The sequence below is a fragment of the Diuraphis noxia genome, unplaced genomic scaffold, assembly GCF_037042655.1.
Source record: "Diuraphis noxia isolate RWA-SAM2 unplaced genomic scaffold, SU_Dnox_SAM2 contig0002, whole genome shotgun sequence".
NCBI lineage: Eukaryota > Metazoa > Arthropoda > Insecta > Hemiptera > Aphididae > Diuraphis > Diuraphis noxia.
Window position 1 is genome coordinate 85,592,106 of NW_028301712.1, and position 243,793 is coordinate 85,835,898.

A 243,793-nucleotide genomic window follows, 5' to 3' on the forward strand; every position below is an offset into this window, starting at 1 on the left:
ATTCTTTTATCAAAGAACACTCATTATTTAAAAAAGTATTGACTTTTTTCAAAATATTTTTTTACATAATTTCAAGTTGTTAAAAAACCAACGTTTTTATTAAAAATATATATTTTTTATCCTTATCATTTTTTAAGTTTTTTACCTTTTACTTTTTACTTTTTAACAAAAGTTTAGATTGGCAGAGTGGAGTGGTACGGGGTTACCCCGCAAAATGTTTGTCAACTACTCCACTTGTCTAAACTTAAAATACTTATAACTCATAAACTACTAGCCCTAAATTCGATTTTAGATTCTGAGCGAAGCGAATACATAGCTCCTATCATATTTTTATAATAGCAATTGAAAAATAAAAGAAATGCGTAGTCACAATTTTTATTTACAAGCATTCAAAGTTTGAATTTTGACAACATATGTAAAAATCACGAAAATTCGCAAATTATTTCAAACTAGAAATTCATAAAAAATGTTCTTTTTAAATCTAAGATTTGAAAACTTTTAATAATCTATAATATATCCTAGACAGATAAACCGTCTTCGCTCAGAATCGTTTTTCGTATACAATGATATAATATCATTGGATTCAAATTTAATTCCATCCATTACAGTAACCGCCTTGTAATCTACTGTACAGCAGAGCGACATCCACGACTTACCCGCCTTTTTTATGAATCAAAATACTTAGAAAAATATTCTGCTTTGGAATATGAAATTAAAACTCTATGTTGTCAATCAAAAAAGTAAAATCTTAAAAAATGATAAGGATAAAAAATATTTTAAAATATAATTTTTTAATAAAAACGTTGGTTTTTTAACTACTTGAAATCATGTAAAAAAATATTTTGAAAAAGTCAATACTTTTTTTAAATAATGAGTGTTCTTTGATAAAAGAATCACCTTGTATACAAGGTGATCAATTTAAGTGGGTACACTAATTATCTCGAAAATTATTAACTTTTTTTGTTTTAAACTTTTAAGTTTATGTTTTTCTAAAACCGTTTTTTCATCCTTTATAACAATTAATTAAAGATTACTGTTGTAATTTGAACCCTAACCATTTATTAACTTATCGATTAATTGGACTAATTTCATTTATTTTGTTACCTTGGATTCCGCGATATCGAATTTATCACTATAGCTCTTGGTCTTTACAATTATTGGAAAAATAGTAAAAACTCCTTTGAACCAGCTTTGAAGGTATCTCACAAACCAATCAACGAAAAATGAAAATGTTTACACGTAAATTCATGAAATAAAAACCAGTTTTATTAATTCATGATATTTTAATTACATATTACCATTTGAAAATCAAAATTTTTAGTGGTTTCACCAATATAAGGGTCAAAAAAATAAAAATATTATATGGTTTTAGAAAAATATAAACCCAAAAGTAAAAAAAAAAATTTTTTTTAAAGTTAATAATCTTCAAGATAATTAGTGTACCCACTTAAATAGATCATCCTGTATATAACAGCCATTTATTTAGCGTATAGTTACAATTTATTTATAAATATTGTCGGTATCAAATCGATATCAATGATATTTCTTCGAGTAGGTATAAAGGTATATGGTTATCGGTTATAGCTTTGATGTGTTTACCCGCACTTGACACTGATTTAATATAATAACAAAAATGTATTATTCGCAAATTAAATTACATTTACCATTTAGATAATATACTGCAGTGGCCATTGCTCTATACAAAGTAATAATAATAATATCATTAGTTCATTGTTGGTTGTAACTCGTCTAGTCGTCTCACTGTAGTTGTACACGACGGTCGCTGTTCAACATTTCTTTCTTTTTTTTGTTAACGGTCAAACTTTATTATCTTCGTTTTGTCAGGGACTGTTTTTTTATCATACCCCATTCTCGTTTATATTTATTTTTGCAACTGTAAATTTAAACATTTGTGTTTCTTTGCAAATACATAAATTATACAAGATGTAGAACACGAATCATTTTCTTCTTTATCATTATTTATTTTATTCTACGATCATTATTCACTTCGAAAGTCACAATTGATGAAATACGAAAACATGTTTTCGAACAAATCTCGAGATTTTAAATATATATAATATCATGTATAGTTACATAAAACTGTATAATAATAGTATAAAAATATAGCTGTTAATTATACCGACATTTCGCTCACACAAATATTTGAAACTTCTTTCAAATGTTTAATTTTCCTAACATTATATTATACAGTCACTTCTTTACTTACTTAATGTATGAAAGTCATATATATTGAACTCATTAATGTTATAAAGCGTTATTACAATAATATGTTACCATAAAAATTATTATAATATGAAATAAAATGTTTCATCAAATTCAAATTTAACCGACAGATGTTGAGGATATTGAAATATTTTATTACACTGAATGTATTACAAATTATAAGGCACCAAGACACTGTCATGTTATGTGCGATTTAAAAAAAAAAATAGAGACAATGTTACAAAAAGATAATGTCGAAATAAAAAATAAAATAAAAATCCTAGCGTGGCCTGACGTAAAAATTGTAAAAAAAAAATATACAAAAGAAAAATAATTTTAATTAAATACATAAAATATATATCTACAGTATTCTGTTTGACATATAAATAATAATTAAAATAACTAACAATTATTGAGTATAATAATATTATTAGTTATGAAATTCTCACGAAAATCACATATTATATATTGTTTGCAGGATGTAGCTGTAGGATATGATGATCGTATTTTTATTCCGCTGCCGATAGTTTATAATATATGTACAAATATTTTTTATTGTTCGTCCATGTTATAATAATATTATTTTCCGAACTACTTATTCTTACCCAATAGTGATATGGTCCATCAATTTTACTAAGGAAGAACAATAATTTTTATTATTTTTTATTTAAAAAAATACATATATTCTTTAATTTAAGGTCAGTATAATTATTTCATTAATTTTTATTTCACTTGAATTCGTTAAAATTAAGTTTACGCATCGGCACCAAAATTAAAATCTTTTCAACTGTAACTCAACTACAGTTGATTTGTGTATTATATGTATAATTATGAAATAAATTAATAATATTTATTGATGTTTCCGAGTTCTGTCGTCGATAAACCCGAAAAAATGGGTCGCATAAAAGAAATTCTTTTATAGTATTTGATTCGCTAGACATTTGAAAACAAAACAAAAAAGTTAAATTTCGGGAAACATTTTGCCTAAGGTATTTAGATATTTTATACAAGGGCGCAGACATTTTCTGAATACCACATAGTGAAGAATCGATCACATATAATATGTAAATATAAAATAAATAAATTCTTACAGCACATACAAGAATATTTTGTTCTTCATTTTAAAAATGAAAACGATTGGATTAAAATTTAAAATGTTATCGTTTGAAAACTGTGCACACACTCTATAATACATTATATTATGTAGTGTACATTAACCGCAGTGACAGAAAATTGCACAAAATGCGAAACGTTGTCTGCAGTATATTAATAATGGTCTCGTCTAAAAATCGAGTCAAGCACACGCGGTGCGAATACAATATTCGATTGGTCTCAAGTCACATATCACACAAAGCAGATATAAAAATGTATAATATGATTACCACGGTTACAAGGCAATTTAATTATACATTCGCCTGGCGGTGGTGTATTTACAAGCTAGAAAAATATACTTTTTAAACGCCCTCCCCTCCTCCTCACCGTGACAATAGATCATTTTATTGTATTCTTAGCCCACCATATTATAATTTATATATTTAAAAAAAATCAAAAAACATTTTTATTTGCACAATGTTATCTGTTAAATGTTTGCAGATTAAATTATTGACTTACAATTATTCAGTCCATATATTAGAAATCAAATATAAATGTATCGTTTTCATAAAGTTGTGAATCAAATTTTATGAGTTCGATATTCGTCAAACATATATTATATAAAATATTTTGAATACGTTTGAAATAAAATACAATTAGAAGATTATATTATAGTTATAATGTCGTGAAAACGTTTGATCACCTGCCAAAAATAATTAAAAATCTAAATCAAATATTTTAATTTTTACTTACAACGTTCCCAAAATATTATGAAAATTTTTTATGCGGATAGGTACGTGGAATGCAGTAATGTTTACTGAAGCTGGTTGGGCACTTCTCACAAAACTCATATAATATCTGCAGCACACATTGTATAAAATAATATATTTTTGCAACCCTGTAAGTCCAAACTTGACCTTCGGCGCAGCACTTACTACTATATAGATGTCATCTGCAACCAATAATTCGTAACAATGCACTGCAAGCAGTCATCATACACTCTAGGATTACTACCCTTCAAATATTCCATTTTGGACGACTCGTAATCATATTACTGAGAGCGTATACGTTAATGTTATAATGACACGTATATCACAATTATATTTATTATATAATGACATAATGATATTACTATGTCAACGCGTTTACGACTTGGCGATTTTATTATGCACCTAACGACTGTTTTTACCCGCAAGGATGATTCGGAAAAGTACAAAAACTGCAAATGATGCTGTGTTTGTTTTATACAGGTTTATACCTATACACCGTCTTTTTTAATGTTGGTCAGTAGCGCGTGAATTATTATTATTAATATACACTTGCGCAGTGGTGTGAAAACCGAGAATCGTGAACCGTTGATGGTTGTCGCGAAACAAATATGCTCAAACAAAAAAAATCCACCGACTCGTCACCGTAAAACCAACTCTACACGTCTCACATACATAAAAACAAATATTTATACATACACGGCGGTTTGGTCAGCTAGAAATCTATACAATGTAGTGTAGGTTATTAAACCAATTCATATATATCAATACCATCACAGTCTGTTATAATATTATATCTATACGGATTTCCGTTCACGAATTAATGAAATAAGCCGAAACCCATTATTATTAATTTCACATATAATCTATATCGATATTGATCATTATTTACATTTCGATAATAATACTGACGCTATGTTGCGCCAACATTACTAGACACTCAACTAGTCACTAAAGTTTTTTTAGACATTTTTTGTATGGTGAAATTTAAAATGTAACACAAATCAAAATTTAACAAAAATACCGATATTATTAGTTATTTAAATTATCTAACGTATCGTATGTAATCGAACATTAGGTTAAAATATGTTTAATTTTATTAGTTAATATTATTATATTAATAAATATTTACAAGATCTTAACATTTTTATTCGGTGACAAATGTTCCCTCAGAGGGTGTCAATTGTTTTATTATTGTGTGTCAGATGTCCTATATTCATTAATATTCCAATCATGAGCTAAGATAATATTATTTGTATCTTATCTCATAATGATTTTAATCGACTTTTAAACGACTTATATTTTAATAATGCTGCATATTGTGCAGTTAATTGCAGGCACGGTATGGCCACGTATTCTGTACTGCGATAATATAACACACGTATAATTTCTATTTTCATCCAATAATAACTGAGAATAAAGATTATTTAATACGTCATCATAACGTGGTAACCGTTCTATAAAAGACATTAAAAGAACTACGGTATTGTAATATACATAATATTATTACCATGCCTTAAATGGCCCATAAAGCTCAAACCTTGCACATTTTGGTTATTATATTGATGTCCGGTTGCAGTTCCGGCAAAGCGTCCATCCCCATCAACTGCAGTTTAACTATATTGTTCAAGCGATGATTCTATACATGCTAAACTTTCTCGGTGTCTTGATTTATCTTCATCTCTATTCAACGACTAATTATTATTATTATATTATATTTTTGTGTTTTTACATTGACTCGTATATATAGGTAGTTCGTGGTTTGGAAACACTGCATGTCGGCCACGGTTATGACAGCCTTGAACGGATAAATTTATGATACGGCCTAATTCGATTGTCACCGTGGCATCACCTATATAATATTATACGTAGGTATAATATTATAATAATATAGTCCTGAAACGTCCGATAAACACGAGTGGATCCTGCAGCGTGCGATTAGTATTAGATCAAAGCAGACATGGTAAAAAAAAAAATTAAAAGAATGTATAATCAATGGTATTAAGTATACGAGCTAGCCTAGCCCACCGTCGTCGACGTTGTATTTCTACATATATATATAGGTAGGTAATAGGTACTAATATTATTTATGTAGGTAAAATACTGATCTCTATATTTTCGAATGGTACATCGCGGAGGTCGAGGACGGAGCGTGTATAAATAATATGCGTTAAATAATGATAATAATATAAAAACGTACTTTTGCCGAAGGTTGCGTGCAAAATCGCTAATACGAGAGTCCACGGATGGAGAATATCATCATCATCAACATTATAATCGTTGTTGTATGCGACGAAGACGTTAAAGTCTCGCGGAAAATTTCGTCCTTCGTGGATCGTATCCGACTATACAATAATAATACGTATATAAACGGTTAGCTCCTCCTCTTCCTATTCGCTTGTGGCCACAGGCGATCGCTGCATCGGATAGAGGACTACACGACCGTGGCGACCGGGACCCCCCCCCCCTCCCCCGAGAACGCCAAATACGACATAGGTATAATACATATATATATTATATACTTAAGGCCGATTAATAATATTCGAGTGGCAAACGAATTCACGATCGTCAGCAATGATTTCGCACTGCTGCAGACGTCGGTCGAAATTATTATTTCGTCCGAGACCAATAATAATAATAATAATATTATACAATGACGCGCCATATTACCATCGTATTATTGTATTATTATGACATATATCTACCTGCAGCGGTATTATTATACGTTTCGGAGGCTTATCGTCGTCTTGTTCAAGCATAATATACTCGCCCAAAAGGCCCGAAATGATAAATTATCGCGTCGTACACCGGAATATACGGCCGACGTGTTATATTGTTGCTATATAAATGGACTTTTTGTGTAGATTTCGAGTTTGCACGTCAACGGCGCCACTGCAGCAGACGGTCGCATATTAATAAGACTATAATCGAATTCTGCGTGGCTTGCACTATATATGAATTCGCGTAGTAATATAATTATAATACATTATACACTCGTATTGTATAGTACGTTATTTTCTGTGTGTGCGTGTTTAAGTTATGCACTGTACACATTTGTAATCTAAATATGTAATGTACATATTATATCAAATGTATTATATGTATATATATAGTCATATGCATACAAGCACAAGACTAGATGATGTGCTGTGTGTCTGTGGCTCGCAGTTTTCGCATGTGTATGGTACGTGACCGCAACGTAAATACAATATATGCATTATACATGTATATTGATGAGATTTTGTTTTTAAACTTGATTTGTATTAATGAATCACCGTCGTCACCACCACCATACGCATGTACATACGCGATATTAGGTATGTTTTCAACCATAGATGTTTCAACGACCCTTAATTGTAGGTATGTATATAATAATATGTATACTCAACCAAATAAACATCATTCCTATTTTTACGCATAGCTCCCAGTTTTTTAAAATGAAAAACTAAAAAAAAAAAACGTCAACAAGTTCCTCAAAAAATTATATCCGAACGGGACAGCGCCAATTTCGCGATATCGAAAAACTACTCAGACGGCAATCATGATGAATAAATTAAATAAATAAATAAATCTCCAATCATTGGTGAATAAAACATAAATAATTGAGAGTGTCGATGGATTCATAAATCTCAAAATTTTTCAGTAGTTGATTTTTTCGAAAATTAGTGATGATTATATTATAATCGTACTGATATAATTACCATTTCCTTCGAAACGCGGAAAAAAATGTATCACATTTTAATTTCAGCAGCGTTATACTCGTATAATATATAGGATAGGTACTGAATCTTCTTGAAATATTCAATGAATTTATGAAAAATATTTTTTTTTCTTTTTAACGTATTTGATTATAGATGTTTAGAAATGATTATTTCGGTGAAACCCGAAAGCGCAAATCGACCTTTTTTTCGATAACTCTAGAGCGCGAAATGAATTTGCGCTTTTGTACCCTGGTAGTGGGATAAAAGCGCAAAAATAAATTGTATTACCTCATACAATATTTTACTGACCTAACGCGCGACGCCTTCCATGTACGCGTGGCCTTACAACCACAAAACGACAGATTGCAGCAACGCGTCGTAAAGGTTATTGCATTTGTCTATATGACTTATCGTAACACATTGCGATTACAGTTGATAATCATTTGAGATAACTATAATATAATAATGTATACAGTATAAACATACATTAAATGGGATTTTCAATGACTATATTCTAGCTTTGAAACTACGTAGATACCTATATAGATATGATCTATATTACATATTGAGCCGTCTTATTTTTAATTGAAATTCTAGTGAAATATCTCACACCAGATATTGTCGATATTTTTAATCATCAGTGGTACGCGACTGATTGATAATATACTTAAGTGGTACGCGAAAAAACAAGTTTGAGAACCGCTGGTCTAGAATCATATATCACCGTCAAATATAATCAAATGGTCTAAAAACAACAAATTGCAAATCTAAAGTCATTTCCAATACAAAAACTTGGGCGTTGTATAAAAAAAAAAAATTCTAGATTGAAATACTTGAAGACAATGGACATCAAATTTCAAATTTAATTTTAAGGTGCCTTCTCATAATTATATTAGTTTAATACATTTATTTATTTATTCATGATACTTGTTTAACTAATTTAAAACGATACTCAATATTATATTTACTGAATTATTTATTTTTTGAACTAACTTCAATTCACTGTAAAGACTTAATTTAATATTAAAAATAACTTCGGTTTTAATTAAATACACATTTTTTATAAAATTGATTTGCTATGTTACTAAAAACGTGATTTTTTTGAGCTTATTACGAGTTATTTATTTTTGCGCTTTTGGGATGCATTTGGGTCATATTTTAAGCTTATGGTCCTACAGGTGATTATTTAATTAAACATGGACAATAGTGAGTGACTTGTCAACCAAGATTTATGAATTACTATGTTATTAATGTTTAATGTTTATAAACTTATAAATTAGGTATTTTATTATCAGTTAGTTTATCACTTATAGGTTAGGTCTCAAATTTTTTAAATGTTTTTTGTTTTTTGCTACAAGTTTATTACTATAAACGTTTAGGTGTAACACAATTTTTTTTTTTAATTTGTATTTTTCGGAGGATTATTTAAATATTTCAAGAAAATAAATTTCATGAAATTTTAAAACTAGTTAGAACTATATTATTATAATATATAATTATATGAACGATCACTATTATATTATTAGCGTGGGAAATAAAACATTGAGGATGATGAGATTTTAATAGTATAATATTATCGTGGATATAGCATATTGTCTTAGAAAAAAATGTTAATCGCATCGATATGATAAAGTTTTTAATAACTGTGTGCTAAAATTTCTAACACCGTGTAACAAAAAATGCTAAAGTGATTGGATTGAAATTTAAGACAAATTACACTAGACACTTGTCCTATTGGGTGACGTAGCTATAGATTTAGTATTGATATAGTGTAGTATTCCTATTATATATTATAATATTAATATAATAATATGGATGTGAAGTTTTATTTTTTCAAGACAAAATAAATATTTTCTCGGACGTGTGTGACGTGTTTAAACAGAATTACATTTGGTAGTTATAACACTTATATTACATGTGTTGTGTATACATAATACAGCTCGGAATTCGTGTCGAAACATCCTGTGACGTGACTATTTGACAAAAATTAACACAGCTATATCCAATAAATTCTTAAACGTTTCGAATATGAATGGCGATTTATAACGATTATGCATGTTCTAACACACATTATACTGTTTTAAAAATAATGTCCAACTATTATTGTTAATATATTTTGTATTTACGTCAAACGATTATTAATATAATCTTTAAAGTATTGAAATGTAAACAAGTGATTTTAAATATTAATATTAATAATAAAATATTTTACCTTAATATTAAATGACAGTATAAACAGTTCATATCATTACTATTGCCTTCGATCCAATGTAAAAATATCGTAATAAAAAACGACCCATCATGATTATATAAATTCCTAAATACCCATAATTTGCAAATTCAAAAATAGTTAGAGAATTATCGATTTGTACCTACACAATTATTGTAGTAGGTAAATATTTTTCTTCCGACAACAGTATTAACATTTTAAATAAATATAATTTATGAGATATACCAACGGGTATGAAAATCGCTCCATGTTTTCGGGTCCGTGTATGTTTTAGGAAAACGTCAATAATATTAACTTATTCGTTTTATTCACGTTTTAGTATTTTACTCTAGAGATTTTAACCCCCCAAAGTGTTATACGATTTCTGGGTACGTGAAATTATGTTTCAAACGTTTTACGCGTGCAATGAGTTTGAAATGAACACTGGACGAATATATTGTTATATTGTGATAGATATTTATCCGGAATATAAATTATATATTATAATATGTATAAATCACCTAACAAAAATAAAATATTCGTATATAATAGTTGTTATTGTGACGTCAGAAGGACAGCTGTACGAATAAAAACACAAAATCAGATTTGCAGACATGTAGCTATTATACTCAAAAACCATGTGCATATACGTTTAAGAGGTTACATCACCTCGCTATATGCTTATATAATAATAGCCATTCCACGGAGATTAAAATTACTATCCGTATTTCTATAATAATACAACGGCTGAGACGCAAAATAATATAAAATTAAAACCGCCGCCCGATGACAAGTCGAAATGCGTCCTGTGCGTGTTACGACCACGGAGTTCCATCACCGAGACGGTGGTAGTAGTCAATAGGTATGGGTGGGTGAATCGGCCGATTGGTGGTCGTGGGGAAAAGTTTGAAACGTGAGGGAACCTGTAGCGGGCGCGAGTGTAAAAAAAATTGAACAATTTCATCGCGTCATTCCGGTGTCAAAAATCATTTAATTTTAACAGACGACAGCACAACTAGAAATTTACCAGCCTATTCCTCTAATTATGGGTCTTATGTGTTAATCGTATACAATATTAAATTTTACAATATATAATTATTAATAATTATATAACTTTTACCAGCTATTTTTATAATATGCTAGAGTCCACCATATGTGAGGTACACACAAACCTATACGATCTACCTTTTTCGCGGAGAGAGCGAAAGCTCCCACCCCTCCCCTGCACGTGAGAATTTACGCCACTGCATCTTCCGATCATAAATCATAGTAAATATATCAAAACGCGCTGCATTTTTTAACCGTAACAATACCTAGGTATATTATTATTATATTAAATAATACGTGAACATATATACTTGTTTACAAATCGTATCTCGTTATGCGAATTATACGCATATACATATTATTATTATTATTATTATCTGTAGTGTAGTGTATATATTATACAATACACACGAATACATATATATATATATATATATGCATGCTATCAAACTTTCACCATAAATAATTTAAATAAAACCCGTCAAAGCGTCACTGAACTCGACGTTTTATACACATAATAATATACGCGTGCGATGTGTGTACCTGTAATGGTTTTTGGTTTATATATGTATATACCTATTGTGCTGAAACTCTCTGAGTTTGTTGGTACACTGCACTAAAGTTGTTCCTGTTTGCAAATCATTTTTGCGGGCCGTCGTTTCGCCCTCACACGTTAATCCACACTCACGCGTACATATATATATAATTATATACGTTTGTACTTTATAATTTATATAGGTACCCATTTGTATCATAAGCGTGGAAATTCATAATTTTATATCATTATTTAAAACTCGTTTACAACTGTTATACGTATCGTATATAACATTATAGTTTATAATATCATTATCTAGCTGTCCCACCCGGTGTTGCTCAGGCGTTTTTTGCCTGAATACATTTTTAATAAATAGCATCTAAAAACTGGATCCAAAATATAACATCAGCTATCTTATGTTTTCGTAAAAAACACTTGTCCTATTTAATATTTATTCTCAATATTGTTTTCATTGGTACATATAAACATTTTGGTCATTGTGAAAATGGGATACTATTATACTCGTTCAAATGTTCAAACATCCAAATTTCCAAATTCCGAAGTAATTATCCCATAACTCATTTATTTATAGGTACTCAACACTCGTAGTATATAGTTTTTCCGTAAGCAAAATACCACGAATTTGCTTTTGTATATAATATGTATTACCTATGTTTTTTATTTACACACACTGCACATTACTATATTCGCAATGAGTGCTGTAATCATGTGCTGTGCTGTTCGTATGGCAAAAATTGTTGATATTATATTTAATATGATAAGTGAATAATTTAAGAAATATCAGAAAATTCTCAAAAATCACATTTTTATATAAGTTATTACGTCCCAATTTAATTTAACCATGAAAATATTAAATTATAAAAAAATTATAAAAATAAATTGCTTGACTTAGATAAATTATTTTACCATCAAAATTATTCTTATAAATCAAATTCACAAATAGACTATTTTGAATTAATCCAAAAAAATGTTTATCAATTTTTAAGCTTTTTATTTTCAGTATTAAAAAATATAAAGAAAAAAAATTAAATATTGAATACAACGAAAGTTATTCCAGATGTCAGATCGTCGTGAAACACACTGTATACCTATAGGTAGTAAAAAAACCTGGCAAACTTTTTAAAAACACAAAACGCGTGTGGTAACACCAGCTTCGAGCTATGATTGACGTTGACATAATACTCGTATAATTATATAAGTGTGTGTGTGAGTGCGCGCGCGCAAACCATTAAAATTTGAAACTAACTTATTATAATATATTACGTGCACTTATTGTGCTATTTAAATTTGTTCTCGTTTCATTACGAATTAAGTAAACTATTTTATATACAAATTCACTTTATTGTATATTATACCTACAATTGGTTGAAATCAACTTACATAACCGATTGGCAGGCGTGTAAACGTCTGTCTATTTGAACAAATATTTTTTATACTCGAAAAATTGCACATTATAATCCTTTGCGTCTACTGCAGGTGATTCAAATGAGTTTATATTTTAAGTATACATTTCAAAGTTATATTTCCATGATTATTTGTTTTGCTTACGTTTTCTAAGAATTTCAATACCGAAGAGACAGATGATATTTTCAACCCGGTCCTTCGATCATCCTGAAAATAATCGGTCTATCGGACATCATGCCTGATTTTGATAAAATGACCACTTATTTGTTAATGCGGTGTCGATTTCATTTTATTGTGATTATCATAATAATATCATTTGTTGACATTACTCAATTACTTACACATAATACGCAAGTATCGGGTAAAATGTATTATAATATTCAAAAGTCGACTTATATCCTGCATTATGGTGTCATTATACCATTAGGTGTCATTTATGTGAAAATCGTTCCAAGTATTTGGAATGGCGGCTATTCCTAGTCCCATTTGGTTGAAATTAAGGCCATGTTTATAATAACGTAGTACCACAATAACTGGCATTTATATTACATTTTTAATATCCGTTATTTTTCACGATCTATAAAATATTCAGTAAATACAGGTTAATACGGTATAACACATTTTAGTGTGATGACTAAAGAGTTTAGAGGCCCAAATTTAGGTGTGTAGTATACCTACTATTATAATACAACGTATTAGAGTAGCTAATACGTTACTATTAACACTATAGTAACATAAAGCATAACACTACAATAAATTGTGAAGAAAATGCTTCCATGAAAGTGCAAGCGTGTGTTTGCAAATAATCAGTCAGTTTACCTATAGGTGCGATTGTTATTAACCGATTAAAAAAAATTTTTACCACAATATTATTGACGAATAATATTCAAAGCAACTAAATTCGTTTCATCTCATAATCTATACAACGTAATTCAATCGGTATTTACATCCGGTCGTGATGATACACATATTAAACCGCCTTGAAGTTTGCACGCGCCGGTCGCGCAAGTCGTGGGACGCGTTGGACACATCATATTATAATTAATGATAAATCCCATTACAGTCACCTTGTACGCAGAAAAAGGTGTAACTATTTACTATATACACATCATACTTCCCTTTCTGCGGAAATAACACATATTATACATCAATTATCAGCGTCCTGACTTTGTGTTTTATGGTAACAACTTTAAAAGGTAAATGGTAATAGAACTTTTTTATATTATAAGATATTATGCATTATGGGTACACGAACAACTCAGGACCAGATTTAGAATTTTGAGGGCATGGGGCGGAAAATTTTTTGGTATTTTGGATCAGATACATAAATTGTCTTCATGGTATAAAAAATAATACATTTTGAATATCACATCTTCACATTGATTATTTACAAATAAATAAAATAAGTGGTTTTCTTTCTATTGTGATGCAATAGTTGTAAAAAATTTGATCCTAGGACATTTATCTGTATTGGTCTGGTCTTTTTCAAATCTATCCCTACTATTAATAGTTAAGATCCTAAGCTGCGAATTTTTTTTTTTTTATTCCTACTGCTAATGCTGAATAAATTATGATGTACAGCTACTCAATTATTTAATAACTCTATCATAAATATTGTACAGACGAATCACTGTCTTTAAACGAAATATAATGTCATACTATATAATATTTCTGTAATTCTGCACATTTGTCTGTAATATACAATTGCATATAAAAGCTGATTTCATGTAAAAAGTATTATGTAATACTTTAATAATGTTATAACGATATATTCAAGAGCTACGCAAATACAAATAAAAAACTATAGAGGTCTCAGGTCAACCTTTCAAAGACAGTCAATCATATGTGTTTGATGGTTTTAACGAAATACTTTTTATGACATTTTATACACAGTATATTATACATAATGTCAGTTCAATGTGTGGTTAACATTTCGTGTCAATGTCAACCAAATATATTTTAATCTGCACTCGACATAGAGTTGAAATGACTGTTCCCCTACACTAAAATATATTTTAAACAAATTGTTGGCAAATGTGTACACGTTCCTATGTTATTTACGTTACATATTTTTGCGTACATTTTCTATAGAAATATGACTTATCTGCTAATATAATATTATTCTAATTTTAATCTTTGCATTTAAGGGTTGATCAGTTAGTGTTTTCGCCAAGTCATTTTACATATTTTGAAAAATTATTTATAAATTTTAAACTGTCTATAATTATAAGTTTTTTTTTTTTTAATTTTTTATCTTATGAGTCGCTATTACGGCTGGTGCTACATAGCCCATAGGTTAAAAAATTTCATTCCACTTGTTCGACTTGTGGGAGAGTTAAAATTAAAAATATAATACGTTGCTTCAATTGATTAATAAATGAATAAAAAAAAGTATAAGCCAAAATATAATGTAATAAAATAAAGTTAAAAAAAATATTGTCCGTGCAGCTGTGAACGATAATTTGTCGATTAGTTAGTGGTACACTATAATACTACACGACAACGTTTCACCGAAGGAGGTCAATAATTCGAACAATTCTTATCACGTTCATGATAATACAGATGTGCTTTGTAGCCACGATCATTAAGAAATAGAAGTTCTTTATAATAATATTATGTTTGTAGTCTACATCAGTGGTTTCGAGAAAATTTTATCCTCCCGGGAATTACGAATATAACAGCCTCAACACAATGGGTCAATGGGTTTACGAGCCGACGCTGGTTTATCATTATTATTTATTTTTATTTCTGTTTACTTAATGCGCATTTGTGTAATAAACTAATTAGAATACCATGTCATATTGTATATACAGCTAGCGTAGCAAAAAAAAAAAAGGTAGGTCGATATAGTTTCGGAAATTATTTTTGTCGCGTTTGATAAAACACATAGGTATGCGGTCGTAATAGTTTTTTTTTTTAATATTAATAATAACGGTTTAACCCCTTCCCTTTCCTCCAACATAACCCCTTCGTAAGCAGTTTTATTTGGTCAGCGCAATTTATCTTATGTACATTATACAATATGTCTCCTACCTGCTCACACCGACCTACACCGTCACACGCGTTACGAAGGTCGCGAGTACGATTTGTATAGCTATATAATGTAATAGTTACTCGCGTATGTGTTTCAATTACTATTTCGGTATATTTCCGTTTTTTCTCGACCGGAGAACGTTTCATTTTGCCGGCGAAATAGAATCGAATCGAATTTTCACGATCTCAGCAACGGGTTTTTTTTTTTTTTAGTTTTATATATCATTCAGCGGCAGCATAGCCTTGTACGGAATGATAAAGGAAAGAAAAAAGGTTCTTAATAGAATTTTATCCAACAGACGGGAAAAAAGGTATTTTCCTCGTTACAAACAATAACAGCTCGTGAGGATATTTATTTTTTTCTTTCGTGGGGGGTTGTAAAAAGACCTCGTAAAACGAATGTACAACAAATGGATGGTGGGACGGTGACGCGTACAGGTATAGACCAGGACGTGTAAAACGATGTAGTCTGCAGCGTGTGTGGTATAAAAAAAAAATGAGGGGAAAGCGCAAAAAAAAAAATAACAAATCGAGCCTTTAACCGAAATTCTCAGCAGTGGCGTGCTTCACGATTTTCCGATGTGAAAATTTGTGGTCGATTAAAATATTCTATAGGCGACTGCCACCGATATCCGCAGTGTGGTACATGTCGTAATATGAAAATGTTTGTAATGGATATAATAGGTGTTATTACGGAGAGAAAAAAATTTGTGGAAAAATGGTCACGTGCTGTCATGAGATTTTTATGAACGCCTAATAAATACGTAATTTGAATCGATAAAATGGTCAGAAATAAAAAATATATGAAAATAATATAATCATACCAGTGCATATACTATATATTATATTATATGTCATTTTTCCATAATTTCATTAAAATATTATCCATAACAAAAATGTTGGTTCTAATGTTATAATACTATTCACACATCATGTGGACTCCGATAAAATTTTATGATATTATAAAAAGTGTTTTAACTTAAAACTTTTAAGTATGAAATATTTCATAAAAACGTGGGACATTGAATTTTTTCAATACAAATATTAATAATGATTATTTATCGATCATTAACTATATATAAACAATGGTTTCTAACTTAATAATTTTTATTATTGCAATGAGTGCCGTGATTGACATATAGTATATATATATATATAGTATATATATATACATATACTATATTAAGCCTTGTTTTGACTATTTGTAGCGAATACGATGCATTAATGGTACTATTTATGATAATCATACAGAAAAAGAAACTTATTAAAAAAAAAAGTACAAAGATATTGAAATATTTCACGATTTTTAATTCCACGAAATTTTAAAACACTTTAAAAGAGTATAAATAAATACTCCAGCAAACGCCACAAATACGAGTAATTGTCGTCATGTATGTGAAACGAACAGATGTAAATTAGGAAATTTTTAGGAATATGAATAGGTACAAATTAAGAATATATTAATAGGTATTGATTCGCTGTATAAAACTGTTACACTATAACCTTCCATTTGATTCAACGATGAGTGAAAATGTTGTTCAAAAATCGTTTCGTATAATTATTTATCAATTGATAAATAAACACATTAGGCACTTGGATTTTTTTTTATGCAAATAATAAGGTTACCCACCACGTGATTAAACGTCCGTATAATATTTGCAGGCATGGTCGGCTATTTTGTTACTTTAAAACAGATCCACGAGGATAGAATTAACTATATTATGTAGGAATATATAGGATACGTGTGCTTGGTCGGGTTAGATATATTGAACAAAATAAAGGGTGGGTCGGCGACCACCGTAGTAGTGATTTCTCGTTTAATACGCGAGTATATACATACGTTATCATAACAATAATTATACATTGTACGTGTGAAATTATGTGATTCGTGCTCGGATATGCTTACGGATGAAGAACCATGAGTCCGTGGTACAAGTTTAAATATTTGGATTCAAATGCAAACGAAATAAATCACGGTGCCCTTCTGATTGGACAATGGAGGTCAACATTTTTACCGACCTTAAAAATACGCGTTGTCATATTCTGTAAATTATTATTATTTGTGTTATTATATTGTTATTGCGTACACACACTTTCGGTACACGTACAGGTATAATATCCTTATGAAGTGAAATCAGTAAGCGTAGTATATATGCTTACCTATATTAATAACCAGAAATGATTAAACACACTGCTGTAAATGCATCAGTGCCTATACCACGCGTACACACTACTCAACTAAACTGCGCAATCTGCAGTACTGTTCGTATATTATAATAATATAAAATTATAAATTATCATTACCCGAGATATATTTAGTTTGTTTTCTGAGACAAGTCGTAGCTGTTTTAGAGTAAAATTTAAGGGTAAAAGCAACGAAAATACAAAAACAAAAAGTATCAAATAAATAAAACCGCATATTAATATAGTGATCTAAGACAGGGATCCTCGAACTTTTATGAAAACTATATCCCTTTTTGAATACCACTTTTTAGCTATACTCAACTAAAATATACGTATGTATAAAAAATTTAAAGACTTACATACATTTTTATTTCAATCAGGTTTGTTGGTCAAACTTGTACCACTTAAACAATTTCGAGTACCCCCAAGAGGCACGTGTATCACAGTTTGAGAATCCCTGATCTGGGATATATAATATAATATAATTATTATACATTATATTCATATCATTAATATTTAATATTCTTTATAATCACGTATTGGTTCGATATTTTGGAATAATCGAATTGTGTCCAGACGGAATAGGCAGATTTTTTGGTGCGCAGGTCCTGTGTAAATCCTCATCAAATGTACATAGACAAATCTCGAAAATGATTCACAAATTAATATTGTATCCCTATTTTATTGGTCGAGTAATTATTGAATATGCGCTTTTAGTCTGCTAAACACGAACTGGTAAGTCGTAAACCTATATAAAGGCAGAACGTAATCTATTATTTCAATAATTTATGTATGTTGTAATCTAAATAGATTGTGTGTGTGAGAGAGAGAATCAAACAATACACATATATTAGGCTACAACGATACGATTTCTAAAAAGCAAAAATACACAATAAATGTAATAAATAAATGTATACATCATTCGCGGGATTGAGAGAACTCAAAACATTATTTCTGCATAAAAATATATTATATATGGGTGTACGTGTGTAGTGAGTGATCATTGGTTCAAAATATCTCTTTTTTCATTTATATTATACAATATATGTGTACTTATCTAGCTAATAATATTACTGATATACTGAGTGTCCCACAGAGATCTGACATTCTGACAAATGAAATAACTTTTGTTCTAATCAATATTTTTTTTTAATTTCTTTTAAATATAATCCATAGACACTTGCACTACATTTTTAGAATACATTTTTTATTTTTTAATACTGAAAATAAAAAACTTAAAAATTGATAAAAAAATTTTTCAAAATATTCAATATACCCAATTTGTAAATTTGATTTTCAGAAAAATGTATATGGTAAAAACACTTATTTAAGTCAAAAGGCTGATTTTTTACAATTTTTTTTAAATATCAATATTTCCGTTAGATAAATTATAGTAATTTATAGTTTATACATCACATATTATTAAAATAAATACAATAAAAAAAATAATTAGATTTTAACATGCACTTATTTAAAAATGTTCTTATAAAATATTTTTTAAAAACTTTATTATTATTTGAAATTACAAGGTTTCTAACATAAACTAGTAATTTACTTAACGAAAATATTGATATTTAAAAAAATTGTAAAAAATCAGTCATTTGACTTAAATAAGTGTTTTTACCATATAATTTTTTTTTTAAATCAGATTTTCAAATTGGCTATATTGAATATTCCGAAAAAAATTGTTGTCAATTTTTAAGTATTTTATTTTCAGTATTAGAAAATAAAAAATGTATTCTAAAAATGTAGCGCAAGTGTCTATGAATTATATTTAAAAGAAATTTTTTTAAAATATTCATTATAACAAAAGTTATTTCATTTGTCAGAATGTCAGATCTCTGTGGGACACCCTGTATATACCTATAGTCGTACACGATCGTAACTCGTGATTGCACACATCGCTGGGAACTATAATATTAAACATTTCAAAAGAAAACTTAAACACCGGTTTCGCAGACGCTTTTCACAAACTATATTGTGTTTGACCTGCAGAAATTCGAAACTAAAATCGCACTCAAAATGTGATTATTTCGCGATCATTGATAACATATTATAAGTAATTTATTTAGTCAAACGCGCAAAAAAGCATTATAATAAGTACCTCATCGGGCGTTACTTATGTTTGTTATTTAGATAGCAAACATTAGAATATCGTACAACGTAGTCGACGCGTGTTTGAATTTTAATTAGTAAAAACATAATTGCAGCCATTTTACGTTTTTTATTTTTTATACGTTCGTTTAAAAATAAAATAAAAAAATAAAAACCGTCGTAAATAGTTCACGTGGATCGTAACTACGAATTCGTCCGTCCGATTTATAATATCGCGTAGTACCTAAATATTACTTAGATGTAGGTACTACTGGGCATAACCGTTATTCTGTACCAAAATTGTACTTTTAGGGCAAACCAAAAAGTTTAATAGGTATTTACGTTATGGTATAGGTAGGTTCATAATATAAAAAAAAGTATTAAAAATATAAGTCGTATTAAAATTATTTACTTATTTATTTTTATTATTGTCTTGATACATACTACTTTTGATTATAAATACTATTTAATACTATCAATGAAATTACCTACCTTTAAAGAGTTTAAAATGGCTGATATCACAACCTTAGAAACTCGAAGACCACGATAAAATAAATAATGATATAACAAAAGTTATTATATACGATTATTATATAGATATATTATGTTATTTTCAGGGATGTAGTGGAGGGTATGCGTGAGTATGCGGCGCATACCCACTTTTCAAATTTTTAAAAGAGAACATACTAAAGAAAAAAACTTGAGACCGGAAGTATACGCTGAAAAACATGCGTATACCCACTTCACAAAAATTGTTTTAAACTAGCTGGCAGAAGTATTATTATATTATATATTAGGTAAATAAATATACTTTATAATAATATTAATTACATTGTTAAAGTTATTATAATTTAAAATCAACTTAATAAAATAATAACTAATTATATGTTATTAATTTATATAATTGAAAGGACCGAGGTGGAAGGGTTGATTCAGACCGTAGCCAGACCAAATTTTCTGGTGGGGCAAAGCAAACTTTAGGGGGGGAGTTATATATAAAACAATGTCTGTCTAATATTTTTAAGGGGGCAACGCCCTTTCCCACCGTGGCTACGGGCCTGGGTTGATGACAAAAGCTGCCACATATGTAGAATACTCACAAATAACTTTAGGACTACATGCCTGGTTATTCTCATACTATATAAAATTTTATAGTACAACTCATATGTCAAATACTTCTTAGTTTTTAATATGTTTGTATGACATACATATTAAATATTAAATGATATAAAATGTTTTGGTTCGTCAAAATATATCAGAAAAGGCAAGATAAGATTTTGGTCAAAAAAATCTTTACCGTAGTATTCAAACTTAGCTAAGCTTGGTTAGATGTACTATGATAATGTAGTTCATTAAAAATCGAATTTAGTTTGAGCAACATGTGGGTTTTTATAGTTGTTTTCCAATGTTGCCCTGAGACTCAAATTTGATTCTTGATGAAATTTTTTTACATTACCAGGGCCCAGGAGAAACACATTTGGATCTCACTAATATTATACTTTTATTAAATGATATACCGACAATATTGGTTCTCATTTATCTGGCTTCTTATCATTAAACTCACTATATCAAATATTTTAATATTATAATAGAGAAAACTTCAAATTTGAAATTATTATTATTTTTAAGACATATTTAACTTCAAAATATCAAAAATATATTTCGATTTCATACATCACGATAGTGGAAATATAATATAAATCATTGTGGGCAGTTATAAAAATCTATTCGAAATTCAAAATTAGGTCTCATGGCGCTCAAACTGTTTTATTAACACTTTTTCCTCCATTCATATCTTCGACGAATCTATAACCTGCGTATGTATTTTTACAACTTGAGGAATATATGCCATCGTCAGTTTGTAATATTTATATCTATATTTATTAATTATATATTTTACATCGTAGTATATTATATATTTATTTATTATATTTATATTTATATTTATACAATCCATGATATAAGAAACATATGGTTTTCAGTGAGGAAGTCGATACGATATGCGTAGTCTTTTTATAATCATCACGTTATATAATTATGTACAACAAGGACGTCGTGTACAATAATAATTTTGGTATGTTTTTTTTTTCTAATTAAAAATTCAGTTAATCTACGAGAGGGTTAAAATGATTTACGACGCTGCGGCAGAGCGGTGTTTAGACTTTGGAGTGTAGCAATTATTAAGATGAGTGAGAATTTACGACTTGGTAGGTACCGTTTGTTTGTTTTGAAATTATCATAATACGTATTGTATTAGAGCATATATGTATAGTAATATGATTGATCGCTGTAACTCTTATACAGACACACACACACACACACCAATAGTTGTTTTATACTATTAATGTGTTGTTTTATCGAAACAATATACTATCCTGCCGCACACTCCACTGCAACCGTATATGTATAACTATATAATATGTGCTAGTGTGCTACTGTGATTGCTATTATATTAGAGGTAATAATAATAATATATACGAACGATTTTGCCGCGTTCATAATTACGCGTCGGAATGGCTACATCTTCGAAATCTCGGCGACCGGTGGAGGTGAAGGCAATACACAATATAAAAATATTAATGTATAATAACTTCGTACCCGCCTGAGAGTAATTATGTCCCGCGTGTGACGTGTGAAGATATCACCGCGGACAGCCGAATACGACTCTCTGCAGATTGTACGTATATACTATTATATTATATGGGTACCGTACCTCAACTACTAATACTGAGCTGAAATGTTTAGATGATAATAATAATAATAATGGGTATTTGAATAAAAAATAATAATAATAATAAACATTAAACCGTTTGGCGATTGCGGTGATTATATTTTCTACTCATATCTGTAATATCGACGACGCGTCGTCGCCTCTATACGTATCTTATCATTAGAGATCATCTATGTATAGTATATTACCATTAATCATTATTATGAACATATAAACTATACACACACGTCATAATCTACATTGTGTATATACATATGGTGGAGAGTAGCCTGCAGTTACGGTTCAAGTAGATATATAATGTGCATGCGTATGTACCCACACATGTAGGTACGCGTACAACACTCGTTCGCCGCAATTTAGACACACGGCGGCGACCATATAACATATAGTAACTATAATAACTAAATAACTTAACTAACAATATAATAACGCACCGGAGGACCGAAGATAACATTATAAGTATGTTTGCGAATATACACATTATAATATTATATAGACATTTTACCTACACAGTACACACATCTATTATAACACGACTATACCTACCTATTTATTTTTATTATTATTATATGCGTTTCTATATTGCCATTTATGCAGCTTAATATGTCTTATTACCTTGAAAACAATAAGGTCATTATTATCGTCCGAAGCAATGTGCAGCAACAATTAATATTCGCATACTATTCGCCGCTGTATTTACGTATGAATTGTACGTCATAAATATATATTATAGGCGTGGGTGCCTATCACTATATTATATTATGATATCTCACAAAGTAGACAAAGGCAGATATATCAAACGCACACAATTACTCTGTAATAATACTATACAATCGTACCATTTAATAGTCATTTATCGTAATAATATATTGTGTGAACGGGTATTCGTAGTACGGGAAGTATGGTTGTTTTTGATGATTGTACATAGTTACTTCCCGAAAAATTACTAATCATTATACAACTGTTCGAATTGGTTCCCATATGATCTATTCTACTCTTATATTTTATTAGGTTTTACTAAGTCAGGGAATGTTTGTTAATAAAATATTATATACACAATAGATTGCTGAAAAAGAAAAGTTTTTTGGTGAAAATATTTAAAAAAAACGAATAACTATCAAATTTTGAACTTTGAATTCGTCAAAAATATATTTTGTAAATGCATACTCAACTATTTTTTATATTTTTTTTAATAATCAACCAATTTATTATGATACCGTTTGTACAATTATTTGTATAATTACTCTATTATTATTAGCATTGACAAACGCATAAACAAGGTGATTCACCAAGCATGCTCACCCCTTTATTTCTTTAACAATGAAGTTATTTAAAATCTTATTTTTGGAATCTTTAAATATACTCATATTTTCAAATTCTTGAGAATTGTTTTACCACTTAAGGAGTTTTCTGTGGCGATACAAACTTTTTATTCAAATCAGAACCCCAATTTTTACTGTAAATCATTTAGCGGGCATTTTTTTTGAGAATTTTGATGTATTAATATCAAAATTCTAATGAGTAGTTTTTGAGTTATTTAACTTTGTGTTCTAAGGATAAAAGGTTCATAGTGTATATAATTTATATAATACAACAATCTATATTTATTTTATTGCATATACTATTGAATGTATATAGGACATTGGTACATTTATATATTTTTTTTTTATTATTAATGATACCCTCGGCAACATGGGCCATTGGGTTTAAAGTGAGAAATATTATATATAAAGAGAAAAAAATTACATGAATTGTATCTATATCTAAATTAAACTAAATTTTGATTAGAAGATTATATTATATAATATTATATTTTGTGCCAATTATTAATAATTAAAAATTCAAATTTGAACTATTTAACCTGAACACAAATAGGAATCCATTCAGCTCAACATTTACTAATGTAAATTAATAATGAAGTATTAAATTACCTCAAAAGTTTCGACTGGTGTAAGAATTCTCACCTTACACGAATCTTTGTAACAGCATCGCCAAAACTTTTTTAATTTATTTGCACTAAACGCATCAAAAACATACAAATATTTCACGTCCACAGAAAAATTTTATGTAATCCAAATTCCACTTTTATAAGCTTATATACAGTTGATAAGTATCAAATACGTTCATGCAGGAGCGTGCCCAAGATTTTGTTTCTACCATAATCGCAAACAGCATTAGACGTTGGGCGATGAAAATAATTTGACATATATTTTATTTTTTTATTTGTTAAGCATCAACTACACAGGTTATTAGAATTTGACATATTATATAATATGATTTAACATTATTTTTCGCGCCTACTTTGATTATCTAATATTACACAAAATGGATATCAGCCACCATGTTTATACATTATAAGTGCATATCTACATTAATAATCATATACATATATTTACAATGCTTCTTAGTTAAAATTATTATACCTTCAATTTTGGCTCAAAATAAACGAAATATCTTTGTTTGATATAACTCAATGTAATAAAACAATCAACCACCAAGGCTTAAACCCAATATTGATATTTTTTTAAATCGCGTATCCAAGTGTGTATTATAATATTATATTATGCATATAATATCCTCTTTTTGTGTAGGTACCTGCACGTCCTACACGTTATTACGCTTTAAACGTATACTCGTATTATACATACACATAAGTACATAAATATATTATTAAGTTTTATTACACTTTGTGTTGAGTATTAAAATGTTTAATATTTGTATGTAATATGTGTCTATATATAGTGTATATATTATACTGTATACCTATATACAAAGATCTAAATGTTTATTTTTGCATACGTGTATTGTAATAAATATAATTAATTTTCTAGATAATTGCCATGTTACTATTTTAAATCGTAAAACATTTAAAATAAAACTGCGATAAATAATAAAATATATAGATTAAGTATGTAATGTTGTATAGGTACACCGAAGGGAACACGCCATGTTTAATTAGCAGTCAGGTAGTTAAATAAAGGACCAAACTTTGTAAAACAATTGAAAAATGGCGTGTGTGTGGGGGGGTCATGTGTTTGTGCATATGAGTGTATGTGTAAGTAGATGAATTAAATACATATAACTTTTGTTAGGTAATTAACACTACTGCTGAAAAACACCTTCAACTATGTTAAATGAAGAACGATTCACTGTTTATTATGCATTAGAAATTATTTATGTCGTTTATGCTAACAAATGTTTGAAAAATATAATAGCAATGAATATTGTCAAATCAAATTATATTCGTATATAATTTAGATCAATGAACTAGATAAACTGAATCAACACTTATATAATATTATTTACATTTAAGGCAAGCGGGCCAACACTAACGAGGTAATACGAGTTAGTATATGTGACGGTCGGGGAAACATTCAAGTTGTTTAAATCTCGAGTTAGTGTTATACCTATTAATGTTTTTCGTGCATTATAATATTATCTGTTTTTGTTTGAGTATTCTCTTTACTTAAATGTATTCTATGAGTAGTGAGTACAATCTGAAACCGGTTAATTAATGGTCACAGAGGATTAAAAGTATAAACGTGGAAAATATTATAGCCCTAAAGACTCTTAAGAACTAAACTGTAACCGGTTAATTTATAGTATTTTAGTCGTTAAAGTGCAGATAGAAGTATATATCACTAAAAAATATATATTATCCAACAATAATTACGTTATACAAAGACTGAATTAATAAAACTATTTTAATTTAAAAATGTTATAAGTTTCGTCGGAATTCTCATATAATCAAAATGGTAAAATCAAACTCGATCCGACGTTCAAGGGACAAAAAACTAAATTAAATGTTACCTACTTTGTTTAAGATGAAAAAGAAAAAATGTCAACGTTTTTCCGAAAGCAAGATGTTTTGTTGTACTTATATATTATATACTTTAGAACAGAAAAAGCATTCCTTTAATATCGTCGTTAAATCGAATTGAATTTTGTGATTGTATCGTTTCTTCGTCTTTTTCTCGATGTGTAGGTGACAAAAACAAGTTTTGGGCTAATCTTTGAACCTGCAATGGAAAACTTTTAAATTAACGCGAGACTGCAAAACATACAAAATTGTATGGGGGTAACAGAGCATTTTCTTTTAAAATTTAAAATCGTAATAATTATAATAATCCGTTTAGTGAAATTAAGTTAGACATTTCAGTAACTACATCATCTTAATTAATTCATATGGAGACTTAAAAATTCGAAAGCTGTATTAATTGTTGTTTAGTACTGGTGGTGCAGCAGCGAGAATGCTTCTAAATCTGCGTACCTACTTATACGTCTTAATCTCTTAATATAATATTTTTGTAATATATTATGTGATTGGAGTGTTTTGTTTGACAAAGTTAAACTCAAATACCTAAATAAAGATCGTTTAGTTTATTAGTACAGTGAGGTTTTTTCGTACTGTGAATGCTCTTTTTCAGGTAGTAATGCAACAGGTCAAATTGATACGTGTGTTTCCTCATCCCCCCCCCTCAAATTAACTTTTTTCAAGAACTTTGATTATAATTATTTTAAATTTGTTTGCACTTGCACAGAATTGCTTTATATTTTTCTGATAAAAAGCAAAACAAAATTGAAATCATGACGATAATTAGAAGAAGTTTTCAATTTCATATTTCTTTATACAATATGTGGAGGCTTTGACCAATTTAAAAACACATTATTAAACTCGAAAAAAAAAGATAAAATACGAAGAAAAATCTAAACAAATAATAACTTTTCATAAATATCTAATTCAACAGGAAAAATATCCGTTTTCATTGGAAAATTGTTCTTGCAGTACAGGGACGCACCGAAAATAAAATTTAAGTGGTCAAGAATGTAGTGTTATGTGGCGTTTCGATACTAACGCACATACGCACCAAGTGATAGTTCTTACTCAGACCAAAGGTTCACAATTTAGGCTGGGAATTAAAGAAAGTGTGTTTTGGAAATCATAACGAAAAATCGCCATCTGGTACGTTAGGGACATTTGTTGTAAAACGCCGCACTATATTAAGTCAACTGCACGGGATATATAAAAGATTTCGCGAAAAAAAAATAAAAATACAATTAAATTTTTTTCTCCGAATAGCTGGAGAAGGTGATCCAATAACTTACGAAGAAGGTCTTGATTGCGTAGTAGATAGCTAGTAGATAAGATAGTCTTATTGGAATCCCAGACCAGCTGTTTGATCGTATTCTACAATAATTGGCCAGGATTTTAGAACACTGACGGCGCACCTGCCATCTATGGTGAGTTCAGTGAGAGGGAGGATTTGAATTCACATATAACACATTTCATACATAAGCCCCAAGACTTTTAGAGCTTTACAGGTATAATATATTTATGTGCATCTGAGGGTTCAAATCCCTGTAATCTGTGTAACGTAAGGCCTTTATGGTCGTATGGAAGGAATCACCGGCCGACTCAATTTCAACTCCGTCCGTACACCATAATAATGTAGTGTACGAAAAACATGTTCGGATACGATATCTAAAGAGAAACAGCAATTATTTATGTCTTTCTTTCGGTACTTATATTACCAATTTTTATATTATATCGATATATTCAGAGATGTGTCTCTTAATTGTATTAATGATTAAAATGATATGTCGAATAAAAAGTCTGCTCTATATACATTATACATAGGTGCGCGGTGGAATATATTATTATTATTATTTTTTAATATCCCGGTAGGTATACTATGAAATACAAGGCGGTAAATTGTATACAACTTTTCGGATTTCCGATAAAGTATCTATAACTGCGCGCATACATACAATATTATTATATTATGAGTTTAACGATTTAACGACGTCGTTCCTTTCGACTATTACCACTGTATGTATACATATAATATACAGCAATATATAATATATAGCATATTATAAAGATTCGTCTTAGTGTGTTTTTTGCCATTGCTGTGCATATTATTCAAAACGTTACGCTATTGAGACCGTCAACGTTTTACAATAACTCGTGCTCACAATTATTATAACCACTGCGCTTGATTTGGATTTACATAGAAATAACTAATAATAATAATAATATACGAGTACCTATATAGGTGAATTGTTGTTGTATGAATATGCGTGTTATACATGACTGAACTCTTTCAGTGTAGGTAGGTACTCTTACTGTTCTGGAACTTGAATTGTTCAAACATTGTTAATAGCAAAAGAAGGAGAATAAATTGAAATATCATGAATAATTAGTGAATAATTCCAAAATATCGTTGTAATGTTGAATGTGGAAAATGGAAAACGATGTTTTGTATTTTATTCAATTATAAACAAAGCTAAACAAATACAATAGGAATCAAATTCAAAAAATGATCCTAAGGTCCACCGATTCCGTACATTTTTTTAAATAGGGAATTTCCTTACATCGACCAACTTGGAAGGAAACTTATAGTTTATATACCTATGATTTAATATAAGAAAAATTTGTGCTCGAAATGCTCAATAAAAAATTAAACCTGCACACAAGTTGAGAAATGAAAGGACGTGACAAATAGTTTTAACATTTGTTATTGTTTATATAATACCGAAGGTATCGATATGAGTCGATAAATAAAATGAAATAAATATTTCTATTTTTTATTTAAATCCCCATCGTCGCGTCGTATCGTTTGTATACGCTATTATTATTCGTGTCGTTTCTTACACTTAATGTACAGCCGTAATGGGATATTATTGAATATTTACGTATTCTCACAATATTCCATAGTGACGATGCAATAAGCCAATATAAGTAAGTAATTAGATATTCATTCACTATAAAGGTATACTTCATATTACAAGGTATGTGATTGCTGTTTAGGTATATTAGGTGCTGCTGCACAAGTAAATCCTGGATTCACGGAATTAATCGGTTGAGGGTATGCGTCGGGTATCATCAAACAGTGTACTAGTAATAATAATAATATAACCGAAACTCGGCAAAGTGTGTAGAAGAGCGAGACGATTGCTCAGCTGCGGTTGGCGTAGGTCAATTACGACATCAAAGTAGTAGTAATAATAATATACGAGTATAATATTATAACCGCCGCAGTCAGCCACCGAATTGTCCACGTACAAATTAATTGATTACAAGCCGCCACCGTCTTACACCCGGACACGGACGAAATTCGTATATTCTAATATAACTCGCCCCAGATGACCGATGGACGGTCGGCCAATTCATTATGTCGCACGGCAACAGCGCTCGGTACAAATGTAGGTCACGATGATATTATGTACATATATAAAATAATGTTTGAGCGACGACGAGAAGACACTATTCGCGACGGACAGATAATGTACTCATATATGTATAAAACAATATGTATTTTATAATTAAACGTATCGCGTGACGAACGTTTACACCTTGAAGGGAATATTTTATATTATAATATGTATTATACATGTCTCGTTCGATGGTTGCTGTCTTTATTTCACTGAGTCCGATTGCATGAGTTCTGAAGACATCAGATATCAGTATTATAACACCACTCCTTACTAATCGTGTTAACAACGGTTATAAATAAACTCCCACTTCTCGTCACCACACTAAATATTTGTTATCCGACGACACCATGATAGATCGCATAATATTATGTATATTTATTTTTTCGGAATTTATATTTCTTACCTCATCATAATCTCGTTAATATATTATGTAATCAAAATACAATTATGAATATTACGATAAGATCATGTTATTGTATGCTTTATGTAATTTTCGAGCTGTAATAACTGTATGTATAAAGCTATTAAAAATAAAAAATAAAAACCACCACCCCTATTTCCATTTCAAATTTCTATAGTAATTAGGGGCATAGGCGTGCACACGGGGGGGGGGGGTGCAGGGTATATAACTGCACCCCCCAGCGAGTTTAGCTTAGAAATAGATAGATAGATAAATAATACTTTTTTAGGTTATAATTTTTTTCAAACCCGCGGTCACACGATGAGTGCTACCAGTGCTTACTCGTATATATGTATGAATCTAGGTTTTTCAAAACACGATTAAAATCGACAATCGTTTTCTGTTATCGAAGTGTGATAGTCAATAGATAGTAGCTACATAGACACGTCATCTTAAATTATTATTTAAAATTATTATTAAAACAGGTAACTAACATTTACATTTACATTGACTTTTAATAGAAATACTATTATTCAAATTATTATTAATTTTTTTTTTATCATTAATTCTGGCCTGACTTGTTATGTGGCTAGGTAACATACTAAAATGTTCAATCTGTTTGTACTATGCACCCTCAGCAAAAATTTCCTGCGCACGCCTATGATTATAGGGGCCCAACGTATACTCATAATGTATCTATGCTGAAATTAAGACGTATTATTCTTAATAGAAAAATCTGTTTAATTTTCTTATTATATTATATAGACCACAATATAGGTAAAAGGTATTGATGTATCAAATGTGTGAGTAAAAATTATTTTATTGGCAGGTTTGGAACCGATATGAGAGATTGAGAGTGAGCACCAGCGCGTATCATCCATCATTCGCGCGCCTCTGTTATTTCGTGTGACAACGTGATCTAATAAGTGGACAGAGTAAGGTTCTATGCTTGTTTTTTTTTTTTTCGTTTGCGAAAATAATTAACGATTGCGTCCTTTGTATTTTTGGACTTAACGTTATGATACTTTTTTTTTGCTTTACACCCCTTATTGAAGGCGTTTCGCAGCTTCTACCAAGACTCTCCAACGGTTCCTGTTATATCGGTCTCCCCCATTACTACCGTTTGATCCGTTCTTTTTAGATAATTCTTTATATGGTCCATCCATCCACCGCTGTCGCGGTCTTCCTTGCGGTCTCTTCCCAGATGGATTGTTAGTTAAAACTTTATTTATCAGATCCTGTTTCACCCTCCATTCTCCAACATGCCCAGCCCATTCTAATCTTTTGGATATTAGAAAACTTTGAATGTTTGGTTTGTTTAAAAGCCTTTCTATGTCTGTGTTTTTCCTGCGCTCATATTCCCCATTATCCGGGTTTCGTATAGGACCATACATATATTCTTCTCAGAATCTTTCTCTCAAATCTCAACAGTTTTCCTTCGTCACCCTTTGTTGTTGACCATGTCTCACATCCATTCATGATGACTGGACGTAGATAAGTAGTCGTGTAAAGTTTTACCTTTGATTCTTCTGACAAAAGTCTTGATCTGAACATCTTATTCATGGCGAAGTGACTTGGATTTCTTTGTTATAATACTTTAATACAATAATAATAATATATCGGATCGAATATCGCATGCCAATGAGACGTGATTCCCACGTGGTCTATACTGCTGCAGCAGTTTTATGGTGTTATAAAAATCATTAATAAGTGCTTTAGACGGTATAATATTGTGACGAATACAATATAAATTTGGATTTTTTATTTTATTTTTTCTTTCTTCAGACTGCGAAGGAAAAACAAAAAAATAAATATTCGGCGGCACGGATACGCGATATGCGGCGATCGATGTCTATACGCCGCACTATAATAATAATACGATGTGTAATATGATTAACTATGAGTTCGCCACACACGGTGCACCGGCCCACCATAATAATATATATAATACGACTGCACCGGTTTGCCGGGTACGCGACCGACCGATACGCGATTTTCATGAAATCCGAGACGTATTAAATAGGTACCGGCCGATTCCGTCTCGTCTTATTTGCACCACCGTTATAATATATTGTGACTGTAAACACACACGACACTATACCCTAATTTCATCGTATATATATATATGCACGTATGTATATGTCTAGTGTATGATATATAATACAGACACCATATACACGCCGACTGTTAACCTGCTCGGACATGACGTTTCCAAGTGATTATAATGAACAGCGGCGGCGGCAAACTGTTTCGCATACTAATGAGTAACGACCGGGAATGTCATAATAATTATTTAGGTCGGGAATTCGCCAACCCCAAATCTCTGCTGCGCCGCCGCCACCGCCACCGACACCGCCGTTTTGTTCGTGTGTATACCGAGATGAGTCCCGAAAACGACTGTAACATAATATGTTACTATAATATAATATATACTATAATAATGTAGACAGTGCAGGTGCCGAACTCTAAACATGTATATAATGCGAAATCTAAAATATTTTTTCCGCCCATTCATCCAACCACCACCGCAACTTTTCAGCCATCTAAATTCCATGCGATAACTGTTTTTTTTATTATTATTATTTATTACATTTTAATTGTTTTAACATAATCTTTGTTTTTACAACTTTATATATATATATATATATATATAGGTTAGGTGGGTAGGTATATATATATTATTAAATAAATTACATGTTAGTGCATAATATAATTAAGCAAAAAATAACTGTTTAAATGCATAATATACGATGATTTATTTTGGTTTATGCCAACGCGAAACAAATGGTAAATAAAATTATTTAATAATTTCAGAAATAATAATTTAAAATCGTTTATAAAATATAATAGAATGTTCGTTTTTGAGTTTATAGTCAGACTAGGATGAGATACCAACCTATACCTAGTTGGCGAGCTGTTGCGCTTATATACGAGAACGAAAACGTCTAGATATATCCAGATGTTCATGTATGTAACTAACCTACCCATTCTCACGTAAGTCACTATTTTCTTCTGGGAAATCGTTGTCCGGGCAGTGCACTTGTATCCAGAATTTGAAAACGCGCTGTAATTTGAGTTTGTATCACCACGTACGGTTGAAGACTTGACGTCGTTGGCGATATTTTATTTTCCCTGTGCAGTTTCTGAATGGTGAATTGTTATTTACACAGTGAGTGGGACGAGTGGGTCTACATAATATCATACCTATACACCTATATATATATATATACAGTGGCGTGCGCAGGGGAGGATGATGGGGGATATATTCCACATGGGCTTTTTTTTTTTAGTCTTCAAACATGACTGAATTTTGGATCTCTAGTTCTTCAAAATAATGTGTAGTTAATGAACATACATCGATGATAATTGATAGACATTCCAGTATCTACTGAACAAATAATTAACGAATTTACTGTAAAAGCCAGGAGGATAAATTTCCGCCTTGACTAAATTTTGTTTTTTTTTTGTATTATAATAAAGATTGAAAATAATAAATTTTTATTTATGACATCCTCCCCCCCCCCCTCCCCCATACCAAATTCCTGGGCACACCACTGTATAATATTATATAATATATATTATATTGTACCAGGTAAGGTTAATAGTTACTTAAGTGGCTATATGGGTTAGGTATACGTCAATATTATACAAGAACTGCAGCTCGTTTCCGCGTTCCCATTTCGTCTTAAGATTTGCAATATTAAGTTTTTACCTAAAACGCCCTGCACGTCTATTATATACATTCCTCCTAATAATGCTCAATGCTCATCGTTCGCTAATGGCGAGGCGACGCGACGGTTCTTTACTCTTATTACATACGTTAAATGTAATTGCATCCATTATCCACGGGTGAGTTCTGCATGATGCAAGTAATCTCGTTATGTCCATCTCATTAATGCAGTCTTATTGTTTATACAGCTGCAATAACTATATACCTACCCTGAATGCGTCTCGGTGTACGCAAAGCAAAGTTCGTATTTAATCTGAGAGCTAGAGGCCACTGTCGTTTGTTATATATACGGGCGATCTAAATATCAAGAAAATCACAATAATTGTAGCAAATTAATTTATAATGTTTGTAATTCATAATTTTGGTTACATATCTTATACAGACATTTTGTAAATGAAGTCTGCACGACTTTTTTATCTCGTAGTTTAATAGATATTATTTTCACTCGGTCAAAAAGTTAAAAATTTAATATCCTCGTATAGGTCGTTCTATTGGAAATTTAAAACAAAAAATTGTTGGGCATAATCCTACATTATTTTTTGTGATTGTTTGAGGTTAGAATTTTGACAAAATTCATCAAAATCTTAAAAATGTTTAAATTATTTTGTAGTTAAAAATACATAAAATATAAAATGGGTAAAAGTTCATGATAGTCGGCTACATTTTTTAATCTTTTTAATTAGTTCAAATTTTAAAATCGACCTCTAGAACAATTTAAAAGATATCACAATTCACAATTACAACATGTGTGTCTTAGCTTTATTGACATCGAAATAATATGACGAGACACGTGCGTCAGTCGCTGAGTGCTCCACTTCCTACGCGCAATCTCTCGTAATACCATAATATTATGCCCTTGACTCTTATAATCCTTCGTCGTCCTGCACAGGATTATAATATATATATATATATGTATATTATACTCTATAATATAGGTAGGTAGCACAATGTATAACAATATCAAAATATAATACCCATAACGCACAATATAGATACCTACCTGTATATGTTTACATTACTCTTGTTTTATTATATACAGTTGCAGCTTCAGACGGAAGAGTTTAGACGTTGACTAATGCATTTCAATGCATATTTCAGGAGCGTTCTAAGTGCTGTTTTGGTGTTTTTACCACCAGGAATACAATATATCTCATGACGTGCGATTAACGTGTTCCCGAGAATTCGTAACCGTTGCATATTGTATTGCGTATTATCATCCCTGTGTACGTAGGTACGACTACGTATAATATTATGATAAATTTAACACGATAATGCGCACATCGACACACACTCACGCTAATATTTTAAAAGGTACGGCGGTGGCGGCGTAATACGGTACTTTTGAGGAAGGGGGAACTTATACGTGAACGACGTCGTCGTATCTTTGGCATATTACCATTATTATTATGTGAATGTAATTAATACGCTTTAAATAATAATCATCCGGGCAGTCGAATAACCAGCAAACGAACGCCTCAAGCAGCGCAGCGCAGTTAATGCCGAGAAATTATATACAATTTTTGTCGTGCATACATAATTTTATCAACTCAAAAAATATAATGTATGGGCATAATATTATAATGTGTATACCTATACCTACAAAACAGGATATTTTTTTAATATCAAGTGTAATAACGAATTCAGTCAAAACCTGGTCAGAATTTGACGGAATCCATTGCACCTATATGTTTTGGTCGTATAAAACGTTTGAAATTCCCTGGAGCATACTCTATATAGCGTAACGGAAATGCAGTAATTTATACGAATACTTAAACATAATACAGTGAAAACTCTCTATAACGAATCTGAAGGGACCATGTGATTTCTTTCGTTATTGAGAGTTTCCGTAATAGAGAGTAATATTAATAGGTTTTAAATCAAACCAACCACTATAAGTTAACTTAATGTTATTTACGTAATATAGAGTTTTTCGTTATAACGAGTTTCGTTATAAAGAGTATTCAGTGTAATACTATCGTTGTGTTTTTATTTCGAATAGGTACGATTGTTCAAATGCACCTTGCAAAGCATAGACTGTTGTAAGTGACGAAATGTTTGAACGTATGCACTTTTTGTGCGGGTGCACCGTAATAGGTGTGTAAAGTTGGCCTTACTTTGTCATAATATAATAAAATGGCAATCTGCACTAAACTTGAACCAATATTTTGCAAATTGTTGTGACCTTCTGCAGCATAGAGCAATAAATTTGGAATTCTTGCTAAAATCGCTAGGTGTATCAAAATTAATTCTCACCGCCACACTTTCATATCAACCTCACACTTTTATCATATTACAACAACCTCAGTGAAAATATTTTCAACACTAAATTTACCCTAGATTCTAGTTTTGAAGTTAGAAAAGTAGAAAATGTGTTCTTAAAATATGAAAAAAGTGTTTGTTTGATATTATGATAATCTATACCTACGCTATACCTATTATGACGAATGGTGATTGTGACCCTCTTTGGCTCCTCCCCCTATTTTTATTTAGTGATTTTAATAATATAGTTTATACGAGTATAATAATATCAAATTGTTTTATGCGGATATCAATAAGTTGCAAGACGAAGAACTATATTACTATAATAAATTAATAACGTTGGCGACGACACTTCCATTATATTCCATTTATATATACCCTATATACTATAAAATTATATTTCACGGTACATGTCTGACAATGGAATTTTTAATCAATGTTTTACTATTTTCGCATAAAATATAATAATAGTAGTAATGTATTATATGTATATATAGATATAGGTTTACCGCAGCTATAAAACCATAAGTGGTTTTTTTTTTCATTTCCAAATTTTTCTTCTATAACGATTTGGCCGTCGCATATACCTAACGCAAATCATACGATTTATTGTTGACTGCATTCGAATTTTATTCATTGCTAATATAATATTATTATTGTATTCTTATGTTATATACGTATTGAATTCAAGTCGGACGCAATGAATGCGTATGCAGTTGAGTACGTCCGTTGTGCGCGTAGAATAATATGATTTAATTTAAATCGAATCAGCATTCAGTGGTCTATATACCTATCATATACTTACGAGTACGCTATACAAATATAATTTACTCGTGTGCGTGATCAATGCGAGATGCGTATACATGTGTGTATAGCGTTTAATATTATATTATTTAAATCATTAGAAAGAATGATGCACGTTTAAAAGTAAAACGCATTTATATCAATCGAGACTGGCGAGACTATAGTAAATTAAATACGACATGGCCGGAGTTTGTGCTATACATTATAGATACTTGTAACACATATATGTATATACAGAGTACTCGAGAACTGAGAAGGTTATTAAAAACATGTTATATATTTTAATATTTTTATTTGTATAGGTAGAAAAAAATGTGTTCGATCGATCGACCTTAATAATTTCGATATAATAACAATTATTAATAGGGTGATTGTGTATAAATAATATTGTATATATAGGTATATCGTGCTGTAATAATTATTTTAAAATATTATTATTAATTTTCTGAATACTCAGGGATGGAACATCTTAAGTCTGGTCGCAGACAAGACGTCACAATTACCATAGGTACTTCGTTTATAGTATTATGTATTTATGTGCCTTATTAAATATGTAATATAAATACCGCAACACACAAACACACACCACTCGAGGACGTGTTGCATAAGTCATTTCTCTTCAGAAAAATGCTCACGGAATAATAAACCTTTTGAAGAAAACAAACGAATCACTCGAGAGTTTATTACGCTAGTGCCTCTGTCGTCGTATTTGAATATTATACTTATTATAAGCGTGTTAAAAATGAACAACTAAAACGCGGTCAGTGCCTCAGAGACAAATTGCAACCACGGGGAAGGTCGGATATTCCTTTTAACGGAATGAATTTACTCGACGATATGGTTTATGTATGACGAATGTCGAATATCATTTTCGGTCATAATAAACAACGTGACATCATTTTAGGACCTCTCTCGCTAGTTCACGTCATTACCAAACCTCTCTACCATCACTACACCCACATTATATGGGTCTGCAAACACTGCAAGATCAATCGTTACCACTTCATCACCAGTGCTCCTTGATGTTAAGACAGGACAAATACATTTTTTCGGTGGTTTTCATCCCTAAGAAGACTTATCTAGACAATTTTCAGAAGGGTAGTGTAACTCGAATGGTACAACCATCACCTTTATTCCATCCCATCCATCCCTATGTATATTTTGTGTTCAAATCATAATTTTTAGCACCTGTGACAAACTCATAAACCCTGCAATAGAGACGATGAGGTTTTAAATATATTATGAGATATATGCAGATATTATGTTGTATATTTTGTGGGAATAGTCTGCGGGGAAAAAAATCACAATCAAAAATGAATTTCCACCGATGAACTGTTTACGAGATCTCTGCATATATTTACATATATATATATATATATATATATATATAAATATGAATCCAATCGCGTGTCCAATATATAAATGTAGCGGATCACAGGTTTTCCGGTTTAGATCCTCGACCTGTATGAGATTTGGGGTGAATGCAGTATACGCACAATATTGTACTATTACAATAATACACCTGTTGAATGGTTTAACCAGCGATATTATAATCACTGCGTACCTATAAATACATCTCCTGCATATTTAAAATATTAAAATATTATAATATAAAACCAGTGTGGGGGATCATGACGATGGACTGCTGCTGTTCTTATCCGGTAACAACTAACAACGCATCGAAATAATAATGTTCGCGCAAAACGACTGTACGACACGCACGTTGCACCTGCTCCGACACAATATAATAATAATAATAATAATAATACGACTGTATTTTATTATAATATATATACGTACATAATAATTTAATAGTACCTCCTATACCTTTTGTTAGCGTTTACCCTTTTTGCTCTCGTGGAAACTCGTCAATCCGCGTGTACAAATTTAACATAATATTCTTTAAACGATGTTTGCATTGTTCTATTACACACACATAAGCTGATATAATAATAATAATAATATTAATAATATTATTATTAGTAGTATTCGTACACGTATAACCAGTTCCGTATATTGCACATTCCATGCAGTGCATAACACACTGTTTTAAACCCGGTTCGCGGGTTACTATACGCACCATATCTAATATCTATATAATATATATAATATGAAACTATAATATAATATGCCGGTCGAGCGAATAAAATGCATTCGTGTGCAATGTGCATATTGCACGCCGTACGGGACTGCATTTTCTCACCAGGTATAATATAATATTACGAGGTGCATTTATAATACTATATTATGTATATACCGAGCGTGAGTCGTGGGCGTTCTATATTTATATAAAATGCACTAATAGTTTTTTAAATAATATTATCATTCTTGAGGGGAAAATTGCAGTGATTCGTTTTAAACGTTTCCTGTGGATGTGGTTATTTGTTTTTTTTTTTTTTTATGCAGTTATCGATTTTAATAGTGTATTTGGGTTTTGGGTACATGATGTAAGCATATCGAGAAAGCCGCGTCGTCGTGTAGAAAAATATGCAATGATCGTTATTATCGTGGCCGTGGTATTATTTATAATATTATGATAATAATATGCTGTTGCATCTTTACCGTGCAGGAGGTACCTACTACAGCTATCTGCATAATGTATTATTATTATTATTATTATAATTATTATCCGATTCACCCAAGAGCGCCGACCCGCAGTCGAAAAATATTTTAGATAAAAAAATATTTTTTGGTACGACATTTATCGTCGTGACCAAATCACTCTACACATTATTTATAATGTTTATTCATGAAGATTTAAATTGTGCAAATAATAATAATTGTAAATCGACTTGACCTCCACCCGAGCATGCGCGTTGTTGGAGTCGTGATAATACCGAAGTATTGACATGAAGTGTTCTGCGCCGCCATAAATTGGCAGACGTCAACACCGAATACGAAACGTCATTTTTTGAATGTATATAGTCAAAATGTGCAAAATAGAGGCGATTAAAAAATTAGTGTTTAGTTGTTTTTTCAATCTTTACCGGACATCCGTGAGAAATATTTTAGCAAATTCTTTATTTATAATCGATATAATATACATAAAATATCTGATGACTTACCAAAACAAAGTTCTGTATAATACAATAAGCCCCATGCATATAGGTACCTTATTATTATTTATTATACAAAAAAAATATGGTCAACAATAACTATAGCCCACTAGATCGTCTCATCTATGTATCTGCCAACAGTCCCTCGGTATGATATCTATACCACTATACTGCCTAACCTAGTCTAAAAAACACCCTATTCAACTCTGGTAAAATCAACTGCCCCCAACTCACGTCTCTAGACAAACCATATTTCCATTTTATATAATCGAGTCTTAAATTTACACAATACCCATCATGTATACATTATAATAATCATAGAGCATTATAGCCACCAGTAGCCATATATGTATACTGTCAGTGGCGGATCTTCAATATTTTGATGAGGGAGAGGACACATATAAATTGCATAATTTTAATTTTAATTGGATAACTCATGGTTATAATTGAAGATAGGTATAGTAAATCTTGTTTTATCAGTTTGAATGCAAATAATGATTTATTATATATTATATATCATTTATATGATACTCGTAGTTACACACTCAGTTACTCTAGCGATATTCGCTTTATCTTGATAATATCTCTCAACTATCATGCATGTATGATATAATGCGAAAGCTGCTCTAACGATAGTTCGGTATTTACTATTAACTACGTGATATATTAACACACGGTGATAATATTCGATAGTTCTATCACGGTACCGACTATCGCGAGAGTAACTATTATCGTGTGGACACGGTTTTACATAAAAAAAATTGAAAGAGGGGCACGTGTCCCTACAAGTCTACCCCTATGAATCCACCAATGTATAGGTACTGATATGTATATAATGTATAATATAGGTACATTGTCTTTCACCACTATGTAAATAAACGCTTCACGTTCAATACGTAAAAATTTAATGATTCCTAAAAAGTCTTTAAACTCACTCATCATATTATCTATATATACCTACACAAGACAAAAAAAAACTCATAATACGTTCATCATTATTTTCTCATATTTTCAACAAAATGTAACCTTTCCATTTTCTTATATTACACGTACCTATATAAGTATCACATTGTTTAGTGTTATTATCATCAGCTGTTTAATTTTTTAAATCCCTTTGAGTGTGTTATTGTAGTATTGTATAGTATTTAGTTATTGTTGGACAAACAGTCATAGTGTTGGTTGTAATAATGACATCGTAATCAAAAGTTTAAAAAATACAAATATATCTGTATTGCATGAAACTATAATAATTTAATAGAAATTTATCATAATTGTTGACGAACAAAATATGTCATATATATATTATATAATAATATTAAATAAACGTTGACGTAAGCTTATCGCGACCATATCACTATTGTACATTTATATATGTCATAAACAAATTTTTTATCGAGACATTATTTCCTTACAACACAATATTATATTATCAGTGTTTGCACGTAAATCCAAACACGGTATCGGTCAAATTTCACGAATTTTTGCGCGTGAGTGAAACAATGTTATGTTTCTATGCTAACAGCCATCGGAATTCGATCTGATGGAGAAAAACGCGAATATACAGTATACCGTATAGTCTGTATAATAGTAATAATAATAAGAACAATAATATTCCTAATCATACGCGCATATTCGTCCAAATAAAGTCGGAAACGTGAATAACAAGCTCCCGCGGCTATAGCAACAGCTGGCTCGAGTACGCATATAATAATAATAATAATAATAATAAAATATAATTAAAAAAATATTTGGTATACAATAGTTTTACGCCGACTATTGTGTAGCTTATCCGTTCGTGAAATACGCTATAGTAATAATAATAATAATAATACATATATGAAAATGAGTATATAATATTATTAGACTTATGTATAGAACCCGCTATAGTCGTCTCGCGTGGTTAGATCGGTCTCAGTCGATAACAGACTTAAACGCGCGTAATTCGTTTCGTTTAAAATTTTTAAATCCTCACGTCTCTCAGTACCCCCCACCCCACCACACACACACACGCACGCGATATAATTCATAATAAACGTAAATCCAAATCTGACTGCGGCGACGAAGATAATAATAATGGGTACAAAAATATAATATTATTATATTCCAACTGTAATAAGACCATGTGATATTATGGACACGTACTATATACATATTTTTATTAATCTTAATCTCTACGAGGGCCGACCAGACTCGCTCCTACAACAGAGTATACTGATCTCTATACTGCACATAACGCTATACAATCGTAATGTAAATAATAATAATACGTACGTACAGGCGACAATAATAATAATATATTATATTATTATGTGTGCGATGCAGGTCATTATTATATTGTGTGGAGCGGCACAGCGCAGCGGACGTACTTAATATTTTGATTACAAAAATCAAATTCCAAAATTCATGCGTTCCCGTCGGTATTAAACTAGTTGAAGTAAAAACGTGCTCGGCGACTTAATCCACGACGACATCTCACAAGCAAACGCATTATTATATTTTATTATTACCTACACACAGAGTAAAATATTATATTTCGTTTGGCCCCGCCGAAACGGGACTGCGACAATCTTTTTGAAATCATTATTATTATTACACACTAACCCAACAACTCGTTATTATAAAGTTTCGATAGAGTTAAAATACTGTAGGCGTGCAAACAGATAATACGCGTTTAAAAGAATAATTTGAAAATATTGTTTCATTTTCCATTTCGTCGGGACTGTCCGTGGTATGAATATACGATAACGATGTACGCATTGTTATTATTTAACCAAAAATTGAGAAATCTTGTTTGAAATTTTTTATAAAATTTCTTTACTCAGAGTTTCAGTTTAATACGACACACTTTACATGTACTTATTCCAAAAGCATTATTTCACTTAGAGATGAAACATACTTATCCCAATTAAATTTTTTGTAAACATTTCGCTTATTGAATAAAATTGTCCATCAACATTGTGAGTATTTTTTATTTATATCATTTAATTTAGTGTTATTTTCTATATTTTGAATATTTGTCTTGTACTACATAATATGAGTATATTGAATATATATTATTATCACATGACATTCGAGTGTGATAAATTCATACTTATCTGGGCAATGAGTGTAATATATTATACAGACAGGTAAATGATAAGTATAATAACGACTCCGGGTTTCCAATTTTAGTCGATAACAAAACTGCAATTTGTTGGGAGAACACTGCCGTTGACGAGTTCACTGATAAATTTTACAAATCGATAAATCTAAAAATATTAGTCAATATTGGTGGCAGGCACGGAATAAAATGACCTACCGCCATAATGCACTTTGTATCTCACTATTATACTCGTTTATAGAAACATTACACGCGCGACCAAACACAATAATAATACATAGCTTTTCTAATGCTAATTTAAAGGTACCTAATATCGCCCAACACACATTACGCTCACAAAAAATCAGACCAAGCTCGCTTGAATCTCCAAACACGGCACCAATAATAAACACATACCGATGGCAGCTCGTTTCCGTGGCCGATATTATTAAACACTCCGAAAATGTATTAATCCCAGCTGGAAAATTACGAACGATTTTCATCATGCGACAGAATATTGTTTTTTTTTTTTCATTACAACTATGATACATTATGCCTCATATTTTAGAAAACTGGCGACGAAAAACAGATCCCAACGTCGAGCGATGAAGATTTTTCATTTTTTTTTTTTGATTATTTATTTTTTTACCGGAGACCAATTTAATTCCGACGGAAGACGTCGCTCGTTATAAAGATCAACCAAGAGATTTCGAGTAGGTCGCGCTCGCTGTGCAGCTGTCGGATTCACTTACATAATAATATATACATACTAGGTATAGGTATAGTGAATGCCACATTAACAATCAAAACGTAAATACAGCATGCACGAACAAAAACATAATTTTAAAACACAAATGCCTACTGCGCTGGGCGGCCACATCCGCGATGGCGGTGGTTCGTTATAATATTATAATATTGTTGTCATCGTCACGAATTTTTTTTTTTAGATTTTATCACGCATAATATTAATTATTATTACGATATTACGAGACGATGCAAAGTAGTTGGGTATATACCGGACATATAGGTAATATAAGTGAAAAATGCTGGAAAATAATACAAATGCTGCCATTAATAATTATAATAATATTATAAAACTATCGTGTGGCGGTATAGTGCCCTATGAAAATTACAATTTCCGAGTATAAAATATGAATATATCTACGATGATATGATATTATCGTACACTTCCGTCCAAGGCATAAAAATCCGTTGTTGCTGGCTCGACGTAATATTAAAAAAAATTGTATTTTCGATCTAGCGGTTTAATAGATAATATTTATTATTAATTATTATACAGAACTTATAAAATGTTATTACAATTTATTATATTTATTTATAACGTGGCAGAGAACTTACCTAACCTAACTAAATATACGTATAATATTATTTTATAACACTGTATACCTACCTATATTTATAATATATAAGTCATTAGGTGATTTTTTTTCTTCAATATAATAATATTATATTCTCAAAACGCGCACACACGCAGCAGTTTTTTTTTTTTTATTAATTGGCCACTTGCTACGACGACCTGACAATATCGCGTACATACGGAAAATAACAAAGCGATTCTCCTAAAACGCAATACAAGTCACAATATCTAACATGCCAAAAATATTATACGCATTTAAAATATTTAATGCGAGTGTGTGCAGTAATGTATGATCGTGTCATATAAATTGCTTGGATTTCGTGCCGAAAACACCTATTCAAACACACGGCTGCACTGCACTAGTTGTTATATACAAGAGAGGAAAACAACATTTCAATTTCTGTGTAGCACGTGTACATTATAATAACATTTGTGCGATAATAAAATAAATTATTATGATAATATTATATTACCTACCTGCGTCGTATGCATATTTTTGCGTCGCCATCGCCATCGTGTGAAAATGTCGCAAAATTGCCTTATACGCTAATTGGTTAGGTTAGGTACATTTTGCACATTTTGCGCGAATTTAATACATTTGTCTTGCAGTATTATACGAAAATGGTAGCGAAAAGTTCGATGGTCCGCCGTCACACACTCACATACACACAACAATATAATATATTATCATATTTCATTATCTTATATAATGTTATATATTGTGGTTTGATAATAGTGCTCAGTGCACAATATAATATACGTCGTAAGACCTTTACAATAAATAATACGCACATAATAATAATATGATGTGTAGGTACCGCCGAGAGCGAGTGGTGCTCTCGCGATTGTGTTCGCCGCCACCCTGTTCAGCGAGCATTTACATTTCGCGTCGATCCGTAAACGTTTCACAAAAGACAAACGAAATATAGGTACCATAACAATGAGACATTTCATTATGTTATATTATATATTATTGAGGTCAGAGGAGAACGCATTATCGTTTGACTAGGAAAAACTACCGCCGTCGTCTCAAAGGGTTTCTGTGCATACAATGAGAAGCTGCAACCACCCCCTCCCCCACCGCCGAAATCGACTGTAAGACGGCCAGGTGTCTACGACGGAGCTGCACAGGTACTTGTACGCACACAATATGAACTATATAAATACGCTCTGCGCGTGCGTGTGTAAATATTCAGATAAATACACGCGTGTACGAGCGCGTACAAAAGAAACCCGACCAGAGCGATGGAGTTTAACTGCGCTGCAGACCGGCGTATAATACTTTAGGTATATAACCCACCTTCGGTAAAAGCGAGATAGGCGGATGGGGATCGAAAGATAGTGAGCGAGTGAGAGAGAGTGAGTGAGTGAGCGAGCGAGGGAGACGAAGGACCGAAAAAAAAAAATAAGAGACGCGTATGAGCCGCCGCGTCGAGATTTCGGATATAATCGGTAGGTACCAGGTGTGCGGCTACAGGTAGGTAGGTAGGTATATAACGTATTGTACGCCATGACGAAGAAGGTATACGCGGGTGGAGGGGTGGAGGAATAAAGAATCGTGAACGGCCGAAGAAAGAATGAAAAAATAAAACCGTGGCCCTCCCATCTGCGTGTAATAATATATAACTTTTTCTTTTTTTTTTTGTCATTGTGGTGGCTTCGACATCATCGTATACAACCGGCAGCTATATACAAACCTAATGCCGTTTTCTGTACATATATATATATATATATTATATATGTATGATTGTCTGTGTACCTGTCCGTAACCGTTCGGAAGATTTTGTCGGCGGAGCATGTGATTTTTTCTTCTCCACCATTATTATTATTATTATTATTATTTTATATCATTCGATCCGTCTCCGTCTAATATGGGCACTGTAGTCTCCGCAGATCTTCGTCGTCGTAATTCGTCTGAGAGTTTTCTCTCAAACACAACACAATATCATCATAAAACGTAATAATATATATATCAAACGAGACACACGAAAATATACTTACACGACTCCTATGCAGGGACTACTTCCCTGACCTCATAATATATAATATATAATATACCACCGTGTCTGTGTTTATATAATTATTAATTATTATACTATAATATATATATATAGTTATCATAACATGTTCATAGACGTGCTTGCGGGGGGAGGGGGGGCGGCCTTCTAGTTTTTTCTTTAATAAATGCATAAACATCTGTAGATCTATAGTATGTACAAGATTATTTTTATGTTTACATATTGAATTAAATAAATATAACTAGGTATACCTTATTAAATTTAATATTTAACTTAATAGTCATAATATTATTAGTACAAGAATCTTCGGTAATTCGTTCGGAACTTTTTAATGTGCACCTCCGACAAAGTCTGCAGCGCACGCCTTCGAACATGTTGTTATTATAACGTAGAGTCTGCAGGATTTTGCTTTTGGAAAATCATTCGACTGATATTGTGCCCCGTCTGTGTTGAACTCACCGAGTGTTTTACGTCGTTTTGTATTGTTTTCCTGCAGCAGGGCTGTTGTTGACTCATCGGCGTACAATATTACGTAATTATAAAATAGAGATGAGAGAAGAGAACGGAGGAAAAACCGATCTCCCGCTGCTGTACCGCACGTCGTCGGCGTAACGACCAAATAATAATTACAACCAACGTCTCTCTCTCTCTCTCTCTCTTTTTAGTTGCTCATCCTTCGAAACTTTCACGCGGCGATGCGGTCCATAAAGTCACCGCCACGTGTCAAGGAGAACCGCCGTGGCGAAACTATAAGTTTGCGATAACCGTGCATAGGATACCAATGATACCACACAGATCGATGGATCACGTCAGTATATGATAATATTATGATATAGTATAATACCTGCATTATAGCGAAAACACCGCAGTGCAACGCGCATGCGTGTGCGGCCGTGGTAAAAGAATAATATGATCGACACGCAGCAAATTGCAAATGATTTAACAGGTATATAATAAAAAATAATAATCGTATATTTAAATAAAATTTTAAAAAAACGTCAGATATAATAAATTAATATGTCTTAACGTATAATTCGTATTTTATGTATGATGTATGATAATAATATAATAGTATTGTATAGGTTCGACGACAGAACGATGAAAATCATATAGTCCGTCAAAATTTGAAAAAAAAACATAGGTACAATTGCTTAATATTAAAATATATATTTTTATCTACACAAGCGACAAATAAATAATATTCCTTATTATATATACACGTAACAACGATAATACTAGAAAATGGGAATATTACAATGATAATATAATCATAGGTAATTTTCAATAAATTATGGAAATATATTATAATAATATGTAGTGACAATGGGTAATATTATAATATAGTGAACGACGCCGGACGACCGGAGTGAGTTTTGGCGCACGCCCCGAACACGAAGCATGTAATATTTTATAATTTTAAATATTAAAATTGAATTATTGATAAGAGTGTGTGAAAATAAATAATATTAATTGATTTGGTATTTCAGCGATGCGTCGTGCGTGCGCCTATATAATATTATCGTCACCGTCGTCGCCGTATATAATACAGTATTCGTTATATTACGGAATTAACGAAAAATATTCTTCTTTTTTTTATTATTGTCTTCAACGTTTTTTATCTTACAGAAGTAATTTAAAAATAATAATAATAATAAATAAAATAGGTTTTTCTTTGTCGCCATCGAGCAAAAAACAAACCGCATCATCACAGCCATATTTTGGGGGGAGGGGAGGGGGAATATAATATCTATATGCGTTATATACCTACTTAAACTTACACATAACTCGTTTACGGCGTAAACCTAAAACATCATAATATATATATATATATACATCAGTTATTACAATAATGTACAAGAGGAACAACATTGGGCATGACGCGAGTCTCCGTAACGAATGAGATCTCACGGCCGGTTTTTTCCGTTTCGTTTTGGTTTTCGAAAAAAGTAGGAAAAGCATTTTTTTTCTCAAAAAAAAAAAAAAAAACAAAACGAGCCTATATATAACCGGTCGGAGTTTTTACCGAAAAAAATTTGATTTTTTTTTTACCACGCTGACGATTTGAAAAGATTGCTCTATATCGAACGGTCGGCCTTAGATTTTGGTCGCGACTCCAGGTGTTATCGGGATGGAAAAAATCGTCCGTTTCGGGTCATCGCGGTACAGCGTCACACGCCGAGCACTCAATTAAAAGAAATAACATAACAACCATTACATCAATAACAACAACAACAACAAAAACAACGAAATTCGTAGAAAAGTAACGCGGAAAGGAACGAAACGCGCCGTTATAAATAAAACGAAACACGGTAATACAGTACAAAATATTAATATGGTGTACTTAAGGTGTCGGAAGGATGACTCGAATCGAGTTCTACCCTCAGACGTCGGTGCCGGGGGTGGTTGGCGAAGTCCTGTTGGCAAACCTCTGCAGGGACGGCGTGGTGGGCAACACCGGTACGCCCCTCTGCCACACCCGCAGGGTCTTCACCGACGGTTGCTGGGACGCGTCTTGTTGCTGTTGGACGTATTCCTGTTGCTGTTGCTGCTGTTGATGCTGATGGTGTGGGTGATGGTTGTTGTTGTAGAACTGATGGTGTTGTGGTTGTTGTTGTTGTTGGGGGTGCTGCTGCGGATGATGACCGTACTGAGAGACATTGGTCGAAGACTGATTGAGGTGATGGCCGGTCGGTATGATAGGCAGACCGTAGTCGGCCGGGTAATCGCTGGTGACGCTACCGCCGCCGAGGACTTGTTGTTGTTGATGACCGTAATGACCGCCGCCGCCGCCACCGTAGTGCAACTGCTGTTGGCTGTTGTACGAAAACACTTCGTCGGAGCCGGTTCCCACGCTGTACGCGTCACCCGCACTTCCGGTGCCGATGATCGGCGTCCGATCGTCGTAAGGGCGCACGTTTCCGCCACTGGACACGGTCCGGCCGCCGCTGTAATACGACGGTGGAGGTTTGGCGGTCGAAGACATGGGCGAATCGCACATCTCCAGCCGGGAAGCGTCGTGATCGTGTATCAGGTCCAGTCCGGCCACGTGATACGATCCCGTGGGTGTGCAGACGGATCCCAGTCCGGGTTCCAGGTCGGGATCGTAGTTGCGCTCGATCACGGACGATATGTCCAGCGCCGGGTTGGTCTTTCCGCCTCCGGTCAACATCCCACCGTTTCCGTATCCTCCACCGCCGCGTCCCATTGTTGCTCCGCCACCGTGCATGGCCAACGAACCGGTATTGGGTTTGCCGCTACCACCGATGCCACCGCGATTTCCGGCCACCTCAGTGGGCTTGGTGTCGGCCGGATATCCGGACCGCCGGATCCGCATCACGGTCAACGCGATCAACACCAGTATGAATACGATGAGCGCGGCCATGGCGGCAGCCACGCCGTTCACGTGCGCCGAACCGAACGTCGACATGATGACGGATGGCCGGTCGCTCACGTAAACGGTGAAGTTGGCCTCGGAGTTACCGGCACGGTTCTCGGCCAGACACGAGTACTGGCCCGCGTCTTCTCGCCTCACGTCCGTCAGCGTCATCTCGCTCCGACGACCGCCGTCCTCCTCGTCCACGCCGTCCACGACGAACATGCGCGGGTTGGCGGAAGCGGCACCCGGATACCCGATGGCCGGCGTACCGGCACCCTGCAACCGACGGCCGTTGAGATACCACGCGATGTGCGCCATCGAACCCGGCTCGACGCGGCACCGGACCGTCACGTTATGGCCCTCGGTCACTTCGACGTACCGAGACTCGGCACGCACGTCCGGTCGGCAGTCGAAGTCCTCCACGTCCAGCTCGGTGAGCGGTTTGCCGGACAGCCTGTCAGGGCCGCCAGAGCACAGGGCCGGTTGACTGTACGGCACGTTGTTTCCGGTCAGCCACAGCTTCATGGGCCGCAGGTGACAGTCACACACCCACGGGTTGTCGTGCAGCTCGATGGACCGGAGTTTGTTGAGCGACTCGAGCACGGTGGCCGACAGCTCGGTCAGCCTGTTGTCGTTGATGCGCAGCGTCTCCAGCCTGACGATGCCATCGAACGCGAGACCGGCCACGGACTGAAGCCCGCAGTGGGACGCGTCCACCTTAACGACGGACGGACAGCCGGAGAATGCGTGCGCCTCGATCTTCTGTATGGGGTTGCCGGCCACGGACAAGTCGCGCAGGTACGGCACGTCCCGGAACACGTACGACGGCACGGACGTGAGCATGTTGTTCGACAGGTCCAGCTCGATCAAATTGGTCAGACCCCGAAACGCACTCTCGTCGATCTGCCCGATGCGACAGTTGCGCAGGTACGCCTTTTGCAGGTTGATCAGACCTGCCCTGTAAAACGTCTCGTTGGGCAGGATCTGCAGATTGTTTCCGGACAGGTCCAACACCTGAGTGTCCGGGTCAACGCCCGTCGGCACGGTGATCAGCGCGCGGTCAGCGCACTCGACCGTCCGTCGTCCACCTTTCCACTTGCAAGAGCACACGGCCGGACAGCCCTCGAACGACCGAACCGCGGACGGCACCACCAGCGCCAGCAAAGCCGCCGCGGTCAAGAACCGCGAACCGCGATTGCCGCTAAACCACCACATTTTCGCGATCGCGACTGACCCGCACAAATAGTAAGAAATGTAAATACTAAATATTATAATAACGTTGATATTTTTTACGACGCACAAGTTTGGATTACGCGCGCACAGTATTATATTATTACAACAGCGACGACGACATTTCTATAATATTGTCAAATAAGTCGTATGGGTTGCAATATTACTTCACTCGCGCACTGTAATAACCGTCGGAAACCGTATGGATCACGCACGTCGACGACGCGAACAAGAAGACATCATGACGAATCTCACGCAGACGTAAAACGCAACACGAAAATATCGAGCGCGACACAGACGGCGAAACGAACCGGTATCAAAAACTGACTGAGCGGGCGACGGGTCTGGCCGGCGCTCGCGTCGTCCAACGTTTCCCCCACTCGGGTCGTCCGACCGCAACAGGAACTCACCGGTTGTGCCCTACCTGACGACCGCATTCCCGCCGGTCCGTGACGTCGTCGTATATTTTACACGCACACAAGCGCACGACACGCCATCTCTTCTTGTTATTTTTACGCGCCGTTCTCGCGTGCGTGTGCGTGTGCCCGTGTGCGTTGTCGGCCGAGTGGCGGCGGGGAACAGGTAAACGACGTATACGCCGCGACTGACAACAATGGACGATGACGACGACGATAATGGTGATGGCGATGACGATGATGACGATGACGATGGTGATGGTGATGGTACACTGCCGCCTACTCGACCGGTGCGCGAACACACACACACATACATACGAAAAAGAAAACGTAGCCATCTCGTATTATTATTCGTCGGACTCGGTTCGTTCTGTATTCCCATCGTATAGCACCTATCATTATTATTATTATCGCTTAAAATATCGTATTCGTTTTCGACATAATATTTATTTTTTCCAGGTGTCGGTACCTTTATTCGGGTGACGCCGTCCGATTTTCATTATGCGATTTTGGGATGTTATCCGCCACCGTCGTACGCGCACAACACCGACGCTAAACGCCGAATCATTATTCTCGTATACAATAATACTTCTACATTTGTGATATAATATTTTATATTTTGTTCCATCGACGACAATTGCTTTTGTGTGTGTGTGATGGCCGGTAGATAGCACACATCGCTACTTGCACATGTCGAGACGATGTACGTTTTTAACGGTTTTTTTTCATTCTTTTTAACCGACGCCCGCTGACGACTCTTCCACCCTTCTGCCGACCGACTAATGTGCGCAGACAATGGAAAAAATGCACACTATATTATACTATATATTATTATTACTATTATTATATACCTATTTATATGAGAAATTATTGCGAAAGTCTGAAGACTAAAATCATTTTTTCGACCCGGGTGTAACACCGGTGATGTGCTTCCGGTGAGAGATCAGCCTGCGATGTTTTTAATTCTGTCGAAACAGATATTATACCTATAGTACTATTAATAATTTATTTTTTGTATATACCCACTTTTAGATAAAAAATACAAAATGTGTACAGGATGATTATTTGTCTTAAACTAGACAATATTATTATCTATAAAAATAATATAACAATTTATTATTTTTATTTTGTAGACATGTACGTAGATACCTCTCTCCTATTTAAATTTTTCTTGCTACCATATTATATTTTGCTAATTTCTTTTAAAATAAAAAAAAATCAATAAAATATTATACACGATAAATTGATCACACTGTATGGACTTATGTGTGTTTTACGTGATTTTACCGTAAATATATATTTTATTTAACAATGTTTTTTACTCATTATAATAATACAATTTTTATTCACTAATTTATATTTTTTTAAACATTTATCGAATACATAGTCACACGATGTGTTTTGTGTACAACGGTTACAATAGTCAAAAATAATGTACAAGGCCTGAAATCTTGAGTAAACTCAGTAAACCTGCGTCCATTTAGTTGCAGTATTACTCGGAGTATTACTTGTATTAGGTTTTACATGATATTTAACCTAGATTACATTGAGATTCGTTAAAAAATAATAATTTCACAGTTTTGATAGCCATATACGACATTGTAAAAATACCTGATTTGTGCCTGCAATGTCAATACAATGTCAATAACAACAGTAATAATTAAAAATACCATAACAGCAATATCATAGTTATTTGATGAGTCATATTATCTGTAGGTATTGCGACAGTTCGATTGATAATAATATTATATAGGTCGTAATTCATAATCACTTAGTTGGGTATGACTAATGATTAACTAATATTATATTACCGTCGCATGGTCGACAGTTTCCTTCCGAAATACGTCGTCGTTAATGTGTTTTAAATTACCATTTATGACTAATTTTCGTGGCGCACAAGTGTGATTCGATAACACGTCATAACGAACGAATCGAAATATCCGTTTTGAAATAGCGCTCTGGTGACACGATGAAAATAAAATAATTTAATAATATTGTGGTACAGTCGTTATTACCACGAAATCGGAACCAGGATACCATTACCAAAAATGCATATATTATTATTTATTATAGTTTATGTATAAAACGCTGTAAAACTGCACCGTCTGGCGTCTACCCATAACATTATTATACTGTTAAATTTTAACATTTTTTTTTTCGACTTTTTAAAACTGAAATCCGGTTTCTTATTGTTTTGTAACCGTCAAAAGAAGTCGTTAAAAAACACCACAAAACAATAAACGTTTAATAATATAATATTATGGTAATCGTATATACATGTCGATGGCGTAGACTGTAGACTCGTAGGTATAAATAGTTAATAATAAGTAATATTTTTTTATTATTATTATTTACATAGTTTTTAGTACTAATCTATTACACCTCGACTATAAAATAAAATATTATTTATGTTATAGTCATATAATATTACATAGAAATAATAATATATTTATGCATTATTATTATATTGACGACAGACTGAATACGTTTGGAACTATAATAATATAGGTAGTAGGTAGGTATTATACAAAACGGCAATGTTTTCGCGCCATTTTTCGCATCTTTTCTACACCGCGCCAATTACAAATTTATATGCTCATGTATGTAATTTGTTTCGGCGCGAGATAATCACAAGTTATGTTCGAGAAATGATGATTTTAAAATGCGTTCGGCGCATTCACAAGTTATATTTAGGTGTCTATCTATATGGTTGATACATTAACGGTAAAATATATTTATTTAAAAAGTTTTAACACATTTTATGTAAATATATATTTTGGCGTTGAAATAATATATAATCAAAACACGGAGAGAAAGAGAGGACGTCTTGTTGGCGAGTGATTCGACTGAATTTATCGTCATATATTGTAATATTATATGTTTTTGAAAATTCGAAAGACTTACAACGTCGACGCTATTGTTTACGTGGAATAAACACAAATAATTATTTTCTACGTTCTACTACATCACATATATAAATACGTATATTTGTATTACCATCCAAATAATGACCAAAACTTTTTAAATAAAAATGTATTGGTCATATTGAAATACAACATACTTTGGATAAAAGTGCGTTCAATACAGTGCGTCTTGCTGCAGTTTTTTTCTTTGTTCACACTCAAAGGTTGCTGCATTGTTGATATGAATATACGCTTCTGTCTTCCAGCCACCTTCATAAACTTCAACGCGGGTATATAATATTATAGTAGATTAACTATCTGAATATTATCATTATAGGTAATAAGTAATTCAATTTTAAAAAAAATTTTACACAAATGAATCATACATGTGTATGTATGTATATAAATTAGAACTTGGAGGATCCCAATTTAACACAACGCAAAACAATAGTTTAATTATTTTTTATAGTTCAGGTAAATCAAAAAGAAAAATAAGCTCAACCAAACCACATTATACTCTAAAAATATTATATAGTAATAAAAAAAAACCCCCGTTGAATTGAAATTAATTATTCAAGTAATTATTAATTATTGCTTTCACACAAGTTTTTCTCATCAAGGCTCAAAAAATAAAGTTACGATGGTATTCAATTACGGTATAAATATTATATAAATTATAGTTTTACCTTATTTAATAGGTATACCTGGTATAGACGTATAGTACCTATGGATAACTGCGAAAAAACCATTACTTACAGCATGCAAAAACGTGTGTGAGGGAAGGAATATTGGGTTTAGTCATTTGGTTGGGCATAAAAATCCATTGATATAGATTAAATTAATAAAAAATTCGAAAAACAAGGTGGGGACCGTTAAAGCTAAATTAACGTTAAGCGAAATTGGGCAATTAACTTATAAACGACCACATATAGGACATAATATTATGATGCAAATTCGGCTAAAAAGTATATGCGAACAATATACTAGGGGAGAATTAAGTATTGATGTACATATTCCTATCTAATATAGAACATAATATAAGAATGAAATGTGATTGAATTTGTAATTTGTTTTTTAAAATTTTTTCCATACGTGTATTTTTTAAAATTATTTTTAATTGTAGCATATACCGTCAAAAATTAAAGTGTAATTAAATTTGTAATGTTTAATGAATATAACATGTAAAACGTAATTAGTGAATTTAGTGTTGGTAATTTTTTTCCGGCATTCGCCGAAACATCCTCCACCAGTATTCGTTTTTGACGATGCCATCGCCTATATCGTATCCGTTTGTATACTTTCTATAGTTCAGCGTTCAGCCTATATATGAAAAAAATAATATATTCTTTACATATATTGAGGTTTATCGAATACAAATAAAACGTAGCAATATATTATTATCTCAGTGACACAACGACACGGTAAGAGTTTTAAAAAAAGGCACATAATGAGACGCATAAATCTAAACCCTTATCAATGGATTAATATCTATATAGGCGCGTCGCTCTGTTATATATTATGTATAGGTACAGGTGCATCACGGAATGGGTGTTAGTTATGGGGGTTGGTGTGCGCGCCCACTTCGGTTTGCCCCGCGAACATAAAAGGTGTAAAGGGAAACCGTGTTTTTGGGATATTTCGACCGTATAATTTAATGTTTCCTGTCGGACGGTTCATTAAGTAAAATGTAGCTTCCCATGAAACAGAAAAATGATTAAAAAAATGATACGTTGGGTTTGTGTAAGGATAGGTATATTTTTGTTCACTAACGATAAGTATTAGTCGAATATATATAATATTAGATCACTGCATGTATACTACATAATAATAATTGTGTGTTTAACTCTGCACGCATATATATACAGACACGTGTAATATCTGATTATATTGAAACTTCATTGATTTTTGCGTTACCTCTACAATTTAATATTCGTAGGTGTGCGTTTTGGTACAATATGTAATATAATAATATATATTATTATACTAATTGTATTTGTTTGTAGCAATCGGTATTCGGTTATGAATCATTCGCATTTCGTCAAATGTCACACTATATGTTCAATTGAAAAAGTAGTATACCTTTATATTCATTGAATCACGGGAAAACTACTCCTACTGGTTTTTTCAATATCAAAGACTTCTGAAGACGATCAATCAAAAGTGTATAAATGTATGTATACGTGAATTGTCACTAGGATTATAATCAATGGAAAGGGTTATGTTCTTTATTGAAAAATTATTTTGGAATTCCGTATAAATATGCGTTACGGCTATTCAATGAATATATGACCATATATATAATTGTAATTGTATTCAGCGTTGGGTATATTATTATACAGCTGCAACGAAATTTCTATTGTAAATAGCATGAAATAATTTTTAAAAGTTATTATTATTTGAAAAGTATATCATGCAATTTTAATTATTTGATTGATAACTAAATAGTTATCAATGAAATTAGCGAAACTACTAAATATTCGATCCCAAAGTGTGGAGGAGTGCAATTTTAATAAATAATAATAATAGATAATGGATAATAGGAAACACTACGTCACTACGTCCTGTCGTTGGCTATATAACCTAGCCACGTGATAGAATCAATACTAATATAATACTATCAACATAATAATATTATTACGTGCTTCCTATTATAGTTTAGTCGGAGGACGGTTTTTAATATGAATTAATTTCGTTTCCATATCAATAAAATTAACATAAATTAAAGGAACCAAATTTTTTCCTTTTAAAATAATCATATTAGGTATTACAGTTCAAACTTCAAAGGATGGGTACTCTTGTTAAGTTAATATGAAACCCTTAAAAGTTAAAATGATAAAAATAAAATATAGCATTAAATAACGAATAAATTAGTATAATATTATAGTAATAGCGTGTTTTATACAGTAATAACACTAATAATAAATAACAATTGGCATTATTTATTTGCTGCATATATTTTTACATAATATATTGATGTATTTTCGAATATATATTGTAATATATTATTAACTCAAAACATTTTTACACTAATTACTAATTAGCAATACATTTTTTTACGTAGTGGCTATCATTTTCAATGATGTATTAAATAATATGAATGAGTTGTTATATAAACATTAAAATATAAGTAAATTGGTTCTTTATTTTTTGTTATTTGATGTTTGAAAACGTTAGACTAAGGCTTTCATTAAAAAACTTATTGTTTCGATATAAATTAAAAATTACACTGTGTACACCGTTTCTTTTTCATTTTAGTCAATTAAAAATATTACTTAACCGATTTCGATTTGTTGTAAATAAAAATATAAACCGAGACAGATACCACTGATACCAGGTACTACGTCGCAAATAGAGTTTTTTGACTTACGAATAATTTCGATGACACTATAACTTGTAGGCTGTAGTATAATAAATAATAATAGAAATTTATTCGCGTTATAATGTTCTATATAGTATAATAATTTAATAACGTCGGCGGCATTTTCCTATTGTGTCTCGTGGAAACTGGATGATAATTTATACAAAAGCAAAAAATAAATGTTTTATAAAAACATTACTCGTTTGTTCGCGGGAACACGCTGTACCTACGGGCAGTAGAGTGTCTGCAGAGGAAAGTAATTATAAAAGTTTCAAAAGCCCCTCGAAAAAAAAATGCTAATTTGCTTGACACATTCGAAGTACCTAAACCAATTTGGTAATGTATATAGGTAACCGATAAGTAAACTTATTCGAATGACACGCATAGATAAACTTTTGGTCCGCGAAAAACAATTAAACATTTTAATTTTAATATGATAAATAATGTGAGTTGAGCTATATATACTGTAACGTATGACACTCATTATTTCATAAAACACTAATATTATTGTAAATATTTCTTTTACATCAATAATTTTAGTCGTTCAAAACAACAACTTCGGGAAAATTAAAATTTTTATCGTCAACATTATTCAGATTTATTAAAATCAAGTTTCGGACAGGTATGGCTACCTTGTATATTAGCTATAAGTTTAGATGAGCCGAGTATAGTGAACAAACATTCTGTGGGGTACGGGTAACTATATTTTCACAATTATTCCGCTCATTTAAACTTTAAATTTATAACTTTTATAAACTATACTAAATTGGATTTTTATGTAGGTATCTATAATAGCGAATATTACTCCAGAAAATGTATACTCTACTTTGGAACGAGAAATAAGAAAATACATATTTTCATTAAAAAAATTATTATAACAATAAAAAAAAAATAGAAAGAAAATAGAAAGAAATATCGTAGAAAAATTATGTTTTTCAACCACTTTAATTCAAGTAAAAACAATATTTCCAAAAACGTAAGTATAATTTTTGAAATAATGAGTGTCTTACGTTGAACGGATCACCCGGTATATCGTATAATCCGCCAGACGAATTAATAGCATGCGAAAAGCCATAGAAAATCCCCCCCCCCCCCCCCACTAGAGTGGCAGTCATCGTTTGCGGAAATTTGCCAACGCGTAGTGTGCACCTTTTATGGGTGGACGGCGACGAGAGGTTTAGTCAACCTGAGCCTATTTATTTTTTGTTCGTCGGTTTTATAATTCGTATAGATATTAATGACTTATATAGTTATATGTATGAAATACATTTTATTGCAGGGTTAAATCAAGAAAATTTTACATTTTAAAACCGGAACTACATTTTAATTTTTTACAAAATTATATTCCGTCTATACTATATTTTTAAACGCATAATAATATACAATAATGACAAGCCATACAGTTGTATTCCTTTTTTTATATATATTTTTATAATTTATAATTTTATAGATTTTTGTAAACCTGGACAAATTTAATATTATTATTTATTCATACTTCTTTTAATGCGCGAAATAAGACGCGTGTATCTAAGGAATGACAGACATATATGGCTTCAAAGTAGGTAATCTATAAATTAGTGGTTTCCAACACGGCACTAAGGCGCCGCGGGGTCTTTGCAGGGGTGCCGTGCTGCCGCAGAATTTTATATGGTTCAAAAATAAATTTGAAAGTCCTATGACAGTTGCGACGGAACCGATTATTATTATTTTGTAAATATAAAAATGTAAAAATTATGTATAATTAAATAAATGTTTTCATATTATACATTATACCCATTCCGATAATTGTTTTGGGTTATTATTTTGGTTACCGCGAGCCATAAAACTTAGTGAACGGTTGCTATAAATAATAAATATCTAATATAGATAGAAGAAGTTCCTGTGCAATTGCAGTGCTGCAGTTCACGTTAAAATAATAAAATATCATACTATTGTCTATTGCATTACTCGTCCTGCACTAAGCCCTCGAGTCTTCTCTGTAATCAGCTGCAGTACATGTCATATAGGGACCTACATATTATATTATCAAACGCAATCAAACACAATCACACACATACACCCAACGGTTGTCGTATACAACCACGATGTTATACGTCGTGATGTAAACCTTGCGGTTCGCCTCCGGAATTGTTATTAGTCCGGTTGATTGAATATCGTTTCTATCCTTATGTGTTGTACGTGTAAACAAATCAAATGGGTAGGTAGTCATTCAGTCGACTAATTTTCTCCGTACACGAGACTACGATTCGACGACGAGAAATGAATTTTTTTTGTTACAATATTTATTTACATCTACAATAATTACAAGTGTTGCTGGGAGTTGTTAGGTTGGAGACTTGATGGAAGAATCCATCCAGTGATGGAATTTCTGGACAATTAACAACTTTATATAATCGTTTAGTAGGCTCCGGTATACCATTTACGTTTCAAACACCTACTGGAATCATTAGGGATGTTATTAAGAAATAAAAATAAAAATATATAAACCATAAAATCCGTATTGTACATCCCACCATAGATACACATAATGTATAATAATAATAATACGTCGTACATCTACACGCAAGTGGATATTATTACACCACAAACGAATAATTAATCTGTGCGTTAAAATTCTACCAGTTACAATATTTCCGATCAAATTCGATGCGATTTATAAGATCGGAAATGATGAGAATTCTAGCCAATAATCAAATTATGCTGATCCGCCTACTGCTTATCAACATGTTCTTTTTTAAATAAATATATTTTAATAAAAGCGAACTTTTACCAAATAAACGCAGTGCAATTTATTTAGTTTACAAAAGTGGTAATATTGTGTAGGTACCTATAATAATAGGTTGTTGCGTATAATTGTGAAGTCAATAAAGTTATACACATAATACGTATACGACATATTAATAATATAATATTATATAGAATAAAAAGAAAATAATAATAATAATAACAACTCTAAAATCAATAAACAACTTTATTTATGCAATAGAAAATCTGAGTTGTAAGTATACTATCTACGTAACTGTTATGAAATTAAAATAATTCAAAAAAATTTTATTAATACAATTGTATGCCTATATAATACTCTTTAGAATAATTGATTAAAATATGTACAATAGTTGTATAAATATTTGATCTATACTTGGATTTTATAATATACCTACCGTTTTCACCGCACTTTCAAACATTTTTGTATTAGGTATTTGATATTTTTTTTATTTACATATTATAAATATTAGTTAAATCCCAGGTCACAAAAGAGTCATGATGAAGATTATATCCCTGCGAAAGCATATTGTACTAAAATACTAAATTATATGAAATGTACATCTATTTAAGTTTGAAATTTTCATTTCGCGCTTGACGTCATAATGATATTATATCGGCACCATTCCGTCGGTTTTTAATAAAAGTTTGAAATTTGTTTTTAACTCGCCGGTACGCATACAAAACACAAAAACCGTATATTTGTTTTTAGACTATTCGTTATTATTTTGGATATTATTAATAACGTACGCGTTGAACATTTTCAGAATCATAATGTTCACGAATTTATGTATAATGTATATAATATGCTGTGTATTTAAAATGTATATAACACTTTTATATATAAATGTATATATATATATATATATGATATTATATATTGCGTATTATACATTGGTATATACCATACATATATTTTTTTCTCTTCTAAGCACGTTCCGGGTTATGCTTAATTTTTTACCTCTGTGCAGTATATATACGCAGACGCGTTTTCATCAAATTACAAATTATATAAAAAAGTTGTCAATATACTCTTACCTGCATTAGTATAAGATTTTAAATTTTAAATGTCATTTCCGAGCTTGTTTACTAGAATGCATAGTGCATAATACATTAAATATGAAGCTACATATTGTACTTACATCACACATTCGCCCTGTAGATATATTATTATTATTAATTATATATTTAGGTATTCACACGAATCACACGCATGCTATACATAAGATGTATGTGACTGATCTGTATATAGATACTAACCCACCACCCACTCAACCCAGTATCCTAAATTATTGCATATACTTGCATTGTATAATAAAAATTAGTATAAATTAGGGTACCCAGTGGAGAAGACTGAGGGCGACAGCAAAGCAAAAAATAAGCATACCGTGACAAATATATACATAGGAATTAGTTAAATAGACCTAAAGTATGTATTAAAAATTTAATGATGATCTAATTCTATTGACTTCTAGACATTACTGCAGTAACAATGTGTAAACACTTTTAAGTTCAAACTATATTTAGTAAATCTAATTCAATTTTACAATATTAACCTTGATCAACTTTATTGTATATTATTCAAGTATTTCAAACCCTAAGAATCAAATCAATTTATATACACTTTTGAATACACCTAATTTGCCGAAGTGTAAATGTACGTATATTCGTAGTATTTAAGTGTGTGTTTCTTTTACAATGCACATATTATCAATATCATTGCTCATCGGAGAAAATAATACATTTTTCAGTTTTACAAAAATACAACATAGGTAATTGCTTAACTCACTATTTTTAAAATTATATTATTACATTAATTTATTATTATAGATTATAAGCTCTCGTCTAACGACGAATGTACGCATGTATGCACATAAGAGTATATGACATACAATTGATAATTGATGGTGCTATGACTATCAAATCTTTAACTATAATTTCGTTCCTAGTACGAAATAAGATCTAATTAGTACTTTGGGAGGTCAAAAGTAAAAATTCTACCAACTTCTCTAAATTATTTAAAAAAACTAAAAAAAAAATAACAATGAACATCTGAAAAACTGATAATGTACGCAAAATCAGTTTTTGAAAACAAAAAAACGATTACATTATTTTTTTTAAATTCACAAACGATAATATTGGTTTTATGCTCCGTAAAAAGCTGGTAAATTTAACATACAATTCTTCATAAGTAAATATTAGGTACAGCAGGAATCATATAAAAATTTGAGTTATTTCCTGTAATTATTTTTTAAGAGCGTCTTAAGCTTAAATTGGATATTCAAAGTTCACATTTTAGAGATAACGGTTATTACATTTTGGAGGAAGTGGAAATTCTCCTCTTTCCTATACAACCACTTTTATAGTTATAGACCTAGTACAATAAAAGTGCAAAACTTTATGTTACAAATTAGATTTTAATTGTTATATTAACCAAATTTAAATTTGTAAATCGTTTTGCTGCTGTTTTGTAATATAATATGCTAAAATACATAATTATAATTACTGTCACACGCAGTAGAGAAAATTGAAATTTAAGTATAGGTACCTTATTTTTAGTTCGTGCAATGCAATTAACAAAGCCATTTAAACTACTAACGACCATGAACCAAACAAATATTTTTTAGATAGGTAAGTTATAGAATATATGTTACATGGACACAGGTACCTATGGAAGCCATATTATTGGTATATAGTATTCCCGTTAACGATCAATTAATTATTAATACAAAAATAACATAAATAGTTCCAACTTTATTATATTTTCACTGATCATATTATTTCCTAATATTGTAAACGAGTATCTACTAAAGTTGCAAAATGGGTATCTAATTTATTATAAATATTATATATTTTTAAATTTTGAGGTTATATTTTGTATTTTAGATTTCAAATCAGGTAGTTGGTTTTTGGCAAAATATTAATTGCAATAAGTCAAATATATTATTTTTTAGCGACTTACGTATTTAATTCTTAGTCATCAAACTGTATTCATGTTATAATAATATTTTACTTAATTATATTTAAGGGTGGTTTTCCTCCAAAAGTTATACCTCTTTCCACCAATAGGCAATATGTACTCGTTTCCACCAGACCAATTTCCTTGCGATATTCAAAGGTTATAAAAGCTGATATACAGCACCTAAGTTTATTCAATATATTACCGATAAAATGTTGAAAAACTGTTTATATTATAATTTATATATTAAATTATTAATATCAGGGCGATTTTTTTATCATGAACCACTCATTATTTCAAAAAGTATCAATGTTTTTGAAAATATTTTTTTACAAAGTTTCATGTTGTTAAAAAAACAACGTTTTTATAAAAAAATTATATTTTTTAATATTTTTTATCCTTATAATTTTTGAAGTTTTTTACTTTTTTGAATGGCAACCTAGAGTTTTAATTTCATATTCCAAAGCAGAATATTTTTCTAAGTATTTTGATACGTAAAAATCGAATTTTGGACGAGTAGTTTATGAGTTATAAGTATTTAAAGTTTAGATTGGCGGAGTGGAGTGGTACGGGGTTACCCCGCAAAATGTTTGTCCACTACTCCGCTTGTCTAAACTTTAAATACTTATAACTCATGAACTATTCGTCCAAAATTCGATTTTTACGTATCAAAATACTTAGAAAAATATTCTGCTTTGGAATATGAAATTAAAACTCTAGGTTGCCATTCAAAAAAGTAAAAAACTTAAAAATTATAAGGATAAAAAATATTAAAAAATATAATTTTTTCATAAAAACGTTGTTTTTTTAACAATATGAAACTTTGTAAAAAAATATTTTAAAAAACATTGATACTTTTTGAAATAATGAGTGGTTCATGATAAAAAAATCACCCTGTATATATTAAATAATTAAATTTAAAAAAAAAACCTCCCTTTTATTTTTTATAAGTAGTACACTAAATAACAATTTGAAATCAATTACATATTATATAATTATTTATTTTGTCCTTAAGATGGACACCGGTAGGTGACCACCCAACATGAAGTAAACGGAAATTTGAAAATTCTCCGAAAACACTCACCCGGTGTACAATAATGTATTATAACTTGCTATTACGAGGATATTTTCTTGTTAATGAGGTCTGGCATTAATTTATGTGAAAATTGAAAAATAAAAACAATAAAGAAGAAATAAATTTCCTCCTTTTAGCCAAACAGATATGGATGGACGGATGGTGCTAAAACCCGTCACACGTTTATACGGAAACGAAAAATTACACAGTTTTGTTTTGCATCCGTATTGCGTTGTTTAACTTTAGATTCAGGGTCATTTATACGCTAATAAATGACGAACACTCCTTCGACTAGGTAACAAGTTGGTGATGGTCGAGTTAAATTGCATTCCTTTTTTCGCCACTAACGAATGATATTGTGTACATACAAAATACAATAATTATAATGTACACATTTAAGTAATTATACGACGACAATACATTTTAAAATTATTTTTGGCATTAGTGCAACGCCTTAAATCAGAGCTCACATTAAGCACACGGAATATCATTGCAATTATTTTCCATTTGCTTGCTGCTGAAGTATTTGATCACAATTAATAATTGAAATCACTGACCCATACAGCGTCCCGAACGTGTATAATTAATCGGACTTTTTGCTTTACGCTCAACTGACGATTGAAAATATTGTATGAAGAGATACAAAATCTTATGATAATATACTAAATCATAATGTAGCTGGTTCATGAATGTATATTATAAATTTTATTACTTACCGATGTTCATTTGTCCTACACGCGTTTTATAAAGCGATCGAAATTGCACCACAATATACAATCAAGTACCTATTGAAAATTATAGTAGTGTAGTACACGGAACTCCCCAAAAACAGAAAATGTCTGAAAAAATTGATTTTATTATTTAGTTTTAACTTTATTGTGAGCAGGTACCATGTAGAATAGATAATGACTTAAACTTTCATTCTACGTAGCAATTAGATACTTTATATTTTAAATAATATTCCGATCTAAACGTATAATAGATTTAAAATTATTATATTTCAGATAATCATATGAAAATAATCTATAAAGACTTATTAAACAATATTGTTTTGTAATTCATTTGATTAAAATATTATAATATAAGCTGTAATTTTAAATTATACGAGTATATTCTCAATACTTTTATAATATAAGTATTAACTATTAAAATATTAAGAAGTCAGTTATATACATTTTAATTGTTGTATAATATTAAGCCTTCTACAAATAAAAAATAAAGGAAAATGTTACTCAAAATGTGTTCACACAATTTGTATTGTACCATAATTGATATTCTTTAGAACGATTAAAATCATAATATGATGATGGAGAAAATCATATCATGTTAAATTTCTTGTTAGTTTATTAAATTAAAAGATTACTAAATTTATTAATTTTAATAGACAGTTTCTAAATGGTTCTAAATACCGTACACTTTATCAATACCATCTAGGTACTTCATGTATGGGAAATATTAAAACAAATTTAACTTACTAATTAGTGTTCACGTTCACGTAATAAAAAAAGCGTGTACGATGTACTTGAATTAGTGAAACTATAACAGTTTCAAAAACGATTTTTATGTATTTAATACATAATATTAAATTATATAAGGATAAAATTAGTTTTTACTTTTTATACTTTCATATTCGAGTTGGTACAATTATATGATGCCTAGGTATATGACAACTTTAAGTACCTATAATACGAAAAATATTTTATCTGGTGACTGACTTCTTTTTGATCGAGTATCTGCAAGTAATCTGTATGTCATATAAATTGCCAAATACAACAACTCTCTCACTCACTCACTGATCGTATTACGTCTCAAAAACTAAAAAACGTACATTTTTGTTGCTGTTTTTAAATGGTTTTCATTGGTTGCAGATTATAAAAGTTATAGTAGAATTATAGAAGTATTATTATTTTTTGCATATTTATTGTTTCAAAATCAAATCTTTGCGTCTTGTCCTTATGATTAAAGAAACTATATCTTAAAACCAAATATGTTTGCAACTTATATACTCAAAAACTGTTCAATTGAATTTGTCGAAAATTTCAGTGATTGTTCTTAGAGATGTCAGAAAAGTTAAATATAAACATAGTATATATGACTTATATGTCATGTTAAAAAATATTCTAAATGCTAAATCTGATTCGCGGCTTGCGGATGCTTATCTAGTTCGAATTATTTCACAGAGCTATAGATACACTGAAGCCGAATTTGTCCAAAGTACCCTTAAACTGAGATACACTCAAACCAATAGATACACATAAACCTATACGTACAGCGTACATAGTATATGATTTGCTAAAAAAAAAATTGTGCATGAGATATTCAATTAGTGTTTTTTTTTCGGTTGAGTAGGTTTATTGGTACACGGCTTCTCTCTCCAGACAGCGTGAACTGCCCAATTAGTGTTTTGTTGTTTTGTATAGGCAGTTAAATGTATTGCACCTCTGGGATGTAATAGGAAATTTCCAAACTTTAATAATGAGTACGGTTTGTTCATAAACGGTAACAATTTACACGGAATAGCTTTATTCGACAGTGTAATGCACAATTAATTTTTTTTATTACTAATTTTCGTTTAATATTCTTTTACGAAAATCACCTATTTTAATAATAATTATAATTAGATATTTTGAGGTATTACGGTATCGTTATTGAGGAATAGACAGATTAAATAATCGTCTCGTTTAAGGAACTTTGCCATAATGATATTAAATTGTTAATAGGTAAAGTAGCAATACATATAATATATTATCATAATATAAATACACGATGTGCGTGATAAAAACCGTCAATTAGGTATAAGCGCTCTGCTGTACAATAGGTGGTGTCGAGTATACTTAGTTATTAAGTAGTTAACTCTATTATAGATTTGATAAACTTAAATTCAATAATTAATAATATTGTATAATATAGATACACTATAATACGACGAAAATCGATTCTAATCGGAGACAGTCAACATTTTTGACAATCAAGGTTACCAACAATAATTTTAACAATTTTTCATATTTTTGTTCTCCCTGATTATTTTAAAAAGTATCTACTGAAAAATGAAAATTACTTTTGACCTATGAATGTATTCAAGCTAGATCGATTTTCCTAACAGAAACCTGTCTCGATGTTGATGATCGGAGTATTTCTGCAACTATAGAAAAAATGTATTCAGAGTTGAGACAAAAATATTTTTAAAAAAAAATTACATTAAACCAATACTTTTATCGCTGCACTCAGGAATCTAAAATTAAAAAAATAGTACCTACGCGTATTATCTATTATTACAGACACGCATGTCTAAAAACCAGCTGGTAAATAATTCATTAATTGAATCGTCGTCTTATCAAAATAACTAACTGATGACATTAATTAATCAAAAAAATAATAATAATAATAAAAATACTATATATGGGTACCACGTGTGTGTGTGTGTGAATTGACCACTGAGTCAGTCACACGTCATTTGACCGACTGATAAAACAAATAGATGATGGTATTGAAAATTGTATGTGTATATAATATGTTCGTGTATGGTGTATATCTATATTAAAGGGCACACGAGTCGCAGTGCAGGATGCGTATGACACACGCGATATACCCATTACCCATAATACTGGCACGCATAGTAAAATACGACCATCAGACTGATTTGTACTGTATGTCAATATATGCACATAATATACCAGAAACGTTACCAGAAACCGTATACCTATATGATATTAAATAAGTACAGTAGGTACACCTTTGTCCATTAATAATTAGTCGTGATGTAGTATAATGAATTGTATATTTCCCTAATAGACGTACCACAAAATGGCCAGCAGCTCATGACTCCATGATGCACACTTTTCATGTAATGCATCATTTACTACAAAATACCAAAGGCCGTAATTGAGAGGTGTCCAGGGGTCCGAAACTCCCTCCCCAGACATTATTTTTCAGTTACAGCGTTCACCGTTCGTATCTATATATTATGTTATACGCTGCATCTATGGTCGACGAGGAGGAATTATATCTGTTTATAGGAGTGGATATAGCTTAAAAATATAAACCTAAACAATTAAATAATATTCATTGTAGATAAATATTATAGTATAATTTTGGCTGTTACGTCTTGTTGTTAACAAGTATTACACCATCTCATAAACTTACTAATGTACAAAGTGATTGGTTCTTTGTATTATACGAGTGAGCTCATTTTCGCGAATATTATTAACATTTATTTTACATTATGTTAACTCTTTACAAAACAAAGTTTTTGAAAAATTACGTTTCTACTTTTTTTATTTTATATTTCAATGCAGAATTTTTCTTCGAGGCATTTTAATATTTACAATTAATCTATAATTTCAGAATCAATTGGTATACAAGAAAGGCTTTAAAATACTATGCAAAAGGAGTAGTCCCTGCATCCATTCTCTATAAATATGACTACAAGAGTTTAAATAATGTATTATAAATATACCCGGTGTAATATAATCTTGGTTAAACATTCGTATGTATTTTATGTATGTAAAATGTGTCTTAATCGTTTAACTCGAAATTATCCACTGACGTAGTACGTACGTCCGTACAATATTATATGGCTCTTATCAATCGATGGTAAATTGCACTGTGAATACAACATATATTATACATCCGCATAATAGTTATATGTAATATATTAAAGTCGTTTTAAATTCAACTCAATATAGTATACCATATTAATTAACATTTCGTCAAGGTTCGTTAGTACATCATATTATAAAGTTAAGATATAAGGTAGACTGAATTTACTCGTTTCTGTTCATTTATAGAATAATTTAACGAAGAAACGCTGAACAAAGAGTTTGAACGCTAAGTTTTTGTTGCCTCGACTTAAATATTGTATAACATATCAACCGGGCAGTGCAGTCTCGTCAAGTATTCCAATACTCGTATTTAAATACTTTTTCGGTATTTCAAATACTTCTCAAATTCGTTATAGATGTAGACATATTTTAACACACAAAAAAGTACTAGGTTGTAAAGTACCATTTCAAATATTTTAAAAATTTATTTGTATTTAAATTTTTAATTCAAATACTTTTGAAGACGGTATTTGAATACATTTAAAAAGTAAGAGTGTCGGACGCCAAATGTCAAGAACGGACATGGTATACCTGCCTAATAAATATGTGTTACCCATATGGTCATATACCAATCAATGGAATATTGATGTTTTGAATTATAGAAAATTCTGGAAATGTTTGATCATTTTTGTAATTACATACTACATACTTGCATATTTAATTTTTTTGTTATCATTATGTTATTTTAAAAGCCACTAGTAAACAGCTAAGATTACAATATTATAAAGTATAAAATACTAGAAATTTTAATTTTAAAAATAACAGAATCGTGATTTTTATTATTAGTTGTTTAATAGTTCAGATCGTTTAGATAATAGTTGATATGACTGGTTAATAAACTATAGGTATCTATATAGTACCTGTACATATACTAGCTACATATTTTGTTTTTATGAAATTCGTATAACATGAGTTGTAGCCCAATAACTAAATTTTATAGCATGTTTACATTGTTGTGAAACACATATTATGCTGGTGTCATGTGCGCGTTAGCTTTAAAAATTATTTATTTATTTTTTACTGATCTTAAGCCCGGCGACTAAGGCCATTAGCTGTTGTAGGGGTTATGAACTGTGGTAGGGGTAAGTGTTTGGTACGATAGGTTGTTTTTACGGTTGTTATATGGTAGGTAGCAAACACGTGTATGTTTGGCTAGGTTTTTAACTACTATGAACCCAGGGGTGGTCACCCATCCGGGAGCTTGTAGCTGTGGCCTTTACTTACTCCCAGTCGCATTCCGCGATTGGTAACAACCAACGCGTCCGCCAAGCCACTGATTTATTTTGTTAAACTTAAAAACTGAGCGATGTACAAATTGCAACGAATATAATTAATTAACACGTGTATTATAATATGTAGTCCTAATAATAAACAGTGTACGTGAAAACAATGAGCGTTATTAGAAGTTAAGCGTTTTGTTTTGCAAAATGATAAATTCATAAATAATAACGGTAATAAAAAAAATAAAATAAAAAAATGCCTTTTTATTTCATTCGATAGTAACATGATTTTCTCAAACAGCCGTTCCACAACTTTTATATAGTAGTCGGCAAAGATCCTTCACCTTCAAACGTCAAACCAGACCGAGCGTTTTGTCCTAATAATATTAGAAATAAATAAACCTTCCATTTGACCTTACATATTCATATAAGCACGACCTCCGTGTGTTATAAATAAGTCTTTACAATATACATATAATATTATACTATTCTGTTTGATTTCATAATAAGATGGATGACTGCAGTAATTACATTATATTCATCTCTTGTTTCGTGTCCCGGCGGACTGTTTTTTATTTTGATTTGTGAATACGAATACGACCAGAACGTATATGTATATATAATGAGTAATGACTATTCACACCTAACATTGAAGCCTGGCGTGGAATATTGAAATGAAAATTCAACCCAGGCTGGGATTATATTGTACGTTATTAATAACAATATCAATAGGTATATCTCAGTTCACGAACAATTCGGCATTGGAATAACTCATTTTGTGAACTAATTCGAGTGAGATGAGCAATCCGTCTGGGGAAAATTAGATATATCTATCAATAATTGGTATATTTTTAACGGGGTTCAAACTATAATCTTAAAACTTCCCTAAGAACAGTATTTATCAAGTTGTTTTGAGTCTATAATAGCTACAAATGATACAAACAAATAAATATTTAAAAAACAAACAATTAATTAAATCATTTATTTGAATAAAAATCTATAACAGCACTTTTTTCTGCAACCATTTGGAACCCCATATTTGTGATAGATATATTTCATAACACATATTATTTTTATTTTCAAACATTTTTTTAAACAAAATGAGTAAACTGCAAACTGTTTTACCACACAATTTAACCACAATAATCAGACTTCGCGAATTGTTTCAGATTACGTTGCATCCGTATTTGTTGTATCTGTTTTAAAAATGTACGGCATAGCAAATTTTCGTTCAGTAGTTTTAATTGTGTCCTGTTAATTTTGACTTAAGATTATTGAATTGACACTTGTTGTACAATTAAAAGTAAGATATTGTTGTCTAGGACTCAACGTAGGCTTTTATTGATATTATTATTTTTAAGAAAGTTATGAAATTTTTAAGACTGCACATTTTAAAATAATCATCATACTCGCTAAAAATAATAATAGCAATATAAACCCACGTTGGGCCGTAGGTAACCTTTTAAATAGTATAACATATTAGCATGTCAGTTCGCTTTAATATAAAAACTGACAGCACGCACTATAGCAACTGGTGACGGAAATTTTCCCTATCGTACGTAAGACGGAAACAATAACACATGCGGGTTCGACGCGTTTACTCAACATAATATTCGCATTCAATGGCGCACAGAGGTATTTTAAGAGCACGTGCAGTTAAAAAAAGTTAGCCACCCACCCATCCAATTTTTTATTCATAACAAATATTTTCGCTTATTATTCACTGTAATTCAAAGAAATCAATTAGTATAGACTACAGTTTATGTTATAAATTTTTTAATTTCCCTGTGAAACATGCAGTAGTACACACCCACCCCCCTCGAGAACACATGCAATTGCATTCCTTGCTAACCTGTCTGGGCGCCACTGTTCGCACTGCAAAGTATGACCGCGGAGATCACACGGTTTCCGAAAATGTTTCGTTAAAACATAATCTTTCACCACGCACGGGACTTTCACTGTAAATATTATTGTTATATATAATATTAGTGCCACTTTTCTCTTTCGTATACATAAACACTTATACCTAGGCACAGTCGCACACCTAGGTATCGCTAGACAAGCTGCTAATCTCACCAGGGTTTTTCAGCGGACTTCCTTAGCGTTCGGTAACGATTATATCCGAATACAATAATATAATCATTATTCGCAACCGTACATTATACCTACTGCATAATATTACACAATGATAGACACTTTCACTATAATATTATAATAGTGCGATCACTACGTCAGCGGCCACCTACCTTAACGTAAACATTAGTATGTTATTATGTACACGTAAATGTGTCATAACGCGGACGATTGAGCGTTCATTTAATATAATATAATATAACAGCTGTTGTACCCACATATAGTTATTGTATTTAACGTCCCTTGTTGGGTATATCATCGTTATGCCTTCCGGAAGGATACCGTTTACCTCGTAAACATAATTATAGTCATGACGTAGCTGAGTGTGCATTTATTTGTTTTGTATAGTAATGTAATATAATATGTTGCTAAACATGTTCGACGATCCGCATTATCAGGTATAGGTATACTCAAGTACATGAAGAGCTATACGGTTTTAGACTTATAAGGCGGACGAGTATGTCGTGCTATATAGGTTGACGGCTGCATATGAATACGCATCCAAAATACGAAAATATACATCGCGATATCCGAGTTGCGTCCGTGGTTTTTGCACAACACATCAGAGTTGCGTCCACGATCTTCTCGCGACATGTACGAGTTACGTCCTGATTAATAATTGATTAATTGATTAATAGTATACGTATTATTTTCCTTCCCCTTTTACAGACCGAGGACTGTCATTTGTATAAACGGTGTGGTTAAAAGTTGTAATTATATATTATTTTATAAAATTAGTAAATTATTTTTGTATGCAAATTTTTGAACGAACTCAAGACGAGTTAAATTTTTGTTTTCAAACTCAGTCTTAGTTTTTTTTTTTTTTTAATAAATTCTTCTTTTTCCATAATATCCTCCAAATGATTTCACTACTTTTATTTATTTTAAAATAACACTTACATAAACGCTTTGAACACGACCACATTGAACATTACTATTTAAAAATTTTTGAAAAGCGAATTCGTACAATATATAATAATTTATTTTTTTCACTGGTCATTTTAATTATTTCAAAATTTTCCGTAGCAAAGTTGAATAAATATAAATAAAAATATGTTGATTTGTCGAACATGGAATGTCGAAGTGTGACTAATGCTAACACGAACAAAATTAATTTCCAACAATAAATTGTAAAGGGGCATTTACAGACAAGATATCGATACTTGAGATAACTACTAGTTTATCACCAATCATTATTCTCAGTCGTTGAAAAACCCGTGAACGCAACTCGGATGTGTCGTGACAAAACCACGGACGCAGCTCGGACAAAATATAATTTACGGACGCAATTCGAATGCGCCGAGGTTAACATGACGTCTGTGTGTTAATAATTGTGTGCATAATATAATGTAATATATTACATGTTGGCTGGACCGAAAGTAAGAGATCAATCTGATTCGTGAGGTCGAAGTCATGCAAAGTCGGCCGCTCTTCGTTCGAACTTAATTTTTCAGCCTACATTTTTCATCCGTATCGATCCGACATCGAATGCTTCCGCAGTTCCGCGTGTTATAATATTATGTCACATATGTGGCCTATAACCGGTACCGTTGGTTTGCGTTGTCATTGATCAGTGGCACAGTGGCATACATATCCTATATAGTCGTGCTGACACCTCTAACCCGCGATCGTGTCGGATCATAATATTATACCATGCACACACTACAGCATGTACACGCATCCGTATTGTAAACACGCTCTATACGATTTGCCGAGTCGCGTATATTACGACTTTTTACTATAAAATATGATTTGAAGTAGATAAGTATAATAGGTATATATATAAACGATGATTAGTGAAGATGACAGTAGCATATATTATGTAGGTGGAGATCCGGGCAAATAATGCTAAAGCGATTTCAGCCCGATATTCAATAGCATTAAGTAAATAATAATCATAATATCGGTAGACTAGCCTCTCTGATTTTCTCCTACTATAGTAATTTATGTCTGGTTTTATTAGTATCTATGAATAATACATATACCTAGCCACCTAGGTATAGTTAACGATATATATAGTTTTGGGTTTAAAGTCTTAGGTAAAATATCATTAAATAACAAAAATTGATTTTCAGATTAATTAAAATACAAAAATGCGTCTATATAATGATAAAGAAAACTAACCTAAGGTTAGGTTAAAACCTATACAGGGGCTAAGCTTAAGGCTTCTCTCCCGAACTATACGACGGACATTGGGCAATTGTACTTGTAGTGCACAGACACGTCTAAGAATTTAAAACGTCTTCCGGAAGATTCGTTTACACTTAAGTCTGGCGTACACTACACAGATGTAGAAATGTTTAGGTTAGGTCAAAAATATAACGTTGAAATAATGTATGCACGCCTTTATAGGAAAATCATGAAGACAATATTACATAATACCATGATGTGAATACTTTTTTTTTTTTTACCAAAATCGTATTATTAAGTCATCACTGTCGTCATGTCACTATATTATGTTATCATACGCTATACCTATATAATACAAGCCGTTGTTGGCTAATACACGCGTGTCTTATGCTTAATAACAATAATAATATAATACGTGTGCTATGTGTGTAAACACATATTGCAATTTAAATCACGCTATGGTTCGTCGTTCGGCCGGCTATTGTTCGAGATGATCGTGTTATTATCATTATTATTATATTATTTGTAAGCGTGCAGTCAGCCAGTGTTGTTGCAAAACGGTCACCTCGAAACAGGCGGCGCGTGTATTGCACCGAATGTATTGTGCGTGACATAATGAGAAGGCGTACAAAAATGATATACATAGACAATTTTACTATAATAATGTAATACCGCGCACTATGCGTAGTGTGTACAGTATAATGGTCCAAACCGAATGCAGGAGGAGATTATTTTTTATTTTCGTAAAACCTCTACTTGGTTCGCTTCGTATTTGGCACAAATACATGAAATAATGCAATAAGATAATATGCAAATATTATTCAAATATCAACAGACAACGACCTTTTTGTATACTAACATTATACCTATGTAATAAAAATATTAGTTTCAGTGTGGAATAAGTATACTTGGTACAATATATTTCACGTATAATGATAATATAATATTGTGATTATAATAATATAACATGTAATGTGTATAATGGCATGTCGTATTATTATTATCGAATGGGTATGACATATATAGTATAGGTAAGTATATTGCATAAGTTATGCAGATAAACTATACGACGTATAACGGTATAACACGAGACATAATACATATTACATATAGGGTGTTTATTATAATGCACGGCCCCTATAAAATATTATAATATTGACTCGGTAAATTTGATGTGTTTTTATATAATTTCCAATAGGTTATAGTATAATTTAATGTTCTGAATATCTACTTGATATTATATAAAAAAAAAAATCAATCGACTGGATAGTTACAATATTACTATAAGTATTGTGAGTATTTTTTTCATCAAAAGACAACCAATATTTATTTATTTTTTATATTCTCAAAAATAAATATTATCATTCCAAAATCATTGATATGTAAATACCTAAAACTATCAATTATTCGTTATAATTTTATATGTAATTAAACGCATACTCCTAGGTATATCTCATGTATTATTCTCATGCTCAGACAATTTTTATGTTTCAGAATTTGAAATTTTGACGATATTAAATTAAATAAAACTTTGAAAATTGAAATAATTAAATACGATAAAAAAACACAAATTTGTTTTTATCACAAAAATATAGTAAAACTATGTAAAATATGATATTTATATTTGTAGGTAGGTATTATTGGTGTACAATACCAAATGATATTTGCAGAAAGTGTGAATTTAACTTTTATTTTGCTATTTTTTTTCGGCGTGTCATGTGGTTCGATATACACTCCATTCATGTGTCGATAAAAATGTTCAGGCCAAACTAATATTTCTGCTCAAGGCACATATATAATATACAAGAGAACTAGGAACCTTCACTATTGGAGAGATCTATTATTACACATCATATATACAATGATGAGTGTTTGTGTGTGTGTGTGTGCGCGCGCGCGGTTATCGTTTCGTGATCAGATATTAATTTCTAATTTATTTTTAAAAATTGAACTTTCTGGCGCGCACAGTGTCGATAACACCATCGTATAAACTATTGTAGCCTTGTTTACGACGGCACGCGGCGCTGAGACAAATCTTTATGGTAACACAATTTTCCACCGCAGTTTCTACTGTGCAGTAAGTACAGGTATTTATACAAAATTAGCCAAACGGAAATTGGTTCAATCATAAATATAATATATACGTCATAATATAACGGCCATCTGTGCAGCTCGGCGTATGTATATGATATATATTATCCATCCAATTATATACTTTGATATTACGCGATAGATGATATTTCAGAGTTAATCGATAATAGATTGGTAGAATTTTGTGTTACGTAAAACTCACAAACAATATAATCATATCCTATTTTGTACGCTTTCTCGGCGTCGAAAACCTATGACGATCGATATGTAAAAGAATAATGACGTCTCATTGAACACAAAAGAAATAAATCTGTAAGAGATAAATACAATATATTATAACGATAAAAGAAATATCAATGCGAATTTATTACGACCAACGAAAATATTGGCCGTGTTAGAACAAAAATGTAAGGTGAATTTTTTTTTTAATTCTACACATATTCGTATACATCGCATTCTAGGATTTTTAAATTTATCGATGAAGATGCAGCCCATTTGATAAAACTTTTACTTGATTTTTCATGTTATAAAATAAATATAAGCTCGTGACTATAACTATATGCAATTTGTGTACTATGTATTCGTGACTAGCGTAAACAATACCTCTATCATTGACAATTAATTACTATTCATTTTTCTTCAATGAAACAAACCTTCAAAGTAATTCGACTGCAGACCAGTTCACGCGACAAGGTCAATATCAAGTATCATTCAATATTGTATATTAATCACAGATCTGTATCTATACTATTTAGTTGACCGCGTTTCATAATGCAATTTATGGCAATTGAGGATCGTTTTTTCAGACTATACATAGTCTATACCAACGGTCCCCAAACTTTTAGGATCACGGAACCCTTAAGAAATATTTTGTGTTTTGCGGATCCCTAATGTCTTTAATTCCAACTCGATCTCATTTTTCCTAAAAAAAAAAACCAATAGGTACTAAAAAATGTTCTAATGATATTGTTAATGATTATTGTTTATTACAATTAGTTAAAATTTTTTAATTATTAAAAATATAGAGTGTTATAATTTTATTCTGTTCAATTTCATGATCATACGACAAATATTTTATAACGATATTATACTATAATAACTATTATAAAGTAACTATTATTTAGGTGAACTTTTTTTAAATAATATAAAATAATATTTTTTATATGAATAATACAAATATAATTTAAAATAATTTTCTCAGTATCACATACATCTGACGGAACCCTTAAAATAGTCCAGAGGAACCCTAGGGTTCCGCGGAACACACTTAGGGAACCGCTGGTCTATACAGTATACTCGTGTATTGCATAATAATATTACATACTAATAAATTATGTGTAATATTTCATCCAACGTATTACCTGGCGAGCTTTAAAATGGAATATTGAGTGCAATATTATTTTAATATAATTATATAATATCAACCTGCAGTGTACCATACACACCTGTCATCTGGACAAATCAAAAACGCATCAATCCACGCATTATATTAAACATTTTAATAAAACGAGGTCGAGACAATTTTGTTTGGTCGACACGACCTCGGATATAACAAAAACGAAATGTCCACTACTATATTTTGCAGACTGATTTATTACATTAAATATTATAATCTATTTCACCGACTGCAGTCGGACGTAACAAGACTGACATGATAAATATGATACATCATTGGCATATCTTATTAGCAGAGAACTATACGAGTAGTTTCTAAAATTAAATTAGTAATTCCGTGCGTAATAGTAAAAGCAGTGGCGAACTGTGCAATTTTCGAAGTTTTGGAGGAAAAAATAAAAATCACATTACGTCTTATATACGTACTACGATATAGTATATATATATATGTCCGTAATAATAATAATTTAATCACAAGTTCGGCGTGTCGCATTCGGACGGGTCGGACGATAAACATTTCCGGGGAGCAAACACGCGTGTCGTCTTGAGGCCGATTATATACAGTGAAAAGGGTTAAATAATCGGCAAGGGAATTAAAACGAATGGATCTCCGTGGACTGTTGCTCGACCGTTTCGGCAGAGTAATTTCGAACGAGTCCTACATATACGATATACACTATATAGTGCTCCGAGAAAATTGTCCGTATCGAAGTTTCGAAACGAAAACGTTGCCCGAAACGCGTGTGGTGGTAGATGATGGCGCGCGAGCACATAACAATATTATTCAAGTGTCCGGTTGAACTTTGCTCCGAACTACCGGCAAGTATTGCATACAACTTGTAAAAACTTTCGAAACCCTATAGCTGTTTTCAAATACATCTGTTGGAAAACTAAATTAATTTTGCCCGCACACTCACTCGACACAATGATTTATACATATACGCGCGTTAATTGTAATAGTTATATAATCGTATGATTGTCACGTCGGTGTGGCGTCGTTATTTAACTGAATTCTATGATAGGGGAAACTACATTTTCTATGCAATATACAGAGTGATTCACTAAGAATGCTAAACCCAATTTTTCCATCAACGAAAATCTGACTTCTGAATTTTTAAACACCCCTACTCAAAGTCAATTTGTGATTTGCGCTTAAATTAAAATCGATTATTTTTGCGGTAGTATGTCGATAACTTACAAGTTTCTATATCCTATTATTAATTTACCTTAGTTTTTATTTATAAAATAGCTGGGTTTATACACATATTTGTATTAGTTTATATAAAACCGTATTATTATGAATATAAAAAAAGTTTGCTAATTAAAAAAATTATATATGAAATTTAAAAATAAAAACAATTTGCTGAACATTTTCTCTGTGTACAACGCCAAAGAATAATTATATTTGTAGTTTTTGTTTTATATGAAAAATAAACATTATGTTTATTGCATTCTATGATATCTTCCCCCAGATTACTTTTAATTATCTCAAATTAACTTAAATTGAATTAACTTCCATATTTCAAGAAAAAAAAATTAAAAACGGTACTCAGAAATGTTACATTAATTTACGTATTACGACGAAACGGCAAGACTAAATTTATAACTTAGTATTTGATCTAACTGATATACATTATATAAAAAAGTGGATGTCACTCTGCTGTACAGCAGGTTACAAGTGGGTTACTGTAATGGATGGAATTAAATTTGAATCAAATGATATTATATCATTGTATACGAAAAACGATTCTGAGCGAAGACGGTTTATCTGTCTAGGATATATTATAGAATATTAAAAATTTTCAAATCTTAGATTTAAAATAATTTTTTTTTTATCAATATTTCTAGCTTAAAATAGTTTGCGAATATTCCTGATTTTTACGTATGTTGTCAAAATTTGAACTTTAAATGCTTATAAAAAAAATCGTACCTATGCATTTTTAATATTTTTTAACTGCTATTGTTACAATGTGTTAGAAGCCTTGTATTAAATTTTTAAGCTTTTCTACCCAACAAATACATTTTTATCAATATTTATAGAAAAAATAACTTAAAAAGCTAAATATTTTGAAATTTTTTTCAAATATATAAAATGCCTATATATACATTCAGTCAAAATTTCAAGTATCTGCGGTAATTTTTTTTAGAGTTACACCAAAATAAGGAAATCGCTAAAAGTGAAAATCCAATGTTGTAAAAATTTAAATTTCAAATGCTCATAAAAATTTAATTTGAATTTCCCGTGGAATTTTTATTTGTGATAAAGATTGAAAAACTTGTAAGGAATCTTGTATTAAATTTTTAAATCTTAGATTTAAAAAGAAAATTTTTTATGAATTTCTAGCTTAAAATAATTTGTGAATTTTCGTGATTTTTACGTATTTTGTCAAAGTTCAAACTTTGAATGCTTATAAAAAAGAATTGTGACTATGAATTTATTTCATTTTTCAACTGCTGTTGTAACAATATGTTAAGAGCCTTGTATTAAATGTTCAAGCTTTTCTGCCTAACAAATACATTTTTATCGATATTAATTTTAAAAAAACTAATAATAATCGAAATATTTCAAATGCCTATGAATAGTTCAAATTAAGTCGAAAATTTTTGAAAATTGCATGGTGAATAGAATATACTTACATAAACATTCGGTAAAAATTTCATGTATCTATGATCATTTGTTTTAATGTTACATCAAAAACCAAAATCGATTTTGTCGAAAAATGAGTGTGCGTAAAATTTTCCGTTTTTTCCTTAATTTTTAGTTTGTTTTTCTCGATTATTTAGGAAAGTATTAAGAATTTTTCACTTTTGACCCCCCAAAGTACCAACTAGATTCACTTTCTGATCGAACGAGGTACTGAAGTCAACGAGATTCGAAGCACTTTTACTGCCCCATAACGTGATGATAGACACAAAAAAAACACACACACATAATGGTAAAATCAATACACTCATCGCTCCGCTCAGAATCTAAAATATATATAACGCGATCGATAATTGGATGTAAAGCGTCAAAATATTACGAGATAAGGTGAAAAATTATTATTTTCACTCGTGTCCATCAAGTCTTGGCGTCCACGACTGACGAGGATATTGAAGAATAATCGACTACTTCAAAATCGAATATTCGATAGTCGAACAAATAAATAATCATTTTGGTGCAAGTTACAAATTCTGTTTTCGACTACCTGAGAGTGGTGCAAATTACAAACTCCCAAAGGTAATAGTACTTAAAAATAGTTTTACAAAAATATAAAATAGACTTTACATTGGAATATTTGATCTAGTATTTATTTTAAGTTACTCGATTTTAATATCTGCGATCTGCGATTGATAACTGCAAATCTTAAAAATGAAAAAGTTAGTTACTTTAGAAATATAGCATGTTTATTATCGTTAAAAGAACCAATATGAACACATAAATTGTGTAACGTCGTGTATATAGGTATAGACTGAGTTTCGTTTTGTTACCTTTTGTTTTTAATTTTTTATAACATTATATTATTATTATTATTATTATTATTATACCTACCTATTCTAAAATACTGTCAAAACGATTAAACAGATGTTCGTCATTTCACGATATTTTAATTAATAGAAAATAAAATAAATACAAATAGTATGTTCATATAAACAAAAAACTGTTCATTGTTACACAATACGTGTCATAATAGTATATATATTGTACCTATACTTATCTGCGTGCAGTATAAGACCTATATCTATATATGGGTATTAATATAACACATTTTTTATGGCCCGCGTCACAAATGAAATGATAATGTAGAGAAAGTCGTGACTGTTGTTGATTGACAAATGCGTTTTTTCGGTCAACCTGTATACTACTATTGTCTAACTATGTAGAGTAGGTATACAATGAAGTAATATATATAATTGGTGCACATTCAGTCGTCACACGAATGCGAAATAGGTCGTATTAATGATATTCTGTTTAAATCGGCAGCACACTGGTGTAAGTATAATACGAGTACCTACATTATACATATACCTAGGTTCTGATATAATAAACCTACTTATGTTACTGCGGTTCATAATATAATATTTAAAATCGTATCGTGTATAATAAGAGTTACTATGAATAGAAAAAGCAATGTATTATTATCGTCGTACAATAATCTCAATTTCTTGAAATCTGTGAAATTCTTGCAAGAGTTATAAAATCATATAGTAATGGAAGCTCGTCGCAATTTTGTCGAGAAACTAAAATCGGAAATTTCAAAAATTCACTATGTATTAAAAAAGTCCTATCCGTGGCAAACTCACAATTATCAATATTATTAGCTATATACATAGCTGTATCAAACTTTCGAAAACTCATTAAGTTTACCAACAACTAAATAGCAAGTAATGTGTAGGTATAATAGCAGTGAGTAAATATATTGCATTATATAAAAATAGTAACAACATACGTATAAGTAATATGATATGCAACCTTTAATGTTGGTATTTAACATAATATGTACTATACACGTCTTTACAATAGACCATCATTAGAAAATAATGAACAAATATAAAATACCAATTTAAGTAACTTAATATATATTCAATCTATATCCAATGTAAATAATGTAATGCTGGTGATAATAACCACAAGGTTAATGTCTTAAAAATATATTAAAATATTAATTGCCATCGTATATGCAATATGCAAGAAGCACTTGTAAAGTCTATTAATTTTTTGATAAAATACTGATTTTTTTTTTTAAATAGTAAACCTTTTCGGGTCAACAATAAATTATGTTAACTTAAAAGAGATATGTAAACAATAATATTTTAAATATGATTGCTATACCTACTGCTACACGCTGAGACTGTGACTATCATTATAAATACTTATTATAATATTGTGATTATTTAATTAATTTCAGTATAATTACATAATTTATAATATTATACTCATATATTAAAAAAATGAAAAAAAATTATATTATAATGTCATAATTATATTTTATGTAGCGAGACAGTTAAATTTACCTTTTTGATATACTCTGGAGGGTTTATGCATACCATACCGTCTAGGTAGTACTTAAGTTGACCCAGGAGTGTTTTCAAGTCATTAACATCGGGTGAGCTTACAATGACGCTATATTATGCATGTTCCCGATTTCAAAATTAATATATCAGTTATCTTACTGCTGTTTGTGTTAAATAATCATTTAATACAATTAATTATAAAATAATAGTATATTTATAATCAATGATCATACTTATTATAACTACCTATATCCCGTAGGTGGTATGCTCAGATAAACAATATTATAGAGGATGCTTCATGCTGTTATCACTATAGTAATAAATATCATTTATGTTTCGAGTCATATTAACGAACCTTGTCACTCTCACAACTATTATTTTCAACGATTGGAATGCGTTATTTTCTCCTCGCACATTTTTTTATACCTACCATACATACTAGTTTGTTTGCATTAACACACTTTTGGAGAAAAAAAAACGTACGATATCCGCTCGTTATTTTAATAGAAAAACACAATAGAATTTGTTCCTATAGCCTATATAAGTATATGTAATATATATTATGAATATTATATGTTTATATATAGATGAGCAATTATTGCACCCCTTCAAATTTCGAGTTTAAAACAAAATCATAAAAAAAAACTACCTGCAATCAAAAAAGTATATATATTTAATAATCTTGAATTTATCCTTCATAAAACACGTGAATAACTATAAAACATTAAAAACAACGCGATTTTCTACAAAACTATATTACATTCATGTATATAGTTTTTTTTTTGTCATAAGCTAAACGATATATTAGTCTGGCTATGAGGTCGAAGCACCAAGCTGCTGAACTGTAACTATTTCCTAAGGAATAACCGATTTCGTTTTGCTTCATTGAAAAATTTCTAGCGAACCTAACAGAATAGATTTGATTTTTGTTGCAATAAAACTAGGTACCGTTTTTTCCTTCTAATTTTCAGCTTTCCATTAGGAACAAAAAAATCTTATTGTTTTACTATTTTCGTGTTCAAGTAAACGGATTAGTTTTTTTTTTAGATCATCAACAAAACAAAAAAAATCGTATAATAGCAAAATAGATTTGCTATTTTTGTGTGTGCAAACGAAAATAATACTATCATTAATTGATAGATTAATATATTCTTAATAACCTTTGGTCGTGCGGGACCGCTTACAAAGGTTCTGCAGAAATAGCTTCTAATCAATCAATAATATATTTATAATTTATTATACCTACATCAGTTATTTTAGATTTTATCAACTTGATTCGGTTTGAAGATTTACGTGCCTATAGCTGTGTTTTTTTTTTTGTCAAACAATCGGCAAAATCAAAACATAACAACCATTAATGGGAGGGAAAAACGATATTCACCCATATATTATTAAAACATTCACTACAGAACCAATGATATTTATTTATACATTGGTATTTCATATAATATATTTTCAGCAGTAAGTTATATGCTTCAATATATAAGTGCATAGGTAATTTAGCATTTAAATGAAATCCGGTTTTTATATAATAAAATATTTTGCCGAAAACCAAATCGCCTTAGGATAATATTCGATAGAGACATATTACACATATATCTACGAGACTGAACATTGCAAGGTTGAGATATATTGTCAATATGAAAAGGCCACCCATGGGTGTAATTTAAAGAGTTTTATAAGGTTACCCACCCAGACAGATTTAAAAGAATTCCCGCAAATGGTGTATTATATAATACGACCAATGAACCCATTTACCGATTTCCGGACCCACCCACTCGACGTTGATCATTTGTAATCACTAATGGAAAAAGAGTAATCAAATTGAAAATTGTACAATATATCCGACCTCACTGCACCGTAACCACCTACCTATATAATTGAGAATAATACGATTTTGGCTAATAATAACAATTATTTTGTGGCGTACTTTACAGCTGACTTACCAAGACAATTAACGAAACCAGAGAATACGGTGAAATATTTAGAAGGATTTATGTGTTTCCTTACTCAGTAAATGGTACAAACATTAATATTTGCAGGCGGAGGAGGGTGAGAGAAGAAATATAATAGGACACTGCCATAGAAATTTCATCGCGAAAATATTTTGCACGTTTTGAAACCTAAATAAGCGAGAATGAATTTTCTTGAATACAATTATTATAATACGTAAATTTATGTGTTTAAATGCATACAAAATATTTATAAGGAAAAAATTCGAGTTTATTTGACATTTACGAGTCCATTGTTTTCACTTTTGTACATAACATATACATTATGTTGTCTTTTATTCACCTTAAAAACATATAACATTAACTGACAATCGTTTAAGTCTTGATAACAACCACGCATTAATGGTACCTACATTATGGTACCATGATTATAAATTTCATTTTATACTTGAAAACCACAAAACAGTGTATTCTTTCTATTTGTATTCTACCACATTTTATAAAGGGTGAAAATAGGTTTGGAGTGGTTGAGGATAGTTTTTGTGGAACTTGAACAATCTATTTTGGAGCTATGATCTATAGTGAGCTTCTTTTTTCAATCAAACCAATTTATTACTTACGATTTACAAGTATATTACTTACTCAGATTGTTACGCGATTGAATTGACGAGTAAGTTGTTATCAATGCAACAATAATAGTCGTTTTTAAATGTATAATGGTTCTTTTTAGTCTTATACTTGAGAAGTAATTTAAGTGCTCCCTTTATTGTTGGAATGCATTTTAAAAATGTGAAAAACGATTCCATGAGCTGTCTATGTAATTCAACGCTTTTCAATATAATTTAATGTCAGAAGACAAATAATACCTATAGGTAGCTGGTAATACGATATACAAATAACGCTTAAATGGAAATCGATAATTATTTATACCTGCAGCTTATTGGCATTCTAAAATTTAGAATTTCCATACATAACTGAAAGCTACTTGCTAATATTGTAAACGTCGTGATATTCAATTATTCATTACATATATCTATGAAAGTTAGTGACATTAACAATATGTCAATATGCGTCGGTCGTAATCACTGCGAAGGTCATAATTTATCACACACATTAATATATTACAATTTATAAATAATATTAAAATATTAGCTATAGATAAACGCTCATCTTGGCGATATATCGATTTACAACAAAATGAAACTTTCCCTTTTCGGTCATTCTGTAATAACCGTTGTAAAATTGATAAAATAAAAAAACTTAATTATTGGAATTTTACAATTTAATTATGTTAATTTTTGTTTACATTCTTAAAGTTTTGTATACAAAGCTCCACCTCCCCCTCTCTCACACACACAGGCTCACGCGCCCGCCCGCGGGCATAATACATACAATACAAAATGAGCAGGATATATTATATTTTTATTATTGTAATTATGTATTACATACATTGAAAACTGTCAAAAAACGAACCCTGAATAAAATGGAAAACTATCCAATACGGAATTTTTCTACGGTCCCGGCACATTCCTATAGTTTTAAATAGACGCTCATCTTCAATAAAACGGAACCTTCATAACGCAAAAACGGAACGATTTTGTAAGTCCCGTGCAAGTAAAAACCTTGCATAAACCGGAAAAATGACACTCACGCGTGTACTACAAACCTAAAATATAGATATGCGAATGTACAATGTACATCGTTAAATAGTGATAATAATGTTAATGAGATTTGATTGATACAAATTTGGTAACGGAGAGCCAAGAAATACATTCACAAAATGACTGTGAAATGAAATATTCACTAAAAATTCCAAAATACCTATCTAAATTATAGAAATTAAATTCACAATAATTATGTAAGTGTTTTGAAATTAATATGTATTTTTCTGTTTTTTATGAATTAATTGTTTTTAATAGACTATGTAAATTCGATCAGAGGCCTTATTTAAGTATAACCTTAATATCTGATCCTCGTACACTTCGTTGCCCGCTAAAATACAATATGATATATATCTATATGATTCGAAATGTGTGTTTAATTCGTTGTTTAATACCCGGCGTAACTGTAGTAATTATAATATTTTATCGCATTTATTGCTTTGTAAATGTGAAACAATTTTTAAGATTGGTATCTATTAATGAACTGATAATTACTTATTCATCCATACTGAATTGTAAGACGAATCGTAGCCCTAAACAAAATTATATTTAAATTTATTATTTATACATATGAAAACCAAATACCATCCACTGACTTACTGATCACATTTTTTTAAAATATAATAATCACATTTAATCACAGAGATCAAACCGAAAAAACCGCTGCAATTCGTTTGCACACATTCAAAATTTTTTACCTGAAAATCGACGACTCGCTTGCGCACGACGAAATCAGTCGTTTACCTGAAAATAGATCACTCGTTTGCGCAACACGTTTAACGACGAATAACACAGAAAGTTTCCATAAACATTATAATAGCCAATTTTATACACCACATCCACACATACATCAAGTCATAGATATACTCATGCAAATTCAAAGTGAAACAGATTTAAAAATTAACTCAATAAAAAACAATGTAATGAAATATAAAAGAAAGGAAACTGTACATAAAGAAGAATACTTACAAGATATGTGGAATAAATATAAAAATAAAACTATCGACCGCTTAACTTATATCAAAAATATTGGAAATAAATTCCATCATAGAAATTTAATTTGAAATAATAATAATTACGACGATACTTATTCATATTAATTGTAGTATATTTTTGTATTTATATTTTATATTATTTATTATTATTTATTTATATTTTTATATTGACTAATGATGTTATAACGATTTATATAACACACATCATACACACACACACACACATACATTTTTAATCACGCCTGTTTAAAAGTTTGAAACAGACAGTCCTAAGCCAGTTAAAGTGAGAAGGAAAATGTGTGCGCAATCGAGTTGTGTATTTTTGCGCAAACGAGTTGTAAAAAAGGTAAATGTGCGCAAACGAGTTGTAGCCCGAAAAAACGGCAATAATTATATAAAAAATAATATGTAAAATAACATTTTAACATTTATAAATAATAATTGACATTTCTGTGTTCCGACATGCACCAAACGTTATCAGCCAACTAATAAAAAATGTATTTTTGCCGATTACAACCCGTTAAAATCAAAATTTTGAAAGATCTCATCTTATTACACGGCGGTGAAAGTATTAGAGGAAACACTACTCCAAATTTAAATTTCGTACGTTGAGTAGTTTTTGAGATTACGGTGATCAGTGAGTCAGTGGTATTTGGATGTTATACTAGATACCACGTATAGATTTGTTTATCATGCATATACGTATTATTATTAACTAGATATTAAATTATTGTTTTATACTTAAAATAATTTATTTTACGGTATCTCGTTTTCATTAACTATAAATTTGTTTTGATCGTTCCACCTTCCACCCCATTTCGAAATATCCAATGCGTTTAATTAAGCTTACAATTTTCGTTTGTCATATTAAAATAATATTATCCACGCACGTACTAAACCTACCCACATACCTACAACCTGTACGATGCACTACATTATATAATGCACCAGTTGTCCACGCTATACGTGTTGTGTACAGGGTGATTTTTTTGAGAAAGCTGTCATATTTTTATGGTTAAATCATGCATGACGTATTAAAATTCAGAATTTTGAAATTTTTGAATATACTCGGAGATCATTTTTTGAATCATTGACATTTTTGAACCACTTAAGGATGATCATGTGACAATACAAACTTCAGTTTTCCAAATAGGAACCTTCCTTTTTAATTTTTATTAATAAGCATATTTGCCTATGATGGTAATGGGTTAAGTAGATAAGGGGCTTAGACGATTTGAAAAAGTTAGCAATTACTATTGGTTTATCAATATATTAAATAATTTGTAAAAACGATCCAAGTATAAAAAATACTAAGTATATCTTACATTACTTATAGTTTTTATTTTTATAAAACTATATCCTTTAAGGGTTATTATCTTTTATTCATTTGTATAAATATTTTAGTAACTCAGAAACTATTCATCAAAATTTTAATTTAGATACATAAACATTTTCAAAAAAATTGTGTGTGCACTATATAATTTTCAGTAAAAATGGGGGTGGGGGTGGTCTCATTTGAAAAATAGATGTTGATATCGCCACTAGATACATACTCGTTAAGTATAAGTACAAAAAATATCATAAATTTAAAAACATTCTAAAAATCAGAATTCGAATAAAATATGTACTATTATATGTAAAATTGGGGTGAGCGTGCTTAAAAATTCACCCTGTATACATTAAATTAAATCGTTAATTGTTTGTTGTGTATTATATTCGTCGCGTAGACTCACGGCGGCTATCGTAAAGCCATGGGAAAATACAATAACCGTGTGATCCGGTTGTATATAATAATATAATAATATACGTAACGGCGGTGATCGTTGGCAGTCTTTGCGGCGGCGGACCAAGACGACGACGACTCGCGGTGGAAGACGTTACCGTTTACGCGGGGCATTGACAAATGGCGTCACACGCCGTAGCCGTAGTACAGTTTCGCTTCGGTTCAATAAACCCCCTCGCGCGCCTCTCCGCTGCAGCGATTATATTATTATTATTATTATTATGTACTCTGTCTTCGTGTACACCTCTTGCTCTTCGTCACTGTGTGTTTGTGTGTCTCTCTCTCTCTTTCACTCCATCACAATCCGTCAAAGTCTCCTCCTGTATATTATATATAGTTCTGTCACGCCGTTTGTCTATCTGTCTCTCTGTCTTTGTCTATTTTATCGATATGGCTTGAACCGATTTCGAGACCAGTGGCGTTTCTCTCGGATTGTATACCTCGCGAGTTATGAAAATATTTCCATACGAAAACATTCACATTATGTATATATATATATAGTTAGGGATATAATATAATTGACATTTTTACAAATCAAATCTTATCAAATTTGATTAATATACACAATGGCATTCGTTACGTAGCCACGTAGGATTCACTGATGATGTACGTTTTTTCGAGCACAATATTAAATAGGTACCTACTTATCTTTTTGCATTTTGTCTATCACCCATAACCCATTTGCCCTTTCCTCGCCGTAAATACCCTGGCTATAAGATAGTGGTACTCTCAGGGATCAGTGTGAAAGCCGAAGCCGTATATATAAGTACTTCGCTCACATCGATTATCGAATAATGCGTTTGTGTTGCGAGTTATTGCGATAGTTTATAATATTATGTTTTCGTCATAGGTGCGTTGTTATTCGCGATAGAGGTCAACGTAAAAAAAGATATTAAGATAGCACTGATAAAGTAAAGCGTATAAGAAATATCAAAAACGACAAACAGCGAGAGACCAATCGAATTATTATTTCCTAGTTACTCGGATATAATATCATATTCTGCAGTATAGTACAGAAATAGAGAGCGAAAGTAACATGCATATAATTATATCATTTTTTTTTTTTTTTTTTTTGCCGTATTTTTTATCGTGTTCGGTGCACTTCAATAGTATGTATGCAATCACTCCACTTATGCAATATATAACTAAATTATATTATTATACATATATTACCTATTGCATAAAGTAAAAATTTATCAAAAAATGTTAAAAGACACGTTACAAACATATTATACTTCTCAAAACACGAATTTGTTCAAATATCGTTGATATATAATACGAAAACACACAATCCACCACTCGTCAGCTATTTTTTACAGCTTTAAAATACAAATTATGTGTTATTATGAGTTATATTGTTGATAAACAATGTCCAGCGACAAACAGACGGCTCAGTACTCTAACCATATATTATTATGTGATACATAATAATTATCTTTATTCTTGAAATTCTTAAAATCTGATACAAAAAAATAGCAAGTATATCGAAGTCGAGAATAATTAAAGTAGGTACCTATTTACGACCATCTAAAGAAAACCCCGATTCGAGTGGATGCAATACTTCTGTTTGTAACAGCTCATCATATTATAATATCCAATTTTAAAGTATTAAATTTATAGCTTTAAAAGTTCTAAATTTCTCAAAACTATATTTTTGAGTTGTGGCAGTTTTCAATGGTATTAAGTAAATTATTTTTGCGTTTGCAGCGGTATAGAGCCGTTAAACATACGGCAACAGTTATAACTTATAATATAATACGTACAAATATTGTCATTTCATCAACATAATATAAGAGTAATACATATTATGCTCCATGTCCTCAATCTTTTTTTATTCACGTACCACTTACAAAGTTTAAAATTTAACTTTTATCTATTTATATGAATAATGTAGGTTACTTATAACCTATGTTATTTCACTTTAACGGAGTTTTATTTTATTTTTTAAGAACAAAACTATACAATAATTATTAGGACTATATTACAAGCGTAAATGTATACAATTATTATTTATATTATTATTGATATAAAATAAAAATATTTAATACCATTAAATAATGATCCATTAGAATTTTTTTTAAGGGAGATTTTCTTCACGTACCGCTTTTGAGCTTTTCGCATACCATTAATGATACGAGAACCACAGGTTGAGAAGCCCTGCTTTAGAAATTTTAACTTATACCATAATAATATAGTTACAACATTCTAATAGTACCTACTCTCTGCAGTATAAAAATCATTATATAAGTACATTTTTAAAGAATTTTTACTGGTGAACAATTCATTTTTTTTCAAAATTAATAATCAATAAATTATAGTATATAATAGAATTATTTCATGCTCACCCCCAAAATATTTAAAAAATAAATCTTAATGCTAGAAGTAAATGGTAAAAACTAATAAAAAGCGATATAATTTATCTAAAAGAAAAGGCAATTAAAAGGAAAATACTTATTATGTACAAATATTATAAAATCTAATTATTAACATACATTGTGTATTATTTATATTAATAATACTTCTCTTACCATGTTAATTACATAAATTAAAAATATATTACAAAATTATGTATAAACTAAATATATAGTATTATGTATGCTATTTTTCAAAAAACTTCTTAATGAATTAACTATTTAAATAAGTTTCTTGGTCTGGAAGATAATATTATGACGTATAATTTATATAATTTATACACGTACAACAGTTTACACGCGAGTACGCGACAGTATTATAATATTATAGTAAATTATTAATTATTATATAGATGTTATATTATATTGTTACCACCAAACCACGATATATGTATATGATAGCGATTTAGACGTACTGTGTATGTAATGTATTTATAATATATAGTAATTCGTACAATATAATATTTATAAACAAATACGAAAATAATTGACTTGTAGCATGCGCGCACAACCACGGTCACAGGTAGTCTATTGTGTCCACACACGCGACCTATGAACGTGACGTGTGTTTGACGGATATCGTAATTTGGTGTGTATAATATAACATTTATATACGCACCACGCGTATAATTTCACTACAATATACTTCAATCGAGTATATATTATGATAATATAAATTATTGAAGTGTGTAAAAATTGTTCTGAGGCAGCGTATATAATATTTAAACGTCAGACAAAACGTAACAGATTGTATCTATACGTTTACATATTATATAGGCATATAGCACCAAAATTCCACCGACCGCGGATAGCCTCTTCCTAAAGCCAAAATCTACAAGTCTTTTTGTCACATACCATAGGTACCCTTCCACTTATATTGTACAATATATGTATGTCTAATGATTGTGTAATGATGAAAATCAGAAAGAAAAAAATCCAAAAAAATGAAATACAATATTATGTTTATAACAATTATTATAATATATATTATTATAAATATCGAATAAGGCGGCCACACGCGAAAGTTACTATACCTATTATCATGTCTAACATAAACGCACACGCCATATAAAGGTTACGAGATAATTATTTTATCGGTTTACTTTGGTTCGCACTAACTTCTAGGTTGGGGTAGGTTATCGAGAATAGGTATTTAATAACGACTCAATTACCAGATAAATTTCTCAACTTTTCAAAGACGCGGTCCTTGGTTGATTTTCAATAAGTATTTATATAAATATTGAAATTATAACAGTCAAATAATTGTCGACCTATGTGCTACGTCTAGGAAGAAGATTTCAATTTTTAGTTGATAACCATTAACCATCCGGAATAATACGACGTGAAACATTAATGTTGTTAAATATTTAGTCCTCATGTGTGCAAAATGAATTAACTGAGATTTTGTTTATGTGTATGCCAATATAATATAATCTTAAATGTTTGTCTTTTAATCTTTTTTTGTCATCATTATTTGCCCGCAAATCAATTGTATCAATTTATCGCGATATTCGTAACATTTTCTGTTTTGTTCTCGCCACCTTCGTACGCTTTTCCTGTACAATTGTCCAAAAACATTAAACGTTTTACACAACACAATTTTCTTTTTTACAATTTCTCACACCAGTCATACAATACCATACTCATTATTATTATACGCGTATTGTTTATTTCGTCTTACGCGTACTTACACTCTTTTGGATCGTAAACGCGACAGAAAGTTTTATCCAGATGAGAGTCTTCTATAATTTTTCAATTTCGTTGGGTACTTTTTAATGGGGAAAAAAATATACTAAATTAGTTCCCGCAACAACAAAAATAAATACGGCCTTATTGTTTTGAAATGCAACCATGTTGATCCGCAAACATTAATTTTTTTCAAGAACAATAAGAGGGTTAATTATGTTTTCTATACCCCTTAACAGTCTCTTTCTTCTTTTCCGGGCGCTTCAGAAGTTTACCAATTTAATGTAGAGATAATACAATGAGTCTTTGTAGACTACTTGCGTTTACCTGGTATTATAATTTCATTTTTTCAAAATAGTAATTGCCATTTTTATACAAACATAAAAGTATACTTGAAAACCACGATAAAAATATTTCATTCTTCACTGCTGTGTAAAATATAAGTTTTTAACAAAAATATATACAATACTGGTGTGTGTGAAAAAATCATGAAATACGTAACGCTTTCGTAAATGCGAATGAACATTTTAAACTTTTTCATTTCTTAAACAACTGCAGAAAATCGCTTTCAACTCTCCAATATGGCAATGTATTGTCCGATCTATAATGTAATGACAAGGTATTAATATCGAACGATAAATATATCAAAGTACAACAATGTGAACAATGATAAGTTATTAAAAAAAAGTTACGTTTCGTTTTGTTTTTACGAACAATACATAATAATTAATCCTATACACAAATGGAGTGTATACTATAAAATACGTTATAGTCTGTGCGCATCTTTCTCGAACATTATTAATACTTAATTGAATAGCTCTTTAGTAAAACGTATATATTAAGGTATATTAGTAAATATTATTAAACAACGCTGTTTGCTCATTATTTAACGTTAGTGTATAAAATGCGTACTGCATTAGTAATAATAATAATAAATACAAATACATTGTTTGTATTCACCGCCTCGTTACGACTAAATCAATACTTACTTAATTTTGTTTGCTAATTATTTTTATTTGTTTGCCATAGACAGACTTAATATACATTATAGTTACGTAAAGTAAAAAAAACTTCAACTACCTATAAAGCGATTAATAAATATTAATTATTGTACATTTATACGGGTACTTATTATATTATTATGGTAATAATCATGTTACTGCCCGAAAATAATTAAATGCGCTTCGTATTTTATTCTCAACAATTTTTGTCACATGCGATATTATTTTTATTTTATAAAATATAATATCATGACGTATAGTCGAGTAGTATAATTTGTTTGCACAAAGGCACTCGTGGTCTCCTATTATTATAATTATTATATTATTATTGTGAGCTGTTCACGCCCGAGTCCTATAGCTAGGTGGTAAATCTTTTTCGTGGACGACAATCGCAAAAATTAAATTTAACGCGCCGAGGGAAACAGAAAAAACCACACTTCCGGTGCGCGTCCGGTTGTTTATGTTTTTCGAAATCGTACAACAACAGCTGCTGCGCTTGTAATTAAGAGAAATCCACACACAGCGGCTACTTCTATTATACGACTACAACTATTATACTACACTATATAGCACTATTTCCAAAGTGGTCTCTATTACTGAAACTACTATTATATTATATCCTCATATACATGACATGTATATACATACATACTACCACAGCGGATCTTTCGAATTGAAGTTTTCCAAAACTTGCTGCTCACGAACTTAGACGCATAAAAAAAAAAATACGCGTGTGCTTAAATGCACTTAATTATATATATATATATATTAATACCGCTAAACACAGACCGTGTAGCGTGTGTGTGTGCTTGCGATCTCTGAGAGGAGGGGGTTCGGACGGTGCTTCGCTTGGACCACACACACACACATACATGATATAGTTTATACTATTTAGGTAGTATACCATCACAAACACATTGCATTTACGGTCATTAAAACACATTCGTACCATCATGTGTACGTAAATATATATATTATATATATATAGATAGATTATATATTATATAACATACTATTTGTAGTAAAATAGTACTGCTGTTATATACTGCAGCTAATGACCGTCACTACTACCGCTATTGCAGCTCTTCCTTTTATGTAGGTACTCGCCAATATATTATATTAGAATGTATATAATATAATAATAGTCTAAACACACACACATAATATAGGCATATAATATCATATATATTTACGATCGAGTTTGATCTCTATTCAGAATAATAATATTCACACACGCAAGCGAGGGTTACTGAAACAACACTCTGCTGCACTGCCTATAATATATGGGATAATAATATCTGGGTCACAATCTCGACGATACGCGCGGATCGGCTTCCGGTGATAGCCGATAATTATCATCGCGTATTATTATACGTACACGCTGGTCGTCGTCGCCCGTTAATAGATTTCTCCGCGGTCGTTTCCGCTCGCCACGACCGGACATTATTGCTCCAACGTGCGTATTGCTATTATATTACTATCATTATTGTTATGCGTATCTAAATGTGTACTGTAAGTAGGTATAGGTGCATAGTAAAACACATGCATGTTATAATATCGTAATTCCGATCGGCAGGAATTCCCACCCGCACATGTCGCGCTCTGCTTTATATTATATTATTGTAACAACGCGCTTGCATTACAATTATTACTATAACAATGTTATTATATTATTATTATGTATCTATCGTGTCTTCTACCTACGCGCATGACCTACCTACGTCGTCGAATACGAATTAAAAAGTAAATAAACTGGAGCAGCGCACGAGGCTAACCGCAGGGGTAGATAACGACGAACAATGCGCGTTGAATAAAATGTAATACAGAGCCGCTATGGACATTTTATAATATTATAACATTGTTGTTGTATGACATTATATCGTAATGTATAGTGCAGGTATGCATGGTGTAGGGACCAAAACAATTGTATCTAATCTGGAGTACGCTAGTTTTTCGAATCGAATTCAATTCTTTCTTGGGGTTTTTTTTTTTTTGTTCATTTAGCCCAAAAATGTAGTTACGTTGTACAATGGCCTCCTAATCTTCATCAGTCGGTGAACGGACATTCAAATCGACGGGTGACTTCTCACTGTAATACCACTCTGCGCACATTCTTTTCCATATATACATACTATTATTAATAATAGAGAGTACGTGTCGAAGATATCATAATAATACACATACCTGAAGTAGAAATCGTGATGACTCGAACGAACTACCTGGTCGTCTGTGTTATGTTCATCGCAGCATCGCCACTGCTGACGCCGCCGGTAAGACACGCACTCACAACCCCCAGAAAAACGATTTATTTCACCCTCTTTATTATTATTATAGACGTTTTTTTTTTTTTATTAACATCATTATATTGTTACTTATATCCATTCAGCTGCGCGGGGACTATAATATAATATAATAATGGCAGTACGTTGTGTGCCTTTGAATGAATATTATGTACAACCTTCGGAGAAATTCCACAAAAGACGGTTAGGTACATCAACAGGTATAATCGTCCCATTATTATTATTATTATATTACATAGGTGGTATAAGCATACATTTTATTATCCCCCCCCCTCAAAAAAAGATTTCCAATACACTTGAATATTTTCATAATATACTGTACGACGCATAATATATCAATATATTATTATAAGTTACTACAGACACAATCATATATAACTGAACAAAAACGAATAAGCATCCAACCTAACCAATATTTTCGTTTTCAGACATTCGGACAAATAAGGAATACAATACAAACTCGTTATTTAAAATTTTCTTTTATACATTTATTTGCAGTTAACACAAATACCACGAATTTAAATTTACAGCACAATATTGCTACAGCCTAAAGCACAATAAAAATATGATCAATCATTCGGGCTTCTGAAATGAGAAAGGTTACTAAAGAATATTGTGATTTTTCTTTTTATATTATAATTCAGTGTGATTCCTACTTGAATTTAATGTCCACAACTTTCACGAAATATTATCGGTATATCGTACATTACAATATTACTACTAATATACCTATACAATCCACCAGGAATGAATCTTGACACATCCTAAGAATGGGGGGAGGGGTTTTTTTTACTAGTTAATGCTAGTACCGTCTGTACTCAGTAAATGCTGAAATTCTTAATTTTATTCTTAATTTAATTAATTCTTAAATTTATTTTATTTTATACTAAACACGTTGTGTACATCCTAGGACAGGGATCGGCAACTTTGTACTTCATTATGTTATTTTCTGTAATAGTATTATTATTAATACAGACATTTATTTAATTTAATTTATCAAATTCAGATTATAGTTATATCATAATTCATTGAAAAATATTTTATCGGGCAAGTAATAATCGGTTAAATAATTTACTGTAATAAATATATTTTTTTCGTACTTTTAATATTGTAATTTTTAATATAAATTAATTGTAATAACTGAATAATTATTTTTATTTTTATACTGCTATTTTTAATATATAAAGATTTGAAAAAGATTTTTTTCACTGGACCTCTTTGATTTATTATTTTAATCTTTAGGACTCCAATAGAAATTACTTGCCGACCCCTGTCCTAGGATATACAAATTGACGTAGTAAAAGCTGCAGATTAATACACGACACATAACATTAAAGCGATAAGATGCGTGCAAATTATAATTATATATTATTAAAACAAACTACTGACAGTTATTTAAATTTTTATACAAAATAAAAATGCATTTAAAAACAGAATTATTATTTATTTGTTCATAAAAATTAGTAAAATTGGTGGATAGTAAGAAATAATTACTTACATTTTTATTATTTTAAATTTGTATTTTATTTGCACTTATTGTAGTATTATGTCATTTTAAATGCATTTTTATTTTGTATAAAAATGTATATGACTGTCAGTAGTTTGCTTTAATATTATATAATTATTATCATTTGTACGCAGCTTATCGCTTAAATGTTATGTGTCGTGTATTGATCAGCTTTTACTAAGTCAATTTGTATATCCTAGGATAAGTAGGATGTACACGTTGTGGGTAGTAAAAGTCCGAAAAAAATTAAGAATTTCAGCATTTATACTGAGTACAAACAGTAAAATCTAGAATTAACTACCTAGTAAAACCTAGGGTTCCCTAGTGAGATCGGGCATTAACGGTGATATTTATATGAAAAGTAGTTTGATGTGCAACACACTTCATACTTATTTATTAAGAAATCTATTATTATATGCGACCCATCATTCACCCGCCCCGCTAAACCGCCAATGCACTCTACGACTCAGACATGTACTGTGGTTATTACAGTATAGTTGAACAAAAACAATATAGTCGAATGCATAGTTTTAAAAACATTTTTAAATGAAAATAAATTTGAATATGCGTCAAATAACTTTCCAAAAAATAAAAAATAAATATATTTCGTCAGAGTGAAATTTTAATTTATATATTTTATATACTTTGAATAAAAAAAAAACTATACAGGGTGTCCCGTGAGGATTTACCCATTGCAATATCTTCCGAAATAATGGTGATATCGAAATTCTGGTCTTGTAATAAGACCTACAGGGATAAGAACTACAATTATATCATATTTTAATTGATTTTAATGTTTTGGTAAAAAAGTTAAAAAATTTATTTTTTTGTTTATTTATTTCCAAAAAAACTAAGGATGGCCATTTTTTAGAGTTTATTTTTATGAAGATATCGACGTTTCAAAATTTTATTTTCATTAATTTCCCGATTTTTAATATTTTTTTTAGTTTCGAGAAAAATTGCGAATTATTTAACACCGTAATGAGAAAACATGTGACCCGCCGCGCCGCGCGCATTCCCATACGGCCGGCCGAATACCTTCTATGTTCCTAATAGTTATAGATTATAATCATATTTTATTTCTTCAAAACTAGAAAAAATATTAAAAATCAGGAAATTAATGAAAATAAAATGTTGAAACGTCAATATTTTCAGGAAAATAAACCCTACAAAATGGCTATCTTTAATATTTTTGGAAATAGTTATTAAATAAAAAAATATATTTTTTACATTTTTTACAAAAACATAAAAATAAATTAAAAACTGAAATAATTGTAGTTCTTATCCCTCTGAATCTTATTATAAAACCAGAATTTTAATATCTCCATTATTTCGTGAGATATCATCACAATGGGTAAATCCTCGCGGGACACCCTGTAGAAAAGCAAAAAAATGTTTTGCAAAAAATACGTTTGAAGTTTAAATATGAAATAAATATATTTGTCTTTAATACACATGCCCTTTAATTGGTTTAGTTTAAAAAAAATTAGACTTTTCTATAACTTTTAAAAAAAAAAGGGGGATAATTTATAACTAAATGAAGGTATGCATATTTATATGATATAACATTAAAAAAATCTTCATCATAGAAACATTTACTCGCTGCTGCGCTGCTGCACTGCTACAGTGTAATTTAATATAAATGATCATTAGCCACATATATTTGTGTACGTATTCAAAACAGATTAACTGAGGCTTTGGGCTTGTGGTTGAAACCACAGTGGTTGAGAGTACCTTGTACAAACATTATAATATTATTTTACCTTTTATGCTGCGTTAGGTATACGATCTCCCACTGCACTGTTTCACCAAATTCAAAATATGGAACTGCACTGCAATAAAAAATGGTAATCATTGCCAAAATATGATTGCTATTACCAGAATATTTTCGGTTGCACCCATGACAACAATGTGTTTGGTTAAAGTTACAAGTTCCATTTGGTAAACTGAGTTTTGTCGCAGTTACAGTTTATTTAAGTTGTAGATGGATAATAAAAGTATAGTGATTACCAAACTGATTTTTACCACAGCAATTTGTTTTTGTAGTTACACTTGAATGCTCTAAAAATCAAGCAAAACGATCGGCTTAGATATTCGTTTTCACGCGTTCACCATACAAATTTTATGCCGACCAAAACTTAAAATTTGAAACATTTAATCGTATTTCGTTCGAAAAAAATCTATTAAGGTGTTTGCCTATTATATTATTACATAGGTAATACATATATATGCATGATATACAATTGCTGGTCCCATCTCCGAGAGCGAATAATTATATTTACATGCACAAACGCCGTTAACTAATTTATTACCAACGAGCATTTTAACAAAGCGCTGATATAATTTTTTCACGCGTCAACACTAATCACCGAGTCCGAACATCGAATTTTATCGAACCAAAGATTCATAATATAATAATACCTGATAAGTGATGATATTTCAAAACATTTTAGCAATGACAACCTGTCGTACCTGTATACATATATATATATATAATATATATATTATAATATATATACATATATATTATATTATTATTATACATTTTTTAAAGCTTTATAAGCTTCCAATTAAATTCATATGAACATAATAATAATACAAATATAACACAGTGTCGGGTGATACTTTAGAGACTTAGAGTGTAGATAATTTTGAATTTTACTTTTGCAATGTTATACAAAGACATATTAAATATATATATTAGTACCTACGTGCTTAATCCCAGGTGGAAAATGCCTTTTTCTTCCGGTTATAACTCCCCCGTACACGACGCGCGACGTGGTGACATATAATAAAACAATATATACGTATATGTTGTTATATATTATAACAAGTCTGCAGAAAACAGCAGTCGTGTGTATACGCGGAAACGAAAGAATATATATATATATATATATAATAATACAGTAGTTAGGTATTAACAGTTGACAAGGCTGACTTGTAAAAATGAACTTTGGAAATGTATATACGTGCCACGTCGTACAACATTATGTATTATATAGTTGTATTATTAATGGGCGTTCTTCGTTTTACACGCGCACAAGACTTAAACGGCGCTATGTAATAAAACTGCAATAATAATAATATAATGATATATCATCATAAATTTATGCCATTATAATATATGCGCGTGTTGATTTAGGTATGTGTATAGGAGGTATCTATCGATGTAAATACCGATATTTTGACCGTTAGACCGATGTGTATATAGGCTTAGGTACTCGCGTGCATATAGTATTATATTATATCGCGTGTTCATCAATCAATTTCGACGATTATTAACAAACATTTTTTTTTTTTCGAAAAACGACGTCACGAGGGTACAATTTATTAAATGCTAGAGTGACGAAAAAGGAAAAAGTTACAAAATATGTGCAATTAAGTCGATTGAAAAACCACCGATATAGTTTCCGTTAAATATATTATTATGATACGTCATACGGATACATACCTCCAGGCACCCTATGCATTATATTAATAATAAAATAGGCCCCTACATCCGCACACGGAACGGTTAGGCGTCGAAGTTTTCGTTTAATAATATTTTATATAAATTCACATGCATTACGGAAACGCGTGTGCTAGAAACCCGAGACGAATACAATTCCCTAAGTGCTCTGGAAAACACAATATTCTATTACAGTTGATGGGGTGATACGCATTGAGTTACAGTGTCCCAAATGCATTTGTCAAAACATCTAAGACTGAAACGCGCGTGTGTGCTTTTGAAAACAATAATAACATATATATACCACTATTGATGTACTGCTAAATAATTTATATTAATTTATAAACGACAGTTTTTTATGGTAAAAAAAAAAAATAGTTTTTTTGAGAAGTGATGAATTGACAATTTTTCGATTTCTTATTATCTTATTAATCAACTATCGTTATACCGTGCGCAAATGTATGATCGGAGGGTGAGTTTTACCCAATGCCGGACTACCGTATTATATAGACTATATATAGAGAGCTGCAAGCGGTTCTACGCTAAAAAAAAATTGTGGTGGTCATCATACCTAGCCGAGTCCCTAGAATTCTATAATATCATACACATTTTCAACTAAATATCAAATAATTCAAACGTAAAAAAAAAACATTAGTAATAAAAAAAAGTTGTTGCGACATTTTTGAATCATAATATTATAATATCAACATCAAAAATAAATAATTTCCAAACAATTTATGAAATACTCTAATTAACTGATTTAAGTAATTTACAGTATATAACTATAAAATATGTGGAAAAATGTGGGAAAGTGGAAACCAAAGGGAAAGGAGTTGATCACCCACTCCCCAAGTGCCACTACATCCAATAACAGCGCTCTTTCCATATACTTGTACAAGTAAAATACAGAGTTCTAAAATTATGTTTTTAAGTTTTTTTTTTCTGCTGCTAAAATATAATGAAACCACGTCTACAATTTTTCGGGTATTAATAGTGTACTATATTATAGCATGTAGTTTAGTATTCATCGATATTATTATTATTATTATTTTCATTTAATTAAGCCTCAACAACAAAGGTTATTGGCTATAAACATTAATATCTTTTAACACAAGTATGAAACATTAGCAATAATATATACATAACAATAATAATGGTATAAAAAAAAGAAATTGAAATATATCCATATAGATTATATATTAGTTGATATAGTTTAGTTAGTTTTAAATAATTAATTAATTTTTCTACGTTGATTGGCTGTAGACTTAGAGCTTCTTCCAGGTTGTCTTCTATATTGAGCTTAGATCTCATGTCGGTGAATTTACGGCAGTGGCATATTAGGTGTTCAACCGTGGAAGTTTCACCGCAAGTTTGGCATTGGTCAGGTTCAGATCTATTTATAAGGTGTTCTGAATTATTTTATCAGTGCATTATTATTATAATAATATAATACAGCAACTTAGATAATTAATACGCGAACACAATACTATAATAAATATATTTTAATCTATTATATAGTAATATTATAAGCATAACCGAAGAGTCACTTCAGTAGTTTATCTTATAGCGTTACATCGTATGAAAGATAAGTAATAATATTATATTCTCAGTCCGACAACTGCGTATTTTCATAATATATGTATACTTTATAATTGTAGTCAAGTAACCGAATACTCATAAACGTATTAAAAATGTTAACAACGTGGTGCTAATTTTTTCCATCTATCTCTCACCTTACAAGACATGGTAATTTTTTACAGTAAAAACTAATTGAATTCATGTATTTTCCGACCACTCCCTCCCCAATATGCGCCTGTTAAGGATGCCAACAGCAGCCATCCAAAATCTGTTGTACCTGTACCGCGACCAGTGAATCACTTAAGACGCATTCACATCTACGTCGTGTGTCGTGTCGATGGTCGATCAAATCACATTGTGATTGGACGTTACTTTTGTAGTATCACGATGTTATAAGTTATAACCCGAGTTACAATATCGACTTGAACCGATTATACCAAGAATTTACTCAAGTTTTAAGCCAATAAGGTTACAAGTTGTAGTAACCACAACTTTGCACACATGGCGTAGCTTTGAATTAGACTTTATTACCACTGCAGGACACCAACTCGTGATGGTATGGCATTTCCGTATTTCACATTTCCAAGCGGCGCCACGCATGTATATTGGTTATATTGCAGTATAATTATGGTTTCCGCACGGAAGCGTCGTTTAAATCTAATTTTTCACAATTTCAGAAACTCGTGAGTTCAACGTCTCGCCAGCATAGGTGGCTCAATTCTTAAATTTGCATTACCTCAAGTCAAAAACTTGTTCTAAGAACCTATAACATCCGATAAAAGTTATTTCAATAATAGTTATAGTTGTTCCGTACAGGAATTGTTTGAGTGGACTGTATTGATGCTGGTTCAGTTGTTTAGAGGATTGTTACGGAGTATCTGTACCGTGTGAGTGTTTTATACCGCGCAAGTCTGCCCGTGGTGGGTCTTGCTACGGCGTAGATGTGTCGTGAGTGTTCTATACCGCGCAAGTCTGCCCGTGATGGGTCTTGCTACGGCGTAGATGTGTCGTGTCAGAAGGTCCCGAACCGCGCAAGTCTGCCTGGGTAGGTCTTGCTACGGTGAGGTAGGACTGACTACTGACTGATTTTGTGCTCCGCACTCCCTTTTATAATCTTGGTCTCGCCTGCTGCGGCTCTGTGTACTAACATGAACCGCCCATGATTGTCTGTGGTTGGTTATTGCGTACGGTCACGTGACGGCGCTGGCCAATGCATTGGTTGTTGCCACCTTCGAAACCACGCCCACAGCAGTCCGATTATAATGCCGTTGTGTGTATAACGGTGTTGTTGCTGTAGTTGCCTAAATGGTGGTCGGTGGCTGGTTGTTGCTGTCGTAGCCACGCCTACCGTGATCTTGTGATTCGTTAAAGCGCTTGAAGATATGCAAACGCCGGCCTGGGATTCGCTAAGGCGCGCTGGCGCGTCCGTTCCGTTACAGAACACGGGACCGGCCGTTTTGCATGTTGTGGCACCGTAGCCGGCGTGCAGACCCGGCTCCTGCAGAGCGCGCGGGTCGCCGTACGCCCTTTGTTATGGCACCGTAGCCGGCGTGCAGACCCGGGCTCCTTTAGAGCGCGCGGGTTGCCGAACGCTTCGTCTTTGCTCACCGTGAGCCCTCATACTGTTACCAGTGGAATGAGCATTTATGACATTATACATAAATACTCTTCGCAGAATACACACGGGTCACCAAGAATAGTTCGATTGGGCAAGTTTGTAGCTATCGTGTACCTTATTGCGACCGGTGCTCTGTGGACCAGTCTGACCCGTGCTCTATATAATACATAGATCCGGCCGGTACAGTCGGCGGGAGGTTGGTAGCTCATGTACGCCTCCCGACGTCAAACGTGCCCGCCGTTGCAGCGTTTATTCGCGACGATCGACAGTCAGAGTGCCGACCGACTGTATTCCGAATCTCATGCTATTATGCAATCGTATTTTGGTCCCAACGGCCCCGTACAAATAACATACATATATTTAATAAAAGAAACTATATTTGATAATATTACCTGGGGAACAACACGACCCCGCGTGGCGTGAACAATAGTTATAGTGATGTATGTGGTATCTGCGATGATAATGATATTATATTAACTGTAATAATCACGTATTTACATTTCCTATGAATATGTCACAATTGCGTTTACGTTTGCTGTAGTTTGATGTTGTGCCGCCATGTTGGACATCGCATTTCTTTATATCTACTGAGGCCTCGGGTTTTATCATAAATGTTATTTTTTCCTATTTTTATATACCACACAAATACACAATACAATATTTATGGTTATGCTTATGACGTTTTAGACAAATTGTTTATCTCAAAAATAAATAGTTCCCAACAATTTCTGTGACATTGATATTAAAAAAATATGATGAGTGTGAATACGCGCGTAACGTATTGCACGAGTATAACAGTAGACAACAATATTTTTTTTACCAACTCATCGCAAAATAATATGATAAAAAATAATATTAATAAAACGAGGTATTATTAGACGACGACAACATAATATATGATTTTACTAATAGCCGAGGGCAAAAGAAAATATTTCTCAATTTAAATTTGATATTTGCGCATTTTATTAATGACATGATAATATTGCAACTTGTAGATATCAGAAAAAAGTGTCGGTTTTAACTTTTAATAAAATATGTTGATAAAGTAAATTCAAGTAATAATTGTATTATAATTTATAATCACTACCCATGTGAGCTTCTAATTTGAAGAGCTTCTAAAATGTATTTTCACCCGTACGGCCATGACTAAAAACCGTAATTGTGACATTAAATTTAATATATAATATGCTACAGCACAGCAGAGATATTATGCTATATGAAGATTCGAAAAACGTCGCCATCGTCGAGCTGATTATAATTTCACCGACGTTCAAACGCGTCCCCATCATATATATATATTATTCCAATGTAATCGAAAATTAAGTTACAGAACCTTTCTGTGCCGGTTTCAATGTCCGTAAGACATTTTATTATTGTACTACTGCGGCGTTTGGAAAATTGTTGTACAAAAGATATTACGAATTGGAATTTATTGCATCAATTGTATAGTTTGCATTTATAGCTTAATACGATTGCGCGCCCGAGGCCGGTAATTACATATTACATATTATACAGGGTGAACTATTTAACGTATATCAATGTTAGAGTAACACACTCTCGCTTTATTCTAAAAACTGTTATAACGTTTATGAATGTATATTTATTGGATTGTAACATTCGTTACACCTTATACATATATATATTGTATAAAGATTATACCCACACTATATGATTGACCAATACATAATATACACACTCAACACTTTCCTACCCGTGCACATAATTTACTTATTATTTAAATGACACACATCAGTTAGTTCGACAGTCGTCACCATCAATAGGAGCAAACTCACCAATACACTTATTAACAGCCATCTACATTAGTAAAGTATTATTTTTAATATAATAATTAATATGGTTCTATAAATCAAACGTGTCTTATTATTGATAAAATACCTCATACACGGTGCTCTAACCCTCATCTACGGAAAACTTATCCATAATAGGAATAGAAAACCTTCCCATGGGTAACTAATATCGTAACAATAGGTCCCCCGATCACGTTGCAGGATAATTATAAGTCATTGCAAGACAACATTTTTGGGAAAAAATTTTGAAAAATTACTACAAGAGTTTTTAGTTATTTAGTTCAAAGCAGAATAATTTTGGAGTACTTCGATGTTTAAAAATTGAATTTCGGACGAATCGTTTATGATGTACCTATATAAGTGTTTAAAGTTTACATGAGTGTATAGTGAAGTGGCAGTGGGGTACTCGCAAAATGTTGATCTACTATCATCTCATCAAAACTTTGAATACCAACTGATAAGTGATAATTAACAACCACTTGTTCAACATTTGATTTTTATAGATCGGAAAATTCTTGTTTGAACATTATATTACATTAATAAATGTATAAAATGTCATTCATAAGATTAAAAAACGATAGAAATAGTACAACACAAGATTTTTTTACAAAAATGTTTTGTAACTACTAATCAAAGTTATTTACTAATGATTTATAATAAACGTTGGTGTAGTTTTCTGAAATACAAAGATACTGTATAAAGAGGAGTGTCTTTTGTTAAATCAATCACACCATAAAATAAACATAATAATAATATATTAAATTTTAACGGAGAGCTTGTACGTGCCAATTTGTAGATTAGAAACATTGTTTTTTTACATTTAACATTACAATAAATTTACAACTATAAAATCCTACTCCGTTTACGGCAACAACTATCAATAATTATAAGTACACATATTATTATTCTTTGTGCACGCAAACTGTGGATTGATGCGTCGGAACATTTTAAGTGCGCGATAAAACTTATTTAAATTTCATACAATATGAATTAATGAAAATATGATTATAATATCTCAACAAAAACACTACGTCAACTCCGTGTAAAAAAACGCTAAGTAAAAAAAAAAAAAATATATAAATGCAATAAAATGTGTGATATAAGGTGGAATCTAAGTAAATAGTTTAATGAATAAAATGTATGTATAAATAATTAATTCAAATTTAATAAAAATTGGTTATTTATATTAATTTATAATATGAATTATTTTAACTCAAATTGATCCAATTTTGGTTTACTTAGCCGGAAACAATTTATTTATTGTAATGGTGCTTTCATTATTTATTACATAAACTATTAGTACTTGGCTATACATTTTTTAGACTGAATCTTCCGGCCAAGTAAGCCAAAATTGGATCAATTTGAGTTAAAATAATTCATATTATAAATTAATATAAATAACCAATTTTTATTAAATTTGAATTAATTATTTATACATACATTTTATTCATTAAACTATTTACTTAGATTCCACCTTATATCACACATTTTATTGCATTTATATATTTTTTTTTTTTTTACTTAGCATTTTTTTACACGGAGTTGACGTAGTGTTTTTGTTGAGATATCATTAGTTTTTATTAGGGTCAAGATATTTTTAATTTTTTTTTTCCATTATTATGATGTAATGTCTTATTTATAATTTTTTTAAGATGTTTAAACATATCGTTCTGTACAAAAGTACATTTTGTTTCCTATACTTCAGCACCCATTTTAATACTCTATCTGCAGTACACCTACCTTGAACCAGAGGCATTTTTAATTTACCAATTGATCTATTGGTACATTTTTCAATATTTAATAAAATGGAAATAACTGTTTGGATTTTGGTTTCTTTCTTTTTAGTGGTACTTCATGTACCGTGTTAATACTGCACTGTTTAATAGTAGTACTATTATAACTTTCAACTACGATTTTAGATTGAGTAGACTCCTGATATTTTTTTTCCTCATATCTCGCGCCTTTTGGAGTTAAGTTACCATTTTTAATGTAGACACAATTCGACACAAATATGAAGACAGTCACAATAAAGTATTATAAATTATAATAAAGACTGTTATAATAATTATTATTATTATAACGACTATATATTATTTAACAATAAAATGCTCAATGGAAAATGATAGATAGTCGATACGGTTAGGTTTGGTGATACCACGTGCATTGAATAATAATATTATGGACACGAGACAATAACGCCGACAACAAGCTCGTACGCAGGACGCGAGACGAAATAACGAAATTTCAAATTACGAAAACAGAATGCACCGATACCGATAACTGATAAGCGATTGTGGACCATGTTCGCGTGTTAGTATGTTGTATGTGTCTAGCGGTGGGGGGAAGCAATAGTAGTGGGAGACACACGCCGCCGTCGCAAGAATCCTCTCACTCGTCCCGTCAACATGACGCGTTTAATACGGCAGCCGGCGGCGAAAGTAATATAAAATGATCACTTAAATATCCACAGTTTTTTGATCATAACTAAAATACTATTCAACCGATTCTATTTAAAATTATTAAAGCACGTAGCCTATGATTTTCTCGATCGATTGATATCTCATTCTAACTATTTGGTTCATTTATTATACCTACAGCCTTTAATAAAGAATACCAAAATATTAACACGTATTAAATGGGAATGTTTAGGTTTCTGTAGATATACACGGTCGAGTGCTTCGCCTTCCTTTTTTTTTTACTTAGCTCGCGACACTACCGTGTCGCTGGATGGGTCGAATAATAATAATTATCATCATGTATAGTACGCGTTAACTTAATGAGAAAACGCTGTACAAATTATCGTTTAAATAGTTATAAATTTATAATTTTGAGAGCCTTCACTGGAAAGACTAATAAAATGTGTATAATTATTATTACCGATAAAATATTATGCAAGCAAACACGCCAAACAGTAGTTGACAATTTGACATGGCATGACTGTGTACCGGCAAGTAACTGTTGTTTTGTACATAATATTATTAATATTAACCATCAATTAATAATAAGCTCGTTATAGTACATAATAATTACTGACCATTTGTTCCTAATGATTTGTCTTAAAAAGCGAATGGAGTAAATGTGTAGGTACCTATTTTACCACATTTTACAATATGGTCTCGCTTAATAAATAATAATGATGAACGATAATATTTTTTTTTTCAATAATGAATAGAATATAAACGATAATTATTGTCATTTGTCATATTATAATTATTCTACATATTGTACTATATATAGATCGATTAATCAATAAAATGTCTATAAGTTTTCCGCATAAATTATCTTTAATTAGCTGACGATTTCTAATCGATTTATCGACCAATTTATTACACTTTATTGTTTGTGCTGAAAATATAATTTATTATTATTATTATTATTATAGTTAATACAAGTCAGATTCGCATAAATAATATTATTGACTGTCGCCAACAATGCAAATAATTTATATAAATAAAAGCGTCGATTAATATTTTACTTGTAGATTGCGTAATTTTTTTCAGTGTTTCGTAAAAAGGGCACAAAAAGAAATAATAATGATTTATGCTTTTGGTCTTTCTCATGAACATGAATACTTTACACGACCTTCGATTTTTTTTTTATTTATAAAAAGCTTTTTTACACCATTATAGATTCTCACGTCCAAATGTGAAAAAGGCGACGGTAATGATAATGATGATGCACTGCAGCCATTGTTCTATGTATTTTGTTTTCTAATGAACAAAAACCAACTCGATATTATTAAGAGGATGTCAGAGCTCATATCACTATTATTGTTTTATCTATCTGACCCATAGCATAACAAATTTGCTTTCAGCAGAACTAATCTTGTGTTGTTACTTCATTACTTGTTAGCTTTAATATTGGAAAAATGTACTTATGTAAACTATCATATTTAAAAATGCTCTTTAATTTATCTTTTATTTATGTTTATTTATAAATGAGTTTTCAAGGTCCATGAGGTCTATCTTAAAACTATAAAATCAATTGTGATGTATATAATTTACTATTCAGCCGAATTGAAAACCAAATATTTTTTGAGTAGGTATATTATAATTACCTATATATAGAGTTGCCATTGCATGCTTACAGAAATAAATTAGATTTTTATAATATAATCTATCAAAGTATGTTTGTAGCATATAAACTCAAAAACTCAAAACAGTCAAAACTATTCGACAGATTTTGACGAAAATTTCAAATTATTGTCATTGTTGATATCAGGAAAATGTATAAAGAGTATTTTTTAAACTATATATTCTAAAATATACAAATTGCTATGTTCGAGATCCCACTGACGGACTTCCTATTTCGATAGAATTTAGCTCAGTGCAAACGAGGTACATCTGAGCCAATTTTCGCGTGAATTGAAATATAATAATATTGATATAAGCCCCTCCCTACATATACCGTCGTATGTTATATTTCGATATTTTTTCACGGTTTATTTCAGATTATACAGCTATAGAAATTGAAAATTGTAAACAGCCCAAGGTACAAAAACAAATAATGTTTTTAACTTGAAGTTTAATAATCCGTCTATTCGCATTTATATTAAATACAACAACTCAACGTCGAAACGTTGTTGCTCCCTTTCATCGAATGCAGATTTACTTTGTTTCTTCGTGATGGGTCAAAAAAAAAAAAATAAATGCAGGTTCACTGTCATTGTGACGTCCACTTAGTAGATGGCTGAGCTCTATAACGACTGCTAACTATCCATATAACTTGCTAATACCGAAATGTGTACAGTGTACAGATTTTCTAAAATACCGTTGATCACTACGACTTATAATAATATTTGTTAAATGGAGCAATAAGCTATGTCTTTTTATTGATAAATTATTAGTTTATTGACTACACCAAACACCAGTGAAGGTATAGGCATAAATGTACAACTAATCAAGTTCAAATAATTGTGAAAAATAGAGTGTAACACATTAAAACTTTGCGTGTGATTTTATTATTACATTAATATAACAGAGAATATTAAATTTTAGTATCAATATCAAAAAGTCAAGTAAGATAAATGAAGAAAAAAATAATTTTCATATTGTAAGACACGACTATAATTAATTTGAATAAATTCTTGACGTTTCGTGATAATAAATATGTTTATAAAATTCTCAATTTAGTTTTAAAATTTACTCAAATAGTCTTCAATGATAATAAATCCGTATTTGCATTTTCAAAGAAAATCAAAATGAAACACATTTTTCGAACTATACTTACCTATAACTACTTACTGCACAATAAGCCGTCAATGGAAATTGGAGTTGAAATAAACTGAATTTAATATATAAACAAATACTTTCAAATAATTTAATGTCACGTAATAATATATGTATACCTAGGTTATATATAACCTAACCTATACAATGCGAACAAAAAACCCATAAAACGTCGCAAGATATATTGCAATTCATTAATTAAAAAATCAATGCGCTGCAGATAGTTGGTACCTTGACGGGCTCGAGGAATGCTTCGCTATATTGGAATACGTATCTAATATACGACGTATATTATATTCGTTTATATTATTGTAATAAAATACTATAAACATATATGTATAGTCGGTGAGCCATAAAAAGTAGATTTTGAGCAAACGAGATGTTTAATACGATTATATTTATCAAGTTCTAAATGTTCGTCCTATATATACTCAAAATATGGTGTACTTATATATTTCATTTGCGCTAACGCGAAGTAAATTCAAAGAATCTGTTTTTATAGGTAGTATAACTACGAATCAAGTCCAGCCCACGTATAGCTGTATTTTATAATAAAACACAGCATACAACTTAATATTATGCTATTAAATCAAACGTGTAATACAGTGATTGTCGTGGCGAGATATATTAGGTATTTTATATGAAATTCTAATCCAAATATTTTAATGTCCGTATTTGGTTTGTACTCATCGATTTTTTTTTGGATTCTGAGTGGAGAGATAAAAAGAAACTATTTTCGCTTAATATATTATAAATTTATATGGTACCTGCTATGAATTTTCTGAGACTTTAGAAAGACACGAAAAATATGTGAAAGACTTTTTGTCGATTGGAAATCGTACACAATCAAAATGTTTTTTTTTTCAATTAGGTTTAATAATATAGGTACTCAGAAGTTTTCATTAATCGATAAAATTGTAAGAAACTACCAAAATCAACTAATAAAAATTAATTATTCCAAAAATATATATGTATAATAGGTTTATATAAAATAAAATATGTATTTTTTTTTTACTTTGCAACACAGTTCAAAATGAGTTAACAGTATTCGTTTACAAGTTATTTGAAACAGTCATCATGTTTTATGACTAGACATTGAAATGAAAAAAAATATATAATTCCTGCTTTTAGTTATAATGTAAAAATGTCATAAGAATGAATGAATATGTGACGTATATACTTTATAGAAACATGATTATTATTTTACAATATAAGATAAAAGTTTTTTTTTGCAACTTTTCTGACACGCTCGTGTATTATATTTGTGGTGAGAGATTTTCCCGTCGCTCACAACATTCCCCATCTATAATTTCTGTAGAATGACGAGTTTTTTTTTTATTAGTTTCCCATTAAAGGTCAAATGGTACGAATTTAAAAATTCCATAAATTCTTTTTTCGAGTATGTAACGACACACATCATCGCGATGAGATAACTCGTAGCACCGATAAGAACGTTTTTCAATAGTCCGTTCGCATTTAAATAAAAATATGTTGTACGTAAAAAATTAAACGCAAATACAAATCGTTGTTGATAAATTGTTTGATACGACATCTAATTTGAACAAACTGCAGTTTTATAAATCAAGTCATCACAAAATAATGCTCATTTCATATTATACACTTAGGTATTATAAGTGTAGGTGTAGCCCAAATTCAAATCGTTTTTCACGCTCACAATTAATATAACTGTCTGTATAGAACCAAATAATAAATAAGAATAAAAAAATCTAGTAAGTGGGTAAAACGTTCTTCTGCACATTAAGTATCTAGAGAGTCACTGTAATGGGTGTGTTAAATTTTAATTCAATGATATAAAATTATTGTATACGAAAGACGATTCTGAGCAAAGACACTCTGTCAGCCAATAATATTACTAAGTATTATTTTTAATGATAGTATTGTGATAAACGTAACTTTTTACAATAAAGTATTGGCATTACCTATAGTTTACCAGTACTTGTTAAAGTATTGTAATGAAAATAATAACATTTTAAAATGTCATTATGTGTATAAAATATAATAATATACAACAAAAGTCTAAAAGTTGCATATACCCACAAATAATGTTTTTAGATTAAAACAAAACAGCTTAAGTCTAAAACCGTTATTCTTAGTTTTAATATGTAATTTTGTAAAAATTTGAACTTAAAATTTATTTAAAAAATAACTTTGTTTATATGATTTTTTGTTTTTTGATTACAGTATGATCTATTAATAAGCATACTTGTTTTAAATTTTCAATCCTTAACTATAAAAATTGAACATTTTATGATTGTCTACTACAAAATAATCATTTGAACATTTTCAAGATTTTGATAAATTTAGTCAAATTCGAACTTAAAATACTTTTTAAAAAAAACTTGCCTATAGATCTTAAATATTTTTTAACTACTGTTATAACTACTTATGAAGAATATTGCATTACATTTTATCAATATTTTGACCCAACAAAACTTTTTTTTGACATTTATAGAAAAACAAGTTTTTAACTTTAAACAAATTTAAAATGTCCATAAATTGATCAAAAATAGTAAAAATAATTTGATATAATTTGTTTGATACATAGTAGTATATATTATAGTACCTAATAAGTTATAAAATTTAAATTTGAAGAAAATATCAAGTTCCTACAGTTATATAGAATAAATAAAGTTGTTAATCATAAATAAGAGAATTTGTTAAAATGTTAAATTATTGTAATTACTGTTGCATATCCAATCTCTAACTACGTTTTAAACGTTTGTAAAAAATGTGTTAGACTTTCAGGTTAATATTTTTTTTTTTTGTTAAATATAAGAAAACTTAAGAATAATACTATTCTAAATTTTCAAAGCTTAATTATAAATAAAAACTTTTTAATAATTTTCAAGCTCGAAATAATTTGCCAATTTTCGTAATTTTAATAAATTTGGTCAACATTTTAATTTCAGACTCTCATCATAAAAAAATATTGTGAATTTACTATTAACTTTTTTTAATTTCACTAATAATCATTTATGAGAAACTTTGTATTACATATTCAAGTATTTTGATAAAGAAAAATATGTTTTATCGACAATAGCTTAAAAAAAAAAGAACTAATATGGAAATTTACTTATATCAATAAACAACTCCGACCGTACCGATATTCCGACAATCGTAAATAAATTGCTAATATAAATATCCAGTGAAAATTCTATGTATTAATGGTTATTATTTTTTTAGAGTTACGCCAAAAACCAAAATCTTTTTGAAAACTGGTTTTGCGTAAGAAACTCTATTTATCCTCAATTATTTGTATTTCTAACGCTTTTGAAAACTATTGAGAATTTTTCACTTTTGACCTCCTAAAGTACTGATTAGAATGTTAGATTCACTGTTAGATATAGTTCGAATATACTCGTGGCAAAAAAAAAAAAAATGATTTGAAAAAATATCAAATCTCAAAAAATTCGAGTTATAAAATATACATATCTACCTATTGATTGTATAGTGCAAACAATGCGGTGGAACAATTCCTTGCACGTCTCTATCTGGTAAATTCATATTATTACTATTATTATTATTATTATTATCATATTATTATTCATATCGTATATTTTATGGCTTAAGAGTGATGGGATTTATATAATAATTCAGGTAACGACGAAGTAAATATATACATAACTGCAATCATACCCCGCAGTACTCAGGCATTAATATATACATTACATATATATATATGTATAATATATACACGTATACAGCTGCAGCATTACACTACCATTCGTATAGGTATACAATAATAAGTATGAGCACACATCGCGACGAGCCGAAAGAGATCAACGATATAGCATTTATTTCTCCACAAATCAGCGGTATATTCATATATGATTATGTTTAAGAGGATATTAAAATATTATACATCGTAATATAATGGACCGTTTTTTTTTCCATGGAATCGACTACGCCGCAGCCGGAATTGCTTGAGCATTGCGTCGACAATATGTAGGTATAAACATAATATATGTGCCTGGGTAGAAGTATAATAGAATGGTTTTGCGAGAGAAACTCGGGCGAGCTATAGTACCCTATATTATATAGGCACCTGCTACGACGTCATATACACCAACATGATAAACCAACATATTGTACCTTATTCACATTTGAGTTCGCAGTATATTATATCGCCATGTAATAATATGTATATACATAATAAATAATGTATTATCGTATGTGTGTGTATATTATACCGAGTGTCCCGTGAGGATTTACCCATTGCGATGTCTTTCGAAATAATGGTGATATCAAAATTCTGGTTTGGTAATAAACTCACGGGGATAAGAACTACAATTGCTTCATGTTTTAATGTTTTGGTAAAAAAGTTAAAAAATATATTTAATTATTTAATTATTTCCAAATAAATTAAAGATAACCATTTTGTAGAATTTATTTTTCTGAAAATATTGACGTTTCAAAATGTTATTTTCATTAATTTCCTGATTTTTGATATTTTTTCTTAGTTTCAAGAAAAATCGCGAATTTTTTAACACCATATAATGTTATCAAACATGTGACCGCCGCGCCGCGCGCATTCCCACGCGGTCAGCCCAATACTCTCCGTGTTCTTAATAGTTATAAATTTATAATCATATTTTATTTCATCAAAACTAGAAAAAATATCAAAAATCCGGAAATTAATGAAAATAAAATTTTGAAACGTCAATATTTTCAGAAAAATAAACTCTACAAAATGGCTATCTTTATTTTTTTTGGAAATAATTAAATAAAAAATTATATTTTTTAAATTTTTTACAAAAACATTAAAATAAATTTTAAAATGAAATAATTGTAGTTCTTAACCGTGTGAATTCACCGTGTGAATCTCCATTATTTCGTGAGATATCGCAATGGGTAAATCCTCGCGGGACACCCTCTGTATATATTATGTAGGTATATGAAAATAATACAACACGAGTACACACTATACAACTACCGGATATAGTGCAGGATACTCGGTTCCCCGAACAATATAATAATATTGCGGCATACAATTTTTTTGAGGCAAAAGCGTTAAGACACATCGCATCGTCTCTTGCCCTGCACCCGTCACACTGCAGTCTCTTGTCTCGCACGTCTCTTCGTTTTAGTGAAAACGTGTATAGATATTAAATTAAACGATAATACGCGATTTATAGATTTTCGAAAAGACGTCAGAAATGTCACTCATACTTTCGTTCATGACGTGTACAACGCGCATAATAATACAATTATTATTTTTACTACATATATTGCTGTACCCTCGTTGTACGCATAATATCATTACGATCTTATAGTATTAATATATTATTAAAACGAATAAAACGCAAAATGACTTTCCGGAACTCGTTATGAGCAGGCACCCGGCTCACCGTAAAATCGTGTGGCAAAATGCCGAATTCTGCAGACGTCCCGCGAAGTAAAATACTTAAACACACACCCATTATTACACACAATATACACATCGCGTACATTTGCACGCACGCCGTCATCTCATCTGGAAGTAGTGCGACTCCTCTTTCCCGGCCATACAATGTTTTAATGATAATAGTATTATATCATGTAGATAAGAGGACTGCACGACAATATTATAATAACGTAGTCGTCTAGAGCTTCGGCGAGTCTGCACAGATTCAACCGCCAGACGGTAAAGACTGCGCCGTTTGCGGCACGGCTCACTGACCTGGAAACTCCGTTCATTACGTATTATTATTATTTTTATTATTTTTGTTTATTTTGAATAAATACATTAAGATCTTATAATGTCATTAATCCACAACATCGTAACACAGAAAAACAAAGGCCGAGAAAAACAAAATTAAATATTTTGATAACAGATGTTAACCTAAATTTATGGCATGAAAAAATTTGTGTATATTACTTCAGTGTTTTCTTTGTTGAGAGCTAGTCGGAGAGAAGTTGGGTTGGTAGAGATTTTCCGTGCTCCAACGTATATTTTGGATAGCTGGTAATAAAACGGTTGGTTGGACGAGCAGCGGGCATGTACCAGTTGCCCCCAAAAGTATCTTTTTTTATACCAATTCCCTCCCAATCCACCTAGAGGAAAATGTACCAGTTGCCCCCAACCAAATGTACCAGTAAGTTGCCCTCACATGTTAATGTTAATATATACACGAATACAATATATGTATATAGCTCGTAAATATACAAATCATAAATAAAATATAAAATTATTTATAAAAATAAAGTAAAATAGTACAAAATTATAGAGTCAAATTCATAATAAATAATCTAAATGCTACGACTATATAAGTTATACCTATACTTTGATCAGTTTAATTACTATCGACTTAAATACAATAAATTCGATCATACTAAATATGCAAAAATATGCACTAAGTTCAATATTTACGCAAAAACATTCAAAATAAAAATATTGTATATTTACCTCCTCTGTTTTACGAGCTATATGTAATGTATATTGTAAGCGTGTATATATTAACTGCAGCATGTGAGGGCAATTGGTACATTCGTTTGGGGGCAACTGGTACATTTGGTTGAGGGCAACTGATATATTTTTAAAATCTCGATAACAGCCGTGGAGGGCAACTGGTCAACACCCCGTGCAGCACTTATCGCATACTGGGGCAGACACAGTGCCTTGGCGAAGAGGTCAATAGAAATAAGGCAATCGCCTCTCAATTTTCTAAGGGGTGGGTGGGTGACAGATAAGACCCAGTGATGTTCATGAATAGTTGTTGATGGATCACTCGTGAGTGCGCGTTGATATAGCAGGTAGATGGATGGGTGGGGGCGGATATCTAAAAATTTACTTGCTCTGATAATATTTGAGTTGACCACTGGGGATATAGCAGGTTCTTTGGAAATGAAGAAGGAGTGGGTGAGATGCGTGTGGCCTATTCTGGCTCGAGTTATGATAACTTCATCTCTTCTTTTTCGATTTAAGGGAATATACCTATTATTGCTGTTGCTTTTGTTATGACTTTATGAGCTGTGTGACACGTGTGTAAACTTCATACACAGGTCACAATTTATACAGTAATTTATATTCACATACGATTTATTTCCTGCGCACTGCACGAGTAGTATCTATTATAATTGTATGTAATATAAAAATGCTGCAGAAATAATGATAATTATTAATAACACCAACGCCGTTAGACAAACAACACAATAAACAGAACCTCATTTATAATTTTCATACACGGAGGTAATAAATTGTAATTACAGTTTTATTTTACCGGAGAAAAAATAACTACTGCAACTGCAGCCCTCGTTAACCCATCGTGGTATACAACGGTCGGTAATTTCATTGCCGCATTACGTATAGGTTACATCAGCGGTTCCCAACCCTTGGGCCGCGGACCACTTGTGGGCCCCCAATCAGCATGGCACTGGGCCGCGAGCCATAGGTATAATATTATATAATATAATTAAGTTTTTTTCTAATAACATTTTTTTTTTTAATTTTCTTAATTTTTTTATTCCTAATAACTTTATATACATGTATATACATATGTATATAATATATATTATAGTTTTATGAAAACGTATATAGGTATGCTATATGTGTGGGCCTCAAATATTTTTTTAGAAAATTAGTAGTCCGCGAAACTAAAAAGGTTGAGAACCGCTGGGTTATATGTACCTAATGCGTTACAGTATCATAATAATATTATTATTATTATTATTATTCATCGAAGTCGACTCTTTTGGTTTTTCGTTAATTTCACGTATTTCGAGGTTTTTATTGCCATCAGGTTCGCTGACTTTATGCCTACTCTCGCGGCCACTAAAATTCATATTTTTTAACCTCACAAGTTATGCACATAATATATGTACCTAGGTACGTAATATACCGTTAAAACGTAAACTATATTTCTCCGCGAATATATTCTATTTTTCGTGTATCTATTGCATTTACATAATTGCATTCCATGTATGAGGTATGTATTCTACGGCATCGGACCGCATAACGATTGTGAAAAAACGTCTGCCGGGTTATATTATACCAACGTTCTAGACACGGTATATACCGTTTGTGAAAATTGTATGCATACAGATAAAGCGAGAAAAAAATCCACATATGTATTATACTATATATTATTATAATATTATCTTATCGATGAATTAATATGGTTAAAAGGAAAATTCCAGTCATAACCCTTATGCCTTGCAGGTTTAAAATGAGATTTCATATAATTTTCTTTCTTCGCAACCTGAATGCAAGTTTCTCAACTAAAAATTCGGTTTTAACATTTACATTTATCCTTTATGTTTGAACATGACGGCGTGATCCAATCAAAAAATGTGACAAGTGTTGTAAGGCGTCAGCCACAACTAATTAGTCACCCGCATACTTTAAACTAATAAGTAGTGGATTATAATATAGTTTTATAATTATGCTAAATGTATAGTGACCCTGAAATAAATCACCAACATTTAAAATGCTTCCATAAAAATATGTAACTCTGAACTTGGTCAAAAATAAAAATAATTCTGATAATGTCAATAACAATATCCATCTCAACTGTTTAAGATAATTATTGATTGACGTGGATTATTACAGAATACGAAATCGTTAATTACTACTATTAGATCAAAAACAATTATACTTTGGTAAATACAAGCTTGATTTAAATGCCTTATGTAAATTCAAATTTTTGTGGTTAACGACAATATTATTGGACCAAGAAAAACTATTGCATGTTATGATTTTTTTTAAGTTTAATAAAATAAAAATATTATATAATTTAAATCATAATAAAGTTGAATACTTTACCTCAGCATGTATGTATTTACCTTGTAATCTTCTATTATGCCATTTTCTCTTATGTTTATTTGTACAGGGCTTATTTTTTAGCCGTAAAAATTCAGTGACACGAGCCGAAAACCGTAACTTTCTCTGTATTAAATGTGTTTATATTTATTTTGTATATAACGAGCGTACGCCGTGGCGGTTCCCGTGAGACAATTTAGCCAAAAGGCCTAGTTTCAGTCACACCATTGCACACGCAGGTAATCGTTTGGAAAATAGATTTAAAAGTTCATAATAATTTATATATACATGTATAGGTACCGGTCGAGAAAGACTTTAATGTGCAAAGTGTTTAAACATTGTATATGTGTGTTGTGTGTACAGTGTCCTGGCGAGATTCGCCGTTTGAAAAGGCCGTGGGAATCGGGATGAGAGTTAGCCCTAACGCCAACTCAACGATCCCACTTATCTACATCAGTGAATCCTCGAGAAACACCCTGTGAACCGAATAATTATAAAGTCAACCACCCCAATCTAATTCATTCTCACTCTGTTGTATTGAATTTACTTGGGTAAATACATTTTTAAAAAGAAAACAAATTTTTATAATATCATTCGGAATTTCTATTTGGCATAAAATAATACCTGTGGCATAATAAAGTTTGAGAAAAGCCATTTTTTTACATGTTTCGAAAGCCGAGCAACTCATCATGTTCGCATTCAATGTCCGACTGTGCAGGATGCCTGATATTAGTTATTATGTATTATAACCATCGCGATGTTGTCTTCGTGCGTTCATAATTTTGTTTCTTTTTAGAAAATAAATAATATTACACGTCCGGTTCAATAATTAATCTCGTCGGCGCATTGTGCGTTGGTACCTACTGCTGCTGTGAATAAAGATAATAATATATAGATTAATGTTTCCACTGCGAATTATTATTATAATCATCCGTCATCGGAACACACAGGGGGAAAAGGACGACCGAGAGCTTTGATCGGTTTCGAATGATCACGGTAGTTGGTAGGTATAGGTACACGTAATAATAATAATAATATAATGCTTTTTTAACGAGAAAATGATGAAACTCGCTGGAGAAAAAAGAAGTCCGTAACGAGTTCAACCTCTACGGGCTCTACGTATATAATACATATATTATTTCATCTGTATAATAATATATAGTGTAAAATAAAAATATAATATTTGTCGAACCAAACGGTCAACTCGTAATAATAAGTTTGTGTGTTGTGCCCATCACACATATATATAGCTGTGATAGTGATAGCTACCGATGAAGGAATAAATCCCACACACACACAACCACAAATCCAGCATACCGTCCTATTATCTAGAACAAAAACAATTTTACAATATTATATCCGATTAAAAAATATTCAAATTATATGATTTTAATCGTTGTCCAGGTCGAGTGTTATATCATATATAGGCGTCATTACGGTGAGGTAGCGATCGTTACCCCACACACCAGTTTTAATAGTTTTTTCATCAAACCAAACGTGCAATGGAATTGAAAATATTCAAGATGCTTGCTATCCAATTGATTGCCCGTGGGCCATGTTGGTGCAAGTTATATAGCCTCGGTTGTCGGCTAGTCGACTGACGAGAAAATTCATTATTCGACGTATAATATAGTATATATAAAAAAAAATGGATGATTATTTTTTTTTTTTACTTTTTACAAATAATATCTAGCTTGAAACAAATAGAAGTACCTACCTAAGATTTCCAATTATATTATTATTATACAGCCTACCATGTGTATAAATACAATTAATTTTTTTTCGTAATGTATTTGGCAAGATGTAAAAAAAGGACCACTTCATTTTTTATGCCACATCTGTGATTTAAGTCTAAGCACGCTTATTATGATATATCTATAATATTATATGCGTTCGGACACAGCAATTTACTATAAAAACTATAATAATATACATATATCTGCAAAGTTACTGTAGAGCAATCACAGTGATAATATTATTATAATTCGTAACATTAATGATATGACGATGGTGTTGGTGAAAATAAAATCACATTCAAACAAGCGCGCGAGTGAGAAATAATATTCCAAACGGATTTCGACGTCACAGCCGCAGCCGCCGCGCCGCCGGTCGTTTTGGAATCATTAATAATGATTATATTATTATTATTATTTTTGTTAATCACCGAAAATTGTTTCGCTTCATGCAAACTCGATAAATATTCGGACGACGCGACGGCGTAAAACGTATTATTATATTTTCGCGTACCTATATAGGTACATCCGTCATAATATTAAAATAATATTTTCTACTCGGCTTATGCTGCAGTATAATTAAAGATCCGTGACTTAAAAACTGCGTAATAATAAGAATAAGAATATCTTGCAGAGGTCACCGAATACGTTTTAATAATTTTTCACTAGTTGTTAATTCTTGCGGTTGGAAAAACAGAAGCTTTGACGTTTATAATAAATTAATATCAACCGACAAATATACAAAAATATTACCAAGAAATAGTATACACATATTGTTTATATGCGTCGGCACATAAACAGACTTCACTGCCGCCATATCGTTACTATACGCATAATATGTCACTTTTGCTCAATTTCCTCAATATAGCGCTCATGACACGAAATCAGTCCTGAATGTGCAAATTATTATACCAGTGGTTTTCAAACTGGGTGCCGCAACACACTGGTGTGCCGCGAGTGTCCACTAGGTGTGCCGCAGTTTTTCCATAAATTACCGATTTCATTGAATTGCGATATAAGTAAATAAATGCTTTCAATAACAATTTTTTTAACCTCATATCTTTGTGAACAAAGATTTTTAGCACTTACGAATATATAAAAAAAAAAAACAAGAAAAATTAAAAATATTTGTAAAGCCCATCAGGCACACATTTATCATTATATGTACCTAAGTATAAACTACACTTTTTTTGTAAATAAATTTAATAACTAATTGTTAATACAATGTAATTATAATTAATAAATAAGTATTAGCGCTTCCAGTTAATTTCCCATTAAATGTTTATAAAATTAGAATTAATTTAAAACAATAAAATTTTGTTCATCTAAAAAAAGGTTAGTGTGCCGTGAAAATTGTTTGAAGTGTACGGTGTGCCATGTATGATAAAAGTTTGAAAACCACTGTATTATACACATGGCTAAGCCTCTTTTGGACGCATCATAATATATAGATCTATAGGCAGCAGCCCATATATTATAGGCCAGACAGGCGACAGTCGACAGTGCTAGACCATTTCAATAAAAGTTATCAATTAACGAATATAATAACATTATAATATTCGCGATTGAGACGTTAAAAAATAAATACGCTCGACCTATGCTTGTTCAATACTGTAGGTACAATATTGAATATTAATGGATACAGTTGTTTCATATTATATTAAGAATAATAATATTATTAGTATTATTATTATTGTAGTCTCATTACTTTTTTCCATTGTTACGACCTACTTAAATCGGGCATATACCAGTTGCCCCCAAAAGTATCTTTTTTATACCAATTCCCCCCAAACTACCTAGAGGAAAATGTACCAGTTGCCGTCACATGTTAATGTTAATATATACACGGATACAATACATAGCTCGTAAAATAGGGGAGGTAAATATACAAATCATAAATAAAATATAAAATTATTTATGAAAATAAAGTAAAATAGTTAAAAATAATAGAGTCAAATTCATAATAAATAATCTAAATGCTACGACTACATATTTTTTTTAAATTTTCGGATATAAATGATTCGCGAACGTACATATAGTATATTAATATTGTTCCATAGGATTGTATTTATTATAAAAATAAATTTCATGTTTTACTAAAAAACCAAGTTATACATATTACCTATACTTTGATCAGTTTAATTACTATCGATTTAAATACAATAAATTCGATCATACTAAATATACAAAAATATGCACTAAGTTCAATATTTATGCAAAAACATGCAAAATAAAAATATTGTATATTTACCTCCCCTTTTTACGAGCTATATGTAATGTATATTGTAAGCGTGTATATATTAACTGCAGCATGTGAGGGCAATTGGTACATTCGTTTGGGGGCAACTGGTACATTTGGTTGAGGGCAACTGATATATTTTTAAAATCTCGATAACAGCCGTGGAGGGCAACTGGTCAACACCCCTTAAATCTGGTGTCCGTTAAATTCGTTAATGATAAGAGGCAGACGATCGATTCATCTGATTTTTATTACAATAAAAATGCAGCGCCTTAAATAATTTATAATTTATGACTATACTGTACTCAGTAGAAATTTACACGGTGCAGAATACTTTAAAGGTCCTAGTTTGCCAAACTTAATTCAATATTCATATAAAAATCAATACCGTTTATAAAACAAATTTAGTCTCGTCCCGATGACCTATATTATGTTTTACATAATCCTCGTCCTCCATCACATCAACCCCCCACCCACAACGAATGTTTGCCAAACAGACTCGCGTCAATTATAAGACAACGCATACTAACAGCAATTACATATTATAATTATATAGGTATAGACGGTATAGTATTTTTATTAGTGTATTTACATTGTATTTACAAATTCGGAACTCTTGATTATGATTTCTGTTGTAGGTCTGCAGCTGGGAACGAACTACTTTAAACATTCAAGTATAAAAAATATAAGAAAAGACATTTTAAATGTATTATTTTATTTACCGTGTACCTTTTATTTAGAATTTTTATTAATATTGTTGATCATTATTGTTTGTTAAGCGCAATGCATATTTTGATTTTCTCGTATACCTAATAATAACAGACAATAATTTATTATATGAATGTACGGTAGGAAGATGTCATACCCACGACACACATAATATGCTAGTGGGGATCGGTGCTTAAAACTTTACAAGCCGTCACTGGTGAATGATTAGGTACCTATATTAGAAATGACGTGTTACGCCCGAAAGTGATTAATTAATAAAGAAATCATCTCGTTGAGGCGAACTCATTTACTGGTTGGCGGTTGCCCATCAAATCATAATAATTATTGTTATTTCAAACAATTCAGTAGCATTAAACCTATGTACCTATTATGTTGTAGGTATAAAACATTTACTATAATAGATACGTTAGAAATTATCGGGTATTGACATTTTTAATTTAGTATTTTCTTAGTCTATTATCAAATTTGCTTATTGTTCTTTCGAACAGATTGTAAATATCTTGTAAAAATAAAAAATGAAAAAAGTATTTTCTTAACCATGACTTAAATATTTGAAAATGGTATTATTTATAGCCCAATATAATATTTGTTTTGTTCATATTCGGAAAGCCATAAATCTCACCAAAGCTTGCAACTTGAACAAAAGATTTATTTCAGTACAAGTCCTTTAATTTTTGTATATATCTGTCGTACGTCGTATAAAGTGTTTCCGTGGCAACATATTCGGAGGAAAGAGGTTAAATCCTTTGTACATGACTTTTAATGCGTGTTTGTCTTCTGAAAATAATAGAAGTTTTACGACACACAATGTAAAATATAATAAATCAACTTCAGTTTTTGTCTCTTTCTATATTTTGGTCGTCATATAAAATACTTGGTATCATGTAACATTTACTAAATATATAGTATAAACACTACCCTATAACTATTTTACTGTTGACCAAAAAAAAAAAAAAAACTGCCATTGACCATTGTTGTTATATATTTTAATCTTAAAATGTGATAAGTAATTGCAACAATGACAATTGTCATAGGTATTGTAATATTATGCGTAATACCATTTAAGTGCTCACCACCACCAAAATGTTACAAAAAATAAAAATGCAATTGGAGGATGGCGACGCTCTACTGCGTGTTAAAGCAGTGTAAAACATTAAATTATAGATGCACATATACTTAAATCGTGATTAGGTCACAATTGATTGTATACGCGAAACGAAATTATATCCTCTCCTTGAGCGCCGCCGGACTACGCCCATAGGCTAAACAGCATTCAAATAGAGGCCAGAGGGATAACATTAATTCAAACAATCATCATAATATACTGTCGTATAATATATAATATCGTCCGTTTTAGTATAATTCCCATCTTATAATGATAATTGCATTTCAATGTTAGGTACTATAATTTTCGAGTACACGAATTTCGAATCAATTTAATAAGTAATAACCCACTCGACGTAATATGCACGTAGTGCATAATACGATGTATTTTCTGTCCTATTCGATTTCAGCGATTAAATATATAAATAATACATGATTTCGATGAAACTATTCCTTAGGCAGAGTAATAGTATAATATGCAAACAAATATGTAATTTTTTTAGATTCGGTCAATACAGAGCTATTTGAGTTTATTTAAAGTTTTAAAAAACTTAGATTATATTCCCATAATAAAATCGACCGTGCATAAGATTATGAAACATGTATATTTTAATTAGCGGGACAAATTAAAAAGTACATTTATGTGAACTATAAATTTCTAACTTCATTTTAACTTTTTTTTCGACAAATATCTCACTGGAATTTTTTAATCATTCTTTTTCGTGTTGAAAAAACAATCACTACATAATTATTATAATGGCATAACTTGTACTCTCGTGTTTTGAAATGTTAATTAAAATCTAAGAGATAAAAATTTTAGTAAAAATATAAATTAAATTAACGTAGAATATTTCAGAGTACCCCTTTTCCTTCAGGACATAAAAAATATATTTGAAAAATAAAAAATAAAATTTATACTTCAAATGCCCATGAATTAAATCAATTTTCAATAAATAAAAAAATAATATGATTGTAAAGGTGAATATAATACGACCATTAAATATAAATTAAATTTCTCAAGCTATATAACTTATTACCTTTATCATTATAACTACTTAATTTCATTTGTATTATTTGAATCATTGAAATAGTTCATTTTAATAATATAATAAAATTAAAGTGTTGAAATAATGTCATTAATAATAAATGTTTATAAAAATGTAACCTATAAAGTGTTTAAGTTCTTACGTTACCTATAATATATTTAATATACTATATTAAGTTAAACAATTTGAGTTTAGTTCAATAACTAACAGTATGTACCTACTTCAAAATTGCATTTAGCGATTAACAGGAATTTTAACATAACATTTGACATTTGGTATTTGAGTTGGTATTTTAAATTTTAAATTTCCAATACAATATTTATTTTACATAATATTTATTAAATATCTAAAAAACAATATTTCATTATAATAACAATTGGTTCAACTTATTTTAATGCTATACAAAATTGCTAATAATTGTGCATGGCATTCGCGTCACACTAAAAATTTAACAGCCATAAATACTACTAATCAATAATACTTAACAAACTGTATAATTTATTTTAAATAGGTACCTACCAATATAATGGATACTTGTATGGTAACATCTAACTTTATAATTAATAAAACTTGTTGTAGATGTAATTGCGTGCTATGAATATTGAATATATGATGTATCATAGTTGTTATTTAAATGTGTTTTTTAAACATTTAAACTGTTTTTATTATTTGTTTTCCTTCTTACTAAAAAACTTAAACTCTAAAAATGTCTATTATTCAAGGTGTTTTACTCATAAAAAACAATTTAGACATTTTCAAAATATCTAATCATACAACAATATTTTTATTAAATTTTTGATTAATCTACCGGGTAATTCTTTTATCATTGAATACTCATTATTTCAAAAATTACTAATGTTTTTGAAAATTTTTTTTTTCATATAGTTTCAAGTTGTTCAAAAACCTACGTTTTTATTAAAAAAAATTATTTTAAAATATTTTTTATCCTTATCATTTTTTAAGTTTTTACTTTTTTGAATAACAACATAGAGTTTTAATTTCATATTCCAAAGCAGAATATTTTTCTAAGTATTTTTATTCATAAAAATCAAATTTAGGACGAGTATTTTATGAGTTGTAAGTATTTAAAGTTTAGATTTGCAGAGTAGAGTGGAGTGGAGTGGTACGGGGTTACCCCGCAAAATGTTTGTCCACTACTCCGTTTGTCAAAAACGTTGGTTTTTTAACAACTAGAAACTATGTAAAATAATATTTTCAAAAACATTAATAATTTTTGAAATAATGAGTGTTCAATGTTAAAAAAATCACCCGGTATTACTCGGGAAAATAAATATTTTAAAGTTTTTTTTTTTTTTTCAAGAATCAGAAATCGAGATGGTAATACACTGAAGTCTTAAAGTTCATATCAGTGATGTACTTAGCGAAGAGTTAGTCGATTTATTATGAGATATATTTTATTGGTCAGTAACAACAGAAAACTAAAATATATTAACCCACCTCTCCCTCCAAAAATAGTCCAACTTTCTCGTGTATATGTTACTGGCAAAGTACACTTTCAGACGATGTTATTTACTTTGCCCGGGCATTATGGTGCTACCCGATTATGAAGGGCGATATAGGCAAAATTAAACATTGTCCGGACTGAATAGAATTTTCCAGTAAAGCTTGAGAAACATAAACCAAAAGTTTTTATTTTATAATTATAAACCTTTCTCATCTTATCAATCTTATTAATTACTTTGTTAGTTTAATATTATTATTTATTACCTTAAATATTTATTGTTACGATAAGCATTACATTTTTAATCACAATTACATTAAACAATATATAAATTATCAATAAAAATTATAATCAAATGATAAATAATCATCAATATTGTTAATTACCTTAGATGTTGAACATTATTAATTTAACTATTTATTTTTACGATTAGCATTACATTTTTGATCACAATTACCAAGGCTGGTCATAAACGCGTTGAAAAGTTAATTTAATTTAATCTTTTTAGCTTAACTGATTATATTTGGATTTTCATTGACTTAACTATTAACTTACTCATTTTTTTATTTAATTAACGTGAAATAAACGAATTAATTTTTATTTAAACAAATAAATTTAATTTTCTTAGATTTCACTACTTCAGTATATTTCGTTTTCATTGAAAATATTTACCATGAATTGTTTAAAGTTAAACATTTTCTATTTTTAAAATATTTTGTGATTATTTATTTAACATAATGTGATAGCGTAATACTTTATTACAAACGCGCACACACAAAAAATTATATTTGTTTATAAGGCGTGATTAATATTAATTCATTGTTTTCAGATATTAATTATTATTTATTACTTATTAGTTAAGTAAATACTGTTAATTTTTAAGAAATAAAAACCTCAATGAAATACAACATACTATATATTTATTTCATATAATAATATATACTATAATAAGTATAAGCACTATAATCATAGTCTATAAATAAGTTTTGGGTTTGTAAAAAATAATGTACGCTAGTAAGTTAATAATTCAAGTTACGATGTCAAATTTTCTATGGGCAAAGTGTACTTGGACCGGTCAATATATAACCCAGTTCGGCCAAAATAGTATTTTAATGTATTGCCCAAAAACACTAGGCAAAGCATATGTTGCCCGAAAATCTACTTTGCCCGTAACATATACATACTATACAGGTAGCAGGTTAGTATTACATAAAATAATAGATATATAACTGCGTTAGGTTAGAGTAGTAAACATATTATCGTATAGTCTAAATCATTTAAGGACACATAAGAGGAATCAATGCGGTAAGAGGAGACGGTATGGAAATTGTGCGGTAAACCAAAGCTCGGTTTTTATAATCAATTTGAAGGCCACTCGTCCGTTCGGGGCGAAGACAACATGATGACAGTTTCACAACATTATATAGGTAGTCATCAAAAATCGAAATACGTCAGCTGATCGTGAGATATTCTGTACACATAAGAACATGTAAATGAATGGTGCCGAAATGGTATAGGCGTAGAATGTGTTTTCCTAAGTAGAACTTACTCGGCGTGTTATGTAATGTATACTGTGCATATATCGATGGCCACATCGTATACCGTATACGGTAGGTATATATTATATAGTTAGGTATATGTCATCATATTGTTTTATCGCCCACTCGGCTACCCCAAACACTCGAAAAAGCTAAAAATGTGTCCCGCGACCCAGTCCATACACACACACTAGTTTTTGTTAACGTCATGCCGAGTGGGAAAACAAATATTATATGAAGGGGTTAAAGTGGCCTCTGAAGTGTCTCTTGTGTAACGCCGCCGCCGGTATATAATTGTACGGAAACGACTACGCGATGAATGCAAACTGAAACCCTATAGATGTTATAATAATAACCAGGACCCAGCTCAGAACTGCAGGACTCGTACTTATGACATATTCTGATATTAATTTGCATATATATATTACTTTAATGGTAGGTATTATATTAAGTATACACTCAATAACCTATGTCCTCTTCTATTATACCATTGAGTATGATTCGCAAGTAAACGTTATAATCGCTACTTACCGTTATGTAGTGTGTCATGTATAATGCAGGGTCGTCGTCAGCTAATTTCACACGAGGCTTTTGAGTTTTATTTTTTTTTTTGTAACGGGATGACATACTGTGTATCAATCATTACCGTCGGTGTGATTTCAGATTTTTTTAATTATCTATACTATAAGGATTCAGGCTTTTATAATTGTATTACTCTGTATCTTCAAAGGTAAAAAACGACACGGCAAAAAACGACTAGGTAAAAAACATTAAATATATTTTACCTAAAAGTCACTAATTGCTAATTACAGACTGTTATAACTACCATCGTTTAGTTGTATATTATCCTGGCACGCCAAGGTTTTTTTTTCAGGGGGAGGTCTAAATAAAATTACTTTTAAATATGAAACAGTTTTATACAACTGAATATTTCAAAACACTAAAAACTCGGATAAGTTGTCTGTACTTACTACTTAAGCTCTACTTCATAAAGCAAATACAAATTGGAAACTAATATACTAACTAATATACACTACGAACAGTGTATAACACAATATAATACAGAGCATAACATAATATCATCATGTGGAATCATAGGCGCCGCCAGGAATTTTGTCAGGGGGGTACATCGTGTATAGGATACTTTGATTTCTAAATAATGTTTAAATTATTTTAGTTAAATACATAGAAATATTTTTTAAAATTATATGAATATACGAAGTTATTTTTGTTTTTTTGTCAGATGCAAAGTTTTTAATAGATAATTAATCTTTTCAATACCATCATTTTTTTTTTTAAAGCCAGAGGGGTGCAATTGCACCCGCTTGCACCCCCCTCGCGGCGCCTTTCTGTGTAATGTATTTATGTATGTATCATAATAATTAATACGTAGCCGGCGCAGGACTGTTAAATTTCACACAGTTACGTAATTTATAAAATGAGTGTGTTATATTGTGTTGGTTGTGGTGGTGATGATGGTAGTTGCCAGTTGGTATACGTTATGATTGAAATTAGAAATTCAACTTTCCTGTTCCACAACATTATTTAAGATTGATATTAGTATGTATAGTATAAAAATGTCAATATTTAAGGACGGGTGGTTGGTATTTTTTAAAGTGTGTTTTGTTAAAATATAAACCTCGCAATCGCTTTGCACATTATAATATACGTGTGCATATTATAGTATAATTTATAAAATTTATGTAACATAACATACCAATGTTAAAAGAGAGTAAACTGTACCTAGATTACATACATACATAGCTACATATGATTATGATACATCAACATGATAATAATATTATAGTGATATAGGAATAAAGTGTATCAATAAAAATTATTAAATATATTTTTACTTTGCCATGTAAGAATGATAAATGAAATAATTAAAAATACAATAAAAATAAATACGATTTTAACTTGTATTATATGAACATATTTTATTTGTATACTCTCAATAGGTTTCGCTGTTGTACTCACCTACATGATGTGAACTATAATTGAAATAGCTTATTATTTAAAAACATACATTTGATAGAAAGGCGTGTAAATACGTAATACGTGCACAAAATATAGTGAATAATATTGTAAATTGTAAATTTGTAAACCCATTATGCCTTGAATTCGGATAATACTATACTGTTATAGAAACCTCTGGGTCCAATTCCCGTTTAGTGCAGGGTTTCAATTTAGTTTTTAATTAGAAATGCTCGAATTCAGCTGAGCCGAATATTTCCACAATCAATACACACTTCCACTAAACAGTATAAATACTAATGAAAACTAGTTACAGACAGATGTAATACAGTAATGGAGACTGAGTACGGGAGACCGTAAAACCAATATATAGTTCTGTCACCGACTTTGTAATCTAAAATTATCGAATTGATTCATATAATATTAATTAACCGACTGCGAGCAAATAATAAAATAAGTATATTATTTTTTCATATATATTTTGTATACGCGATATAATCTTTCACAATAATATTTCCCAACGCGAATATGAATTTGTTTTGGTTTGTCGTCGATAATAATATTAAATATAAAAATTAATAATAATGGAGACATTAAAAGGCGCTACGTGGCTACGTCTTCGCGGACGACCTCCCAGCAGGTCATCTCTTATTCTCGAAAACGTTAACCAGCAGACGATGTGTATGCGCGATATACCTACCTGGTCATAAAAAAAAAAAATTTAATTTCTGAGAAAAATTGATTCTCGCGCGTATACGAGATACCCACAATTTAGTGCCTTCAAACAAATAAAAACCCGGGTACTCTTGTGTATAAAATAAAATATCAATGAATGTTGTGGATACGTAATAACAAAAGTACATATTCCCAAACCCCCTGCAATGCCCCCCCCCCCAAACACGAGGGTAAAGTAGGTGATTTTCGAAGTAAAGAAACCAACCTACATATTATTATTATTATATAGGCACATGCAAGCACGTGCGGTCCTTCTACAGTTCTACGTATATGTAACATTCATATTATGTTGTATTCATATAAAACATACCTTTTACACATATATGGTCGGAGACTGAACATTGCACGTGTGCGTGATATTACACTTGTCACAATTAACAATAATAAAACGATCTTCCTGCCCTGGAGCCGATAACATTGCGAAGGTCTAAATAAATCAACATTTAGTGACAAAAATACCTGCTGTCCTGTTGCGAGCACGTTTACCTATATTTTATACTCTTATGTCGCACCCAAACAAATCTTGAAAATTCTAAAAATCTTAGTTTTGCAGCACATAGGTATCCCCTGCAGCAGAATGATAATAATTCACTCGTTCAGAGAGACAGCGCAGTGCAGGCGTGTGTGATAATATACTTGCCGTGGATACGTTAACTATAGGTAATGATATTAATACGATCCTCCGGCCTCGAAGAGTTTCGAAGACGTAAATGAATGAACACGAACAAAAATACCTGCTCACCCCGTCTCCTGATATATTATTGTACACTCTTGTGTCGTATCTAAATCCCAAAAATCCCAAAAATCGTGCCGCCGAATAATAGGGAGATTGAAAATTCCGCCGGAAATGAACAGGCAAAAATAAGATCTATGGTAAATTCCGCCCGGGAAAATATTCAAGCAAAAAAAGGTACATATAAATTCCGCCCGAAAAAATATACGGGTACAAAAATGGATTTGTAAATTCCGTCCAGAAAATAAATATTTTTAAACTAATCATTCCGTGACTGTACGAAGCGTTGACGTCATCAATAATGTATCATAATACATTTCAGAAACCAAAAAAAAAAGCTGGTAAGTATAAGTGAATGTCGTTCTGCTGTAACAGTAGGTTATAAGTGGGTTACTGTAATGGATGGTATTAAATTTGAATTAAATTATATAATATCATCGTATACGAAAAACGATTCTGAGTGAAGACGGTTATATGAAATATATTATGTATAATAATACAATATATCATATATTCTGTGGTTTGTTAGTCTAAGGATATGCTATGCTATATTAATTATACAAAAAAAAAAATGAAGATACCTATAAAATAAATTCCAGATTCATTATGAGTCCGACTAAATCAGTCATTCATAGTAAGTATGTACAATTTATTACAAAGTATTAATATAAGTCATTAACAACATTAACTATTAATATTAGAATGTGAAGTATACTCTAGAAATTTAAGTACCCACGAATAATATTTTTAAATAACAACAATATCATTAAAATTCTTATTCTTGATTATTTAATATGTAATTTCATCCAAATTTGAAATTGAAATGGCCATAAAAAAAAACTTTGTATATAGTTAATAGATTTTTATTTTTTACAGCAAAATTAACTACTTACGTGGAACCTTGTTTTAAAATTTCAACCCTAAGCTATAAAATTTAATAAATTTTTAACAACTAAATAATTTGTAAATTTTCAATTAAATGCATTTTGTCAAAATTTGAATTTTAAATAGTTATATAAAAAAAAATATGACAATATATTTTTAATATTTTCCAACTGCTATTATATAAACTTATGTTGGGAACCTTGTATTAAATGTTCAAGTTTTATGACCAATAAATAAAATTTTATCGAAATTTATAGAATAAAAAAACGTCAAATGTCTATAAATAACTTAAAAATTGTTCAAATATATTTAAAATTCTATCAAATATAGGAATTGATAAAATAAACATATAGTGTAAATTTCAAGTTTCTACAGTTATTTTATTATGAATAACAAAAAGAAATAAGAATATCGGTACAAAATAAATTGATTGAATTTCAAATGTTGAAATTCAAATGCTCATAAAAATTAAATTTGACTTTCCGATAGACATTTTTTATTTGATAAAAGTAGACAAACTCATGAAGAATCTTGTATTGAATTTTCAAATATTTGATTTAAAAAGATAATTTTTATGAATTTCTAACACAAAATAAATTGTGATTTTTACGTATTTTGTCAAAATTCGAAATTTAAATGCTTATTAAAAACAATTGTGACTATATATTTTTAGTATTTTTTTACTGTCGTTGTAACAGTATATTAGGAGCCTTACATTAAATTTTGAAGCTTTTTTACCAAAAGAATCAATTTAATTGTCATTTGTACAAAAAAAAAACCTAAAATTATCGAAAATTTCTAATGTCTAAATAATTTTAAAAAATTTGAAATATTTTGAAATTTTATCAAGTGTAGAAAATCCCAGTATAAACATTCAGTGAAAATTTCATATGTCCGTGATAATTTATTTTAGAGTTGCACCAATATCAAAATTCGATTTTCTCAAAAATTGATTTTGCTTAAAAATTCCATTTTAGATTCTGAGCGGAGCGATGAATGTATTGATTTTACCATTTGATGGTAAAATTCATTGATGTGTGTTTGTTGTGCAGAAAAGCTTGAAAATTTAATACAAGGCTCTTAACATATTGTTACAATAGCAGTTGAAAAATAAAAGAAATTTATAGTCACAATTTTTTTTTTATAAGCATTCAAAGTTTGAATTTTGTCAAAATACGTAAAAATCACGAAAATTCACAAATTATTTTAAGCTAGAAATTCATAAAAAATTTTCTTTTTAAATCTAAGATTTAAAAATTTAATACAAAATTCCTTACAAGTTTTTCAATGTTTATCACAAATAAAAATTCCACCGGAAATTCAAATTAAATTTTTATGAGCATTTGAAATTTAAATTTTTACAACATTGGATTTTCACTTTTAGCGATTTCCTTATTTTGGTGTAACTCTAAAACAAATTACCGCAGATACTTGAAATTTTGACTGAATGTTTATATAGGCGTTTTATATATTTGATAAAATTTTCAAAATATTTAGATTTGTTTTGAGCTGTTTACTGACATTTTAATTTTTCAACTTTTTTAGTTTTTTTTTCTATAGATATCGATAAAAATTTATTTGTTCGGTAGAAAAGCTTGAAAATTTAATACAAGGCTTCTAACACATTGTAACAATAGAAGTTAAAAAATATTAAAAATTCGTATGCACGATTTTTTTTTATAAGCATTTAAAGTTCAAATTTTGACTAAATACTTAAAAATTACGGCAATGTTCAAATTATCTTAGATAGAAATTCATAAAAGTTTTTCTTTTTAATTCTAAGATTTGAAAATTTAATACAAGGCTCCTAACATATTTTTACAATAGAAGTTGAAAAATAAAAGAAATACATAGTCACAATTTTTTTTTATAAGCATTCAAAGTTTAAAGTTTTACAACATATTATGTAAAAATCACGAAAATTCGTAAATTATTTTATGCTAGAAATGTTTACCTGGAAACCGTTATCAATTTTAGAACTTAGGCATATATTGCCGTTGGTGATCGAATTGAAAGTAATTTTAACTTTTTTTGAGCCGACTGGTTTAATATTGGTAATGCCAGTGAAGTTGGTAGAAAATAATTTTGCTATTTTAAACGGATGCAAATTCCCTAAATTTTTGTTTTGATCGGTGCATTTGGCGAGTATAACTATAGGACCATTATAATCCGGCGAAAAATATCTGAGACGAGTGTTAATGTTATTATTATCGATAGCTGGATTTTGGTTTGTTAATGGCATAGTGATATCTGTAGATAACGTGGTGGCTGAGGCAGACTCATTAGAACGGTCGTAGCCGTTAATAGCATCATCGACCATAATTGGCTCGTGCGCGTTATCGGGAATGTTATAATTGAAAGTAGTGTTTGATGTATCAAGAACCGGTGGATTATCCATAATTTGTTGTAAACCTGGAGAGACGGGACTGGTTGGGTTTGGTTTAGTTTTAGACTTACGTTGGTACGAGACGAGTGTAAATTCGGAGCCGAGCCCCGAACTTCCATTTTGAGAAGTCGATTTTAGTCTGTTCGTAGACGAATTCCGGCCGCCGCCCGAAGACGACGACATAAAAACATAAAGACATAAAACGAACTAACTAGCAATAAACGAAATATATTACACAGAGCAGGCCTTATCAGCAATGCACTAAAAACAACACACGATCGTTCACCACGGCGAGAGAACGCAGATGGAACCTAACCTAACCTATACTTGATAACATTTTCAAAATATTTTTACTTGTTTTGAGTTATTTAATGGCATTTTTTTTATGTCCACAACAAGTATTATCAACATCATCAACTATATAGACTACTAGACAGCATGTGTGGATTTAAACACGGATTTCATCGTCTGACTTGTGGATCGGAGCAATATCTACTTTTACGTAAACACTAATGACAATGCGATATTCATAGAACAATAACAAAAAAGTAGTTATTGATATTTTAGATTCTAAGCCGACTAATAATTAATGTATTGATTTTACTATGATATTGTGTGCGTGGTGTTTTAATTTTTTCTTTTTCTTTTTTCTGTAATCACGCTTAATCTTACCACACCGATAAACTTATAATTTTAAGTATGACGTGTCAAAAATATATTATAATATATTTTATTGAGATTTGGTCGAATTGATACATAACAAAAAAACAAATTTTTAGTATTCCTTATGGGTCCCACGCGACACCATGATTTTGCACAGTGAGACCATCGTTCTGTTAAATTAAAAAATCGTACTTTTTAATGCTAAAAATAAAAAACAAAATGTTACTGTATATAAACAAAATATATTTTATTGAAAAATTTAATGAACAATTTAGTGAACATAACAAATGTGTGCTTTAACATTTTGAACAGATTATGTCGAAAAGATGAAGTATAATATATAATACAATGCAAATTGAAAAAAAACAATAACTAATAATTTTAACAAAAACAAAAAATAGGCATCAGAGAAGACGTGGCGATGTGAGTGGTACGTAATGGCGATTGAGTGATAATCGCAGAAGATGCTAGTAAGGCTACTGGTCACCTCTACAACGTTATTCGGTCGGTCCTGAGGGGCGTTCGAGAATCGTTGGCGCGTTTGCCCGGGCCGCGAAGACGACCATGGCAGCGGATGGAGCCCGACCACGACGGTTGCGAGACGAACAACGATTGACGACAAGTGGCTAGTGCGCGATGTTGTGCGCTTGACGATACTGCAGATGTTTAATACGATGATCGTTGTGCCGGTGACGACGGTTACCTAAGCTCCCGGAGCGAGCGACGAAGACTATAAAATATGATGCGTACTGTGGAATGCCCGGTGACCTAACCGAGGCGTCGTGACTAGGCCGACAGTGTCAGACCACTAGGCGAAAAGGGGAGAGAATCAGTAGTGAGACTCTCCGTGATTTTCGCCCTGGCCACATCCGTCGGCGCCGTGCAGTCTGCCGCTGCCAATGGTCCCGCCGTGGAGTCGCGCACCGCCGTAACTCTGAAACGTTTAGTTTCTTCGAGTCCATCAGCGCTATACTGACATCCGTGTTCCTATCTACCCTACATAAATTATAATCATCTACTACCCGAACACTTTGAGCTCTACGGAAATCCGTCGTCACCGTCGCAACGAGTCGTATTCGTGCATTGCAGTCGTTATTGGTATCAACGGGGCGGCGTCGATGCCCGCGTCGATATGGCTAGCCTCACCGTCGTCGTGTCGTCGTCGTCGATCGCAACCGAAGCAGCTAGGTGTCCACCACGCCGTCAGAGGGTCTCGCGTGTCGGCGATCCCGAGCACCCGACGTCTGCGATCCCGTTGCGCCACAGCTGGTGGCCGAATAACACGTATTGGCGACTTACCGCCGATCACCCTGCAGTGCTCTGTCACGTACCTTCCTCGTCCTCACATCGCCACGCCTTTGTCTGCTGCCCTCAACCAGGGGGGGAACTTTCGTACGGTTTCACTTCGGGAAAAAACTCAATAAAAAACAACGAATTCCGCGTACGGCTCTTGTTACGCCTCTCCACACCGCGCTAATGATTCTCATCAAGATGCCCGGGCGTGGAGGTGCGCGTATCGCTGGAGTGTTTCCCGGGTCCAGCCAGACGAACAAGCCCCAAAAAGGGGATGTGACCTCCTTTCCCCTGGTCGGCGTGACGTCCAACGCCTCGTCATTTTGCTTAACATGTTCTTCTACGGCCGCGACCTGCTTGGTTGACGACGTCGCAATCACGTCGTCTGCAATAATGTTTATCTCAGCCGGTCCAATGTTGGAGGATTCGTCCGGTTGAGCGATTATGGCAGTCGACGCGTCGTCGCCTGTGAACTGCTTTGCATAACTCAGTAGACCCGCCAAATCGTCATAAGTTATTTCCTCGTTGTAGTTATCGAATCTGTGTAGCTTGGTTTCCATTTCATCGTATTCGATGTTGCTATTTGTTTTGTCGATAACTTTTCTTATGGTGGTCTTTTCAATGTGGTCGGATTTCTCGATATTATAAGATGCAGCCATTTTGCAGGTGTATTATGCGCGTGTAGGTAGACAGAAAAAAATAAAATGAACCATTTCAGGGTTTCGTCGTAGACCAAAGCCGATAATTTCAAACAAACCGTTGTTTATTAGTGGCCAGCTAGTACGCAATAATATTATTATAATTGGCCAGCATCAGTTGGATTTTGAGACCGTTTATTTTTTCAAACATAATTATTATTATTATCTATTAATATACCAACTACACTTGTGGAAAGATATACTATTGTATATTTGTATTATAACAATTTTATTATACCCATAACCCGTTATAACAGTTTTCGTTTGGAACGCCAAAGTTGTTCAATGTTCTTAATTATCTAATAATTATTACTGGAATTAAGAAAAACAGTTGAGTATTATTTCAAATTATTAATTATGATCAATGATCAAAAAGTACGAGTATATCCATTGTCAAAACAATAAAAATACATTTAAAACTAAATTAAAAACATATGCATCCTATTATTTTTTTAGATTCTGAGCGGAGCGATGAATGTATTGATTTTACCATGTGTATTTTTTTTTTTTTTTTTGTGTCTGTCATCACAGACACAGGGGCAGTAAAAATGCTTCGAGTTTTGACTTCAGTACCTCTTTCGATCAGAAAGTGAATCTAGTTGGTACTTTGGGGGGTCAAAAGTAAAAAATTCTTAATACTTTTCTAAATAATTGAGAAAAACAAACTAAAAATTAAGGGAAAAACGGGAAATTTTACGCACACTCATTTTTCGACAAAATCGATTTTGGTTTTTGATGTAACTTTAAAACAAATGACCATAGATACATGCAATTTTCACCGGATGTTTATATAAGTATATTCTATCCACCATACAATTTTCAAAAATTTCGACTTAAGTTGAACTATTCATAGGCATTTCAAATTTTCGATCATTATTAGTTTTTTTTAAATTAATATCGATAAAAATTTATTTGTTAGGCAGAAAAGCTTGAAAATTTAATACAAGGCTCTTAACATATTGTTACAATAGCAGTTGAAAAATAAAAGAAATTCATAGTCACAATTTTTTTTATAAGCATTCAAAGTTTGAATTTTGACAAAATACGTAAAAATCACGAAAATTCACAAATTATTTTAAGCTAGAAATTCATAAAAAATTTTCTTTTTAAATCTAAGATTTTAAAATTTAATACAAGATTCCTTACTAGTTTTTCAATGTTTATCACAAATAAAAATTCCACCGGAAATTCAAATTAAATTTTTATGAGGATTTGAAATTTAAATTTTTACAACATTGGATTTTCACTTTTAGCGATTTCCTTATTTTGGTGTAACTCTAAAAAAAATTACCGCAAATACTTGAAATTTTGACTGAATGTTTATATAGGCGTTTTATATATTTGATAAAATTTTCAAAATATTTAGATTTGTTTTGAGCTGTTTACTGAAATTTTAATTTTTCAACTTTTTTAGTTTTTTTTTCTATAAATATCGATAAAAATTTATTTGTTCGGTAGACAAGCTTGAAAATTTAATACAAGGCTTCTAACACATTGTAACAATAGAAGTTAAAAAATATTAAAAATTCGTAAGCACGATTTTTTTTTATAAGCATTTAAAGTTCAAATTTTGACTAAATACGTAAAAATTACGGCAATGTTCAAATTATCTTAGATAGAAATTCATAAAAGTTTTCCTTTTTAATTCTAAGATTTGAAAATTTAATACAAGGCTCCTAACATATTTTTACAATAACAGTTGCAAAATAAAAGGAATACATAGTCACAATTTTTTTTTTAAGCATTCAAAGTTTGAGTTTTGACAACATATTATGTAAAAATCACGAAAATACAGAAATTATTTTAAGCTAGAAATTCATAAAAAATTTTCTTTTTATATCTAAGATTTGAAAATTTAATACAAGGCTCATAATATATTTTTACAATACAAATTGAAAAATAAAAGAAATGCGTAGTCACAATTTTTTTTTTACAAGCATTCAAAGTTTGAATTTTGACAACATATGTAAAAATCACGAAAATTCGCAAATTATTTCAAACTAGAAATTCATAAAAAATTTTCTTTTTAAATCTAAGATTTAAAAATTTTTAATAATCTATAATATATCCTAGACAGATAAACCGTCTTCGCTCAGAATCGTTTTTTGTATACAATGATATAATATCATTGGATTCAAATTTAATTCCATCCATTACAGTAACCCACTTGTAACCTACTGTACAGCAGAGCGACATACACGACTTACCCGCTTTTTTTTATTTTTTTTCCAGTGATTTTGAAAACTATTTTAAAAGTAGATTTACTTTCCAACCGGAAAAGTTACTGAAGTAAAAAATTAAAGCACTATATTTCAAAAATAATTACACTATCCCGCCAACCACTATATCGGACGAGCCGCAACTAATCAGCAACCGGCTGAAAACAATTTCATATTCGACTATTTCATATTTCCAGCTGTCGCATAAAAGACGACATTTTAGTTTATAATTGATTGATTTTAAACAATATTAATTGTTTAACTCAACACAATATTTCAATTGATAATTATGAATGAATATTATTTTTTTTAACGTCATAACTTTTGGAATCTATTTTATTGTTCAAGGACAATAATATATTATATTGGTATATATTACATAATATAACTTCCTCACTGAATTACTACCGAGATACGCCTATTTCTACGAGTGCAGCGTTTTCCGTTCAAAATGCAATAATATTTTATCTTTTTATACGACATTGAAGTGGTAACATTTCGTTTGGACAGATATACCGTCGACCGTTGTACTCTGTATTTTGTTTTCACTGTTTAACGTGTGTGTGCCGCCGGGCATGATTTGTTCAAAAAAGTTGACACCACCACACGGTTATTAGACTTCGGTCTTCAAGGTTAGTTCAAGGAGGGGTGTTTCTTCAAATTTTGTTCGGTGAAACTGCAAGCGGAAATTCTGCGAACATTTTCAGTAATCGCCAAGATTATTGTCCCAACCCCGAACACGGCAGTACGCATAATAATTTATTACAGCGCGTTATCTTCTAACGTTTTTCTCTGCTGTTTGACATCTCCGCCCTCCCACAACACAACTCGCCTTTTACAGGCATTTTCACTTAAGGGTTGTGCGGTGGCGCGATGGGATTATTTTTTAACGATTTTTCATGTTGTCAATGCCCCTGCAACCGATAGCAAAAAAAAAAAAATACATACTAACACCAGTGAAAATAACAGATAATTAATAGGTCAAGGTTTTCCGCGCATTGTTTACTCAAACAAGCAACGTACTATATGTATTACAATGTTTATAATATTTTGACGCATCTGAGAGATGCCGAGATCGTTGGAATTATTTAGATATTATCATTATAAATACAACCGTCGGTCGAATCACGCGAATTAAGCAGTTTTTTATAAGAGGACAAGTACACAGTGGCGAGAATCGTTGTTTTTATAGAATATCTCGGTGTCACTGTGTCAGTAATCGTGATGTTTGCGGAACAAGTCGGTTTCACTACACGTTATCCATTTATTATGTTATTATATTATGCTCATTCACACGTCCGTGATAATGACAACAAGTGTTCGTTGGCGATTCATATTAAATTTATTTATAGAAAGTTGTACGGACAGCCCAGTTAACAAAATAAAATATTGTAAAAATTCGAAAACTGTGTAAAAAAATACCACACGAGCCATCTTTACGATAAAACCGGTTTAAACGACGAGAAAAGAGTAAACAAATTAATAAAATTACCGATTTCGACTATTTAAACGCTCGTGCAGCACCTTTCCACGATTTCGCTTTTTTTTTTTTTTTTTTAAATTACATATTATTCCTTATAATATTTTCAAATAATATCAACTATGGTCTGCGATAGGCGAGTTTTTACGATTAAATTATTTTTATCACCTACTTCTGCGATAACTTTTGACAGTTTGAATTTTTTATACTTTATAATTTTTCACTTTTTCAACATATAATAATAGACTAATTACTAATTAATAAACAAATTTTACACCAATTAAAATGATAATAATTAATACGAAGCAATTGTTAAACAAATAGGGTACTATTGACAAAACTGTAAATCTCTTTGATGGATTTTAATTTAAAAATTAATTACATTCATTTTCATGTTGGATACATTTATAGGTTTAATTGAAGTAAATATTAACATTTATATCTGCAGCAGAAGTACCAATAAACGAAATTTTTTAATATTGTTGTAATATTAAACAATTGGTTTTTCAATTGCAAAAAATCACTTCAATTAAACTATACCAAACTTAATACGTAATGAATCAAAACATCCGTTCAACCAAAGTCCTACAGTTTTATCGATCGATATTATCATATTCTGAATTGTTGAAGGACCCTATCAATTCTTCATCAAACAAACTGACAAAAAGTATTAGGTTGAAAAAGCGTGCTTCGACTGATGCAAAGTAAAAACATCTTTATTTTTTTTTTTTAAATCGATCTTATGGAAGTTCTTAAATTTGTATAAAGTTTGTATAACTACTGTGTCATATCCATAAAATTATTTTAATATTTCAATCTAATGACTAAAATACATGTGGATGTGGGTGCGTAATAAATGTATGATCACCCGCAGCGATTGATGGGTTAGATAAACACATTGATAATCATTTACTGCACACAAAAATACCAAGCACAGTGACCGAAAGGACCGAAATAATTGCCTAAACAAAACTCCTTAAAAATGACACTTATGCAGAGGACTTGAGTATAATTTGAAAACCGTGATCATAATATTCATTAACTGTTCCACCTGCACTTACGGAAGAGCATCTATAACACATAAAAACGTAATCGTTAAATATAAATATTATCCATACATTTTCAAGATTACAATCACACGCAGACAACTTACCAAAATAACGTCTATTAATTTGCCTATACCTATTTTTCTCCTCACTGAGACTAACTACAAACTACAAATAAAAAAAAAACCGCCTGAAAAACTGCGTGTAGACAACACAACATTCGGGAAATCGAAAATTCCCATAAGTTAACTGTATGGTGGGTTTTGACTTTTTGAGTGTATTTCCGACTTCGTCCCGTAATGGATGTGTTCAATTTGAGTTAAATGAGATTAAAAAAAAAAATTGCATAGTATGATACCGTTTCCGAGCGAGTTAACTTTCATATTATTTTGTAAGGATATTATTTTATAACATCACAATATTGTTAGCATGTCTTTTTCGATTTCCAGTTCGACACTTGTCGTAGATAAAATGGTAATAAATTAATAGTTTTGGAAAATATCGTTAAAGGACTGATTCTACAGATGAAAACGTAAAGAAAACTAAAAACCACGTGTATTATACGGAAAAACATTAGTATTAAAATTCATAATTATAATAATTATTATTATTGTAGTACGTCGTATGTCATCGATAAAATGACAGTGTTTGTGAATCATTAAAATTCAATCGCGCTAAACTGCTAAAGTATAGTAGGTGTTATATATTATACGATTGTTATTATGAATTAATATTGTTTACAACCTTTGCCGTTTACGAGTTTGAGAGCTTAAACTACTTAAATAATCAAACAATGTTTAAGTGCCCGCGAGCGTTATGGGTAGGCGAGAAATATCTTAAATCGCCGAAATACTTTGTGTACAGGTCTTAGGTGTTTTAGCACACCAGTATCGGTAAAGACGGGAAGACCTAATATCCTTTCTTATACCAACCTATGATGTAACATGTAAAACTAATTTGTTACTCTCGATAACGTAGATAGTTCAGAGTCCTACTTAAGAATTTTGGGACCCGAGGCTAATTTTTTAGTGAGGTCATTCAACTTTAAACATAAATTATGCGTTTTTGCTATAATGGTATTTTTTTAGATTCTGAACGAAGTGATGAATGTATTGATTTTAGAATTATATGTTTTTTTTTTTTTTTTTTGTGTCTGTGTACAGCATAACTAGTCGAAATAATGCTTCGATTTCAAACTTTGGGGGTGGTTTCCGATGTAAAATTGAAAATCCTTGGTGCATTATAGAGGTCAAAAGTAAACATTTTCCAACAGTTTTCAAAAAAATCGATTTTTTTATATGGTTGTCATTCAAAAACTAATCACTGTAAATACTTGAAATTTTCACCAAATGTTAATGTTAGTGATATCTATATACAGTTTAATTTTCAAAAGTTTTCGAATTTTTTTGAGTTATTTATAGACCACTGAAATTTTGATTTTTTTGTGAATTTTTTTTTGAAGTGTCGGTAAAAAAATGTTGAACGACCAAAAAAACTTGAAAATTTAATACAAGGTTCCTTATAAGTTGTTCTTATTGTAGCTAAAAAAAAATTAAAACACAATTTTTTTTATAAGCGTTTACAGTTCAAAATTTTACGAAATCTGTACGAAATTCGTAAATTATTTTATCCTAGAAATTCATAAAAAATTTTCCTTTTATTTCTAAGATTTGAAAATTTAATACAAGGCTCCTAAAATATTTTTACAATATTATTTGAAAAATTAAAGAAATATATGGTCACACATTTTTTTTATAAGCATTTACAGTTCAAATTTTGACTAAATACATAAAAGTTACGGCAATGTTCAAATTATCTTAGATCGAAATTCATAAAAGTTTTTTTTTTAATTCTAAGATTTGAGAATTTAATACAAGGATCATAATACAGTTTTGCAATAGCAGTTGAAAAATAAAAGAAGTATATAGCCACATTTTTTTTTTTACATGCATTCAAATTTTAATTTTGACAACATACGTAAAAATCACGAAAATTCGTAAATTATTTTATTCTAGAAATTCATAAAAAATTTTCCTTTTATACCTACCTAAGATTTGAAAATTTTATACAAGGCTCCTAAAATATTTTTACAATAGCAATTGGAAAATAAAAGAAATGCGTAGTCTTAATTTTTTTTACAAGCATTCAAAGTTTGAATTTTGACAACACATATTATGTAAAAATCACGAAAATTCGCAAATTATTTAAAAGTAGAAATCCATACAAATTTTTCTTTTTAAAATTTTAATAATTTATAATACATCCTAGACAGATAAACCGTCATTTTTCGACAAAATCTATTTTGGTTTTTGATGTAACTTTAAAACGAATGACCATAGATATATGCAATTTTCACCGAATGTTTATATAATTATATTCTATCCACCATGCAATTTTCAAAAAATTTCAACTTAAGTTGAACTATTCATAGGCATTTCAAATTTTCGATCATTATTTGTTTTTTTAAATTAATGTCGATAAAAATTTATTTGTTAGGCAGAAAAGTTTGAAAATTTAATACAAGGCTCTTAACATATTGTTATAATAGCAGTTGAAAAATAAAAGAAATATATATAATTTTTGTTTTGAAAAATAAAAAAAATTCATAGTCACAATTTTTGTTTATAAGCATTCAAAGTTTGAATTTTGACAATATATGTAAAAATCACGAAAATCACAAAAATTCGCAAATTATTTCAAACTAGAAATTCATGAAAAATTTTCTTTTTAAATCTAAGATTTGAAAATTTTTAAAAATCTATAATATATCCTAGACAGATAAACGGTCTCCGCTCAGAATCGTTTTTCGTATACAATTATATAATTATATCATTGGATTCAAATTTAATTCCATCCATTACAGTAACCCACTTGTAACCTACTGTACAGCAGAGCGACATCTACGACTTACCCGCCTTTTTTTGTTTTAGTCTCTTGTAGATCTAGTTTTTTTTTATATGGTTGTCATTCAAAAACTAATCACTGTAAATACTTGAAATTTTCACCAAATGTTAATGTTAGTGATATATATATACAGTTTAATTTTCAAAAATTTTCGACTTTTTTTTAGTTATTTATAGACCACTGAAATTTTCGATATTTTTTGTGAATTTTTTTTTTGAAATGTCGGTAAAAAAATGTTGGACGACCAAAAAAAATTTAATACAAGGTTCCTTATAAGTTGTTCTTATTGTTGCTAAAAAAAATTAAAAATCGTTAGTCACAATTTTTTTTTTATAAGCGTTTATAGTTCAAATTTTTACGAAATATGTCGAAAACGCGAAAATTTGCAAGTAATTTTGAAGTTTAAAAATCATAAAATTTTTTCTGTTTATAACTAAGGATTGAAAATATAACACTAAGTTTTCCATAAGTTTTCCTTCAAATAGCTATAGAGAAAACTCGAATCGTCGTTATGGGAAAAATTTTAAGTACGTTTGAATTTTAAATTTTTTCGAAATAGCGTAACGATAACGATATATCCTCCAACGATTTTAAACATTTGTTATTATTCAAAAAGTATAAGTCGTAGATACTTGAAAATTTTACCAGTTATTTAGATTGGCATTTTATTTACATGATTTAATTTTAAAAATATTTTGACTTTTTTTGAGATATAAATAGACAACTGAAATTTTCAATTTTTCTGAAACATTTTTTTGAAGGGTTGATAAAATTTTTTCGGCCCTATCAAAATACTTGAAAATTGAATACAAAGTTCCTCATAAGTTATTCTTATAGTAATTAAAAAATTATAAAAGTACGTAGGCACAATTTTTTTTATTAGCATTTGAAGTTCAAATATTAATACGTAAAAATTACGAAAATTCGCAAATTATTTTAAGCTAGAAATTTATACAAAATTTTCTTTTTAAATCAAAGATTTGAAAATTTCTAATTATCTATAATATATCCTTGGCTGACAAATCATCTCCGTTCAGAATCGTTTTTCGTATACAAATCATTGTATCAACCTAGGTATCAACCTATCATTGCATTCAAATCTAACCTACCCTAGTCAGAGGTCCACCCCACCACCTAATGTACAGCAGAGCGACATCCACTTACCCGCTTTTTTATATTCAATTTATTTTTATTTTTAAGATAGTAAATAAATTATACCATAAATCAATAAGTATGTTGATTGGTAGAAATAAAAATTATATGACTGTATAAGAGTAATAGGTATATCTGGGGTCCTAATTATGTCAGAGGATAGGGCCATAGCATCTACCCAACATAAGTAGAGCTCAGCCTTAGACATATATAACTGTCAAACTATAATTATTATATTCTCCAGACATCGCAATAACTTCGTGTCTTGTGTTATTTTCGTAAAAATTGTCCGAAACCCCCAAAAGGGGGGTTAGTAGTAGTAGAAACTACGTCGTCATATGTGTTTACACTAATTCGTTGTTGTTCGCTGCCTGATGGCAGGCACACCACTGGAAAATACATTTTTCTAAACAAGCAATTGAATATGTTTTCCGTCCTCTGATTCACCCCGCAGGTGGCTGGCGTCAGCAGCCTGGGTGACGCGCTGGTGCAGGCCAACGCCAAAGGATTTCCAGCCGGCCTCCTGTACAATGTGGCCGGGCTAGAGGGCCGTTCGGCCAACGAAAAGGAGCTGCTGGCCGCGGCCCTGGAATCGCCGAAGGTGCAACAGGACGCGAGGAAAGCAGCACTCGAATATGCGGTCAAGGATGTGCCGACGGGCCGCGAGAACACGGAAGGATACTGCTCGTACTCATGGCTGAGATGGTTGCCATTCATGGACTGCGAGGTGGCGGTCACCGAGGTCCGACAGGCTATTCAACTCATCAACAACAAGCGGAACTGTATACGGTAAACAAGCGTCGAGCTCACAATGCCATGGTCACAATTTAATAAAAATATAAATGTATACAACAAAAAACGTTTTGGCACTAATTTTTATGTTTTTAAATGATAATAAAAAAATATTTATTTCCACAAAAATATGATAATTTATAATTTGTATTTTTTTTATGGTATAATAATATCAGTCGTTGTTAATAGAAATGCACCACACTGAACAGAATATTATGTTGGTTCAATGAACTAAGATAATTAATATGTATGTATGGATAACTTATGGTATTGGACCTTTCGTAAAATATAATTATATTGACATGCTACAATTTTGTATCACGAGTACAATAAAATATTTAGATCAACAAATGAATCCATAACTTATAAGTTACAGGTGCATTTTTAGACATCAACAAAACATTAGAAAAAATTGTTATCTGTTAAGATATTAAGGCATTTTTTTTAGAAAATCACGTTCAGGAAATAAAAACCTAAGTGCAACACCCATCATTTTCTGAAAATCGTTATTGCGTTAGACCCGCGTCCTTTGCCATCAAATGAAAAACTGACGATTTGTTTTGCAGTAAATTGGCAGGTGTATCATATTCAACCATGAAACCATTATCCAAGACAATTATCCTATACAGAGACAACCAATTTAATATATTGATTATTAACTTTAACCAAAATATATTTTAAACATTATTTTGTTTTGTTTAAGTACTTGTCAGAATCCATAATAGTGTTCAAACGATGAGCGATCGTTAGTATTGTGCAGTCCTTGAATTCCGTTCGTATGGTTTTTTGTATGAGATCGTCTGTTTCCAAATCGATTGCCGCCGTCGCTTCATCTAATACTAATATTTTTGTCTTCTTTAACAACGCTCTAGCTAAACATACCAATTGTCTTTGGCCGACACTGAAATACAAAAGTTAATAATTAAAGAGAATATAAATCATAATAATATATATTGTTAATTCTTAACACCATATTTACATTTTTGCCAATTTTTTTACTTGATCATAACTCATAATCGACTATTTAATCTACATGACTGATAATATAGCATACATTTCAACATAAGTGTTCATTAGTTTAAGGTATAAAATGATAACCGTTTGACGAGACTTCGCAACAATTTATTATGATTATTAATTGTAAATAATGCAAACGCAACGATAGATTTTTAAATCAGAATAAATGATTTTATCGACTATTGTTTATAATTAAGTACCTACCTAAGATTTTCTCCTCCTTCAGACACTTCATAATCCAAACCACCAGACAGCCCTATAACGTATGCTTTTAAATGGGCAAGTTCCAAGGCGTTCCACAGCTGTGCGTCTGTATTGCTATTAGTTGGATCTAAATTTATTCTCAATGTACCAGAAAACAATACTGGGTCCTGTCAAAAAAAATTATATTGATCAGGTTCTTATTTACAACTGCAAATAATGTCTGAATAATTACCTGAGGAATGATTGTGAGACGATTACGCAATGTATGCAATCCAATTTTAGATATGTCAACGCCGTCAATGAGAATTGATCCTTCGGCAGCTTCGACGATACGAAATAAACTTAGAGTCAAAGATGACTTACCCGCTCCGGTACGTCCAACAATTCCCACCTATACTAGATTCGATTAGGAACGTGATTTCAGAGGCACATTTTTTATAATTACCTTCTGACCTCCTTCTACTAAAATATCTAAGCCTTTCAATGCCAAGTCTAATCCTTCACGATAACGAACTTTAAGATTTTTAAATTGAACTTCTCCTCTTGTTGGCCATTCTTTGGGTGGCAAATTAGATGGTACGTCCCATGATGCTTCCTGAAAAGTAAAAGTAAATATTTATATATGATCAAATAAATAAATTATATTTGACATTATATTACTTGAGGTGTTTCTCCATATTCTTTAATACGTTCCACAGCTACAATATTAGTTTCAACTTCAGAAGTCATTCTAACCAACCAATTGAGTATTTGTGTGATCTTAGTAGGTACAAAACGATATTGAAGAAAAATTGTTCTCTTTTTTATAAAATGTAAATGTATACCTGTAGAGCGTAACTGATAGACAAACCAACAATCCCTGGACTCAATGTATCTCTTCCCAATACTGAGAACATCGACGAAAATAAAATAATAAAACTACCAATTGTTTCTAACCTTACAGCTAACCATCTATGACAAAACAAATTAAATACATATATCATATATAACATAATATACAGCATGTCTCCATATTATATAAGCACGTATAGTAAATACGTAGTTATCAAGGCTAATATTATACCTATTGGCCACGATATTAGGATAATAGCACATCTGATTGAAATCTACTTTTTGATCAGATTGAAGTGTAAATTTAGATTTTAAACCATAAGCACGAATCGATGTAGCTCCTGCAATTGTTTCACTAAAATGCGAATAAATTGGAGAACGAGAAACAGACTCGAGTCTTTTTAGCTGACGCGATGTGGCAACGTAAAATCTCTTTAAATAAAAGTAAGAATATCAGTTTAATCTTAAAATTATCTTCAAAATTTAAAAACTATAATATATTTATATTAATTAGGTAGGTACCTGTATGATGCAATAAATTATAGCAATAGGAATAATCACCGCTGCAAATATGGGTGTACTATAACTGATAACGATCAAAGTACCAATAACCTGAAACATAAAATTTATAATGCTTATAATATTTCAAGTAAAATTTTAATTATTACAGCTAAATCAATTTTAAATGTATTACAATATTATATATCTCGTATAAGAAGTGTATATTAATAAAGGTCGAATAAGTGAAAATGTTTATGAATTGAATGAATTCATTACTCAATACTCAAACATTGCTGTATTCAATATAATTTCTTATAAGAATTTCTCGTAAATTATACTATATATTATACAACTAAAACGTGTCCCAACTGAACTTAGAACGCATCTGATTAATTGATTTCCTATATATATATGTATGTATATAGGAACTATATTTTACTATACTATACTATATATATAAATTGTGTCAATGAAATTATCCAATATCTGAGAATATGATATGGAGCTTATATATATAATATATACAGGTATATAATATTACATATTATATTAAATTGAGTAAAAAGTATTCATGAACCTAATTTATGTATTAAAAATTGCTATTATCTTAACTATTAATTTAATTGAAAGTAAAATAACTCAAGTTAACTTAGTTTAAAAAAATATAAGTATCTCTCTCAGCCTTGAAGTATTATTTTTATCAATTATTATTATAAATAGTCCTATAACATTTTTTTTTTTTTTTATTATAGGCTATTGGGTTACAATAGTTTTTTTTTTACATTATTTATATCCACAAATTAATTAATTATTTATACAGTTTTATTTATATTTTATTTTGCAGTTTTACTTCTGTGATAAACTTGAAGGTGCCTATAACATTTGATAAGCTTAATGTAGTAAATTACACTTTTATCCATTAAGAATGAATTTTAAAATATTTTTGACTAAAAGCAATATACAAGGCACAGTCAAAGCATATTTTTATTATGTTATATATATTATATATATGTTTATTTGTTTATTTATACGTTATATAGTATATTATATTTTTATTATGTGTATATTATTTTTAATTTAAATTTAAATTTACCGAAACTGTGACAGTTAGAAATGATGATATCATTAATGGCAATACATTATCAATGGTATCAATGTCTTTAGATACTCTGTTTAATATTCGTCCGATAGGAGTTGTATCAAACAGGCTTAGTGGATTTTTAAAAATCCGTGCATTGATCAATTTGTATAACTTCTCAGCAGCAAGTAATGTACCAAACGATAACGCTATTGATGAGGCTAACGATGAAAAAACTAAAAAAAAATTCAATTATCACAAATCCAGAGTTAAAAGATTAGATTGAAAAAAATAGCAACACAATTTTGTTTGTATGATAATTTTAAAATGCAATAATAATTAAATAAATGTACATACTAAAAATACACAAAATAATTTAAATATATTCCACATAATTAAAAAAAACATTGCAATTATAGACAATTTGTATGTACGCCGATTAGGCTGTTTATGACAAAAAAATATGAAAATTGTATGTTCGTCAGTAGCTTGGAATCCAAATACTTTAACCAAACTGATATGCCTACGACACTACGATAGTATTGAATCAAAAATTTACTTTTTCTTTAATTGCAAAAAAAACTAAAAACACTCGGTTCTGAAAACTCATAAAAAATGTTCGGCTTAAGTGTAGGTAACTATAATTTACATATCCATGACTCCGTGTAACAATAATCTTGTTATAAAAATGCACAAAAAGTATTTGTAAACAGGTATCTAATTTAATACCAGAAAATTGTATATTATGTACTATAAATTATTATACTACGTATTTAATGTAATATTAAACATTTTAAATAATATATATATATATATATATTATATATATATATTACCTATAATTTTGAAAATATCAAATTAATAAAATTAAAAAAATATAGAACCATAAAAGCTCGAAAAAATTGAAATATATAGATAAAATTAAATCTAGTCTAAAAAATTAATGTTCAATGAAAAACTAAATCCATTGGTTAAAAATGAAGTTATATTTTTTTTTACTTTAATTTTTTAACTTACCTTGGCCAACGCCAAGTAGTCCGTAAACTGTTATGTGAATTAGCCTTTTACTATAATTTTCTGTTTTACCAGTAATAAGTGAACTATCGTCATTAGACCATACAGATAGCCAGATGTTCGATAAAATAGAAAATCCTTGAGATACAATAGCTAGAAATACTGAAATTATACAAAAAATAGGTCCAATTGACTTAATATACTGAATGTAAATATCCCATTTGACCTAAAATTAATAAAATACATTATTTTTTACATATTAAATTTGTATATTTATTTAAAAGGCCACACATACATTGCCGGTTTCTGCTTTCTCTAATTCAATGAGTTTAGATTTCTGTTCCACAGCAGGTCGAGGAATTGGATTCTTTGAATCAGTAGATATTTGCCTAAATATTTTCATTTATAAGGTCACAAGTTTGTAATTAGGTTCAGTATATTAATTGTAATTTGTATTACCTTTGCATTGAATAAATCGAATTGGATTCACTTCTCTGACGAGAATATTTTTCTTTTATACCTGGAGATGCGTCTTCTAATAAAATATTCATTTCTAAACAAATTTATTTTGATAAGTACGTACATTTCATAAAATATTAGTACTACCAAAGTTATAAATATATTACCTATTTCATCAACTTCATAATCATTTTGTTCTTGTATGTGCGATATTAAGAAATCGGCGAAATCTCCTTTTTTGTCTAGCAATCCTTTATATGTGCCAGACTCAGATACTTGGCCATCTTTCATTACCACAATTAAATCAACTTCTCTGAGATATGTAATAGCATGAGTGACCAAAACTCGTGTCTTTGAAATAAAAAATAATTAAATATGTTAAAATATCGAGAAAATGTTAGTTTAATATGATGTATAGTTAGGTACTTTATTTTGTAACAACCCCTTAGGTCCAATAACATGCTCAAAAATATGTTTACCGACATGTGAATCGACAGCACTTAATGGATCGTCCAAAAAATAAATGTCACTCTCTTTATAAACTGCTCTTGCCAAACTTACTCTTTGTTTTTGACCTCCACTTAAATTAATTCCCTATAAAAATATCAATTTGATAAATATGCCTATACATTTTTTAACATACCTGGTATATGTATAAAAAATTACCTTTTCACCAATTTCTGTGTCGTCACCTGCTGGAAGCATTTGGAAGTCAGCTTTCAATGCACATGCATCAATGACCTTTTTATAAGCGCCATCATTAAATGTTTGACCAAACAATATATTATCCTTAAGTGATGTGTTCAGTACCCATGCTTGCTGTGGTACATATGCTATAGATCCCTTAAAATTAATATGTTATTAATATACTAATAACATTAGTTTAAATAATTAATTATTATATACTTACTTTAGTGTTAACTCTGCCAGAAACCTTATCCATTTCACCGAGAAAAGCTGACACTAAAGAACTCTTTCCAGAACCAACTGTACCCATAACAGCAACCAATTGTCCAGATGAAACTCGTAAATTTATGTCTAATAATGTTGGTGCATCAGTTGGTTCACCCCAAGTGAATGTTCCATTTTCAATTACAAGAGGATCCCCTACAAATTGAAATTAATTTAAAAAATCATAACAAAATATTAAATAAATAAATTCAATAAGTAAAAAATGTTACGTACTTTCACCAGAATCATGAGTAACTGAGTTTGGATCCAACTCTTCTGAGTTCATAAATTTATTTATTCGCTTTACAGATACATTTGACTATAAAATGTTAGTAAATAATAATAATTCATTCATTTATTACAATGCTAAACAGGAAACTTACTTGAACTAAATTTGACACCAACGTTGGTAACATGGTTAATGGAAAACGTAAAATGTTGAATAAAGATAAAGAAACAAAAATTGTCTCTGCATCCAACACATGTTTATCGTCAGAGAATATATACGTTGCAAAAGTTGCTAATGATACCTAGATTTAATGATTAATTGACAGATAAAAAACAAATACATAGTTATGTGAAAATATATCATAATATAATTATTATTATTTTCAAATATACCTATAAATTCAATCAATTGCTTTAGGCATAGAATTGAAGTATAAATATATCAATCGATCTACCGTACACTAATCAATCAACTTATTTTGATATTTCATAATTCATAAAAAGTTAAAACCTTATGCTTAATGAAACGGACATATTGTGATACCATAAAATATATACATACATTACAATAAAATAACACAAATTTCCATAAGTTCATTTGGCATAGAGTTGGATTTTATTTAGAATCATGTTGAATTTGATGAAATAGAAAAAATTCAAAAACGATATCTATGTACAATTAGTTTTAAATAAAATTAATTTCTGTAATTCAAAAAATATTATGAACTTTTATGCAAGATTATTTTTCTATTTTCACAGTGGAACATAATTTTTAAATAATTTGCCTATAACAATACAAACACAACATTATTGTATAGTAAATTTTAAATAATAATTTGTCATAAATAAGTTCAATAAGCTTCGTAATTTTCATTCATTAAATTACTATAGGTATCTTACAAGTTTATAATAAATCAATATAACATAATGCAATTTATGTATAATAAAAAATACAAAAATATCATACCAGAAATGGTGCACAAGACCAAATAAATGTAGAAACTGCATTCAAATAAGCTGCACTACGAAGAACTTTGATTTCTTTTCCTCGTATATCCAACACTTTTTGTTCAAAACTTGGTTCCCAAGCATATAGTTTAAGAACCTATTAAATTAATGTGTAAAAATATATCATCTTTATAATTGTGTTCTAAATCATTACTTTTATTCCGGACAAAATCTCATTCATCAATTTAGCTCTATCGTCTTTGTTTTTCATTTGTATGACTTGAAGATTTTTGGATTTAGTAGCCACAGCACTGTTAATTGGTATTAATACTATCATAAAAAATAGCCCGGCAAGTACACTGGGTCCTAATAGCTGCCACAAAAAGTACACTGCGAAAGCAATTTGGAATGGTGCAGACCAAATCAAATTCAAATAAGTTATAACATCAATAAATCTATGCGCGTCTACTGCCATTAAATTAACTATTTCACCAGTCGTGAATGATTTTCTGGCCGTGTTTGAAATTCTTAAAGCCTTAAAATTGTAAATAATTAAATTTAATACTATTATTGTGAATTATATCAACTGAAAAATATAAATGGTTACTTAAATATTTACCTTTCGATAAATGGCAGAAGTAAGTGCAGTACGAACACGCATACCAACGAGATACATACGATGAAAGTACTGAGATAATATTAATGTTTGCAAAATTGCTGTTAGCGTCATGAGAAAAATATAAAAATATCCTCTCCATAAAGGCTCGTTCGAATGTCTAACGAAACTTATCAAATGCCTAAAAAAATATTTATCTATAACATACAGCGAATTAAATAGTATGAACTAAATACTTACCTTAATACTTGAGGGCTGACAAAAATTAAACAATCTACAATTAACTTTAAAAATGATCCGAACAAAAATGTACTCCCAAATGATTTACACAAAACAGAAAGTATTGATACATTGTATTGGTTTTGATGTGAATAATTTGCAGGTAAAGATTTCATTATACTCGCATCAAGTTTATTTTTAATAGTAGCTACATTTTTACTATTTTTTAATCTGTAAAGTTTTTTAAATTTTATTGATTACAAAAATTGTTTTTGATTATAATAAAAAACTTATAAACATATTGTTTTACGACATTGATTAAACATTTTAGTAGGATATTAAGGACTTTTGGTCCATTGGATTGATGATCTGCATAATAACAAAAGGCTAATATTTATATGTTACGTGTGTGATAATATTTTCATTGATTGAAATCATCATAACTTCTAATGATGAATCATTGGTAGGTACTTACTTTGCTTTAATTAATGAATTTTCCCAGTGTTTATTAAAAACTGAAACTACTACTTTTGAGCAATCATTATGGTTCATACTCCATAAATCGTAGGTTTTTATGGGGCGTTTATAACCAGACCAAGCAAATGATTCATACCATAAATAAAATAGCTTTGATGGGAATGATGCTTTCATTTCAGGGCATGGTACCTATACATTGATTTACACTTTTACAGTGTTTTAATATGAAATATACAATTAATAAATACGATGAGATATATATTGAAAAAATTACTTGGACGAAGCCATAGTTAGATAGCCTGGGGGAAGCATCAGCAAAGAAACATAAAACAAACTCCATTAGGATTAATGGATAGTATACCATGTAACTTATAAATGGGTAACTATGAAATGAAATCTAAATATGGGAAAAAAATGTTTGACTATACAGTTAAATGTGTTTCATATAATAAACAAGTATCGATAGTAAGTTATCTTACATCATTAAATGATAATCGGAGTTCGGTTCGATATTGAAACATCCCACAAAATGCCATGATTAACCAAAACAAAAATATTAATCCAGATGACTTTAATCCTCTAGCTCGATTTGCACTAATTAAAGCTATGACAAATATCTGTAAAGCAATTCACTTAAAAAGTTCAATAAAAAGGTATAATCTTTTATAAATTACTAAGCTATTTTATAATCATACACCAAAATATTAAATATTAAAAAAACTAAAAAAAAAAAAATCGATTTCTCTTATATCCAAAACAAATATATACCTACGCATGTGAGTAAATTACAAATTCGAATTACTTGAATTTATATTGATAATTTTTAATCATGTTTGATTTAATTAAACTCCAACGAAAACATTCATGTCCTCTAAAATACTGTTTTTAAACATCGGATATGATGTAAGTATAAAAAAATATTAAATCAAGTATCAATATACTTACAAATGTTATTAGTTTTACAAGTGGTGTAAAAATATCTACACTAAATACATCCATCCCTGATGAATATCGAATTATTGCATACGCAATATCGCATATTGATAAGATACTTAGTATAGATACACCAGCCTATAAAATAAATAAATGGAGAATATAATAAAATATCAAAAAATATTTAATTTTTGTAAAATAAAAATAGGTTCCATTCTTATAGAATCAATCACTAACCTAACAACAATTCAATTATAATAGAACCGAATATACATCTACATTCTACATATGACTCAGAAGGAAGGTTGCCATTAGTAATATACAATTAACGGAGAAAAATATTTTAAACATAATATCAAGCTTTTTTTACTATCTTTAGATCTTTAACAGGGGCGAACGCAGGAAAAAATTTCGGGGGGGGGGGGGGGGGGGGTTGAAAAAATTTAAAGTAAGTATTCATAAATATAATATTATTCATACTTATATAAAATTTGTCAATTCAATTTAAATTACTTATATAAAACAAGATCTAACCTAACCTAACCTTGCGCAGATATGTTTTCAATCTTTGAAGACAAGAAAAAGACCGTTCCTAACCTATTTCGGGGGGGGGGGGATTAAACTCCCAAAAACCCCTCTGCGTTCGCCCCTGATCTTTAATATCTAATTATACTACCTGTTTAGAATTTTTGAACGATATTTTGAGAAAAAAAATTCTAATCTAAAGTTTCTATAAATACCTAGTTTTAAGTAAATAATCATTTTTTTCAAATAATTTTCATGTATTGAAAATTATTATAAGATGGACATTAGGTAAAATTTGTATCTTCTTTAAAAAAAGTATACATTATAAATTCAATACATTCGTTGCTCCACTCAGTATCTATAATAATTTAATATTATTAAACTATAGTATAATAATATTATTTTTTTCACTAGTCAATAATGTTTTATCGTAAGCAATGAAATGTCGAACATGTGTGATTTTAAAGTGTATACTTATTGGTTATTTCTATTACGATACCAGAAATGTTATATTATTAGTGCTTATGAAAAAAAAACTAATTTCCCTCAACTGGGTATACAATTGTGTATTGTGTTATATTATATCATATTATTTTTTATTTTTTTTTTAGTATTTAAAATTTATGAATTTTATTTTGCCTCAGAATTAAACTTGAATCGTTTTCATTAATGTATTATTTACTAGACGCTGTAAAATTCAAATGTCACCAAACCAGTTAAGGATAAAATATGTAAAATTATTCAAAACTCAAAATGCTTATTTTTGTATAAATAATCAAAATATTTTATTTGGTAGAATATCCTGAAACTATTAAGTATAAAAACTTAGTTGCAACGCTGGTGAACTCCCCCTCGAACTAAGACGCCATAGCCTTATACTCAAATACATATTAAGAATCAAAAGCTTGCCTAATCATATATCCAACAAGATCCTCCATAATCCCCTTGCTACTAGCCCTTCCAACAACAGAAACACAATTTTTGAACATTTCAAAACGATCAGTACAAATATTGGCCTCCATACACAATCGATGAGCAAAATACAACTTTCATCGCCACCATGGATGTGGTCGCCTCATATCAATACTCAACTTACCAATCATTGCAAACACTCCACTGACAGCACTATCATCCGTAATCTCTTCTCAGAAATAATGTCTCAACAATACCCTAGTAGTACACCTGTATACACTGACGCCTCTAAAAATCCCAACGGTGTGGGCTTTGCGGTAGTTCTAAGACACGAACACCACAAATTTTCTCTCCCTCCCAGCACCAGCATCTACACAGCGGAAACCTACGCCATTCTCGAAGCTCTGAAAATCGCCTCCTCCTCCATTCCGGACTCTTTCATTATCATCAGTGACTCTCTAAGTGCTTTAATATCAATTTTAGATCCCTACTCTACAAATGAACTAGTCCAACATATCCAGGAACTGATAACAACATCAAATAAAACATTCACTTTCATGTGGGTCCCGTCCCACGTCGGCATTTCTGGCAACGAAACAGCAGACAAACTTGCAAACGAAGCTTCACTTCACCAGAGTACTCCAAAACTAAACCTAACCACATCCTCAGAGTCACTCAATATCATTAACCTCAAAATATTAGAGACATGGCAGAAAAACTGGTCCAACGTTCCCCTATCAAATAAATTAAGAATCATCAAGCCTCTCATCAAAAAATGGAAATTTTCCGGTAGCCTTAATCGAAGAGACGAAGTCATCGTTACCCGAGCCAGAATAGGCTACACCCACCTCACCCACTCATTCCTCATCACTAAGGAACCTGCTCCAGTATGCACCATATGCAACGTGACTTTATCGATCGAACACATCGTAACAAGATGCCCAAAATACTCCCTAGCTCGGAAAATCTTCAAGATTCCATCATCCCTTCAACTCGCCCTTAGTGAAGAAAACACCGAAGCTATCTACAAATATTTTCATCATATCCATCTTGCACATAAATTGTAAAATTGTAAATATCTGTATATATTATATTATCTTGTACACTAATGTTATAACTTTAGGCTAATAACCTTTTGATGTTGAAGCCTTTACCTCAAAATAAAAAAAAAAAATAAAAAAAACTTAGTTGTGCCAAAAAAATAAAAAATAAAACATACCACCTTCACCATATTGAACCAGTTCCAAGGTATGTCTCTGTATTTACTGTCCACTAAGTAATACATCTCTAGTGGAGAGAAAAGCCACAAAAACATGCAGGGTACCCAGACTAAGTAGGTCTTTTCAAAACATGGGGTGACATCTGGATCGGTGGTGTTCCAGGACAAGTTCCAGTCCTAGAAATACGAAATCGATCATTCAATAATCTTCTATCGTTGTCTACACATCAGTAATATTGCATTTTCATCATAAATAATCATTTAAGATTTATCTATATGATGTGTTTTATTAAAGGACGAATGCTATGCCAGCGCTATGATTTGCGAGGCACTGTGCAGTTTATAAAAGCGAGGCCCCTCCCCCCCCCCACATCTCGGACAAGTGATAACTAAAATATAATTTTTACAATGTTATTCTCGCCAACCCTTCAATTATTATTCTATATTTCTATATTTTCACCACTCGGCGTGCGTCAACGAATTTCATTATAATAATAATTAAAAAATTAATAAAACAAAAATAAAAATCGTGAGACCCTTTTTTGTCGCACTTCGTACACAATCCTCGCGCAAGCACTAGACGAATAGCTGATGACACGACTACAAAAAAATCAGAACAAAGAAGTGGGTAAGTTGTGGATGTCAGTCTGCTGTACAGTAGGATACAAGTGGGCTACTGTAATGGATGGATTTAAATTTGAATCCAATGATGTATATATATCATTGTATACGAAAAACGATTCTGAGCGGAGATGGTTTATCTATCTAAGATATATTATAGATTATTAAAAGTTTTCAAATCTTAGATTTAAAAAGAAAAATTTTTATGAATATCTAGCCTTAAATAATTTGCAAATTTTCGTGATTTTTACGTATTTTGTCAAAATTCTATGAATGCTTATAAAAAAAATTGTGACTATGAATTTATTTTATTTTTCAACTGCTATTGTAACAATATGTTAGGAACCTTGTATTAAATTTCAAGCTTTTCTACCCAAAACATAAATTTTGTCGATATTAATTTAAAAAAAACTAATAATGATCGAAAATTGAATATGCCTATGAATAGTTAAACTTAAATTGAATTTTTGAAAATTGTATGGTGGATAGAATATACTTATATAAACATTCGGTGAAAATTGCATGTATCTATAGTCATTTATTTTAAAGTTACATCAAAAGCCAAAATCGTTTTTGTCGATCGAAAAGTAATTTTGCGTAAAATTTCCAGTTTTCCCCTTAACTTTTAGTTTGTTTATCCCGATTATTTAGAAAAATATTAAGAATTTTTCACTTTTGACCCCCCCCCCCCCCCCCCCAAAGTACCAACTAGATTCACATTCTGATCGAACGAGGTACTGAAGTTAAAAATCGAAGCACTTTTACTGCCCCAAAACGTGATGACAGACACAAAAAACATCATAGTAAAATCAATACATTCTTCGCTCCACTCAGAATCTAAAATCGAAACTTACCCAAAAAGTCGATCCACAAAATCTGTCCATAACAGACGATTTCATTTTAATCGGTATGAGAACAAACGACGATACTGTACTACTGTAGCAATATATTACTGTTTATAAGACACGAAGATACTCTAAGATGATAATGCAAAATTATGACTAGCTGGAAATTCGATGAGTGAACGTAACACACTTTAACGAAACTGACGACCCGCACGACGTTGCAATTAGTCGCAATACGAAGATAACATATAGAATAAACATAAAAATAAAACAATCAGCCTTGTTTATACATACAGACATAGTATAAATAGAGTTCCTAAGTAGCTACTTGAATTACGATTAGAAAAAAAAACACAAAAATCGATTATAATTATAATTTTTTGGGTTTTAAATATCTTTTGTTCACATAGATATTGTGTTTTACAATATGACTTCTTCAACATAATACATATTTTTGGTCGTACAAAACTAAGACTGGTTCATAATTACATCCTCACTTCTGTGTTGGTTTCTACTTGCTTTGAATAGCTCAAATTAATCAATAAACAACACAACACTAAACAAATTTAACCTTCATTACTAACCAAATATTGAAATATAGTTACTTATAAAATGTTAGTGCCTCAATAAAATATACAATTAGTAAAATACAATTAATGTAATACCAATACACAATAAAAATCAAAAATATCTAGTAAGCTCATTGATTTATAGGTAAAAGTTTAATGCTGGTAATAGCGTATTCTATATTTTGGTATCTCTACCAGACAACTTATCTTGAGTACAATTATTTTATTTTCGAGAGTTTATAATCAGGACAATATGTATATTTATACATGCTATTTATTCACGAAACTTTTCTTCAAATGCACGCACAATAATTTAAAACTGAGTAATTTATCGCTCAAAGTTAGGTACTTCATTCATTACATCATCGATATATTTTATTCGCGTTACGCACGCTTGCGACAAAAGCGTAGTTAATTGTATTTATTTACCACAATTTTGGACAGATTGAATAAACTTGTTAAGTATCATTTGATCTCTACAAAATATGTACCTACAATAAATCGAATACCGAAAATCTACCTATTCCAACTTTATTTACAGTTTAAAACATAAATTACATACATACGTGATACGTACAAAATCAAAATTAAACAATCTGTAAACTCAATCAATCTTTTGCATTGCTATGAATCTAGGATGACATAAATAAATGTACATAATATTTTACAATTATATATATATATATATATATTATGCGTTATTATATAAATCATAAACAGGCAACTAAGAGTACACCAAAACTCTTTTTGTACTCTTTTCACTTACAAACGATATTAAAATAAAACCTAGATATACTCCGTATTCTGTACAACTGATTTATATATCACCATGGATTTTAGTATAAGTATAACCATAAATAAAACAATAAAAAGTATGCACTTATCATCAATCTTTTTTTTCACAAGTAATGCCTATACAATCTGTATCATTAATACAATAAGAATATGTGCTAAGAGTACATTCACAGGAAAATAATTTGACAAAAGGAGCCACCCCATTGATGACACTTTCTATGGTTACTTAATTATTTACTTAATAATTATTTTTTAAATATTTTATTATTTATTTTTATTTTTTATCACCAAATCTAAATAATATATCTAATTTACAATATTTATAATCATTGACTTTTTTTTCGTTATTTTTTTCATTCAGGTTACCCAGGTAATCCAGGTATCCAGGTATTCAAATAAAATTAAATGTCTTACTATATTTGTATACGTTTTTTGAATTTCAAACGTTGAATAACATATTGGTTAAAAGTTTATAATAAAGAATGGTTTTTTTTTTAATATCTGTTGCCACTTGCCACATTTCGGAGTAGTTAAAATGCTTCATTGATCAACATCGAGAGTATAGTATCCAGAAGAAACTTGAATTAAGTTAAAACTTTGAGAATTTAAAAAAAAAAAGAAATTCTTACTGTACCCACTTATCAAAATAATAAGGCATCTACCTAAAATAAAAATTAAATTACTTTAAACAATTATTAATATAGTTACACAAAATGTTTCACTATATGATAGAAAAATATCAAGCGTTGCGTATATAAAATCTAAGACACTGAACAAAAATAGAAAAAACTATATTCTAACGTAGGTACCTGACTATTTTTTATTACGAGTACAAAAAATAATTAGCAATAAATAAATTGATGCATAATATAAATAGTATATATTATACATACAATTATAAAATACCTTGAACAACGGTAAGTAATCGCCAATTACGGACAATTAAAACAAACAAAAACTAAATCAGGAAAACAATTCGTTCACAAAAATCCAAACGTGGCACGAATCAATCACCTATATTTATTATAAACATAATAGTCTTGTGACTACCAAGCTGGAAAAAAAATGCAACAAAAATTAAACAAAAATGATCAGACGCTTTATGTGAGATTGGTATAACTGATAATGATGACTTATACCATCAGGCATCAATTTACAATTATTTGACAAAAATTAACAAAACAATAGAAAAAAGTATTATCTGCACTCTGCAGTCAAGGTATCAAGATATTTTTTTAGTAAAAATCGCGTTAAGGAAATAAAAACCTAAGTGCTATGTCTTTGTTTGAATATCGTATTATGTTATGTTACACCCACGTCCTTTGCCATCGAATGGAAAATCAAAGATTTGCAAGTAACAATCAATCTGACTCAAAAATTATAATGTCATATTTTATGTACCTACCTAATATTTTAATTTGTATTGTAGCCTGTAGGTACCTACCTATAATATTGATTGTAATAATTGTATTATAAATTAATGCTATTATTTTTAATTACATAAATGTTTTCTTGTACGACATATGTATAATAAATAAATCGGACTTTTTTTCGTGGGTCTTTTTTTACCGGACTTTTGTTCGTAGATTCTTGTCTTAATCCTCCTTATTTTAGTTCAAAACTTTAGACGTTGCTCCCAAATAACGTACTTGGCACATCAATTTTTCATTACAGCTTTTGATTAATCTCACAAGTTTTGAGGGGATTCCAAAATTTAAAAGTATCGGCTAAAGTTGATCCCAGTAAATGCATTTATAGTCTTGCTTAAAATTAAATCGATAAATATCAATTGTAGATAATTATATTAACCTCAATAAAACAATTAGCTCTGATAAATAAAATCGAAAAGGTCAAAAACATTAATAGCAAAAATATAGACATTGTTCAAATTAAATCTTTAAAATCATAAAATTTCTGTAACTAGAAAAATATTCAGATTTTATATGCAATATTAATTTTTTAGTTCGATTGGACAAATAATTCGGGGGTTTACCCAAATAGCATAATATGCTCGAATCTATAAAAAAAAAAAAAAACTTTCCAACTCTGTAATGGTGTTTAATACTATTTAATACGTCCAAAATGTGCACATAGTATTCTTTGTTCATTGTATCCATTTAATAAACATATAGACCAATTTAAAATAATATTAGTACTTACAAATATAACCCAACAAATAATTTTGTGTAAATAAATACATTTATATAAATATAGATTCACAAGAAGTTGATACGTTATATTACACGTATTTTACCTACAACAGTATGTAGTATGTACATAACAACATATATATATACCTATGTGTATAAGATGATAAAGAAACTAATGACAAAGAAAACATTTGTAAATCATAATTTATTACATAACCTATAGTTATACATTATTACTAGGGATGAGAAGTTATAGGATTTGCATATTTTTTTCTATATCTCCTATTTATAGCTAGGTGAGCTAAAAATCTATTCTATAACCTAATGAATTGAAATTTTGCATATTTTTGCATATATTGGTAGTTTTCTTAAAAGTTACATAATATTCATGTTTTTTTGTGCATAAAAATGCATATTTAGTAAAATTATTTATTATTTAATTGAATTTTATAAGTTTGTAGTCAATAACCAATAACATTTAATAGTATATAAAAGTAAATTTAGAATTAGTATCATTTATTGGATAAATCACATCTATGGACGAATTGCCAGAAGACTAAACCAGAAATGACCTTATTTACTTCATGTATGCCCCCATAACTTCAGTTGATGTGGAAAGAAGTTTTTCGCAATACAAAAATATTCTTTTGGAAAATCGTCAGAGGACAGAGATTGGATGTCGAAAATATTAAAAAAACTTTGGTAGTTCAATGCAACAAATTTACAGGTTATTTAGGGATTAAATCACCTGACTATCAATATATAATCAATACACCAACCAATCATTTATTATCTCATATTTATATACCTAGTATTAATCCTAGTATTAATTTTTTATCACACAGTTAAAAATTATTTATATTTTTATAGAATCAAATTTAACGAAATATTATTTATATTAATTTATTGTAAACATGTTTTTTTATTTATAGAAAAAATTGCATATTATAATATATGTTTTGCATATTTTCAAATTTTGATGCATATATTATAATTTTTCCTTGCATTTACATGCATATTTTGTTTATTTTAGCTCCAATAAGTTCTCATCCCTAGTAATTTATCCCTAATAATTTATTACTAAACAAATCTAATCTTAAGATATATGAACTGCTCAAGAAGCTTTATTTATCTTAAAATATATTTATTTGTTTGTATTGATGGTTATTAATTTGTGTATTACTTCAAAATACGAAAATATTTGGACACCTAGTTAATTTACGGGAGTTCATATTATAAGCACTGCTGTCAAAACATGAATTAAATTTCACTTCTACAGGATCAGTATTATTATCTTTATTTTATAAATATATAAACTATATTTTTTAAATATTTTTTACATTGTCACATTTTGATGTTTACCTTCTAACCACTTTCTAGTCATGTTGTCATTTGTCATTAGAAATAATTCATTATTCATCGATCAACAAAATTTTAAAGCGATTTAGAATAATGATGTCCGCCACCTAGCAATAGGTATCTAATTTGTATACAACATATTAGTGAAAACAGATGACTATGAATTTCATTTAACTATAATAAGTTACCCTTTAATAGTTTTAATATTTAAGCACTATGGGTTAATACTTAATAGCATATCTTTCAATTAAAAATATATTGATTTATTTCTAATTAAATTTTATTTGTAAGTTAAATTATGCAAAAACCTTCATGATTTAACAACTACAAATGTAAGACATTATGCTTGCAGTACTCAAAGGTATATCTAATGACACTGGACTCTTAAACACAAATAAAAAATAAAAAAAAATTGACACTGTACATAAAAATATACATTTACATATATTTAATTTAATATTTTGTTTGTTTATAGAAAAAATCACTGTTATTTTGAATAAAATATACACTGAATAATTTATAACAGTAACATATGTATGCCACTTGTTTACATAAATATAAAAATTAACATTGAAAAACCCTAATCAAATGGCAAGTATTTGATATAACAAGGACGGCTTAATATTAAAAACAAAATTTAAAATAAAAAAATTCATTAATAAAACATCATCTTACTGTTATAAGTATACTATGTAATAGTTTGATTATCAATCTGTGACAAAAAATAATAAAAACAAAATTATGATTATTTAACCGCAAAATGAACAAATTTATTCAGGTTGACACGGCACGTGAGATTGAATTGAACACCTTCATTGAACTAGACCTGCATCCTTTGCCATCAAGTAAAAAACTGATGATTTTTCTTGCAGTAAATTAGCCGGTGAGTCGTATTCAACCATGAAACCGTTATCTAAAACTATTACCCTATGGAGGATAACAAATATTAATAATTAAATTTAAATTTAACTAACAAATCCTGTATAACATTGTATAGCTTACTTGTCAGAATCCATGATTGTGTTTAGGCGATGAGCAATTGTCAATACTGTGCAGTCTTTGAATTCTGATCGTATGGTTGTTTGTATTAGATCATCTGTTTCCAAATCTATTGCTGCTGTTGCTTCATCCAACACTAATAACTTTGTCTTTCTTAACAATGCTCTAGCCAAACATACTAATTGCCTTTGGCCTACACTGAAATACAACAATTAATGTTTAAATAGTTCATCTATTGTTAATACTTAATATTGACTATTCACTACAGCAACTGATAAAAAATGTTATTAAGTTTTACAAGTTATAGATAGACCCACCCTGGGGTAGCTCTAGAAAATTAGATATTTTGATACATTAAATTAAATATAAGAATAGTAATTAATAAGTTATAAGTGCTTAAAATTTAGATGAGAAGAATAGTGGAACAAAATTTATCGAAAAGAACCATGTACCACTCTACTCCACTCTTTTAAACTTTAAATACTAAGAAAGCTATAACTTAAAAACAACTTTACCTAAATTTGAATTATATATATTTATATACTTATTAAAAAAATATTCTGGTTATGAAGATTAAATTAAAACTGTATACCTTCATAAAATTAAGGATAAAAATATTAAAAAATTATATAATTTTATTAATTGCTTTTGAAACCATGTAAAAAATTTTCAAAGACATAATTACTTTTTGAAATAATAAGTGAATTAAATACATTACTATTAAGATGTATTGAAATAAATTTAAAACTACAACCCCTAAAAATCTGAAATAACTTTCTTCAAGCATCATCATATTTATAAATACCTAAGATTGTCTCCTCCTTCAGACACTTCATAATCCAAACCACCTACTAGCCCTTTGACATGTGTTTTTAAATGGGCTAGTTCTAAGGCATTCCAAAGCTGCTCATCTGTATTACTATTAGTTGGATCTAAATTCATCCTTAATGTACCAGAAAATAATACTGGATCCTATCAATAATAAATACACAACTTTAATTTTAATTTTTTTTTTCAATCAATTGAATAAAAGTAAATTGTTACCTGTGGAATAATTGTGAGACGGCTACGTAATGTATGCAAACCAATGTTAGATATATCAACACCATCAACAAGAATTGATCCTTCAGCAGCTTCAACAATACGGAACAAACTGAGAGTCAAAGAAGATTTACCAGCTCCTGTACGTCCAACAATACCCACCTAAATTTTTCATCGAGTTGTAACAAAATTTGATTGGCGCCTACATATTTTATATTTAGATAGATACCTTTTGGCCTCCTTCTACTAAAATATCTAAGCCTTTCAATGCCAAGTCTAATCCTTCACGATAACGAACTTTAAGATTTTTAAATTGAACTTTTCCACTGGTTGGCCATTCTTTGGGTGGTAAATTGGATGGTACGTCCCACGGTGCTTCCTAAAAAATATAAATAATTATTTGTATATGATCAGGTTAATAAATTATATTTGACATAATATTACTTGAGGTGTTTCTCCATATTCTTTAATACGTTCAACGGCTACAATATTAGTTTCAACTTCAGAAGTCATTCTAACCAACCAATTGAGTGTTTGTGTGATCTTAATAAGACAAAATTATAATTATAGTAAAGAAAACTTATTCTCTTTTCAAAATAAATGTATTGCATACCTGTAGAGCATAACTGACGGACAAACCAACAATACCTGGACTCAATGTGTCTCTTCCCAATACTGAGAATACCGACGAGAAGAAAATAATAAAATTACCAATTGTTTCTAACCTTACAGCTAACCATCTAGAATAAAATAAAAATCAATTAATATACATTACACCGCAAATCAATCAAAATCAGTAATACCTATTAGCCACTGTACTCGGATAGTAACAAGTTTGATTAAAATCTACTTTTTGTTCAGATTGAAGAATAAATTTGGATTCCGCACCATAAGCACGAATGGATGACGCTCCTGTAACTGTTTCACTAAAATGTGAATAAATTGGAGAACGAGATACAGATTCAAGTCTTTTTAGCTGACGTGATGTTGCAACGTAAAATCTCTGTAATAAAAATGAAATTTGAATAAAAATTATATTCATAAATTAAATGTAAAATTACCTGTATGAAGTAATAAATAATACCAATAGGAATTATCACAGCTATGAATACGGGTGTACTGTAACTGATGACAACCAAAGTACCAACAACCTATATAGAAGAAAATATAATTAAAATATAATTAATATATTTGTTTAGTTTTAAAATAATACATTTTTTTACCTTTTTTTTTTTTTGTTAGATTTCTAAATACATACACAAGCATTTTAAATTTTAGCATGATGTGAAAAAGCAAAGCAAGGAATGAATAAAGACATTAGATGTTTATAATTTAAAAACAAATTTTCTCAGAAATATTTTTATATATTTTATAAGATCTTACACCACCACTTAGTTCTTAAGAGGACCTAACACTGGTATTTTTTATCTCAATCATACAAGTGCATAACATAGCAAATTTATACTCGGCAGATCACATTAAGCTCCGTTAATTTAAAAATTAGAGTGAATCGACCTATTATGAAACTTGATGTTAGGAACATTATTTGTGTTTGTAAGTGGGTTTTTTAAGATTGTTTAATTTTAAAACAAGTCATGCATATATAAAAAAGCGTAAATTAAAAGTGCTAATAATTCACATAAAAACTAAGTTAACATAAAAAACCTATATATAAACACAGATAATGTTCTTACCATCGTTTCATAATAGGTCAATAATTTACACTAGTTCTTAAACTAACAGAGTTAAACGTGATCTGCTAAGCATAAATTTTCTGTTACACACTAATAAGATGGAGACAACAAATATGTGTGTAGCGTCCTCTTAGTATTATAATTTCATGTTTTATAGGTTTGCTATACATGAATTAATTTTTTTTTTATACAATAAAAATTAACTTTTTTTTTATTAAAGTATTAGTTATTACAATCATAAAACCATTGAAATACTAAGGAAGATAAACTTTATTATTAACAAATAGACTACTGACCAATATATATAAATACATTTTGTTTAAAAAAAAAATATTGAAGTACTTATAATGTAATTTGGACAGCAAACCCATAAACCACAAAATAGTAAACAAATAAGTACTATTAACACTCGTAGTTCACAAAGAAATGCATTATCCATGAGCAATGTATATAACAAGGTAAATTAGTATTAAATCATCGATGCTTTAACAGATACACATTTTTTACAAAGCAATTAATAAACCAATATTCTAGTCGCAAAAATTATACAATAAAATAAAATGACACGTACATCCATGAAACAATAAACTGTATCAGATAGCTGTTGAGAAAGTTTATCAACAACTTCTACGTCTCCTGAGAAACGGGACAAAATTCGACCAGTTGGAGTAGCATCAAAAAATTTCATTGGATTTCGAAAAACATTTGCTGCCATGTAATTATGCAATAAGACAGATGCCATCCATGCACCCAAACACAAACATAGGTCAGCCAAAAATTCAAATAATCCTGTAAATATCGAGAAAAATCTATAATTTCTATTGGGACGCGGTAATACCCTTGAAACCATTTTGATAATACACCATATCAAGAACTAAAAACTATTCAAGGTCTCCCACCTCATAAATATTTAGTAAATACCAATACACAAATTATTTATTTATTTGTATCTTGTTACAATGGTCAAATACATGCTGTATGCATTGAGCAGTATATATGATAGAATTAAGAGAAATCGTAACAGCCATACTAAGCTTTAGCCTTATTTATTATAATATGAAGTATGCTAGTGTAAGTATTTTTTTGTAGATATAAATATATATCATTAAAAATATGTATTTCTAGAAAGTATGCATACTCTAAAAAGAAATGGGATGCCTCAAATCATTGGTTTTATTCATCAGCATTGCATTACTTTAATATAATGAGTCCTTGCAATTTCATGTGACTATGATTTAATAACTCCTTAAATATTTAAAACAATTCTGAACTAAGGCATTACTAAAAAAAAATTTTATTTTATTATACACTAATACATTTTCTTCTATTATATCTTGGGAGTATTATAAATAACATAACTATTTCATTTATTATTGATAATTTACACAAAAAGTATTAACACAGTATGTTCTATACTTTTGCTAGTAACAGTTAATTATTATGGTATATAATTTGATTTAAAACAATTTCTGTGATTTCTGTAAATTAAAATTATAATCGAAACTCATTAAATATAATATTAAAAATTATACATAACATTATTTTAGATATTTAGTTGTTCGCTAAATATCAAGATGAACAAATAAATATATTTTCTTTTAATTGATTGGATATTTTTTTAAATTATTATACTATAATATTATTCTATACATATTTTGGTATTATTTAACATAATACAGTAGTCTCAGTAACTTAATCCTCAAAGGGAATACAAATAAATTTGACTTATGTAGTTTTCAAATTATACACCTCAAACTGACACTTCCAGGGTCAAGAAAAAAATTGGGTTATTGAGATTTAACTGTATAAATTAAAAATTAAAATGTTTTAGTTCAATAATAAATTCTTTGATGATAATTATTAATTATTATTCAACATAAATCATAAATGTTAAGCCATTTCAAAGTATTTACTATTATACTATCATATGAATAAAATATAACTGATATGCATAAAAAATATAATATGTCGAATTTACATTGGCGGTCTTGAATGTACCACTTTTTAACATATCACATAAGACAACCATGAGTCTAAACGAAGAATGTTATTCCTTGCAATAGTTCAACAAATATAAAACTGTATCATATACATGCAATAATTTAAAGTATTTTCACAATTTTTGACTATCTAAATCAAAAATGCAATAATTTTATATTTTAATTGTATTATAATATATCATATTTAAAGACTGTAAAATAACTAACGTTGAAACCTTCCAAGAGTAGATTTAAAAATTTTTGGCATCAATATACCCTTCTAATGTGTCATGTGCTAAAGGTAGAAATTTGTGATGTTGGATTATCATTAATTTTTTTATATCCATGATATTAAACAGGTCCTAATCCAAAATGATGGTTGGTGAATTTTGAATTTTGTAGTTTACTTAATTAAACTATAAATTAACAAGCAAATTAATGTTAATGAACATTTTTAATTTTTTTAAATTGTAAAAGTTACTTATGTTTTTCAGATTTAAAATAGTTGTAGCCATGCCAATTTTGGTTTTAGAAAATATTTAGAAAAAAAAACGCTACTCAAATGCAAGGTTGTCTGACAGATATTAAATTGTACATTTAAGAATTGAATACACTGAAACAAATCATATATTACATAAATATTAAAATCAATTGAATACTAAATTAAAAATGCAGACATAAGTGAAATATACCCATTTTTAATAGATATCAATATTGAAGAATAAGATAGTTTGGCATTCATAATCGACTATCATACAAAATCTGTTAATAACTGAAAAGTTAATATTATTAGACATATAAAGCAAATTTAAACATTAATTAATTAAAAGTAACATTCCACTTTAAAAACAAATAAGATTAGTGATACACATTTCTTAATTTAATAATAGTAGAATTTAAAAATACATTTTCATAACAATTTTAACCATGCATAAGAAATAAAGTTTACCAAATTGTAGATGATACATAAATTGTATACACAATCTACAAAATTGATATTAACAGAAAAATAAATATTTTAAATAAAACTAACATACTTAATTTAACTTTATTTTAATCAAGAATAATGCATTTCTGTTGTACTAAGTTTATTATTACTCAAATCATGTACTAGTGGCAAATGATAGATATTGTCCTAAGCACTTACCATAATTAGACATCTATTCCATGACAGCAATATTGGAGGCAATGTTATGTCAATAATGTCAACATCTTTAGCAACTCTATTTAATATTCGCCCACAAGGGGTAACATTAAAGAAGCTCATTTTGGCGTGCATTATATTCATAAGCATGCTGTCATGCAAAACTCGAGAAGCTATTAGACAACCGACATATAATGTGGTGGTGCCAAGTACTACTGTTAAAACTGCAAAATTGTTGGTAAAATATATTAATAAAAGCAAAAGAAAGAATAAAAATGAAAAAGCCAAGTCAAATCCATTGCAATTGAAATTACTAAATATTCAAGTGTAAAATCTAAATCATAATTGTAAAATACACCTAAAAACCAATTAATTAAGCTTTTAAGTGCAATATAACCTATTAGTAAACATTTTAAATTTTTTATTTAATATTGTAATTTGATTTCAAGCCAAAATACTCAGGTTTAAAAAGGTCAAAAAAAAAATCCATATATTTATATAATCTTTTGTAAAAGAATTCACTTATTGTCAACAAAACAATAAATGCAAATATGTTTATAAAAATTAATTTTAAGTTTTGATGAATGATGGTAATCACTACATGGGATATTTTTAAAATATTTACTGTGGCCTATCCTAAAATTAAATTTTAAACTTGAAAGACAAAAATCTAAGTAACTCTACTGTATAATATGTATCTACTTATAGTAAATTATAAGTGTACCTTATCACAAATAATGAGTTAATAAATAATAATTAATAATGTGTTAAATTTTGATTCATTGATAAATTAATACACATGAAAAACTACTGAGAGTGAAGACCTATAAGTTTAGCTTTTATCACTAAGTATATTTTAATATATATTTAATATTTATATTGATATTATAGTAGTTTAAACTAACATTAGTGATACATACAATACAATACATACTATAGTATAGTGTAATTAGACAAAAGCTAAAAATGAATCTATATATTTTTAAATTTCATCATGAATAATAAAATATAGTAATGTACATAAAAATATTTTAAGTACCCACAAATATTTTTAAATTACAAAAAAAAATTGTTATTATTTATTGTAATATCAAATTGTATTCAAATTTTAATAAATACATCAAAAATTATGACAACATATTTTTTAGATCCTCAAGTTTCAGCACAGATTTATACTTTTAGAATGTTTATGAAGACTAAAATTCCAATTACTGTAAATAGCTTAAAATTACTCAAAATTTTATTGGGTATAGAAATGAATAATTTTAGTTTTAAGTAACAGCGCATAATTTCAAATTTCTAAGATTAATACTTTGAATTAGGTATATTTAAAATTAACTTCAAACGTTAAAAATTAACTCTTTAAATGCTTTTAATGCTTTAAATGCTAATAAAAAATTATTGTGGATTTACGTTTAACTTTTTCTCCAAGTACAGTATCAATCACATTAGAAAAATGTTGTATTAAACTTTAATATTTATCATGTTTACAAGCATACATTTTTTTTTTAATTAACAATATCAAAAACTTTAAATGTTTAATAAATAGCTTAAAAATAAGTAAAATATTTTTAAAATAATACCATACACAGAAAAAGCCATATAAATATTTGATGAAAGTGTCAGTTATTTCTAATTGAATTAGATACAAAAAAAAAATTCGATTTTATCAAAATCCTATCGAGTTTAAAATAAATTTTATATTCCACAACAGATAATTAAAATAAAAAACCCAATTCATTCTTTGCTTTACCTTGAATCTGAAAATATTAAATATTAATAAGCACAAAAATTTATTTTAACTTAACACACTTATTTCTTCAATTTGTTAAATATAGTAATACACGAACAATAAATGACAGTAATGCATAACATTAAAAAGTAAAAGCTGTAAGTATTAAGATCCAATAGCGTCCCAAATTTTTAAGCGTTAAAATTTTAAAAATAATAAAATAAAGCTATAAACATTATGTAATTGATGATTTAAATAGTATTTTTTTATCATTATACTCATGCATAGGCACAAATTGAGTTTCTAGTTTAAGTGGACGCTATACACGCATGTGTATTCTCAGTCTTACACATAAACGACATATACTCTGTTCAAAATAAGACCGGACCTCGGCGGCGACCAGTTTTCGTTCGCGGACGGTCAGGCACCTCCCCCACCATAGATCACGTGTCAGGCCGAGCCGCAGAAATAAGCCACGCCCATGCGCACAACTCGGCCGCCGAGGTCCGGTCTTATTTTGAACAGAGTATAGACTAATGCATTTACGCAGTCTGAGTAGGCTCACTCTATTTTGTGTAAAGTAAAAATAACTATTACAAAATTGAAATGTGATAAAATTTTTGAGGGCAAGACAGTGTGTTTTCCCATGATTCCCAATGCATTATTCATTATTTTGTTTAGAAATAGAAAAATATTTAATATTTTTAAATAACCTTTAAATTTTCAAAATTTAAATGTTTAAAAGAAAAACACTCATCTTGTCCTCGGAAATATTATCACAATTCAATTTCAAAATAGGTATTTTTACTCTAGAACCAAAATTAAACGAGTCCTACCCAGACTACGTAAACGCGTTTAGTCTAAGTAGTATGTGTGCAAGACGGAGAAAACACATGCAAGTGTAGCGTATTCTCAAGTAGCTAATTGCTGATTCTGTTTCCTTTAACCCACCAATTATTTTTAACAATATAAAAATTAAGAAAAATGTTATTCATCGACCTAATGTGATTTATTTTATTTTTTTGAAACAATAGCAATTTATATATAGCAATAGCAATAGCAATATCTGAGGCATAGGGTTGTTCAAGTTTAACCGAAATGTGTTTGCTTATCATGATAAAAAAGTGTTCTCATATATAAATTACTGGTTATTTATTACAAAACCTATGTTCATAAATAACAATATAAAAATATTAATCAGCAACTATTTTTTTTTTAAGTTTATTAGATGATAAAGATAAGAGTATGAAATGGAATAATATTCTTTAAAATTTAAAATTATAAGTAAGCAGGAAACTTAGCTCAAAAATGACTGATTGTAAGAAATAATTTCACATTACATATGCAAATAATATCTAAAATTTAAAATATTAAATTTTTTTTTTTTATTTGACAAAACATTATATTTACAATCTGTATTTACAGTTAAAAAATGAGTAAATTTGATGGTGATTGATTGGCAGGAAGGGGAAGTCGCCCAGTGACGGCACCCCATGGAAAGTGAATTAAGGAGAGAGTAGGTCCCTACACCAGTTCCTTTTCAGAAGCCTGGGTGGATTACCTGGAATTTGATTGGATGAAAGTTGGATGATTATACGATTAGATTGAGTACTGAATGTTTTATGTGTTTTTTTGTAGGTGATTTTGGCAAGGCTGTTTAAGATTGGAATGCAAATGTCTTTATGAAGTGATTCATTGGTAATATACCAAGGGACGCCTAGGTAGAATACTAAATTTAATCTTAAAAAGCTGGTTAAATTCAAAAATTAATTAAAAACAATTGAATATAAAAATGGGTGGTTGCCATTTAAAAAAACATTTACTGTACAAAAAAATGAAATTTAATTTCATAAAAAAAAGCAAATAGCAGATAACATAAAAGTATTCTAAAGTATAATGATAAACAAACAAATTCTGAATAAAACTAACCCATCAATTATTCACTGAGATACTGAATATTTCAGCCATCAAAAAACATAATGTAAGCATTTTATCAGCCAACATTGATTTAAAATATTTAACAGCATGAATAATTCATATTTAAGTTGTACTACCTATTTTTTTTTTAATTAAAAGAGATAAAATGTCAATAGTAATTCCTAACAATAATAACTAATCAGATAAATCAAAAAATGTATATAACTCAAATTATGCCTATGGTTAGGTTATAGTTGATAGATTAAAAGAACTTTGTAATTAAAGCAAAAATATTTATGAAAAACTACAATAAGCTTGTACTAAAACATTATGATGAAAAGCTTATCTCATTTAAATTATAAAATATTAGAGTGAAATTATCAAACTACATTCACACATATACAAAATAATAAAAATAAATTTTCAACCAGAACTAAGTTTTCATAATATATAATATTATTAACAATTAAACAAATAAAACAATTTAAACTATCAATAAGCATGTTTTCCATTAAACATAAATATAAAATGTATTTTACTAGGTATATTTTGTTACATTTAAAACTGTATTTTTAGCTTAAATGCAAGCTTTCTAATTAAATAAAAATTATTCATCCATAATTAATAAAATTTAAAATGTTTAGAAGAAATATGGAGGAATTTTAGGGAATCTAGATAATATAGATATTATTAAAGATATAATAAACTAAGAATAAAATCCTAGTACTGGTTATAAAAAATAAAACAAAAATAAAATGTATTAAAATGAAATGAAATGTATAATGTGCAAGATGTAGAAAAATATTGGACACACCAAGCTAAAGTATATACTATGTACATAAAACTTATATTTTAATTCGAATTTACCGAAAATACAGTTTGGATGGTTGATCTTAATATGAATGGCAATACGTTATCAATAGTATCAATGTCCTTAGATACTCTGTTCAAAATACGACCGATAGGTGTTGTATCAAACAGGCTTAATGGATTCTTGAAAATCCGTGCATTGATCAACTCGTATAATTTTTCAGCAGCTACTACTGTGCCTAACGATAAAGCTATTGCCGCTGTCACTGTCGATACAACTACAGCAAATCAAAAATTTTTAAAATAAACTAAAATATTCACAGATTAGTTTATAATGTAATTGCTTTGAGTTGATAAGTCCTTTATATTACCTTATTAATACCATTAAAGATTAAATCATACATACACATACATCAATATTTAACAGTAAAAACTTACAAATGTACATATTTATTTATTTATAAAAACATTAATTATTCATATGCAATAAATTGTAGATTTAAATGATGATGGAACATTTATTTAATCTTCAAACTAAACTTAACCCAAAAAAAAAATTAAGAAAAAAAATTAAAAACAGAATTTATTATTTATATAGTATGAAACGGTTTACTGCACCATAAATTAAAAAGTTATTATTTTTAAGTTTTTAACTATTGAGTATTAGACATAATTATAATAAAACATTCCTTAACCATAATCAGTTTAGTTGATCAAGAAATCAGTAAATTATTCAATTATTGTAAAATCCCATAAATATGATAAAATATGCAAATTTAGGTAAATTTTCATCCTTTTTTTTTCAGTTTGAACCAATGACGCGGCGGGAACTGCTTTCGCGACGCCGCCGGTCAATTTTCACCTATTGATGTTTAAGACAACTTCAACTCAATACCAATAATTTGTTATAACAACTAAGACAGAGGACTTGTAGCATTACCATACTTATTTTGCCCAGTCAAAAAAATAGCCTAGTACGAAACTAATACATTTCAAGCTCTCATTAAGATAGTTTTGAAATTTTATTTTGCATATTAATGCATATTTTGAGTTTTTTCGTTTTTAGGACATTTTTTTTTTTGATTTTTACTTTTTGAGACATATTTTTAACTTGACTAATAATTTTATTGATTATATCTCACTTAACCTTAGGTAAACAATACAACCTAATTTATAATTAATTTTTATCATATTATGGTTTTTAACTGGTCCTAGCACACACTTTTCCTAGAAACCTTATTATTTTATAAATTATAATAAAATTAAAAACTTAGAAGCTTAAACATATGGAAAAAATCACACTAATTCAAAATAATAAATTTAGTTAAATAAAATAAATAAATAAATAGTAATCTTCTTGTTTTTATTTTTGAGATTCATATTTTAGGTATATTTTTTACTTTGTGTGTTAATGCATTTGGGTATTCAAATGCATATTTGGTGATTTTTTATAACTACAAGTCCTCTGCCTTAAAATGGTTAGGAGGACTAATGAGCATGGTTCTGCTTTATAACATAAGTATTTATTTTTTTTTAAATTCCTGTGATATCAACATAAGCAAACCTTATATTAAATATATATAAACATGAATAAAACATTTTTACATTTTTAAAGTAAATTTAAATAAGTGAATATTCATTTATTTTTTTTAATTAGTGAAGTGAATAAGATAAGGCGAGAAATCCAAACTAGTATCATAGTATATATAGTATGTATAACCTAACCTATCATAGATACCACCATAGCAACTGATGACAAGTGTCACAAATATTAGATACACCCACAGCCAACAAAGAATAATATTTTTATATGATGAAAGAATAGTCAAAATTAATTTATTTCAATTTATTCATGTTCCCATATCCTTAATGCATTAATAAGTTATTATTATTATTAAAATTAAGTATAAGTAATTAGAATACCTTAACATATTCTTTATAATATAGTTATTTTCTTCCAAATTTGATTTTAAATGTATTATCTATTTTAAAATGTAAGTTGAATGTTTAAAATTATAAATCTAGTATAGATGATTTTATATAGAGATTTAAGAAATGTTACTAATGTTACTAACACGAAAAAGGAAATTTTTCACTATTTTTTAAATTCTGCTTGTCAATTAACTCGATTTTAATTAAACAAATATCAAATGATCTTAAATACATTTATACAAACATAATATTATATATCAACATCATTTCACATGGAAATAAGTGTCATCAAACATATTGTCATCAATGAAAAGTTAACAAAAAATATTGAAAATACCCAAGTTAACAAATACCTTTTTTTAAAATATTTATCATAGTACTTAATGCAATAATAAGCCAGTCCCAAATGACTTGTGGACTCTGCAATAGCCATAATCACCCTATCTTGTGTATACTTTTACTAAAAATAATTATGTTATTCCTAAAGGACTCATATATTTACTGATTTTCCTTTGATTTGTGCTGTTTTTACTGATTACCAATGGAAAACTCCAAGTGACTTGGCAAATGAAAATAAAGGCCATGCCTTCCCTCCCATAATAATTGTAAAGAACAACAATTGAAAAATATTTACAAAGAACGTAAGTCACAATATATAAGTTCATAAATCTAGCAAATTTAACATTAAAATTATTTCTACATAAATTAAACTAACTTTATAATATAGTTAAAGCTACGATATTTGTAATCAACTTTTTTAGAAACTAGAATTATTCACTGGGGTCATTATATTCAGCCACTATACTTAGATATTTGTTATCACTTATAAATTATTATCAATATTATTGTTATCAAAATAAATTTATTATAATTACAATAACTCCAATAATATTCAAAGTAAATTTGAAGGGAAATCCATTAATTTGAAAATATTACATTGTTCTCATTTCAATTAAATTGGACTTACAATGTAAAACATACATTTTTCAATAAAATAAATATATTTATACTTGAAAATTTTTTAATCTTACCTTGACCTAATCCAAGAAGACCATAAACAGTTAAATATAAATTCCTTTTGCTTATATTTTCTGTTCCGTGGACATGAGAAGTATCATCATTAGACCATACAGAAAGCCAAATATTAGATGAAATAGAAAATCCTTGGAAAATAATACTTAGAACAACTGTAGATATACACAAAAAAGGTCCAATTGACTTCAAATAATGTACATAAACTTCCCATTTAACCTTAAAATTATAATAAAAATAATTAAATTTAAATAAATATTTAGAACTAAACAAAAATTTAAAATTTAAAATGTTTATAAAAATATTAATGTAAACACTTACACTGCCTGTTTCAGTTTTTTCTACTTCAATCAATTTAGCTTGCTGATCAATGATAGGTAAAGGTATGGTTTTTTCAGAATCAATAGATCTTTGCCTAAAATTAAATATTAAATGATAAATCCGATTAAATCAGTCAATACTAGGTGAATTACACTTAAATAATTTTTGAAAACTATTTTATGCAAAAAAGAAAAACTTAATTTACAGTCACAGTTGAGAAACCAAATGTATACACAATATAGAAGACAATATTTTCTGTGTTATTTATTTGATATTGTTAATATTAAAAGTTAAAGAACACAAAAATAACATATTTTATACACAAAACATGTTTTTGTATATGCATATCGTATTACAAAAATAAAATTGTTACTGTACAACAAATGTTGTCTTCTTCAACATGTATATTTTTGTTTCTGAAGGGGTACAGTGTCGGTTTATTAAATTTTCAGTGATTTTATAACATTTGAAAATTATATTTGCCATCTTATTTATACACTTTTCCACTAATCTAATATAAATACCTATTTAAAGGAGGGAGTTGTATGGTGTATTATATCCACAAAAGTGACTTCACAGAAAAAATTGTAGAATCACTTATAATTTCAGAAGTTAAAACATATTTGTTAACTATTGGTACTATAGATGGGAGCACAAAATATGATCAATGGCGCTGTGACCCGTTAATTGTACCCGCAGTTGTAGCCATTGGTACTCATCATTATACTGTCATACTGCCTTTATGTATCGTATTCATGAACACAAACCAAAATAGAAGAATGGATAGGCGTTACAGTGTGTTATAAGTTACTACAAATATTTTAATAAAGTGCTTGACACCGCCATTGCTACATACTCAACATTCAACAGAGGTGATAGCCACCATCGCCTGAGTTGATGCATGCAAAAAACACCTACGCATAACATAATGTGAATAAGACGAGCTGATGCAGCCACAATCTACCACCTCTAAACATTGGCCAGAGTACATACACTATATATAATTATACTACTCGCTAGATGGAGGAATGCACTTGCAAACTGGGTCTGTGTGCTTTTATCACTGATAAACAGGTAAAAGAGTGTTACTCATCATTAGTGATTTAGGTAATCATATTTGTTCACTGACTAATTATCCATACCAATCAAAGAATATTTTAATATATTATAAATGTGGAACTGTGTGAAAGTAATAGAATATTTAATATTTGGTTGATCTCGTATAAAAATGCATATCAAAACAACAACTATGGTCTTTAAAAGATCATACCATATTACCTTTGCATTGAAGAATTTGAATTAGATTCACTTCTCTGGCGAACATATTTTTCTTTTAAATCTGCAGGTGCGTCTTCTAATAACTTATCAATTTCTGCTAAAACACCAATCATTCTTAATAAAGACTTTACAATAAATTGTTACAATTATAGCTACATATTATTTAATATTACCTATTTCATCAACTTTATCATCATTTTGTTCTTGCATGTGCAATATTAAGAAATCAGCAAAATCTCCTTTTTTATCTAGCAATTCTTTATAAGTGCCGGACTCTGATACTTGACCATTTTTCATTACCACAATTAAATCGACTTCTCTGAGATAAGTAACACTATGAGTTACCAGGATTCGTGTCTTTAAAATTAAAAACAATTTTTAAATATGATACAAAATTCGAGATAAAGCTAGTTTATTATATGGCATAATATAATGTTACTTTTTTTCGTAACAATCCTGTAGGTCCAATAACATGTTCAAAAATATGTTTACCAACATGTGAATCAACAGCACTTAATGGATCATCCAAAAAATATATATCACTCTCTTTATAAACTGCTCTTGCCAAACTTACTCTTTGTTTTTGGCCCCCACTTAAATTTATTCCCTATAAAATTCATAACTTAATATAGGCACCTTTATAAAATATAATTTTTTTAATGTACCTAAGAATAAGTAATTATAATACCTTTTCACCAATTTCTGTATCATCGCCAGCTGGAAGCATTTGAAAGTCAGCTCTCAATGCACACGCATCAATGACTTTATTATAAACTCTATCACTTAATGTCTGACCAAATAATATATTATCCTTAAGAGAAGTATTCTGTATCCAAGCTTGCTGTGGTACATATGCTATAGATCCCTTAAAATTAATATGTTATTAATATACTAATAACATTAGTTTAAATAATTAATTATTTTATACTTACTTTAGTGTTAACTCTGCCAGAAACCTTATCCATTTCACCGAGAAAAGCTGACACTAAAGAACTCTTTCCAGAACCAACTGTACCCACAACAGCAACTAATTGTCCAGATGAAACTCGTAAATTTATGTTTGATAATGTTGGTGCATCTGTTAGTTCACCCCAAGTGAATGTACCATTTTCAATTACAAGAGGGTCTTCTAAAAACCAAAATTATGACAAAATAAAAATCTTTACATAAAATAAATACAAAATGTTACATACTTTCATCAGACTCATGAGTAACTGAATCTGGATCCAATTCTTCTGAGTTCATAAACTTATTTATTCTCTTTACAGATACACTTGACTATAATATTTTAAAAAGGCATTAAAGAAATCAACCGTTATTTAGACACTTATCACATACTAAATAGAAAACTTACTTGAACTACATTTGACACGAACATAGGTAACATAGATAACGGAAAACGTAAAATGTTGAATAAAGATAAAGAAACAAAAGCTGTTTGTGCATCCAATACATGGCTATCGTCAGATAATACATAAACTGCAAAAGTTACTAATGATACCTAAATATAAAAAAATACAATTTAATTTTATAAAGTACAATTAAATAACAAAATATCATAATATAAAATCTAGTACAAAACGCTTTTCTTTTTCTTTTTTAAATTTAAATTTAAAGGGCGTATAAAACATTTTCATACCAGAAATGGTGCACAAGCCCAAATAAATGAGGTAGCTGCATTTAAATAAGCTGCAGTACGAAGTACTTTAATTTCTTTTCCTCGTATATCCAACACTTTTTGTTCAAAACTTGGTTCCCATGCATACAGCTTTAAGACCTGACAAATAAATATGTAAAAATAAATTATGTATATAATTGTGTAAAAATTAAATTACTTTTATTCCTGACAAAATTTCATTCATAAGTTTAACTCTTTGATCTTTATTTTTCATTTGTTTGATCTGAAGATTTCTTGCTTTAGCAGCCACAACACCATTTATTGGTATTAAAACTATCATGACAAATAGACCAGCAAGCACACTGGGCCCAAGTGATTGCCACAAAAAATAAATTGCAAGAGCAATTTGAAATGGAGCAGACCAAATCATGTTCAGATAAGTGGTCAGATCAACAAATCTATGAGCATCAACTGCCATCAAATTGACTATTTCACCAACAGTAAAAGTTTTTCTAGCTGTATTTGAAATTCTCAAAGCCTTGAAATAAATGTAATTAATTAAATATTTATCTTATAAGCTAAATGAACATTTTTACCTTTCGATATATAGCAGAAGTAAGTGCAGTTCGTACACGCATACCAACAAGATACATACGATGGAAATACTGAGACAATATCAATGTTTGTAATGTTGCTGTTAACATCATAAGGAAAACATAAAAATATCCTCTCCATAGCGGTTCATTTGAATTTCCTACAAATGCTATCAAATACCTGTAAAATATAAATAAGTACTTGTAAATTAATACATAAATCGTTTTGGTGATAACTTACTTAAGAACTTGAGGACTGACAAAAACTAAGCAATCTTCAATTACTTTTAGAAATGTTCCAAATATAAATGTGCGACCAAATGATTTACATAAAGCGGGAAGAATGGATGCTTCATTTTGACTTTTAGTACCACGAGTAATTCTTGTATATTCTATAGGTGATACTTCAATACTTCCATCTGATTTATGTTTAATATAAGATGCTTTTGCATTATCTAGTAACCTGTAAAGTACAATTTCTTTTATATATTAAAGAAGCATTATAATAATAATAACACAATAGTATGACTAAAATTATTATTATCACTTAATATACTTTAAATACAATGTTTTTATTAATAACATTTTTATAGAAAGTAAAATTTAGGATTATTATTTTTATCTATCAAATACATAGACCATGTATAATAGTGTATCAAAATAATTACAAATTTAATAATTAATAACTTTGAAAAGTAAAAGTTTGCGATTAATATATCAAGCATGATTAAAATAATATTAAATTACTTTATATATTGTTGAGCATTTAAAAACATTGTTTACTCACTTTGCTTTAATTAATGAACGTTCCCAATGTTTATCAAAAATAGGAACTACTTCTCGTGAACTATCATCATAGTTCATATTCCACAAATCTTTAGTTTCTAGAGGACGATTATAACCAGTCCATGCTAATACGTCAAACCACGTGAATAATATCCGCGAAGGATATGATGCTTTCATCTCAGGACATGGTTTCTAAAAATTGTTCAATAGTATGAAAATAAGAACTTACACGTTTATATAATCATTTTGGAAAATTTACCTCAACAGGGGGATAATCTGATAGTCGTGGATCAGTATCCGCAAAAAAGTTTAAAATAAACTGTATTAAAACAAGAGGGTAATATACCATGTAACTAATCAATTGGTATTTTTGTGATGGTACCTAAATGTAAATAAAAATATGTTTTAATAAATATTATTAAATATTGTATTTCTAATATTAGTAAACAAATTTAATTTAAATTTATAGTAAATTATACTATAAATTATCTTACATCAGAAAATGCTAGTCGGATCTCTGTTCGATATTGAATCATTCCGCAAAATGCCAAGGATAACCAAAACAAAAATATTAACCCAGATGACCTCAATCCTCTTGCACGATTAGCACTGATTAAAACCATTACAAAACCCTGCAAATTAAATGTCAGTTAAATCACTAATATTTCAACATGTACAAATAAAAAATTAAATCGTAAGTAGAGTACAAATTAATTTAATTTATGTATAAGAGACTAAGTTATATTTTAATAATAATTTAATAATAAAAAAGCTATTTATAATAAACCAACAAAATATGTTTGATCAAATGTTTTAAATATATACAAATATTTTGAAAATGAATACTTACAAAAGTGATTAATTTTACAAGTGGTGTGTAAAAATCTACAGAATATATAGGCATCCCTGATGAATATTGAATTATTGCATACACTATATCGATTATTGAAAGAAGACATAATATAGCTGCACCACCCTATAAAATAACATAAAATAAATTATAAATTTCTAAAAAATGATGTACATAGGTATATAAATTCCTAAATAAATTGTACAACTAGAGACTAACAGAGTTTCAGACTTCAGTAATATAATCAGTTAATATAATATAACAAGTTGATCAGTAATAACTTATTGTAAATATAATCTGATAAAAAAAGGTGTGATTAATGTAATAATTAAGATTTACAACCACCAATGTGATCAATTTGTTTATTTATAATTAATTCAATAGTGGCCACAGAAATATAAAATGGGAGGTGGGACAAACTTAAAAATATTATATGATACCCAAGTAGGGACATTTAGTTATTTTTTTTTTTTTAGAAATTATTTAATATTTACTAAAATAACAGAAGTGCATCCATTGACCCCCCTCCCCTGTGATGACTTTATTAATTAAAAGTAGGTAATGTTTTTCAATATATTTACTTTAACTACTTCAAACCAATATTTATTTAATTAAACTAACATTTCTATATCTCATTGTTTTTAATATAATATTATATCATATATATATATATATGATACAAAAAAAAGAAAACTAGAATCTTAGGAACTTATTTGAGTTCAATAGGTGAATCGATCAACATCTCTAAATCTAGTAAGTGGCGACTATTATAGTACACTAGAGCACACATTAATATTTGATTAACATTATTCAAAAATAAAATGATTTTATATTTTATTATCTATTGTTTATTATTATGTGAATAAATTCCAATTAATTATGTTTTCCTTAGTTAAACAGCAGTTTTTTATAAATCTTGTTAAAAAATTCTTCACTATGCATAAAAGCGTGAAGATGGGATTCTCAGGGAAGGTTGTCGAGTGATCTCTATGAAATTCATTTGATTGTATACAATTTATATATTCTTTTTTTTTTCAATGTGGTTATATGATATCACAACTGAGGCAGGAAACACAATAGTTAATAGGATATCGCACCCACGTGTGTTGTTTCAGTTTCACACACAAACGACATAATGTTTTACACACTCATAACTCACTTAAAAATTAAAGTATCGAAAAACAGAGAACACAGATAATGTTCTTAACTAAAAGTTTTATAATAAGTCAATTCACTCTAATATTAATACCGACAGCACTCTATTGAAACTAAAGAATAAAAATTTGGTATATCATTATTTGTGTAAGACGGATACAACACATGCGGGTGCAAACTCCTCTTAATAGATAAACCTTTGAGCATGTGGGTATCCAGAACAAAGATAAAAAACCAAAAATTGACATCTTGGAAATTTATAAATGTTAAGATCATAAAAATGAAGATGAATAGATTTATTATGGAGTGCATCATTTATAATATTTATAACTTATAAGTTATAACCCTACATTGGGATAATTGATTGTAAATCAAAAAATAAACCACCTATTAGTAAACATGATCCATACTAACTTATGAAATAAAATAAATAACTAAAAAGTATTTGTACTTTCAATAGTTTTTAAATTGTTGTACAACTACTACAACTTAAAGTTATCAGCAGACTATCAAACTGTGCAGTTGTGCTTCCATGCATTACTGTGTTTCTATCCGTAATCTTACTAAAATGTATATAAATAACTAGTTCATTCTACATTTTCCTTTTCATTTTGATTATTATTTATTCATTAGGTCAAATAATAACATTTGCTTTTCATGTAATGATCAGTTTGCAGAACTCGACAGTCCATTAAAATATGACAGTTATTCTTCACTGGTTCATCATAAATGTTCAGAGTTATCTGCAACTGATCTCAAGTGCCTTTCATTAAAAAATAAATTACTCAAATTTTTCTGTGTTAGTTGTCACCAAGGATTAAAATAATTATCAGAACTAAAAATTCTAATTAAAAAATTAATTGTAAAAGTCGACAATATTAAAAGTAATTCTATTAGGTAATAATACAAATTTTTCCAACGAATTTATCATTAATGAAATAAACAAACGTAATAGACGTGCAAATAATCTTATATTTTATAATTGGTAGAAAGTGAATCAAACTGGTCTGATGATAAAATAACCTCGAACTCGCATCATATTATTTCGATAGTATTATCAGATATTAGTTGTGATATTTCAACTCTGTTAAAAGTGATTTGCCTAGGACATTATCAGCTTGGTAAAATGTATCTGATTAAAGCAATTTTATCATAATATGCAACTGATGTTTTTGACATCATAAGAGATAAAAAAAAATATATCACAATTAAATCCACCTTCCACAATAAATATTTCCACTGGCCGAACTCCAAATTAAAGAGAATCTATGAAAAAACTATGTGAGCAGCTAGCCTCACACACAAACAATGGCAAAACTAAATTAACAATCAAATTTCAAAGAGGAGTTCCCAAAATTACCAGTGCACCAAATACTCACTCACAAAATTCTCAAAATTATTAAATTTTCATGTATTCTATCAAACGTTAGAGGTCTTAGAACTAAACAACATTTTTTCCAAAACTCTGTCTCTAATTTAAATTGTGATTTATTGTTATAAACCGAGGCTTGGTTAATTAGTTCTATTAATGATACAAATACAAAATTAAGTCTTATTCATTTTAATGTATTAAGAGTAGATCAATGTTCTAATTTACATAATAGAGATGGTGGAATTTTACTGGCTATTAAAAATAATTTAGATTTCAAACTATTAGACACTATCACCATACAGAATATTGATCAGGTATTTGTTACGTTAAATTATAACAATATTAATCTCCTTCTTGCATGTGTTTATATTCCTCAAAATTCTCATCTTGATCTTTATAAATCTTGTTGAAAGTCTCGTTATTAATTTCTCTATTGACAATATATTAATTGTAGATGATACTTATATATTATATTATACTTATAACTTAAATGCATTTTCTTCCTCAGACTATTCTTTATTTACTAGCATCTCATCTCACAGTTTTGTGAACTCATATATAAACTACCTAAATTTAAGCCCAGTAAATAATGTCAAAAATAGTCATGATAGTATTTTGGTTTTAATTTTCTCAAGTAGGTATTAATATTGATTCCATATTTAGTAATTATTCACTTACATCCTTAGAATTTATCTATTCACTTGAAGTATCTAAAATTTTAGATGAGTCCAATAGTCCAGAATTATTTAATTATAACTCCTGTAACTTTATGGAAATTGTTGCATTTTTAGAAAATATTGATATTCTGTCTAATCTAATAAATTTAGATCTTGAAAATGCTATCCTTAATTTCTATGATATCTTAAATCATACTTGTGATTTATTTGTCCTAAAAACAAAATTTAACTACTCTTTGCAATGATCTAATTATAATTTAAAAAATTTAAACTTGCGCATAATAAGTATAAAATCTTAAATCTACACTCAGATTATTTACATTTTTTTAATTTACAAAAAAAATATAAGCAATTATATCAAGAAATTCACTCAAACTATATTTTAAAAATTGAAGATAATATTAATATCAAATCATTTTGGAAATATATTGAATCTTTGAGAAAAAACAAATCCAATATTCCTATCTCAGTCTTCCTAGATGATTTCTCTGCTAATAAATTTATAATTAAATAAATTAAATAAATTTAAATAATTAAACAATATAACAAATTTATTCTCTTAATATTTCTTTTCTATTTATTCTAAAAATAATGGACCTTACAATTTGAATCAAATATCCGATATTATTAGTCATGAATCATGATCTTAATTTAAATTCTATAAACCTAATATATATATATATATATAACCTAACCTACAATTTTGTTAAAAAATTGTTGATTTATCCTTGCTAAATCTCTAAATCACATATTTAATTTATCTTTATCCACCGATATATTACCAAATATTTGGAGAAAAAAATTTTATCACTCCTAATTTATCACTATCCACCGATATATTACCAAATATTTGGAAAAAAAATTTTATGACTACTATTTATAAATCAGTCTATAGAAATAATGTAAGAAATTATCGACCAATTGCAAAATTATCGATTCTTCTTAAGATGATAGAAGCTATTATGTCAAAAAAATTATCAAATTTGCTAACCAATTATATTAGCCCCACACAAAATGAATTCTTAGCTAAGTATTTAATTTTTACTAATTTAATAACTTATCATACTTACTTAATAACCACATTAAATGAAGGTTACCAAGTCGATTCTATTTACACTGATTTTGAAAAAGCATTTGATAAAGGAAATCATTTACTATTTCACCATAAATTAGAATTGTTCGGAATAGGAGGAAATTTCCTTAAATGGTTATTCTCTTTTCTTATTAATAGAAGAACTCAAGCCGTAAAAGTCCCCCTAAGGGTCTCACTTGGGACTATAATTATTTTTGATATTTATAAATGATCTGCCACTAACTCTCAAACCTTCTATCAATATACTTTTATTTGCTGATGATGTGAAAATATTTTGTAAAATCAGATCGGTTGATGATCAACATATTTTACAATCTAATTCAAGTAAGCTTTATCTTTGGAGTGAAAATAATCTATTTCCTCTTAATTTAAATAAATGTCAAGCAATATCCTTCACCAGTAAAATTAATTATTTCGCTTTTCAATATAATATCAATGATTTTTCACTCTAAAATGTTAAACTCCATTAAAGATTTAGGGATATACTTTTAAAAAATCTTAACTTAAAAATAAATCACAAAATAATTATTACAATTATATAATATGCTTGGCTTCATTAATACATTATACTATCTGTACTAATCTGTTATACACTTTTTTCCTACCAATATTTTTAGTTAAAGGACATTCTATCCATTAAATTTATACTTTAAAAACAGACTTTACATAATTTACTTACATGAATACAGGTATATTGTATATAATATATAAATAATTTTTTAAGGTAATTTTTCATGACTTATCAGTCATTCTATGTTCTAATTTCAATTAATCGTACAAATTGCATAGAATACATGTATAAAATGTTTGAATATCCTAGCCCAAAACTTCAAGTCAATAAATAGAATGCTTGGATATTCTACAATTACAGTAATATATTTATGTACAGATTAAGACGGTAAAATAAATTTATGTTGGTAAAAATAGTTAAAAAAATATTTTTTGTAAGTAAACCTTAGTGTAAACTTAGAGACTAGGTTATTTATATGAAGTAACAAATAAAAATAATAGACTTAGGCTGTCTTACAAATATTAGTGTATTAAGTACAGTTAAAGAAAATAACCAAGGACACTAAAAATCATTGACCTATTTACCTAACTGTACTATACACAAGTAGTCATTAAATTGGTATAATAAAATATTTATAAAAATCATGAGACATAAATTGCAATAGATAGGTAATTAGGTGTAAATATTTTTTTAATCGGTATATAAATATGTATTTAATAAAAATTCATCAATTTTGGTAAAATATACAAATCGAAAATATAATTTACTGCTTATTTTTTAGATGCAATAGATCATCTATTAAAATTATTATTCATTAAAATCTATTATAGATGCATAGATAACTAGATATGAATATTAAATAGTTCCTAAGATAATTTATTAAATGAGATAAACTTTACTGTTTACAGTATAACTTATCTTAAAATAATTCTATTTACAATTTAAATTGTATATACCTATTTATAATAACTTGGGTTTATAAAAGAATATTATATTACATTTTTCTTAGTTATCACCTACTGATAACTATTCATTATACTTATATTTGCTTGAATTAAGAGTATTATATGCTTATTTTATAAAATAAATTTTCTTTTTTTTTTTAATATCCACAATAATAACTACAATATAATAGGATAAATACAAATGTACATCAAGTAGGTAATTATCTGTTTTTATACATAATTATTTTAAATTTAAAATTAGATTTTTTTGAAACCATACATTTAGTTGACATTAGAGATAACAGATTTAAACGTCAATTATATTCAAATCAAAATTAAACACATGACCACACATTTGAATATATGGTGTGTTCCAAGAAACAGGTTCACTTTATCACTCATTGCCCTATAAAAATAGTTCAATTCGGTTTGTGGGACATTAAACTAGACTAATCGATCATAAATTCCTGCGACTTAAATTTTTTTAACTCATGTATTTTGAGCATTCACAAAAAAACTTTTTTTTTTAATGGCGACGCCTATTTTAGATATCATTTTCGGATTGATCAATATTTATTCAAGACATTTTAATAAATAAACTTGTGTTTTAAACTCAAAATTGGATAAATTAGAGTTATAGGTATAATTTTAAAAATCTTAAAAATTGTTTTTTTATTATTGTTTGTATTATTTACTTCTAAATACTGTTTATATTGTTAAAAAAAAAATTTTAATAATTTATTACTTGAAATTATTATTCTGATTACATAACAGTATTTAGAATGAAATAAAATAATTCAAAAACATTCAAATTTAATAAGATTTTTTTTTTAATTATTCCTAAAACTCTAATTAAATCAATTTTGAGTTTACAACACAAGTTGATAAATTAAAATATTATGAAAAAATCAATCAATCGTAAAATGATATTTAAATTAGGGGTTGGCATTAAATTAAATAAAGTTTAGTTGCACGTGCGCAAAATACAAGAATTAAAAAAAAATAAGTCATTGGAATTTATGATCTAATCAATCATAAATTCTTCCAGACTAGACTAATCATCTAGTTCAATGTCCCAAAAACAGAATCAAAAGTTGTTTACAGGGTAAAAAGTGATTAAGTGTACCCTGTGTCTTGAGACACAGATTAAATAACCAGATACAAAATAAAATATTTGGAATAAATAATTTATTATAGTTATAATTTAAGAGGGCATAATATTTGCTAGAATCCTAGTAAATAGTAATCATGTAATTGTATCAACAAATATTTATACCTATACCTAATAATTTTATTATTTTAAGTAGCTACCTACTTAAGTAGATACCTAATACATAAATAATTAAGTGATATATATATAAATATATGTTAATAAATTAATATCATATCAAATAGTTGTTAAATAATTGTTACATATAATTGAACTATTTACTCTCACAATACCATACTATATCATCCAATTGACTATTAGACCAATTTAAGAAAGTACAGAACAACAGAACCAATAATATAATAATTTTAATACTGTTATTGACAATATAATCCACACCAGTTACACATGGTATAGAGTATAGACAGCCGTGATCAAAACACAAAAATGAATTGTTCATTTTAATTATATAATTATTTTTAATGAATGAACATAATAATATTATTATAATTTTAATAATTAAAAATAGTAGGTATCGGTTAAAAATGCTAAATGACAGATTTAGTATGAACTATCTTGCTGTCAAGTATCAACAATAACTTAATGATTATAACCAATTAGGCCACCAATGTAAATATTATGTTGTGAATTAAAATTAAGATATCATAAATCATGGTTTAGTTGTAATAGAAAATAGTAATATGAATTAGATACATATTTTTGTTTATCCTCTACCTATCATGTTCATTTAAATTGATCATGTGATGATAATTCATCAAATGAATAAATATATTATATGAAAATGAGATGTTGTATTACAACTTTTACAATGAACCCATATAAAATAATAGTTAAAAAAACGTGATCTCAGTAAATAAATGCATATTATAGAGATGGTGAGTAATAGTTTGCAAATACATTGATATAAATAGTTGTATCATCTATTATATATATATATATATATTTAAATTTAATTAGGTAGGTAGGTATTTAATTAATTACTTTTTTAAAATTCTTAACTAAATATAATAATCTAAATTTAAGTTAGATTTTAACTCTTAATACAAGTAGGTATATTATGACTAAAATACATTTTATAAGTTCTATAATATACTTAAATAAATAAAAATGATTTAAAATCTCACATAAAATAATGACCTACATAGGTGATAGATATGGTATGGATATAACTTAGAAAATATGTAGGTGTATAAATAAAAGTATAGAAAATATAGCTATAACACTAATTAGCATGGGCGGATAGGCCAACCGGGCAACCGGGAATTTCCCTGTGGGCCCCCTTCGTATTTCGGTAATGGGGACCTTTAATATCATATATTATTAAATTCTTTTTCATGTGGGGCCCCTTTTTAAAATTTTCCGGTAGGCCAAAAATGGCCTATCCGCCCATGCTAATTAGTGATCGGCAAGTGTAACATAATATCCAATTATTGGATAACACAACAATAGTTTTGATTCTTCCAGATTTTAACCTTAACTCTGTATTTAATCTTCTGATCAAAATGGTCTATTTGAGACGCATTCCTAAGGAGGCATGATTACAATATATTTATATGAAGTATCATAATTCATAATACTCTTATCTGTTAAATATAATAAAATTCCCCTCTCTTGAAAAAATCATAAATACATTTGGTATGTATGTACATAATGTTATGTAATATTATTATAGAGCCATATTGTGCATTATTCAATATTATGTTATGTCATAACTCATATTATGCACTAGGCCAGTTTCTTAAACTGTGTTCTGAGTAGAACTTGCAAGGGTTCTATTACCCAAAATTTTAATCTACCTTTTTTGATTAGTTATCTATGTGAATTTTCATAGGAGTTATATGTAAAAAAAATATCATCGTAAGTGTGTTTAATGATCTCAAAAATTATAAGTAACACTGCAACAGGCCACTTTAGAGCACCCACTAGGATCACATTACGGCGTACATTGACGCTAAATCACAATATGTACACACATCAATAACAATATTAACAACTAGGTAATAAAAATATATAAAACACTCACCAGTTTGGACAAATTGAGCCAATTCCATGGTATGTCCCTGTACCTGCTGTGCACCAGGTAGTAGACTTCTAGCGGACTGAACAGCCACAGGAACAGGCAAGGTGACCAGACCAGGGCTGTCTTCTCGAAACAAAGCGTCACATCGGGATCAGTAGTATTCCACGACGTATTCCAATCCTGAAAATAAAAACCGAATTGAGACCCCGTGACACGGCGAGGGAACGCAAAAATGAATAAAATATTTAAGTATTACAAGTAACCCGTGCTTAGCTTACCCAAAAAGGCGAACCGCAAAAACCGTCCAAATCGACCAACTCCATAAATGAACGAAGCGGATGACGAGTTATGAGCAATGAGTTTAGCGACTTGAGCAATTCAAACCAACGTTACCGGCGTGGATACCGGCGTCACGGGTACTATAGTACAGCGATACCTACCGCCCGTTAGTGGTATCGCGAGTGTTATCCGGCGTGCCCGGTATCGAACACTGTCGACGGCAGGTGGTATACTGAATGTTTACCTTTTCTGACGATCGAAAAATAAGTAAAACTTACGATGTCGAACGAGAAAAAAAATCGGATAGCGCGACGGCAGTCACTGCGGTTGAAATGTTTTAATATACAACCTATAAATCTGTATAATAAGCCGGCGTATAGTATTATTATTATTAACAATATTACTAATCGGTGTACCTTGGTCCTTGACACAAGTGTTTCGTGTCGTAACTAAATGTATAAATACGTTATCGACTATCGGTGCCGGCCGGAGTCCGGGAATTCCGGGAATTCAACAATTAGAATCGACGCGCGATAACGTGAACGCGACAACGATGATGTACGGCCGCCAACGGTACGAACGGGACGAAACGCGAACACAGACTGCCTCGGTGACTCAAGTACTCAACGCTTAAACGTCGGAGCGTTGGAAATTGGAAAGAGTTTGGACTATTGGAGTTGGAGTAGAGATGAGTCCGGACGTCGGACTATAGGTTGTAGTTTTCAGCCGCGGCGACGTTTGCGCGTGCGCACAATCCGCCCGCTATACTATTATGGATACTGCTATGTTATTATCTGTGCCAACTTCTGTGGCATTGTGGCAAACAGGCAAATGGCAATGGTCATCGGAAATGTACTGTGCGTGTTGTGTGCGTATAATGCGTACACTCGTACACAACATGCCGTGTACCACACTCGTTATTATAGTCGTTGGTACTGTAATTATTACGGCTTAATTCTACATTTCGGCCAGCGATAATTGAGTTTTAATTTTAACGATGGCCGTTACGTGGCGCGGGCTCGCGGCAACGCGCGCCACTATGAGTTCTGTGAAGTACAAGACAAAAAGAAATTCGCGAAACATCACTAGAACCAGGGTCGTTATTAAGGGGGTGCTGTGGTGAGATCTCCTTGGAGCCTTAATAATATATAAATTCCCAGCTACCACTCATCATTTTTTGTGTAAAAAAATGTTAATCTCCAAAGGAAATTCCTAATTATGCCACTAACCAGAACATAAATGTACAACTGTGATATCGAATCCAAAATCCAGATGTCCAAGAAAATTATTACATAATATCATAATCAACAGATATTATAATCATAAATTCTATAATACATTTACACTATTGTATTATTTAATCAGTACAAATATTAAATGTTATAGTATAAGCTAATTATATAGTTGCATTTCATTAAAAAATAAATTAACAAGTAAATTATTGTTTAAAAAAAAATACATTTAAATATTTTAAAATAATTTAATGATAAAAATGTAAATAAGTCACAATAAATGGACTATTAAATTATTGCTTTTAAAAAATAACATAATAACATAATTAAAAGAAACTACAGACGGCGATGAACTTATTCTAAAATGCATGTAATATATTTTAATTGCATTTTCAGTTTTTAACTTAAGACACAATTATACAAAGGTGTAACTGGACTGTTTAACAAATATTATTATATTTTTCAAATAGTACTGTAACACTGTAAATTACCTGGAGATTTAATTAACATTTTTAATTTTGGCGGATACAGCTGTGACGAACATAGCTAATATTATATTGAAGGAAACGACTGAAACGAGTGTCAACCATCAACTTTAATATTATTTATCAACCGACCATTGAGCCTATTTGATTAGCCAACCCAATGGTGGTGCCCCTATTACATGAAAATATTTAAAAGAAATAGATAAATTCATAATTGTCTACTTAGTATTTACTATCGATAAATTTAAATACATACTAAGTATTTTAATGAGAAGGTAAAAAATTAATTATACTAATGATGACGATAAATATTGGATCACAATTTTATAAAAAGACTAATTTTTACAATTCGCTGACGTTTTAATAAATTTATTTAAATAACTATATAGTTACTTTTATGTTATCGTGACCACACAAGACTATACCCAGTATACAGTATACCCAATCCTCTGACCTCTATAGATACCAAAATACCAAATATTAGCTTTATATAATACCATATAATACTATGACTCCGTCTATCACAATTACAATTTGAACACATTATATTATGATTAGTGGTTGAATTGGAAAAATAAATGTGTAAAATAGAGTGGACTCTAAATGACATTTAACAATTAAGCAAATCAATTTAATAGTAACCCTATTCCTTGATTAATATCATAAAGGAAGGGGTACGCTATAATTTGAAGAAAAAATTAAGAGTAGCTCAGTCACCCCCCCCCCCCGCATCCTCCCCCAATTCAACCACTGATTATGATGTTTAATATTCATGATTAACTGACATTGGTCTGTACTTGCAATGTGTATATACGTAATATACTAATAGACATATATTTTTAATGATCTTAGTTCATTAATCATTATATATTGATATTATAAAAGTAGAACCTACCGTCCTAAATTGTAAAAATACAGTTAATTAGTTATGATTAAAACAAATAAGCTATAAACTACAAATAGATACATTATATCTTTAAAAAATATAATTTTATATTTGATTAATATTAAGAATTATGAAAAAAATTGTTTAATATTCCAAGATAAAAATGCTACATTTTTGCACACAATGGCATTTGTCCCTTATCTTTTTAATTCATTAATTTTACTTCTTATCTTTACGTTAGATATATTATACATTTTGGAATATTTCTATTACATCCACTTTAAAAATGGTGGTCGGGGGAATTCATACTCCAAGTCTCCAACTCCACTGAAAATAGCCGTGGAAAATTGTGCCACATAATATATTTGATAAAATAATCCTATAGACTAAAGTATTACTATTTTTACTTATTAATGGCTAATACTGTAATGTTAATAATAATATGATCAATGAATAAATAAGATATGGATTTTTGTAGTATTTGTTTATATTGAGTTACATTATTTATATATTTTATAACTCAATCAAATATTTGTGGATATTAAATCGTAAGTTTAAAAATAAAATTTATATTAATACATCTGTAGTGATATAATCATATAATATAAGGATTTCGAACTCCCCCCCCCTGTTATACGTGCCAGCATTAATATATTATACCACTTTTCACTGAAAATTGTTCAGGCGTGTCTAATATTAAACCTAGTCAAAACCCAATTTTATTTTGATATTCTATTAATTATTATTTATTATATACATATAATTTACACTAGTGACTAAAACATGGTCATTAAAATCAATTTAAATTAACTGTGAACTGAATCGTATAGTTTATTTAAATAGTAATAACGTACTTTTGTTAATGTCTTTAACGACTTTAACCATTAATATTGAGGATCTATCTCAGATATCATGGTCCCCTCATGAATAAGATCACCCATGATAGGTCAATTGACACTAATATTTAGACTAATGAAGCTAAATGTGAACAACTAAACGTAAATATCGTATAATATGTTGTGACTATTGGATACTTGAAAGACGTAGACAGCAATGCGGGTGTGAAACATTCCATAATTGTTGATTAAAAAGTGTTTTTCGCGTGAAAGAACCGCACTTAGACTAGTCTCAGTTAGAAAATTTTTTTTTTCCATTAATATAATATAATTTTGTCTGTGTATTTTACAATCCTTAATAATTTACCATACGAATGTAACGTTGCCCGAAAATCCTTAGCCGTGGGTTGAAAATTTACAACAGTGTATAAGTATGGTTATTGTCATTTGGTTACTAAAAACTTAAATCATTAACACTTTATACCTCTTGTCACCCTTCCTAAAATGTATATAATTATATAGATAGTAGGTATATATTTTATGTTTTACCATAGGCGAAATTAAGGTGGGGGGTTCGGGCTTAGCTCCACTAGTTTTATCAATTGCCGCCCCCAGTTTTTAATCGATTTTTCTTGAAGCTTATTAAAATTATTGAGACAATTTAATTACAATAACAAAATAATGAAATATTTATTGACTAAAATAATTCTTAGATCTGTTAATTATCTGTAGCGAGATTTAAAATTATTAATTACCTTTCATAATATTTTTTCCTTTCAGGATATTGTGAATATTTCAATCGACAGTTTAAGGTCTGAAATAGTAGTTGCAGATAATTGTTTAAAAGTTTCAACAAATGGTTTTGATTTTAATGATTTAAAAAAAGTTGTTGAAAAACATATTTATCCAAATTTGCATAGGCTATTACAAATTGCAGTAACGCAATACCAAGTTCAGCTACATTCAAACGCTCATTTTCCCAATGCGACGTGTGAAAAATTGGTTGAGAAGTATCGGGTAAGAAAGATTTAGTTATTTATCTATTTTATGTATAGAAAGAAACATTGCTACCTAATTTAATCGACACTCAGCTCATTGTTGATACATTTTCAAAAAAGGATAGGCGATTACTTTAATATAAAATAATAATACTGTTAATATATGTTATGTGTTATGACTTTATGAGTTTTTACTTATGTAATTTATTATAGTGATATCCTCATTTTATTATATATTTGTTATGAGTAAGTACATGCATAGCTTATTTTTACTGAATTAATAACCAGGTTACTTAAAACTGTATATGTCAAAACATATCTTGTAATTGCTTTTGCCACATTCCTCTTTAAAAAAAAACACCTATATACCTTAGCCACTGATAGATGATTATGAGGGGTAGAACATTTTTTTATTACACAAGAGACTTTTAAATATTTTTAGCCCCCTCAGATTTTTGACCCTAGTTGCGCCTATATGTTTTACCTAATCACATTTTTGTTTCAACTTAATTTCAAGTACAAATGTAATATATGGATGGTTTATATAACATAGTTTTAGCAACTAATTTGAATAGGTATATGCAATATTCATTTGGTGCTAGTTTACTACTGATGTTTACTTGAGTCTTGATCTTGAATACAATAATAATAATGATTGTATCTATTAGATTTTAATTTTTAATCTAATAAAATAGTTGTACGCATATTATATTATAAAGTAATATTATTGCAGTTGTATTATATTTTATAATTATAAACTTATAAAAAAGGATACACATGTCACATATAATGTAAATACGCTACATTATAGTAGGTAACATGTATTTACTATATAGGTATTATAATGTGGAATGATTATTCTATTAATAATCATACATCATCGATATACTTAATAGGTGATACAAAAGTTTCCCATTTAATTTAACTTGTAGCTGCAGATGCTGTAGTAGATGTAATACGTGTATTACATAACATTTTTTCTTTTTATATAACGTTGATTGGATAAAGTTGACAAAAATCTTTGATAACCTTTGATCTTTTACAATCGTAGATCATAGAAGACCAAAACAGATGAATTAAGTATATACGAACGTAATTCGATACAAATGATTTTTATTGGATCCACAATCCCATTCAATAATGACCCCAGCTGAGCTTAACTAATGATTAAATTGTATATTTATTATAATCATAAATCTCAATTCTATATACATTAATTGTACCTTACTACAACTGAAAAAATCAGCATAATCGTTCTGCAGACTGCAGTACCTTAGTAAAATTAGTAAATGTCAAGGTACTTCTCATCATTGAATCGGTCACCGTAATCCAATTCAATGAAATATCGCAATCATTTTACAGAAATATATATAGACCGATATAAAACAGGTAATATTAAGTATTGGGTAATAATAAGTACCTACTATGATTACTTACTACTATTTTGTATTCCGTCAACTTTATTTCTATATAAAACATTTATACATAATTTAGCTAGCTATAAGTTTTTTTCTATTGTTATTTTACTACCAGTTCATTTTATCTATGTATTAGGACTAGTAGGTAACCTACTCATAAAGAGCTTGATGATGTTTTTCCAAATTTAAATATAGTCCTGAGAATGTTTCTTAGTACAGCCGTAGCAAATTGTACCGGGGAACGGTCATTTTCAGTCTTAAAACGGGTAAAAAATTACTTAAGATCTACTATGTCTGAGGAAAGGTTAAACGCTTTAGCTCTTTTGAATATTGAAAATGAATTATTAAATACAATCGATTTAAATGATGTTATAAATGACTTCAGCTCTAAAAAAGCAAGAAAAAAATTGTGAATTAAAATAATTAAATAAATCTAAACATTTTTACAATTTTGTTGTTTTTTTTTTTTTACAATGGGCTATAAAATAATGTTTGCCTAGGGCTACGGTCGATCTTAATCCGGCACTGAATAGGTTATATTAATACTATATGTATATATTATACCTATACTATAGATATTAATATAATATAATAATATAATCATTTTTTCATTTTAATATCCAATTTCATCGAAATTAAAACTTTAACGTCAATAAAAAAATTACATTTATATTTTTGAGATTTTTATAGATTTTTTTAGAACAGCTATAAACAAGAACAGGAACTTTGTGTTTTACTTCTAAGTCTAAAGTGCCTATTAAAATAAAAATCCATCATAAATCAAGAATATAACAGTTCTAAAAGTTGAGTATATCTTGTCGTTGAGTAAGTATCACTAATAGTGTAATGGATGTGTTAAATTTAAATTTGATGATGAACCATTGTATGCACAGTGAAAAAGATTCTGAGTGCCGAGTGGTGAACTGGTGACTGAGGTGACTTCTAAGGATGTATAATTCTAATAATAAAAATAATATTCAATTTTAGATTATGAGTGGAGAGTGTATTACATGTGTGTATGTTTTTTGTGTGTCTGTGTACACGATTAGCTTATTATTTAGTCGAAATTATAATAATAGGTACTTTGATATTCAACTTTAATATCTTTTCTGCAGCGGGAAAATAAATCGAAATAGCTAATTCCTAGTGGTTTTCAAAATCACCAGGACAAGCAGAATTAAGGAAAACGGACATTTTCACCCAAAAATCTATTTTGGCTTTTGATGTAACTCTTAAGAGGACGTTACACCGGCATGTGTTGTCTCCGTCTACAAGTGCGTAAAATTACAAAAACTGTTTCACGCGGGAAAGAACCGAGAAAGCTACAGTTTTTTTTTTTTTTATTAAAAATATATTACAATCTGTTTACACATAAAACAATAAGTAACAATGATGAGTGATTTAAAGAAGACATGTCACACATGAAGAGGAGACTGTCCAGTGACAGAACCTCAGATAAATCAGAAAGCTACAGTTATAACTAAGAAACGAAATTTTCACCACATAAAAAGGAGAATTTTGTCTGTGTAATATCGTTTTTATTTTTTCGATATCAGAACTACAAAAAAAGTTATTCATACTTAAAAAACACAAAATTAATGTATGTAATTGCACAGACATAATTCTCCTTTTTATGTGGTGAAAATTTTGTTTCTTAGTTATAACTGTAGCTTTCTCGGTTCTTTCCCGCGTGAAACAGTTTTTGGCTTGTTTTTGCGATGTTACGCACTTGTAAGACGGAGACAACACATGCGGGTGTAACGTTCTCTTAAACAAATGACCGGAGACGTGCATTTTTCACTGAATGTTTGTTATAATAGCGTTTTCTATCCACCATAAAATATTCAAAATATATTGACTTATGTTGAGTATATGACATTTTAAATTGTTATATTTTTTTTTTTAATTAACTTGATTATGTATAACATATACGATATACCTACTACAGGCTATTTTAAAAAGTAGATATTGAGAAATTAAAGAATTCCTAAAACTCCCAAAAGTACAAACTAGATTCAATTTGCTTAATCCGATCCACACTCAAAATTAAATGTTTTTAGACATATAAAAATAGGGGAAAGTTGATAACCTCTCTGCAGTACTACAGTACTTATATATATTGAGTATTCCTTGTCATTAAGTAAGTCACTGCAATGTACCTATCTAAATAATTACACACGGAAAACAATTCTTTTAAATTCTTTTGTTAGTCAATTTTCGATAAAATCAAGTTTTTTTTATATTGTAATTTAAACTTTAAAGTGGAGACTTAAAACGTGATTTTTTAAAAGTATATTAAGAATTTTCATTTTTGATCTATTGAAACTTAAATTTAATACCAATTATCAACTAGATACAACTTGCTACTGCGACCTACTATTATAGAACTACCAATCTAACTACTACTATCGAAATTAAAGATTAAATTCTTCACTTCTGTTTAAAACGTATTACGTATGCAAATAGAAAATTTATAAATAAAACAAAGCATCATTGTAAAATCAATACATTCACTGTTTCGATTACAATCTAATTTGGTTACATAACTCTATTTAAAAAATACATCAATATATGACTGATAACTGCAACACTACCTAACCCTATATGGCTCTATTATATAATAATATTGAAAATAATGAAGAATTAGAACAAATAAATATCCAATTTAATAGAAATAATAATAATTTATCAAAAAATCATAGTTCATAGAGTAAGAATAAATGATCATGAAAATAATAACATGGTATTATATTTTGCCATAAATACGGGGTGTTTCTTTATGATAAATGATAATTTAAAACATTTTGTTGGGATGTGTCATGATTTGTACGTTGCATGAGTAAGCAGGATGCATATTATACCATATTATTTAATATCAAGATATAATATTCTTCTACAAACGATAAACCTATAAAAAACATTAATCTAAAATATTTTATGATGGTTTACACAGGAAATGGTAAAACAGAACATAATATTATTACAATCAGTAGTAACTAATCAAAGAGACAATAATGATATTATGATAGTATGCTATGTGTATTATAATATACCTATAATTACTATAAAGTACCTACTAATAGTAAATACAAAGAATTAATTTGAAAACAACATTTAGGATTAATTATATTTTATATTGTTAATCTAATTTGTTGATTTATAAACACTATAAATAAAATATTATAGTACGTCTATAATACATTAATGATTAATATATACATGTATTATACACATCAAAAAATAATAATATTATTAATCTATATTACTACACATCTAATAATAAATGTTTATTTATTATTATTATTATTATTATTATTATTTAAAATATTTCTATTGATTTATTTTTAATTGCATAAAGTTACGTAATGTGGCTTTATTGTTTTAAATTGTAATAAACAATCTAAACTTTAAGGATGAATATTTTCATTTTGGAAGTTTACTTTATAAAATGTTTAATAGGTAATATGAATTGTTATTAAGTACTATAATGATTTTTTAGAAAACTTTTTTTAGTTTTGATAAGAATGTTTAAGGCTAAAGTCATTTCATTTTTTTTTAAATAGTTAAGTACCTAGTTAATTATACTACAGTATATTAAATAAAATAGTTTCGTATTATAACAATTATTATTTATTTATAATATGTGTATAATTTATAAATAAATAATATTATTACAATATGAGTACCTATATTTTTGATTATTTTAATTTTATTTAATAATATTAATAATAAACATTAAACGCGTTTAGATTTTAGGCTATGTACGTTATATAATTGCAATTAACATTACTTACACATAATTTAATCATTTAACAAACATTAATATTTATAAAATTATAAAATGTACTGTGAGCAGTACTTTACTTTCTATCAATTATCATAATGTAATATAATTATATGTACCTATATTCTATATGATAGGTTAGGTTCATCTGATGAAAATAATCTTTGAATATATAAAAATTTATGATTTTATTTCATCCACGGGAAATTTTCTCAATTGATAGTTATTAGTTAATTACTAATTTTAATTTATAACCATATAGTTTGTGAGCTTAAATAAAGAATGTTGCTATGACATACAAGACCTTTAATACATTTTGATGATATTGAAATACGGAGTAAGATATAACACCATTATTCTTTGAACACCATATATATGAATATATATTTGAATCAATAGGGCGGTCAACGGAGGTGACAAAGACTCTAAATTTAGACAATATAGTCTCTAGTTAGTAGTTTGGATTTCATTGAGAAGCAAATTAAGAAGCTGGTTGGAATATTTTCTTTTGTAACATATATAACGTATATTCATTTTTAAAGTGATTAAGTTAAATTTATTTTAAAATGATTCCAATATTCCACCACGCTAACCATATTTGATAGATAGTATTAAATATTAATTGCAGGGCCGTAGCTAGGAATTTTCTATAGGGAGGGTCAATACCTCTTTGATACTGCCTCTTAAAAGAATTTTCTGGTAACCACATATCAAAATGCATTCATGCAATGATTTATGATTGAAATATACTTTATCTCTATTTTGTTTTATTATTTAAACTCTTATCAATTATCACAATGCACTTTAAGCACAACGCACAACTATCAATACACCTTGAGTATACTATTATACTATAAATCTACTATAATGTTATATAAAGTATTTATTCAGTTAAAAAAAAAAAAATTAAAAACAAAAAACATTTTAAATTTTAGAATATACTAGATATCTTTACATTTTCTACTTTGTTAAAGAGGAGGTTGAACACCCTAAACCCTCCCCGTATTTACGGTCCTAATTAATTATATAGTAGCATATTCAGATATTTTCCTGACAATGTACAGTATCTAAATAGCTTTTTAATCAAGTCTACTTATTGAATTCTTTGTATTTTATTTATTTTTTCGAACATGTATAAGATTTGACTGTAAAATACTTAATTTTCCAACCTATTTATCATAAATCAAACAACTATAGTTAATATGTATAGATCAACAGTATAAGTATGGCTTGATAACCCAGTGGTGAGTTTTTCACAAATTAAAATCAGGTGGTCTTTATTGTCAGATTTTAAAATGATAATAATTGGAATTTTTTTAATACTTAATCGTCTATAATAAGAATGTACACCCTATTTAGTACTATTTTTAATATCCCACGAGGTCCTGCGAATAATCGCTATTTAATTCACATATTACTTCTTGAATTTACAGTTATATAATTTTTGTTGTATATATTGTATCTGCTATATATTATAGATTACAAATATTACTATATCACTATATCAGTATACAGTAGGAATGCCGAATGGATAACATTATTATAATGAATATAGAAGATGGTCAGAAGAGCACTGAGCTAGAACATTATTTAAAAATATTTGAAACATCATGACTACTAATCATTACTGTCCGCCATCTACCAAAATAATTTGATTATATTCTATTTTCTTAAAAATAATATTATTGTTAATTCTTGATGTATTTATTTAATTGTACTCGCATGAACTCTCGGCTCTCGCCTAGAAGGTTATAAAAAGGTTATATTATAGTTATAGTAGCACAAGTAAAAATAATAATAATTAAGTATTAATGTATTATCATTAACGATTATAATTTATAATAAATATTATTAATAGGTTTTAAAATTTTGAATGGATTTCAATATTTTTAAAACCAGTCAATCATAAATGATGCCTAATATACTGGTATAGTTTAGTAAAAATGATATTAATGTATTATAAATCGTTGTATAGTAAAATAATACGTTTCAATAATTACAAATACCATATAATAGTTGTAATGTATAGATAAGTATATACATTAGTACATTGTAGTATTGTACATAATATGATACCACGAATGATCTAAATTCTAAATACTATAAAAAAATAAATAGTATACCTACTAATTATTATTTCCAATAACAACACAGATTTATATACAATGTTGTTATACTAGGAATTTATGATAATTAATCAAAATGTTTTATGAGTATAAAATATTTATAAAAACTGCAAGTATAATCTCAGTACCTAAACATCTATATGTACCTATAGCTATCATATACCTATTATTGAATATAATATTTAATTTTTGTGAGTTTATTTTTATTATTGTTATAATAATAATTGACATAAAACAATATTCTGACACCAGCAATAGCGTTATCAATTTAACATATTATCATTGTAATTTTGTAATATGGTTGATGATGTGTGCTGGGTCGATATATGTTTTTGTACGCAGTATGAATTTGAAGCGATTCGATACCGTAATACATTTTCTGCCTTTGTCAAACACACGCGGGGCATATGTATTTAGATGTTTTCTTTGCCAAACGTATGGATTGATAAAGTAGAGCAATAATAACTCTGAAACAGATTTTAATTTGTCGTTAAGTTTACTTAAGATCGACTTTTCCACATTTTTTAACTCGTTTCAAAATTAAAATATAGTATAAACATTCCATAAGGTCGTCTAAGTAATACTCTTATCTTTAAAATTTATAAGAGGTCAATACACTCTAATTATTAAACTAACGGTGCTAAACGTGATCTACTGAGCATTAATAAGCATTCGTAACTCGTAAGACGGAGACATCACATACAATGTGATCCATACACATCAAATAGTAAGCTGTTAAGACTTAATGATATATGATATATATAAGTATCATCATATATTAGACATAGATAGAGTCTGAGATTTGGGGTGTGGTGGACTGAAACATTATTATAATAATATTGAATAATACATTTTTTAATTTTTGGAGAGATGCTATTGCAAATTTTGGAAAGACTTAGTCTACTCCCCTCCCCTATTTGTAACGTGACCACTGACCATACGTCCAGCTTTAAGAAAAGTCAACTTGTGATAGGATTTATTGATCACATATCACAATCATACATTTATCCTGTACCTATACAGTATACTAGTATATACCTATACATATTTTATATATACTGTAAAACACTAAAACCCATAGTCCATAGATTGTTGGGGCTTTTGGAGTCTCTGCAATATTAAAAGCTATTAACAAAGAGTAACATCAAAAAATCATGTCAAGAGTTCCATAGATCATTCATTCATATATATAAAACAAACAGACCACTTTAAAGCAGATTTGTGGATCTGACAAATATATAAAACCAGCTGAATAATGTACTCTATTATTACATTATTATTACCTATTGGCTATTATTATGAATTATGATTAATATATAAGCTGCGTTTTTCTGTTGTCATTTTTAGATTCTGAACGAAGTGATGAATGTATTGATTTTACAATGATGTGTCAAAAAAAAAATGAAGAAAAACGGGAATTTTTACGCAAAACCAGTTTTCGACCAAATCTATTTTTTTATATGGTTGTAATTCAAAAACTAATCACTGTAAATATTTGAAATTTTCACCAAATGTTTATGTTAGTGTTATTTATACAGTTTAATTTTCAAAAATGTTTGACTTTTTTTGAGTTATTTATAGACCACTGAAATTTTCAATTTTTTTGAGAATTTTGAAAATTTAATACAAGGTTCCTTATGAGTTGTTCTTATTGTATATGTATATCTATGATAATATAAGGTATTATGAATTATGATAACTACATGATAACTACACTAATTGATTAACCATGCCTTATGCAAAATGCGTCTTAATTGAAAAATCAAATATTTGTTTCAAAATAGAATATATGACAATATTTAAATAATGTAATATATCCTAGACTGACAAATCATCTCCGTTCAGAATCGTTTTTCGTATACAATGATACCTATCATTGCATTCAAATTTAATAAAGATACCTACTGTACAGCAGAGCGACATCCACGACTTACCTGCTTTTTTATATATAAAATTAATGTTTCTTCAATAAAAAAATTGTTATTTTATGCAAAATTATATGGTTTTTTTTATTAAAATGTACAGCTGTCCCGCTTTGAAGAAAATAAATTATGGTCACGTTATTAGGTATCATGCATATTAAATATTTTTATACAACAAATGTTTCAACTCTTATAGAGTACCCTGAGTACATATCAAATAATACTAAGTAACGTAGCCCATATACGTAGAACCTTTATTTTTTTTCCCCAATTTAGAACCGACGGTATGAGGAGGGTCTGTTTGCACAATTCTGCAATTCTGTTTTTCAAACAACTCGAATGTGTTCAATAATTTAGCATCTAGGATCATATTTTTATTTAATTTTGACTAAATAATAACTATTCATTTAAATCAAAATGTTTTTAAAAATATATAACATAAAAAAAGTACGTTTTGTTGTTTTGTATAATAATTTACAGCAATAGTTCGTTTTGGTTTAGTTAATGATTGGTGTGCCTATTCTATTAACATCGTTTTGGATTAATCAGTCATTTTTAAAAGCGAATTTGACTGGAAAACAAGCTTACGTAATAAGTTTTGATCAATTCCGACGACACTAATCTATTTCTCCGTCTTTTCCATAATAATCGATATCTAACCATAGATAATAAAGTTTATTTTTATTATCTGTATGACTATACCTATAACTCGAATTTTTCAATTTAGGCAATAGTACGTTTTAGATTTCCAGTTTTCCACCTCTCATTTGTCGTACACTCGTTACTCGTACCCATAAATAATTATATAGATAGTACTATAGTAGGTATATTTATATATTATCTATGGTCGTATCGTGCTAAATAGACGAGCGTCTAGACAGCACAAGAGCAAATACCTTTTCAATTATAATATCGTATTTCTTATTAAGGGGATTCGATACCGTGATTTTCTGTCTTTGTCTAACACATGCGCGTTATTGGATTTTAGTCGTATTTTTTGCCAAACATACCGATGGAAATAGTGAAGTAACAAGAATTATAAAAACAGATTTCAATTTGTCGTCAAGACTACTTGAGATCGACTTTTTAACATTTTCGATATTATCTTCCAAATTCTAATTAATGTTATGCTTATGTTATATTAAAAATTGTTATCAAAAAATTGTAATTTTTAAATTTTTGTTGAAGTTAAAATCAAAAAATCAAAAATGCGGGAAAGTCGATTTCAAGTAGATTTGATGACAAATTCAAATCTGTTTTTATAATTCTTATCGCTTCGCTTTAGCCATCGGTACGTTTGGCAAAAAATACGGCTAAAATCCTATGACGCACATGTGCTAGACAATGACAGAAAATCACGCCAATCACGGTATCGAATCCCCTTAATTATAATATAAATAATAATATATATAAATGAATTAATTAGTGATTAGAGGAATAGACAATAGATGTGATTTGTCATCTTAGAATAATATAATAAAAACAAGTCAATAATATTATACATTTATACCATAAGCGATGAACTATTTCGTATAGGTATTCCATTTTTTTTTTTTTTTTCGTATGGCGCTATTTCGCTAGGCCTAGTTCGGACGCCTGTTTGACAGAATTTCTATTGGGGCACCCGTAGGTTTCTGCCATGCCCCGGAGTGGGTGATGGCGGCACTTGTTCTCCGGACTACGTGACTTGTCCGGAGAAAAATGCCGCCCGATGGTTGAGGATTGAACCAGGTCCGGCTGGGCCACAGCCGACGCGTTAGACCGCTGCCACCTCGTCCCCAGTTATTCCATAAACACCAACGACTTGACACGAAGATCAATTAACAGCAAGCAACACAAAACAAGCAAATTCATATTAATTATATTTAATTCAATATCTGCATATATCAGTGGTCTTGAAGATTTAACGGTGCGTCCCTCCGTGTGTAATTTTATTTGCCTAATTAAATTGTATTTTTTTTTAAATGTATGATTACAACGCGCGCACTTAAACATAATATTGGATTATAAATCCAAATTTCAAAAAATCTGAAGAAAGTTTTGCGATTTGAACATTTTAAATATTTATTATTTTTAACGATTATGATAATTGATAAGGTATTTGCTTTTGTGTTGTCTCACGGTTGACCATACGGTAATATTTTACTCTCATGTGATATCGAATTAGCACAGAACAATATTATCAATATTATGATATTAGTATCCATATCAATTCATGATTCAATGAACTTAATATTATTATTATTTAATCATACCTATTGGCTATTATATCAATTGACAATTGTCAATTATAGGAATGAGTAAGGTTAGAGCAATATAGGTAGATGTAGGTCCTTATTATAGTGCCTTTGTAATAGTTATAGTCTTGGACTTATATTTATCTATGGTCTTAGATTTTACATGTCTAATTGTCTGCCCACGATTTAAGATTTCTTAAATCGTGTGTACTATATAGGTATGTTTACCACAGTTTCTACCAAGTCAAACATCAAGTTATCACAATATAATCGCTGATTACAGTACGTTTTGTTAAATTATTCATCTATAATTCTCTAACTATTGTTTATAATTTTTACTATTAATATTTCATATTAAATATTAATACAATTTGTATTATTTATCCTGACGGAGTTTGGATCCACATTTTGAAAAGTAATATGATAATAATGACTATGTTAATTTACCATTAATTTTAGTATTTATATGTTTAAGTAGCAAATTAATGTAATAATTATATATTCAAACCATTGTTTAATTTTTTCAAGGACTTTTTTTCAGAATAATGTTGGATATTACCAGTTGCTGTAATTCTTTATTCAAAATTATCTTCAAGTTTTTAGAAAATAAAACGTAATTTTTGTTCATATTTTACTGCTAAGTAAATTATAATTCTAAAATTTAAGCAGATCAAAGCAAAGCGTCAGTACCTAATACCTATTACCTAATTCAGTACACGTGTTGTATATTTTATAAAGTTTTTGATAAATGATTTTACAGAATTCTTCTGTTAAATTATTTTTAAATCTGAATATGTACCTAGTTTTTAATTAACTATTTAAAATTATATGTTGGTAACAATCTAAACATATTATGCACACATTATTTTCTTATTGATCATCTTACTAAATCTTTATTGGTAAAAACAATATTATACTATTGTTCTTACATACCTAATAATTGACAAATTATTTTACCAACAGGCAACTTTATTAGAAATGTCGTCATCTCAAGATTCAAGTAATGACGATCCATCCACATGCGAGATTGTCGATTTTGGTATCTACTATTTGGACATAGTGCAATGTCCATTAGATCCAAACCACAAACTTCGCCGTCACAGGTTGCCATATCATCTTAAAAAGTGCAAAAAGTCGTTTCCGAACAAAGTTCAATGCCCTTATGGCCATTACTATTATGTAGAAAAATATGAAATGGCAAATCATTTACAAACATGCGCTTATAAGCCAAAGACAGCTCAATTTGAAGAAATGCAACCATACAAAGTACAAGCTCAAAATGATAGAAATGATAATATTGTCTACAACTATGATGCTGATAACTACGCAATTGATGAACCCTATTGGGATTAATTATTAATTTTGTTAATCCATTACTTTAAATAAAGTTTAAATTTAACTGATATCACTTTTTATTTAACACCATTAAAGACTGTTGCGTGTTATATAAATCAAAGATATTTTTAATGTGTTAAGGTAAAAGTAAAAGCCTATAGTTTTAATGAAATATTAATTTCTTTTTATTTTATCATTTTTATGTTAATATAATTCAAGGGATCAAATATTTTTGTTTTTGAAAGTTTAATCATTAACATTAACTACTAAAAATGAATATAAATTCAATTAGAATATTTTTACTTAAAAATATACTCTTACTTAATAAGGTTGTATACGATACAAGCTATGCAGCTATATTTATTGTGTACCAATATTTCTATTTTATTATAACATTAACAACAATTAAACATTGTATACAATTTAATTTCATTTTAAGTTACATTTTTAGAACAAATATAATTTTAGTTAATTGTATTTTATAACTCATTGAAACCAAATAAACATTAACTTCTCACAATGTTTTTTTAAAATTTATTTTTGTGTAAATGTAAAACTGCACAAATTTTTCTTGAACATTGGAATCGAGATGATGATCACCTTAAGGCTTAAAGTATCATTATTTTGATTTTTGCATTAGTTTCTTTCAGTTCCAGGAAAATCTACTGATGATTTTCAAACATTGAAGAATCATAACAATGTTAAGTTTTAAATAAACTTTAAAAGTAATACACTTCCTACAAAGTAGACAAAAAAAAATATTCAAGTGTCTGTATTTTTATTTTATACCTGACACTTTCACAATGTAATTGACAAAATGTAATGTGGTTAGGTAAACAATAAATATATATTTATTGATTAAACTATATGATTCAGTCCATCATTTAATGAATATGTGTATTTAGGTTCCTAAGTGTCCAACCGTTGTTTGATATTATTTAGAACATGTAATGCTTATTAATTAACAATAATAAAGATGAAATTGTACAATATTAAGTTTATGAGACATTTCCTTCTTACACAATATCTATAGACAAGTTATTTTCAATTACAAGTCTCTAAATTGTTAACTTAATTAATAAAACAATACAAATGTGTTGTAGGTATATGTATATTTAAATTAAATTGAATTTTTCATACTTCCAAGATAAATTATTTATTTCTATTATGTAGTACTAAAAAAAGTTTGATAAAAATTGGGTAACAAGATTAAATCTGAAGATGATAAATATAGAATTATCATTTGTAGTAGCATTCTAAAACCGTCAACAATTTCATATTGTATTTATATTTTTAGACATTGACATTATTATTTATTCAAAAATCTTACTAGTATAGTAGAATAGTTAAACACCCGGTTAAACAATCATGGAAAATACTTTTATGTGCTTTCTAATCTAGACGTATATTTATTATTTTTCAATTGATATTGAACTTTAGATGATGCTATACTGCCGTCATAAGCGAAAACGCCGTAAGTCACTGGAGAACGATTTTGAGAAAAACGCGTTTATGTATTTTGTATTTTCTACGATTTACGGCGTTTAAGTTATTTGATCATTGATTTTATCATATGTTTGGAGTAATATTTCAGACATACAACATATTCATATTTCATCTACACAAGCCGAATTTCACAATATTTTTTTTTTATAACCTCATTTTTATTTTTTTGGGACTTACAGAGTTTTTACTTATGACGGCAGCATATTATGTGTTGTCTATGTTTTGCATATGTATTTCTCGTCAAATTGTACATTCTGAATTATGACTAATCCATTTAGCTGTTATATTTAATATTAGAAGAATTGACTTATCATCAAATTTATAAACAAGGATATTATCTAGTGAACTTCACACGTTTATTATGATTTTGAAGTGAGATGGACATTTTTGAATTGTATGTTCATTTTACTAATAATAATAGAATAAAAACATAAGAATGATTGTACTTCAAAAGTTCATAACACTGTTATATTATAATTTATAATATAAAAAATTAAATAGAGCTTTTTAAATATCTTATTATTTTTAATACTAAAATGCATAACAAATACTTGACATAATACAAAATTATTTTTAAAGAAAAAACTGTTTCACGACCACATTGACATTATTTGTTATTATGTGCCAAGTAATTTGTGTGTTAGTTTTTTCAATATTTGATATTTGTATGTTAAAATTCTTCATCGTCATTCAGATCATTAAAATCTGAAAAATAAAAGTAGTCCATTGATGAAAAAAAAAAACCATACAATAGATGTATGTGGTTAATAAGTATGGGGTAGTAAAATGCATTAAATCATTCTGTTTGCTAAGCAGAGAACCTTTTTTAAACTAATACATAGTTTATAAATTATTTATTAAATAAATTCTTTTTTTATTGCAGTATTTTTACTCCAGGATTTTGAGATTATTTTTTACCCTCACATACCTATTACATAAGATTACCCAATACAATACTATTGATACTCATCATCTTATACAATCAAAACTTCAGGAAAAAAATCTCTCACTTCTATTCTTCAAACAGAGAAAAAACATCAAAGATTTTTAAAAAAATTGTTATTTATTCACAAGTTAAAATGAGTAATGTAACTAATGTTTAATCTAGTATATTAAAAATCATTTACCGTAAGTTAGTGAATATATTTTTTTAAGATTTTCTTAGTTTTTCAGTTTTGTTTAGAAATTTGATTCAATTCATTCTAAAATATTATACATATATAGTAGAAACCAATCAGGCTGAAATGGTTTTATAAAGCAGACAAAAAAAAAAAACAACTAAAATTTTGAAAAAAAAATTATAATATTTTTTTTAGTAATTTAACTTTATAGTGAGATTCATATTTTGTTTAAATGTTAGGAAATTAGTTAACACTCTGGTTTCTAAGCATAATATATACATTTTGTTAAGTAATTGGTTAATTCCTAATGTCTAAAGCCAACTCAAAAATATTGTATTTGAATTAATATTTTTGATATCATATCTAAACACTGTATAATAAATATGGGCTTCTATGGTACTATATTATGTAATATGGCCGTATTAGCGGCATGAAAGTCCTAAAAATCTAGCAATGCAAAAATTGTTTCAAGAGGCCCATTATCTTAATATTTCTTCAAAAATGGCGTAACGTGGAGAGTAAAGTGGTCAATATGAAGCACCCTTATCGCAAATTATCAAAATATGTAGGGCTATGGCTCGACCTTAATATAGGGTTCTGCACCACTGGGCTATACTATTTAAGATGTTAAAATGTAGACAAAATATTATATCATATATTTTTAAAGAATTAATGATCGTATTATTAACTAATGAAAATTATATGTTAGAAAGATGAACATTACAAGCTTTCTCAATATCAATGAAGTGTCATGTTTTCACAATTATTTTCAGGAGCTTAGTAAAACTCCATTCTGCATAGAAACTTAAAATCACAATTTTTTTAATATTTTTTTTTGTTTACATAGTAAGGTCTATTAAAAACAATAAAAACACATTTAATATTCTTATCAATTCATACAAATAATCTCTGGGGGGAAACGCTTTGTTCTTTTTTTATTTTAAATCCTTTTAAACGCTTTAAATGTTTATGTATCAAACATTTAAAACAAATCAAATTATTTTAAGAACATGTTTAAAACATTTGCAACCCTGTTTAGAATAATAAACAGTATGATTAGTTAAAACTAACATGTTAATTATATTATGCTTAACATTAAAAGTGCAAACTAAAATTTGCTCTCAATATCTATATCAAATGATAATATAAAATACATGTGTTTATATTATACAACATACCATTATAAAAATCAGCTTGTAGACTTTTGTCACTTATTTCAAATATAACATTGCTTCCCGTCTAAGAACAATACATTTAATAATTTAATTAAGTATTGAATGATTCACTAAGCATGCTTACTTACAGTTTTTTATTTAGTAATAAATTTACAAGAACTCAGATTTTCAATACTACTTTAGAAGTGTCCTGTGGCAATAAAAACTTTTGTTTTTAATATAAAATCTCCTTTTTTAATCTAAGTTATGTAGTGGATTATAAAAAAAAAAAAATGTTATGCGTCTGATTAAAAATTCAAATGAGTAGTATCTCAATTGTCGATTGTATAGAAGACAATAGTTTTAAAATATAAATACTAAAAATATGAAACAGATGTAATTTATTGAATCTATACTGTGTTAAATGAGAAAACAGATGGTGAGCAGACCAAAATTGTTTCTTCTGCACAACTCCATTCAACATCCTACTACAGAAGAACCAGTTCCAGAAGGTTTTCATTTTAAAAACAAAAGTACCTATTTTCACTGAATAATCCTTTAGGTTCACAAAAATTCTCAAAAATTTGAAAATATGGTCTTATAAAGTATTAAAAATTCCAAACATTAGCAGATTTTGAACAACTGTATTGTTGAAGAAAAAAGACTGAGCATGCTTGGTGAATCACGTTGTATATATTATATACATTGATTATATATTATAGATCATATACTTATTATACTTATATAACATTTATTTAAATTACCTCATCATCCAAATCCATTATGGCACTGGTCCCTTCTGGGAACATTTCATCAGCAGCAACTACAGGCTTCATGATAAATTATCGTTTAAGTATCGGAACAATAACGGTGAATATAAAACTCAATGTGTGACGACTCTTGAGTTGTGCACTTGTGTAGTTGAGTTTTTGACTTGAGTAGTTGAGTTTGAGTTCTATCGTTTATTTGGTTTATTATATTAATTATTATCTAATGTTATCACTTATCAGCCCGTCAAAGATAGAGATTACAAAAATTATCATATTTTATCACTGTCCACTGAACAGGATTGAAAATCGCTTATTTTATTTTATAGATCATATATGTATATGATCTAAGGAAAATCGTGCTTATGTTATTATCTTTTCTCTTAATTTAAAATTTTAGTATGATAGCCGTCAACCGATGGGTACCATAAAAATTATTGTTCTACTTCTATATGGTATTTACGTGCTGCGTCTATGATTCCCACTACTCAAAATAATTTCCAAATGGTTATATTATATAAATAATAAATAATAATAAGTTCATAAGTTCATTGGTCATGGTCAATTATTGTCAATATACTATTATAATTATTATTATGATCATGGTAAACAGAATGACAAAATAGATAGATATCATCTCAGTTTTTTATAAGCATCTCCCACTGTATAGTTAACAAATATCATAGTTCTCCACTTATTATTAGCTGCCACTGCTGCCAGTCATTTTGTCGTGTACAAATGTACAATAGCAAAAACTACCGAATAGATGAAAAATAAATCAGAATAATTATTTATTGGTATGTGAACTATGAAATCTTAAATCGTAAACAAAGCAGCAAAAACCGAAACAATGAACATGGCAGTATTAATAAAACAAAATTAAAGACGTTCAGCAACGTCGCAACGACATCGTTTAAATATTATACCTATGATTTATAATTTTATATGCCTTGTCATTGGGTATTTGGTTTTGGGTGTATACAAAAATCATGAACTTATATACAAAAAATAGTTGGTACTCATTGATAATAAAAATATTCCAGTATCACTATTCATTAGAGTGACAAAATAATAAACAGATTTGATTTTAAAGTTCGTTGCTAAATAATAAATCAATTCATAGATTATTAAAAATACTCCATGACTCTATTCTAGTATTATAAAATCATTTTCCAAGGTTTAATTACACATTTACACTCTACAGACAACAGAATAGATTTAGTATATTCAGCGGTTTAATTTATATGTGCTTTCAATTGTTCTCTCTTAAATCTTAATCATGGGTATTGATGGAATTCTTAAAAATAAACGCGTACGAAAAAGAGAATTGAAAAATGTTACCAAGCGTCAAAGATTGGATCCAAAAATTTTTAAAAAACTACCTGCTGAAATACAGAAAGATACTTCATTATTAAAATATTGGCATTCTAGATATAGACTGTTTAAAAAATATGACCAAGGAATCAAATTAGACAGTGGTAAGCATAAAATTACAATATTATTATATTAAAAATATTTTGTCACAATGTTGTGATGGTGATACTGAGTAAAGAAGAGTTACAAAAAGATAAAACTGTGATAAAAACAAGTTTAATTCAAAAGACATTGTTGTTATACCGGGTCTTTTTTTGAATTCAAACTTAGTTTTTAGGTCTGGATATTTCATATTTTTATATTATATATTTATATTATATTTCATATTTCATATTTAAATCAAAAGACATTGTTGTTATACCGGGTCTTTTTTTGAATTCAAACTTAGTTTTTAGGTCTGTGGATATTTCATATTGTTGAGTAAAAATTGAATTTTCATGTATACCTAACCTTCTATGTAGAAAGAAGTATTTTTTTTTAGTTGTATATTATTATATTATACTATATTATATATTATTCTTAAGAAAGTTGGTATTCAGCGACGCCAGAAGTAATAAGTCGAATGATTGCTGAACGGTGTACTTGTGATCTAATAATTGATGGATTTTGTGGTGCTGGAAGCAATTCTATTCAATTTGCGCTAACTAGTAAAAAGGGTAGGTAGACTATTTTTAACTTGTATTCATTCATTTATGGTTACAAATAATTATTCAATTTAAAACTTATATGAGAATTTAATTAAAATCATTGAATTTTTCAGTTATTGCAATAGACATTGATCCAATTAAAATAGAACTTGCACGAAATAACGCCATGGTTTATGGTGTATCAGATCGTATAGAATTTATTATTGGAGATTACTATGCTTTGATTCCCACTTTAAAAGCGGACGTTGTGTTTTTATCACCTCCGTGGGGTGGCCCTAAATATTCACAAAAAACAACTTTTGACATTGATGATATAATGCCGAATTATGGAGGTGGTAAACGCCTATATGAATTAACTCGTCAGATTACTAAAAATATTGCATTCTTTCTCCCAAAGAATATTGAACACAAGCAAGTATGTTTGATTTTATCTATAAATTAACATATTTAATCTATATTTTAATTGTCTGTTATAGCTAATATTTAAATCTCAACATGAAAACATGTATGAGTAATTTTTTTTTTTTAAATAACTATAAATGAAAATGTTATTTTATATGATATCAACTTAGTAGCAAAAAATCATTAAATGATCTAAGAAAATAATTTAAATGCTTAAAACTTGAAATAGAATATTTTGCGCTCAAACATAATATATAATTGGCAGACCTTTTAAAGAAAAAACCTACATTAACTATAGGGTGGTGTATAAAATTCATTGGTAGTAAGAGAAAATTATTTATATAAAATATACTAGCTGCTCCCACACTGTGTTGCCCGTGACAAATGAAATAATGCCTGTAGATTTACACCTTTTTAAACTCCATTAAATGTAAACTACAAATATTTTAATAAAATAATTTAAGTGGTTTTTACCTTATATATAATACAGATCTAAAATGTTATTTTATTATAATAACCATTTTTAGTAACCAATGGCTATCCTAAATTAACAAAAAATATTAGTTTTTTAGTAAGCCGACAACTGGCGCCTTTTTCATACAACAATCCCGTAGGCCATAATTCCATAATATTCAGAAAATAACAGAAATATAGAAATATTATAAATTTATAATCAACTAGTACATTATTTGTTATTGTCACTCCCACAATTGTCAATCCTTAATAACATTGATAAAACCATTGATTATAAATACTGTAGTATTTATAATCAATGATAAAACTAAAATAATGTTTATATCAGGAAAAGATCTTATATTTATTTTGTTCCGATTCTGGTACTGCTATTAAAATATTCCGTTTAAAATATTTTAGTTCAATTTGCAAATGGATGACAAGAGTTTTGGTTAGGATTTAAAGATTCGAATAATTTTTCTTTTAAAATGTATTCTTCTTTAATTTATAATTTTAGACGCACATAGAATAATAATTTATGTTAAATTGTTAAACATATTATTGTCAAAATATAATCTAAATATATGGTGAACTCTTGTCAAGTCAGAATTGGAAAGACTGCTGTAGTCATTTAAATAAAAAGATTTTACAAGAAATAAATCACTAAATACAAATAATTTTAGTTTATCACGCAACTCCTTGCACTTTGAAGGTAAATACAAAATTAATAATCATTGGACGGCGTAATATTTTCGCATGTGCTGGGTTTCTAACATTTTAGGGATTAAAATATGATTTCAGAACACTTGTTTAGTCTCTGGTTCAAATATGTAAATTATAATTAATTGCTCAGATGATAAATTTTGAAAACCTATAAATAATATATTTATTAAATGAGGGATCAGTTAAAATTATTATTCTTGATTATATGTAGATATTTTATTTTTTTTTTAAAGTGAAGCGCTCTTTATATAAGAGCATTTTTTTTGTTTTCAATTTTTTCTTTGATGATGCTTACATTATATAATATAATGTACATATTATATCAATATTAGTATTATCCAATGTGTCTATTAATAATAAATTTGTTTTGTCATTTAGTGTATTTCTTTAGCTGGCCCAGGCAATTCGGCTGAAATAGAAAGTAATTACTTGAACAATAGACTGAACTCAAAAACATTGTATTATGGGGATTTAATTAAGACCAATAATTAGTATTATAGATAAACAAGTAATAATAAAATATTTGATTCTTGAATGATAAAGATTTTAATGTTGTATTGATGATTTTTATTTTTATTTATTCAAATTATATAACAATATTGGTTACAAATTACAATATAATAGATAAGATATATGGTTAACAATTTTTACTGTTATAAAATAACTTTTAAAATGATATGTATGTGTTGTGTAAGTGTATTTGATACTCTTAACTTAAATGTTATGAAATACATTCCTGTAAGCATATTTTAATTAACAATACAAGTAGACGCATAAAAAAAAAAAAAAATGGTTTGTGCTTCAGTTTGATATTGTTTGTTCCATTTTGATTCTTTAACAGAAACAATTGTACATATACAATAGACATACTATATTATAATATCATTAACTAATAGAGTAATATTTAAATAGTAAATTTGACATTCTATAAATATGTAGGTATTTATTTTCAGGTTTCTTATTATAAAAATCATGTTTGAAGAGGATGGTAGCGCGTTATGTACTTAGAAAATACAACAAATTGTAGTTGGGTAATGACTCTTACATTCGAATCATCCATACTATAATTATTTAAAACAGTAACACTTAAAATACTATGACTGTAATTATTTAGGTACATTTGTATTATGTTGATATAATTGCTCTTATTGAAAAATTAAGAAAGCAGATATTTATCGTCATAATAGTTTTCGTATAACTAGAGTTTAAACATAATAATAAACTTAACAACTGACAACATTTGTTGTCAAACTTATAACTTTATAAGCAACTGTCAACTAATGAGTACAGAATATAATTCACTTACAATAAAGATGAGCTCAATTAGTCATGATGGTGAGCGTCATTCTATTGGATTAAATAAATAATATTCATCGTAATAAATCACGAGCATCTATATGTCACCCTAAATTAATTGTTCAAGACAACTTTTTTGATTACATACTACTAAGGACTTAAGACAAAAAATTCACAATTTGATATGTAAGTCGTGTTTGCACCAAACAAAATCAGTTTTAACTGGTAACTTTTTATGATTTCTCTGGCCTGTTTTTGAATAGTTCTTCAACTATATGTTCGTCAGCTAATGTTGATATGTCACCTACTTCCCTGTCATTGATCGCTACTTTTCGTAAAACTCTTCTCATTATTTTTCCAGACCGAGTTTTTGGAAGACCTGGTGCATGTTGAATAACGTCTGGCATAGCGAAAGGCCCAATTGATTCCCTTACTAAAGCATTATTTTATTTGCTTAGATAATTAATTAAACATCGACCAAGTAGTTTAACTCCTGAATACTTATATGTAAAATTTACCTTTTTTAATTAACTCAGATGAAAGTTTTGGTGTAAAAGTCACACCATGGTTTGGAGTAACAAAACAATAAAGACACTCTCCTTTGACTGGATGTGGTCTTGATACAACTGCAGCTTCTGAAACATCTGGGTGTTCAGTGAGTACAGATTCCACTTCAGCAGTGCTCATCAAGTGCCCAGATACATTTAACATATCATCAACTCTTCCAGTCACCCAAAAGTATCCATCTTCATCTCTTCTCGCACCTATCATGAAATGTCAATTATTCTTCAGTATATTATGAACTCTGGGATCTCAATAATAATTTTAACTTACCATCTCCTGTACAATAATATCCTGGAAATTTGCTGAAGTAAACTGATTGGAACCGTTCATGATTTCCAAATAATGTGCGCATCATACCAGGCCAAGGCTTATTGAATACTAAGTATCCTTCACCAACTCCTTCAATTTCTTTACCACTTTCATCCAATAGGATTGGTTTAACACCAAAGAATGGAAATGACTATAAATATGAACAAGTTACTGGGTAGATGTTTAAAACGGTCTTATATAGACATATAGTTGTATAGTAAAACACTTACTGCCGATCCTGGTTTCATTGGTGTGCAACCTGGGAGTGGAGTTATTACATGCCCTCCAGTTTCAGTTTGCCAAAATGTGTCGGCTATGGAACATCTTTCTTGCCCAATATTTTGGTAATACCATAACCAAGCTTCCGGGTTTATTGGTTCACCTACTGAACCTAACACTTTTAGTGAATCGAGGTTATGTCTAAACACAAAATCAAGTTAGTAATTGAAGCAACAAAGTTACTAAATAAAGTATGTACTTCTTCACTGGTTCTTCTCCAAACTTCATTAATGCACGAATGGCTGTCGGTGCAGTGTAAAACTGTGTAACTTTATATTTTTCAACAATTGACCAGTATCTCCCATTATCTGGATAAAATGGTGTTCCTTCAAACTAAAGTTTAAAAAACATTAATAGGAAGGTACTAGGTATATGCAATTATATTGTACCTATTTATTTCATGTTCTCAAATCAATTTTCATTTGACTAAGTTTTACTTTCAGAATAATAGTAATTTTTTTCTAATATCAACCCGTTGTATAATTAAATAAAACAAAACTTACTATCACTGAAGTTGCCCCATTTGCTAAAGGTCCATAAACAACATAAGAGTGGCCAGTGATCCAACCAATATCTGCTGTGCACCAATAAACATCCCCTGGATGGTAATCGAATACATACTTAAAAGTAGTAGCAGCGTATAATAAGTATCCACCAGTCGTATGAAGTACTCCTTTTGGTTTTCCAGTTGAACCACTAATAATAATAATTAATAATAGAGTGTAGGTATTTTAAAATTCAGATAAATCACCAAATATTTAAAATAAATGACTATAAATCATAAATTCACAATAGTACCTAGGTAATTAACTATTATAGTTAGACCAAACTTAAATATTTTAATTTGTACCTAACACAAAATGAGTAGTTTAATATAAATAGGTAGGTAACTGGAAAGTAATAGATAATTAATTAATCAGGAGAAGTATTGGCAACATAGTTCCTTCTCCGGTCCTCGATACCATAGAAAAAAAAATTAATTAATATCAATTCTTAACGGTAAACATTAAAAAAATAATTAAAAACTGAACTTTGAAAATATAACCATAAAATGTATCAATTAATTTATTGACTATTGTAGTTGGCAATTAAAAAAAAATTAAATGTAATTATTGGCGTAGTTCTTAACTTATTACACTCATTTGCAAAAACATAAACATTACTTCTTTTAAAATTATTTCTTTTTTAAATGTTAAATTACTAAGTAGGTAGCTATAGGTATACTAACCTCGTGTATAACATAAATAGTGGATCTTCTGCAGACATCCAGACCGGATAACAAGAAGGTTCTACGTCATCCATCTCATCATGCCACCAATAATCTCGTCCATCAGTCCATGGCACCTAAAATGTAAGGTCCTCATTACCTATATTTTTTATATAATTTGTCGGTAATCGCATAGACGCAATTTGAAATGTAGAAAGTTAATCCTACAACCTACTAGATGAGCCCATTTACAGATCCGATCGATCAACACAAATTCTAAGTTAGTCTGACCCTAGAGCCTAGGCGCAACTAGAGCGAGAATTGGGGGGCTTAGTCTCGCCAGTTTTATCCGTGCCCTTTCCAACCAGTTTCTTAATTATATTTAACTTTAAAATAGCAATTATATCAATGTCTGTACTGCTGATAGAATATAAGCCACCCAGAAAAATTTCCCTAGTTACGCTTATGGGACCCGATCCAAAATCGAGAAACAGCTAGACAAGAAAATCCGAAAATTAACCCGGCATCATATATAAAACCGAATGTCTTGCTACAGCCTGATCCGAATATTGGTACCCAAGTGGCCAAAATATGATATTCGATCCGTGAATCATTTTATTTGTGGCCCGATTTTGATCTGACCGTTATTTCGTTTTTTTTTTTTTTTGGAGGGGGTAGAAATAAGCTCCTTGCTTCTATATAGGAAGGTTCTTCCAAATTGCGCATATTACCGATAACTTTATATTATCATTAATTAATATAATATTGAGTATAAGTACATCTGAATGTAAATCTATGATGTCGGAGTTAGACCCATTTGTACCATTAGATGTGTTCATCGATTTGTAAAGACGTGGCAAGTGACGAACTACAATACAAGTTGAAACTTCGTGGCCAAAATGCTTGGCTTTTTCCATTGCTAGAATGTGAAAATATAAATATATTTTTTATTTGTATTGCAATTTAATCAATATACACGTTGGTATCTATTAATTTATTACCAATATCACATAGGCTTTTAATGTTTAGTAATTTGTCTCCTCTGTATACGCTATCAGCTGTCACGAGGACTTTACACTTACAGTCGGCCATACGTTCTGCTAGCGAATCCGATGAAAAGCCTGCAAACTATAGTAACCAAAAATATAAGTTTATATGAATTAAAATATAGAGTAGATGATAATGATTATAGTTTATATACTATTAAAACTAAATAAATTAATACTGCGTGTCTTAGAAAATTAAAACTAGGTAGCGTCATTATTATTTATTCATTAATTATCACAACGTTGTGTATAATTGTTTCCAAAAACAATACCTAACCTATTTTTTTAAGGAAAATCATGCATTTATTTGAATATCTAATAGGTCTAATAAATTGGATTTTTGAAATAATTTACTAATAAAGGCTTAAATGTAATTATTTTGATATGTGATAAAATAATTAATAATTATCAATATGTTTTCAGATTGAATGTTGTATTCTCGTGTAGGTACCTACGTGAATAAGTTTTACATAACACAAGGCAATGCTACCTATTTGTTTTTTTAAATATAATCTGTCTGATTTGTTTAAACTTTACACTACCTATTGCACTGAGATGTCGTGTTTCGTGACCGAAATTAAAATGGTGAAATTCTTTATTCTTCTGTCACAGTCTATTACCTTATATATTATTTAGTCATGAATTCATGAGTTCATTATAGGTTTCATCAGCTGATTTCTGACCAACTAGGTAGGTATCTAATACTAAATATCATCATATCAAATTATCCAACGTTAAAAACGTTCACGAACCATCCACATGAATATTTTGATATAGAATCCATCTTTAAGTAGGTAATTTAATCGATTTAATGGTTGGTCTATTCAATAGGCAATTTATACAATGAACATTGAACCTATATATCTATCATAATTTATAGTCTATACGACTATACATAATATGTATATTATATTATTAGGTATATTTATATACTTACCAATAGCCTATTTACATAACACTGAAACGTCCTAAAGTATATGCCATTGCATATCCATTAAGATAAATTACCTAGGTATTTGTATAAACAGATATAGCCATATAGCCATATAGGTACTATCCTAATACGTAGGTACCTATATATTAATATACTTCTGTCGGCCAACCATGATAGTCAGATTAGACAATAATATTTGTTAAGAACTTACAACAATGGAGTGAACTGCGCCAATTCTTGCACACGATAATATAGCAATCACGATCTCAAAAATCATTGGCATATAAATTGCGACACGATCACCTTTAACTATGCCTTTGGATTTTAATACGTTCGAAAACCGGCATACTTCTTCTAAAAGCTTTTTGTATGTGATTTTGCTATAATCTTCCGGATCATTGCCTTCCCTAAACAAATAAATCAAATTGTTTTTATTACCCAAACTGTGTATTGATTATTGATTAATTATTAATAAACAATTATTGCCTGAACTAACTGCATATAGGTAGGTAGGTATAATGATTATATTCATAAATGTTAATACGAGCAATTCATGAAAATATAAAAAAATGTTTTTAAAAAAAGAAAAAATATGTACTATAAATATAGCGCAGATCATATGTGTTTATATATTATAAATTAAAAATATCAATTATAATACTTATAAGGATATTATAACAACAGTTGTTGCATTTTTATTTCTTGAAATTGATGATGATGTATTGGTCAGTTATGTTTCATCTTGTAAAGGTTGTTTCTATCATAGACATATTTTTTTTTCTTTTTATTAGATACAATAAGATGTTCCTAGCCTTGGCTATCTACATCTATTGATATTACAATGGATGGTACATTTTTAACAATTTTAACATGATTATTAATTTATATAAAATATTAATTTATATAAAATATAGACATATTTAACATTTAAAAAGCACCTTTTGTTGGAAAAATGGAAATTGTGTTTGGAAATAAAAACTACATGACCTATTACTAGATAGTTACAGTTGGAAAGTCTTAAAATAAAGTTCATTACCTATCTTGAAAAAGTACCTAATATTAATTATTTGTTCAACATTTAAATCATTTAGATAGTTGTTCATAATTTAAGTATTTTCCTATTCATCCTATTAATCCTATAAACTACCTATTTATTTGTATAATTGCATCATATAGGTACCTGAGTATTCAATACTACAAATTACAATGTAATATAATAGGTAGTCAGTGACAATATTTAACAAGCGACATTTGTGATGTTGGACCTGCGCCAGGCCAATGGATATGAACCACCAATTTATTACATAAGGTGCATTAATAGGTATAGGTATATTATTTCCAATATATACGCGAATACCAGGAATCAGGATACATGACGAATTAAAAAAATTAAATTATTGCAGAGATGTAAATTTTTTATTTACTACCTATATAGTAAATAAATAATAATTCATTTGTTGAAACACGAATGTTACAATGGTGGATATTATATAGGTGGATATCTATGTATGTATAATTTATAACCTGCATTTATTGGATATTGTAATTTTAAACATTTTACCTACCTAACTACAATCTAACAAGCTTAATTTGAATATAAAATTATATTTTTTGGCGGTTTACCGGGGCCCTTTGGAAATAAAACGGGTAGCCTACTATAGTTTCCTGCAACGTACCTATGTGATGGTATGGCATAGAGTAATATTACTCTATATGTGATATGTTAAGTACAAAATAAATTTAAGTCTACAAAATTTTTTTTTAACTAGATTTTTATACTTAGGTACAAAGTAAATAACCCCGTTATCCCGTAAAGACGTAAATAAGTATAAATTAATAACTTTATTGTACAAAATTAAAAATAGTTAAACAATAATTGATTTTAAATTTATCAATACGATAGTTTTATTCAATAACCTATACAAGTTTGCACGGTTACCTATAGGGTTTTTAGATTCTGAACGAAGTGATGAATGTAATGATTTTACAATGATGTGTGTTTTTTTTTTGTGTCTGTGTACAGCATAACTAGTCGAAATAATGCTTCGATTTCAAACTTTGGGGGTGGTTTCCGATGTAAAATTGAAGATCCTTGGTGCATTATAATTTATAAAGGTCAAAAGTAAACATTTTCCAACGGTTTTCAAACAAATCAGTTTTCAACCAAATCGATTTTTTTATATAGTTGTAATTCAAAAACTAATCAATGAAAATACTTGAAATTTTCACCAAATGTTTATGTTAGTGTTATCTATATACAGTTTAATTTTCAATTTTTTACTTTTTTTGAGTTATTTATAGACCACTAAAATTTTCAATTTTTTTTTGAAGTGTCGGTAAAAAAATTTTGGAAGACCAAAAAAACTTGAAAATTTAATACTAGGTTCCTTATGAGTTGTTCTTATTGTAGCTAAAAAAAATTAAAAATCGTAAGTCACAATTTTTTTAATAAGTGTTTATAGTTCAAAATTTTACGAAATCTGTCAAAAATGCGAAAATTTGCAAGTAATTTTGAAGTTGAAAAATCATAACATTTTTTGCGTTTATAACTAAGGATTAAAAATACAACACTAAGTTTTCCATAAGTTTTCCTTCAAGTAGCTATAGATAAAACTCGAAGCTTCATTATAGGAAAAATTTTAAGTGCGTTTGAATTTTAAATATTTACGAAATAACGTAACGATAACGATTTATCCTCAAACGATTTTAAATATTTGTTATTTTTCAAAGAGCATAAGTCGTAGATACTTGAAAATTTCACCAGTTATTTATATTGGCATTTTCTTTACATGATTTAATTTTCTAAATATTTTGACTTTTTTTGAGATATTTATAGACAACTGAAATTTTTAATTTGTTTGAAAATTTTTTTTGAAGTGTCGATAAAAATTTTTTATTGGCCCTATCAAAATACTTGAAAATTTAATACAGAGTTCCTCATAAGTTATTCTTATAGTGAAAAAAAATTATAAGAATACATAGGCACAATTTTTTTTTATTAGCATTTGAAGTTCAAATATTGACAAATTTTGTCAAAACTATGAATATTTTTTTTTTGTTTGTCATTACGTTTTGGGGCAGTAAAAATGCTTTGACTTTTAACTTCAGTACCTTGTTAAATCAGAAAGTGAATCTAGTTGATACTTTGGGGATCAAAAGTAAAAAATTCCTAATATTTTTCTAAATAATCGGGATAAACAAACTAAAAATTAACGGAAAAACAGGAAATTTTACGTACAATCAGTTTTCGACAAAATCAATTTTGATTTTTTATGTAACTTTAAAACGATGGACCATTGATACATGAAATTTTCATCGAATGTTTATATAAGTACCTATGTTCTATCTACCATGACATTTTTAAAAAAATTTGACTTAAATTGAACTATTCATAGGTATATGCAATTTTCAATCATTATTGGTTTTTTTTTAAAATTAAAATCGATAAAAATTTATTTTTTAGGTAGAAAATCTTGAAAATTTAACACAAGGCTCTTAACATATTATTACAATAGCAGTTGAAAAATAAAATAAATTTATAGTTACAATTTTTTTTTTATAAGCATTCAAATTTTGAATTTCGACAAAATACGTAAAAATCCACAAATTATTTTAAGCTAGAAATTCTTTAAAAATTTTCTTTTTTAAACTAAGATTTAAAAATTTAATATAAGATTCCTTACAAGTTTTTCAATATTTATCACAAAAAACATGTCCACCGGAAATGCAAATTAAGTTTTTATTAGCATTTGAATTTCAAATATTGACAAAAATTCGTCAAAACCATGAATATTTGCGAATTATTTTGTAGTTCAAAATTCATAATATTGTTTGTATTTTTATCTAAGGTTATAAAATTCAACAATAAGTTTTGCTTCAGATAGCTATAGAGAAAATTTGAAGCGTCATTATAGGAAAAATGTTTTGAGCGTTTGAGTTTTAATTTTTATGAAATCGCGTAATGATAACGATTTATCCTCAAACCAGGTATATGTATATCTATGATAATATAAGGTATTATGAATTATGATAACTACATGATAACTACACTAATTGATTAACCATGCCTTATGCAAAATGCGTCTTAATTGAAAAATCAAATATTTGTTTCAAAATAGAATATATGACATAATTTAAATATAATATATCCTAGACTGACAAATCATCTCCGTTTAGAATCGTTTTTCGTTTACAATGATACCTATCATTGCATTCAAATTTAATCCCATCCATTACAGTAACCTACTGTACAGCAGAGCGACATCCACGACTTACCCGCTTTTTTTTCATTTGCACTCTATAGAGCAAAGAGTCAAAGAACCAACCATACAAATACAAAGAAATATAATTAGAGACTGTTTTACTGACATTCCGAATATATCCTTGATTATTGTATTTATTTATTTTTTATATGCATCTACTACACTAATATCACAAGCCACGAGGTACTACTATTACTATAAATATATCAATACTATAACTACTATTACTTTTGGATCACAGGATATGTTCGATATGTATGACTATATATTATCAAAACTGTATGTTTCAGAGGTTATGTTAGATTCGAATAAGTCAACCTATTAACTTATATTTTAATTTTATACTTGAATGTAGGTATCTTATATCTTATCTAAATAAAATATTTTTCTACTACGTGTGGATCACAGGAAATGCCTGATCTGTGAATTATTATTATTACCTATTAAAAATTGTAAGTTTCAGAGGTTAAGTTAGATTTGAATAAGTCATAACCTATTAGCTTATTATTGTTTTAATTTTTCATCTGAATATATGTATTTTAAATGTAGATACTATATTAATATACTATATACTATAGGTATCTTATCTAAATACTATGCCTTTAAATTATACTGAATAGGTCAATTTTCATCAGTATTAAACACTAGATATTAACGAAGTTAGTTTTGATTCATTTTTCACAAAACAAACAACACATGATTTTATTTAAAACTTATTTTCATTAAAAGTATTTTGGTACATTATCATTGTGAAAAATTATTTTCAATTGTTTAAAAATTCTGAAGAGTAAGCTCGATGGATATTTTCTATTATCAAGTGAACCCATGTCAATAATTCCTTCACTATAAACAAATTTACTTGTTGTATTGTTAAATATAGATATTAAATAAAACATTTTAATAATAATAATAATAAAAAAAAATTATTTAAATGTTCAACCAGTTCTTTAATGCATTTTGTAGTCAGTATACAATAAATGTAAACCTACAGGCTACAATAATTTTTTTAGATTGCCAAGACGGGGTTGGAGCTGCAGTAATTTCGAATAACGCGGAATTCATGTACAAACTCCCCAGCTCCTGCAGCTCAGGCTTCTTAGCAGATTAATTTGTCATAATACTTAAAGCACTCGAGATAATAGCTAGTCTATTACCGCCTAGAAGACACTATTATCTCCACTGACTCCTTCAGAGCTATCAAAAATATAAAAAAAACACATACAATCCATCAGACATTGGCCTAACATATTAAGAATAACATTTTTAAGCTACAGTATAAAATTAATTCAAAATTAAACTCTTCTGGATTCCCGGACACTCCGACATAAAATAAGAAAACAAATTCACCGATCTTGTAGCCAAAACTCCAATCACCTCCACATCATCATCGTAAACACAAATCATTCCATTCAGTGACATACCAACGCTTATAACAAATAAATGTCAACTTAGATTGCACCAGAAGTGGACATCTTACTATACAAAATTAAATCGTATTAAACATATTACAGCAGACAGTTTGAAGTTTCCTATCAAAACCTATAGAAAATTTGAGATCATTATAAATAGACTCAGAATTGGCCACACCCAAATTCCACACAGCTTCCTAATTGCCAAGGAAGAACCTCCAATGTACCCATCATGCGGTATTCAAGTCACCATCAGCCACATTCTCACCGAATGCTGAACATACCACAGTATCCAAACAAGCCATAACCTTCCCGAATCACTGGTAGAAATATTAAAAAATCACCCTCAATCCATAGCCAATATCCTTCAAACTAAAATGTAATTAACACTTAGATTTAGTAACTATACAAATATGTTATAAATATTTTCGCTTTAAGCCCATTTTATTATGTATACTTTCTAAGTTTTTAGAGTATTTTTCACAATTTTTTCATAAAATGAACGATTAACAAGAGATTTTCGGCAAACTGCCGACGGTACAGATAATAAATTATACAGCACAACTGAAAAGTTATCGTCCATTACAATTTTATCTTTCCGCTCAAATTATCGCCATTATATACCTACCTTTATATTATACCATATTATAATTATTACAATATTTTATCATTACATCGATTATATAATATATACCTATATATTTTACTATATTTATTACTATTATCAGTTTATCAGTATTTATTCGACTGCCATTTGTTACGTACACAAATAAAAGGTAACAATTATAATCAAGTCTATATCATTAAAGGTGATGGGACGTTTTATGTTGGGGATTTTTTTACCGGGACTTTTTTTTCGCGATTCCCGGTTGGTTTCCTACTTACCTACTTATAATACAATAGGTAGTCACTAATGATCTGAAATATAATTAGTTGTATTATATTAATATATTATTATTATTAGTTATTACACATTAATACTTTGGATAGATATTTCAATATTTGTAGTTTGCCTCTGGAAAATGTTCAGTTCGCTACACCACTGGTTATACCAATGTGATAAGATTATATGTGGATGTTTTCATCAAACATTTTAGAGTAACCTACTGCATTAAGAAAATATTTGTTTTAATAAAGATGCTTCCTTAGAAATAAATAATTATGCACCAGTCTCATTCGCTCAAGTCCAGAATCAATTTTTCGTTTAATTATTTTTCATTCAATCGAATTTAACTCATATTTTATAGCGACCGGTTCAAAGACTCTAACACTTGAAAACTATTATCTATTTATGTATTATATGTTTGGTTAGATTATTAATTAATTTGAGAGAAGAGATTAGGTCCAATTATAATATAGCAGAGCAAGTTTTCCATTTTTTTGTACTCTGCAAAATCTTATAAAACATACAGAATCAGCTATTTTAAATTGTAATATATTGTACAATTTATTGTTATATTATATCCTCATACATATTGTAAATCATATTTCTAATCGATATTAAAACATTATTTATTTATTTATTTTATTTAGATTATATAAACAGGCATGAAGCCCAATTACAGCATGTGCATGAAAAAATATATTATATTAAAAAGTATAATAATAATAAAGATTTAGTAGTTTTATACTTATATTATGGACACGTGTCATGGTACTATTATTGATATAAATAATTATATTACTTATCGGAAGACGGAAATACAAAATTAATTTGAATGAAAAGCAATTCATCTTTTATACCAACTATATTGATATAATGATATCGTTTGAATAATATGTACTTATATTTAAAATATTCTTATTTCAATTTAACTTTTATAATTTATAAGAGTTTAAAAGTTAAAACAATTATTAAAATGTATAATAAAATTAGTGAATTTTAAAACTGTACATCTTAAAATACTTATAACTCGCTTCAAAATAAAATATATTAAAAAGTCCGAGAGGTCGCCGAAATAATACTCTTACCTTTAAATTTTAAAAGAGGTAAATTCACCCTAGTTTTTAAACTAATGGATCTAAACGAGATCTGCTGAGCGTAAATTTTTCTGTATACAGATCATATATGATACGGGTTTTAAATCAGAGACTGCACGTCATGTGTATGCCATGAATTGCGGAAAATAAAGTCCAGATAAAAAAGTTCCCACACTAGACAATAAGTAAATTTATTAAAAATAATACAAATTATAGTACCTATATATTTTTTATGATAATGCTTTTTATGATTAAAAGTTAATATTTTAATTAGGTACCTACACCTCTTTCTTAGGTTATTACTTTGGCTGTTAAAAATTCTAACACATCGATATTGACCACTTGAATTTGTATACATAAGTTTTGAAGACGTTTTTTCTACACGGTTCAAGTTTTTCCTGGTTTTTTAATACTTCTCAAATCTCCTTCAGCATCTCAAGTTAATTTCGCTTCATCTGCGGAAATTTCCATTTTTATTTTTCTAATTAATTTCCAAATAGTCGGATGCTTATGTCTACAAAGTTTTGAAAATTAGTTATTCCACCCTTCAGACATGTTATTCGTTTGATGCCCTCTCCAACTTAAGTGGTATTATCAGTATTATGGGGGGATATGGAAATGCATATATACTCAAAAAAGCTTTTTTTTAAATAACCATGATTAAATTTCTATAAGTACTATTGGCTTTAAAAGATTTTAAGATGTTAAAATAAGAAGTCATGGACATTATCATACTTGAGATTTTCACTATAGTTTAAAACTATGATACCTTAACAATTAAAATATATGACAAGAAAATTGTACGGCTCATACTTAAAATATAACTTTGAAAACCATTATTATACCATTTACCTCATTTAATTTGAATTAATATAATACTATGATTTATTTAATTTAATGTTCGAATTCCCACTGCATGGGGGAATATCCTCCCGTCAGGACGATAGTACAAACTTTATTCCACCCCAGGACCAATTCCAATTTACAATACTGGGTATTATGTACATTTTATAGGCATATTTTTCACTAAACTTTTTTTCCTAGTGTGGGCATTTTTTAACGAGAACTTTTTCCCGATCATGTCGTATCATGTCGTCTTAATATTAGAACTAATAAAATAGACTGACGAATGCGAATATTGAATAAGCTATGTTGTAAGATGGAGACAATCAGACAACATCGCATGCAGTTATTCTCTTAGATCAATAATATTTTATTAATTTTATTACACCTATCTAAAAATTAAACATTAAACACCATATGCTTTTTAATATTTAGATAAACATATAATAATTATTCTATACAGTACTCTGCAGTTTATTCAGACCAGTGAGTTATTTTATGTTAAAATTAATGTTAGTTTTATAGCAGATAAAATGCTTAGATTTTCAATTTTAAGGGTCTTTTCTGGTAGAAAATCGAATGTAGCTTATATTGGCCCGCTTTATTAATTAAAAAACCCATTACTTTTCAAAATAATTGGTAATAACGAAAACATTCGAACATTTGTTAAAATTGTAATATCATAATACAAATAATTGTTTGGTACCTAATCTAAAATGGTACTTAATTCGCTCAGAAAGGTTTCGTTATCGTAAGGTATCATTGGATTAAAATTTAACGTTTAACTACCTTACTGTGACACAATGACGAGTTACATTCAACAATTTCAACACCTATACTCTACAGGCGTACATCTACTTAGCATAGCGGTTACCTACTTGACGACTTTTTTATTAATTAAATTATGTTAGTAAAAACTAAATAAACCCTCTTTCAGGTAATTATTATAATTTAACGATACCTAGTTGGTTTTATTGCCTTGCTACTTGGAGACCATCTATTTTATTCGGATATTTTTTATGTAAGTAGGTAATAAAAGAACTTACAAAAAATTGATTCTAGTTAAAAGTGTGACAAAAATTGTGAAAAATTATAATATAAAGTTAAAAAATAAATTAAACTGAAAATTAAAAATTCTAAAAAATAAACTGCTTGACTTAGATGAATGTTTTTATCATAAATATTGTTCTTATAATCAGATTTACAAATTGGCAATCTAGAGTTTTCCGTAATAATTTGGATTAAGTTTAAAATTTTTCATTTTCAGTTTCAGGAAATAAAAATGAAAAACATGTAGGTGTACCTACTATACATTTTTAACAAGTGTCTTATAATATACAGATTATAACAAAATAAATTGCATTAGTAAGTTATTTCTGTTATATATTGTTACCGTTGCAAAGCTTTCATCTAAAAGTAAATAATATTTCTTATTTACACTTAAATTAAGCAATAAACACAACAAAATAGTCCTATCCTAAAAATCCCTAAACGTCATAATATTTATTTGTTTTTTTAATGGTATGTTTTGGTTGTAAACATTTAATGCCAATATATTAAAAATACGAGGAATAACTCTTTAACAATTATTTTTAAATATTTTTTAAAAATTAAGTTTATAACTTTTGTAAGATAATTACGCATTTAAAACATTACACATACAATTTAGATACAAGCCCACAACATAGAGGTACTAACAATATTATATAATAGGTAATATAATAAAATATTAAAATTCATACATAGATCATTAGATCTACACTAGAGCTATTCTATATTTATTACACGTAAGATGGCGAGATACAGAGAAATAATAATGAACATGAATATTAAATTATATTTTTAAGCTAGATGATACATGTTTTTTTTTCTGGCCGATTTTCTTAAGATTTCGTTGACATGGTAACTTATTAACAAAAACATATACCATATGATTCATAGATTTTCGTTGTATAGGAAAAATGTAGCGTACTATATGGTTTTAGATTAAAGACTTGGCCTTGGTGCGGGGCTCAGTTGCGAGACGATAACAAACAAGTAGGTACTAGTTTTAGGTAGTTAAGATAAAAATAATAAACGTAAATTTAAGTATGGGTATGTTGTTTTATTTCTACTCCAAGCAAGTTTAGTACTACTTGTTCGCTTATGAATTAAAAATGACCATGAAGATTTAATAAAAGTAAGCAATCAAGTAAGTAAATAAACAAAATTATTTAATAACACGAAACTGTAGTAATAAGATTAACTAGTTAACCTTCTATTTCTAAATCTATGAGTAGATATATGATGTTATTACTTTAAGTGAAAATTATGAATTTCAATCTATAATGATTTAAAGCGAAGTTTTTAAATAAAAAAAAGTAGGTAGGTAGGCAATAAATCCAAAGATATCCCTCATTCCTCAATAATGTATAAATGTATAATCGTAATATGTTTTTTTCGGTGTTGTGTTAAAACTATTAAATTTAAAATTTAAATAAATGATATTATATACTAATGTTTATAATAATAATAATATGGTTGAATTTTAAGGTTTCATATTTTCTATTGGTTAAACAGTGAGGTATTGCCTTACTATCGATTTAATATTAGCAACAAAAACAATAATAATTAAAAGCTAATTTAATATAGCTGGTACTAGATAGGTGTCTAATTAATTCATTGATTTTTAAGTAGGTATACTTTATGATGGTACATAAATATTTATATTTACTTTATCATATATTTTATCATTGTGGAGTATAACAAATAACAATATAATATTTATCGCCGTTAGATAAAGAATATATTAATAATAAGTACGATATACTTTTTACATTTGTATGAAGAATTGTAATAAAATAACTATACAATTTAACCAACAGTGAGCAAATAATATGGCTATAAAATAATATAATTTGTAATGCATAATGTCAATATACAAATCAACAAATCGTATTTTCATTTTTTAAATTTTTAATCATCTATTAACAAGATAAGTTGATTAAACAATTTTATACTGTTAAGTTAATATAATAATTTTTAAGAAACTAGTCCATACCATCATAGGCATCTAAAATAGTAAAGATTGTGTAGGTACCATTTATAAATCGGTATCAAACTTAATATCTGAATCAAATATAATACCTCACAATTGACCTATATCAGGGAGTTATTATAAGCTATAGATATTACATTAGTTTAGGTTAGTTTTATTCCTGACACATGTATTAGCCAAGAAAAGTGTGTAGGTAATAAATAATAACCTAGTGGGTAGGTATAACTAGTTTTTTCATTCGCTCATTAATATTTATGAACATTGAACGTCGATGAAAATGAAAATATTTATATAGGACATTGTTGTCCAGGATCGGGGCATTCGTATAATACTTTGATCAATAATTATATCGAGTTTATTGTATAATATATTATATTATATTATAACGATATAATAGGTATCAATAGGTAAACACTCAATAGGCATTCGTAATTATATTTAGTTTATGATGATTTTCACACTTTCACAGATCCGATCCAAAAATGTTACCCGAAAAGTAATACAATAATCATGTAACAACCCTTGTAAATGGTAAAATGTCTACACATTTATCTTGACAAATTATTCCTGTGGTTCTCAAGTTGGAAACAAACCCTGATACCCACCTAAAGTGAATCCAAGATTAGAATAATACAAAATAAAAAACGCAAGTAAAAATTGCAAATTTTCTAAAACAAATTCCTGAAAATAGTGCTTAAAGCTACTAGATTTATGCGAAATAGACAACTGTTTGCCTATCTATAAACATGGATAATTTACCAATACAAAAATGTCCTACACAGTAATCTAAATAAAACCAAGGGAGCCCTCCATTATAGAACATCTGAACCTAGGTTTAAAACCACGCCTACTACAATTAACAAAATATTTTTCTAGAGACCGATCAGACATCAAGGTAGTATAGAAGATATTTATTTATGTTTATTTGTATTTATTGTATAAGTACATTTATAACGATGTAAAAACATTTGTTTTTTTGAAAAATTTACCTAATTTATTAGTAAAATTATAATAATATTATTATATTGTCAGGTGAACTTACCAGTAAAATGCTACTTTGTCACCCATCCCGTTTCGCACATTCTTGTCCAGTAGGTTGTAGCACACGTTTGTAGTGGCGCCTTCCATCCATTTGATTTGCACGGGCCCTTTGGTCACGTCGAAGTTGTACGAATAAAAGTTGTTGATGTCGTACGGAGTTTCCCAGTGAAATTGTGATGCGATTTCTGACCAAAATTGTGCACTCGACTCCAATGATTTCTTGTGCATTTCCCGGTACTGTTCCATAGACTTGATGTGAGCCTTCTCAGATGTTGCGCTATACGGGAGGTATACGTTTTTCGACATTTTGCCGTGTACCTAACTATAAGTTTCTGTCGGAAGAATAAACAAACAAATTGACGAACACGATACTAACACGAACTGTGGGTAATGACGATAGGGTAAACCACAGCAACGATCGATATAAATTATGAAAACTAAAACTACGAAATGGACTACCAGCAAGTAGGCGTTACTCCGCGGACAGGCGCCACGCCACTGAGTATACTGTCTGTGGGCTGCAGCGCGTACACGGTACGGAAAACATGTCAATATTTCACCCGCGCGCCGGTGCCGCCACTGCCACCACCTCGCGAACAGTGAACCAACATTGCCAATAATACGCGCGTGAATTTCATAGTAGCTAGGTACTTTGGCATCGTTTTCAGTTATGATTTAATGATAATTACTAATTAGTAATTACCTATATAATAATTGTTTATATTTTTTTATTAAACTGTATATACTATCAATGTGAATTTCGATTTTATAAACTTTGTCGATCTGATTTCTGATTTTAGTATTTACTTGTATGCATTACGACATCTTCAACAAGCCCATTAAACATTGAAACATCACTAGATACGATTTCCAGGAAATTAAGTCAAAAACAACATTACCTATTGAAACTCGTATTGTTCTATACCTGTTCATTCTAAATTAATAATTAATACATATTTAAATATATATATTATACATATTATAGCAGGTACCTGCTATAATAGGCGTTGGACATATGAAATTACAAGATTTTAAAGAGTTCAACAGGTTTTACTCGTTATTTAAAAAAATACAACATATATAATTTAAACGAGTATAATCTAATACAATGGAACTTCCATTTAATGAAATCGTATATTGAGAATTATATATGTACAATAATACCTGACAAATTCTATTACTTCCTGACTCCTGTTGTTTGATAAACATATTAAAAGATAAAACTTCTAATACAAATGATACACGTAAACATTATAATTTCGATAATATTGAATTGATTCCCAAATATTGAATTGCCTTGAATATTGAAAAACCGGTAGTATCCTATTTCGCCGCGGTACCATTTCGCTGCTAAATTAATCCCATTTTGCCGCCGACCTATTTCGCCGCAAAAAATTATTTTTGTCTTAAAACATGGTTATGAATTTGTGATTTTAAAAGTGATAAATAGACACAGAGAAATATTTATCGTTTGAAATGATCTAAGTGAAATACTATCTCAATTCTGAAGTTATCGATTGATAAATCCCCAATAATTTTATAAATAAAATAGAATGAATAGTGTGTCGTCGCAGCGATAACTGTAAAGTCAACAATTTACTGATTAATTTTTGAAAATTAATTACTAATTATTACAATTTTTACATAAATACATATTACATAAATATAACTAATTAGTATGTAATTTTTAATCTTAAGTTTACTTAAAAGAGTTACTTAAAAAATAAATTCGGCAAAATGGAACTGCGAAAAATTAAAGTCGGCGAAATGGTACCGCGGCAAAATGGGAGCTGACCGAAAAACCTAACCTAACCTGGGGACGAGGTGGCCGAGCGGTCTAACACGTCGGCTGTGGCTCAGCCGGATCGGGTTCGATCCTCGACCATCGGGCGACATTTTACTCCGGGCAAGTCACGGTGTCCGGAGAACAAGTGCCGTCATTCCCCACTCCGGGGCATGGCAGAAACCTACGAGTGCCCCAATAGAAATTCTGCCAAATAGGGTCCGAACTAGTCCTTCGGGCTTACTCCCGGACATAGCACCATACGAAAAAAAAAATTGGGTCCCGCAAATATTTTTAGGTTATCGGAGTTGAGTCCCTTCAGTCAATTAGCGTTATCCAAGAGACCCCACGTGGAAGTTGACTGAGTAATCTCCCGAAAATTGTGTGTTAATAATATTTTTTTAAACCTTAGATATAAAACTATACAATTTTATAAAGTACAAAAAGTAAATTAATAATTTTATAATATAATTTAAGTAATTATATGTGTGATTGTTTAGTTTTTTTCAAACGTTATATAAAACACAAGTTAGTATAAAATGCAAAAAGTTAGTTAATTTAAAAATAATTATGAGTAATATAAATATAATATAATTTAAATAGTTGCTGGTAAAAACTTAAAAGATACAGACTTTAAAAACTCAAATCTACAAATTTGTTACTAGTGTTGTCACCGGATATTTAATTAGTTATGATATCTTATATCTATATGGATTCAATTCAATGTCAGTCTATAATTTATGCTTACTTAGTCACTTGGAAGCTTTGGCTTACCCTAACCTGTACTCTTATCTTGGCGGAT

At 29.4% G+C, this 243,793-nt stretch overlaps 10 protein-coding genes across 22 annotated transcripts; 5 read left to right on the forward strand and 5 right to left on the reverse strand.

The window, feature by feature from the left end:
• Nucleotides 1–47,934: 47,934 nt before the first annotated feature.
• Nucleotides 47,935–51,909, reverse strand: LOC107163364 (uncharacterized). Its single transcript, XM_015510752.2, has one exon. The coding sequence runs from the start codon at nt 51,572–51,574 to the stop codon at nt 49,364–49,366; it is 2,211 nt and encodes a 736-aa protein (XP_015366238.2). The 5' UTR covers nt 51,575–51,909; the 3' UTR covers nt 47,935–49,363.
• A 118-nt stretch (nt 51,910–52,027) lies between these two features.
• Nucleotides 52,028–53,189, forward strand: LOC107163365 (uncharacterized). Its single transcript, XM_015510753.2, has 2 exons — nt 52,028–52,368; nt 52,465–53,189. Exons 1-2 carry the CDS (start codon nt 52,203–52,205, stop codon nt 52,611–52,613), a joined length of 315 nt encoding a protein of 104 aa, XP_015366239.1. The 5' UTR covers nt 52,028–52,202; the 3' UTR covers nt 52,614–53,189.
• Nucleotides 53,190–97,155: 43,966 nt separating this feature from the next.
• Nucleotides 97,156–150,307, forward strand: LOC107163358 (uncharacterized). The gene is made up of 2 exons (XM_015510737.2): nt 97,156–97,387; nt 149,839–150,307. The coding sequence occupies exons 1-2, from the start codon at nt 97,319–97,321 to the stop codon at nt 150,175–150,177; spliced, it is 408 nt and encodes a 135-aa protein (XP_015366223.1). The 5' UTR covers nt 97,156–97,318; the 3' UTR covers nt 150,178–150,307.
• Nucleotides 150,308–150,309: 2 nt separating this feature from the next.
• Nucleotides 150,310–163,959, reverse strand: LOC107163343 (Multidrug-Resistance like Protein 1). 3 transcript variants are annotated; one of them, XM_089221722.1, is made up of 29 exons: nt 163,784–163,959; nt 162,312–162,485; nt 159,665–159,790; nt 159,199–159,336; nt 158,994–159,116; nt 158,718–158,908; nt 158,264–158,473; nt 158,027–158,204; nt 157,622–157,942; nt 157,427–157,564; nt 156,615–156,761; nt 156,466–156,550; nt 156,191–156,387; nt 155,947–156,123; nt 155,707–155,874; nt 155,448–155,631; nt 155,281–155,374; nt 155,117–155,210; nt 154,825–155,047; nt 153,823–154,043; nt 152,751–152,840; nt 152,461–152,660; nt 152,222–152,348; nt 152,058–152,156; nt 151,843–151,992; nt 151,630–151,788; nt 151,398–151,564; nt 150,883–151,077; nt 150,310–150,797 (listed from the first exon to the last, which is right to left on the reverse strand). In XM_089221722.1, exons 1-29 carry the CDS (start codon nt 163,826–163,828, stop codon nt 150,683–150,685), a joined length of 4,536 nt encoding a protein of 1,511 aa, XP_089077848.1. In that variant the 5' UTR covers nt 163,829–163,959; the 3' UTR covers nt 150,310–150,682. The 3 variants fall into 3 exon arrangements, with proteins under 3 accessions (XP_089077848.1, XP_089077847.1, XP_089077849.1); XM_089221721.1 differs by having other exon boundaries at nt 162,309–162,485; XM_089221723.1 differs by lacking the exons at nt 158,718–158,908; nt 158,994–159,116; nt 159,665–159,790; nt 162,312–162,485; nt 163,784–163,959 and having other exon boundaries at nt 159,199–159,327.
• LOC149059036 (uncharacterized) lies at nt 161,098–162,156 on the forward strand. Its single transcript, XM_089220854.1, has one exon. It carries the CDS (start codon nt 161,209–161,211, stop codon nt 162,154–162,156), a length of 948 nt encoding a protein of 315 aa, XP_089076980.1. The 5' UTR covers nt 161,098–161,208.
• Nucleotides 163,960–169,072: 5,113 nt separating the features above from the next.
• On the reverse strand, nt 169,073–198,419 carry LOC107163344 (ATP-binding cassette sub-family C member 1-like). 5 transcript variants are annotated; one of them, XM_089221724.1, is made up of 30 exons: nt 198,012–198,414; nt 197,595–197,952; nt 197,320–197,496; nt 188,374–188,499; nt 188,018–188,155; nt 187,783–187,905; nt 187,525–187,715; nt 186,979–187,200; nt 186,741–186,918; nt 186,362–186,682; nt 186,166–186,303; nt 185,881–186,027; nt 185,720–185,804; nt 185,459–185,655; nt 185,215–185,391; nt 184,966–185,133; nt 184,700–184,883; nt 184,527–184,623; nt 183,249–183,342; nt 182,927–183,146; nt 180,021–180,241; nt 171,749–171,838; nt 171,491–171,690; nt 171,301–171,427; nt 171,132–171,230; nt 170,917–171,066; nt 170,691–170,849; nt 170,452–170,618; nt 169,650–169,844; nt 169,073–169,574 (listed from the first exon to the last, which is right to left on the reverse strand). In XM_089221724.1, the coding sequence occupies exons 2-30, from the start codon at nt 197,637–197,639 to the stop codon at nt 169,460–169,462; spliced, it is 4,551 nt and encodes a 1,516-aa protein (XP_089077850.1). In that variant the 5' UTR covers nt 197,640–197,952; nt 198,012–198,414; the 3' UTR covers nt 169,073–169,459. The 5 variants fall into 5 exon arrangements, with proteins under 5 accessions (XP_089077850.1, XP_089077851.1, XP_089077855.1 ...); XM_089221725.1 differs by lacking the exon at nt 180,021–180,241 and adding an exon at nt 175,508–175,728 and having other exon boundaries at nt 197,595–198,419; XM_089221729.1 differs by lacking the exon at nt 180,021–180,241 and adding an exon at nt 172,953–173,170 and having other exon boundaries at nt 184,527–184,620; nt 197,595–198,418.
• A 15,091-nt stretch (nt 198,420–213,510) lies between these two features.
• On the forward strand, nt 213,511–215,374 carry LOC107163362 (uncharacterized). 7 transcript variants are annotated; one of them, XM_015510745.2, is made up of 3 exons: nt 213,512–213,934; nt 214,048–214,132; nt 214,483–215,374. In XM_015510745.2, the coding sequence occupies exon 3, from the start codon at nt 214,498–214,500 to the stop codon at nt 214,870–214,872; it is 375 nt and encodes a 124-aa protein (XP_015366231.1). In that variant the 5' UTR covers nt 213,512–213,934; nt 214,048–214,132; nt 214,483–214,497; the 3' UTR covers nt 214,873–215,374. The 7 variants fall into 7 exon arrangements, with proteins under 7 accessions (XP_015366237.1, XP_015366231.1, XP_015366230.1 ...); XM_015510744.2 differs by having other exon boundaries at nt 214,061–214,132; XM_015510746.2 differs by having other exon boundaries at nt 213,512–213,801; nt 214,061–214,132.
• A 1,426-nt stretch (nt 215,375–216,800) lies between these two features.
• On the reverse strand, nt 216,801–219,627 carry LOC149059037 (COP9 signalosome complex subunit 9). The gene is made up of 3 exons (XM_089221734.1): nt 219,400–219,627; nt 218,660–218,720; nt 216,801–217,065 (listed from the first exon to the last, which is right to left on the reverse strand). Exons 1-3 carry the CDS (start codon nt 219,469–219,471, stop codon nt 217,031–217,033), a joined length of 168 nt encoding a protein of 55 aa, XP_089077860.1. The 5' UTR covers nt 219,472–219,627; the 3' UTR covers nt 216,801–217,030.
• Nucleotides 219,628–220,443: 816 nt separating this feature from the next.
• LOC107163345 (trimethylguanosine synthase-like) lies at nt 220,444–223,543 on the forward strand. Its single transcript, XM_015510725.2, has 4 exons — nt 220,444–220,880; nt 221,301–221,432; nt 221,537–221,838; nt 223,380–223,543. The coding sequence occupies exons 1-4, from the start codon at nt 220,682–220,684 to the stop codon at nt 223,491–223,493; spliced, it is 747 nt and encodes a 248-aa protein (XP_015366211.2). The 5' UTR covers nt 220,444–220,681; the 3' UTR covers nt 223,494–223,543.
• Nucleotides 223,544–223,924: 381 nt separating this feature from the next.
• AcCoAS (acetyl coenzyme A synthase) lies at nt 223,925–241,725 on the reverse strand. Its single transcript, XM_089221730.1, has 11 exons — nt 241,210–241,725; nt 228,848–229,043; nt 227,658–227,784; nt 227,436–227,575; nt 226,678–226,793; nt 225,953–226,145; nt 225,649–225,782; nt 225,401–225,590; nt 225,132–225,321; nt 224,816–225,061; nt 223,925–224,730 (listed from the first exon to the last, which is right to left on the reverse strand). The coding sequence occupies exons 1-11, from the start codon at nt 241,512–241,514 to the stop codon at nt 224,531–224,533; spliced, it is 2,037 nt and encodes a 678-aa protein (XP_089077856.1). The 5' UTR covers nt 241,515–241,725; the 3' UTR covers nt 223,925–224,530.
• Nucleotides 241,726–243,793: the final 2,068 nt, after the last annotated feature.

What these genes read in the sequence shown, in the direction of transcription:
- LOC107163364 (XM_015510752.2), bottom strand. Translation starts at nt 51,574, where the DNA reads ATGTGGTGGTTTAGCGGCAATCGCGGTTCGCGGTTCTTGACCGCGGCG.
- LOC107163365 (XM_015510753.2), top strand. Translation starts at nt 52,203, where the DNA reads ATGGACGATGACGACGACGATAATGGTGATGGCGATGACGATGATGAC. An exon ending in ATTATTATTCGTCGGACTCG is followed by an intron (nt 52,369 to 52,464) that starts GTTCGTTCTGTA and finishes TATTTTTTCCAG; the next exon opens with GTGTCGGTACCTTTATTCGG.
- LOC107163358 (XM_015510737.2), top strand. Translation starts at nt 97,319, where the DNA reads ATGACTCGAACGAACTACCTGGTCGTCTGTGTTATGTTCATCGCAGCA. An exon ending in CGCCACTGCTGACGCCGCCG is followed by an intron (nt 97,388 to 149,838) that starts GTAAGACACGCA and finishes TTCACCCCGCAG; the next exon opens with GTGGCTGGCGTCAGCAGCCT.
- LOC149059036 (XM_089220854.1), top strand. Translation starts at nt 161,209, where the DNA reads ATGAGCAAAATACAACTTTCATCGCCACCATGGATGTGGTCGCCTCAT.
- LOC107163343 (XM_089221721.1), bottom strand. Translation starts at nt 163,828, where the DNA reads ATGAAATCGTCTGTTATGGACAGATTTTGTGGATCGACTTTTTGG. An exon ending in ACTACTTGGCGTTGGCCAAG is followed by an intron (nt 154,044 to 154,824) that starts GTAAGTTAAAAA and finishes ATTTTTTTTTAG; the next exon opens with TTTTTTCATCGTTAGCCTCA. An exon ending in TTCTAACTGTCACAGTTTCG is followed by an intron (nt 152,841 to 153,822) that starts GTAAATTTAAAT and finishes TTTATGTTTCAG; the next exon opens with GTTATTGGTACTTTGATCGT.
- LOC107163344 (XM_089221725.1), bottom strand. Translation starts at nt 197,639, where the DNA reads ATGGAGTTGGTCGATTTGGACGGTTTTTGCGGTTCGCCTTTTTGG. An exon ending in GTCAGTCCTCAAGTTCTTAA is followed by an intron (nt 186,919 to 186,978) that starts GTAAGTTATCAC and finishes TATATTTTACAG; the next exon opens with GTATTTGATAGCATTTGTAG. An exon ending in CTGGCAGAGTTAACACTAAA is followed by an intron (nt 185,392 to 185,458) that starts GTAAGTATAAAA and finishes ATTAATTTTAAG; the next exon opens with GGATCTATAGCATATGTACC.
- LOC107163362 (XM_015510751.2), top strand. Translation starts at nt 214,498, where the DNA reads ATGTCGTCATCTCAAGATTCAAGTAATGACGATCCATCCACATGCGAG.
- LOC149059037 (XM_089221734.1), bottom strand. Translation starts at nt 219,471, where the DNA reads ATGAAGCCTGTAGTTGCTGCTGATGAAATGTTCCCAGAAGGGACCAGT. An exon ending in TAATGGATTTGGATGATGAG is followed by an intron (nt 218,721 to 219,399) that starts GTAATTTAAATA and finishes TATTGTTCTTAG; the next exon opens with ACGGGAAGCAATGTTATATT. An exon ending in ACAAGCTGATTTTTATAATG is followed by an intron (nt 217,066 to 218,659) that starts GTATGTTGTATA and finishes TTTATTTTTCAG; the next exon opens with ATTTTAATGATCTGAATGAC.
- LOC107163345 (XM_015510725.2), top strand. Translation starts at nt 220,682, where the DNA reads ATGGGTATTGATGGAATTCTTAAAAATAAACGCGTACGAAAAAGAGAA. An exon ending in AGGAATCAAATTAGACAGTG is followed by an intron (nt 220,881 to 221,300) that starts GTAAGCATAAAA and finishes ATTATTCTTAAG; the next exon opens with AAAGTTGGTATTCAGCGACG. An exon ending in AGAATATTGAACACAAGCAA is followed by an intron (nt 221,839 to 223,379) that starts GTATGTTTGATT and finishes TTTGTCATTTAG; the next exon opens with TGTATTTCTTTAGCTGGCCC.
- AcCoAS (XM_089221730.1), bottom strand. Translation starts at nt 241,514, where the DNA reads ATGTCGAAAAACGTATACCTCCCGTATAGCGCAACATCTGAGAAGGCT. An exon ending in GACAAAGTAGCATTTTACTG is followed by an intron (nt 229,044 to 241,209) that starts GTAAGTTCACCT and finishes TTATTTGTTTAG; the next exon opens with GGAAGGCAATGATCCGGAAG. An exon ending in CTATTTATGTTATACACGAG is followed by an intron (nt 226,146 to 226,677) that starts GTTAGTATACCT and finishes TATTATTATTAG; the next exon opens with TGGTTCAACTGGAAAACCAA.